The sequence below is a fragment of the Schistocerca piceifrons genome, chromosome 7 (assembly GCF_021461385.2).
Source record: "Schistocerca piceifrons isolate TAMUIC-IGC-003096 chromosome 7, iqSchPice1.1, whole genome shotgun sequence".
Taxonomy (NCBI): Eukaryota; Metazoa; Arthropoda; class Insecta; order Orthoptera; family Acrididae; genus Schistocerca; species Schistocerca piceifrons.
In genome coordinates this window covers 557,009,154-557,297,511 of record NC_060144.1, presented here as the reverse complement: position 1 = coordinate 557,297,511, position 288,358 = coordinate 557,009,154, and the positions used below count along the sequence as shown (strand labels likewise).

At 41.1% G+C, this 288,358-nt stretch overlaps 1 protein-coding gene and 1 non-coding gene across 3 annotated transcripts; one reads left to right on the top strand and one right to left on the bottom strand.

Annotated features, from left to right (window-relative positions):
- Window positions 1–100,468: 100,468 nt before the first annotated feature.
- Window positions 100,469–222,506, top strand: LOC124805013 (coatomer subunit beta). Of its 2 annotated transcripts, none has more exons than XM_047265416.1 (19): window positions 100,469–100,559; window positions 115,762–115,889; window positions 133,916–134,145; window positions 137,711–137,880; window positions 138,111–138,318; window positions 154,350–154,487; window positions 160,731–160,923; window positions 166,442–166,590; window positions 168,355–168,495; window positions 168,577–168,711; window positions 173,974–174,113; window positions 191,087–191,289; window positions 194,762–194,931; window positions 195,586–195,880; window positions 195,989–196,150; window positions 196,303–196,448; window positions 197,874–197,963; window positions 215,613–215,765; window positions 222,255–222,506. In XM_047265416.1, exons 2-19 carry the CDS (start codon window positions 115,799–115,801, stop codon window positions 222,327–222,329), a joined length of 2,889 nt encoding a protein of 962 aa, XP_047121372.1. In that variant the 5' UTR covers window positions 100,469–100,559; window positions 115,762–115,798; the 3' UTR covers window positions 222,330–222,506. The 2 variants fall into 2 exon arrangements, with proteins under 2 accessions (XP_047121372.1, XP_047121373.1); XM_047265417.1 differs by lacking the exon at window positions 100,469–100,559 and adding an exon at window positions 104,837–104,908.
- On the bottom strand, window positions 133,200–133,274 carry Trnas-uga. The gene has a single exon. It is a non-coding gene; the product is annotated as a tRNA-Ser (tRNA).
- Window positions 222,507–288,358: the final 65,852 nt, after the last annotated feature.

Here is a 288,358-nt window from a genome sequence, read left to right as displayed (position 1 = left end):
CCATCTCGTTTCCGTACAAATTGCAAATAGCCTTTCGCTCCCTGTATTTTACCGCTGCCACCTTCACAATTTGGAAGAGAGTAATCCAGTCAACATTGTCTAAAGCTTTCTTTAAGTCTACAAATGCTAGAAACGTAGATTTGCCTTTCCTTAATCTATTTTCTAAGATAAGTCGTAGGGTCACTATTTCCTCACGTGTTCCAACATTTCTGCGGAATCTAAACTGATCTTCCCCGAGGTCGGCTTCTACCAGTTTTTCCGTTCGTCTGTAAAGAATTCGTGTTGTAAGTAGGCTGTTTAGGTTCTTATATTGGTAACGCCACCGCCACGTAGCGCTCTGTATGAAAATCACTGGCTGTGCTGTGTGCAGTCTGTGGCTGGGTGGCATTGTTGTAATATTCGCTATTGTAGTGTTGGGCTGCTGGCTGTTAACAGCGTGTAGTGTTGCGCAGTTGGAGGTGAGCCGCCAGCAGTGGTGGATGTGGGGAGAGAGATGGCGGAATTTTGAGAGCGGACGATCTGGATGTGTGTCCATCAGAAAGAGTAAATTTGTAATATTGGATATCATGGACTGATATATATATTATGACTTTTGAACACTATTAAGGTAAATACATTGTTTGTTCTCTATCAAAATCTTTTATTTGTAACTATGCCTATCAGTAGTTAGTGCCTTCAGTAGTTTGAATCTTTTATTTAGCTGGCAGTAGTGGCGCTCGCTGTATTGCAGTAGTTCGAGTAACGAAGATTTTTGTGAGGTAAGTGATTTGGGAAACGTATAGGTTAATTTAGTCAGGGCCATTCTCTTGTAGGGACTATTGAAAGTCAGATTGCGTTGCGCTAAAAATATTGTGTGTCAGTTTAAGCACAGTCATGTATGATTTTTCTAAGAAGACGTTTCAGTGTTAGTATTTTGCAGCCGTAGCTTATTAAACTAGTAGTTCGGTAATTTTCACATCTGTCAACACCTGCTTTCTTTGGGATTGGAATTATTATATTTTTCTTGAAGTCTGAGGGTATTTCGCCTGTCTCATACATCTTGCTCACAAGATGGTAGAGATTTGTTAGGCCTGGCTCTCCCAAGGCTATCAGTAGTTCTGATGAAATGTTGTCTATTCCCGGGGCCTTGTTTTGACTTAGGTCTTTCAGTGCTCTGTCAGACTCTTCACGCAGTATCATATCTCCTAGTTCATCCTCATCTACATTCTCTTGCCTTCCATCTTTCTTCCTACCCTTCTTTGCTTAGAACTGGGTTTCCATCTGAGCTCTTGATATTCATGCAAGTGGTTCTCTTTTCTCCAAAGGTCTCTTTAATATTCCTGTAGACAGTATCTATCTTACCGCTAGTGATATGCTCCTCTACATCCTTATATTTGTCCTCTAGCCATCCCTGCTTAGCCATTTTGCACTTCCTGTCGATCTCATTTTTGAGACGTTTTTATTCCTTTTTACCTGCTTCATTTACTGCATTTTTATATTTTCTCCTTTCATCAATTAAACTCGATGTCTCTTCTGTTACCGAAGGATTTATATTAGACTTTTTACCTAGTTGCCTCTCTGCTACCTTCACTATTTCATCTCTCAAAGCTACCCATTCTTCTTCTACTGCAGTCCTTGCCCCCATTCTTGTCAGTCGTTCCCTAATGCTCTCCCTGAAGCTCTCTACAACATCTGGTTGTTTTAGTTTATCCAGGTCCCATCTCCTCAAATTCCCAATTTTTTTCAGTTTCTTCAGTTTTAATCTACAGTTCATAACCAATAGTTTGTGGTCACAGTCCACATCTGCCCCTGGAAATATCTTACAATTTAAAACCTGGTTCCTGAATGTCTGTCTTACCATTATATAATCTATCTGAGACCTTCCGCCGGCCGGAGTGGCCGAGCGGTCCTAGGCGCTTCAGTCCGGAACCGCGCTGCTGCTACGGTCGCAGGTTCGAATCCTGCGTCGGGCATGGGTGTGTGTGATGTCCTTAGGTTTGTTAGGTTTAAGTAGTTCTAAGTTCTAGGGGACTGATGACCTCAGATGTTAAGTCCCATAGTGCTCAGAGCCATTTGAACTATTTGAGACCTTGCAGTATCTCCAGGCTTCTTCCATGTATATAACCTTCTTTTATGATTCTTCAACCAGGTGTTAGCTACGGATAAGCCTTATTAAATTAAAAAACAACATTTCGGTGTGAACAATGTCGGGACACGGATTTGGGGAAGTGGAACATACAAGATGTTTACTGAATGTCAAGAGCAATTTTTAAAAACATTTATTGATATCAGTGGCCCGAATAAGAATCAGACATTGCTGCACAATGGGTACTGTGTTGTGTAATATTACTTCATTATTACCAAAAGGATTAATTCTTGAAAAAATCTACATAAATAAATTCCCTTTTAAAATTTGTGTAGAACAGTCAATTAATAAAAATTACAATATCAAAAAATAAAAACTTCATACGCTATTAACTGTCTTACTAGGCTTTTAGAAATCACTCTGAGCTTTGAGCAATACGCTCTAAACACACTAGCTTTTCAATAAGGCAGAAAATGTATAAAGCTTTTCTTGTCATTAGCAAGTGCATACACCCACTTAAAAACCGTGTGAAATATACACTCAGCATTTATCTTGAACCTGATAATTAGAAACTATTTACTCATTTAGCACTACCCACCCCTTTCACTTGTCTGTTTCTCAATGCTCCAAAATTTACTCTTTCTTTCTGTCTTTACATGAGCAAGACAACAAAACTGAGCATAGTTTATAAAATTACCATTCATCAACTGCAGTAGGGCAAGAGCCAGATTCTTCGTGGATTGAACAGAGCTCTAGTACACTTTATGTTCGCGGGTGCAGTGACCTTCGCTGGTTGTTAAATCTTCCTATTCCCCAGATTCACGAACGGTCTGTGTTAGCACGTAGTCGAATATTAGCAGCGAGTCCCTCTGTCCTCGCTGGTCCCTGCCAATGCACGCACGGTGCTGTAGGACAGACGACCAGCGGCTGACGGATACACCTTCCGTGGCCGCGCTGCCCCCCCCCCCCCCCCCCCCCGTCACCGGCTGTCAATTCGACCTCTCTCCTCGCCCAGCCGTACCGCACTTCTCTCCTGGCTGTGCCCCCCCTTGGCGACTGCAGTAACTTCACTGCACACATCCTCACTTTCGCTCGTGCTCGCCGCCCAGTCCGCAACTCCGCTCTTCAACTTAGCTCCCTCTGCTCCTTCTCTATAACACTCACATATCGATAATATAGTCCAGCTACTTAGCTTGTGTCTCTGAAAAACAGTCCAAAAACTACGGCTCGACCCCGATCTATGAAGGCTGATACTTCTAGAATGCTCAATGTGAAATAAAAACAAAGCGATGACAAAAAATAAAGACAGACTGTTCGAAAGGTCAGATGAGCGAAATAAAAAAAATTTCTGTGTGCGCAGTTCGAACCCGCTTAGCAGATTTTTCGTGAAAACTTTAGGATAAAATCGTAACACGTATTTCGTATTGCGAGGTACCGGGGCTAGCAGTGTACTTAACACTAAATTCTTCTAGAATCTTCACATGGAAATGATGCTCTAAGCCCCCCCTTCTATAACTCTGACTTTTGCTGTTGCACATGGATTAAGAAGAAACGCGAACTGACTGTACTCAACCCTGGAGTAGGAAAGAGTTTGACACCTGCAATAATTTAATTTGATAGAAATTAATTTGATAAAGGAAAGTTTCATTAACGCAGTGAGAAATGAAAGGGTTGCTCTACCAATCTACAGAATGAAAGTTCTGTCCAAAATAACAATTTGATTTATTATGACTAAACTCAAAATAATAAACAAAACACATGAAACATTTACAACACGTCAAATTAGATACTCAAATAAATGCTGTGAAGGTGAAGTTGTCCATTAACTAGCTTGTGACATTTATGACCAAGTGGTATATGGAGCCAATTCCTCGCAACTCAAATCTTAAGAGAAACACCCAGCCAACTCAACATTAATTGCTGCTGCAGTAGTGAGAACTCAGACAATGAGCAGCCAACACAGATCTACGTTAGAAAATACGGGGACAGGTTAGCTCTGCTGAGCTCTGATTATCCCTAATCTGCCGGTGCTGCTGTCTTCTTAACTGCAAGGACATGACCTGGCGTACTGGAGGCAATGGCTGGTTGCTTCAACGTCCCGTCGTGGTGATGATAATGTCGCGAGTATAGCCCGAAACAAATTATCCTGGTCTGGTTGTTCCAGACTAAAGACTTCCTAGCAATACAAATGCGCCTCTGAGGGAGACGAAGAAGGCCCGCCACACAGTCACTGACGGTACAGTGATTGATTTTCACAAGCGAAGTCACACAGTAACTCCGATACAGTCAACTTTAGCCAAAATTGCTCAAGACGGACAACATAGGTCGCTTGTACGCAGAATGCTCAATTGCCAACTCTACTTGGAAAGTTACGTTGAAGTCGAAACTTCAGCAACTTCGGAAGACAGCAACTAATGGAAGGCAGGCTGTCCAGAGCATCGAGAGCTCCGTCTTGTAACCTACACCGACCGAAAGGCGAGAGCCGACTCTAACAAGAGCACCTGTGCAAGCCGAACACAGAAACTTACCGACCTCACCACAGTGACCATGGTTAAACGTTCCAATCAGCAACTCGAAAACCGGTGGAAAATTTCACTCTATTGCCGAAGCACTACTATTCCACCAATGGAGACACTTGGCGCCAATTTCTGCGCCGATTTTGCTACATCACGGAGCTAACCCCTGGGCAAGCCAATCACAGTTATGATTTTGCAGAAAACGCGGGAATTAGCCCGCCAAGACTGCCTGGGACCACAAGTCATTCCCACACCTCACTGGTATCCCGCCAGAAAGCGTTTTCCCTAAGTTTCTGCGAAGTAACGGAATCTCTAACCCCAGCAGCACCTTCAGGCCCCTGTGGGCGTGTCGCCCCCCGCTGTTATGACAATGTCAGCGTCTGGACAGCATGCACTCGACTCCCTCACACCCGTCGGCATAGCCCTTTCAAGATCAGCAGACCCCTCCTGTCACCGGACCACCCGGGTGACGAGAGACACTGCGTGGGAAGACCGCGTGTGAAAGAATATCAACTTTTCATTGCATGCAGTTAAAGGGGAGAATATTCATATCTTTTGAGTTCTAAATACTAGCCTTGTAATGACCATACTCCGCTATACTTCCCCAAAACGAATTACTCAGAGTAAGATATAAATATGAGACGAGGCAAGTCACTGTGTACATCCTAAAGGCAAGCCACCTCTCAGTATTAATGCGTAATTTAATTATCAATCTCTTCAATATACCGATTACCAAAGCAATATAATGGTTACAGAATGGATAAATCTCACGTTTGGACTGTCGCTGGCTACTGTACATCCAATGGGCGAACTACGTAATCGCTTTGCACTCCTTCTCGTCTTCTTTTCGACGCTCGGCACTGAACTTATTAGGTTTTATGGCTTTCTTTCGATGGCAGCTTTCCTCTGACTTGCGTTTTCTGTGATTCCGAGACCATTTATGGGTCATATCAGACGACATCTTTCATTATACCGCTTTTCACTTATACACCGGTGAATATTTTGCTTAAGTGGCCGTCACAAAATCAGACATATCAAGGTCGCAGCCGCTCCCTGTAGTCCGCCAGGGAAACTCCCTGCCGCACGCTCCCTTAGAGTTAGTAGTAAAATGGTACAGTGGATAGCCAGACAGAAACTGAACACAGATCAGGCAAGAAAACAGGAAGAAGTACACCTTCTTGTGAAAAGAGAAGCAAAATTGAAACAGTGGACGATCCAAGTAATATTGAGAGAATTACAACAGTCATAGCGGCGTGGTTGTGTAGTCAAGATATTGGACTGCGAAGCGGGAGACCCGGGTTCAAATCCCCACGAGGGAGACCTGAATACGGATCTCATTTTCTGTGATCAATGTATAGTATGGCGATTGCCAAGACTACAAGACTACAGAAGGAGAACAGACACTTCAATGACCGGACAGGAAGATCATAACTATCCTTCTGTAGTCTCGGCAGTTGTCATACTGTACATCGGTTATAGAAAATGAGTCATATGGTACGAATACATTATCGTCGCAAGTAAAGGTGATGAATTGTGAGAGCAGGCTAGATGCCTCATAGACCTCTCGCAGAAGTGAAAACAACGAATAAACGGGTGTGAACTATGTTACAGCAAAGGAATTCAAGAGTCAAAACTTGCAAAACGGAACGTAACAGTCGTTAAATGTGGTACTTGTGTAGAATAAATAGGAAGTACGTACATCTGCAGGTCCCTTCCCTACAGCTTGTTCTTGCAAACGGAGATCACAGCACGACACAGACACGTCAGTGACCGGAGAGACAGTTCATAATTTTGGGGCACGGGGGATAGTTGAACACGCATCTCCCCCTGTGCAGTTCGTCATCACGACAACATACCCACGACTCCGTGGATAACCAAATTTATCCTATGTTGCACATCTTGAGCTTGGACGGTTCATTCTTTCCATTTTGCTTCCTTTTCCACAGTTCAGTACACCTTGTTGCTCTTTTCATGCTTGATCTGTGTTTAACCCGTAAGCGGAGTGATTCGCTCGCCTTATAGCTTTGTTGCCGTATGTACACTGTTAAGAGTGCAGTAGGTCGGCGACAGCTGAATGTTGTGTTGTTTCCATGCTATATCGTGTGTTCAGGTGTGGTTTCAGTCTGCCTTGGAACGATGCATTGACGTGTGTTTGGCTGTGAACAAAATGCAGGAGCAAGGCCTTACGTGTAGAGCCACTCCGGCCGGTGCGCATAAAGGCCAAAAAGACATTAAAACGCGTCTTCGTCGTATCGAACGTAATAAAGAAGCCAGGAGTGACGTAGATTTCGCCCAAGTTCATAAAATAAAAACAAAATGTTGTTATATTTCCACAGCGATTGTATTCCGTATTATCAGTGCAGAAATATCGGCAGAATCCTTAGCACGTATTTCGATTTCTGAACAAAGAGATGTACGGATATCAACGGAAAGTGACACTTTTGACAAAATATTAATGTATAGAACTGTACTTCGATACTACAGCAGAGGACAATAACCGATAGCTGGAAAAATACAGAGTTAACTCCGTGAAAAAACTAATTACTCTGACTCAAAGACCTCCGTTCTTTGTTTTCTCTTCTCACTTGGTTTTTGATTCAGAAATGTTTAATAGAATGCAGAGCACTGCAGCAGAAAGAACGAAGTTTATTGTGAAACGCACGTACTGCATTCTGAGAACAATAGCCTTGTCGCACACTTCGATAAAACTTATGGGTTCACAAAACCACACGCAAAAATATATTTTGCTCGACTTAACTAAAATATTGGTCTGAAAGTACCTACAGTTACTTTTGTATGGCGTATATCGGCGATTTGGCTGGCGGGTGCAGTGAAGAAGTGTCAGTAAAAGCAGCAAATAAAAAAATTTTAGAGGCAGGAAAACATCTCTCGGTCGTATTAGGTGACGCGCTGGAACGGAAATCTGGCGGCGGCATGCAAGTACACGCGCGCTGTCGCACACAGAGACTCTCGAAAATAAAACGCGTTCATACGTAACACGGTACAGTAATTGTGTCTCAGATGTAAACAAAATCTGTTTCATAGTTTTCTTAACAACTTTCTTGCTGGAAGTTTCTACAAGGTCCAACAGAATTCAAATTCGTCAGTAACGACACTTTTGTTACATAGGTAGAACAGTTTCTCATCTCTTACGGTACTTTACTTCTTTTATCTCGGAATTCTTTCATGTTTTCACGATAAAATATATGAGGGCTGCCCAGAAAGTACGCACCGCTTTGGTTTTCTTCAACAATTCTTTATTGAACGTAATGAGAATTACACATACGAAAGAGTGGTGTTTTATCTATACGCCCTATTTTTCCTCGTAATGTCCATCTCGTTCTATGGCCCTCCTCCAGCGCGAAACATCTACATCTACATCCATACTCTGCAAGCCACCAGACGATGTGTGGCGGAGGGTACCTTGAGTACCTCTATCGGTTCTCCCTTCTATTCCAGTCTCGTATTTTTCGTGGAAAGCAAGATTGTCGGTATGCCTCTGTGTGGGCTCTGATCTCTCTGATTTTATCCTCATGGTCTCTTCGCGAGATATACGTAGGAGGGAGCAATATACTGCTTGACTCCTCGGTGAAAGTATGTTCTCGAAACTTCAACAGAAGCCCGTACCGACCTACTGAGCGTCTCCCTTGCAGAGTCTTCCTCTGGAGTTTATTTATCATCTCCGTAACGCTTTCACGATTACTAAATGATCCTGTAACGAGGCGCGTTGCTCTCCGTTGTATCTTCTCCATCTCTTCTACCAACCCTATCTGGTACGGATCCCACACAGGTGAGCAGTATTCAAGCAGTGGGCGAACAAGTGTACTGTAACCTACTTCCTTTGTTTTCGGACTGCATTTCCTTAGGATTCTTCCAATGAATCTCAGTCTGGCATCTGCTTTACCGACGATTAATTTTATATGGTGATTCCATTTTAAATCACTCCTAATGCCTACTCCCAGATAATTTATGGAATTAACTGCTTCCATTTGCTGACCTGCTATACTGTAGCTAAATGATAAAGGATCTTTCTTTCTATGTATTCGCAGCACAGTACACTTGTCTATATTGAGATTCAATTGCCATTCCCTGTACCATGCGTCAATTCGTTGCAAATCCTCCTGTATTTCAGTACAATTTTCCATTGTTACAGCCTCTCGATATACTACAGCATCATCTGCAAAAAGCCTCAGTGAACTTCCGATGTTATCCACAAGGTCATTTATACATATTTCGAATCACACAATTGGTCTGATAGTCCATGTGCTCTTACTTTGTTCATTAAACGACTGTGGGAAACTATCAAACGCCTTGCGGAAGTCAAGAAACATGGCATCTACCTGGGAACCCGTGTCCATGGCCCTCTGAGTCTCGTGGACGAATAGCGAGAGCTGGGTTTCACACGATCGTCTTTTCCGAAACCCATGCTGATTCCTACAGAGTAGATTTCTAGTCTCCAGCAGGCCGTGGTGGCCGAGCGGTTCTTAGCGCTTCAGTCCGGAACCGCGCGACTGCTAGGATTTGCAAGTTCGAATCCTGCCTCGGGCATGGATGTGTGTGATGTCCTTAGTTTAGTTAGGTTTAGGTAGTTCCAAGTTCTAGGGGACTGATGACCTCAGATGTTAAGTCCCATAGTTCTCAGAGCCATTTGAACCATTTGAATCTAGTCTCCAGAAAAGTCATTATATTCGAACATAATATGTGTTCCAAAATTCTAAAACTCATCGACGTTAGAGATATAGGTCTATAGTTCTGCACATCTGTTCGACGTCCCTTGTCCCTTCTTGAAAAGTGGGATGACCTGTGCCCTTTTCCAATCTTTTGGAACGCTACGATCTTATAGAGACCTACAGTACAACGGTGCAAGAAGGGGGGCAAGTTCCTTCACGTACTCTGTGTAAATTCGAATTGGTATCCCATCAGGTCCAGCGGCCTTTCCTCTTTCGAGCGATTTTAATTGTTTTTCTATCCCTGTGTCATCTACTTCAATACCTACCATTTTGTCTTCTGTGCGACAATCTAGAGAAGGAACTAGAGTGCAGTCTTCCTCTGTGGAACAGCTTTGGAAAAAGACATTTAGTATTTCGGCCTAGAGTCTGTCATCCTCTGTTTCAGTACCATTGTGGTCACAGGTGTCTGGACTTTTTTTTTATCCACCTGTAACGCCGGAAATGCATATCCTCCTATTTCCATCTATTGTACTATAAATTTTTTTCCTTTATTTGTTACCTGAAGATATGACATTTCTGTGTCTTTATATATTGTAACTGTTTTAATATATATATATATGCATTTATGTCGATATATAATTGGTTTGTTTTGTAAATATTATTTGTATTTTTACGCTGGGTCTGGCCTAGGGTAAACTACGCTGTCGAACGACTACAACGATAGGTCGTGTGGAGAACCAAAGTGTTTAGGATCTTTGGTAGTGTTAACTCTGCCGCATGGAGCGCGGGCAGAGGGAGTCTGGGTGGAGTAGGGCTGACCGTGTCGAGAAGAAGGCGCGCCAACATCCAGCTTCTGCAACAGCGACGGCCGACAATGAGTGATTGTCGCCACCTCCTCGATCGACGACTTCAAACCTTCAATCAACCGACAAAGAAGACTGGAAGCACGTAAAGTTTTAGAACTGTATGGCAGACCTCAGCTTTTCAAACTGTTAAATTTTTTTCACTAAATTACAGCAACGTAGCATGAACCTTTGTTACTCATTGTCCCAATTGCATTACCAAGCAGGGTCCCTTCCTTTTCCAGAATGAACCCGAGTGTCGTTGAAATTCAAACACCAGCATTAAAGTAATATCATTCCATTTCACAGCTTTAATTTCAAAGTTCAGTTAAAGTATTCATAGCTGGCTACAATATTTAGATTACACAAGCACAAATTAAGAGTGCGAGTTTTGTTACCGTATTTTAGCTTACCTGTGACTGCAGCTCAGCTTGGTACGCACTAAATTTTACTTTTGTTAATCATAATCATTTAATTCAAGTTCAAAGTTAAATTTCTTATTTCTAAATTGCGTAGATTCAAGTAGCTTTTGAAATGATTGTTGAGGTAGCCCAAGACTAACCTTATTTTATTGAATTTTGTAGTGCTTCAGAAACAAAGTTCAGTATTAATTTCAGTCACTAAATTAACTTTTAATTTTCCGGTTTTATTAATTCTTTTGCTAAATTAAGTCAGAGTGTAGCGAAATTTATTACTTCTCACAAACATTCAGTTTTCACACAACACATGTCAACCTTCAGTTGCCACGCTTTTAGTGCTAGTTATATGTGCATTAATCTTTCATTTTCAGTTATTATAGTAGTTGTCCACAGGACTGGCGACCGTAATTTCCCCAAATCTCAAATATCTAATTAACGCCAATTAATTGTTAACGTAACGACATCACAGTTACTTTCTTTATTAATTTTAACCTTTTCTCAAAATTAATTTCCACCAATTTCATTTGCATTTTTCCTTTCATTTAGATGTAACCCGTTCCTCCCACTTTACCGACAAATTAAGTTCGGTGACGATTGCTTTTCCCAAATTTCCATTAGGTGCATGTGGTTTAATTTTTCACTGTCATTAAGGTCGATAAGTGAGGGGGAGGTTACACACCTACCGCTTTGACACAAAACCAAAATTTCTTTGGATTTTCTGCCAAGCCAGTACATAGAACTTTACTTTCGAATTCGTTGAACGCCTCTCGCATAGTCCTCCTCACACTACATTTCCCTTCGCGTAATTTCTGTTTGTCTGCTAGGCTTTGGCTATGTTTATGTTTGCTGTGAAGTTCCCTCTGCTTCCGTAGCAGTTTTCTAACTCGGTTGTTGTACTACGGCGGCTCTTTTCCATCTCTTACGATCTTGCTTGGTACATACTCATCTAATGCATATTGTACAATGGTTTTGAACTTTGTCCACTGATCCTCAACACTATCTGTACTTGAGATAAAACTTTTGTGTTGAGCCGTCTAGTATTTAGAAATCTGATTTTTGTCACTTTTGCTAAACAAAAAAATCTTCCTACCTTTTTTAGTATTTCTATTTACGGCTGAAATCACCAATGCTGTAACCGCTTTATGATCGCTGATTTCCTGTTCTGCGTTAACTGTATCAAATAGTTCGGGTCTGTTTGTCACCAGAGGGTCTAATATGCTATTGCCACGAGTCGGTTCTCTGTTTAACTGCTCAAGGTAGTTTTCAGACAATGCACTTAAAAAAATTTCACTGGATTCTTTGTCCCTGCCATCTGTTAAAAACCCACAGGTGCACTCCACACATACTCCGCTACCCTTGTAGCCGCTTCCTGCGTGTAGTGCATGCCTGACCTATTCAGGGGGACCCTACATTTCTCCACCCGATAGTGGAGGTCGAGAAATTTGCACTCCTGATCTCCGCAGAATCGTCTGAGCCTCTGGTTTAAGCCTTCCACTCGGCTGCAAACCAGAGGACCGCGATCGGTTCTGGGAAAGAGCCTACAAATAGTTAGCTCAGATTCCACCCCGCGAGCGAGGCTTTCCGCCTTCACCAACTCCGCCAAACGCCTGTATGAACTGAGGATGACCTCTGAACCCAGACGGCAGGAGTCATTGGTGCTGACATGAGCAACAATTTGTAGTTGGGTGCACCCAGTGCTCTCTATCGCCGCCGGCAGAGCCTTCTCCACATCTCGGATGAGACCCCCCGGCAAGCAAAATGAACACTGCCCTTCTTCCCCGTCCTTTCCGCTAATTCCCTAAAGGGCTCCATCACCCGCCTAACATTGGAGCTCCCAATCACTAATAAACCCCTCCCCCCGTGTGCCTGCTCGGACCTTGCTGAAGGAGCAGCCACATGTCCACTCACAGGCAGAGCGGGTGATGCCACACGGCCAGCCTCCACATTGACCCTCCGCCTCGTGCGACGCGAACGCCGCTGAACCCGCCACTCCCCTTGGGGAGAGGGTGGCCCAACCGCGCCCGGTACCTGTGAAGATGTCTCGACAGCAGGAACCGTGGGTGAAGCATGTAACACCTGGGTGTACCATACCACGCACCAGACTCCCCACTGCCGCTACACTTAGAGGCAGCAGCCTTCAAGACGGCTTAACGCGGCCATCAGCACATTCAGCTGTTCCTGAACAGTGGCCAGCTCCTCCTGCGTCCGTACACAGTAGTCACACATCCTATCCATCCTAAGAAATCAACCATTTACTGTAGAGAGTAATCAACTTTTAACTAGACTGCTAATTCACTAAAGGTAGCTGATAGCTGACTAGACTGTGAGTACTAGACCTTGTTGGAAACAATGAAAATAAGCACTAACTGTGTATGGACTGTATTCAAAACAAACAAGAAATCTATGGAACACCATTACTAGTACTCTAAAATTAAAGCTTCCTAAAAGCAAAAACACACGGGAAAAGAAGTGACAAGTAAGAAAAACACAGTTAATACTTAAATTTACGTAGCTTGCTGCACAGGAGATGTGAAGCAGGCGGCAGTTACGACGACACTGGCAGTACTGGCACAAGGGTTGTATGCGCTGTCGGTACCAATGCTTCTCCTAGAGGCGAACCCAGTGCTTCACTGTGTGAATTACCTTTTCATCGTCTTCAAAATGTCTTTGGCATCCTTTAATGCCGGCCAGAGTGGCCGTGCGGTTCTAAGCACTACAGTCTGGAACCGAGCGACCGTTACGGTCGCAGGTTCGAATCCTGCCTCGAGCATGGATGTGTGTGATGTCCGTAGGTTAGTTAGGTTTAATTAGTTCTAAGTTCTAGGCGACTGATGACCTTAGAAGTTAAGTCGCATAGTGCTCAGAGCCATTTGAACCATCCTTTAATGTCCCAAACAAGTGGAAGTCCAAGGGGGCTAAGTCAGGGTTGTAGGGTGGATGGGGTAACACTGTTCAACTATGTTTTGCGATGTGTTCAACGGTCCCCAGACTTGTGCAGTGCCGAGAGTTATCGTGTTGCAGTAAAACACCTCCTGGGTTACTGTGGCGCCGAAGTCGCCAGAAGCGCGTCTTGAGTTTTGTTACGTGTTGTCATATGTTTCTGAATGAATGGTACCGCCTCTTGGCATCATATCAATGATAATCACACCTTCACAGTCCCAGTTCACGGTAATCATGACCTTACAGGTGGAAGCAGTTGCCTGAATTTCTTTTTTTTTTCTGTGGAGCGTGGGAATGGCACCATTCCATCGACTGTAGTTTTGTTTCAGGCTCAAAACGGTGAACCCAGCCTTCGTCACCTGTCACAATCCGGGACAATAAGGCCTCCCAATCAGCTTCAAAACGTTACAACAAATGAAGATAAATGTTTTTTCTGTGCGATTTGTGATCCACCGTTAGATACCGCGGGACCCGTCTTGTGCACACTCTTTAATACCCAATAGTGCGGATAAATGCCCCCATACTTCCTTTGCTGATTGACAGATGCAGCGCCAACAGTTCGAGTCGTAATGCGTCTGTCCTCGCGAAATGGCATCAGCTCGCTGCAACAAGTCAGGTGTGGCAACCATGGATGGTCTCCCCGACCGCTGCAAATCGTGGAGCTACGCCGAACCGCTTTCTGATGACCTCATCCTCCGAACCCAGAGCCTAACTGTACTCCTGTCGACAGCAGATGCTCCACAGACTTTGCACAAGTGTTTGTGAACATTCCCCACAGTTTCTTTCTCTGCAGTGAGAAATTCAATGACGGCACGTTACTTGTAACGTACATCACCTACAGGCGCCATTTTTAAACTGTCCTGCTGCTACGCTATCTGTCGGAAGTGACGAAAACTTGGCGCGCTCCCTCAGGAGACTTCAAATAATACATACGTAACGTTTCCCATTTGTAGCATTGTTTTCGGCTGAGAAAAAAATGTGGTGCACAACTTTCTGGGCAACCCTTATATATAACATGGAGCTATAAACTTTGAGAGCGTTCGTATATTATTTTGAGTCCAAATATATCAGTGGTGTTGTTTTTTCCACGTCTCATCCATAGTAGTAAATAGCTGCACAGTATCAGTTGTATTCTTTTTAAGACGACCTAATCATTATTTAGAAATTAGTTTTCTCGTTTGCTATAGGCCAAAAATCAATCTCTCGTAGCTAAACTTTTTTGATATGCCTATGCAGTCAGCTATTTCAGCCATCCTCATCTAGCTGACGTCCAGTACCATAATGCACACCTTCTCGAGACACCTTTGACCTGAGACATTTTTAACAGTTCTAAGGCACATTAGAACTCGGCCCTCCTTTATTTTCCACTCCCAATAATTGCATAAATTTTCAAAATGAGTTGGCAGACTTTCATAAAATTCGATAACCTTAGATGAATTTCTGTTGACGGTAAACCGTCCAAAACAAGGAATCGTAAGGCGCCACTGTAGTCCAGTTGATCTATGTGAAGTCAAAAAAATGAAGTAATTACCCTAAAAACAATAAAATTTAAACATTCCGCAGATTATGCGAATAAGACAGTTTCATGTACAGATTACAGCAATATTTAGTTGGAAGAAATCTGTTTCCTTATTGTAAGGGTTTTGTTTCAAACGGAAAATTGTAATTTTTGTAATATTTTGGATGTCACGCAGAAAATTAGAGCATCTCAGTGACAGCGAGCAACATCTGTGCCAAAAGGGTTGCGCTGGGAGAGACTGTTAGTAGAACCTTTGATTGTGAGTGGAGTGCAGTTTTGGAGAGAGAGAGAGAGAGAGAGAGAGAGGAGTAGAGTTGTATCCTATGATGGACTAAGTTGTGTTTAGGCCATGCTGTGTGCCGGCTTAATTTTCTTATATTATTTTTCATATATGGAGAGATGTTTTGTTAATTCATTCAGAAGACCTCAAAAGGCAGCGCTTTTGTCGAAACATCTAAGCATAGTAATTAATTTGGTCAGGGATTTACAATTGGAGATTTTTATGATAACGTAAGAAAGTGTGATTCACTGATATCTCTTCAAAGATGGATAGCATACGTATCTTAAAGAAAGTAAAGAGAATTTTTTCAAATTTTTCCACTATTAATTTAAAGTGAATTTTTAATATTTAAAGTGTTAAATTGTTTTGTCTCAGTGATATAAAGTTTTTTAATACAATTACTTTATTGTTTTTCCATCAATCAGTATTCGTCTCTTTGTTTCAAGTTTGACATATATAATTTTGCTTTCCCGAATTTCTCAGCGACAGAACTTGAATTGACAATGATCATTGCAGTGATGAAATTTGTTAGCACAGAAGTTTTGCGGATGTCTCTGTAGCTTAAAGCACGTATCACACATCGCATTGCTAGCAGTTTGAAGTTTTATTTTTTAACTAGAAAAGCATAAGCAGCCACAGTTGTTCGGAGGTAGCACCAACACGGCATTTATTCATTGCACAAACAGGGACGCAATTTATAATTTACATGTGATGCAATTAACATTTCAACAATGACACAGTTTTCAGGCAGGGCATTTTTAGTAGTTCTATATCTTTCATATTTTTCTGTCAGTCAGATTGCATGTATTATTGCTAAGACGACTGTTTTGATAAATTTAACTCTCGCCAGGAGCACTGCGGTACACAGTTTAATGGTGCATTTCTGACTAACTTTTGCGCTGCTGATCGCTTTTCAAGAATTACGAGACAACTTACGAAGTTAAATATGAGCTTAACTGTTTCTCTAAACACGAATTAAATTTCACATTACCACACAGACAAAATACTAGTAAATATAACTATACACTACCACTCAGCAAAAACTAATTGGCTACTTTCATTATTTACTCCAGCCTTCCAGGTTGACATATTCAAATAACCAGATGCCACAATGATAGCTCCGAAAATAATACAGCCCATTTCCTACCCTGTCCCTTTCCTATAACAGCTTATCTTCTATAGGTCAAATTATCCAACAAAGCATATGAGTGAACATATACTAAATTCCTCATTCAGAGAAGGAGTATCTCCAGAAAAATGAAAAATAGGAAAAGTAGTCTTAATACACAACAAAGCTGACGAAGATGACACAAGTAACTAAAGACTAGCATCTTCAATATCTGGTTCCTCAAAAATATGCGTAGTATCTTGACTATATTCATAGAGAAACATAGAATTCTGATTTCAGCACAATATGCAGAAACATCTATCCTAAGCCTAACAGAATCTGTTATAGCCCAGGATTCGTCTATAGCTTTCGAAACTATCTTTCATACAGCACTAATTGAAAAACTTGAAAGCTATGGCATATGTGGATATAAAGCACAATGAATGAAATCATAAGTTGGCAACTGAAAGTAGTATGTGACTACAAAGTCTGGATGCAGATCTGAAATCAGGGCCATTAACTATAGCATAACACAAGGATCTGTTATTGGTCCTCTTTCTTTCGACCTCTTCATAAACTACAGTGAAATAAGTGAGAGGTAAAAAAATATACTCTATGCTGATTACATGATATTAGTAAATGTAGAAAAAATGTGGAAACACTGGAAAGAAGCGTTTATAAATCTAAATTGATAATGATCATGGCGATAACAAATAAAGAAAAGGAAGATCACATAGATATTTTTATAGATGAAACCAGACTCGACGAAGTTATTTCTATAATTTTTTTTGAGAACTAGATTTAGGTGTAAGCTATACTGGAGAACACATATTGTCAGTGTCTGCCATAAGTTCAGCACTGTAATATGTATTAATTTATTATGAAACAGCTTTCACATTATACCAACAAAAAACTACTATGCAAATTGTATCATCTTTTTGAACTATACATACAGAATGGAACTGTTGTTTGGGGAAACTAGAGGAGCAGTAATACAAAAATAGTTTTTACATTACAATTTGTGGACCATGCACTCATTGAACTGACTCCACCTCTGCACTGTACTCAGATGTTTAATCTCAGAGTGGGTATCTCCTATTTCTAATGTGTTGGGGTTGAAGACAGACTTTTTTCAGAAAGCACACCTAAACTAAATTCTGCCCAAACAGGCCACGAAGGCCCAAAGGTACCGACCGGCCGCCTTCTCATCCTCAGCCCACAGGCGTCACCAGATGCAGATATGGGGAGGCACGTGATCAGCACATCACTCTCCCGGCCGTTTCGTCTGTTTACGAGTCCAGAGCCGCTACTTCTCAATCAAGTAGTAGTTCCCCAGCTCGCCTCACAAGGGCTGAGAGCACCCCGCTTCTCAACAGCGCGTAGCACACCGGATAATCACCCATTGAAGTGCTAGCCGAGCCCAACAGGCTTAACTTCTTTGAGCTGACGGGAACTAGCGTTACCACTGTGACAAGGCCATTGTGGTGATGATATTCATGACTCCAGAGAGTACGTAACCACAATCGACAAGCTGCGTTATAAACACTGGCTACGCAGCAGCTGTATGGTTTGGCGGTAAAAACTGTACCGAGGTCCGTCCGGGGCCGCAGTTGCCAACCCATGGGAATCACGTGTGTGGATAGCGACTGGTCGATGTCTCGTTAAACACCGGAGCACTGAACTACGGCGGACAGCTCTCTTCAGTCCGCCGAGTCGTGTACAGTCTCCAGTTACCACAGAGTCTACTAGCGGCAGTGTTCGTCCGTCGTCTCCGATACTTGAGTTCCGTAGGCATCGTAGCCCAGTTCTCTACTCTACGTAGGCATCACTCAGAGACACACTGAAAGGGTTTTAATATTTTAGAGTCCTTGTAATAATTTCAAGCGTCTGCTGGACATTTCACAAGAAGAAGCATCGTTTAAGTTGAGTATTTCTTCATATTTAATAAATGTCATTTGATTACTAATTGTTGGCAATCTTTCTGAATGAAGATAACCCACGCTGTCCTCTTGCAGTCCCAGCAAAATGGCGCAATCGGCAATTTCTCTTTGACACACCGTCTTCTCTACACCGACCATAAGATGGCGAGAAAAAAGTATAGTGCTTGTGCGTAGAAATACTGCGTATGTGGGCAGTTTTCTGTTTGAGAAAGGCGGACAGCAGAACTTACTTTTAACAGTATTTCTTATTGATGATATACAGGGTGTTTCAAAAATGACCGGTATATTTGAAACGGCAATAAAAGCTAAACGAGCAGCGATAGAAATACACCATTTGTTGCAATATGCTTGGGACAACAGTACATTTTCAGGCAGACAAACTTTCGAAATTACAGTAGTTACAATTTTCAACAACAGATGGCGCTGCAAGTGATGTGAAAGATATAGAAGACAACGCAGTCTGTGGGTGCGCCATTCTGTTCAAATGGTTCAAATGGCTCTGAGCACTATGGGACTTAACTACTGTGGTCATCAGTCCCCTAGAACTTAGAACTACTTAAACCTAACTAACCTAAGGACATCACACACATCCATGCCCGAGGCAGGATTCGAACCTGCGACCGTAGCAGTCGCGCGGTTCCGGACTGCGCGCCTAGAACCGCTAGACCACCGCGGCCGGCTGCGCCATTCTGTACGTCGTCTTTCTGCTGTAAGCGTGTGCTGTTCACAACGTGCAAGTGTGCTGTAGACAACATGGTTTATTCCTTAGAACAGAGGATTTTTCTGGTGTTGGAATTCCACCGCCTAGAACACAGTGTTGTTGCAACAAGACGAAGTTTTCAACGGAGGTTTAATGTAACCAAAGGACCGAAAAGTGATACAATAAAGGATCTGTTTGAAAAATTTCAACGGACTGGGAACGTGACGGATGAACGTGCTGGAAAGGTAGGGCGACCGCGTACGTCAACCACAGAGGGCAACGCGCAGCTAGTGCAGCAGGTGATCCAACAGCGGCCTCGGGTTTCCGTTCGCCATGTTGCAGCTGCGGTCCAAATGACGCCAACGTCCACGTATCGTCTCATGCGCCAGAGTTTACACCTCTATCCATACAAAATTCAAATGCGGCAACCCCTCAGCGCCGCTACCATTGTTGCACGAGAGACATTCGCTAACGATATAGTGCACAGGATTGATGACGGCGATATGCATGTGGGCAGCATTTGGTTTACTGACGAAGCTTATTTTTACCTGGACGGCTTCGTCAATAAACAGAACTGGCGCATATGGGGAACCGAAAAGCCCCATGTTGCAGTCCCATCGTCCCTGCATCCTCAAAAAGTACTGGTCTGGGCCGCCATTTCTTTCAAAGGAATCATTGGCCCATTTTTCAGATCTGAAACGATTACTGCATCACGCTATCTGGACATTCTTCGTGAATTTGTGGCGGTACAAACTGCCTTAGACGACACTGCGAACACCTCGTGGTTTATGCAAGATGGTGCCCGGCCACATCGCAAGGCCGACGTCTTTAATTTCCTGAATGAATATTTCGATGATCGTGTGATTGCTTTGGGCTATCCGAAACATACAGGAGGCGGCGTGGATTGGCCTCCCTATTCGCCAGACATGAACCCCTGTGACTTCTTTCTGTGGGGACACTTGAAATACCAGGTGTACCGCCAGAATCCAGAAACAATTGAACAGCTGAAGCAGTACATTTCATCTGCATGTGAAGCCATTCCGCCAGACACGTTGTCAAAGGTTTCGGGTAATTTCATTCAGAGACTACGCCATATTATTGCTACGCATGGTGGATATGTGGAAAATATCGTACTATAGAGTTTCCCAGACCGCAGCGCCATCTGTTGTTGAAAATTGTAACTACTGTAATTTCGAAAGTTTGTCTGCCTGAAAATGTACTGTTGTCCCAAGCATATTGCAACAAACGGTGTATTTCTATCGCTGCTCGTTTAGTTTTTATTGCCGTTTCAAATATACCGGTCATTTTTGAAACACCCTGTATATTTGTGTGATTCATTTTTTACCGTGATACCTAACGAGAACGTGAACTTATTTTACTATAAAATACCACAGGTGGAAACACAAGCGGCCAAAGACACTGCTAGCTAGGGCATAACCACCTATGGTAAACTAACATACGCAAACAGCGACAAACGCCGGTAAGCCCCTGCATATCAGCAACACTGACTGGTAACTACCAGCTGCTATTAGAGCCAACCAACAGGCCACAGCAGGGACACCGACGAGCTCGCCCACAGACGCACGAACAATCTGCCAACACTCCCTCACACTGTGCCTCCGGTATATGACCTATCGGACACAAGACCGATAACAAACCTAACTGTTGCAGGTTGCAGGACGCTGAACGAGGACTCTGTACCAGCACCCAGCGCCAGCCGCCGAGCAGCACAAATGCACAACGTCAAGGTATCGACATGCATGATACCCACTACTAACAAAGCCTATCCTTACACAACCTATCGCAGGCAGCAAGACAACCACTACTGCTCTTGCCGCCCGACCTAACTTTAGCAGAGGTTATTTTCCCTTGGCTCTTGCTTTGGCACTTTTTTTCCTCTGCCCTTCAAACCGCTACCCTTCGTCAGATTTCGACCAATCTATCTCCAGATGAGCGCGTATTAATGGTTAATCCTAACCAGACGTACGCAGACATCGCAGTACCCACATCCTGCGACACCTCACTTTAGTGAATACTAACCCTTATGCAGACATGGCAGTAGACCTTTTGTGTTGGCCATCATGCCGGTGTGGGCGTGGAGGGGCTCCACCTCTATTAAAATACTTTTTTTAATGTGTTTTATTTATGCCAATATGCATTTCGGGTTTGCACCCATCTTCAGCTGGCAAATTACATGTATCGTCAGTTTCTACAGTGGTACAATATCGACAGCAGTTTGGATGCTGCAGCTGACCTGTGCAAAAGCAACGATTCCAATCATTTACTTCAATTTCGCGAATTTAAAGTTACGCACTATCAGTTGTTCTTTTTACTTACATTCTCCTCTCCTTGTTTTTTCTTGGCTTTTCTTCTTTCTTGTAACAGCACAAACACTTTTTGTCACGAATTTTACACAGGCGCACTGCGTTATGCGCGATGTTGTCGACTGACAGTTTTGTTTATATACAAGCAGTTTATCTATGGACAGAGTTATATTTTACGAAAGTTTTGAGGTTCTAGCTAAGCTACTGTTTACTAAACATTGACTTAGGTGACAGAAGTATTCTGACTACGATCTATACTAAGTTTCTTTGGGTTACTTAGGCAGTATTGAACATAACAAACTAACATAACACATTTATAAAAAGCAGTAATTCATACATTTGCAAATAACAAAGATAGAATTAAGATTTTTAACATAAAAATACATGACAAAAAGTGTTTGTGCTGTTACAAAAAAGAAGAAAAGCCAAGAAAAAACAAGGAGAGGAGAATGTAAGTAAAATGAACAACTGATAATGCGTAACTTTAAACTCGCGAAATTGAAGTAAATGATTGGAATCGTTGCTTTTGCGCAGGCCAGCTGCAGCATCCAAACTGCTGTCGATATTTTACCACTGTATAGAAACTGAAGATACATGTAATTTGCCAACTAAAGATGGGTGCAAACCCGAAATGCATATTGGCATAAATAAAACGCATTAAAAAGAAAAGTGGCTGGTCGCTGTGTTTTATAGTAAAATATCATTATCCACGGCCACGGAGCTCAACAGTCCAAATAAAATGGACAAATTGTTAACGTGAACTTACATGAATTATTTTGTTCAGTCACAACAGATGATGCAGCTCATGGCTGCTCTTCAAGCATCGCTTCTTAGACAAGAGGGACAAAGCAATAAAATCGCTGTGCCACGTTTTCGTAGTTACGCAGCAAATACAGCAGCACTTTGCGACCTACAGTATCAAAGGTGAGGATCGTCGGTCATTTTTTTTTTTCGAAGCTGGGTTGGCAAGGAGGCCTTAAGTCTCTTTTCCCAATTATGACCCGGACAAGAGCACTTATGAGCAGATTATTATGTCTCTCACGGATTGCTATGACAGCAAAATTCAGTTACTGTCACTCGATTGAAATTCTTTCGATGTACCAAACGACCACAGCAAACCTACAAGGAGCTACGTAGTCTTACTAGAAATTGCAAACGTGACTGGTCACGTAGAAAATAATTTGCTGAGAAAATGCACCTTGACGCAAGTACTCAGAACGTTCCTGATGAAAGAATCCGTTCTAAAATATTGCAACACCGGAATCCAATCCCGTCCGATGTTATGCAGTTTCTCGATTCGTGGGAGACTTATGATTCAGCAAACACCGACATGCCATTTCCTGTAATCGCTGCTGTTGACAAAGTGCCGAGGCAAACGACTCCCACCACAAGCACAGCGTTCTCGAAAACAAGAGACGCGCTCACACACGCACTCACAGTCATTACGTCCATCTGGAGGAAATAAATTAAAATCGTGCCCACGATGCTTTGTCCGCCACGAACGTTAAACTTTGTCCTCAAAATGAAGCTATGTATGTGGGTTTTTTTTTCGTACAAACCTGGTCATTTACAGCAAGTCCGCTCTCAACAGTCACATTCGCAAAAACATTCACCATGTAGACAAGTAGATCGCATGGTTACAAATGTCATTTATGCCACCAGAATGTCAAGAAGACGAGACGTCTAAATCTCCATCCGAATCCGCTATTGCTAATAAAGTAAAACCTGTCCAGCGTCGATCAGAAGTTACTAGAAGTTCAAATAAATTGTTCATTTCTGTGCAGATTGGGTCAGCAGGAAGCGAAATTTCAACTGGACACAGGTGCGTCTCTTACATTACTGAATCAAAATACTTACAAATTGCTTGGCAGTCCGCCATTGCTCCCTTCAAATTCATGTGTGGCGACTTATCATGATGCTAAACATGACATTTTAGGAACATGTGTCTTACATGCTACTTATAAGAACACCACAAAAATAGTGCTATTTACTGTCTTTCGTGCAGCTTCGAGTAAGAACATTTTTGCTTTGGACAGAAAATACAGAACAATGTGCTGCACCTGGCTTTTCAAACACCTTCTATTGATGTTAATGCCTTATGTGATGAATTTCAAATTTTATTTGCTGGATCTCTGGGGTGCGCAAAAGATTATACTGCGCATATTACTCTTCGCCCAGACGCACGTTCAGAGTTTTGTCTACGGCAGCTTTTTCAGCACAAAGCAATGGGGAAGCCGAACGCTTCGTAAGAGCATTTAAGACGCAAATGACGAAGCTCCACCGAGAACACTCCAGAAAGAATGCTCTTCTCTTATTCCTCATTTCTTATTGCTCTCTGCCTTCTAAGGATAAGCCTCCAGCAGAGCTTCTACATGGACGTCCTCCGTGCTATTTTACGTTTATTGCGTCCCGAATTGTGCTGCCTCCTCAGTGGCTTCGCACAAAGTTCATAGTATCTGACAAAGTATGCTTCCACATATATACTGAAGCGCCAGAGAAATTGGTGTAGGCATGCGTATTCAAATACAGAGAAATGTAAACAGGCAAAATGCGGCAGTGCGGCTGGAAACGTCTATATAAGACAACAAGTGTCTGGAGTAGTTGTTAGATCAGTTACTGCTGCTACAATAGCAGGTTATCAAGATTTAAGTTAGTTTGAACTTAGTGTTATAGTCGGCACACGAGCGACGAACACAGCATCTCCGAGGTAGAGAAGAAGTGGAGGTTTTCCCGTACGATCATTTCACGAGTGTAATATCAGGTATCTGGTAAAACATCAGATCTCCACATGGCTGCGGCCGGAAAACGATCCTGCAAGAACGGGACCAACGACAACTGAAGAGAATCGTTCATCGTAATAGAAGAGCAACCCTTCCGAAAATTGCTTCAGATTTCAATCGACAAGTGATAGCACGGATACCATTCAACGAAACATCATCCATATGGGCTTTCGGAGTCGAAGGTCCACTCGTCTACCCCTGATGACTGTACGACATAAAGCTTTATACCTCGCCTCGGCCCGTGAACACCGACATTGGACTGTTGATGACTGGAAACATATTGCCCAGTCGGACGAGTTTCGTTTCAAACTGTATCGAGTGGATGGATGTGTAAGGATATGGATACAACCTCATAAATCCGTGGATCCTGCATGTCAGCAGGGGACTGTTCAAGCTGGTGGAGGCTCTGTAATGGTGTGGGGCGTGTGCAGTTGGAGTGACATGGAACCCCTGATACGTCTAGGTACGACTCTGACGTGACACGTAGGTAAGCATCCTGTCTGATCTCCTGCATCCATTCACATCCACTGTGCATTCAGACGGACTTGAGCAATTCCAGTAGGACAATGCGACACCCCACACGGCCAGAATTGCTACAGAGTGGCTCCAGGAACACTCTTCTGAGTTTAAACACTTCCGCTGGCCACCAAACTCGCCAGACATGAACATTATTGAGCATATCTAGAACGCCTTGCAACGTGCTATTCAAAAAAGATCTCCGCCCTGTCGTACTCTTAAGGATTTATGGACAGCCCTGCAGGATTCATGGTGTCAATTCCCTCCAGCACTACTTCAGACACTAATCGACGCCACATCGCGTTGTGGCACTTCTGCGTGCTCGCTGGGGCCATACACGATATTAGGCAGGTGCACCAGTTTCTCTGGCTCTTCAGTGTACAATTAGCGACATGCTTGGGTCCAGGCACTGTGGTTGCTTTTCATGGTGGGGGCGTCACATCGGCTTCTGGTCACATCTGTCATCGGCACCAGAACCAGTTGAGGTACCGCTCTTATGATGACTATGGTGATTCTGCCACGAGAGTTCCTTCCACAGATTCCGATCGATGGCCACCCCTGGCTTCAGCAGCCCGCCCAGTCGGCCTTCAGACCACAGGCCTCCCTCCGGCTTCGTGGCGTCTCCTCCGGGCTGCCCCACTTCAAGGCTGCATGCGCGCTCACACGCTTTCGAGCAGCCTTCACCAGCGACACCATCTTCCCCGCTGGCGGCCCATATGGGCGTGTACCCACAATCGCCGAACGACCCGGCTGCCATGGACCTGGACCTCTGTCGTCATCTCCGTACCCGTCTGCCGTCAAGAGCCACCAGGGACGCCTCTCCTCCTGGCGCCTCTGAAGACCTGCCCTGGGCGTGCACCCTGCCGACGGTTTCCACACTTCCGACGCCAGTCTCCTCATCTACACCTGGCGACAGTGCCTCATCCCCCCCTCCACACACCCCCACCAACGCTGTCCATATAGTTCTTCGACGACGGTGTGTTGATTCAGAGAGGGAAGGGGTGTAGTGACGTTGCTCACGACGCCAAAAGGTACCCAGCTCCCCCCCCCCTCCCCTCCCCCCCCCCCCCCAAATCGATAAACCGCGCTCGAAAGTAGTGCAGCAGCTGTATGGACTGCCAGTATGAACTGTCCAACCCATGGGCATCACGTGTGTGGATAGCGACTGGTCGATCCGTCGTCAAATAAAGGAGCACTGAACTACGGCAGACAATTCTCTTCAGTTCTCCAGTTAGCACAGAATCTACATGCTGCAGTATTCGTCCGTCGTCTCCGAGACTTAGGCTCCGTAGGCATCACAGCCCAGCTCTGGACTCAATGTAGACATCACTCAAAGGCACTGTGAAAGGGTTCTAATATTTTAGAGGACTTCTAATAATTCTGCTGGACATTTAACAAGAAGAAGCATCATTTAAGGTGAGTATTTCTTCATATTTAATAAATGTCATTTTATTACTAATTGTCGGGAATCTTTCTGAATGAAGATAATCTACGCCGTCGTCCTGTATTGGCAACAAATATATATTGTGCATTAGTTTTGAACATTCTATTTCCTTAAAACGTTTCCTGCACGTGGACATGGGGTGAAGCACACAATATGAGTGATTCTAATAGGAGACTCTTGAAACCAAGCACCATCATCCCTCTGATTCCAGCTGATAGTCTGGGTTCTGCACATAGGGAATGGTGTTCAGAAATGAACAGTGGAGTACTAGCTTCTAACATCATGAAATAACTTCTTTGCAAGAACTTACAAACAAAACGGTGTTGTACACTAACGGCAAACTGAATGAAATTGTGCTGTTCTAAACAAGCTGCTTCTTGTCCCTCCTCAACCATTCAAGTTTAAGTTTTCCAGTGTCCTAAATTACTTCAAACAAATTTTGGGATGGTCCCTACTTTAACGGAATGATCACCTACATGTCCCACCCTTGTAAAACACGACCTGTAAGTATGTAAGTAATAGTATATTTTCAACTATACCATGACAAAGTGATCTACACTCCTGGAAATTGAAATAAGAACACCGTGAATTCATTGTCCCGGGAAGGGGAAACTTTATTGACACATTCCTGGGGTCAGATACATCACATGATCACACTGACAGACCCACAGGCATATAGACACAGGCAACAGAGCATGCACAATGTCGGCACTAGTACAGTGTATATCCACCTTTCGCAGCAATGCAGGCTGCTATTCTCCCATGGAGACGATCGTAGAGATGCTGGATGTAGTCCTGTGGAACGGCTTGCCATGCCATTTCCACCTGGCGCCTCAGTTGGACCAGCGTTCGTGCTGGACGTGCAGACCGCGTGAGACGACGCTTCATCCAGTCCCAAACATGCTCAATGGGGGACAGATCCGGAGATCTTGCTGGCCAGAGTAGTTGACTTACACCTTCTAGAGCACGTTGGGTGGCACGGGATACGTGCGGACGTGCATTGTCCTGTTGGAACAGCAAGTTCCCTTGCCGGTCTAGGAATGGTAGAACGATGGGTTCGATGACGGTTTGGATGTACCGTGCACTATTCAGTGTCCCCTCGACGATCACCAGTGGTGTACGGCCAGTGTAGGAGATCGCTCCCCACACCATGATGCCGGGCGTTGGCCCTGTGTGCCTCGGTCGTATGCAGTCCTGATTGTGGCGCTCACCTGCACGGCGCCAAACACGCATACGACCATCATTGGCATCAAGGCAGAAGCGACTCTCATCGCTGAAGACGACACGTCTCCATTCGTCCCTCCATTCACGCCTGTCGCGACACCACTGGAGGCGGGCTGCACGATGTTGGGGCGTGAGCGGAAGACGGCCTAACGGTGTGCGGGACCGTAGCCCAGCTTCATGGAGACGGTTGCGAATGGTCCTTGCCGATACCCCAGGAGCAACAGTGTCCCTAATTTGCTGGGAAGTGGCGGTGCGGTCCCCTACGGCACTGCGTAGGATCCTACGGTCTTGGCGTGCATCCGTGCGTCGCTGCGGTCCGGTCCCAGGTCGACGGGCACGTGCACCTTCCGCCGACCACTGGCGACAACATCGATGTACTGTGGAGACCTCACGCCCCACGTGTTGAGCAATTCGGCGGTACGTCCACCCGGCCTCCCGCATGCCCACTATACGCCCTCGCTCAAAGTCCGTCAACTGCACATACGGTTCACGTCCACGCTGTCGCGGCATGCTACCAGTGTTAAAGACTGCGATGGAGCTCCGTATGCCACGGCAAACTGGCTGACACTGACGGCGGCGGTGCACAAATGCTGCTCAGCTAGCGCCATTCGACGGCCAACACCGCGGTTCCTGTGTGTCCGCTGTGCCGTGCGTGTGATCATTGCTTGTACAGCCCTCTCGCAGTGTCCGGAGCAAGTATGGTGGGTCTGACACACCGGTGTCAATGTGTTCTTTTTTCCATTTCCAGGAGTGTATATACACTGCGTCCTACTTAACTATTTTCACTTGAAAACGACTTTCACGACTATGAATGTAAGGCAGGAGCTCATGAAAGTAAATACTATGAGACATTTTAAAACGTAAGCAAATGTTAGTTTCAACACAAACTTCTTTGTAAAATGGATATTCCGTATTTTTTCTTTCGCAATCAATAACATGAAAAATCACAAAGAGAATGGCTTTCGTTGCATTGCAATACGTTAATTACATCCCGAGATATTACAAAGTGTAGTTGACGCTTGAAATAAACGAAACACGCCTTTTTTGCACATCCTTAGACGGAAGCATGAACCCCACATTGCTTGTAATCACGATTTTGGTGTACTACGATGCGACAAACGCTGTACTTATTGCTACTTATGCTGTTATTGAGTGGACTGGAAACAAAACAAATGTCCAGTCACACACAATGAAAAATAAGGAAATGGTTCACTAGTTTGTGCTGTATTGACTGTTTCCACAGTACTAGAACGGGTATAACGCATACGAAATACCGAATCTCATCGGCCAGGATAAACAAAAGTAATGACCGACCAAGGATCTAACAGAAGGGTAAATGCTAGTGGAACATCAATCACATAATGGTACATGACATCTACAGAACATGTCACTGAACATTTTTAATCAGTGCGTTACAAGTGAACTTTTGCACATGGCGAAACGATTACATAAACATACAATAGCTCCTGCAAAGCAAACATACGTCTTTTGCGAAAGACACAAAATGTACGCCGGTATGCAGTCATACTTCTCACAGGAGAAACGTTAAAGCAAATGTTCGAAGAGAACGCCATTTACATGGCAACACTGCTGTGTACTGATTGGCTCACTGCTGTCAGTGTTTGTGCTGTTATTGCAGCACATGCAGTGGTACTACGGGATTTTATGTCGTCCATTGTTGTTGGAACCTGCCGATGTGCCACATTTTTTCACACGTTCCAACCAAAAAATCCATGCGATGAGGCCCAATGACCCCGCTGGATATATGAACAGGACTACCCCGTCCTATCCATCGATATGGAAATTGTTGGTTTAGTCCGTTTATTGGCACTATGCGCGGGGCATCCAACATGCTGATACGACATTATCTGACGCAAATGAAGAGGTACATCTTCCATTACTCCAGATAAGGTTCATCTCAAGAACTGCACTTACTGTAGCCCGTTGGGAGTGCCATCAATAAAATACGGCCAATGATGTGTTGTCCTACAATATTATTCCATATATTGACACTCCACTGATGAAGCAAGTGTAGATTTTCCGGTGAGCAGAACTGCATATAAGTAAGTCGACGTTCCCACGACTTGTTAACGTGATTTCATAGGTAAACAATTCTCACCGCAGAACCCAGTGACAATATTCCAGCTGAATTTGAAAGTCATTGCCATGAAGTCCTTGATGTAGCGCCACGAGGTACGGATGGGATTTATGCCTGTGAATAATGCGCGGCACACTTGTTGGAGGGATTCCCAACAGTCTCTCCATGCTACGAGAATTGGCATGAGGGTTTATTATTGCAACGGCCGCCAACACAGGTACTTTTGCTACTTCATGTATTACTCTTTTGCTCCGGATCCACATCCGTGGAGAAATGCATACTGTTGCACGAAGCTTTGTAATACGCTACTGGCCATTAAAGTTGCTACACCAAGAAGAAATGCAGATGAGGAACGGGTATTAATTGGACAAATATATTATCCTAGAACTGACATGTGATTACATTTTCACGCAATTTTGGTGCATGGATCCTGACAAATCAGTGCCCAGAACAACCACCTCTGGTCGTAATAATGGCCTTGATATGCCTGGGTATTGAGTCAAACAGAACTTCGATGCCGTGTACAATTACAGCTGCCCAAGTAGCTTCAACACGATACCACAGTTCATCAAGAGTAGTGACTGGCGTATTGTGACGAGCCAGTTGCTCGGCCACCATTGACCAGACGTTTTCAATTGGTGAGAGATCTGGAGAATGTGCTGGCCAGGGCAGCAGTCAACCATTTTCTGTATCCAGAAAGGCCCGTACAGGACCTGCAACATGCGGTCGTGCATCATCCTGCTGAAATGTAGGGTTTCGCAGGGATCGAATGAAGGGTAGAGCCACGGGTCGTAACACATCTGAAATGTAACGTCTACTGTTCAAAGAGCCGTCAATGCGAACAAGAGGTGACCGAGAGTGGTGGATGTGGGGAGAGAGATGGCGGAGTTTTGAAATTTGTCATGAACTGCTATATTTATATATGATGATATCAAGGTAAATACATTGTTTGTTCTCTATTAATATCTTTCATTTGCTAACTATCCCTATCAGTAGTTAGTGCCTTCCATAGTTTGAATCTTTTATTTAGCTGGCAGTAGTGGCGCTCGCTGTATTGCAGTAGCTTGAGCAGCGAAGATTTTTGTGAGGTAAGTGATTTGTGAAAGGTATAGTTTAATGTTAGTCAGGGCCATTCTTTTGTAGGGAATTTTGAAAGTCAGATTGCGTTGCGCTAACAAAATATTGTGTGTCAGTTTAAGCACAGTCATGTATAATTGTTCAAAGGGGACGTTTCATATGTCGACCCTTAGCCGAGGATACCTCACTGGAATCTTCTGATTTTTTCTTGTAGTTTGTGTAATTAGTGTAGCTATTGTTTATTGCTAGCGCGTAATTGTAGAGAAAATCTCCTTTGTAGTTGTAGTCTTTCATTGTTGTACAGTAAAACAGTTGTGGCATGCATGTAGATTTGCACCAAGTATTTCGCAGCTGCAATTAACTAGATATTATTTTCAGTGCTATGTTAATGTGTTATCTTATTTTTGATCTTCAAATTGTGTTTTTCTGTGTTGTCGTGTGAAATACTGTGACAATAATGGCGTGTGAAAAACGTAATACAAGGCTCCAAAGTAAACTGAGAAATGACAGTGAAAATGAAAGCAGTGTGTTAGCGCCACCGAGTAATGAATTAACTGATGTTCAAAGTAGTAATTTGGTAATTGTGCATAGGGAAATGGAGCGGGCTGCAAACAATGGTGTAGACATTGAAACAGGTAGTGAACAGGGAAGCATTATCGATCGATCGGTCGGCAACAGCTCGCCTCAGGAATCCGAAATGACAGGACACAATTTTGCAAATACTGTAGATTCAGGTTTTGGGTCATCACCGTTTTCTCAAATAAGTCAAGACACATTTTCTGCTTGTAAAAATGTGAATGTTGCCGGTGCAAATGCACTGCCGAAAAGCGTAGAGAAACAGATTCCAGACACTAATACATTATTATTGCAATTAATGCAACAAATGGAACAAAATCAGAGACAAATGGGACAAAATCTTAAAAAGTTAGACACGGTGGAACAAAATCTTAAAAAGTTAGACACAATGGAACAAAATCTTCAAAAGTTAAACACTTCACTTGAACAAACACGTGAAGATTTAACTACCGAGTTACATAACATTGAATCGAAATGTCAAAAAGTCTGTAATGACGTAAAAACACAAATTTGTGAGCATTTTCAACCTATTTTTTCGCGGCATGAAAATGCATTACAGAATCACGAAGCAGCCATAAAAGAACTGCAAACCATTGTTCATGAAAATCATGAGACCTTGTGGGCTAAAATTGACTCAGTTGCATCTACCGATTCGGTTACGCAACTTGCAAAAACTCAGGAAAACTTTAAGGGCACAGTAGATTCGATTTCAACACAAATGGACACTCTGAAACTTGGTTCAGAAAAACACACTTAGGAAATGTGTTCACTATCGGAGAAAGTAGCCGAACTTTCGGATCAGGTCACTAACTTATCTACAAAGGTAGATGATGATCTGAATGACACAAGACCTGTAGCCTTCACTGACACAGAAGAGTATGAACAAATTAGAAAATTCAAACAGAATCAAAATCAAATCAATACACAGTACAAAAGAGAAATCTGGGAAGTACAAGATCAGCTGACACAGGTATTACAAGAATTACGCATTTCAGAGGATACTCGCGCCCCAATACGGGAAGAGGGACACAGAAATACGGAACAGCCACAAAATAATAGCACAGGGCATTTCGGAAGTTATGAAAGAAATTGGCAATGTGCACCGAATTTTGAGATGGAACGGCCGACACGACCTAACAATGACCGATATGCGACTCGCCGACATGATGATTTTGACTATAAGCTGTTCATTACTACACGTAAATTCAAAACATTTAAGAATTCTGGCAACGACATTCATCCACAAGCATGGCTCCATCAATTCTCGCATTGTTTTCCTCCCAACTGGTCGTTAGAACACAGATTAGAATTTATGTGCGGCTACTTGGAGAATGAACCAGCTGTAAGAATGCGATCGGCAATTCACGATTGCCACAGTGAAGGAGAGTTTTACCATGCCTTCCTCTCAGCATATTGGTCTCAAGCCACACAAGACCGAGTAAAACATAGCATCATAATGATGAAACGTTTCGAACAATCTGAATTTTTCAGTCTTATGAAATATTTTGAAGACATTTTGCATAAGAATCAGTATCTTTCAAACCCATACAGCCCCTCAGAACTCATCCGCATTTGCTTAATCAAACTGCCTGAACATTTACGACATATTATTTTGGCAGGACGTTGCAAATACGACATTGAAGCATTTCAGGGACTCTTACAAGAATTAGAAATTGACACTGACAATCGCGGAACGCGAAACCAGGAACACAACAATTACAGGTCACATCCGTCGCAATTCCGCGATGAAAGAAGTAATAACTTGACACGACAAGGCTATTCTCACAACACAAATCGTGACCAAAACAGACACCACCCGTATGACAACCGTTGGTAGAGTAGTAATAACTACAGGGAAAGATCACCTCTCCGTGGTAATGACTATCACAGAGAAAATAAGAGAAACAGACAATATGGGAACCAAAATAAATACTATCAAGGGAGACAGAATAACTTTAGACGCAACAGACCAGCGCGCAGTTACGATTCAGGGAGAAATTCTCCACCACGTGACCGACAAGGAAGAATCTACGGAATCTACCGACATGACGACAGACGATATAATCATAACGACAGACGTCAATTTCATCAGAACTGGCGGGATTCTAACACGGCTGGGCCCTCTCAGCAAGGCGAATTTGTAGAAGTTAGGTCTCCTAATCCCAATAACGACGCGCGCCAACAAAGAGACAGACAATGACTCGCACAGCAGGCAGCCGTGTGTGCCAGGTGGCTCAGAGAAAAATAAAATAGACGCTAACCTTGAGAAAAATTCCAGTATCCTTTACCGACGTATACCACATGATAATTGCGTTAAAGTTGAAACTCTGCGTACTAGGAAGAGTAAAGGTTTACACCACATTTCACATGTAAAACCGTTTATTGAAAGATAATCTGCTTTTTAACTTTGTCTTTGCCATTTTACTTTTCACTTTACATTACTAGTATGCTTTGTCAGACTTAGAATCTGTTAATATGCAACAATGTTTGAAGTTAAATATCCAGTCAAGGACCAAGAGAACTTATTTAAACAGAAATTACGAATGCATTGTTATTGCGAACAGACGACACAGTGATATTGTGTGTGTACATTCTTGCTTGTTAGTTGCACGTTTACGTAACGACTATAAGGCTCACATACTTAGAACATTTACCAGTACTGCTAATGAGATTTTAATGCAACATTTTGGTTTACTTGCAAATACATTATAGATTCAAGGTGCTTTCTGAGAGATACCAGGTGACACAGTGGTTAGTTTATTTGACAGCTACGCGACTATATCATGACGCTACTAATGTGTGACACAATTTACCTTGTTGCTTTTGCGGTGTATCTGCTTTATATCTGCACAGTTTTTCTGAATTCTTCTGGAAAGTAAAACATGTTTAATAGTGACTTTTGTGGTATAGCTACAATGAGACAGCCTTTTCCGTAGCACAACAATACGTTACAGCACAGTACTTTCTTCATCACGGCAATAAGCGTAATAACTAAGATATCTATATGCAAAGCATTTCACTTTTGTGTATTATGAGGTAAGTACATTGACTTCAGCAGAACTTAGCTTTCGGAGGACGATAACTACGACACTTCCACACAGATTATGTTGCAACAAGACGCACATTTAGCGCTACAGTACACGTATTTGAGCGATTAATTTTGTACTTAAAACATTTATTTTTAAAGATTTTTGAATTACAAAGAAAGTTTTCCATGATACATTTCATTCCATTGCTGTAATCTGTAACACCTGAGGGTATAATTACATTAATCCTCAGGGGGGTACACGCTTACTTTGTGTACCATGTGTGTGGCAACCACAAGGAACCGTAGCTAATATGGTATTTGTTTATACAACTTTACACATCGGTACCATATTTCTCTAACACACAAATTACACAGCTATCTGATCATTTAACAGAGAAAGAAACTTTTTTTTTACTACATCAGTGACAGATGTTTACGTAATTACACAGTTGGATAACTTCACACTTATGAAATTGTATTTTGTCTGTACTTTGTGAAATGCTCATATTTTTCGGAACCATTGTGATACTATGAGAGCTTTGAATGATATATTTGGTAAGGGAGCATGATTTTAAAGTACGTTTGAGGTAGATGACACTATTGAAATGAGCAGAGAATTTTTTTTAGGTTTTGAAATTATTGGAGAAAGCTACGACGATTTTGAGACTTGACTGAGGTGCTATGATGTTATTATTACGACGATGATGTGTACTATGCTGTTGAGATATGTTTATGATCAATAAAATGATGCTACCGTATATGAGGAATAAGAAGTATGTTGGAAACCAAGAATCGTACTTTAAGAGTTATGAAATGTGCATAAATGCGTGACTGTATCACAATGCTGATGAATATTTTTTTTGGACACTTATATTTATAGGATTTTGTTTCTACAGATTTGCAACGCTAATTCTTGACCTGTGAAATATTTTTATGTGATACTGTCACTGTAGCGGAAACTGCTGTCGTAAATATTTCTGTAAGAAAGTTAAGTGACCACCTGCACGTAATGCGCCGCTGGCACCCACCTGGGCGACAGCTGCCCGAAAAAAAGCCATTAGCCTTTCAGCGGCACAGGTAAAAAAAAAAAGGGGAGGTCATTATCCTTGCTATTGATGTTCCTTTGTAGAAAGCATCGCAAAAACGACACGGTCGAACTTGAAAACATATGATTACACTGTGGAGCTCTTAATTTATGATATTTACTGAAATGCTTATGAATTGATGGGAAATATTCTTACATCTGCAAACCTGATAATGACAAGTGTCTTTCTACGAGAGTTGAGAGCTACTGACACGAAATGCCACATAGCTATTGAATGATGTTTTTATGCTTTGGTTTGTGTAATTGCTTATTTCATTTGACATCTGTTTTCCAGCTGTGTTGCAGCATTGGTTTCATAAAATAAAATTAAATGCATTTGCTAATGTGAACACTTTCTGTCAACAGATCTATTAAATAATAATTTTGTGATCCACATTCTTCAAAAAAGGAGCACTTGGAAAGGAAAGAACAATAAGAAGGGACTAGTAACAGTAACTGCATACATAATATTCTTTTCAAGTACATGGTAATATTTCTTTTACAATAAGTTGTTGTGGCGCACCACTTTAATTACTTAGACATTAAGATGTGATTATACATTTCCCTTATCTGCATTGTTATCTTTAGTGTACTATTTTTTCTGCTTGAGCTATGTCATGTTTAGATATAAGCTGCTGTTTGCCAGGCATAGTGCTACTGAACTTTAATTTGTGTTACTCTGCTAAGCCAGATTTATTTTTTTGTTTGCTGCGCATTGCCTCATATTAGTTGTAATGTTGAATTGCTTGGTAATTTAGATTTACTGTAGCTTGCTTTGCGATTTTCCATTTTTTTTCATTGCTGTTTATATTAATTGTTTTATGTGCTGCTGCATTGCCTCGTCCCTTAGTTTAGCATCTGAGCTCAGTAGATTTAAGTTAGCTTAAGAGGGGGTAGACTATATAAGAAACTGACTATGGAGAATAGGTAAAGAATGCATTGCGAAGTTATATGAAAAAGATTTGGGCCCAAATGTGTATTGTACAATCAGAAATAATTATTTTGAAAGAAATATGAACAGAATACAGAAAGCAGGCTTAGATAGGACTTTCTGGGAATAATGATGAACAAAGGGAGATCTCCATGCAAAATACTGCAGTAAAACAAACCCTGTCCTTTCCCTATTGTGTTATCCCACTATATGTTTGTGTACCCTTGTGTATTTGTTTTCTTCCTGTCTCTGTGTACTGTTTCATAGAACTTTTTTCTCTTCTAATACTAAGTTACATTCACTATGATGAGGAATACTGCTATCCTCAAATACAATTGGCATTAATAATGTATTATTTACTTTGTAAAGATGTTTAGACATTATTTATTCTGTTTTGTGTTAATGCTCATGTGTGAAGTTGATGTTTCGAAAGTGATTCTCATTTTTTATTTTTCTACTCATGTCATAATTCCTGTAACACTGATGTATATGTTTATTTCTATACTTTTGTAAAGCCTGTACTACAAATGTTATCTGTATTGTTATGTTTTTAATGATGTATTTGTACCTTTGTAATTATATTTTCGTGTTATAATATTGTAATTGACACCAGTTAATCAAATTAAGTAACTTGTAAGTTCCATTTCACTGCACACATTTCTGTTGGTCATAGTATATGGACAATATGTGAGAAGTAGGGACTGTTAGTGTTTGCACGTGTGTTGATAATTCAGCAAGGGACTGGATAACAGCATTGCTCGTTCTAAGGACAATTCCAAAAAACTTTGTGAGTGCACAAGTGGTGGTTTATGGACTTGCTATATTCTCCGCAAGACTCTTCGATGGTGAATGTGCACCTGCACAATCGCAACAGATGGCTGCTGGCCATCTCTACAAGGACTACAGTGGGTCTGCACCTCTGGTGGCCCACCAATACCATTATTTCTACAAGGACTACAGTGGGTCTGCATCTTTGATGACCCACCAATACCATTATTTCTACAAGGACTGCAGTGGGTCTGCACCTCTGGTGGCCCACCAATACCGTAATCTCTACCAGGACTACAGTGGGTCTGCTCTGTGATGACCTACCTACCAATACTCTTCAAAATTTCGACTGACTCTGCTGTGGGTTTGCTCTGTTGTGGCCCATTACCTGTATCCATGTCAAGAGTCAGCACTGTCTTTTCGTTGGAAGGACAACACTACTTCTTCAAGTCTGCATGGAAATCCACTACTTCCGTGTGCATTTTCTTCTACTGCTCAGACTTTGAGAAAAACTCTGCATTTTTACTGTGATGAACAATCTGGACTGTCTTTATGGACTGTGTGAAATTTTTAGCTTTTGACCAACATTGTATCAATAAGTGTGTGCATTTGATTTCTTTGTTATTGTAATTATGAAAAATTTTTTCAAATCTGTATTGGCCACTGCCCAATCCAATTTGTAAAATTTTTTGTGGGGAGCATGGGGGCTATGTAAGTAGGCTGTTTAGGTTTTTTTATTGGTAACGCCACCTCTGTATGAATATCACTGGCTGTGCTGTGTGCAGTATGTGGCTGCTTTGCATTGTTGTAATACTCGCCATTGTAGTGTTAGGCAGCTGGATGTGAACAGCGTGTAGCATTGCGCAGTTGGAGGTGAGCTGCCAGCAGTGGTGGATGTGGGGAGAGAGATGGCGGAGTTTTGAAATTTGTCATGAACTGCTATATTTATATATGATGATATCAAGGTAAATACATTGTTTGTTCTCTATTAATATCTTTCATTTGCTAACTATCCCTATCAGTAGTTAGTGCCTTCCATAGTTTGAATCTTTTATTTAGCTGGCAGTAGTGGCGCTCGCTGTATTGCAGTAGCTTGAGCAGCGAAGATTTTTGTGAGGTAAGTGATTTGTGAAAGGTATAGTTTAATGTTAGTCAGGGCTATTCTTTTGTAGGGAATTTTGAAAGTCAGATTGCGTTGCGCTAACAAAATATTGTGTGTCAGTTTAAGCACAGTCATGTATAATTGTTCAAAGGGGACGTTTCAGTGTAACCAGTGGCACCCCATACCATCACGCCGGGTGATACGCCAGTATGGCGATGATGAAAACACGATTCCAATGTGCGTTCACCGCGATGTCGCCAAACACGGATGCGGCCATCATGATGCTGTAAACAGAACTTGAATTCATCCGAAAAAATTACTTTTTGCCATTCGTGCTCCGAGGCTCGTCGTTGAGTGCACCATCGCAGAGCGATGACATCTGCGGTTTCCGAAGGTATCTCGAAACTAGCACCCGGCCGTATTACGAGAGAAACGTACTTATATGGTGTTCGAAGACGTTTGACAGGGAGGTCGGCTAAAACCCAACCACCAACTATCTAGGTAACGCGTGACGATGGTACCGTCGAGGAAGGGGGGGGGGGGGGGGGATGGGAAGAGGTCCGGCCACAGCATAGAATAAACACGTTATCGCTCCGGCTCAGGAAACACCGTCGGCTCACATAGTTTACGATATTTGCAGTTCACGAATCGAAGCTGAAGCTTGCCGGTTCCAAAGGGAGCCCAGAATTCAGCACAGCGAAACTGGCTTCAATTCTCATAGGTGTACCACGTGCCAGAGCTGGCTGGCCAGACTTCGCACGAAGACGCCACTCGAAATCAGCCACGGATTCGAATCGGCCCACACACGTGCCCAGCAACCACACGCCGGACTGCGTGCCCGAGGCGATAGCGCCGAGTGGTCGCCTCAGTCGCCGGGCGGAGCTCTCACGCCGTCCTTCTCTCTCCGTTACCACTCCCCCCCCCCCAACCAACCTTGCCGCGACACGCCCCGTCCTGCGTCAACAACCTCGAGGAAGGATCTTAATGGCCTGAACCAAGAGGGACATCACACGACAGATCGAGCTAGCGGCGCCAGGAATTCGAAAGGCGACGCCACGAACCCCGCGACGGCTCAATGGCGTTTGTTGCAGGATTCTAGTGCGAGCCGTTTACGAGATATCGTATTTTCAAGAGTCCCCACACCGACACTTGTACAATACCTGTGGTAGCACACACTGAAGAACAACACAGTTGCATACACTGGTTACGTGGATTCTGACCAGTGACGAGACAACTGACCATCACAGGTTGTGTTCAAAAAGACCAACGGCAACTGCAGTGCACGCTTCTAGTCTGGTATGGAACGAAAGCCGCACACGTGCTAGCATTTCAGTGATGCCCGAGCAGGCTGCAGTAATACATCGGTGCATATCGTCGGGTGTAGTTGATACGGGGGCAGTTCAATAAGTAATGCAACACTTTTTTTTCTGAAACAGTGGTTGTTTTATTCAGCATTGAAATACACCAGGTTATTCCCCAATCTTTTAGCTACACAACACTATTTTTCAACGTAATCTCCATTCAATGCTACGGCCTTACGCCACCTTGAAATGAGGGCCTGTATGCCTGCACAGTACCATTCCACTGGTCGATGTCGGAGCCAACGTCGTACTGCATCAATAACTTCTTCATCATCCATGTAGTGCCTCCCACGGATTGCGTCCTTCATTGGGCCAAACATATGGAATTCCGACGGTGCGAGATCGGGGCTGTAGGGTGCATGAGGAAGAACAGTCCACTCAAGTTTTGTGAGCTCCTCTCGGGTGCGAAGACTTGTGTGAGGTCTTGCGTTGTCATGAAGAAGGAGAAGTTCGTTCAGATTTTTGTGCCTACCAACACGCTGAAGTCGTTTCTTCAATTTCTGAAGAGTAGCACAATACACTTCAGAGATGATCGTTTGACCATGGGGAAGGACATCGAACAGAATAACCCCTTCAGCGTCCCAGAAGACTGTAACCATGACTTTACCGGCTGAGGGTATGGCTTTAAACTTTTTCTTGGTAGGGGAGTGGGTGTGGCGCCACTCCATTGATTGCCGTTTTGTTTCAGGTTCGAAGTGATGAACCCATGTTTCATCGCCTGTAACTATCTTTGACAATAAATTGTCACCCTCAGCCACATGACGAGCAAGCAATTCTGCACAGATGGTTCTCCTTTGCTCTTTATGGTGTTCGGTTAGACAACGAGGGACCCAGCGGGAACAAACCTTTGAATATCCCAACTGGTGAACAATTGTGACAGCACTACCAACAGAGATGTCAAGTTGAGCACTGAGTTTTTTGATGGTGATCCGTCGATCATCTCGAACGAGTGTGTTCGCACGCTCCGCCATTGCAGGAGTCACAGCTGTGCACGGCCGGCCCGCACGCGGGAGATCAGACAGTCTTGCTTGACCTTGCGGCGATGATGACACACGCTTTGCCCAACGACTCACTGTGCTTTTGTCCACTGCCAGATCACCGTAGACATTCTGCAAGCGCCTATGAATATCTGAGATGCCCTGGTTTTCCGCCAAAAGAAACTCGATCACTGCCCGTTGTTTGCAACGCACATCTGTTACAGACGCCATTTTAACAGCTCCGTACAGCACTGCCACCTGTCGGAAGTCAATGAAACTATACGAAACGAAGCGGGAATGTTTGAAAATGTTCCACAAGAAATTTCCGGTTTTTTCAACCAAAATTGGCCGAGAAAAAAAATGTGTTGCATTACTTATTGAACTGCCCTCGGATGACCTTGTAGACAACGTCTTCCAGCTCTCTCCACAGGAAAAAGTCTACAGGCGTCAAATACGGGGCCATCCAAGGTTCAGGTCCCCTGCGTCCAATCCAGCGATTTGGAAACACTTCTTGAAGACGTGCTGTATTACTTCTCGCACTACAGGCCGGAGAGAATAACTAACTTTCAAGTTTATACGATGAACACCTTCTAACATCCGTGAAGAAGTCTGCTATATTTGTGCACGTTCAGCGTTCAGTGTTCCATCTACGAAAAACTCCATGGACGCTGACGTTCCACCTGACGAAGCCAATGGGGATTGACGACAGACCAACAACACAAGTTCCGGTGGTTTATCTGGCCATGATTTGTAAATGTGGCTCCACCACTATGAATACATCTGGGGTATCCTGCCTTAATGTCCACGTACAGAAATAATCGTTTCCATGCAGCTCTTGATGGAGAGCTAGAACCTGTGTCGAAGGGGAATGCATAGGACACTTGTCTGGCTCAAGCCAATTCCTCGTACGATTGCATGGGAACTAACGTGTGAATCGACTGCAACGGCAGCAAGAACGTTAATTTCCCCTTCTTCTGTCCGTTTTCTTCTGTTACACTGTCTAGGTGCTACACTAGAACTTTCACGTAACTGGTTGATAAATAATTGCGGAGATGGTTGACGTCTGTAGGGATACGTTGCCGTATACATTGTTCAAGAACTAACTGCATTCTTCCTGCACTCGTCCACTCACCACCTGCGGCTTGGGCCGTCACACACTGACTGATTAGCAAGTCACAGTGCACTCAAGGAACGCACAAGCATACCGTAATTAATCAAGGCCTACCTGCTTTTATTGCCCTATTATTGAGATCTGATATCTTACTCAATCTGTGTTGTAATTAACTGAAATTGTGATTGCCAAAGGCCCACCTGTTCCAGAGGTATTTGTGTCAATAAGGTAGTAACAAGAAATGACACGTGATGGTACATGGGCACTAACCTTTCGCCTTACATCCCTTTATCCATAATTGTAGGTTTCAACCACTGAAATTCTAATTTACCCCACTTTTAGTTAGTTAATGCCAACAGGCATTGTTCCATTTAAAAAATGTATGTTTGCACAAAAATGCACTTTCTGAGTATTATTATAAATTGTTGATTGGCTAACACTACGAGCTTTTGACTTCCAATCCATTCTGTGAAAACCGCACATCAATACGAAGCTCTTTCCATTATATATATATATATCGAGACTGGAGTGCCTAGCATCGCTCGGCCACAACGGCCGGCTCATTTTTTAGTATCTTGCGGATTTTTAAGCGAAGTTATTAATTGTATGTACTGAGGCTTGTCGAAATTAAGTGATAATCCATTCCTCTTGTAGCATCTGTTAATGCTTTCTGGTATTTCAAGAAGTGTCTTCAGTCAGAAGTCCGGCATTATGCTCTATTCCTGTACTTGTAATTTATAAAAAGTACAAGTTTAGCATTTCCTGACAATGCAGGTAGCATATCATTCATGCAGATTAGAAACAATAGAGAACTCGAAATAGAGCTTTATAGTATCCTGTGACGGATTCCTTCAGATTGTTAGTGTGTATTTGTATGTGATCAGCTTGAACCTAATACACTTTATTTTCTCTCAAGGAGATAATATAAAAGGCCTGAACTTTCTGCACATACATCTCCATAAAATTTTAATTTTTACATGATGACATTATGATTCACATGTTGTGGCTTAGCCACATAATATTCCAAACGGTAATAAGTTCTGATTTATTGATTTTACTATATCATCTATCAAACCGAGGGCATGACATCAGACAGTCATGAAATGGAAACCACCTCGATTAATGGTGAAGATTTGACTTGTATGAGTAAGTTTAAGTAGCTTGGTTCCACGATCACTGTTGACGGCTGACTCACCGAAGAGGTCAACACCAGAACTCTGGCAGCCTGGATGAAGTGGCCAACTACAACCGGAGTCACTTGCGACCGCAGGATGAAAGACAATTTAAAACAAAAAATCTATCGCACTGTCATCCGACCAGTCGCCTTGTATGGTTGTGAGTGCTGGCCGACTACAGTTGAGACAGAACGCCGCCTAAGTGTAATAGAAACGAAGATGCTAAGGTGGACAGCGGGCCTCACTAAGTTACATCACGTTTCCAATGTCAGCATTAGGAAACAGTTTTTCGTTGCACCGATCCAAGAAAAGATGCGTGAGAGTCGTCTTCGATGGTTTGGGCATGTTTTACAGGCAGGTGATGAGTCTATTGCCAAGGCGGGTTACACACTTCAAGTCGTCGGCAGAAGACGCAAAGGACGATCCAAGCAACGTTGGGCTGATACGATTCATAAAGACCTTAAATGCGTGAAATCGAAATGCCTTGTGGCTAGGGCCTCCCGTCGGGTAGACCGTTCGCCTGGTGCAAGTCTTTCGAATTGACACTGCTTCAGCGACTTGCGTGTCGATGGGAATGAAATGATGATGATAAGGACAACACAACACTCAGTTCCTGAGCGGAGGAAATCTCCGACCCAGCCGGGAATCGAAACCGGGCCGTTAGGCATGACATTCCGTCGCGCTGACCACTCAGCTACCAGGGGCGGAGTAAATGCGTGAACATCCACCCAAATGCAGCCCGTGATAGAGCGAAATGGAGATAACGGACCCATATAGCGGACCCCGCAGGCACGCAGGACAAGCGCTGAAAGAAAAGAAGAAAATGTAAGTATATCCTTTTCTGTTGCCAGGGTTTTTTTAAATTCATACTTTTTGCTAATGGCTGTGTTGTAGGCTATCTAAACTATCTGTTACTGAGATGTACTCTGGTTTTGTGCTATGTTTCACCAGGTATTTATCTACTATTAAAGAAAGCTCTTTATTTTTCTGATTCATTTACCTGTATCATTTTGATCACGTTTTAGATAGTTCTTACATAGGTGCTGCAGGACCTTATTCTTCTGATAAATACATATATTTTGATACTCAGAAGACTTTGCATAAAATTTTACAGTAAAGTTCCTAAGGCGATTTACATTGTCATTACCTGTGTCCCTTCATGATACATAGAACGTTCTTTTAGTTTTCGTTGAGATTGTAACTGCATTTATAACCAAGATTTTAGAGGCATATAATCTACTCCCACACGTTAATTTAGTAGAATAATAAATTTAAGACTGCCCTGTGACTATGCTGTAAAATATATTGTATGGGAATGGCTCCTCTATGAGAAAACATTTTAGTCAGGAAATCACTGATATACACAAAGTTATTAATGGACTGGTACATTTTACTTTTCTGCATAGTCACCATTGCCATTTATGTAGTTCTACCAGTAAACTAAACTGTCGAAACGAACCATGTCTGGGAGACATTTAATAAAAGCCATCTGAACGCTGGCATTAATTCTGGGGTGGCGATTGGCCAGGCACATCTTTAATGCTCCGAGGAGATCAAAACTGTTTGGTGTGAGGCCACTTTTCGAAATCAGTCCTAGTCATTTTCTTTGAACTACCTTTTGCAATCATACCAGGGCTTTACCATAACTGCATCACATCCAGGACATCCCAAAAGTCAGTGGCTCTAGCTCTCTTCACGGATACCATTGTTTACAACTTATTATGGGGAGTGGGGTAAAGTCCACATGTCACTGATACTTTCTTCGTCTCAGATGTCACATGCTGCAACCATGTTTAGTCTCCTGTGACAGTATGTTGCACCACTGGAACATCCTCTGCCTGATACCACAGTAAGTGGTGGAGAAACAACCTCATTCGCTTAACATTACTCTCGAATGAAAATTGCCACATTACCCAGTTAGACCACGACTTTCTATTGTCCAATATATTGTGCACAATAATCACTACAGTCCCAATGAAGATGTTGAGTTTGTGTATAAACTGCCTCATACTACGATTGGCATGAATTGACTATCCAAGCCACTTCATAAATCATCTGAGCTGAACGTATTTTACCGTCATGACATTTGCTAGTCTCTCACATCTGCTCGCCTTTAAAAAATTCCAGGTACCAAAACCACACCTGTTTTCCAGATAGTATATTTTCTCCATAAACTTCCCCTGTTTGATACTGAATTGCAGCTGGGATCTTTTCTTTAATCGCAAAGACCTTATTACACTTCGAACTTCAATCGCCAACCATATACTGACACGTTTCAGTCTTAGCACTGCATTTGAAGCGCAACATCTCTTCTATCTAGAGATGGTATTTAATATGCACGAAGTATTTATGCACATACGAGATCGTTCTTCTCTTACTAAAGAAACCTCACACTCTACTTTAACATCAAATGTGCTGTGTATATCTCGCCAGTGTGTATTTCGGAAATGCTTCTTGAGTAAGTGGGAATATAAAAGGTACTTCTACACACAAAATTTGAAATTTTTGTAAACAAATGTTAGTAAAAGAGATCTGTAAGACTGTATTTTGAAAACGGGCAAGTGACAACTCATTCAATGCATTTTCTAATACTTTCATGTCTCTACTTGAGTTATATTCCAAAACAATTCGCAAAAAACGAAGTTGTGCCAAGGAACAACAGCCAGTGGATGCCACCTGCAATCAGAGTGTCTAGTGAAACTCTAAACACATCAATCAACTCAAAAAAGACGATAAAAGTCAACACTTCAAAGAATAAGTTCATGTAGAGAAAATTTGTAGGAAAGTGATTAAATGAGGTAAGATAATGCACAGTGAGAAAGAAATTATAAAAACAACAAACAAATCAAATGCAATATGGAACGTAGTACAAAAGAAATAAACAAAAGTGATGAAAATGAAAAGGGCATTGTTTTAAAAGATCATCATGGAATGTTACTCAGAAATCTAACTCTAATATATAACGTAAATGGCTACTTCACAAATACTCCAGTCAACATGAGTGATAATTGCTTTAGGGATAATAAAACCTCCATTCCAAGAGAACAAATTATTGATTCAATGTTGTTAGGTCCCAAAAATAATTTACAGCTTCTCAAAATAATGAGAAGTAATTTTTCACAAAGATTAAAAATTTCTAAAGTAAAATCATTGTATAAAGATGGAAATGTATACGAAGTAGGAAACTATAGAATACTAGCTTTGTAATCTGTATTTTCAAAAATAATGTATACATTCGACAGATTGGCAGGTGGTCCAATCCTGCACTGCCAGATTTATCCAGCACCTACTTTATGACTGTGTTTTACACTGTGCATCGATATTTTTCAACACAAGGCCCTATTATTAACTTGATAACAATGACCAGACCTTTTTGACATTAACCTATAAAAATTAACTTTTCCTCATTGGACGAATTTCGATTTGCATCCATAGCAGCAACAGATCAGCACCACCCCTGTTTCTAAAAAATAATTGTGAAAGCAGGGCAATTTTCTGCAGTTTTTATCTTTTGGATTTATCACAAAATGTAAACAACAACATCGTGGTACTGCTACGTGAAATTTCAGTTTTATGTTGACGACATGTACACTAAGTTATGCTCACTTCATAGACATTTCTGTTCTGTGGAAATTAACTTGTATCTAGCCTCTGAAGGTCATCTACGGCTCCAAGAAACCGATGTCTCATGGCAAGAGCGGAAGCTCTACGAGACAGCAGATCAGATGAATAATACTCGTTGTTCAATGACTTTACATCTGACGCCTTGTAATGCATGTGGTCTGTTTTGTATGTGTCGAGCATGTAGTCTTAGTTGTCGTCCCGTGAATTTTTGGTGCTGTGGTTAAGGAGCGAGGTTTTTTCTCTTTCTTGAATCCAAACTAAGATCTTATCATCACAAACGTGGTGTATGAAGGTAACACGTGTACAAAGTGGGGGAAAAGCTACTATAACAACAAGAATCACATCCAAGAAAGTTAGGTGTATCGCTCTGCAGTTAAAGGTACAAGTATTTTATAAAGATATGTTTAGGACACATCATTTAAGCTGTCGGTTCGCAATAATGGCAACCAAGATATATATTTCTTGCCTTTATTATTTAGTAGTTCTTTACACAAAAAGAAGAAGATATTTTTTATCACTCCATAATTGGAGTACATGGGATTTCTGTTAGGGGCAATGCTTTTGATTAAATTAATTTAGACCCTTAGTATGTAGGAAAAACGGACATCCCAATCTGTTCTTCATGTTTATTCGTATTTCCGTTGACTTTAAAGAATTAAACATTTACTCTGGAAGCTGAAATGCGATTTTTCCTTTGTGGATTTCCTACAACATGCATAGACTGATTCACAGCAGCGTTCAAAACAGTTTTCAAATTAAGAGTTACAGTTACTAATTCGCTTCTACACAGGTATTTTTCTCTGCCCAACTATACAAGGCAATGACAGTTTTACGAATTCCTGTTACTTTTAATATTTCTCATTAGTTTGTGAATGTGAGCTCCCCCTTTAAAAATATTATTTGCCATCACTCTGTGATCGTACAATAACATTTTTGCAATGCCACGACCTTGCCTGTTACAGTGAATCTCTAATATACAAATATAAGTTCAGCTCAAAATACAACAGTTAATTGCAGCATTTAACTGTAGACCGCAAAGAACGTCTTTATTTCTTTCATTTGTTCGAAGTTCAAAGAAAACTTGATTACTCAGACGATTTACACAGCACATGTAACACTCCCATAGTTGACGATTCATTGCGCAGATCATCCTTCACTCTAAGTTGCAAAGATACTCAAAGCACATGCAACTCCCAAAACGAATGGTGACTGGAGGTTTACGCGCTGGTACAGGCTATGGCGGCAGTGGGCTGGGAACACTCGATGTTATCGTTGAATCACATATCGATAGTATTTCGGTGCGAGTCACAGCCGGAGAAAACGTTTGCTGTTGATGGATATCGCAAGGCAAGCACCTAATGTTAGTCATGGTGCGCCAATATTCTGCATGGTCTATCGTACAGTGATTGGAGACATTTTTCAATGGCGCCCTGTCGAACGAAAATCTGTTTGCAGGAATACAAGGCAGAAAATGATCTTTTGCTGGATAGAATATTGTTTTGAAGCAACCAAGCCTCACATTCGGAATTGTGAAAGTAGTCGTTGTGCAAAGTCTGATGCTTCAGTGGTATTATTTGCATTTCGGTGAAAAATTCTTCAGGAAGTCGCAGTGTTTATGCAGCCGTTGTCGCATCCAGGTCTCCTCTGAAATCGTTCGGAGACCTAGTAGGACAACAGGGAGACTACCAGTCCAATTCCATGTGGCGTGGCACCTGAGTAAGGCCTTTAGCTGGCGACGGAGCCGTTCCAACAGACCGTTAGAAACGGGGTGGGAGGCGCAGGCTCGATTTCAGTTCATACCAAGAAAAAGCTGACTCGGACTGTTTACCCCGGTTATTGGCGATACGGAAAGGTATGACGAAGCTGGTAATCCACTCACCAAAGATAGTTGTGAGAACAGTTGCTGCTATTGCACTTTTCGGTGGATAAGCTTCAGGCAAACGAAAGGAATGCTCAATCGCTGACTGATATTAATTGTATCCTTCTGATGGTAGTAAAGGTCCATTGGTGTCGATGTGGATACATTCAAATTGTTGGCTCGGTGGGCTGAAGGTACCGAGTCAAGCTGTAACTTGCCGAGTTGTTTTGTTGTGCTCACAAGCACTGCATTGACGTACAGTTGCTTTGCAATCCTACTCAATATTTGTCCAGACAAATGTATTTTCACTAGATGTATAGCAGCCCTTGTTCTAGGACAGTGATTCCCGACCTGGGGATAATTACCCACTGAGTAGTGAAACGTAATTTTCAGAGGGGTAAAAACAAAAGTTTTCGATTGTGTTCCAGTCATGAAACTAAGTTATTTTTAAATTATCATAACCATTACCACTTTTCATAAGATTGTAATATGATCACATAAGTCACCAGTAATATATATTCACATAGTCCACCCACTACACTCACACTATGTACTTCGTACCATCCATCGATGACAGTAAAACTGAGACATACACAGCATATATGCTTAAATAGCCCACGGAAATGTCATCTCCGAGTTGTAGATAGTTCGCGCAGCGGATCAGGAGTTGCTTCATTACTAACTTCGCAACAGCACAACACAACGGTAACTATATATCGGCTATCAACTGCTGTGAGGACTACACATTATTATTGTTATTATTATCATTATCATCATTTTTATTATTATTATTCTTATTACTGGTGGCATTGTGTAAAGACACAGAATTGCCATCCTGATGTCTTCCAATGTCTGCCACTTTAGAAGCAAAGGAGTCCAGCATCCAAGTGGTTTAGAAACAATAAGTGCAGCATTAGGGAGAGGAGTGCTGCAGAGGAAGCATATTTCGTAATAGGTGTCTTTCCTCAATGCGTTTAGACAGCTTTCTCAGAAGATGTTGTAGGTAGCACTCGCGATACACTGACGACTGCATCATTCAGTAAAGAAAACAGTCTACAAAAACTAAATGTCGCGTATCTTTCATCATTTTAAAATCAAAAAATTGAAAGAACTTTTTTTCATTCTGAAGTTCAGTTGGGCGCTAATGTTCATGATGGTAGGGGGTGGGGGTACAGTCAATATCTGATTATACTTAGCAGTCAGAAGTGCTGGCAGCCCCTGCTCTAGGATGAGGGAGGCTGTCGAGGGAAACAATTGCTTGCCAACGTAAATCTGCTGTCACGAACGGTCCTGCTTGTGACGTTGATACATTCGAACGCGTTATTGGAAGCAGCTGTAAGCCTGACGATGCTCTCAGTTGTCTCCTTCCAGAGCTTCAACAAGTGATATAAGGTTAAGTTCCTTTACAATGACGTCATTACGATAAGATACATTTTCAAGTGTGTCTACTGTTCCATTCAGTACACCCCAACATTAACACCATTAGTCAATTGCATAATGAAGTCCAAATGCTGCAAATGACGCGTTCAAAATGGCTCGGAGCACTATGCGACTTAACTTCTTAGGTCATCAGTCGCCTAGAACTTAGGTCTAATTAAACCTAACTAATCTAATGACATCATATACATCCATGCCCGAGGCAGGATTCGAACCTGCGACCGTAGCGGTCGCTCGGCTCCAGACTGTAGCGCCTAGAACCGCACGGCCACTTCGGCAAATGACGTGTGATGCCTTGCCTGGCTGCTGATGAAAATCAAACACTACTAGCTTATGATGTGTGATAAGAGTGAAATGTCTGCCTCCATTCGTATGCCTAACCTGTGTGACTGAAGCGTAGGCCGCATAGAACTCATGGTCACACATCGACGAATTTACTTGAGATATACACTGAAGAAAGCTACAGGCTTCCAGTCATGTGATACACGTTCTAACACAGCTCCAGTGGCACTTGAGAGAGCTGCGAAAGGAAGAGTATGAACTAATAACGTAGCCTCTTCAATCTCAGTTTCTGCTCTGGCGAAGTACGTGTCTCTTCATCAGTCAACTGCAGTGTGGCTCCTGGCCTGGGTGTAACTTCTAAAAATTCGTTTACACTGCATGCAAGTCGACAAAGGAAGGAAGATTACGGTTTAACATCCAATCTGTAATGAGATCATTAGAGACAGAACAGAAGCTCTGGAAGTTTTAAGGATGGGGAAGGAAATCGGTTATGCCCTTCCAAAGAACCATCCTGGAGCCATATAGAGAAATGACGGAAAATCTAAATCAGGATGGTAGGATGTGGATTTGAACTGTCGTACTCCCGAATGATAGTCCAGCATGCTAACCAGTGCGCCATCTCACGCGGTACATGTCGTGGATAAAAGTTTGACACACTTCCACTCTTACACAGACTAAGCGAACCGCCAACGGAGAATACAACATTTGTCTAAAAACGAAATTATTTTATTTTGTTTGTCAGACTCAGACTACACGGCTTATATGGTCTGAAGCTGGGAAATGCAACAAAATAGTTTAGCTTCCACTCTGGCTGGAGGTGGTAGGATTCCTTGTCCACTGATAAGATACGCCAAGACTTATTTCCATCGGCCCAAAGACACATTTTGACAGGTTAATCACTAAGCTGTATTCTTGCAGTCTAGTGAAGAGCTGCTGTAGACGGTCGAGGTGCTGTGTCCCAGTGAACGATATTACGAGCAGGTGATCAATACTTCTTCCAGAAGTGCTAGCCTTGCAGCTTCGCAGGAGAGCTTCTGTGAAGTTTGTCAGGTAGGAAACGAGGTACTGGCGGAAGTAAATGTATGAGGAGGGGTCGCGAGTCGTGCTTGAGTAACTCAGTTGACAGAGCACTTGCCCTAGAAAGGCAAAGGTGCCGAGCTCGAGTCTAGGTCCGGCATACAGTTTTAATCTCCCTGGTAGTTTCAATACTGATATAACAGAACTCTAAGTCTCAAGTTGTCTCAGCCATGAAGTGCTGGAAAGTCTGGGCGATTATGCAGAGTCAGAATGACATTTAAAGATAATCGTGGAATACAAAAAGCAGTTTTGAGTACATCTTCTAGTGCTATGAGTATATGATAAAAAGTACTGATGAGGTCGACTGTGGAGAAAACTGTCTCATTACGAATACGTATAACAAAATCTTTGATACGTGGCACAGGACCAGGTGTACTTCTGGCGTTAAGCTGATGACAGAGCCACAATGGCGCCACCAGTTGCTCTTCTTACAGACAATATGGAGTGACGAGGCCCAGTTATTGTCTGAAGAGCGGCAGATCTCTGTGCTCACACATGAAAGCGAACTCTTGCTTTGCAGTCTTGAGTTTTTATGGGCACAGTAGACAAGGCCTTGCATGAAATTCTGATCCCAGCGTGCTCACCAAGCGATATGCAGTTGAGTGTCTTTCCAGTGCTGGAGTAGGTGAAGAAAGGGTTACTTGGGGGAACTGGCGATGCAGGTCATTGTACGGTGAAGCGCTGGCAGCACTTTGATGCCACCATTGTTGTCATGGCATACATGTCCATGACAACATAACTGTGTTGTGGAGTGAAATAGGTGCCGATGGAGAAGATATGCAAGGCGGTAGTAAAGTAATCAAAGTAACGAACAGCACGTCGGTGACAGTGGATCTTCATACGAATTCACGACGAAAATTCAATCTGATATGATCGTAGGTCTTGATGTAAGATTCATTCCCAGCATACAGCTGACTACCATAGGTCTTCCACAATGGGAAACGAGAAGAACGGTAAACTGAGCACCTATATCAAAGGGAAATTGTAGTTTAGTAGAGGGCTATGTTGTAAAAAGTCGACGGCAGCCTAGTTTGAAATCAGAATTGTCACTACTCATTTATATGTCGTTTTCCAAGTCAGAGGGTGACCAAACCGCCAGACTCTGCTCCAAACTTTCTATGATACCAGCAGATATACTCACTGGTGAGTGAATGCTTGCTCCTGTTCGAAGACCACTGCCAGTGCCATGTGATGGTAGACGTCTGAATTCGTAGGGCCATGACCTTCTTAAACAGTTCACATATTTGCGTTTGCAGAGCTTCTAGAGGACTCTCTGACCTGAGGGAAACAGCTGCTATGCCCATAAATGGATACATCTGGACTATTGAATCAGTAGTTTGAGCAAGAGCACTGACGCCTCCAAAGAAAACTGTTAGTGTTTCCTTTGCATCGGCAGGCAAGACCGATGCCCATCTATACCACATATATTGTCATTCACTTCATAGCCTGCCAGCACACGAATACGAAGATGTAGTCGGTATTGTGTCTGGTCGTCAAGTTCTTTGGTGTTGCTTTATCCCTGCTCGACACTGACGTGGCTCCGGCATCTCCGCTATAGAGGGACACGAGAGATGCTGTATCTCCGTGCTGTATCCTGGGACTGCAACTACTCGGCAAAGCACCCATGACTGGCGGGTTGCCGGACTGTAGGCGTCCACTGAAGGCATCACAACTTCTGCCGGCATTTATCACTTGTAAGTTAGATTAGATCAGATTAGATTAGTTTTTCGTTCCATAGATCCGTGCTGCGGAGATCCTCGTGAATGTGGAACATATCGATTTTTTTTAAGCTGAAATAACAATACTAATAGTATGAATATATACAATACATCATTTGTTTCTATTAAAAAATTCGTCAATGCAGTAGAAGGGGTTGGCAACTAGTAAGTCTTTCGGGCTCCTTTTAAACTGATCTTTATTTGTAACTAAATTTTTTATGTTTGCTGGCAAATTATTGAAGATGAGTGTTCCTGAGTAGTGGACCCCTTTTTGAGTTAAAGTACGTGCTTTTGAGTGCTTGTGCAGATCATTTTTGTTCCTGGTATTGTATGTATGAACTGAGCTGTTTGTTGGAAAAATAGATATATTATTTCAGACAAATTTCATTAAGGAGTAAATATACTGAGAGGCAGTACTTAGTATACCCAGTTGTTTGAAGAGGTTTCTACAGGACGTCCGTGAAATTACTCCACAAATAATACGTATTACACGCTTTTGGACTCTGAAAACTTTTGTTTGACTTGAAGAGTTGCCCCAAAAATTACACCATATGATATTATGGAATGAAAGTAGGCAAAGTATGCAAGCCTTTTAATTTTTATGTCGCCTATGTCTGCTAACACTCGAATTGCAAATATAGATTTGTTAAGGCGTTTCTGCAGTTCTGTGGTGTGCTCCTCCCAACTGAATTTATTATCAAGTTGTAATCCCAGGAATTTAAGACTGTCAACCTCTTCTATCTGTTCGTCTTCATATTTTATGCATATGCTGGGTGGAAACCTCTTACAGGTTCTGAATTGCATATAGTGAGTATTTTCGAAGTTTAATGTCAGTGAGTTGACTTTAAACCATTTATTAATATCCATGAAAATATCATTAGCAGATCTTTCTAGAACTACACTCGACATACTGTTTATTGCAATAGTTGTGTCATCTGCAAACAAAACGAACTCTCCTTTTGGCAGTGTAACTGATGACAGATCATTAATGTACACAAGAAAAAGCAATGGCCCTAAGATGGATCCTTGTGGGACACCACATGTAGTTTCTTCCCATTCTGATGACGACTGACGACTTAATTCACTAGTCCCTTGCACTGACACCCTTTGTTTTCTGTTAGCGAGGTATGACTTGAACTATTTTGCAGTACTGCCCATGACACCATAGAATTCTAATTTATTTAAAAGGATGTTGTGGTTCACACAGTCAAATGCCTTTGACAGATCACAGAAAATACCTGCTGCTTGTAATTTGTTATTTAATGAATTAAGTACATTTTCGCTGTAGGTGTAAATAGCCTTCTCGATATCAGAACCCTTCAGAAATCCAAACTGTGTTCTTGATAATATGTTATTTGTGGTCAGATGGTTGAGAAGCTGCCTGTACATTACTTTTTCTAAACTTTTTGAGAATTTTGGCAAAAGTGAAATCGGTCTGTAGTTTGATGGTATCTCTTTATCCCCTTCCTTGAATAGAGGCTTAATATCTGCATATTTTAGCCAGTCAGGAAATGTCCCAGTTATAATTGACTGGTTACACAAGTAACTTAGAATTGTACTAAACTCACAAGAACATGCCTTAATTAAGTAATTAAATACATCTTCTGGCATACACACTCCGAAATGACATCATGTCAACAGGCTAACCTGTGGAAAGCTCTGTAATAGGACATGAAAAATTAAGAAAACTGAATCTACAGCCTCCCAAAATCTCAGATACCATAGACATTTATATTCTGTGCCATTGTTAGTTATGTCTTTGTCTGAAAGCATTTTGTGCTCCTGTCTTAGTTCTTCTCGTAGTATCACTTGTCTCTTGACGCCTTATCTGCCTGCATGGATAGCAGAAGTTAATGCTGTTGTGGATTTTAGACTAATTACATTTGATTTAAACATGAATTAATGTCATGTAACGTTATTAATATCTCCTGCCCATATCTTGTTTTTGAATGTATTTTGCACAACTGTGATCATAACCAATAACGATGTTGGTCTTACTGAAGCATTGATGCTACTGATTGGCAGCCATTGCTGCAGTCTTAAATACATACTGCATCAGCGATAAAAGACTCGGCGTTTTTTTCCACAACTTTGCTTTCAAAGTCCGATCCATATAAAGAAACAGTGCTATTCTACACTAATACTAACATTGAAATACTTATATTTCTTTCCGTGGTCATGCATTACTCTATTAGAAGCTGACCAGTAATTACGGATTGTCCTGATTGATCAATATGTTCCTGTCATTAAGACAACTCCATCTTCTCTCTGTTTGCTAATCATATGAAACAAATAACATTTAATTATTTGCCCAAGGTGGAAGGAGAATTATAATGGCGAGACCGTGACATGCCCTGTAAGTTTCTTACTCTGATTCTTAGTGTTCCATGTTCAGTACGCAAATGGAGCAGTGAAATTCATTACGATGGAAATGACAGGAACCACTCCGGGAAGAGAAAATTAGAGGACTTCTGCAAAAAAAGGAAAAATACAGAAACTGTGGCTAAGAAATACTGCACGCCACCACTTCAGGTATGGGTGGGCAACTGGCAGCCAACGGACCGCATCCGACAGGCAGTTAGTTTCAGTCCGACGCATGGAATAAATTATGAGTGGACAGAAAATGAATGTACTTGTACTCTCAAAACACTTGGTTTGAGACGTAATTTGACGGTGTGGCGAGTCCAAAAAAGATGAATCGTTCATAACGGCGCGTTACCTCATAACATGTACGTCACGGACGCTATTGTTTTGACTGGCTAACACTCGTTTCACAACACCTCCCGCACACCTGACGTCGTTTTGCCGTCACACGCAATATCGACGAGAGCAGGAACTGCTATCGACTATCGTCAGCGTGCGATACGAGTCTCTCAGAAGACTTCATGCAAGCATATTGGATTCTTTTTTTAAAAAAAAAAAAAACATGTCGTTCTAGGAATGGTTTATTATAATTATTGTTATAGCTAAAGGTAACATGTATCTTAACATTGAACAAAGTGCATTTCCTGACGCAGTAGCGGAAAATTTACGCAGTTCAGAACATGATCTAGGATCGAGCTTTGAAAGTGATGCAAATGTTTTACCTGATAATATTCTTCTTGAAGTTTGTACTGACCTAGATGATCCTATACGTATCTTCAACTTTTATAGTCCTGTCCTCCTCAGTTGCGCGTAATATTGCGGCACACTAATAATTCTTACTTATGGACCGTCTGACAGCAACTGAATAAAACACAATTTTAGTGCCATACGCGTTTCGCCTTTATTTTCTGCAAGGCATCATCAGTGGCCTGGAATATGTACATATGTTAGCTATTTTATTTACATTTTTGTCATTGTGCCTATAGGTTATAAACAGTTCTGGTGGTTGGTATTTCCTATTAAGTAGTAATGTTTTGAACTGTACTTACAGGTTGCGTGGACAATTTCCTACATATTACGCTCCCGTTGCATTTTTGGTGTTGTTCTTCTTCTTATGAATCAAATAAATTTTATTTTTATTGTTATATCCTAGCCAGTAATGCCACCCGAGCCCGCTGCCAAAAGGTTGGCAGCATCAAAGTCCGGACGCCGTCCGCATAAGCAGCGCCAGCGAGACAGGAAATCGCCGCAAGTCTGCGCGCGCCACCGCTGGCTTCTGGCTTCTTAAGCGCTGGAGTCGCGAGCGCTAGGACAGTTCTGTATTCGCCGCTCAGTTGTATACTCGCCACCGAATTGTGTACTTGCTAGTCAGTCGTGTGTTCATCGCAGCAGAGTTGTTGTTTGTCGTCAGCCGACGCTGACCTAGCCGCTCCGACTCGAACTAGACAGATTTCTGTAGACACGGAGTTCACTGCTGTGTTGCTGTATCTTCGTTAATAAATATAAGTAGCGACTTTTATTTAATCAGAGTGTTTAGGTTTTCCTCTTTCTGTTCACTGTTCCAGCGGACCGGTCGGCCCGCTATTAAAAGTGTGGCGGTGACTTCGTAAGCCGTTTCTACAGCGAATTGCTTGTCGCTACGAACGCCGCCACAAAACTGGCGACGAGGACTGCCGAACTCGTGTGCAGGGCTGGTTCAACTTGTTTCTGGTTATACTAATTATAGCGATAAAATTTTGGGGGCTGGTTTAATTTGTGTTCACTATGTCTGCCGAATTACAACAGTTGATCTTGTTACAGAGTCAGCAAATACAAAGTCTGGTGGAAGCAATCGCCAAACAAGCGGCTAATCCTCCAACACAAAAGGAACAAGCACAGGCAGCACCACCTTTCCGTGCTTTTGATGCATCAAGAGAAGAATGGCGAGAATATTTCGCGCAGTTGCAGGCGCACATGACAGTCTACAAAATCACAGGTACTGAGCGGCAGCTTTATTTAATTTCCACTGCAGGCGTGGAAGTCTATCGACTACTTTGTAAGTTGTTCCCGGAATCCCAGCCAGAAGCTTTAGACTATGACGTTGTTGTTAACAAGCTTGCTGAGTATTTCGAGTCGCGAGTTCATGTGGCAGCAGCCAGATTCAAGTTCTTCAGATTAAAGAAACTGCCACATCAATCTAATAAACAGTGGTTAACAGATTTACGGGGCCTCACCCGTCAGTGCCGATTTAATTCTGTGTGTGGAGCTTCCTACAGTGATGTCATGTTACGAGACGCTATTACTCAAAACATTGCAGATTCTCGTATTCGTGCTGCTATCTTAAAGTTGCCTGACCCGTCATTAGAGACTGTGATGAACATCATTGAAGCCCAAGATACTTTTGACTATGCTGAGTGTGAGTTAGATCAGCCATGTATTTCTCAAATTGCCTGTGCTAAGCGAGTTATGTCACGCCCGCTGCCCCACCGGCAGAGTCAGACTGTAAACACTAGCCGGCCGCGTCATGTTAAACACATTCGTCAGCCGCGTGTGCAAAATGATAGAGTTAAGTCTTGCCCTAAGTGTGTTCTTGCTCATCCTCGTGAACGTTGCCCGTTAAGAAACGCGGTTTGTCACTTTTGTCAAAGGAAAGGACACATCCAGACTGTTTGTTTGCGTAAACGCAAGAACAATTCTAGTGCTGCCCAGCCCATGGATATTCATGTTCTTCAAAGCCAGCCCGCCCAGAAGGTCGCGTTTAAAGACTCTTCCACGGTTCGTGTGGGTAATAAACTTGTTCGCAATAAGCCACCCACCCAGCCCTCTGCTATGCGACCCAAGCATAATTCAAACGCTCTAAAAAGTGATGTACAGACTGCAAGTGAAGCGGGAGTTGTTGTTCCACCCGCCCAACCCACGAGTTGTCGTAAGCAGCGAACACGCGCTAAACGCGCTGATTTTGTGTCTTCCGCCTCCACTGCACCGATCCAGAGACAGTGCAATAAACTATTTGTGAAGCTACGCATCCAGGATAAGACCTTCAATTTTCAATTAGACACTGGTGCGTCTCTGACTCTCATAAATAGTGCTACGTATGCGGCTATCGGCCGCCCTAAACTTTCAGCGGCAAAACATTCTTTGGCTACTTATAGTGGAGAACAAATTCCTGTGTTAGGTGTATGTAGCGTGCCGGCCACATTCCGTGGCAATACAAAAACAGTTTCATTCACAGTGCTCCGCGCTACAGACAATGTAAACATTTTCGGATTAGACTGTTTTGACTTGTTTGGCCTGTCTATCCAAGACAATGTGTTGCAAATTAATTCTGTTGTTGTTCCTCAAGACAGCATCACCGATTTGTGTAAACGATACACTGACGTATTTAAAGACGAACTAGGTTGTGCTGCGAACTTTGCCGCTCATATTACGTTAAAAGATAATGCTCAGCCTCGATTTTGTCGTGCTCGTCCAGTGCCTCACGCCCTCCGGGCACCTGTAGAAGATGAACTTCGTCGTTGGCAAAACAACGGTGTTATTCAACCCGTTTCAGCGAGCCAGTGGGCTTCTCCCTTAGTTATTATAAAGAAACCGTCTGGCAAGTTACGTTTGTGTGCTGATTTTAAGTCGACAGTTAATCCTCAGACTGTCATTGATTCTTTTCCTTTGCCTAGACCGGACGAGCTGATGGATAAGTTAGGGGAAGCTTGTTTCTTTTCCAAAATTGATCTCCGTGAAGCATATTTGCAATTGCCCCTCGACGAGCAATCACAACAGTATTTTGTCATAAACACGTCGTTGGGGTTGTTCCGTTTTCTGCGTTTGCCTTTTGGTTGTGCGTCAGCTCCAGCTGTTCTTCAGCGTTTTTTGTCACAACTTCTGGCTCATGTGCCATCGTGTTGCAACTATTTAGACGATATTGTTGTGTCCGGTCGGACGCCTGCTGAACATTTCCGTAATTTGGAGTGTTTGTTTAAAGTGTTGTCTCAGGCAGGCCTACGTTGCAACATCGATAAATGTTCATTTTTCCTTACGGAGATGGAGTATCTGGGACATGTTATTAATGCTCAAGGCATTCATCCCTCCCAGTCACATTTAGCAGCTATTCGTGATTTGCCCGCCCCTCGCAATCTGCATGAATTGCAAGCAGTTCTTGGCAAATTGACGTATTATATTAGGTTTATACCTAATGCATCACAGATTTCTGCACCGTTGCATCGTCTCCGCCGTAAGAATGTCCCGTTTGTGTGGTCAGCTGATTGCCAATCAGCCTTTCAGCAGCTTAAAGAGGCTTTATTGAATGATCGTTGTCTGGTCCATTACGACCCTAACAAGCCTCTGGTGTTAGCCTGTGATGCCTCTTCTTTCGGCCTCGGTGCTGTGTTGTCTCACCGAGTCGGTAACACCGAACGTCCTATTGCGTTCGCATCTAAATTGCTAAACAGAGCTCAGTGTAATTATAACCAATTGGACAAGGAAGCGTTGGCTATTGTGTTCGGTGTCACAAAATTCCATCACTACCTCTATGGTAGACCATTCTATTTAGTAACAGATTACAAGCCCCTGACGTCACTGTTTCATCCGTCTAAACCAGTTCCTCAGCGGACAGCTCAGAGACTACAACGTTGGGCTCTTTTGTTATCACAATACCAGTATGAGATACTGTATCGCCCTACAGCTCAGCATGCAAACGCTGACGCGCTTTCTAGATTGCCGATTGCTGCGGATGATGTCTTCGATTCCTCTGACGACTCTTGCCATCAGATTGACGCCGATGAGCATCAATCCCTCCGGGATTTTCCGATTGATTATCGTCAGGTGGCACGTGAGACAGCTACGGATCCTCATCTGAGTTTACTAGTACGTTTTGTTCAACGTGGTTGGCCGTCCAAGGCAAAGGACCTATCGGATCCTGTGGTTCGTCTCTATTATCCGCAACGTCATCTGTTGTCTGTTTCGCACGGAGTTTTGCTGTTACGCACCGAGAATGACCAGCTTCGTGTAGTGGTTCCCCAAGTGCTCCAATCCAAGCTCCTCGACTTGTTGCATCAAGGTCATTGGGGAGTGGTCCGCACCAAGCAGCTTGCCCGCCGTCATTGTACATGGATCGGCATTGATAAGCAGATTACGCAGATGTCTGCAGATTGTTCGACGTGTGCCGAACACCAAGCTGCTCCGCCTCAACGCTATTTTGAGTGGGCACGCCCTGCCGGTCCCTGGCAGCGAGTACATATTGATTTCGCTGGTCCATATTGGAATTCTCGTTGGCTCATCGTGATAGATGCATTTAGTAATTTTCCGTTTGTTGTGCCCATGCAGTCTACAACGTCTGCACAAACTATACAGGCGTTGACTTCAATTTTTTGTATTGAGGGTCTTCCAGAAGTTTTAGTGTCTGACAATGGTCCACAATTTACCTCTGCTGAATTTGAAAGTTTTTGTTCTGCCAATGGCATTCGCCATGTTCTTACTCCGCCGTTCCACCCTCAATCGAATGGTGCAGCGGAACGTTTTGTACGCACATTCAAGGATCATATGGACCGCCTTCGTGCTACGCACTCTCGTCAGCAGGCCCTCATCGCGTTCCTGTCGTCGTACCGGACCACGCCATGCGACGGCCCTTCGCCTGCGGAGCTTCTCCACGGCCGTCATCATCGCACCCTACTACGGTTGTTGCACCCCCCGGATCGACCCGCCGCTTCTGAGCATCGCACGCGTTTTCAGCGCAACGACGCCGTTTTTTTTTCAGAGTTTATCACGGTCGCCGTCGTTGGGACCGTGGTACCGTGATAAGTGTCCAGGGTCGCGGTTTTTATACTGTTCAAGGTGCTACTGGGGTGCACAGGAGGCATCAGAACCAGTTGCGCTGCGCTGGCGGCCCGGATTCTGCCGCTCGTTCTTTGTCCACAGATTTGGTCCGCGGCGGGTTCCAGCCGCGCCTTCCGACTTCGCTGCCGCCCCCAGGGCAGCAGCAGCAGCCGTCGCCGCTACCACGCCGACAGCCCGTCCCGTTGATGCCTCCTGCGCAGCTTCATCCGGGAGCGCCCCGGGTGGTCGCTCCGGCGCCTGCGGTCCCTCTTCAGTCGCCACCGCCTTCGGAGCTGATGGACGTCGACCCCTCAGCCGGGCCGCCTTCCCAAGCGGTGGCTGTGCAGCCTGTCCTGCAGCCGCTTTCCTTGGGCACCCCCAAGGAGTCTGACACCACAGCGCCTTGTCCGCGCCCACTCAGCAGCCGTCGACGCAGCGTCAGGAGACGCTGCCTCTCTTCGTGGGTCCCAACGCCCCGTCGCGTCCAGTACCAGAAGCTGCGCCCGTGGTCACAGGTGTGCACCCTGACCTCGGTTTTCAGTCGGTGTTTCCCGAGGCCCCGCGCAGCCAATGCTGGGGTGCGGACCGGGGACTGCCACCGCCAACAGTCTCCGCCCCGGTCTCTTCTGCTACGCCTGCGGCCAGACCCCTCCCCCGCCGTCGACGCTCGCCACGTCATTATTCAACGACGGTGCGGCGATTTGGGGGGGGAGGAGTATTATATCCTAGCCAGTAATGCCACCCGAGCCCGCTGCCAAAAGGTTGGCAGCATCAAAGTCCGGACGCCGTCCGCATAAGCAGCGCCAGTGAGACAGGAAATCGCCGCAAGTCTGCGCGCGCCACCGCTGACTTCTGGCTTCTTAAGCGCTAGAGTCGCGAGCGCTAGGACAGTTCTGTATTCGCCGCTCAGTTGTATACTCGCCACCGAATTGTGTACTTGCTAGTCAGTCGTGTGTTCATCGCAGCAGAGTTGTTGTTTGTCGTCAGCCGACGCTGACCTAGCCGCTCCGACTCGAACTAGACAGATTTCTGTAGACACGGAGTTCACTACTGTGTTGCTGTATCTTCGTTAATAAAGATAAGTACCGACTTTTATTTAATCAGAGTGTTTGGGTTTTCCTCTTTCTGTTCACTGTTCCAGCAGACCGGTCGGCTCGCTATTAAAAGTGTGGCGGTGACTTCGTAAGCCGTTTCTACAGCGAATTGCTTGTCGCTACGAACGCCGCCACAAAACTTATGAATTTTATTCTTATGAATCAAATAAATTTTCTTGACATTACAATTAAAAAAGAAAATGGTAAACATACATTTATCATCTTTAGAAAACCAACAGCCACAGACACAATAATACATCCCACATCCAACCACCCCCACAGCCAGAAACTTGCAGCACTAAGACACATGTTACATATATTAAACAGAATCCCACTCAGCAAGAGAAACTATGAACAAGAAATGAGTACAATCATACAAAAGGTCACATCTGGCGTGTTTGAGCGAGACAATTGGTAATATCCGAATTGGTAACGATAAAAGTGACTTCAAGAAAAGATTTGCTGCACAAATTATGAAAGTGCAACAGGAATTGTGTGCAGTTAGGGGCATAGTTAGGGGCCTCGGTCATCTACTGATAAAGTACATCATAGTCACAGCAGTCCTGCTGCATATGACGTGACATACAGTAACGGAATTAATTCCGATGATTTGCTGGCAGACCATATACGGTACAAAGACGGAGTACCACCTACACTATCTCCAGTACTGCTAGAAGCAAGTTTAATGAAGCAAAGATATAAACTTACATCACATCTTGTTGTGCTCGTAAAGGCTTTCAAGGGTGTGCTACCCCAGTCCTGAAATGAACAAAAAAATATCCATTTCACTACAGAATACATTCTAGCTGGTGGAGCCCTTTGGCCATGGACACGGCAGAACTTTGTCAAACTTATAAACAGTCTGAAAGAGCGTTTCAGTTGAAGTACTGCTCAAGATGCCTACGTGAAAGACTTAGAAAACAGGTATTCAGTCTGGAGCCCTTCCATGCTAAACATAGTAGTCTCCATAGATATTTTGAGAAATATTTCAATAAAACTCGGTGTTGGGACAACCTATTTGTCATAAAGAGGTGTTAAGGATTTTGAAGGTGAAACTGCCTTTAGATATGCTTGAGAAATTAGTACATATTCCAGATGAGGGCGTAGAAGATTGTATGTCAATACTAGATTCAATAGACATGATACAAGAGGATGTAAAGGTCAAAAATGGTACAGGCAATATCCACAACAACGTGCTGGCACTGAATCAGCTGCACATGCAGAGCTACAGCTCAGTCAAATGACTATCATGCTGCCCACATGATGTAGCCTCCAATATCACTCGAGTCTGCTAGGCAGTGCAACGACCGTATCTGCCAAATCAGCATCATAACAGCAGGAGGAAATTCAATAATTTGTGTCATCCAGGTTACCGAAGTAAAAGGGGAATAACAGCAACAGTTACTGAAATACGTGTATAATGAATCAGAACCATGGAAATATACTCGCTCACAAAACAATCTGATGTACAATGGTCCAGCTAACTTTAATTGCTAGAATCAAGTCCCAATGGAAAATATAACTGAGGTGTCCAATAAGTCACAGCAATAATGAAACTTCATTAAACTAATTCCAGCCTCATTAAATCCTCTGAAGATGGTCGTTTGACATCAATCTGTTAAGATATTTTGAAGGAACTGATATAAGAGATGAGTTGACTGTGGATCAAGACACTCATTCTAGTAACTCACAGGTATCAGTCCAATCTTCAATTAATGCCACAGATTGGAAAATTCCTACTTCAATTTGTCTAGAAACAAGTACCTCTGTTAATGTTATGTCGCAAAATTTATTTAACAAGACTAAAGAAACATGCAAAGTGTCAAACCGCATGGTACAAAAGTGCCATATAACTGGAGTTTTATGTCCAAAGATGCAACTTGTCAACAGCCAGACACAAGTAGGTGCTGCAATAGGAAATGGAGTTATGTGATGCCTTTTCCTATTTTTGAAGAATCTCATAATTCGATGTTTACTTGGCATGGAGTTTTCCCAGGAAATTGACATAAAATTAGATTTTCCATTGGGAAGTGTTATCTGTGAACCAAAGACAAAAGGTAAGGATATTGTAGTTGACTTAATGGAATCCCAGCAGCACATGGCAAATATTGCCATGGTATTAAGGAAACAAAGAATGCACCTGTAAATGAGTTTTCAACTCTCTATAGTAAGAATAACTCTCTGTAGTAAGAATCCAACTGTCTCCATTCAGAACAACAACAAAAGTCAAGAAATGAATTTATGAAGCGTTTATATGTTTTTGATGAGAAACCAGCTGTCATAAATATGTTTGTGAACTATATGGATGTGATGCCACACAACATATTTCGCCAAAAGTCCGGTTCCATCCTATAGGCAAAATGAAAGACTGTCGTCAGAGAAACAAAATGAATGCTTTGTTGGAATGTCATTGAACCATATCACTCAAACTACTGTAGTTCACTTTTTGGGGGGGGGGGGGGATGTAACCTCCCCACAAAATTTAATAAATAATATGAATATGATTCTAATTTAGTGTAACCTCAAAACAGAAAAATTCCTAAACTTCTCAACAGTAAAAATTATAATTATGTAGTTCACATTCAGTGTAACGTCCCAACAAAATAATTTCCGTAACCTGGTAATAATACAATGTAACTAACCTCTCAATTAAATTGTCACTCATTTATAACTTTTCAATAATTGACTGTGAATTTAACCTGGTAAATTTTGGACGTCAGCAGTGCTGCGTCATGGCCCTGAAAGATCATTCTGAATAAAAAAGAGAAAAATTGTTACCTCAATGAAGTCGCCGTATAACGCATATATATCTGCTCTTAAAATAATGTTTTTTGACACAGCCCTGTGCAATGCTGGCCGATAGATTTGTCATTTATGAAAGGAAGCAACTGATTTTTCTTTTGCAACAATCGTTATGATCATGGATGGGAGAAATTAGTAAATCCTTTAAACTGTAATGAATGGTTGTTAAAAGTTATTTCTTATGAGAAAGATCATTATTAGAACATTTTTAAAACATTTACATGGGACCTGAGATAACACTACATACGCACGAGGCTGCTTTTTACCTTATACAATAATACTCAGGCTCCGACATCGCTGCACCGCGACCGGCCCAGCCAACACGATACACCAGACCAGACCAGAGCAGACTGCAGACTAGCAACAACTTACTGCTACAGCTACACAGTTCCTACTGCAGTCAACACTGATTTCTGGTCAGAGATTCTCTTATACCTTGCATATCGTAAGCAGCGCGTGAGCAATACATTGAAATTACATCTGCTCGGACCTCTTACATAACCCTCCACGGATATTGCAGTAATTTCTGATAATTAGGTCAGAAGGTGAAGGACATTAAGTCTTATACAAGTCATCATTGAGAATTACACTAGTCTATCAACCGATTTGAGTAATTGTTGCCACTCATTGCCTAGTTACTAAACATTTCTGTACTATGTATGGAGTATTACAGAACATTATTGATAAATCACTTGATTACAGTAAATATTGGCACTCATTGGCCAGTTACAAACCATTTTTATGCATTATTCAGAAGTGATCATTCAAAGCAAGAGTTAATTAATGGCATAGCATTTACATAATTCATCTAATTATAGTAATCATTGGCACTCATTGGCCAGTTACAAACCATTTTTATGCATTATTCAGAAGTGGTCATTCAAACAAAACAAGAGTTAATTAATGGCATAGCATTTACATAATTCATCGATTATAGTAATCATTGGCACTCATTGGCCAGTTGCAAACCGTTTTTATGCATTGTTCAGAAGTTATCATTCAAAACAAGAGTTAATGACTGTAGCATCAAGCTACTGGTATTCATATACGATATCATGTAAGTGACATAAGACAAATTTAAAATATAAGAAACAGTGGCATTCATTGGCCAGTTACAAAGTATTCATATACTTTTATAAAACATTATTCACTATTATTCAGAAGACATCATTCAAAATGAGAGTTAGTTAATTATTGGCATAGCATTTATGCATTATTACAAAACATCATTCAGTATTACTCAGAACTCATCATTCAAGTGACATAGGACATATTTAAAATGTAACACACTGTAACTATATAACAAAAATATTATTTACAGAAATTATTGCCATAGCATTTATGTATTATTACAAAACATCATTCAGTATTACTCAGAACTCATCATTCAAGTGACATAGAACATATTTAAAAAGTAACACACTGTAACTATTACTCAAGGTCTGTGGTCCAATAATGCATAGATATAATGGATTCAATACATCTGAGAAATTTGCATTTTATTTAGAACTAGAAATACATCTTAAACTAGTAGCATTATTTGGTTGTATTCTGGTAACAGCTGGGACTGGCAAATTTTTTTTTTTGTGCTAGCAATGCATTGCGTTGAGATCGATAATTAACTGCTGGGGCATGAAAATATTTGCTTTTGACTTATTGCTGGATATAAGGGTTAGTAACATCATTCATCATGAGTCAGCTGTAGCAAGGTTATGAACAAGTAGAGTATATGTGATCACATTCATGAATGACACACACAAACGGGTAAAAAAATGCAAGTACTTGAATAGGTTTAATGACTAACTGCTTATAGCACATTAATTTCATGAATAGCTTTTCCTGGAAAAAAATACAAAATGGATTATTGAGCTGAAAGAAGAAACGCATATTATGCTGAAAAGTAGTGAACTTTGAATTAACAGGTAAAGAAACGTGTAAATATGTATGTGCTCAAGCTGTCCTTTCCAACACATTCAGTCATTATACCATGCAACATAAGACATACTGTCAAAACGAACTGCAACAAATACTTAAATAACTACATAGCATTTCTTAACTAACAGTAAATATATAAACTTCATCATTATCCTCATCTGCAAAGAAAAGCTTCATTATTCGTATTACCATAACTTCATTACTATCATCACCTGCAAAGAAAAACTTCATTATTCATATTAGCATATTCTTCATATAATTATTCATCATCATTCATTATCATCTGCAAAAAAGACACTTCATTGTTCCCATTCATATTACCATTTACGTCATACAACTATTCATAGTATAGAGTTTCTTATTTCTAGCATACTTCATCACTAAAACTAAGATGTGTAGTTCTATCTGACAGCCTGCATCAATCGCCTTGTATTCTGAAAGAAAAATAATCAGTTAAGACTGCTGTCATACGATGTGCATAGTATATTCTTGTTAATGCTTGTTAATTCTGATCCATTTACTCTTCATGACATGGTATTGCATTTTCTTTCGTTCATTCTGAAGGTGAAATTCCCATTTCATAGTAATCCACTGTGGTTTGTTTAAGTTATTTCTTTTATGCGTTATTGCTTTCTGAAAATGGTGAATAAGGATTAATATCTTGTATTTAAATCATATACTCATTAAATAAAAACTTGTTTCTAGTGATATAATTAAGCATACAGCATAGCATGACAGAAAACGTATTATGTAAAAAACGTAGAGAGTGTTCAGGTGCAAAAATGTACACACAGTATCATAATGTAGTAGCAAAAATGTAGAATAGTCACGATGTTGAGATATCATAAGGCAAAAGTCAAAGTCAACTGGTGTTTGTTATATCTTAAAGATTACATAGTGCATACAAACAAAACAGGAAAACAATCATACATATACGAAAAATGGAAAATGTGCACGGTCTGATATATAACGACAAGAAAAGCGACCTGCTAACCTTACTATGCCGGGCACTTGCCAAGAAAAAATACAATCATTATCAGTAAGTAGTCACATAGATAGAATTGCATAATTGGTCATAAAATATGTAAGTTTATCTGGAAAAATGTGCACGGTCTGATGTGTAACGACAAGAAAAGCGACCTGCTAACCTTACCTTGCCAGGTACTTGCCAAGAAAAAATATAATAATCATCAGTAAGTGTTCATATAAATATAATTGCATAAGTGGTCATATAAAAATCAGGAAATGGCATTACAATGTGAAAATCATAGAGTATGTTCATTCAACAAAGGGTTTAATATTGGAGACATGGTGATTGTCTTTGCTTTTTTTGGTTCTCAAAGTTTCGACGTGTACTACATTGGGGTGAGGAATGCTGCGAATTCGATATGGACCTGCGTATAGAAGCTCAAATTTACTTTATCTACTCTTTCCTCTGTTGGATAAATAGTGTGTACATACTAATATCTTCTGTCCTATGTGAAAGTCACGGCGTGTACAAACCTGTTTTTGCTGTCTTCTCCGGCGCTCTGCAGCACGTTTGATGTTGTTCAGCGCAATGTCAATTACTTCATGGTGTCGTAGTCGACGAGATGTAGGAAAGGATACTAATTCTTTAATTTTGTTAGGTGGTTCAACATTTCTCAATATAAAAGTCAGAGATATCATAGTAGATTCGTTTGGTATCGAGTTAATTACATCCTGGAATGATAGTATGTGTGTATCCCAATCAATATGTTTTTTATGGCAGTATATTCTACATAGTTTACCAATTTCTTTCATTAGTCGTTCACAAGGATTCGATGAAGCGTGATACTTGGATATATAGATCGGAGAAATGTTTCTTGTTCGTAACATACGTGTCCATATAGCAGATCGAAATTGTGGTCCATTGTCGGAAATTACTTTCAATACATGCCCTACATGAAATAGAAAATGTTTTACAAATGCTTTCGTAACAGATTTAGCAGTAGCTTTGTGTAACGGAGTGAAGGTAACAAATTTCGAAGTGAGTTCAACAATGACAAAGAGGTAAAAAAAAAAACCTCTATTAGTTCTGGGAATCGGACCAAAAATGTCTACAGTGGCCATGTGTCTCAATTTAACGGGTACAATGGGATGTAACGGAGGAATATGTGAAGTCGTGTCTGACTTACAAGGGGAGGCCGCCAATTGTGAAATTCAGATTCGATTCATACTGCGCATAATAAAAGCTAATGGCCAGAGGTGTAATGTGGCAAAGCACCAAGATGCACGTCTCAGGTTACGTTGTGCAAGACGCGACAGTTGGCTGCGACTGCGACGCTGCCCCCTCCTCTTTTCCCACCCTGGCAGACGGCGACACGGCTGCAACACGACTGGAGTCGTCGCTGTTTCCCAAGCTCCGGTCGGCGGAGGCGGATTCAAATACATAAGAAAAATAAGAATTCCGATTTTCTTGTTGTAAAAAATACTGTATGTTAATGCAACAAAGTTACATCGGCTCCCAGAGTTAGTTTTTCGATACAGATTCTCCTTTTACTTTAAAAAATTGAAAAGTATCTCTTCCGGTTTTGCGTGTTTTTTTTCGCTGTATATTACTTCTCTATTAATTGTGAGGAAAGTAAAAGGCACAAAAAAATTGATGTTTGCGTATCTTACAGTTTCACATCACAGCTTCATAATGAGGTGTCTATTTTTCTGATATTCGTCACAGTTATTCCGATACTTAATTTACAAGTAACCTACTGCATAAAATTTGAATTGTGTACAGTGAAAAATGTGGTCGCTGGCTACTTTACGTATGGTTCACGTTAGGTCATACATCGTTGCCGATGAAAAGAAGCTAACATATCGAAATTATTTTTAAAGTTGAGATCAGAATGATATCGATCTCCGTTTCCGAGATTTGGGCTCATATATCTCCGGGAGCGTCGCGACTAGCTGCCAGTTCTGTCGACGCGCAACGAGAATCGTGTGGTCATCACACGATAGAGAATGCATTTGTTTTGTTTCGCTGACACATTTGGACCTAATGAAACCATTTTATGTCATATTTCTCCGGTATGAGTTACTAATATTTCTCCATATGCTCTTGACAATTTCATTTAAAATGCCACGAAATGTAGGTTTCTTAAAGCCAAGTGATCAAGCAGAACCCATTTTCTTGGTTTTGCTGAGGCATCTGAACCTGTTCCAAGCTTTCTTTCTCGTTTATTTCTCTGATACGAGTCCCGAATATTCCTCCATCTGTTTTTGCACATTTCACCTAAAATTCCAATGAAAGATAAGTTTATTAACAATAAGCGCACGCTAGCGTCATTACATTGTTTCAAGTTCTTGACAACAAGATAGGGTTACACCTTAAACATCTCTTGAATTTTGATTCTGAACGTCTACACTATACACTGGAAGAAATGTGGAAGACATAATGTCCGTGCTTGTTCACAAAATTTCCCCAAATTATACTTGTCAGTTTCTCCCATGCAGAAACTTTTGGAACAAGCTAAGGCAACTTTCATAGCCGACTGAATCTTTATTCCCATCCAAATGAACTTCCATATTCTTATATTCTGATAGCATACATCGTTATGGATGACATGAACATTTAATCTTCCCAAGCTGCACTCAAAAGATGACTCCAGGATTTACAAAAGACGAATTTCAATTGTGAACTGTCAGACCAGAAGGGCCTTGTAAAACAGTAGTGCACTTTTGGCACAAGTTTTTTGAGCACCATCTTCTACCAATGAATTGAAGTCAATGTGACAAATTACTTATTGCAGCATACTGTTTGCGCAATCTGTTGAGAAACGCCTTCCTCAAAAACGAACATCTATTGATTACAGAAAGCTGTACAACAATCTGGTGGTGGTTTTTCACAACTAGAAGGTATCATCAAGACACCAATCTACCGTTTACTTTCAAAGTGAAGGTATTGTAAAATGTAACTTTCCCGTTGTACTTTAGATTGTTCGTTTTATAATGTACTTGCCGTTTTCAATTTTTATCGTCACAAAAAAGAGTAATGCGAAAATTGACCTTCAAGTTCATTTTCATCATTCTAATTCTACATCTGCATGGATTATACTGATTTTCATAACAGGCCTGAAAAATTTGCATTAATGGGAAAATATTATATATTTCACTCACCTGCCAGTTTCAACTGTGCACCAATTTCTTCCCAAATTCTGTCTCTGAACATAGTGTCTCTATATTTAGGGTTCTTCAAATCGTAAAGGCAAGGATGTTGCGAGACCAGCTCACAGAGCATCACATCCTGTGGGTGGCTCATTTCAGTTTTCCTTGACTGGCTCGATATCTTTCAGGCAGCCGCACATCTTTGTGTCGTGCGACTTCCGTCGCAACACTGCTCAAGGTACGTTGTCCAAGACGCGACGCACACTAGCGACTGCGACGGGTCGCTACGCGACGTCAGAAGTTGCCTGCTAGCGCATGCGCAGTTCGAGTTTGGGATGCGACGCGCGACTGTTGCGGCAGCTGCCGCAGCACTGCACCAGTGAGCAGTGTTGCGACGGAAGTCGCATGACACAAAGACGCACGGCTGCCAGAAAGATGTCGAGCCAGTCAAGGAAAACTGAAATGAGCCACTCACAGGATGTGATGCTCTGTGAGCTGGTCTCGCAACATCCTTGCCTTTACGATTTGAAGAACCCTAAATATAGAGACACTATGTTCAGAGACAGAATTTGGGAAGAAATTGGTGCACAGTTGAAACTGGCAGGTGAGTGAAATATATAATATTTTCCCATTAATGCAAATTTTTCAGGCCTGTTATGAAAATCTGTATAATCCATGCAGATGTAGAATTAGAATGATGAAAATGAACTTGAAGGTCAATTTTCGCATTACTCTTTTTTGTGACGATAAAAATTGAAAACGGCAAGTACATTATAAAATGAACAATCTAAAGTACAACGAGCAAGTTACATTTTACAATACCTTCACTTTGAAAGTAAACGGTAGATTGGTGTCTTGATGATACCTTCTAGTTGTGAAAAACCACCACCAGATTGTTGTACAGCTTTCTGTAATCAATAGATGTTCGTTTTTGAGGAAGGCGTTTCTCAACAGATTGCGCAAACAGTATGCTGCAATAAGTAATTTGTCACATTCACTTCAATTCATTGGTAGAAGATGCTGCTCAAAAGCTAGTGCCAAAAGTGCACTACTGTTTTACAAGGCCCTTCTGGTCTGACACAGTTCACAATTGAAATTCGTCTTTTGTAAATCCTGGAGTCATCTTTTGAGTGCAGCTTGGCAAGATTAAAATGTTCATGTCATCCATAACGATGTATGCTGTGAGAATATAAGAATATGGAAGTTCAGTTGGATGGGAATAAAGATTCAGTCGGCTTTGAAAGTTGCCTTAGCTTGTTCCAAAAGTTTCTGCATGGGAGAAACTGACAAGTATAATTTGGGGAAATTTTGTGAACAAGCACGGACATTATGTCTTCCACATTTCTTCCAGTGTATAGTGTAGACGTTCAGAATCAAAATTCTAGAGATGTTTAAGGTGTAACCCTATCTTGTTGTCAAGAACTTGAAACAATGCAATGACGCTAGCGTGCGCTTATTGTTAATAAACTTATCTTTCATTGGAATTTTAGGTGAATTGTGCAAAAACAGATGGAGGAATATTCAGGACTCGTATCAGAGAAATAAACGAGAAAGAAAGCTTGGAACAGGTTCAGATGCCTCAGCAAAACCAAGAAAATGGGTTCTGCTTGATCACTTGGCTTTAAGAAACCTACATTTCGTGGCATTTTAAATGAAATTGTCAAGAGCATATGGAGAAATATTAGTAACTCATACCGGAGAAATATGACATAAAATGGTTTCATTAGGTCCAAATGTGTCAGCGAAACAAAACAAATGCATTCTCTATCGTGTGATGACCACACGATTCTCGTTGCGCGTCGACAGAACTGGCGGCTAGTCGCGACGCTCCCGAAGATATATGAGCCCAAATCTCGGAAACGGAGATCGATATCATTCTGATCTCCACTTTAAAAATAATTTCGATATGTTAGCTTCTTTTCATCGGCAACGATGTATGACCTAACGTGAACCATACGTAAAGTAGCCAGCGACCACATTTTTCACTGTACACAATTTAAAATTTTATGCAGTAGGTTACTTGTAAATTAAGTATCGGAATAACTGTGACGAATATCGGAAAAATAGACACCTCATTATCAAGCTGTGATGTGAAACTGTAAGATACGCAAACATCAAATTTTTTGTGCCTTTTACTTTCCTCACAATTGATAGAGAAGTAATATACAGCGAAAAAAAACACGCAAAATCGGAAGAGATACTTTTCAATTTTTTAAAGTAAAAGGAGAATCTGTATCGAAAAACTAACTCTGGGAGCCGATGTAACTTTGTTGCATTAACATACAGTATTTTTTACAGCAAGAAAATCGGAATTCTTATTTTTCTTATGTATTTGAATCCGCCGCCGCCGACCGGAGCTTGGGAAACAGCGACGACTCCAGTCGTGTTGCGGCCGTGTCGCCGTCTGCCAGGGTGGGAAAAGAGGAGGGGGCAGCGTCGCAGTCGCAGCCAACTGTCGCGTCTTGCACAACGTAAAGGTACGTTGTCCAAGACGCGACGCACACTAGCGACTGCGACGGGTCGCTACGTGACGTCAGAGGTTGTCCGCTGGCGCATGCGCAGTTCGAGTTTGGGATGCGACGCGCGACTGTTGCGGCAGCTGTCGCAGCACTGCACCAGTGAGCAGTGTTGCGACGGAAGTCGCACGACACAAAGACGTACGGCTGCGAGAAAGATGTCGAGCCAGTCAAGGAAAACTGAAATGAGCCACTCACAGGATGTGATGCTCTGTGAGCTGGTCTCGCAACAGCCTTGCCTTTACGATTTGAAGAACCCTAAATATAGAGACACTATGTTCAGAGACAGAATTTGGGAAGAAATTGGTGCACAGTTGAAACTGGCAGGTGAGTGAAATATATAATATTTTCCCATTAATGCAAATTTTTCAGGCCAGTTATGAAAATCAGTATAATCCATGCAGATGTAGAATTAGAATGATGAAAATGAACTTGAAGGTCAATTTTCGCATTACTCTTTTTTGTGACGATAAAAATTGAAAACGGCAAGTACATTATAAAATGAACAATCTAAAGCACAACGAGAAAGTTACATTTTACAATACCTTCACTTTGAAAGTAAACGGTAGATTGGTGTCTTGATGATACCTTCTAGTTGTGAAAAACCACCACCAGATTGTTGTACAGCTTTCTGTAATCAATAGATGTTCGTTTTTGAGGAAGGCGTTTCTCAACAGATTGCGCAAACAGTATGCTGCAGTAAGTAATTTGTCACATTCACTTCAATTCATTGGTAGAAGATGGTGCTAAAAAAACTTGTGCCAAAAGTGCACTACTGTTTTACAAGGCCCTTCTGGTCTGACACAGTTCACAATTTAAATTCGTCTTTTGTAAATCCTGGAGTCATCTTTTGAGTGCAGCTTGGTAAGATTAAATGTTGATGTCATCCATAACGATGTATGCTGTCAGAATACAAGAATATGGAAGTTCATTTCGATGGGAATAAAGATTCAGTCGGCTATGAAAGTTGCCTTAGCTTGTTCCAAAAGTTTCTGCATGGGAGAAAGTGACAAGTATAATTTGGGGAAATTTTGTGAACAAGCATGGACATTATTTCTTCCACATTTCTGCCAGTGTATACTGTAGACGTTCAGAATCAAAATTCTAGAGATGTTTAAGGTGTAACCCTATCTTGTTGTCAAGAACTTGAAACAATGCAATGAAGCTAGCGTGCGCTTATTGTTAATAAACTTATTTTTCATTGGAATTTTAGGTGAAATGTGCAAAAACAGATGGAGGAATATTCGGGACTCGTATCAGAGAAATAAACGAGAAAGAAAGCTTGGAACAGGTTCAGATGCCTCAGCAAAACCAAGAAAATGGGTTCTGCTTGATCACTTGCCTTTAAGAAACCTACGTTTCGTGGCATTTTAAATGAAATTGTCAAGAGCATATGGAGAAATATTAGTAACTCATACCGGAGGAATATGACATAAAATGGTTTCATTAGGTCCAAATGTGTCAGCGAAACAAAACAAATGCATTCTCTATCGTGTGATGACCACACGATTCTCGTTGCACGTCGACAGAACTGGCGGCTAGGCGCGACGCTCCCGGAGATATATGAGCCCAAATCTCGGAAACGGAGATCGATATCAATCTGATCTCAACTTAAAAAATAATTTCGATATGTTAGCTTCTTTTCATCGGCAACGATGTATGACCTAACGTGAACCATACGTAAAGTAGCCAGCGACCACATTTTCCACTGTACACAATTCAAATTTTATGCAGTAAGTTACTTGTAAATTAAGTATCGGGATAACTGTGACGAATATCGGAAAAATAGACACCTCATTATCAAGCTGTGATGTGAAACTGTAAGATACGCAAACATCAATTTTTTGTGCCTTTTACTTTCCTCACAATTGATTGAGAAGTAATATACAGCGAAAAAAACACGCAAAACCGGAAGAGATACTTTTCAATTTTTTAAAGTAAAAGGAGAATCTGTATCGAAAAACTAACTCTGGGAGCCGATGTAACTTTGTTGCATTAACATACAGTATTTTTTACAGCAAGAAAATCGGAATTCTTATTTTTCTTATGTATTTGAATCCGCTGCCGCCGACCGGAGCTTGGGAAACAGCGACGACTCCAGTCGTGTTGCGGCCGTGTCGCCGTCTGCCAGGGTGGGAAAAGAGGAGGGGGCAGCGTCGCAGTCGCAGCCAACTGTCGCGTCTTGCACAACGTAACTTAACTTTCACTGGTGCAGTGCTGCGGCAGCTGCCGCATCAGTCGCGCGTCGCATCCCTAAAGGCCGGTTCCCACTAGAGCGCGGCAGCGCGGCGTGCGGAAACGGCAGCAGCAAACGTTTTCCGCGTTGACGCGGCGGCTCGCGGAATTGGCGTTCCCATCTGGAAGCGGCAGACGTTAGCGGTAGCCAATGACGGACAGCCACTGAGGTACGGGGCAGGACCCACTGAAACGCGTGGTGCGTTTGATTAACTATATCTTACACCTACATGAAGGAAAGACGAAGTTGGGTGAAGACATACCAATTTTTCATTTTCTGTACAATGTACTCTTTCACATATTTCATTATTCATGTTTTCTCATTTCACCATAAACAGATTTCATGACTACCGTTCACGATTGTTCACTATATCCTAACACATTGAAACAATGTACAACAAGAGAGATTATTCAGATAGTTAAGCGAGACAAAAATGTAAAGTGTGGTACGGTGGCAGGTACACGAAAACAGTAAGAATACATTGGCTAGGTGGAAGGGATGAAAGTGGAAGCCACCTGATAGAATTTCCCACAGAGCATAATGTAATCATCGCCAGCACCTTGCTTAAGAATCACGAAAGAATAATATATATTTGGAACAGCTTTCGAAACCAGATTTTAAATTGTAAGGCATTTCCTGGTGCAGACGCAAACCTGACTGAAGACTGTCAATAGCAAGAAAAGCGTTCTGAAAAAGAAAATTTGTTCACACCGAATATAAATGCTAATGGTTGGATACTATTTTACAAAGGTATTTGTGTGGAGTGCAGCCTTGTATGTAAGTGAAACGTGGACGATGAACAGTTCTGTCAAAAAGGCAATAGACGCTTTCAAAACGTGGTGATTCATAAGAATGCTGAACATTAGATACGAGGATCGTGTGACTATAGAAGAGGTATGGAATTAAATAGAGGAGGAAGAGGAAATTACGGCACAACTTTGACAACAATAGGGGTTACTTGACAGGACGTATTATGGGGCGTCAAAGAGTGAGGACAAAGGGGTTGGGTGATAGTATTCTGATAGTAATCATCTGTTGAAATACTATTCTACTATTTTATCTATTAATGTAAGCAGTGAATTTACTCTTCCATGCACTCCTTAAAACATTTAAACCAAAACTGAAATCAGCTGAACACCAAATCTTTCAACCACTGTCTGACAACTACTGGATTCACTTTCAACTTTCTATAACTATCACTGGCTAGCCACACACACATACAGATATAAGGAGAACAAAAATAAACAAACATTAGTTTTCAGCATATAATTCTGCAGTTTGGCAACATGTACATAAACAAACCAGACAGGAAGGGACATGAGGTGAACACACTGTAGTTACGACTTTAAATCAGAGTTTTCGGTAAAACGTCTACTGCTAGTGACAGAAGAAAGAAGAGCGAACATGAAAATGTGGTTATGTTCCATAATCTAAGTTTTAGTTCAACCTCCAGCATGTGACCAGGTGAGGGGAAACGTATATGTCCGCCAAAAACTCAATTCACTGTAAGTAATCAGTCATTCACGTAAAGAAAGATGTGAACTGTTTTATAATCTGCAAGTATCACAGATCAAAACAAAACTGAGTCATTCTAGATTCCACCGAAGATGCCTTAAAGTAAAAGGCGAAACGCGTCTTGAATCAGTAAAGTACACTGCATAAAGAAAAAAGAAAGGAAATAATCAATAGCTCTACATATTTAGTAAATTACATCTTATGACATACCAGCAAATTAGTTTCGGTTTAACTTCTCATTCGACATGCTATTAATGCCATTTAAAAAAATTCATCTATCCCTTCTGAAAAACTGTAGTTACTTTCATATCTCGGTAGATAAACAGATTTAGGATATTTATCATGCGACGAAATACATGACTTTTCACAAGTTATCGTTTGCAAAAAAAAAAAAAAAAAAAAAAAAAAAAAAAAAAAAAAAAAAAAAAAATTCGATTTCTTGAACCATTTACGAAATTTGCGGTTGATACAACCACATGGTTTACGACGAGCAGGACGAAGTACCGGTCGCGTCGCGAGCAACCCGCGAGCGGTGACGGCACAGCCCGTCCGCCGACATATCAGTCAATATCTCGAGAACGGTGATAGCTATCGATCTGCTCTCAGTTTCAAAAGCAATTTCGATATGTTGACTAAATTTCATACGCAATAATGTATTACCTAAAATGAACTGTACGCAAAGTCCACGCAATGCGTTTTTACCTCTGCACACTCATTAAAATTTCGTGTAAAGGTTTACGTAAATGCGATACAGCAAGTAACCACCACGAATAACGAAAAGAAATTCGGTTCTTTATCGAGAGAAGATATCAGGCTGTAACATGCCCAAGAATCAAATTTTTCTACCGAATAGTTTCCTTGGAATCGGATGTTAAGTATTTCATAGCTGCCGCCGCGTCCGCGCCAGCGGTTCGGCGAAAGTTCGCGTGGCCCGTGGTTCCGTACCTGATGTCACGCTCAGCGCGTTCTGTGATTGGCGGCGCGCACCTGGAGCGCGGCACGCGGCAGCGGAAGCGGTTCGACATGGTCAAACCGCGACGCAGAGCCCGCCGCGCCGTGCCGCTGACGCCGTTTCCATGGCAACCACGCCGCTGATGCGCGGTTTTGACGCGCGGCAGCCCTAGTGGGAACCGGCCTTAACTCGAACTGCGCATGCGCCATCAGGCAACATCTGACGTCACGTAGCGACCCGTCGCAGTCGCTAGTGTGCGTCGCGTCTTGGACAACGTACCTTCAGACGTAGTCGAGAAAATCGACAGTTAAAAAAAACCGTTTCGGTGAAATACTCTCTATGATTAATAATTTTCCGCAGCGTTGTGGCGCAGCGGTATGCGCTCGGGTTTGTAATCCGAAGGTCGCCGGATCGAATCTCGCACCATGCAACTATTTTTTTAGTATTTGTTTTTTGTAATTCAAATATATATATACACCGGCAATCAGTTGCAACAATTATGCATATAATAAGTTGTTGAAAGTCGTTTGTCGTGGAAAAACTGGCGACTTCGAACATCATTATGTTTTCCGCAAACAAAGTTGTATTTCACAAATGTTATTAATTGTCTGCATAATGTTAACCACGTATAGTTAACGGAAGACGTAGAAACGATATTCCGAAACGAATACGTATAGCGTAAGTCAAACGTTCGAATTAGAATAGAGACCCCACGAACACAAATTCGCTGTGGCAGGTATGAAATATAAACTCCGTTGCTCGTTACACTTGAAGGACAGATGTTGAATGGGCCGAAACGAGCCGCCGCATAACAGCGTAGTTGCCTGCTAACATCGAAAGAAGGTAGATGCGGTCCCTAGCGCAACTTATAACATCGTGGAAAATCAGTGCAGACGGGAGAGCTTTGGTACACCCTGTTAAAAAAACGGAAAAATGGAGGCAGTACAATTTGAGAGCATATACGTTTCTCCATGTTGGCAAAATAACAGTTCTGTCTTAGTATAAGAAAACATTTTCTGGCTCCGTAATGTGCGTAACTTAAATGAGTATACCAAATTTGTTAAGAAGCTCGACAGGAATACATAATAACCAATTGTTGCTGTCAGGGTGAGAGCGGCGAAACAGAATGTTATTGCGTACAGTGTAATGGTTTCTGATGGTAACATTATTCCTATCTTGCCAAAGGCGTTTAATTTCTTTCCACATGTTGTCTTTGCTCTGCTCTTGTGCTGTGTCTTGTAATGATGACGAAATGAAATTTTCAAATGCAGCTTGTTGAATATACATGATGCTAAAATTTACTTGGCAGAAGTTGGTTACGATATCTCGCTGATTGTTGCTGAGAGAACGGGATAGTGCGTCTGCTACAATATTTTGTGTACCGGGAATGTGAACAACTGTAAAATTAAATTCCTGTAAATAAAGTTTCCATCTGCTTAACCTGTCGTGTGTAAATTTTGCTGAAAGTAAAAACTGGATAGCTCTATGATCTGTGTAAACGATAGTGTGTCTTCCATAAAGAAAATGCCTAAATCTCGTAAATGCCCATACAACACATAATGTTTCAAGTTCTGTAGCAGAATAATTGCGTTCAGCAGGTGACAGAATGCGACTTGCAAACGCGGTGTTTTTAATTACTGTAGAACCATCTTCTTCAATTTCATGAAAAATGTAAACGCCTAAAGCGGTGTTAGAACTGTCGGTGGCAATGGAAAAATTTCTAGTAAGATCTGGATGTGATAAAAGTGGTGCATTCAACAAAGATTGTTTCAGATTGACAAATTCAGAGTGCGCTTGGCTATCCCAGGACCAAATAGCGTTTTTACCTGCCAACTGACATAATCTAGGGGTGTCTAAAGCAGAGTAATGAATAAATTTACGAAAAAAGGTAATTAAACCTAAAAAGCTGCGTAGTTGTTTCTTCGTCGTAGGAACAGTAATGTCACGTAAAGCTTGAAGTTTTTCCGGGTCAGGCACAATACCATCTGCTGAAATTACATGTCCAAGAAATTTTATAGACGTTTGGCCAAAGTGCGATTTTTTAAGATTAACTGTGAGTCCTCGTGCACGAAAGGTTTGTAACAGTTGTTCAAGAATCAAATTGTGTTCAGACCAGTTAGGTTCTGCAATAAGAATGTCTTCTACATAAATTGTGATTCTGTCTTTTAGTTCTGTCGGAAGTATAGTATTCAAACTGCGAATAAATGCTGCTGAAGAAATACTTAAACCGAACGGTAATTTACAAAATTGATAACAGTCACCAAAACAGAGAAAAGCTGTGTACTTTCTGCAGTTCGGATGAAGCTGAATTTGCCAAAATCCCGATTTCAGATCTAACGTGGAATAAATAGCAGTACCATGAAATTTCTGTAGAAGTTCTTCTAGTGCCTGTGGGTGAGCTGTTTCATTAATAATAATGTCATTGATGTGACACGAATCAAGTACGAGACGAAGTGAACCATCCTTTTTCTTAACAATATGGAGCGGGTTTATGTCGGACTAACTGCCAGTTCAATAATACCTTGGTCAAGCATAGCTTGCAATTCTTTCTTAACTTGTTCTGTGTGAATATAAGGAATGGGATAATGTTTGGCTTTAAATGTGTCGTGCTGTTTAACTTGAAATTCATACATAAATCCGGAAATAGTACCAGGGATGTTGTCAAAAACTGGAGCGTGCTGTAAAAGAATATTGCGTAGTTGCGTGCGTTCGTTGTCTATATTTGCACTGCTCTGTTTAACTTTATCAGAAATCATTTGTATAACGTCATAGTCGGCTTCGTCTGGAGTATTATAGTTGTATACGTACGTATCTGTGAACAATGTGGAATGACAGTCTATGTTACGTGATGCAGAAATGACCTCTGTACGATTAACTGTTTGTTCTTCTACAGACAAAGAGTGCTGAAATTCTAAAGCCAGTTGTACATTTTCATCCTTTAACATTAAATAGGAATTTTGAAAGTCAATAATTGCGTCATGTTGTACCAGAAAATTCGTACCTAAAATAACGTCTGTTGTCAATAAGGGAACAATCCAAAAATTTGAGTGAAACGTATGACCTGCAATACAAAATGATAAGTGTGTCTGTAACTTTACATCTACTCTTTTACCAGTACTGCTCCTTTTACTTTAGTTTTGCCTAATGGTAATGTAGGATAGGTATTATCTTTGTTACATTCGTTGAAAGTTTCTTCATTTATAACTGACATAGGTGATCCAGAATCGATTACTGCTGAAAATCTGGATGATCCAATCTTTACTTGAATGGCAGGGTGGGAAATGGTTTTTTGAATAACTGGTTTTTCATGCAAAAGTGTGTCTCGGACGTCGTCAAAAGTAATAACATTTTCGTGGACAAGATTCTCTGTGTCAAAAGTATTGCTTGCGTTACTGGAAGATGCAACCTGTACTGTATCTAGTCAAATTCTTTCTGACGTGCTGTTATTTGCGGGAGGATGCTGTGGCATTTCGACTATTTGTACTGTTCTGTCATTTCGTCCTGACGTATTACGTTCGGGATTGTATCTACTGTCTGGTTCATTCATGATAATCTGTTGTTGCGGCTGATTTTGCTGCTGGTAAGACCGACTGTTATTAAACGTACGCTGAAAATTGTGCTCATTACTTTTACGTCTGTCATGATAGTCATTTCTATACGGCGCGTTGCGATCGGAGTTAAAATGGTGTGTCTTCTGTATGTAGTGATTTCCTTGTTGCTGTGCGTTACTATTTGGTGGAGCCGACGCTATACATGTAGGCGGCGAAACATTAAAGCTTGGTTGACCTTGCACACTACATTGTTGGTTAGGTATGCTAACCGGCTGGCTTTGTTGCTGTTGTTGGGAAAAACCTCTATTGTTACCAAAATGAGTTTGCGACTGCTGAAAATTTTGTACATACTGATGATTAAAATTTTGTCACTCATTAAAATTACGCTGGTAGTTCTGGAGTGTCTAATGAAAATTGTCACTTTCGGTAAAACTTGTCATATCGGGTTTTCTTTACACGTTTCTAATCCTAGATAGATCGATAGTTGAAGAGCTGTTTTGATAGATATAAGGGATAGTAAAAGAGAAGGCAGCAGTGCAGAAAACTAAAGATGAAATAGCACTACTATGGCTCGGGGCCCTGTGCATGCTACGGCACATATTCATCGAAGCGTAATGAATCCCCTGAGGTCAATTACGCGCTGCAAATAAATTTTAGTTTCTGCGTTACAGACAATACCGGTGAAAATTCAAAAGCAAATTGTTGTATCCAGTCGAAAGAGTGAATCTGTGTTCTGTCATTTTTAAATACCTTAGATTTTTTTATGGATAAAAATTGCTTATAATCAACGTTATTGTCTCTGAATGTGTGAACTGGTTCAGGATTGTATGATAATCTATTTGTCTGTGCCTGCTCGGATTCTAAGTCACGTAGTCTCTGTAAATTACCTAAGTTACACTGGCTGTGTGAGTGTGACAAATTATCGGAATGTGGCGTATGCTGTAACGTGTTAGTGACTGAAACATTTTTCATTTCTGTCACTTTAAAACGTTCGTCAATTTGGCTGGTCTGTTGTTCAAATTTCTTATCGACTTTCACATCCAGAGCGTGTGGAAGGACATTAATTTAAACTCGTCGCATAACTGTGTTGCTTTTTCAGAACATTGTTCAGTGACTGCACTGCTTTCATCTCTAAATAATTTCGTTGCGGCTACACGTGTACTACTTAATTCTTGTGCAACAGATCTAATTTCTTCATTACTGTTCCTAGCACAAGCCTTAATTTCCTCACGTAATTGTTCTTTAGTATCATGACACTGCACGGTAACGGCTGTAATCTGTTCACTAAGTTGTTTGTTCTGTTCGTTAAGGTTGACGTGTTTTTCATTTGACTGTTTGAAACTTTCATTAAGTTGTTTGCACGATTCAATAAGTTGTTTGAAATGGTTGTCGAATTTTTCATTAAGTTGTTTGAAATGGTTATCTAGTATTTCATTCAGCTGTTTGAAACTTTCATTAATTTCTTGTTTGAGATTTTCATTAAGTTGTTTACGCGATTCACTAATTTGTAGCAATACTGCCATAACTTGATCCCAGCCAAAATTAGAGACTCTATTCACTGTACTGTGTGATGGTGTGTCTGCATTTGTCACGTTTTGTGTAACCATTCGGTTATTGTCTGACTCGCGAAAAGGTTTGCTAATTGGATGAGCACTGTTGGTCACTACATCTGAATCAAACAAATCTGACATATTTTGAGTACATTGTTCACCTTCGTTAGAATCTGCTCGGACCTCTTACAGGGGATTATTAACTGTCTTCTGACTGATTTCATGCTGCCCACCACAATTTACTCTCCTGTGACAACCTCTTCATCTCAGTGTAGCAATTGCAATGTTTGTGCTCTATTATTTATTGAGTGTGTTCCAATCTCTTTTTTCCTCTACAATTTTTACTTCCTCAGCTCCCTCCAGTACCATGGAAGTTACTTCCTGATGTCTTCACAGATGTCCTACCATCCTTTCACTTCTTCTTGTTGGTATTTTCCATATATTCCTTTCCTTGCCGTTTCTCCAGACAACCTCCTCATTCCTGTCTTATGACTGCACCTTATTTCAACATTCTTCTATAACACCTCATCTGAAATGCATGTATTCTCTTGTTTTCTGGTTTTTTCACAGTCCACATTTCACTAGCACACAATACTGTGCTTTAGACATACATTCTCAGAAATTTCTTCCTCAAATTAAAACCTGATACTCGTAGAATTCTCTTAGCCAGTAATGTCCTTTCTACCTGTGCTGGTCTGCTTTTGATGTCATCGTTGCTCTGACTGTCATGAATTAATTTGCTTCCTAGGTAACAGACTCCCTTGTCTTCATTTATTTTGTGCCACCAATCCTGATGTTTCTCATGGTTCTTATTTCTGCTACTTCTCATTACTTTCATCTTTCTTCGATTTAATCTCAATCTATATTCTGTACTCATTAGACTGTTCATTCCATTTAACAGATCCTGTAATTATTCTTCACTTCCAGTAAGGATAGCAATTTCACCAGTGAATCTGATCATTGATATTCTTTCACCTTGAATTTCAGTTCCACTCTTGAACCTTTCTTTTATTTCCATCATTGCTTCTTCGATTTATAGATTGAACAATAGGGGAGAAAGACTACATCCCTGTCTTACACCCTTTTTAATCTGAGGACTTTGTTCTTCATCTCCCACTCTAATTATTCCCTCTTGGTTCTCGTACATATTGTATATTACCCATCTTTCTTTATAGCTTACCCCTATTTTTCTGAGAATTTCGTACATCACCCCATTTTACATTGTCAAACGTTTTTCCAGGTCGACAGATCCTATACATGTGTCTTGATTTATCTTAAGTCTTGCTTCCATTATCAAACACAACATCAAAACTGGCTCTCAGGTGCCTTTACTTTTCCTAAAACCAAACTGATTGTCATGTAACACATCCACATTTTTCTTTTCTACTCCTCTGTATATTTTCCTGGTCAGCAGCTTTGATGCATGAGCTGTTAAGCTGATCATGCGATAATTCTCACACTCGGCAACTCTTGCAATCTTCGGAATTATGTGGATGATGTTTTCTGAAAGTCAGATGGTATATCACCAGATTCATATGTTCTACACATTAATGTGAACGCTCGTTTGGTCGCCGTATCCCTCATGATTTTAGAAATTCTGATGGATGTCGTCTATCCCTTCTGCTTTATTCGATCGTAAGTCATACAGAGTTCTTTTAAGTGCTGATTCTAATACCAGATCCCCTATCTCTCCTATACCGACTCGTATTTCTTCTCCTATCACGTCATCAGACAAGTCTTACCTCCTAAAGAGGCCTTCAATGTACTTCTTCCGCCTATCTGCCCTCTCCTCTGCATTAAACAGTGGAATTTCACCTCCCCTTTTGCAGTCCCCTCCTCGAGATCCTCTTGCCAATGGAAAGATCATGACACCTTTTCATTGCAAGCCACATGTCCTGTCGATACACAGAATGTGTCTTTAATGCAGTGGTTTCCATTGCCTTCTGCATCCTCACACCATTCATGGTTGGTGATTCTTCCGCCTTTAGGGGCAGTTTCCCACGTCAAGGGCAAGAGAACACCCTGAACCTCTGTCCACTCTTCTGCCCTCTTTGACAAGGCTATTGGCAGAATGAGGGCGACTTTTTAGGCTGGAAGTCTTTGGCAAATTCGTTTAGTCCTGGATGCACATGCCATTAACAGAATAATTGTGCCAGTTTGTACACAACCTGAAAGTTTAAACGAATTATTGCAAAATTCCATGCTGTGCAGTTTTTAACTAGCACTGATATCAGATACTCATACTGGCAGGTCTCCTTTTCCAAATAATCTAGAAAATACAGCTTTTGTTCACGCTGGTAGAAGCTACCATTTTCATGTATTATCCTTAGGACTCAACGTAAGTTCCTGAGTGTTCCTTGCTGCTGTAGATACAGTTATAGGGCTCAACCTGCTAGATAAGGTGACACTGTATGTGGATGACATCTTAACTGCTACTGCCATGTGGGAGGAACATTTTGATCTACTGCATCATACATTATGTACATTTTCACTGGCTGCAGTGACAATCAACCTCCAGAGTCAAAGTTTGGTAGAGAAGAAATTAGATTTTTAGGACATATTATCTATCCCTCAGGGATAACGTCTGATTGCAGCAAAAAAGAGAAAAGTGCAATAAGGTATTTCCCAGCTTCTAAGACAAAGTGACTGCTAAAAGCTTTTAATTCTCTGTGTTCATTTTTTCATCGATTTGTACCAGATCAATTGTTCAGTAGCTCCATAACCTAAATTTTCTAAATAAACATGCAGTGTGCTATTGGACATACAAATGTCAGTCAGATTTTGATAATATAAGAAACGTTTTGGTAAATTCTGAAATCTAGTGTCATCCCAACAAGAATTTGCGCTTCTATAATGCAATGGGTGCAGATTTTTCTGGACTTGGAGCCTATCTATTTCAAATGCTTCTAAAGTACAATAAGGCTGAAGTAAACATTATTAGTTTTGCAAGTAAGACACTTTCAGAATTCGAGTGTACATATTTGGGTACCGAATGCGAAACATTAGCTGCAATATGAACATTCAAGTAGTTTATCTATTACATTTATGGCAAGAATTTGACGGTAGTTTGGGATTGACAGGCACTGAGCCTTTTATTAACCTGCAAATTACTTCATGCTTGAATTGCAATATGGACAGCCTTTCTTCAAAAATACAGTTTTGAGATAACACACATAAGAGATAAAGATGGTGTAGTAGTGGACACCCCAAGAGCTGATTTATCTTGTCGACTTATCAGAACAAATTACTGATTACCATATTCTCTCAAAGAAAGACACATTATAGATAATACTATTCAGGTGTGTGTACAAACCATATGCAGAAGAGAGGAAAATCAACAATAATACTAATAGAAGAGAAAAAAAAGAAAACATAGAAAGAGAGGCAAAAAGAGAAGTGGATGAAGCAGCAAAAGACCTATACATAGCAGTAAGACCAAGAAGACACTCATACAACAAAATAGACATGAAGGAATGGGAAGACCACTTCAGTAAGATACTGGACAAACGAGGAATCCAAATGGCCTCAAAGAAAGAGAAATAACATCAAACAAAGAAAAAAGACTATTTATGGGAACCTCTAAATGAAGAAGATGTAAAATAAGTAATGAAAGCACCGTAGAGCAAGAAAGCAGCAGGACCCAATAATATATATATATATATATATATATATATATATATATATATATATATATAATGAACATATACAATATGCGAAAGGGGCTCTCAAACACATGTTGATCAAACTATTCAACAAATGCCTGGAACTTGGAAGAATTCTGACCCAATGGAGACACTCGATAATAAAAGTTCTCTACAAAGGTAGAGGAAACCCAATGGAACGAACAAGTACAGAAGCATAGCCCTAGAAAATACTCACTTCAAGAGGTTTCAAAAGATAATTACACAAAAAACAAGCCTGCATGGACAATCACCTCCCAGAACCACAAATGGGATTCAGATCTGGAAGATCAACACTTACAGCAATCAGACTTCTTCTAAACGACATCAACGAAGCGCTACAAAAGAAACAAATTTTCTACAGAGTGTTCATAAACTTTAACAAAGCCTTTGACCTACAGGAAAGAGATCTCATAGTCCAAAAACTGGAAAACACAATGGGAGAAGATAGCATATGGTCAAGAATAATCAAGTCAGTCCTCGAATACAACTTAATCACAATATCAGACAACCTCTCTTTTTCGAACCTCATTTTGCAATCGAACAGAGTCTTACAAGGTGACCCAATGAGCCCTTTGCTGTACATTCTTGCCACTGAAGAAGTACTGCCAATTGAGAAAATGAAGAAGATGTATACATATATGCATATGCTGACGACATAGCTGTAGGATCAACAGATATACAGAAGCTACAAAAAATCATTGAGAACGTAGATAAATGGTGCAGTGAACACAAACTACACATAAACGTAACAAAGGACGAAATGATGATTTTCAGAAAAGGAGGCAAAACACTCGAGAATGCGGAAATCAACATCAGAGGACAAAAAAAAAAAAAAAATCTCATCAGGCTTTAAATACCTGGGGGTGGCTCAAATGGTTCAAATGGCTCTGTGCACTATGGGACTTAATTTCTGAGGTCATAAGTCCCCTAGAACTTAGAACTACTTAAACCGAACTAACCTAAGGACATCACACACATCCATGCCCGAGGCAGGATTCGAACCTGCGACAGTAGCGGTCGTGCGGTTCCAGACTGCAGCGCCTAGAACCACTCGGCCACTTCGGCCGGCACCTAGGGGTGGCATCGCAACCAACAGCCAAATGCTTCACAAAACATACAACAGAATGTGCAGCCCAAACAATAATAGCAATACAGGACATCAAAAACATCCTCCTACTCAGTCTAGAAACGGCCATGAAATTATTCAACGCAAAAATCTTGCCAATCCTGGCCTACAGGATGGAGGTTATATGGACACCTGACAGAAAAAACTCTAGGAACACTAAAAAAGATAAATCGACTCATCTAAAAAGAGCGCTAGGTCTCTCAAAGATAACAAGATCTAGACTAGTGTACCTGGTAGCGAGAGAGACATTCCTAATTGAAGGCATCAAACTTCGATATGTGATGCCACACACCAACGCTTCCAGAAATCAACTGAACGAAGATCATGGAGGATAAACGAGAAAAACTATGGCTGGAGTTCTAGGGCAACAAAGCCATGATGAACTGCTCATGGACAACACCAAACTTCGAACTTCCATATGCCATAAATAGATTATCTATTCATTACTTCTATCACCTAATTTGCAAAAACAAAAATTATCCTGACCCAACCACAACATGTGTGTCTGAAATGTGTAAGGAAGCCTGTAAACGATATAACATAAAACTGCGAAGTAAAAGACTGAAATCTATGAATGAATATGCAAAAATGTAAAATGTAAATTTAAAATGTTAAGCAAAGTTACTAACTGTGTATGGTTATTTGGCTGCAATTTTATTAAATAAAAAATTTAGGTGTGTGTACTAATGTAACCACACCTCAGATCACAGATGCACAAATAAAGATACTGCTCCTACAAAACCCATCTGAAGAACTCATACACTCCTAGAAAATACAGAATGGTGTATTGTTCTACAGATATAATAACCAAAAAACTCGTAATAATTGATGTGTGTATACTAGAAGCCTGTGTTTCACTTACAGATTATGTGTGGAGGAATGACGATACATTAAAATGTCTCAGAAAACAAAAGCTTTATTGTTATTTTCCTAATTTGAGGAGATATGTAGAACAGTTGTTGAAAACTTGTCTTATCTATGAGAGAACAAAACCCACAAACAAGTATGGCTACACAGAAGTATATGCTATACTACCAATCAACCTTTGCAAATAGTATCTGTCGATGATGGAATAAAACACTTAGTAGGCCTTTACAATCATTTCTCAAAATATCCCAAACTTCATGCAAAAAAGACGACAACATTGTCATCCATCATCAGAAGAATTCTTAGGGACTGCATAGTGACGGTTGGTAAGCCTGTCGCAATCCTAACAAATAGTGCTTCAAACTTTACATGCAAAACAGGGAAAGATTTTCTACAGGACTCTAACATCAACCAAATTTTGATGTCGAAATTTCATCCCCAAAGTAATCTGATTTAACGTATTTTCAGAGAATTTAACTGTTTTGCATCAACATACACGACATACACATTGGATGGAGTTCATTGAACCAATAGAGCACATAGTAAACAACTTACAATTTACATGATGCCCTACATGACCTCAGGTCTCTTAATGAACAGCAAAGAGGTTAACTGTTGGATAAATCCATTGCCATGCCTGCTTAAAGAAAAATTTACTCTGATTGCAGTCACTGAACAGGCTAGAATTCAAAAGAATACCTATGACAAAAAGTTAAGTGGTTTACAGGAATATTCAATCAGAGAAATGGTGTTGTTAAAATGACATCCAAAATCTTCAGTCCTACAGAAAAGAAATAGTAAATGGCAACTACTGCACACAGACCCATATAAGACTGTTTGGATCCTGCACCCCTGAAGCTATCTTTTGGCTTTTCCGAAAGCAGGCTAAATTAAAGAACTTTACCGTCACCAAGATTTGGCAAGGTATCTGCACATGTAGTAGTGATGATTGCATTCCTTTGAGTTGAAAAAAGGTATAAAGTATAAATCTTTAATGACTACCTCACCTAAAAAGTATGCTCTGAGCAATTTCCTATCTGAATAGTTTTACTATGGTGTATCAATTTATGTACAGCGAATGCTACATAAAATTCTGAACTATTTTGCTTGAAATTTGCAGACAAATATGTTTCTATGTAACTAGATAAACAAGAAAGAATAAAACTATCGATGTAGAATTTGACAGGCTGTATTTCGTGTACAGAATGCAAAACTAGATAAGCCTGAAAAGAGACTCATATTGTTGTTGCTGTAAACTAAACGAGTAGATTTTTTAAAGTTATCACTAGTTGTCTCATGGCAATAGTTTGAACTTATGTGTATGTATATTAGTCGTTCAGATGTTTCATGAGTAATCAGTGGTTATTTAATCAGGATAGTAAAATGGTTAAAGATAATATGAGGTCTCAAGTGGAGCAAAAAATTAAAATATACGTGATATAATTAGCTTAGAGGTATAGCAGTACTGTTTCCTAATAATTCATATTTGTAAAATGAAAACTCATGAGCCCAAATGATGCGCATTTCTAGTTCATTAACTCAAAAAAATTGCTCTGAGTACTATGGGACTAAACATCTAAGGTCATCAGTCCCCTAGACTTAGAACTATTTAAACCTAACTAACCTAAGGACATCACTCACATCCATTCCCAAGGCAGGATTCGAACCTGCAACAATAGCAGCAGTGCGTTCTGCTCTGAAGCGCCTAGAACCGCTCGGCCAGAGAGGCCGGTTAGTTCATTAACTGTAAATGAACAAGTAGATATAGCTAAGTGATGGACGAATATTTTAGCGTGGAAATTGTATATACAATAAGATATTATGCTCCTCTTATTGAGTATAACTTTAGAATTTTACTTGGATTTGAGCATATTTTTGCATACGCACATGGTAATTATTCTGCTTTGAGCATATGAGCCATGTTTTCAAAATAAATATTGATCTGTTATCCAAACTTTAAGCTGTGATGAGTCCGTATAGTGGCAAATCTTCAAAACACAATAAGGGTGTTTTATACAGTGCAAATACTTTTTAAAATAACGACAAGAGAATGCAGTGATAGATGTGAGACTGATATCTTTCATGTAAATGTAATGACAAGATTTTTAGTTCCAATAAGACTAACAAGGATCAATGGGGACTAATTTTAAGTATATTGGTGTAACATAAATGATAATGCACTAACGTGAAGACCGGTGTCGGAACTGTTGTGAAATCTATTCATAAATCTAAAAACCAATTAAACGCTTGTGGCTGATATAAGGATATTAAGATACTGGGTAATCTTTGAATGAAATCCAGTGTCCAGAGTGTGTTTCTTAATGCAACCAGACAGTTTCGCTGAAGCTGATGCTGTAAAGTGAAAACATCGCTTACCTGGGTTGATACCAGTGAATTGCTCATTGCTGATTGTTCAGTGTACAGAAGAAGGATGTCTTATTCAACCTTGTATTTCGCTGACTGAGTCCACTGCTTCTGACTGACAACATCTGACGACCACTGATGTCACCTGTCACCTGTCCCTATATTCATTACAACGAGTGTTGAAAATGTGTTAAATAAACTATTTTAGATTCTTTGTAGCTTCCCATGAAAATTCTCAGCCTTCTTCAAATAACACTCAGACAGTTGCTTAGTTGTATCTGATACAAAAACTCTATGATCGAAGTAAAAGGAAATCATGAAAGTTATGAGCGATGAGAAAAATATCTTTTAACTGTGTCACTTAGATGTATGTGTGTATAAAATGTAATGTACGTTGAACGAAATTGCTTATGACTACAAGTGAACTGTGGTTGTAAAAGACCATAGAAATTAATGAATTCCTGTGCATAAGCACACGTGCTGCGTGATCATTAGTTGGAAGGCATGGTCGAGTCAAATACAACAAACTATGATAATGCCTTTCAAGAGGACTATGTAATAAAATATTAAAAATCAATAAAAATGAATCTAGAGCCTCCAAAAACCTGAGGTACCATAGAGATTATATTCTCTGTGATGTTTTCGTTATGTTTTGTCTAAAAACATTTAACTAGTTAATTAGTTACATGTTTCATAGACCACTTGAACAATCCTGTTATCGAAATGATGTGGAATGAGTCAGTTTACAGGATACACATACATGATTGGTGTTAATGTCAATGAACACAGTATCATTTTATTTCAACTCATGCAATTACACCTTTAAAAACGTTTTTTCGTTTTTTTACTGGTTACCAGTTTTTAGGTAGGAATTCGTCAGTGGGATAGAACGAGCTGCATATTGAGCTCCGATCTGAACCAATGACACCCTTAACAATGGGTAATAATGGTCAATTTTCCCTCTAGTGTTGCAGATATGTACATCACTTTTCTTCTCAAATTGTGGTGGGTGCTCCCATCTTACTTCTTCTTGTATCTCTTGTCTCTTGGCACCTTTTCTGTCTGCACTGGTGCAGAAGGTGATGATATTGTACAATTTAGACTAATTACATTCGATTTAAACATGAATTAACGTCATGTAATGTTATTAATATTTCTTGTCCTAATCTTGTTTTTGAATGTATTTCACAGAAGTGTGATTGGAGGTAAAAGTAACGTTGGTGTTATTAATAAGGTGACGCTATTCATCGGCAGCCACTGCCACACCCTTAAATGCATACTGTGTGGAAAATAAAAGGACCTGCGTTTTTCTCCAGAATTTGGTTTTCGGAATCTAATCTGTTTAAAGAAAGATTGCTCTTGTACACTAATACTAGCATTAAAATACTTACTTTTCTTCCACGGTCCTGCACCACTCTATTATTAGCGGACCAACAATTGTAGATTTCGCTGATTGACGAATTTGCTCCCATCATTTAGATAATTCCTTCTTCTTTCTTTTTGTTAATCGTATGGAACAAATAAAATTTAATGATTTATCCAAGAGGGAAGAGAGTTGTATATCTCCCCAGGAACCTGGGACACCAGCACTGCCAACCAGTTGCACCTGCATCACTATTGGATACATTACAGTCATTTGACTATTTTGTCTACTTCAGTAACGTGCCTGACAGAGGGTGCATGTGTGAGTTTCCACTAGGTATGTATATAAGGCACCACCCAGCAGGTAGTGAACCAGTTACTTTCACACAGCCAACTCCAGGACATCCATGAGCAACTAAGCCATCGCCAGCAGGAAGCCATTGATCCCCTCACCAAACACTGCCTTTTGGGACTTGTATTCCCATCAACGTCCAGCTGAAACATCATCTGTAGCAAGTCATCTCTCCCTCACCAACCACTGTCTTGTGGGACTTGGTCTCAACTCCAGCCAACGAGGACCTAATCTATCACCATGTGCAGCCACCACTCACTGCTGACCCCTGCCTTGTTGTATTCTGCATTCAGGAACTTCCAATTTGGGTTTGGCCTCCGTAAGAATATTGTATTTGGTTATATTCGGTGATTAACATGCTGATGGACATCGTCATTTAGTACTGATTAACTATTCTACTGGACTTGTCCAAACTAGTCAACTGTATGAGACCACTCACCAATTAAAGGACTTGCACTGCACTGCTGTTGTATTATGTTTAAAACTCCTTGTACTGATTCACTTTGATAGAAGTGTTACTATGTGGCTAGCTGAGAATCTCAGTTATGCAAGCAGTTCCACTATAGTCACAACATACAGTTGTGATGAGGAATATTGGAACAGAATTCAAGGGTGATGTGAATGTTGGTTGGGTTGTTTTTGGGGGAGGAGACCAGACAGCGAGGTCATCGGTCTTATCAGATTAGGGAAGGAAGAGGAAGGAAGTCGGTCATGGCCTTTCAAAGGAACCATCCCGGCATTTGCCTGGAGCGATTTAGAGAAATCACAGGAAACCTAAATCAGGATGGCCAGACACGGGCTTGACCCGTCTTCCTCCCGAATGCGAGTCCAGTGTGCTAGCCATTGCGCCACCTCGCTCAGTGATGCAGTGATGTGAATGTTTGAACTTCAGTGCTCTTATACATTACCAGTGTGACTACACTGTTACAGTGCATTTTTTTCAACGTTTGTGATAAGCAATGTCTTTCTCACTCATATGCTGGTGCTCTAATCAGTCGCTCTCTTATTTCAGTATGGCGATGCAGACACTGAACCTATTGGTACAATTACTGGTTTGCTTAGAGCGCATAGAACGTGAACAAGAGTGTCTCTCGCAAACGTTAGTCCACCTGGACACTGCCAACCACAGTCTAGATTTATGCTGTCTACTCTGTTTCTCAGCTTCAGTGACAAATTGGACCCATGGCTCTGTTTCATGACACGAATGGAAAATCGTTTTGTGGTCCATAACATTCAGTGTGAAATCAGAGACAACACATGAAATCGTTATTGTGGTAGGTCAAAAACGGAAGTAATAATAAATGACATACTTGCCCCGTGTTCTTTTACACTGTTATTCAGTGTAATCAAACAATATTTTGATTGGAAGAATAATGGTGTTCAGATTGAAGTCCTCGAGTTAGACACTTTTTATGGAAGTATAACGCCCCATAAATGATGCCAACCTCGACATACATAAATAATTCTGCAAGCACTAATTTAACAATGGCAAACGTGATCCTCAGTCCGACTGCAGTGAAACCTCCGTCTTTTTGATAGGAAACTCCATTACTGTGGTTCACCTAACATGAGAGCCAATTTCTCTTGGCCTAAATCACATCCATTACAGTAAACTGGAACTGCTAACATTTACAGAATTAATATACAGTTAGAATGAAACATAGTTATGCAATTTCAATAAATTTATCACACTAAAATACCTAATCTTGACTGTTGGGACCAAGTGCTGTCAAAACTGAAATCCAACAGACTTTTTACTGAAGCTTGTCTAAGAGTCCCTGTTAAGATATTCATCTACAGATCAGAAGGAGTTGCCTATCAAAAAGTCTTTCAAACTCTGTTCAAACCGTGCTTTAGCTGAAATCACATTTTTTATGGTTACTGGCACTTTATTAAAAATATGTGTTCCTGGATAATGGGCTCCATTTTGGACCAAGATAAATGATTTCAGGTCTTTATGTAGATTGTCCTTATTCCTAGTATTGATACTATGTTTTCAGCTATTGGTTGGGAACAGACATATTATTTGTAGTACTTTTCATTAATGAATAAATGTTAGCATACCCAGTTCCTTGAACAGGTTTCTACAAGATGTTCTTGAATTTACACCGTAAATCACACTTTATTATAAGCATTTGCACTCTAAAAAATTTTACTAGGTTTGATGAGATACTCCAGAACAAAAAATGTTCAAATGTGTGTGAAATCTTATGGGACTTAACTGCTATGGCAGTGGTTCCCAACAGGTGGTCTGTGGACCCCCAGGGGTTCGCGAGCTATATACTTCGTATGATACTCAATTGTTATTTTTTAAGCAGTCTGTTACATTAAACACCCACATTTGAAGACAAAGATTTTGAGCAAAAATAAAAAATTTAACAATAGCAATGATGGCTAAATTGAAAAAGTTTTAAGCTTAATATTTTTTCAGTAATGAATGTAATTTTTTTTCTAAGTACCAAAAATAGAAAACGTATAAAAAGACTCTTAATTTGGCTTTTTTAGGTACTTGGTACTGTGATATGACAAGGTGCTAACCATGCTCGATGGAGTCCTTGAGAAAATTTTGTTGGGAACCCCTGTGCTAAGGTCATCAGTCCCTAACCTTACACACTATTAAACTAAATTATCCTAAGGACCAACACACACACCCATGCCCCGGGACCAGCCACACAGTCCATGACTGCAGTGCCTTAGACCACTCGGCTAATCCAGTGCGGCATACTCCAGAATGCTTGGGTATGAAATAACAGACTGAAAGTATGAAAAATATGTAAGTTTTTTAGATTTATATTTCCTACATCTGACATCGTTTGCATTGCAAATACAGACTTGTTTAGGTACTCCAGCAACTCTGTGGTATGCCCTTCCCAACTGAACTTGTCATTGAATTGAAATCCCAGAAATTTAACACTGTCAACCTCTTCTACCTGAATGTCTTCATATGTTATACATATGCTGGAAGGAAATCTCTTACAGGCTCTGAAGTCTTTTCTGGGCTTTTCAATGTTCAGTGACAGTGAATTAGCTTTAAACCATTTATTAATGTCAGCGAAAATTTGATTAGCAGCCATTTCTAAATCTGTACTTGACTTACTGTTTGTTGCAATATTAGTATCATCTCCAAACAAAACAAATTTAGCATCTGAAAATGTAACATATGAGAGGTCATTCACATATACAAGAAAAAGCAAAGGACCCAAGGTGGAATCTTGAGGAACACCACATGTAACCAGATGAAAATTGATTGCTTACTCCACAGGTATTTAGCAAGGACACCCTTTGTTTCCTGTTATTTTGATAAGACTCAAACCATTTCACACCACTGCCAGTGACAACACAATACTCTAATTTACTTAAGAGAATGCTGTGATTCACACAGTCAAATGCTTTTGACAGGTCACAGAAAATGCTAGTAGCCTCTAATTTGTTATCTAATGAATTAAGTACATTCTCACTGTAAGTGTAAATAGCATTATATCAGAACCCTTAAGGAAGCCAAACTGTGACCTGGAGAATATATTATTTGTAGTTATATGCTTAAGAAGATACTTGAACATAACCTTTTCAAATATTTTTGAAAAAGCTAGCAGAGGAGAAATTGATCTATAGGCTGATGATATTTCTTTATCCCCCTTTTTGTAAAGAGACTAAACTTCAGAATATTTTAGCCAGTCAGGAAATGCTCCGCTGATAAGAGACTGATTGCAAAATGACTTAAGATGGAACTCAACTCGCATCAGCACTCTTTGATTAACTTCACTGATATATTATCATAACCAGTAGAATACATTGATTTTGAGGAGTTTATGAAGCATGCCACTTCTCTATGAGAAGTAAGTGTAATTTCCATTTTACTGAAGTTATTGTTAGAGACTCGTCTTAGGTAATCCATTACACTGTTTACTGAACCTTATAACACCAAGCTGTCAGTAACAGAAACAAAGTACTTGAGATGGTTCCCTGTTGGTGACATCTTAGCTACTAGCTGGCTAGAGTTGACACTAAGTCCTCTGTGGTAGTGGTAGATAAGGAGAGCTATGGCTTCCTGCTGGCGAAAGATTAGCTGCTCATGGATGTCCTACAGTTGTGATTACCTATAATAGGCTCCACAAATGGAAGTGGTTCACTAGCTGCTGCTTGACATCATAAATACACACCCAGTGGAAGGCTACTTGTCTGTCCTCTGGCAAGCATGTGGCTGGCATAAACAAAATATTTACATGACTGTAGCACTACCAATGGTGTTGCAGGCTGCTGTAGGTGGCAATGCTGGCACCACAGGTTTCCGTGGAGCTTGCTGTAGGCTAGTTTGTAAACATGTTGTCATTTTGGCATATGTACGCTGGCTAATGTATTTATTTACAAGCAATGTGTGACAGCTGGTGTTATGATGTCATCAGTGGACACCTGTGGTCTGACAACCTGCCAATCTTGGCTGCATTGGCAAGAAGTTAAAGTCACAGAATACAGCATGGGGATACCCCATGGGGAAAGATGGTGGAGGCATCACGATGTGATGTAAACCTGTATCAGTGGTGCCTCCAAACAGATAAGGCACCTTGGAGTCATTGTCATTGACATCTATGAGTGCAGGTGCCTGGATCCACAGTGCCCCTGTTCCTGTAACTGATCAGCTCATATGTGACCGCAAATTCTGTGGTTGGCCCAGACGGGAACTTTCTGAAGCAAATCTGTAAACAGAAAATACGTAAAATCCTCATCCCAGACATCTGCAGTGGATGCCAGTGTTTGTGTTTGAACTTATGTGAGGGAGCAGCAGAAGAGTGGATAAAGACCTGTCTGTGACACTTGTATGTCGTCCTGATAAGCAAGGATGGCAACTCTGTGTGCAGCGATGGGTTCCTAAGATCAACCATATTGATATGAAACCGACTAGTCCAGCGAGGTTGACTTTGTAGTCGTTTCTCAGTGCATAGATCGTCTGATTAGAGTGCTGCATCTCTCTGATTACTCACCCTGAAAATAGATTGGGTCCAAGAGACATGTTTGTTTATGCAATATTGTGCAACCTCTGGAAGCAGGTTTTGAAGCTTGAGGACAGACATTTGCGAAAGTGTGTTCCACTGATTTCTGCTTTGAAATGCCTGTGATATGACTTTCCAAATGGGAAGACAGATCTTTGAAGACGACTGCTTGAATAGTATTGCTCTGAACTCAGTATTGTTTGCACTGCATCGTTAGGAACCTAAGTGTGTCAATCCATTGGGTGGATCTTTACTGCAGTTGTGAGTGTAGGTATGTGTATGGTGCCAATTATGTGGCATTAGGTCTGGGAACTGCTGAAGAAGTATCATCCATTTCTGCAGCCATGTGAAGGACCAGCTCTGGTTTCTGAATGACATACCACACTACTGGATCATGAAATGTACTATCAGACTATCCTTTGAACATATTGTTGTCAGCACATCCAAACATAATAATCATGACAAATGGCCAGTCCTTCAGTGGTACACAGGTCTGGAATGTGCAGCATATGGACATCAACTGGTGCGCATCCTGAATGGCGGAGTCCAGAAAGACTGGTGACTAAGCTACCTCAACTGGATGTGTAGTCGGGAATGGGAACAATCACTGTACCAAAAGCGTCAGTTTTGCAGTTTAAAATCCTTGGGTCACAAGCCCACTGACTTGCAGCAAATGGTCAGACGGTCCTTCTGATAATGGAGAAATACTGAAAACTAACAGAGTGGAGAACTCTGGGTGCAGCAACTGTGGAAGCAACTGGAACGAAAGTACCCAGTACCTTCATTGACATGGCAGGCAAGCTGCTAATTGGGATGAAAAATGAATCTCGATAATTGTCTGAAATTTCCTCCTGTAATGTATTGGTGCACCAAATCGTTGCCACACTGGGGGCATCGCATTCTAAACAGTAAATGCATGAGCTTATGTTATTAGGAACTTGCAGATCGGCTTCACGTAGAGGGCGGATGTTGGCCTTATGGTGGCAGATATGCTGCAGACTTCAAGTTTATTTACAAGTCTGATGGACTTGATGAGTCTTGTAACGACGTGGATGACGCCGTAGAATGTTTACTGCGTGTATTAGCAATGAGAATTTTACACAAAGCTTAGTAGGCTGTTAGTTGAGCTTTCATCTGGGTTCTATACCTGGGTCAGAAGATTGAAGACGTTGATACACTTTAGTACTAGAGTAAGCAAGTATAAATGTCTTACATTGAATCTCACACTGAATGTTATGGACCACAAAACACTTTTCCAGTCGTGTCACGAAACCGAGCCATGGCTCCAATTTGTCACTGAAGCTGAGAAACAGAGTAGGCAGCATAAATCTAGACTGCAGTTGGCGGTATCCAGGTGGACTAAGGTTTGCGAGAGACGCTCTTGTTCTTGTTCTATGCGCTCTAAGCAAACCAGTAATTGCACCAATAGGTCCAATGTCTGCACTGCCATACTGAAATAAGACAGCGACTGATTAGAGCACCAGCATATGAGTGAGAAAGACATTGCTTATCGCAAATGTTGAAAAAATGCACTGTAACAGAGTAGCCATGCTGGGAATGTATAAGAGCACTGGAGTTCAAACATTCACATCGCCCTTGAATGTTGGGCAAAAATTCTGTTCCGGTATTCAGGTGTCTAACTCAAAGACTTCCGTCTGAATACCATTATTCTTCCAATAAAAATATTCTTTGATTACAGAAAATAATCTACTCCCGTCATTGAATAACAATGTAATAGAATAGGGAGTAAGTATGTCGTTTATTATTGCTTCAGGTTATGCTCACAGTTTGTTTTTAGTATTCTGAGAATCCCAAAACAGTACTTTCTTTTAATTTTGAGGGCAATCTCCTGTTAAAAGTTTGATGGTGGTACACAGCGTCAAATGCCACAGCTTGAACTTTCTTTTTGTCTCATAGACGTTTTGCTTCTAAATATGAAGCGATGTCTAATGAAGTACTATTCGTTCCACCAAATTTTCTGTGGTTATTTCACTGTCTGTGTGCCTCCCGAGATCCGCTATCCTTCTGTTTCCAATAACAGTCACACGTATTCCTCACATTCGCAACGCTCTTCCTTAAAACAAAGATATTTTTCGTTTGTTCATCTGAAGATTTACATTTACTCTCGTTTCCATTATTAGAACCACTGCCCAGTGGTGCTGAAGACATTCCGTGTTAATTTACTACAGTTAGTAATTATAGACATTTAAAAATTCCAGTGCAATAGGCACACAGTTCGCTGGCCACTGCTAACTACAGAACTGCCCCAGAAATCTGTGTTTGTTACCATATGCCCAAAATTAATTTGCGATATGAATGTAAACTAACTCGTTCCGCATCATTACGATTTACCGTGCAAAATGATCCATGTAACTAATAACTCACACCACAGTCTGACTCCTAGCCTATTGTTCGCCGACGAACCAGTCGTTGATGTTAATAATGTAGCACTTGAAAATGTTTCTTTCACGTTCCAAGTTCTGGCCATAATATTACACACCTTTTTAATTTAAATTATTTGTCATTGTCGAAAAAATCGCAGAAAAATTAAATAAAACTGAAAATGGTCAATCAAAACATTATAAATAACGGGTTCATGTAGAGTAAAATGCCGGACTTTTACGAAATTTGAAAATACCTGCCGTACATGAACAAAATACGAAAAAGAGCAATCTCCTCTGTTGAAATAATGGACGGGAAAGAATGGGTGCTCAAAGTAGTGAACCAAATACATGAAATGTTTACGAACTGCGAGGTGTGAAGATCTTTGGTGAAGCGTTGGAATACGTGGTGCTGGTCCTCTGAAGTGACAGAAGAGTGTAACTGTTGTAAGTAAGACTGTTTCCGAAGCAATAAAATTTTCGTGTTGACATTTTATTGTAATTTTATTGAAGTCACAAGTTAGTGACGTTCGTAGCCGTCATACGTTGTAATGCATGCGTATGTGCTATGTTTACAACTTTCCAGCTTCTCTTGCTACGAATCTGTCGTACGTTATGACTCAAAACTGAAATATTTGAAACCATTAAATGCTGTGACTCAACACTCAGTTCCTCCCCTGGCCCAAAGCTTCCGCTATTGTTGCTGCTGGTTAATTTGTACGTTTCATTTGCCACTCTGCCGGCATAAACTATTCGTGAATCCGACATTTTTGACAAGCATCGCTGTGTAACCAACAGGCCGTGAAAATTTTTCCACAGCGTTCAAACATTGACATATTTTTTAATTTTCTCCTGTTCATTTGCTATAAAATTAAAATTACATAACCAGCATGCATTAATAAGTGCTGATGAGCAGTACTAATTTTCTAATTTTGCCCAGTATTTTCGTGGTTGTTGCCTCTTCACTTTCACAGCCAGTTGAAATACCTATTTTAATAACTGACAGGGTAAGCTATGTTTCACATACAGTTCATTAGTAGTGAAAATTGGGTCGCCAAGACCGTCACATCCCAGAGCCATCGCGATTATTGTAAAGAGATGTTCTTAATATTCTAGTGCCACCCAGGTTGGCAATCGCGTGTACTAATTGCGTAACAGAATTGTGACTTTGATTAGTGGGACATGAATTAATGACTGTCAATCATACATAGCTCGAGTAGAGAGATTAGTGCAAGTTATATAGGCTAATACAACAGATTCACTGAGAAGTAAGGTTCAGATCTGTGCCCAACCACCCAATTTTTCTGCGATTTTTCTGAATCATAGCCCACTGTTAATTTCTTTCCCCAGCTATGGAATGATACATTTAAACATGGACTTTCTTCCTTAGAGTTGTCCGCCTTCCAGTGGTACAGTACTGTTATTTGCAGTGAAAACGGGGCCATAGAAGACAAAAAAATCATGGTGTCCTATGTAGTTTATAATACATTGAGAAAGATCTTACATCAAAATTTACCGGAATGGAATACATAAAGTACGACTGCTGACACACTACATAGTTGCATTATTAGAAAATTGGCAAAATAACTGGGAAAATGTCAACTCAGGAAATCAGATCAATGACACTGAATAAGCATTTGGCAGCATTGAACTGTGTTATTTCCACCACTGACAGTGACATTTACAATACTACTTCCTTTCATTTTATGATTTTTAAATACGGTATGAATTGCTGCATGACCCGTCTTGCTTTTACTGTGTCACCACATCTGTCAAATGAGAGATATAAATCACTCTCAAGTGTGCTTGTAAGATGACAGCTGTGGCTGCTATCATTTATCAACACCATAGCTATGCCATTCACAAGTCATGACTGGTTAGACTGTGTCAGTGTCACAGGGTTAAGAATATATTAAAATAAGTGTAGTGCAACACTTAGTGACACACAATTGTGAGAATTTTTAAAAAGTACTGTACATGTTCACTTGATTTCATACAGCACTGCACTATTTAGGCAGTCCAATTTACTTTTTCACTCTCATTCAAATTGTATAGTAGTTATTGGGACTAGTGCAGCAGGGGATACAACCCGTCGGCTTTGGACAATGACGTCACAAGTGGCCAATCGAGAAGCGATTCTTCTTAGTGTTGTAGCTCCCTTCAGTGGCTGATAAGTGTTTTTTGGCTTTTTAAAAAAAAAAAATCTCAAGAGATAGAATAAACAGATCCACTTTATTAAGCAATCAGTAAAGAAACGAAACTGAAACATAACAGCAAAAGCGAAAATGGGAAACTGCTCTCTGGCGGCTTGTGACGTCCTTGTCCAAAACCGATGGGTTGTATCCCCTACTGCACTAGACCCTAGTTATTGGCTTAGACCGTGCCATATCTTTCCTCAAAATTTCAGCAATTCCCAGGGTTGTATTTCTGTATTTAGATGGTTGAATATTTCAGTAGCACCGCTGGAAGACTCCTGTGTCATGGAGAGTCAACAGTTCGACATGTCTATGTTTTCCTTATTGTGTGTGTTATAGGTGTGGATTTCACTCCTGTTGGTGAATGCTTCTTATTTTCTTTCACATGCATGAGGCAGGTGAAGACATATTGAATGAAAATTATCACCACTCTTGGTGACTATCTGTTTGCTGAGGTCCAGTTTTCTGCTTGATTTTATGGTCCATTGCTTTTTTTAGCGATAGTGCTTCCTCACACCATGTAGAGTGACCCCATAGTAACAGGCCATAGGTGATATTGCTATGAAAGAGTGATTTTACCAGTAGCACAGACTGATCAATTATCACATGATTGAGACAGTTTGTCACACACATGTGCACTTGCCAAGAGAGTTTACTGTCCATCATGAATCCCAGAAGTCTGACAGCGTCTACACAGTTTAGGTATCCTTCGTCAAGGAAGGAAGATTGGAGTTCAACATCCCGTTGACATCAAGGTTGTCAGAGATGGGCCACAAGCTCAGATTGTTTCAAGGAGGGGAAACGAAATTGGCTGTGCCGTTTCAAAGGAACCATCCCTGCATTTGCCTGGAATGATTTAGGGAAATCACAGATCATGTAAATTTGGATAGATTTGAACCATCGAAAGCGAGTCCAGTGTGCTAACTGTTGCCCATCTCTCTTGACCTTTGTCATTGAGGCTACATACCAATTTTTGTGTGTTTTCTTTTTAAATTTAATTTTCATTTTATTTATAACAATCATCCCATTTTAAGGCTTCTTCTTGAGCCTTACTGCCGTTGATGTCTTTAGAGTACAGATTTCTTATCTTCAGATTGCAAGAACTGACCGTGAGAGCTTAAATCACTTACCAAAATTAGAAACAGGAGGCCCCATGACTGATTGCTGTACCACTGTTACAGCCACTCACCTGTAGACCGGGAAAAATGGAGTGAAATCTAGTGTCTCTGAATGTCAAGACAGACAGTATAATATCTAAGCCTCTACCTGACATCATCTTACATAGAGCACATCCCTGCCAAAGTCTTATTAAAACAAGTCCATTTGGCTGCAAGTGGTGGGAAGTTGTCATGTCGACAATATTTCATTGTGAAATTCCTCCCGACACCAATCTTGATTGCAAAACTTTTTTGTCATCAGAGATTATTACACTCGGTGCTTTATGCTCATTTCCAATGCTTCGGCAGTTGGTACATCCATGGCGGCTGTGTTGCGTGTGAGACACCTGATGAAACTTCTGTCCATTTATTCCTGTTTGTGACCTGAGAAACCACAGTCTGATGAAATGGGGGAACTCCAGGATGAATTAGTACCAGATGTCATATGCTTAACTGAGGCATAGCCTTCTGTCATTGACTTCCCTACAACAGCTATAAAATTTCTGGCAGATCAGTAGTGACATGGTCAATGATATCTGTGGTTGATTCATTCAAGGGTATTCAAAAATCCCATGTGACCTGATTTCAAAATGATATGGAAATACTTTAGTAAGGCTGGCTGTAAGTGAGCCGGGTTGATAAGCAACCATTTCCGTGTTAGTGGGTCCTAATCCCTGTTGTACAATGCCAAACCTTCCGTTTTATCAGGGTGCAATGTTTTTAGTGTAGTGATGATAAAGAGATCACTAATCTTCATCTGATGACTTCAGCATCCATGTGTCTGATTCAAGTTTTGTATATTACTGTGACTACATACTCTGGAATCTTCAGTGCCCATATTTCCAATTGTTCTGATGGATCCTTTTGGCTTGTTAGCCAGCATAAATAATGGTGATCGATCACAATGAATGATTTGCCATATAAATGGTACCATAACTTCCTGTTTGCCCACACAACTTTTTGGCTCTTTTTCACAGTCTAAGAGTCGAAGAGTACTCTAGATTTGCACTTCGACTGCCCTTTAATTCTGTCTTGACATTCATCATAGCTGGTAATTTTTGACAATATATGAACATTTTCTGAAGGATAAAGAAAGATCTTTCTCGCTCTTCGCTCCAAGAAAATTTGCATCTTCGTGCAAGACTTCTTATAGTGGCTATGCAATCCAAATGAAATCCTTTGTGTGTGTAGTACGAGTATAGTTTAAAGAAGTCTCTCACTTCCCTGATGTGCTGAGGAGTTGTAGAATCCATTTTTACTCTCACTTTTTATAGATCAGCATAGAATACACTGTTCGTGTTAGCCCCAAGATTTGTATTTCTTAGACGATGAAAAGGCACTTTTTCAGATTCAGGTGAAGACCTACGTCATGGACAGACATCAGTGCTGTTGTCAACTGGATTGGATGCTCTTCACATGACTTCGAGAAAACAATGGAATCCAGGTAGCAAAGACACAATGTCCATTTAAGATGTCAAAGTAGGTTGCCCCGCATACATTCGCAGGTGGCTTGAGTGTTGCACAGAGCACATACATTACAGTTCTGAACTCGTAGATGTAACCAGGTGTTACGAAAGGAAATTATCTTTTCTCAGGCAGTCTTGTCAACCGCAATCTACCAGTAGCCAGCCGGCATGATTATCAATAGTGGAGAAATATTATGCTTCCTTCAGAAGCCAAAAATATTGACAATGTGTGGCAGTGGGTATGTACACTGACATGACAAAAGTCAGGGGATGGAAATATTCACTTATGCAGCTGGTGGTAGTGTTATATAGAAGGGCATTGGATTGGTGGAACTGTCATTTTAACTCAGGTGATTCATATGAAAAGGTTTCCAATGTGATTATGGCCACATGGTGGGAAATAACAGATTTTGAATGGGAAATTGCAGTAAGAATCTGATGCGCGACGTATTCTGTTTGGAAATCGTTAGGGAATTTTGTATTCCAAGATCCTCCGTGTCAGGATTGTGCTGAGAATATCAAATTTCAGGCATTACCTTTCACCATGGATGCGCAGTGGCCAATGGCCTTCACTTAATGAGTGAGAGCAGCAGCATTTGCATGGAGTTGTCAGTGCTGGCAGACAAGCAACACTGTGCAAAATAACCACACAAAAATCAGTGTGAGACATACAACAAACATACCCATTAATGGGCCACAGCAGCAGATGACCGATGCAAGTGCCTCTCATGGGCACGTGACAGTATCGGTTGGACCGTAGATGACAGGAAAATCATGGCTTGGTCAGATGAGTCCCAAGTTCAGATGGTAAGAGTTGATCGTGGGGTTCAAGTGTGATGCAGACACATGAAGTCGTGGACAGAAGGCACTATGCAAGCTGGTGGTGACTCTATATTGGTGTGGGCTGTGTTTACTTGGAATGGTCAGGTCCTCTGGTCCAACTGAACTGACCATTGACTGTAAATGATTATATTTGGCTACTTGGAGACCATTTACAGCCATTCATGGACTTCATGTTCCCAAAAGATAGAATTTTTATGGATGACAATGCACCATGTCACCAGGCCACAGTTGTTAACAATTGGTTTTAAGAACATTCTAGACAATTAGAGTGAATGATTTGGCCACCCAGATCGTCCAACATGAATGCTATCGAACATTTATGGGACACAATTGAGAAGGCAATTCGTGCACAAAATCCTGCACAGGAAACATTTTCGCAATTATGGACAGCTATAGAGGCAGTATGACTCAATATTTCTGCAGGGAACTTCTATCGACTTCTTGTTGCATTACGCCAAGCAAAAGGAGGTCCGACACAATATTAAAATGTATCCCATGACTTGTTGCCTCATTGTATCCTTTTTGGTAACTTTATTTAGCCACTGTTAATTGACACACACCCCCACCCCATGAACCATGGACCTTGCCGTTGGTGGGGAGGCTTGCGTACCTCAGCGATACAGATAGCCGTACCGTAGGTGCAACCACAACGGAGGGGTATCTGTTGAGAGGCCAGACAAACGTGTGGTTCCTGAAGAGGGGCAGCAGCCTTTTCAGTAGTTGCAAGGGCAACAGTCTGGATGACTGACTGATCTGGCCTTGTAACAATAACCAAAACGGCCTTGCTGTGCTGGTACTGCGAACGGCTGAAAGCAAGGGGAAACTACAGCCGTAATTTTTCCCGAGTGCATGAAGCTTTACTGTATGATTAAATGATGATGGCATCCTCTTGGGTAAAATATTCCGGAGGTAAAATAGTCCCCCATTCGGATCTCCGGGCGGGGACTACTCAAGAGGATGTCGTTATCAGGAGAAAGAAAACTGGCGTTCTACGGATCGGAGCGTGGAATGTCAGATCCCTTAATCGGGCAGGTAGGTTAGAAAATTTAAAAAGGGAAATGGATAGGTTAAAGTTGGATATAGTGAGAATTAGTGAAGTTCAGTGGCAGGAGGAACAAGACTTCCGGTCAGGTGACTACAGGGTTATAAACACAAAATCAAATAGCGGTAATGCAGGAGTAGGTTTAATACTGAATAGGAAAATAGGAATGCGGGTAAGCTACTACAAACAGCATAGTGAACGCATTATTGTGGCCAAGATAGATACGAAGCCCACGCCTACTGCAGTAGTACAAGTTTATATGCCAACTAGCTCTGCAGATGATGAAGAAATTGAAGAAATGTATGATGAAATAAAAGAAATTATTCAGATAGTGGAGGGAGACGAAATTTTAATAGTCATGGGTGACTGGAATTCGAGTGTAGGAAAAGGGAAAGAAGGAAACGTAGTAGGTGAATATGGATTGCGGCTAAGAAATGAAAGAGGAAGCCGCCTGGTAGAATTTTGCACAGAGCACAACATAATCATAGCTAACACTTGGTTTAAGAACCATGAAAGAAGGTTGTATACATGGAAGAACCCTGGAGATACTAAAAGGTATCAGATAGATTATATAATGGTAAGACAGAGATTTAGGAACCAGATTTTAAATTGTAAGACATTTCCAGGGTTATGACCTGTAGATTAAAACTGAAGAAACTGCAAAAAGGTGGGAATTTAAGGAGATGGGACCTGGATAAACTGAAAGAACCAGAGGTTGTACAGAGTTTCAGGGAGAGCATCAGGGAACAATTGACAGGAATGGGGTGGAAAATACAGTAGAAGAAGAATGGGTAGCTTTGAGGGATGAAGTAGTGAAGGCAGCAGAGGATCAAGTAGGTAAAAAGACGAGGGCTAGTAGAAATCCTTGGGTAACAGAAGAAATATTGACTTTAATTGATGAAAGGAGAAAATATAAAAATGCAGTAAATGAAGCAGGCAAAAAGGAATACAAACGTCTCAAAAATGAGATCGACAGGAAGTGCAAAATTGCTAAGCAGGGATGGCTAGAGGACAAATGTAAGGATGTAGAGGCTTATCTCACTAGGGGTAAGATAGATACTGCCTACAGGAATATTAAAGAGACCTTTGGAGATTAGAGAACGACTTGTATGAACATCAAGAGCTCAGATGGAAACCCAGTTCTAAGCAAAGAAGGGAAAGCAGAAAGGTGGAAGGAGTATATCGAGGGTCTATACAAGGGCGATGTACTTGAGGACAATATTATGGAAATGGAAGAGGATGTAGATGAAGATGAAATGGGAGATAAGATCCTGCGTGAAGAGTTTGACATAGCACTGAAAGACCTGAGTCGAAATAAGGCCCCCGGAGTAGACAACATTCCATTGGAACTACTGACGGCCTTGGGAGAGCCAGTCCTGACAAAACTCCACCATCTAATGAGCAAGATGTATGAAACAGGCGAAATACCCTCAGACTTCAAGAAGAATATAATAATTCCAATCCCAAAGAAAGCAGGTGTTGACAGATGTGAAAATTACCGAACTATCAGTTTAATAAGTCACAGCTGCAAAATACTAACACGAATTCTTTACAGACGAATGGAAAAACTAGTAGAAGCCAACCTAGGGGAAGATCAGTTTGGATTCCGTAGAAACACTGGAACACGTGAGGCAATACTGACCTTACGACTTATCTTAGAAGAAAGATTAAGGATTGGCAAACCTACGTTTCTAGCATTTGTAGACTTAGAGAAAGCTTTTGACAATGTTGACTGGAATACTCTCTTTCAAATTCTAAAGGGGGCAGGGGTAAAATACAGGGAGTGAAAGGCTATTTACAATTTGTACAGAAACCAGATGGCAGTTATAAGAGTCGAGGGACATGAAAGGGAAGCAGTGGTTGCGAGGGGGGTAAGACAGGGTTGTAGCCTCTCCCCGATGTTGTTCAATCTGTACATTGAGCATGCGGTAAAGGAAACAAAAGAAAAATTCGGAGTAGGTATTAAAATCCATGGAGAAGAAATGAAAACTTTGAGGTTCGCCGGTGATATTGTAATTCTGTCAGAGACAGCAAAGGACTTGGAAGAGAAGTTGAACGAAATGGACAGTGTCTTGAAAGGAGGGTATAAGATGAACATCAACAAAAGCAAAACGAGGATAATGGAATGTAGTCGGATTACGGCAGGTGATGCTGAGGGAATTAGATTAGGAAATGAGACACTTAAAGTAGTAAAGGAGCAAGATAACTGATGATGGTCGAAGTAGAGAGGATATAAAATGTAGACTGGCAATGGCAAGGAAAGCGTTTCTGAAGAAGAGAAATTTGTTAACATCGAGTATAGATTTAAGTGTCAGGAAGTCATTTCTGAAAGTATTTGTATGGAGTGTAGCCATGTATGGAAGTGAAACATGGACGATAAATAGTTTGGACAAGAAGAGAATAGAAGCTTTCGAAATGTGGTGCTACCGAAGAATGCTGAAGATTAGGTGGGTAGATCACATAACTAATGAGCAAGTATTGAATAGGATTGGGGAGAAGAGAAGTTTGTGGCACAACTTGACCAGAAGAAGGGATCGGTTGGTAGGACATGTTCTGAGGCATCAAGGGACCACCAATTTAGTATTGGAGGGCAGCGTGGAGGGTAAAAATCGTAAAGGGAGACCAAGAGATGAATACACTAAGCAGATTCAGAAGGATGTAGGTTACAGTTTAGGTACTGGGAGATGAAGAACCTTGCACAGGATAGATTAGCATGGAGAGCTGCATCAAACCAGTCTCAGGACTGAAGACAACAACAACAACACAGTTGACACACAGATGCCATGTGGCTATTCTCTATTTTGCGAGGATGTCAGAGGAAGGTTCCATTATCCATAGGTTATGGCTATTGACTGGCATTTGAGGCTGACTGCTGAACAATTCTACTGCCACCAATATACCTTTCATGTAAGGACCATGAAGATAAGATTTGAGAGTAGGGCTTATACTGAAGCATATAGATAGTCATTTTTCCTTTGCTCTAATTGCAAGTGGAGCAGAAAAGGAAATAACTGGTAGTGGTCGGGGGTACTCTCTTCCTCACGCCATATGGTGACTGCGGAGTATGTATGTAGATGTAAAGGTTAACTGGAAAGCGCTACATGAGAACTGATTGGTGGTGGGATGAGCACCTCTGTTGGTATGGTGATTTGCAGAGGATCATTTGGTCTGTTGTGTCTTCTCTCCAGAGTTGAATGCAACCGAAAAGTAACACTAAATATCGGTTATTCGCCAAAGTTTTTCTGCAGTCAATCTAGGACCAATTGGTGTTAGATAGTAGGTTCTTCTTGTGGGTAGTTGCAGCAAGGTTCTCCATTAACAGCACTTAAGCTGGCAAAGAAAGACAACTACTATTGGGGAAAATAGTGCCCCAGTATTGAATAGTGCCTAATCTGGTTGGTCATTGACTGACGCCTATGTGATTTCCCATGGGCACTGTCAAACATGGAGGATTTTCGTTTTTGGCACCCTCCTTAGACAGTCGTTTGTTTGATCTTCCTGATTTTTGAGGTGGAACAAGTAGTTGAAAGCTCTGGCCGATGACAGATAGAGAGAATAACTGCCATGCATCGGTGAACGACCTGACCATGGTACAGCGATGAGTTTCACCCAACAGACTAGTAGTCATCTGCAGCTGTGTGGCTATCAGAGAACTGCTATGTTTGTAGATGTATTACTGTGTAGTAGTTGCTCACACCTTTAATTTACAGTTGCATACTACATGCCTTAGGAAACTGCAGTGGAAATCTACTGATGTGTTGTCCTTCATTCTCCAAATGTCCGTCTTTCTGTGCAATGATTGGATTGGTGAGGTAACCTGTTGAATCTGTGTCGTTGAGAATCTTGAATGGTGTTTGATGGTTCCAGTGCGAGTCAAGTTAGATATTAATAGATATCATGAACCATCGTACACTGAAGCGCCAAAGAAACTGATAAAGGCATGCATATTCAAATACAGAAATATGTAAAGAGGCAGAAGACGGTGCTGCAGTCGGCAACACCTACATAAGGGAGCAAGTGTCTGGCACATTTTTCAGATCAATTGCTGCTGCTACAACGGCAGGTTATCAAGATTTAAGTGAGTTTGAACATGGTATTATAGTCAGCACACAAGCGATGGGACACAGCATCTCCAAGGTAACAAAATGGGAATTGTCCCATACAACCATTTCACAAGTGTACCATGAATATCAGGAATCCGATAAAACATCAAATCTCCGACCTTGCTGCGGCTGGAAAAAGATCCTTGAAGAACAGGGCCAACGACAACTGAAGAGGATCGTTCATTGTGACAGAAGTGCAACCCTTCTGCTAATTGCTGCAGATTTCAATGCTGAGTCATCAACAAGTCTGAGCATGCAAACCATTCAACATCATCTATAGGGGCTTTTGGAGCGAAGGTCCACTTGTGTACCCTTGATGTCTCACGACACAAAACTTTAGCCTAGCCTGGGCACGTCAATGCCGACATTGGACTGTTGATGACTGGAAATGTGTTGCCTGATCTGTCGAGTCTAGTTTCATATTGTACCAAGCGGATGTACTTGTACAGATATGAAGACAATCTCATAAATCCATGTGTCCTGCATGTCAGCAGGGGACTGTGCAAGCTGGTGAAGGCTCTGTAATGGTGTGGGGCGTGTGCAACTGGAGTGATAATGGGACCCCTGATATGTCTAGATACGACTCGAGCAGGTGACACGTTCGTAAGCATCCTGTCTGATCACCTGCATCCATTCATGTCCATTGTGCATTCCAGGGAGCTTGGGCAATTCCAGCAGGACAATGTGAAACCTCACATGTCCAGAATTGCTGCATTGTGGCTCCAGGAACACACTTCTGCTAGCCACCAAACTCCTGAGACATGAACGTTATGGAGCATATCAGAGATGCCTTGCAACATGCTGTTCAGAAGAGATCTCCACCCCCTCATACTCCAACAGATTTATGGACAGGATTCACAGTGTCAATTCTCTCCAGCACTACTTCAGACATTAGCAGAGTCCATGCCACATCGTATTGCAGCACTTCTGCATGGTCGTGGGGATCCTACGCAATATTAGGCAGGTTTACCAGTTTCTTTGGCTCTTAAGTGTGTATCTTTTTTGGCCATATTAGTAATGCAAGATCCCACTGTTCTTCCATAACTGCAATTAATATGACATCTGGATGTGTGTTGGCCTCCTTTTGGAGTTTTTTTTCTAGTGTATTGCCTCCGTGTGTGGGCACCACTTGGTGAAATACTCTGTTGTGATGATGACCTACAAAAGAAATGTGGTAGATATTCTCTGCCATGCCATCATTAGATGTGGAATTGTCATCTTCTTCATATATAGGTTCGCTGCGTGAAACAGTGCCAAAATATTATATATACAACTATTTCATCTCCACCTGACTTCAGTTATATGGACCTACGAAATGTTTTCTTAATTTCTGCCAGAAATTTGTCCCAGTTATTGAGCTGCCGAGTTCTTTCTGGAACTTACATATTTATGGAATGATGTGATATGCTCTATTTACACACACACACACACACACACACACACACAGGTGGACAGACAGAGTCTGCCAGAAACATGTATACACTCTTAGTCAGGCTCTGTTGAGATATAGATATTGTCGTTGGATCTGAGTTAAGAGTGTGTTGTAGTATGGTCTTTGGCTCAACAGATATTAGTACTTTCATCTTAGTATTGAGAAAACAAGTGGCTGGACCACGCTTGATATTCGAGCAATGAAAATGTATTGTGAAATGATTTTTCAAGTTTGATGATGCCATTGAAGTGCAACAGCAGTGGAGGTGAGAGTTTGAAACGGAACTGCCAACCTGCCTAACAATTAAATGCATCATTGACAAGTTTGAATTGCATGGGACGATTTGTGATATTCACAAAAGAAGATCAGGAAAAGACAGTGTACAGCTGCAAGTTCTGATTCATCAGCTCTCATGTTGGAAAAGTTTATTAATTCTCCACAGAAGTCTGCTACACAATATGGACTTGAAGTGGGAGTTAGCAGTACAAGTGTACGAAGAATTGTGAAAGCTGCAAAGTGGAAAGTTTACATTCCACGATTACTGCATGCAATTAATGATGATGATCCAGATAGCCAAATGAAATTTTGTGAATGGTATCAGCAAATGGTAACTGATGATGAATAATTTGTGACAAAGGTAGTGTGGAGTGATGAGGCACAATTTAAACTTAATGGAACTGTGTATCGGCATAACACTGTGTACTGAGCACAGGAAAATCCGCATCTTTATGTGGATAAAGTCATCAATCTACCAGGCATTCATGTGTGGTGTGGACTATCATCTAAGGACCGTTTTTCTTTGATGCTACTGTCACTGAAGAAGTGTACCTGGAAATGTTATGCACATCAATTTTGCCAGTTATACATGCGCTTTATAGAGCTGATGTAGACATCTTCTGCCAACAGGACGGGGCGCCACCACACTACCACCTAACTGTACGAGCTTTCCTGGTTGACCATTTTCCAGGGCATTGGATTGGGCGAAGGGGGCCCATTGAGTTCCATCCACAGTCGCCAGGTGTAACACCTATGGACTTTTGCTTGTGGGAAACTGTGAAAGATAATGTCTATCAACGTAAGCCACGTATGCTGGAGGAACTTTGCCAGGAGATTACAGCAACATGTGCAGTGATCTCCACTGTAACATTGACTGACGTAGTTGCAGCAACTGCTTGTCATTCTGTTATGTGTATAACCACCAAATGTGAACATTTTGAACATTTAAAGTAACCATGTGCTAAACTGAAGGTTGTATAACATGTGTGATCAATTATTAAATGTAAAATAAACACATAACTAATACTATGGTTGTTGGTTCACACATGCAAAGGTCCCTCACTCCATCACTGCCCCAACGCGGTACGCACACGTGTTGATAGGTCTTGCTGTTTGTCTCCACCTCACATCAGAAGCATTCACACGTAATCTTTGCTTCGGAGCACACAAACGTCACCTGCAATTTAGTCGTACAGCAAGCATGGCAGCACAGTATTCGTTTGAAGAACAACGAGATACGGTTATAGACTAGCAGATGGTAATGCACATGGAGCTTGATGTTTGTATGAGGAACGGTACCCAGCGAGACATCAGCCACACCTGCAAACGTTTACAGCAATTCATCGGTGACTTGGCAAAACAGACTCATTAGCAGGATATCACAGTGATGCTGGAAGAACTCGAACACTACAGGATGCTGCATTTCAAGAGACTGTTCCCGAGCCCTTCGAGGAAGCACCTACGACAAGTACTCGAGCGGTTGGAAATGACATGAGGGTCACTCATCTGTTAGTCTGGGAGGTTTTGAGGGATGATGGCCAGCATCCATTTAGTTTCCACCCTGTTCAAGATCTAAATCCTGTGGTGGACTATGAACACAGGCTAGGGTTCTGAGGGTGGTTTTTGTGATGTGCTGCTTGAGATCCCGACTTCCCCGCCATTGTGTTGTTTCCCAACGAGTGCACCTTCCATCAGGATGGCCTTTACAACACTTGAAACATTCATTACTGACCAAAGAGAATTCACCATGTCACGTATGTCTACAGACACCAGGAATGATTTTTACTCAACATGTGGGTAGGCATTGTGGGTGACCATCTAATTGGGCCAGTCCGTCTACCTCCTCGACTTAATGGGGCAAATTACCTTCACTTTTTGAAAAAAACTCTACCCGGCCTGCTGGATGATGTTCCCCTGGACAGACGGCTAAACATGTGGTTGCAACTTGGTGGGGCGCCCACACATAACGGTCATATTGTACGCACATATTTAAATGAACTTTCAACGGCCGGCTAATTGGCAGGGGTGCTCATAGGACATGGCCCCCATGATCACCAGACCTCACACCTCCGGACTTTTTCCTGTGGGGATTCTTCAAGGTTCTAGTTCACCCACCCAGACGCAAACAACCTAGAAACGAAGAGGAATTAATGGATCGCATTCAACATGCCGCCAATCACATCAGGGCAATGCCAGGAATATTTGAATGAGTTTGGAAAAAAACCATTTGACGTTACCAAGACTGTGTCACATCAGAGGGTTGCTGGTTCGAGCACCTGCTTTAAGTAAACAATGTCCTAGCTATGAAAAAGACCCTTCTCAGGGCTGACACAATTTGTAAAGGACTTTCTGTACGCGAACTAATGGCTGTTGACGGGTTTGTTCCCAGTACTTATCATGAAACTACAGTGGATGTGTTGGGACTGCAGTGGATTCGCCCCCAGAGTGGAAGGCTGTACTTTAAAATGTGCTCATACATGTGTTTTCAGTGAGATGTGTTAGTTCTTGTTAGTGATCCTGTCCTAGTGACTAAAATCTGATTGTTGTTTCTGTGTTATATGGTTTGATGGCAATGCTGTGTAGCCCAGTAGTGGTTTGAGGAGAATATGGAAAAGCTCAATAACTGGGACAAATTTCTGGCAGTAATTAAGAAAACATTTCGTAGCTCCAAATAGCTGAAGAGTCAGGTGGAGATGAGATAGTTGTATATACAATATTTTGGCACAGTGTCACGCAGCAAACCTAAATATGAAGAAGATGGCAATTCCACATTGAATGACGGCATGGCAGAGAATGTCTACCAAATATTTCTTGTTGCCACCAAGCAACTATAACTGCTATACCATGTTAGGCGATGTAGCAGCAGCCAAGGATGTGCATTTTTTAGCCATGTCAACAACTTCATTCATTTCGCCAGTTTATACAGTCATAATGGAAATAATTGTTATCAAAAAAGACATACTATTCTTACGATACAATTAACATACAGAGAATATTATTTGACCTAGCCACAGAATGTAAGCTACATTCTCCATATTACCTTTCAAAGTGTTTATATATGCCAAAATTTGTTTTGCTCTGTAGTTTAGTTATGTGTTCAGCATTTTATGGTCTGATAATTATTTTCTTTTACAGATTGATATAACTGAAGAAACAGAATCAGTTTATAAAAATGGTGACAGTTGAGCAACCATGTTATACAATTATTAATCTTCCATCAGACTCTGATCCTCCTAATGAAATGCAGTTGAAAATAGATCTTGGTATGTTGTCTTTAAACACTAATTTGCTTTTATTATTTAGAATTTTTGGGTAACAGTCCACATAACTGACTTCTAAACTTTAACTCATAAAGCAGTTCATACGGTTTAAATTCCTGTTTCATTATTTGCAAGAACTGTTACATTGACACCTTAATTTCTCATTTACTACAGTTTCAGGTTTTTCAAAATCTTTTGTGAAGTGATTGCCACAGTATAGTTTATGGTGAACAGAGATAACACTAAATATCACTTAAGTGCTGAGTCTTTGACATTATGTTTTACTTTTTGCCTGTTGTATTATTTATTTGCACTTGTGGATAATTTTATTGTCAGAAATAGTCATTATTTCAATGACTGTTCAGTAAATCACTATAGCCTCTCTCTCTCTCTCTCTCTCTCTCTCTCTCTCTCTCTCTCTGTGTGTGTGTGTGTGTGTGTGTGTGTGTGTGTGTGTGTGTGTGTACGTACCACAATCACAACACTGATGTAAAGAAAGAGACACCGTTTCAAACATGCAGAAAAGGAAGCAGCATTCTGTAGTAGTTTCTGACCAATGAACATGACATACTGAAAACCATTGCTCAGTTGGAATTATGCTGCAGTGCATATTTGGTCCACAACTGCTTTTTGCAGAGCAGGAAGTTGAATAACAGTATGCTTTCAAACCACTCCTGTTTGCCCAAAAGTTGTGATGCCAGGAAAGATTAAGGTGACAGATTTGGGGTGAGGAATAGTGTGTTGCTGGTGAATAGAGAGAGTGGATAGTTTTGAATTTATTTATTATTTTATTTATTTGTTGTCCATACAGCATTGTTTCCAGACATTGGCATAGCTTTTAATTCACATACGTATTGTGATACAAGGTTGTACTAATTTTAATTCTCTTACCAATAAAATACATTCATAAAAAATAATCAGAAATTATGAGTTTGCTGTCACAAAAACAAGCTTATGATTTTATACACTAACAGGTTTACAAGAAGGCTTTACAATTCAAAATCTTCTGTTGAATAACAGTGTTTCTCTGTTATGAAGTACTTCTATTTAAATTAGCTATCTTAAAATCAGGTGGCCATCTGTTGCAAAAAATTGTCCTTATTTTACGTGGACGGCAGTCTGAAGCCTGTTAATTACTTGTAATTCTGTGAAAGTTTTCCCTTCCTTGTGTTTTATAATTATGAACATTACTGCTTGCAGGAGGTACATAGAGTAGATACGCATGTAGAGCAGATAGGCAATGTTTTATATTTTCTGAAAATTTCTATACAAGGATCGCTCTTGTTCACTTCAGCTTCCACTCTTACTGCATTTTTATTTACTTAATTTACTTTCACTTTCTCCACCCTTCAGCAATTGTCCTGTATACCCGTTTGAGAACTTCCACAATAATTGTAGTATCCCTCTTTCAGGTCTCTCTTCTTTGTTGTCGTAATTACTCCCACTCTCTATGTTAATCGCAGCCATCCATGCTTCCTCTTTCCTGGCGGCAACCGTACTAGGATTGCTTTCAGCCTTCATCCTTGCCCATTCTCTGTACATGGCCATTTCACTGAAGAGCTCTGTTCTCGGTTCTTTGCACAACTGGGTAGTTCCCTATCCATTCTCTCTCAAATTTCCTCATTTCTTCTCCATTCTCTTTCGGATATCCTGGCTGCCCTGCTTATTCCATCCATCTCTCCTGCCTGCACCGTGCTTCTCTGCCGCGGTCCATCTTTCTACACCATATGTTAGTATACTTCCTATTACTGTTTGCAGAATCCTTTTCTTTGTTTCTTTTGATATTTTCCAGCTACACAGAGCTCCATTTAGCATTTTAATTGCTCCTCTTGCCCACGAGATCCTGCATTCCACATCTGTTTCACAGCTTCCTGAGGAATGGCTAGTAGATGCTAAGATACTAAGTATTTTAACTGCTTTATAGCTTTCATAATTCCCTTCTATTCCTCCCGCTACCAGATTTTCTGTTTTTCTCATATTTATTCTAAACCCACCTTGTTCAGATGCTTCCATTAACTTCATCATCTTAAATTTGACATCCTCTCTGCTTCGTGGTGCCAGTATTTTATCGTTGACAAATAATAATGAGTAGATAGTACCATGCTGGAAAGAAATTCCCAAACCTCTGCATTACTGATGCTACCATTAAAATATATACTGCATATATATTTTAAACAGGGTCAGCAACCTACTGCAGCCCTGTCTAAGCCCTTTTGATGTTTGAAATATCTCACTCAACTTTCTCCCTTCTTTAACTGTTGCCCACAGTTGGTGGTATATTCTTTGAAGTACGGGTATTTGTTGTGCTTCTATATACTCCATCCCTTCCCACTGAGTGTTGCTGAGCACAGTGTACAGGATGGCGGGTATGGGCAGGCGGTGGGCGTTATGGAATAATAGTGTAATTTTTAGAGAAAGGCCATTTATTGGCTAAAGCATGATGAAAGGGGCTACATAGGCCTAGGGAGGTGAGGGTGAGCCAGAGCTTGCAATTTGGCGAACATTGTTCGCGAAGCTACCGTAAGTGGTTGTCTGCCAAAACTAAGTCCACAGTGCCGCAGCACCGGGAGAAGCGGGAGATGATCAATGCTACAGGGCGCGCATCCGACTCGCGGGTGAGCAAGAATACAAGAGAGCGAGCCCGGCGACGGGCGGCCGGGTATGTTCGACGCACCACGCGGCTTCCTCCGCCCTGATTGGTCAGGACCGAGCAAACCGTGCGGGCGGCATGGAACTTTCCAGAGCGTTGCCTGCTAAGCGACGCCTGGGGCGGCGTTACCTCGTCAGCACACGAGAGAGGCGCGTGAACAAGGTGCCCTTTCTCGGTGCTGACTTCCTGTTACTAGACCGTGGGACGAAAGAATTTACAGGCAGCTAACACTGCCGGCTGTGGCTTGGCCGTAATGGAAAAATGAAGTTACCGGTTGGAGGCTCATATAATAAAGTAAAATCCCTTATTGTCTGGCTCATCCTTTACATTCCTCCCCCTTCCGTGGGAGCGGAGAACGTATGTGAATTCGCTCAATGCAATTATTATTTGAATGTAAACAAATTTATCTTGCAAAAGAAAGTGAACATTGGCTCTCACGGAAGACGGCAGGGGTCTTAATCTATGGGAGGGTATAGAGACTCTAAAGACCTCCTAAGGGTCGCAAGGGAGCTTACACATGTCAACAATATTGTGTGTATACAAGAATCATCATAAAACATCAGAACATCATAAAACATCAAAACATCATAAAATCATCACAAAATTAGAACAAAACATAACAGTGTGAATTAGGTAAACATGCCAAGTGTTCTTGTTGCTAAGTTGAAGTAAAAATGTCTTTTTTTTTGCTTTTGTTAAAATAAGTTGAAAATGCAAAGATATCACCACTGGTGAGTCACTGCGGGGGCGCCTAGCGCGAGGCGGCCTGGTGTGGTGTCCTCAGCGGGCAGCGCGCAGGCTACCGCGGGAAGGGGGCGTGGCCGTGGCCAGGTCCGTGCACTGGAACTCAGCGCAGGGAGGATATGAGGGGAGATTCACACGCTCCAAACACGTTTAAAAACGGACTTATCACTAAGGGAACATTTCACTACACTACGCTAGTTTTTCCACATTAACTGATATCTCAGTTTCACTCTTAAAACTAAGGGAGGGCACATGCCTGATAGGTTCTTGTTTTCTCTTTTTTGTTTGGTTTGTGGCTGTTTGCCATTCATTTAAGTGTACCAACAGGCGAACGTAAGAAATTTGTCCTTTTTTCATTTTTTAGCAAATCATCAAGTGACGTTAGGATGTGATTATTTGATTTATTAGATAAAACTTGAACGTTAGCTGACAAGGGAATCCTGAATGAGCTTTCAGGTATAACATAATAATTAAAGGGGTGCGAATACTAAGTAATGCGTAGTGGCATGAAAGGCTATAAGTGGTGCTCCAACAGGAACCGTTTGCTAAAGATCTGCGCGGAGGCTACGTCAGAGTGGCAGCTGACTGCAAGGCCGAATCTCGCGCTAAGTCAGAAAGGCGCGCGGTAGATAATTTCCAAGGGCAGCGCCGCGTCAGGGCTGCACGCGGCAGCTGAGGGGTCTATGACTGTCAAATGCAACAAAATAGAAGTGGGATTACGCGTGACATAAAGCTAGATGAGCTGTTACAGTGGGTTCTGTTTAAAATTACATTAACATACATAAATGTAGAAATGAGGCACACAAGTATAATATCAAATTGTTGCAAATGCCATATCAATAACAAACAAAAAAGTTAAATGCCTCCTTGGGCTAACCATCCAAGTGTAATAACATTCACATTTTGAGAAGAATTTTCTCGTCACTCAATATATTTGCTGCACGCCATTAAGTGAGAGTGACGAAGAAAAGTGACACCAGTTTGGTGCAGGTGGGACATAGATTGTGTCGTAGGATGTCAACGCTGTTGCTAACAAGAGGAGAAAAACAAAACTCGACAAGAATCTAGAGATTTCCATAGTGGGAACAGAAAGTGTAAGGATTTGAATTAGAATCAACTAAGTTGAGCGTAATTTCTGAAGGACTTTTCCTTCATGAAGGTATAGTGCGCGGCGCATCGTTGACAAGACGTTATCGCCTTCTTAACTGTGTAAATGACAATTCTGCGACTCCAAGATAGCTACTGCATACTTCTTCTTCTTCTTCAAACCCGACTTCTCTCACCTAAAACAAAACTTCACTGCGCGACAAAATTCACCGTCTTCATCCTCTCAACATCTTGCGACTAACTTTACTTTGCGACCAAATTCGCCGTCTTCATCCTCTCAACATTTTGCGACTAAACTCGCCGTCTCTATAACTCCATGGTGCTGGCCTCCTCGGGCCCAGCTGGTTGCTTTTAAAACTCCGTCTATCCTTGCTTGTATCGCAGTGTCCTGGGACATGTCATACAGTTAAATGCTACTACTTCAATAGTCGGTATTCCTTCGGAAAATACAACGGGAAAACAAAGAAGGCTCAAGGTTTTGAACAGAGATTTCCGCTTACTGGCGTTTAGCTGCGGGCTAGACGCGGTTCGCGTCTGACGTTGCCTGATCAGCTGTCGTCAGAGAGCACGGAACACTGTTCTCGTGAACTCTTCTTCGAGATGGAAGATCAAAGTCTGGGCTGAATAGTATTGTGTCTGTTGAAAGTTGACAGATCAAAGTGGGTAGAACGGACTATGCCGCGAAACGGAAAAGTGAAGAAACGACACAGACAGCTAAGGGTCCGCGCGGGTGCAGGCCGCGTCACGTAACTACGTGCCCTTGCGGGTGGAGCATGACTCTTCAAGGGTTGTTCTGTTGATAGCGGAAAGATGAAAGTGGGTAGAACGGACTATGTCGCGAAACGGAAAAGTGAAGAAACGACACAGACAGCTAAGGGTCCGCGCGGGAGCCAACCGCGTCACGTCAGGTACGTGCCCTTGCGGGTGGTTCTCTTGTTCATCCAACAGACTAGGTATATGGCCAAAGCTTGCTCGTTCTGTGGGCGTGATTCACTCCGTTTATGTTACCTATCACGGCGGCAGGCATGTGGTATATCCCTCCAGATAAACTTTCAGATACAAATGAAAAAGCATGGTTACATCCTAAATTACCCTTCCAAAAGAATTTATTACCTAAGACATCATTATTATTAAACAAATAATTGGCAGTACTCGGGAACTTACTCTAGCATGCTTGAAATCCTACAAAATGACTATCCTCATCAATATAGTAACACAGCGACACATGGAAACACTAGGTTGATACAATTACTAAATTACTGGTGCTGGCAAAACTTTAGCAAAATTCTCTAAATAGGTAGTAATAAAACAGTGAAAATGAACGACAATGGAATAATACATGGACTTAAGTAATTGGACACAGTAATTAGACATAAGTAATTGGCAACTCGTCATAGTGATACAAGACATGGCAAAACCGCAACAAAAGCAAAAGTTTAAAAGATTATTTCTTTCAAGCAAAACTTCCTTATCCTCCAGTTACATTTCGTAGCAAAATGAATGTAAGCATCCCTTGGTATTCCTTTATGCTCTCGTTTGTGTCTCCATACCAACTAATAGTCTTTGGTACTTTTACCTAGAAGAAAACTGTCTTTACGTAATGGCAATGTTGTGTGTAATGCTGTGGAATAGTGTAATGTCACGTTGATACATCCTTTAACAAAATTCTGATGAAAAATGATTTTGTCTCCTTCAATGGACGGACCAATAATTATTAAACATGTGATATGCTGTTTGCTGTGTTGATTTGTTTTTGCAAATATTTGTGATTATCAGTCACCCAGTCAATCGTTCAGGGATATGATTGTTGTTCCTTTTGTTAATTCTCTTACTTACCTGCTTCCATATAGTCAATATTGGCGGCTCGACGAAGCTGGTTGCATCTCGAAGACGTCGATATGACTTACCTGTCGGTGCTTTGGTTTATAATAAAATTAGAGTTCATTTGTCATATAAAGAGTGTGTAGGGAGCAAAGTAAGTTCCTGACTATTGAAAATGTGCATAACGTTATTCATAGGGTTCGTTATATAATGGTTAAGAATTTCTGTGTTGAGATTCAGTGCAGCTTGAGGTGCTAAGGCGCGACACGCGTCGCGCTCGTGAGATTGTAAAGTGCTGACAGCGCAGCTGACAGTACGGCTGCGTCCGGTTTCACTGGCTCGGCGGCATAACTGGCGTCCACGCTGGGTCCGTCCTCTTGCTACGCATGGAGTTTATCTCTCGGTACAGTCACAAAATTTCCTTCCAGAGTTATGTTGTTTACGACAGTTATGCATGGAGGATGTTCTTTTCTAAGGGACTCTAATAACTTAAATCGCTAGAGGTCACAAAACTATCGGGTTCCAATTATTTTATTTAACACTCTGTTCTTCTAAAATTTAGGTAACTGGCAGGTGTTAGGCTTCTACATAAACTGTATTTTACGATGGCATTCCAAACCCAACTCCTTGGCTAACGCGTTTCCCACACAGCGGTCGTTTACAGGACAGATATAGCGGCAAGTGCCGGCTTCCTTGACACCATATAGATCCGTTTATTAACCGTGGTGGTAATACAACATAGCCGGAGATCGATCTGAAATTCCAATGTTTTCTAATCCTGATAGTTTCCACAATACGTACCAGGAAAAAGTTCTCTCTCACGATTTTGTTCCTTACTGAAAACACGGATAGACATCACAAATAGATTCCCGTCTTTAGATAAGACTAATAAAATCTGTAGGGCAATATTAAGCTGGTGATTTTATTTCTCGACTGCTACGATAACATTACTGGAGACGTTAAATGACAAGACAAAATGATTACATAACTTCAATCACTTCCATTAGCATGTGACATCATAAATTCTATTACCATTACCAATGGTTGCCAATTCTTATGTCTACTTATAAGTAACATGCACAATTTAATTAAAGGTATAGTAACGACGGTGTTTTCCGTCAATTGATTCTCTTACTTCATGCAGGACTTTTTCAACTGTATACATACCATTTCAGACCTACTTTCTGGAACGTAAATCATAGGGGTTTGACCTTAGAGCATATCTACGTTGCTGTCTAGGCGGTTGTATTACCTTTTTTCTTGCTTTTTTGGGTGGAACTACTGGCGCAATAGGCCGAGCTTCTCCGGTCGGAATTCCGTGCTGAACCAAATCCGTGGCCGGTAGAAACTACCTCTCTTCAAACAACCACGAAAATTCCTCTAATACTAGCTGCAACGTCCTTTTCTCCTCACTGTTTAAATGACCTAACTTCTCTGCTAACTGACTCCTTATCGTCGACGCGACATATCGCACTTCTCTAACTGAACATTTCTTTCTTCTCCTTCCTTTCTCATCTTTATCTCGCTGCTTCTCAGCTCCTCTTATTTCCTCAAAAATTTCCTGACCACTGGCAACAATAGTACCCTTCGGTATCACAACATCTTCTATACCAAAATTATCTATACTTACTGGTATCGCAAAACCCTTCTGTCTCCTCTCCGGTCGGCAGATACTTCTCTTTATATGTACTGACTGACGATCTAAAACATCATTCTGGGTGAGCGGGTCAACCAGAATGTCTGTCTTGGGGCGTTCTTGATTTTTGACCTCTATCCAGAGAATCTTTCCACTTCTGCCTTTTATCCTCACAGGGTTAGTGGTTTTTATCGCCCACATCTGCGGTTTTATGGGAGACTGTGAACGGCGCCTTTCGCAGCTCCCTCGCGTCTGACGGGGGTGAGCACTGCCAAATCGGTGAATTGCTTCGCCGAACTGCACAGTTCGCGTTCGATAATCCACTATCCCCTGATAACGGTGCAGGAAGTCATTCCCTAGTATGATGTCAAATTCACCCTTCTTTAGCCTCACTACCTCCATCCTCTGACTGTATTTACCACCGTCTACTTGCAGATTCACCACACACGAACCTGCAGGGACAATTACTTCCTCTCCAAGGCCACTGATATTGTACCGGGGTGGCTGTAACACCCTTCGATCATTTTTCTCCACAAACAATACACTAACTTGAGCACCAGTATCAACTAAAATTCTAACTGATTTGTTCCCGAGTACGCCAAATAGACTAACGTGTTCCACCTCTTTACATTTTTCGGTCCTAACCGGGTGTATTATTTTTGTCGGGGGCGCGGGTGGGTGGCGGAACCTGCCCCCCAAGCGTTTCCCTGATTCGACCCCCCGTTGCGGCGGTGGCCGCGCATCTGATTTGAAAATGGTGACTTTGTGGAGCAAACATTATTAGCATGACCTACTGTCTGGCAAATAGTGCAATACGGCGCGCGACAGCGCATTGCCGTATGGTTGGGCTTCCCACAACGCTGACAAAATATTTCTTTTGCTGGGACCGGTACTGGGTCCGATGGGCGCGGGGCGGCAGCGCAAAAACGCAACACCTCTTCGCGAAGCATTGCCAAACGAACAGCTTCAAACAGAGAAGTGGGGGAGGCTGCTTTGACTTCTCCTCCGATGCGGGGGTCAATACCGCGGAAAAATGCATCAATTGCACGCGCTTCGGCTTCTGAGCGCAAAATTCTGTTTTCGCTGGCATTTTCGCCTAGCTTATAGGTACGACAAGACACTGCTCGAATGCGATCTGCAAAGGCATCAAAATCCTCATTAGGCTTCTGCCTAAGGGTTGATAATTGATCTCTGTAATATGCGGTACCTCTGGTATCGGAATAACGCGTAGTCAATCCGCGGGCCAATACTTCAAATTCGTGCGTGTCACGCAATTCGTCCACTGTTTCTATGAACATTCGGGCTTCCCCTGTCAACTTGAGTCTGGCTACATTGACCAATAGATCATCCGGCCAGGCACACGTGCGACCCACATCACGAATATTTTGTAAGAACATAGCTACATTTTCGTGGGACTTCCCAGAAAAGGTGGGAATGAAATCAGCCGCAGGAAAATTGCTTACAGTCACCATGTTAGCAGAAATTGTGGCGTTTGTATTAGAGACAGAATTAGTGTTAGTTGCCTCTGTTTGAGCATTTGTTACAGGGGTGGAGCTAGCCACAGGTATGGAAGTTCGCGCACTAGCTTCCAGCGTCTGTTTCAAGACGCGGTTTTGCTCAAGTAGCTCCTGATTTTGTGCGAATAACTGGCGCATTTGTGCATTTATGGCCTCGAGCGGGTCTTGAAAGACAGATGCCTCTACGGGGGTATCCCGTTCCGTCGCTCGTGTCCCTATCGGCATGTTTACAATTTTATGGGACGCTAGTGACCAGAAAAAAGTAATGATTGTTACAAAAAAAGGACGGCCACAAAGATTCTCAATCCAGCGGCGGAAGATCGTCGAAGATATAGTTGTAAGCATCGCGGCGACTTACATGGTGATGGCGATGGTACGACGCATTGGTGGCGGCGACGGCATGGTGCAGTGGCGGCGGCGGCGGCGGCGGCGGCGGCGGCGGCGTCCGGACCCTCGGGCGGCGGCGATTGTGTTGCCGGTGGACGGCGCTGGCTCGGCCGGTCGGCGATGGCGGCAGCCCCTGGCGCGTCGGTGACAGCGGCGGGCGGCGGCGGCGTGGCGGATGACGGCGGCGGATGACGGCGGCCCGGCCGGTCGCGCAGCGCAGCGCAGGCCCCTCGAACTCAGGCAGCGGGCAGCGCGGCGGCGTCCGGCTCACGTGGCTGACTAGCGTGGGCTGCCTCGCTGCAGCGCGCGCCCTGTGCGTGTTTAGTGGAGCAGCCACGGCCCACGTGGAGCAAACGTGGCGGCCGGTTGGCGCATTCCATGCGCGAAGTTCACGGCGTCTCGCCGGGAAAAATTTTGTGTAGCGACAAAGTCACTACGGGAACGTATCCACACTTCTGACACCAATTGTACAGGATGGCGGGTATGGGCAGGCGGTGGGCGTTATGGAATAATAGTGTAATTTTTAGAGAAAGGCCATTTATTGGCTAAAGCATGATGAAAGGGGCTACATAGGCCTAGGGAGGTGAGGGTGAGCCAGAGCTTGCAATTTGGCGAACATTGATCGCGAAGCTACCGTAAGTGGTTGTCTGCCAAAACTAAGTCCACAGTGCCGCAGCACCGGGAGAAGCGGGAGATGATCAATGCTACAGGGCGCGCATCCGACTCGCGGGTGAGCAAGAATACAAGAGAGCGAGCCCGGCGACGGGCGGCCGGGTATGTTCGACGCACCACGCGGCTTCCTCCGCCCTGATTGGTCAGGACCGAGCAAACCGTGCGGGCGGCATGGAACTTTCCAGAGCGTTGCCTGCTAAGCGACGCCTGGGGCGGCGTTACCTCGTCAGCACACGAGAGAGGCGCGTGAACAAGGTGCCCTTTCTCGGTGCTGACTTCCTGTTACTAGACCGTGGGACGAAAGAATTTACAGGCAGCTAACACTGCCGGCTGTGGCTTGGCCGTAATGGAAAAATGAAGTTACCGGTTGGAGGCTCATATAATAAAGTAAAATCCCTTATTGTCTGGCTCATCCTTTACAACAGAGTCATATGCTTTTTCTAAATCTACAAGTATTTGGTGTGCCTCCTGATCCTTAGAATATGCTTTCTCGCTTATCTGTCAAAGGCTTAAAATATGGTCCATGCAAGATTTTCCACTGTAAAACCTGCCTGTTCACCTCGTGTCTTTCTGCCAATCTCATTCTCCAACCTGCTTTTCAGTATAGCACTAAAACGTCTCTGATAGATTCCATAACACTAATTCTCCTGTAATTATTTGGATGCTGCTTGTTTCATTTTTTCATAGGTAACAGGTATGTATGATACACACCAGTCTCTTGGTATTTCCTCTCCCTCTTCAATCTGATTGAAGAGTTTACGTGTAAGTCTTACCATTTGAGGGAGTCCATTTTTCCACAGTTGAGTACAGCTCCTCCTGGTACACTTACCTTTTTAAGCACATCTTTTACTACTTCCTCTAGTATAGGTTATGTATTACCTTGTACTACTTTTATTGTAGACTTCTGTCATGTGGTCTCTTCTTTTTTCTACCAGAAGTTCTTCAAACTGCTTTTTCCACTGACCAGTGGATATAAGTTGTATTGTGGGTGCAGGATTGCTAACCATTTTCATCTTCGTTATCCTCCATGCTCTGCCGATCTCCTACCTCCAAGCAAATGCTCTATTTCCCCACATGCTCTTGCCCATTCATCTTCCTTACACTTTCTTCTGAATTCAGGGTGTATACGACCCGGGACAACCGGGAGATCCGGGGAAAAAACCCGGGAATTTTGTCATCGGGGAGAAAAGTGGGAATATTTTAGAATTCCGGGAATTTTTCATTGTTTTCAGTTAAATTTTTGTAGTTTTGACTGGTAAGAACCGATACTCTAACAAAGAATATTACTGTACCTCGCTACTGCCGAATAATACTTCAGTAATAAAACATGAACGAGTGAAAAAATGAAAATAAAACTTATTGTTGTTGTCTTCAGTCCTGAGACTGGTTTGATGCAGCTCTCCATGCTACTCTATCCTGTGCAAGCTTCTTCATCTCCCAGTACCTACTGCAACCTACATCCTTCTGAATCTGCTTGGTGTATTCATCTCTTGGTCTCCCTCTACAATTTTTACCCTCCACGCTGCCCTCCAATACTAAATTGCTGATCCCTTGACGCCTCAGAACATGTCCTACCAACCGATCCCTTCTTCTAGTCAAGTTGTGTCACAAACTTCTCTTCTCCACAATCCTATTCAATACCTCCTCATTAGTTATGTGATCTACCCATCTAATCTTCAGCATTCTTCTGTAGCACCACATTTCGAAAGCTTCTATTCTCTTCTTGTCTAAACTATGTATCGTCCATGTTTCACTTCCATACATGGCTACACTCCATACAAATACTTCCAGAAAAGACTTCCTGACACTTAAATCTATACTCGATGCTAACAAATTTCTCTTCTTCAGAAACGCTTTCCTTCCCATCGCCAGTCTACATTTTATCCTCTCTACTTCGACCATCATCAGTTATTTTGCTCCCCAAATAGCAAAACTCCTTTTACTACTTTAAGTGTCTCATTTCCTAATCTAATACCCTCAGCATCACCCGACTTAATTCGACTACATTCCATTATCCTCGTTTTGCTTTTGTTGATGTTCATCCTATACCCTCCTTTCAAGACACTATCCATTCCGTTCAAGTGCTCTTCCAAGTCCTTTGCTGTCTCTGACAGAATTACAATGTCATCGGTGAACCTCAAAGTTTTTATTGCTTCTCCATGGATTTTAATACCTACACCGAATTTTTCTTTTGTTTCCTTTACTGCTTGCTCAAGTCAACATTGTCAAAAGCTTTCTCTAAGCCTACAAATGCTAGAAACGTAGGTTTGCCTTTCTTTAATCTAGCTTCTAAGATAAGTCGTAGGGTCAGTATTGCCTCACGTGTTCCAATATTTCTACGGAATCCAAACTGATCTTCCCCTAGGTCGGCTTCTACTAGTTTTTCTATTCGTCTGTAAAGAATTCGCGTTAGTATTTTGCATCCTTACATTTATCCTCCAGTCATCCCTGCTTAGCCATTTTGCACTTCCTGTCGATCTCATTTTTGAGACGTTTGTATTCCTTTTTGCCTGCTTCATTTACTGCATTTTTATATTTTCTCCTTTCATCAATTAAATTCAATATTTCTTCTGTTACCCAAGGATTTCTACTACCCCTCGTCTTTTTACCTACTTGATCTTCTGCTGCCTTCACTACTTCATCCCTCAAAGCTACCCATTCTTCTTCTACTGTATTTCTTTCCCCCATTCCTGCCATTTGTTCCCTTACGCTCTCCCTGAAACTCTGTACAACCTCTGGTTTAGTCAGTTTATCCAGGTCCTCCAGGCTTCTTCCGTGTATACAACCTTCTTTTATGATTCTTGAACCAAGTGTTAGCTATGATTAAGTTGTGCTCTGTGCAAAATTCTACCAGGCGGCTTCCTCTTTCATTTCTTATCCCCAACCCATATTAACCTACTACGTTTCCTTCTCTCCCTTTTCCTACTACCGAATTCCAGTCACCCATGACTATTAAATTTTCGTCTCCCTTCACTATCTGAATAATTTCTTTTATTTCGTCATACATTTCTTCAATTTCTTCGTCATCTGCAGAGCTAGTTGGCATATAAACTTGTACTACTGTAGTAGGTGTGGGCTTCGTATCTATCTTGGCCACAATAATGCGTTCACTATGCTGTTTGTAGTAGCTTACCCGCATTCCTATTTTTTTATTCATTATTAAACCTACTCCTGCATTACCCCTATTTGACTTTGTATTTATAACCCTGTATTCGCCTGACCAAAAGTCTTGTTCCTCCTGCCACCGAACTTCACTAATTCCCACTATATATAACTTTAACCTATCCATATCCTTTTTAAATTTTCTAACCTACCTGCCCAATTAAGAGATCTGACATTCCACGCTTCGATCCGCAGAACACCAGTAAAACTTAAAACTGCAAAATAAATGCGCCATATACAGCAACAAAACAAAGTGGTCATACAAGCGTCTGCCAACAGGAAAATTTGTCAAAGGCATTAGGAAGAATATGCAATGATTCGTAACAACAAATTGCCTCCGATGAGCGTGACGTCACAACTTTTTATATAAGATTTGTTTTAGCAGTTACAAGCGGAATCATGCGCATGCGCAGTTGAGTAGTACCTTCTCCCGCTTCTGGCTACAGAAATATGGCAGTTGGCTGTGTAAGCAGCCAGGTTCGAATGCCTTGTTTCTTTTATGACCCAATGTAAGATCATTTAATGTTTTACACGTACGACCATGCGGCTCCCTACGACATTGTAGCTGCGCAAGCCCGGTGACACCTGTCATCTGGCGCTCTCTGGAAACTGCAGAAACGAACCTATTTCTAACAGGTCACAGTAAAATATTCCGAATGGTGATTTGAAAAGTGTTACTATCAAAGAAAATTTCCTTTTATGCAAGTTGAACTACGTACGAGAATATACGATGAATTTCTTAAATCAAAGAACGCTTGACTCTCATTTAAAAATAAACTCTTTGATGATGAGCCATTTAGATGAATTTCAAGCCCAGAAGAACAGACATTTATGTCGTTATTAAAAATTTTAATGGCACATTTGTGTGATATATCTTAAATTGTAATACGTGCATAAAAGACCAACATTATATGTGAAAGCTTAGCTTCTCTTTCAGCGTATTAATCTTATAGACCGATATTATAAGTTTATAATATGTACTTTTCTTGTAGCAACACTATGTATATTACGTATTAATCCTATAGACCAATATTATAAGTGAAAGCTTTACTTTTCTTGTAGCAACACTGTGTATATTAATTTAAACCATTAACTTTTTCTGTTTGTATGTTCGCGCTACTTATCAGTGATGTTGCTATTGGCTGACTTCATCACGTGTCATAAGCTCTGAATACCTGGTATCATCGGCTGGTGAAAATCACGTGACATGAGCTATGACTGGCTTACAAAAGCGCATCGCAATCTCAATTTCAATGCTTCGGAAAGTAACATGCGCTGTTTGGTGGAATTCGAATTTATACTTCTGTAATACGAAAATATGCAGCGTACATGTTACTGCACATCAAAGATCTTTCCAAAACTTTTTTTCCCCTGTGTTTCATTTTCTAAAGCGCCAGAAATTCTACGCCCGTGTATAAAACCATAACCATTCAAAGGATGGATAAGTTATACAGTTCTGCGAGAAAATGTACTGTCAGTTGACAGGGAAAATGTATGTTTTCACCCGGGAGAAAATGTATTTTTAACCGAGAAATCTGGGAATTTTTTTTTCTTTGTCCGCGTATACACCCTGGAATTTCTTAGCTCTCCTTTTATATACCGTGTACCTATTCCGATCCTCTTCATTCCCAGAGCTTAATCATATGTGACATAGTTTCTTCTTTTCCTCAGCCACCTCCAACTAATACATGGTCGTCCAATCAGTCCTTACTGTTTTCTCCCTTTCCTTATTAAAGCCACCTCCACCACTTCCTTATTGACTGTTTCAGGAAACCATATAACTCATTAGCGCTCCAGTCCTCCTCCAGTGCCTCCAGTCCTAGATTTAATCATTGCTGATTCAGACTTTTCACACTTTCTTCATGTAGCTGCTGTATGCTGTATTTTGGATCCCCTATAAGTTCTACTTTCAGCATCCTTCTCTTTCTCCGAACAAGTCATTGAAAATGTTACTTTCAAGCAGTGGATCCAAACTGATCAACCTACTTTGGACACATTAGTGAAGAAAGTCATGAATTTGTTGAGTATGTCATCCAGAAACTTAAAAAACTTGATACAGCATCATTACATGTCAAAATGTCAGGATTGCTACTTAAACACAAGGAAACAAGAAAGGATCCTTGATGCTGGTTTTTGCATTAAACTATACGTATTTTATGCTGCACAAGGATTTCACTGGCAGAACAGTGAAATTATGCTTCATTCTTTTGGTGCATACTCTAAAACAAAGGATTGCATTAAGTCAGTGTTATGGTGTATAGGTGACTGATTGCAGCATGAAAAAACTCATTCTATGTTTTCCAGAAAAGTGCTGTCGCCTATATCCTGGAACAAATACCACACATCCAACATGTAATTCACTTCAATGATAGCAGATCTGCACAATATAAGAACATCATGAACTCAGCAAATTTGTGCCGTCACAAGCAAGATAACTGAATAATGGCAATTTTTGCCACTAGTCACGCAAAGATTCATGTGATGGAGTTGGTAGTACTATTACACTTCCAGCAACAAGACCAATGTTACAGTACCCATATAAAAGTCATGATTTAAGTCCAAAAGATCTGTTACTTTTACCACAACCCATGTTCCAGGAGTACAAAAATTTTGTTTTTACAGCTGAGATAATAAAATTCAGAAATGTGTACAAAAATTATATGAAACTGGTCCCACCATACCTGAGAAAAGAGTTAATTATTTCTTCAGACTGCTGAATGAAAGGTTGCAGATGAAGTAGGTTTCATCATCTACCAAATTCACACAAATCCATCTTGGGCTTCAGAACAAAGCCTCCAGTAATTAAAGAAGAAATATTAATCGCAGCTATTGACAATAACCACCAGTGGCGTGGAGAATTTCTGGAGATTAGTGAAGAACACAGAGATGCAAAGGTCTAGTTTATGCGACCAAGTGGACCTCCATCAGTTTAGCAAGAGCAGGCATTGCCTGGAGGGGAAACAGTAACTGTCTTGATAAACTTAACTTCTTCAATTTATTTGTGGCTATTTCATAGTGGTGTTCACTGAAATCCCTTATGAAAACATTCTAATGAGTTTGGTGCTCTTAGTGCAACCACAAGCACCAGTCACTTATATACTTTCACATCAGTCTCAGTATTCTTCATTGACAACTTTTTTAAAAAGAATAAACACTTTGTAAAATGTTACGGATGTATTTTATGTGAACAGAAGAAAATTTATGGTAGATTAGTTAGGAGTCATAAAATAAAATGCATATATTTCTATTTGTTTTATTTCAATTTTAAATGTCCAAACAAAACAAACACCACTCTGATTATTTTTTATGTTGAAAAGTATGATCATAAGCATTATGTGAAACAAAAATTATGATGATGAAACTTGAGGTTTTGATGAAAAAATTCTTGATATTTGGAAAAAAAAACTTTTTCAAAAGACTTTCTTTACAGATTTGTAAATATTTGTATGCACACTTGCAGCATTTGAACAATTTTATGTCACATTTGATCCATTTTTCTTCCAGTGGCACCAAATTGAATAAATTTGGTTCATAAATAAAAAAAGTTATCAGAATGAGATTTTCACTCTGCAGTGGAGTGTGCGCTGATATGAAACTTCCTGGCAGATTAAAACTCTGTGCCGGACCGAGACTCGAACTCGGGACCTTTGCCTTTCACGGGCAAGTGCTCTACCAACTGAGCTACCCAAGCACGACTCACGCCCCGTCCTCACAACTTTATTTCTGCCAGTACCCCGTCTCCTACCTTCCAAACTTTACAGAAGCTCTCCTGCAGGAGACGAGGTACTGGCAGAAATAAAGCTGTGAGGACGGGGCGTGAGTCGTGCTTGGGTAGCTCAGTTGGTAGAGCACTTGCCCGCGAAAGGCAAAGGTCCCGAGTTCGAGTCTTGGTCCGGCACAGAGTTTTAATCTGCCAGGAAGTTTCAAAAAAAGTTGTAGTTGTTACAAACTTATATGCCACCTAGTCTCTTGACACCAGTTTGTAAAAAATGACCCAGGTTTCAAAATATCATCTGAACTGTACTTTTGGTCAAAAAGTTTGGGATAAACTATTTTAACACTCTGTCACATGTACTTCCTTACACCAAATTTTCGCCATCATGTGTAACATGATTTTATTTTGGGTGATTTGAAATGAAATGAGCCAGTTTTGAAAATAATTCTTACTCGTCCTTTCTGGTTGTGAGATGACATTGTTTTGTGTAAAGCACTGCTGTTGTGTTGAATGCATGCACTTAAACTTCCTTTGTTTTCAGTAGCTAAGATTAAAGACTGTTTTTTCCTTACCATATCTTTTTAAACATTTGCTTTTATGAAAAATTTGCCATTGCAGAGAAAGGAGATGTAAAAGTAAAAATAGAAGCTTTGAAGAAAGTAATTCAAATGATAGCAAGTGGTGAAAGGCTCCCAGGTCTTTTGATGACTATAATCAGATTTGTACTTCCACTGCAAGATCACATGATCAAAAAACTCTTATTGATATTCTGGGAAATAGTACCAAAAACTACACCAGATGGAAAGCTTATGCAGGAAATGATACTCGTTTGTGACTCCTACAGAAAGGTAATCTAATATAATTTATTGAGTAAATGTATTAAAATCAATTTTCTAAGAAAAGTTTTGGTAGTTTCTACTCTTTACCCCCTTTTCTTACCCTAGCAATAGCATTTTAATGTCGTGTGTACAATGATTTGTCAGTTATTGACATAAATTCCTCTCTAAGTGGGCTAGTTACTTTCTGTTTTGGACAAAGAGGTTCTTATTTTTTAGGTTTCATATTCATGAAGCCATTTTCTTTATTGTGGTTTTTAAAGTTTTCTGAACTGTGGGCTAAACTACTCTTCTTATAAATTAGAAACTTCCAATAAATTAAACATGTGCAAAAACGATACTTCAATTTAAATTTCTTACTTTTTATTCTGTAAGTAAATTCAACATTGCCACTCATTTATCAGACATGTTCAAGGCATTAAGTTGACAATAGCTCAAAATGTAGAGTAAATAATAATGAAAAGAGAATGAAAATATCGGATAGGTTAAATGTGCTGTTCCACTTCAGCCACAATCCAGTTTTTTTACCTTACCTTTGAAGTTGTTCTTGTTCTTGAGGACCTTCACTGTAGCAAAGCTGTGTTTACTTTCTGTTTTAGCCTTTCCTATAAGTCAACAATACCGGAGTTCCATTTTATATTTAATGAAGTATTTTTTATTTGAAATTAAGTCCAAATTTGTAAATTTTTACTTAATTGTTGTTAGTTTTGGTGTAATTAAGACAACCTTGAATGTTTTCTCAATTGTCAGTGCCATCCATATGTGTACATACATCATCCAGTTGTTTGTCAAGTGGTATACTTTTATTTAAGCTTTAGTGCTGGTGGAAATATTCTGGATTTGAGTTGTATTTTGAATGAAATACACTGATGGAAAAGAAATCACAATGCCAAGAAGGAGTTGTGCAACAGAAACTAAAGTTGGTTGGTGTGTTTCTACATCTGAAAGATCGTGCCTATTCAGCTTTCACGCCATTCACATAAGAGTGGCACTTGTAGCACCACTATGAGGTTGCATATCAGGTTTGCTTTAAATACACACTGTAACTGTCATCAGCATTAGGTACCCTTGAGACTGGAGATGGTGAGTTGACGTTAGTCAAGAATGCGTTCAAGGCAACAGGGACACAATTATCAATACCTCACTGAGTTTGAACAAGATTGTGTAATAGGACTACGAGAAGCCAGATGTTCCTTCTGCAATATTGCAGAAAGACTTGGCAGGAATGGAGCCACTGTACACAGTTGCTAGCAGCGGTAGTCGCAAGAATGTACGGGTGCAAGAAGACCGGGTTCTAAATGGCCAGTTGTCACTATCAACAGGGAGAACCATTGTGTTCAGAGTATGGCTCTGGTGCATCGTGCTGTGCCTGCAGCAAAAAAGTGAGCAGCAGTTGGTGCTACATTGACACAACGCACTGTTGCAGTCGGCCCATAGTCAGATGCCTTGAAGTGTGCGTTCCACCAACCCAAACCACCGCTATTTGAGATTTCGGTGGTGTCAGGTGAGAGCTCATTGGAGGGCAGGGTGGAGGTATGTGTTTTGTGATGAAAGCTGGTTGTGCTTCAGTGCCACTGATGGCCATGTGTTGATTGGGAGGAGGCCAGTTGAGGGCTTGAACCAACCTGTCTGTGTGCTAGTCTCTCTGGACTTACACCTGGAGTTATAGTCTGGAGTGTGATTTCGTATGACAGCAGGAGCACTGTCATCGTTATTCAATGTAACCTGACTACAAATTCGTACAGCAGTCTGTTGTTTCAATCTATTGTGCTGCCATTTGTGAACAGCATTCCAGGGGGTGTTTTTCACCATGATAATGCTTGCCCACATACCACTCTTGTAACTCAAAATGCTTTACAGACTGTTGATCGTGTTGCATTGGCCTGCTCGGTCACCAGATGTGTGTCTAATTGAGCATGTGTTGTGATATCATCAAATGATAACTCCAGCGCCATACACAAACAGCATTAATCGTCCTTGTATTGACCGACTAAATGCAACGGGCATGGAACTCTTTACCACAAACTGACATCCAGTGCCTTCACAACACATTGCATGCTTACATTCAACATTCTGGTTGTTACACTGTTAATTAATGTACCAGCATTTCACATTTGCGTTTGCTTATCTTGCACTTACATTAATCTTTTATCTTGCCATGTTAATCACCAAAATATTGATGGAGGCAATGAAAACCTTGTAACGCCATCGCTCTGTGAAAACCTTGTAATTTGCGTAACCAGTAAGTCCATTATGAAAGAGAGTGATTTGAAAGTGTATGGATTTCTCTAATCTGTAAGTAACTAGGCTCTACTATATAGTTACACATGTAGCAATAGTATGTCACTTTATATATTTTTTAAGCAACCATTTTTGCCTCTTCTGTAAAATTTAACAAAATGGGGTTACAAGGTTTTCATTATCGACATGTTAGCTAGACAAATGTCTTCCTGAAATTTCATTACTCTACAGTAATTATTTTTTAGTGTTGCATTTCCTTTTCAGTCAGCATAGCTTGTGGACTTTGCGTTGCTGAATTTGCTTCAGACACTATCGGTGGTGGGAAGTCATGACTTAATATTGTTGCAGTATTGCAATATTTGCTTTACCCAGTGTAATATACTAATATTGAGTGTGGCTTTTTTTTTTTTTTTTTTTTATTTTTTAAAAAAATCAGACATCGCTCCTGCAGACACATCTCTTTTCATACACCTTTATACTAAATTTCCTCACGTACCTACTTTTTTACCACCTTATATAGTCTTTTGATTTACAAGAGCTGTAATCATAATTAAATTGAATATATTAATTTTACATATATAAATTAAACTACTTGAACACATTTAAATTTAGATAATAGTAAAATGGGAATAAAAAAAATAAATAAAAAAAAGGAGGATAGCAACAGAAATCGAACTCGAGCCAACTAATTGCCAGTCAGTGACCATTGAGCTACAGTACCGATACATCAACTAAAAAATCCTCCATATTCATATATCTTAGAGATTTTTATCCTTTCGTACGGCCAATTCGGGAGGAATATTCTAGGAACTTGAATGGGGTATCTCTCTGCTTCTACTCATACACTTCAAGCCAAATTGGGAAGCCCATTCCTTCTGCATCTCATTGTTAGATTTAAATGCACTTTCTAAGAAAAATACTGACCTGGTGCAGTGAGCAACATACCACTCATAGTTCCACAAGGGATGGTGTCACATAAGAGCATGCGATCAAAAGCAAGACAGCTGCGTCCCTTCTCCGAGTTGATCATAGCACAGATGACCATCATTTCATCACTTGACTCTGGTTTTTAGTTATCACAGAGAGAGCACTACAATATATGTATAAGTGCAGTATTTACAGTGTACTTTAGCACGTGATCTCTTGCCAACATTGGACATTATGTCTAAAATTATAAAAAATCAGCAATTATTTCACCTGTTGCTTTTAGGAGCTCGGTAAATTTCCTGTATGTGAATAGTTAATGTTAATCAAGTGTTGTAAGTGATTTGGGTAGAGGTGGTTTGTTTGTTCTTTAATTAGTTTAGTCAGTGTTGTGTTGTGTATTTGGTTTCAGGATTTGCAACATCCAAACGAGTTCTTGCGAGGCTCCACGCTTCGCTTCCTGTGCAAACTGAAGGAACCAGAGCTGCTGGAGCCACTTATGCCAGCCATTCGAGCCTGTTTAGAACACAGGCATTCATATGTTCGGAGAAATGCTGTCCTTGCAATTTTCACCATTTATAGGTAAATCCCAAGAATACTAATGGTTCATGAAATATTGGTGTTGTATAACTCATATTGTAGTGCATTTCGTGCTGGAATTAGTATTGTGTGCAAGTTCTATGGAAAATGTGGAATTGCATTTTGGTAACATTTTATGTTCAAGTGCATGTTAAAAGAAATCAATGTTATAGCTGGACTTGAATTCTCTGAATTTGTTATGTTTGAGCTTCATTAGTTCTACTGTTTTACAGGAACTTTGAATTCCTTATCCCTGATGCTCCTGAACTGATAGCAAACTTTCTAGAAGGGGAGCAGGACATGTCCTGCAAACGTAATGCATTCCTTATGTTACTGCATGCTGATCAGGAGAGAGCCCTTGCATACTTAGCATCGTGTCTTGATCAAGTTACTTCATTTGGTGACATTCTACAGCTAGTTATTGTAGAGCTCATTTATAAGGTAAGAACTGTGGCTACTGGCAAAATTAAGTCCTTATGACATATTAAATTTTCTATTGATACTGCTTTAAAATAGTTGGTTTCATTTTTTCTTGCTGCCTTTGTTGTATTAGAATTCTGTGTTTGTGGTTACTGTGTACTGAGTTGGACGGAAAATATATGACCAACAGAAGTATAAAGTTCAGAGATCATCCAAATACTGCAGGGTACAAAATATCATTCAGGTAATGTTTGTACTGATTCTGTTCACTTTCAAGAGGGTGTAAAAGCGGTTTATCAATTGCTTGGCAGATAAAACCTGTGGCCAAATATTTCTATGTTCTGCTTATTCTATTTGTTGAAGTAATAGATTGCTTCAGCATGAGCCTTATAAATATAGTGTTCATTAGTAAGCAATCACAGTAAATATCGACTGACCAAGAAAGAGTGGGTGTGGTGTAAAGAGCTGTGTTGGTTTAAGAACATCAAGAAATGGTAAAGATTCAGGACACCTGTACCCCCGTTGGAAGACCACTCATAAAATTCTGAGGAAACAACAGTTCAGCTAAAACAAAGGGTCAAAAGCAAAAACTGAAAAATGTTGGAGAAACTGGTTAGCAGAAGTTTCTCATAGTCCTGTCAAAGAGTATCAAGATATGTGGTCAGTTGAAATCAACCAGTCAAGTTGAAATCTTCTTTTCAATTGCTTTAATGACTGAAGGTGTATTATAGGGAAAAGGAAAAGTAATCTTGAAAGATGTTTTCTCAGACTTAAGTTACAGATAAAGAAAACAAAGTGTGTTCAAAAAAGTAATAAGAATTTCATAAGTTTGTATGTTGTGGTAGACAAATTACCTCAATTTTTTAGTTGTTGTGTTGGTAAACCTGTCTGAAAAGCTTCTGTACCAGAATTGGATACATCAGATGTTTAGTCTGTTGTCAGCTATGAAAAAGGTTATGGGTGTTTTTTGGCAATATCGAATGGAGAATATGCTTTGAGCACAACAAGATTTTACAAGAGATATGAGCATTTCGAAAAAGACTTTGATGACTCAGCCAGAAGGCCTTCTTCGAAAATAGACAATACGCGCACACACACACACACACACACACACACACAAACCATTGTCTTTGGCTGCCGAGGCCATTGCGCACAGCTGCAGTTGCTCGTGGTCTGGTCTCTGCAGCTAAAGACAGTCGTCGTGTGTGTGTGTGTGTGTGTGTGTGTGTGTGTGTGTGAGAGAGAGAGAGAGAGCTACATTTGCATGAATGTGTCTGTGTATGCTGTCTGTTACAGGAGAAGGCCTTCCGGCCAAAAGCTTACGTGTTCAGCAGTCTTTTTTGTTGGTCTGTCTGCGATTCAATGTCTCTGCTGTATGGCGAGTAGCAATCTTTCCTTTTCATAATATTGTCATTATTCCACTTGGATTTTTCATTGTTTGATTTTGTGATGACATTGATGTTGATGGACGCCCTGGATGTCACTTCGTGTCATCGACTAATTAAATCATGGAAGACGTGAAAGAAACGATCATGAACAATCATCAAATCACAGTCATAGAATTTGGCTCATGCCATGACATTTCTTCTGATGTTGTTATGAAATATGAGACAGCAAAACCTTTTTACGAAAACAGCAGAAAATGCAAGTTGTTGAGCAGTTGCTAGATGAAATCAGCAATAATGCAGAACTACTGAAACATGTCATAACAGGTGATGCAGCTTGAGTTTACAGATATAATGTCGAAACTAAGGTACAATTGTCCCCGTGGAAGCATTCTGGATTGCTAAGATCGAAAAGCTGTAAAATACCATCAAATGTAAAGGTTAGACTCGCTTTGTTCTTCGATTTTAATTGCATAATTTACCACAAGTTCTTGCCACAATAAGGAGCAGTACTTTCAAACCTAATGATGATTTGTGTCAAGTAATCTGGAAAAAAGCTTGAATTAGTAGAAAAACAATTCATCACTTTTCCCGCATGATAATGTTCCTACTCACACATTGTTGCATGTTCTTGAATTTTTGGTGAAAAATACCACTGTAATGATGCCCCATCCTCCATATTCACCAGATATGGCCACATGTGATTTTTGTCTCCCTAAAAAATAAAGGAAACTTCAAAGGGCCATCATTTTACAAGTATAGGTGAGTTGAAAAATGCATCACCAGAGAGCTAAATGTTGTTCCAAAGTTCTCATTCCCAAAGTATTTTGAAGGTATGAACAGATGTATAATATGTAATGAGACTCTTTGATATGGAAAACATTGGTGTAGTAGATAAATAAGTTTCTTAAAAAAGAAAGAAATTCTTGACATCTTGGGTTGTCAGGTGTTCAGCCTGATGTCAGCATCGTACTTGCACAATATTTCGGTAACGTAGCTCGTTACCTTCATCAGGTGCAACCTGAGACTACTCCTTGAGTGTACCTGATCCAGTATTTATGGCAGTGGCCTTCCCCCTTCACCAGACACTCCCTGTGCAGTCTGCGCCCACTCGCTGCGATCTTCTGGAGCATTACTGTTCCCTTTTCCGTCCGCTGCAGTCCTGGGTGTTCTCTTTGCGGTCCGCGCCCGCCAGACACACTCCTGGGTGTTCCATCTTCGGTCTGGTGTGTTTGGAATCCCGTCTGTGGAACCAGGCATTCCTCCTGTGGTCCTCTCCCACTCACTGTGATCTGCTGGAGCGTTTCCACTTTCGGTCTGCTGTGGTTCTAGATGTTCCCTCTGCAGCCCGCACCCATCAGACGCAACCCTGGGCGTTCCATCTTCGGTCTGGTGCGCCTGGAACTCTGTATGGGGATTGTTCTCCATGTCCACGCCTTCAGTTCTTCTATTTGTGGAGTGCTGCAGCTGTCCCCATTGTTTCTTCAGCAATTCCAGGGCAGGATACTAGGCTCTACTTAGCTGGTACCCCGTGTCACGCTTAATGAGATTATCGGTCACTTTTATCTCTATTGACTCCCTTATAACACTATCCCAAAATCTGGATGTCTGTGGTAGAAACTTGATTTCTTCATAATTCATAGCATGATCTAGCTCTAGACAGTGTTCAGCAATGGCTGATTTTGTTGCCTGTCGTAATTGGGTGTGCCTCTGATGGTCCTTGCACCTGATATCTACTGTCCTTGTTGTTTGGCCAATATAGAACATGCCACATTGGCAAGGTATATTACAAATCCCTGGTTTCCGTAAACTCAGGTTGTCCTTAACATTTTCTGCCAGTCCCCTGATCTTGCTGGATGGACTGAAAACACACATGATATTGTGTTTACGGAGGATCCTACTAATTCTGACAGAAATAGAACCAGCATAGGGCAAATATGCCACCTTCTTTTCTTCATCTTGCTCTGCTTCTGGAACTTGTGGTGTAGTGGCTGGTTGGAGTCCCATCTCAATTTGTTTCGGTGTATATCCATTTTTGCAGAATACTGTTTTGAGATGCTCTATTTCTGTCGGTAGACAGATATCTGGCAGAATACCCGACAACCCAAGATGTCATTAGATCGCCAGGAAAGCCTGAAGAATTATAACAAAGAAATTCTTGTTATTTTTTGAAACTGAGTCGTCTCTTTGACCATTGTATGGCTGTGAAAATAGAAGTACGGATAAAAGCAGTGAACTGTTATCAGATGGGTCTCTTGATAAACTAATTGTAGACATGTAGCAAAGTGGGCTATACTCCCAGCGGCTAGTCATTGCAGAGCACTCTAGTAGTGTTGCACTTGGATTCAGAGTAATTGAAAGATAGCCCTAGTCACTGCCAGTTGAAGGGTAGTAGGATTGACTTGCAGAACTGTAGATTTGATATTGAAGGCATAAAGAGTTTTAAACAACATTTTGCACTAAATATGACAACTTTCCTGGAATACAACCTCCTTTGTCAGTCTGTCTTGATTGAGGAAACAACATATGGATGAATCCTTCTCCTTCTGTATATGAAAATCTGGAAGTCTATAAATAAAAGTTACCAGATAGCTGTCAGTTAATAAGATCTGCAGTTTTGGAATATCTGATTGGACCGTGTCTGAGACTGTTGACCTTTCCATATTGAACTTCATATGCAGTTCTGTGGAGACTTACCATCAAAGACAAACATCATCTGAAGAGGCTTAGAGAAGATTGATAGGGCCACTGCTATCTACAACAAACCAACACACATAAATAATCAGCTTGGGAGATTCTAATTCAGCTAAAATGTGTGAGGAGCATGGTGACCCTGAAGACGATTTGAAGAAGATTGGAACTTGCAGCACAATTTAAATGGAATATGCAAAACAGCTATTAGGGGAAAAAAACTTCCCATTGTTTTCCTTGTCCAGTTTATTTGTTGATGGCTGGATTAAATACACCTGTAAAATAGTGACCATGTGAATCTCTTGGTGGAAATGCAAGTGTTGTAGTGTAAATATAGCAAGGAAAATTGTGGCAAATGTAAATAATTTAGAGTAGGAGACCACACACCAAATAATAGGAGCATTGAGTCATTGATGGGCATACACAAAACAGAATGATTGAGGCCCCCCTCCCCCCCCCCCCCTACATGCGCGGCACGCGTGCGCACACACACACACACACACACACACACACACACACACCTGTTGACAACTCCGCTTCTGCTATATGGTGAGTGGTCTCCTTTACTCCTCAAATATTGTACTATCATTGACTGGAGTATTCTTTTGAGGAAGTGTTTGGAATGGTTGGTGCAGTGACAGTGAACATGTGTGTGGGTCTGTGAACCATGACTTGTCTGCTGAGAATTTTCTTTTGTGGTATCGCACATTGAGCAAGGTGACACAGTGGTAGAACAACTGCACTTGCATTCAGGAGGATGGTACTTTGTTCAAACCCCTGCCCAACCATCAAGATTTCATTTTCCCTGTCAAAAAGGTGCTAATTTAAGGAGATGGGGCCTGGATAAGCTAACTAAACCAGAAGTTGTAGAGAGTTTCAGGGAGAGCATAAGGCAACAATTGACAGTAATGGGGGAAAGAAATACAGTAGAAGAAGAATGGGTAACTCTGAGGGATGAAGTAGTGAAGGCAGCAGACGATCAACTAGGTAAAAAGACGAGGGCTAATAGAAATCCTTGGGTAACGGAAGAAATATTGAATTTAATTTATGAAAGGAGAAAATATAAAAATGTAGTAAATGAAGCAGGCAAAAAGGAATACAAATGTCTCAAAAATGAGATCGACAGGAAGTGCAAAATGGCTAAGCAGGGATGGCTAGAGGACAAATGTAAGGATGTAGAGGCTTATCTCACTAGGGGTAAGATAGATACTGCCTACAGGAAAATTAAAGAGACCTTTGGAGAAAAGAAAACCACTTGTATGAATATTAAGAGCTCAGATGGAAACCCAGTTCTAAGCAAAGAAGGGAAGGCAGAAAGATGGAAGGAGTATATTGAGGGTTTATACAAGGGCGATGTATTTGAGGACAATATTATGGAAATGGAAGAGGATGTAGATGAAGACGAAATGGGAGATAAGATACTGCGTGAAGAGTTTGACAGAGCACTGAAAGACCTGAGTCGAAACAAGGCCCCGGTAGTAGACAACATTCCAGTAGAACTACTGACGGCCTTGGGAGAGCCAGTCCTGACAAAACTCTACCATCTAGTGAGCAAGATGTATGAGACAGGCGAAATACCCTCAGACTTCAAGAAGAATATAATAATTCCAATCCCAAAGAAAGCAGTTGTTGACAGATGTGAAAATTACTGAACTGTTAGTTTAATAAGTCACAGCTGAAAAATACTGACGCGAATTCTTTACAGACGAATGGAAAAACTGGTAGAAGCGGACCTCTGGGAAGATCAGTTTGGATTCCATAGAAATGTTGGAACACGTTAGGCAATACTAACCTTACGACTTATCTTAGAAGGAAGATTAAGGAAAGGCAAACCTACTTTTCTAGCATTTGTAGACTTAGAGAAAGCTTTTGACAGTGTTGACTGGAATACTCTCTTTCAAATTCTGAAGGTGGTAGCGGTAAAATACAGAGAACAAAAGGCTATTTACAATTTGTACGGAAACCAGACGGCAGTTATAAGAGTGGAGGGGCATGAAAGTGAAGCAGTGGTTGGGAAGGGAGTGAGACAGGGTTGTAGCCTCTCCCCGATGTTATTCAATCTGTATATTGAGCAAGCAGTAAAGGAAACAAAAGAAAAGTTCTGAGTAGGTATTAAAATCCATGGAGAAGAAATGAAAACTTTGAGGTTCGCCGATGATATTGTAATTCTGTCAGAGACAGCAAAGGACTTGGAAGAGAAGTTGAACGAAATGGACAGTGTCTTGAAAGGACGGTATAAGATGAACATCAACAAAAGCAAAATGAGGATAATGGAATGTAGTCGGATTACGGCAGGTGATGCTGAGGGAATTAGATTAGGAAATGAGACACTTAAAGTAGTAAAGGAGTTTTGCTATTTAGGGAGTAAAATAATTGATGATGGTCGAAGTAGAGAGGATATAAAATGTAGACTGGCAATGGCAAGGAAAGCGTTTCTGAAGAAGAGAAATTTGTTAACATCGAGTATAGATTTAAGTGTCAGGAAGTCGTTTCTGAAAGTATTTGTATGGAGTGTAGCCATTTATGGAAGTGAAACATGGACGATAAATAGTTTGGACAAGAAGAGAATAGAAGCTTTCGAAATGTGGTGCTACAGAAGAATGCTGAAGATTAGATGGGTAGATCACATAACTAATGAGGAGGTATTGAATAGAATTGGCGAGAAGAGAAATTTGTGGCACACCTTGACGAGAAGAAGGGATTGGTTGGTTGGGCAGGTTCTGAGGCATCAAGGGATCACCAATTTAGCATTGGAGGGCAGCGTGGAGGGTAAAAATCGTAGAGGGAGGCCAAGAGATGAATACACTAAGCAGATTCAGAAGGATGTAGGTTGCAGTAAGTACTGGGAGATCAAGAAGCTTGCACAAGATAGAGTAGCATGGAGAGCTGCATCAAACCAGTCTCGGGACTGAAGACAACAACAACAACAACTACTGTCTCCCTAAATCGCTAGTGGCAAATTCTATGGTGATGGTATAACATTCAAAGGGAAACACTACTTTAACTACACAAAGTTACGGTTCATCTGTTATTGAATAAATCTGATTTTTTAGTGTGGGAGAAAGCATCATAAGCATATAATCAAGTGTAAAATTTTAAAAACTTTTTTAAATATTCAAAAATTTTATTTGTATTGTCCCACATTTAATATTAAAAATATTTACCAAGTGGTGACCAGTTTAAGCAGCTTATCTACCCTCTTTGGATCTTTTAAATCGCCACATAAAATTGTTATATTCTACCTAAAATACCGACAAATAAATAAGAATAAGAAAATTTTTATTTTAAAGAAAGGCTAATTATTTGACTGTACCTCACTATGACATCTGTTGGAAACCCCCCCCCCCCCTCCCCCCCACCTCCACCCAGAGGACTCGCAACTCTTTGGTGAGTATGTGCTTAGCTACCACAGGGCTACAGACTTTGCAGCATTACTTGCTTTCCGTGCTGCAAGCTTATGCCTCCACTATCCCTTTCCCTCCCTGTGTCTCCATTGAATGGTTTTCTTGGTGCAGACCCTGCTTGGGTCTGTTTTATGATTGGGACTTGAGTTTCCACTTTCAGCTTTTTCTTCAACTTTTCATTAAATAAATGCATGGCCCCATTGCTGGATTTGACCTGCCTACAATTTTCAAAAATCTCCAGAAGTATGGATCATGCAGGCTAAGTGGCCCAATGCTCCACCTTTGTGCCTTTCCATTTTTGCTCCCTTCTCTTTAATAAGGTAGTGCACCCAAAACCCAGCACAGTTGCCATCCAACTGAGGGGGAGGGGGGTGTCAGACACCTGCACCCCAACCATGCAGGGTTCGCACTGTTGGGGCATGAGCGGAAAACTCCCCTTGTATGCCAAGGAGGCTGAGTGGCATCCATGGGGAGAGCACGCGTTCTGAGTGGATGGCACCTTGGCGGATGAACCACAAACTGTGCAGATGAAGTTCTTCCGCTGGTGGCCATATGGCCCCAGCACTAGGAAAGGACAGTCCTCTTTTAAATGGCTCCGAAAAGGTTCAGAATCATGAAATGTTCAATTTTTACTTATTTGCATTTTAAAAATCTACAGATTTTCCCCTTTCAACTGATATATAATTTATTCAGTTCAGGAGACTAAAGTTATTTTTAAATTATTTTTGAAATATGTTTGGTATGGGTGTGACCCACTGTGATGCTGCTAAACTGGTCTAAAATGAAATAAGTGTTGTGATTAACCTGTGTGATAGTTCGATATATATTGTTTGCTCAATTCTCATGTGTTTCGTGTCTATTTACTCTTGAAATGAAAATATTCGTAGTGAATTCTGTTCATCGAAGTCTCTTGTTTTATTGAAGGATAGTCAAGGATAAACGTAAAGTGACTAGAAATCCTCTGAAGGCTTCTAAGAAAAGGAGAAGTGTAGGAATGCCAAAGGTTGGCATTATTACCATAAACAATAAAGGCGATGTCACTGGTACACTTGTCCATTGCAGTGAAAGTCAGAAAGAAAGTACTTCGCAGAGAAAGCTTGGTTCAGTTAGTGAAAAGTATGCATGTTTTATAGGCGAATTGGATGTGAATGAAATATTTGGTATGTCCATTTTCAATGGAATTTTTGCAAACTTTGTAAGATGTATGCAGTGTAGTGATGTTGGTCTGGAACTCTCTATAAAAAATCGCATAGGACTTGCTAGTGAAATGGAACTGAAGTGTGGTAAGCGTTCATACATGACACCTTTTGGAATATTGTGGCCGTAACTCCAAATGAAGAAAACGGCAGCAAAACCTATGAACACATTAGATTTGTTTGTGCCTTGCGTGCAGTTGGTAAGGGCGCTACTGCAAGTGCAGTTTTCTCTGATATTATGAATCTTCCAAATCCCCCAACTAAATTTACGAACCTTAATAGATCTATAACATGTAAAGTAGATGATGTCTGTGTAGAATCTATGAAGAAAGCTGTAGAAGAGGCAGTAATAGAAAACAGTTGTATCAGAGACTCGACTGCAGCTTTGGATGGTACCTGGCATGGATGGGGACATACACATACACCTCTTCACAGTGTATCATCTACCATCAGTATGTATACAGGGAAAGTTTTAGAAGTAACAGTAATATCTAAATATTGTAGGTGTCCACAAAAAATAAAGGTACACATGAAAATAATTGCACAGCTAACTATAATAGCAGTAGTGGAGGAATGGAAGTGGCTGGTATTGCTAATATATTTCAACATTCTGTTGTGTGTTATAAAGTGCAATATGTGAATTACCTCGGTGACAGTGATTCGAAAAGTTTCAAACGTATTCAAGAACTGAAACCCTATGGTGATGATGTTATAGTGCAGAAATTTGAGAGTACTGGACAGAAAACGAATGGGATCAAGACTTTGACAACGGAAAGCTTCATACAGAAAATGAAAACTCAGTGATGGTAGAGGGTTGGATGGGAAGGGGAGGCTAACTGTTGGTGTAATTGACAAACTACAGAACTATTGTGGACTGGCTGTTATGCAAAACACACACAGTATCAATGAAATGGAGAATGCTGTTTGGGCTCTTTTTTTATATATACTTTTCAACTGATGAAAGACCGCATCATTACTTGTATCCAAAGGAGAAAACTCTTGGTGTAAGTAGGTGCTGAAATGTACACTTATAAACATAGTATGCCTGATGTGGTAATGGAGGTGATGAAACCTGTTTGCAGAGACTTAGCAGCACCTGAACAGTTGAAAAAAGTGTATTCATAGAAAAACTTAAAACCCCAATGAAAGTGTAAATAGTGTTACATGGTCAAGAATCCCCAAGACTGTTTGTTGGAATAGAAACTCTTCACTTTGGTGTGTATGATTCGGTTGCTACTTTCAATAATGGCAACGTTGTAAAATGCAAAGTATTTCAAAATATGGGAATGAAGATGTTTTAGACAAGGTATGTCTTTGGGCTGCTGACAGGGCTGTAAATAGCCTGGAAATACAAGCCGGAGTAAACAGGAGGAAGACAAAGAGAAAGGTGGAGGAGGAGTTTGCAGAAGATTAAGGTAACCCATCCTGTGGACCTGGAATTCCCAAAAGTTTTATTTTTTCATACAAATTCATGTTTTCTCAGGATCTACCAGACCAATTTGCTTCAAATTTTCAGAAAACGATACACAGTCCCGTCTGCTTAACTTAAGTCTTTTTCCAAAAACCTCTATATTGTTGAATTTGTAAACAAAAAAAGGCACAAAAAGTAGTGAATTTTCATTACAATAGAAAAAATTAATCTAGCAACTGAATTCAAATTTTTAAAAGTCCCTGTATTAAGTTGTAACCAATACTTCAATAAATAACCTGTAAAAGTTTCAACTTCCTAGCTCGAACTTTGAGAAAACATATAAATTGTAAGTGCTATTTTAACGTAGACTTTCCAGGGCCTCATAATGCAGAGGGATGACCCTAAAATGTTCCCCTCCCTGGCTGGACCTTGGGAGGAATGGGCTAAGCAGCAAGCAGAGAAATAACCCCCCCCCCCCCCCCCCATACTTAATTTGCTCAAGGGCTGATGGGAATTCCTTCTTGGTCACAAAGCCTTTATTCTTTGTAGAAACCATAGAGGACAAGTTTGGGGAAGTTGCAGCCAAATCCAAAATGAAGAGTGGGTCAGTTCTGATCAAAACAGCAACCCCTGCCCAGTCACAGGCCTGCTCACTTGTAACAAGGTGGGTGACATACCAGTGACAGTCACTTCTCATTACAGTCTAAATAGGCTTCAGGGCATCATGTGCCACCAAAATCTGCTCTTACTATCTGATGATGAGTTATGCGCCAACTTGGAGCAACAGGGTGTACATTTTGTCCATCATGTACATAGGTGGCCAAAGTGCTTTAGGATCACTTCCAGTGCTTTCATCTTGGCCTTTCAGGGTGATTCATTCCCTGAAAAGGTCAAGGTGATGGTTTACTGATGCGACGTTTGCTTCAAGTGCTTGAAATTCGGTCATCTGTCTTCAGGTTGCAGCACTAGCTCCTTCTTTAGGACTGTAGAAAAGCACTGCATGCAAGCTCTCCTTGTACCAATCCCACCATTTGCGTCAACTGCAGAAAGCACCATTCTCCCTGCTCACCAGATTGCACTGTTTTCCACAAGGAGAAAAATATACAAGAATAAAAGACTCTGGACAAACTACCTTACCAAGAGGCCAAGAAGTAGTAAGAGTGGTTGCACCCAGCATGGAAAACGGTGTCATATGGTACAGCTATGATGACGTTGCCCACTTTGGTGATGCTGCTCCCACCCATTACACCTCCTACAGAGGGTGCTCAAGGCCACTCAGCCATGTCTGCCCCCCACCCCTACCTTCCCCTGACAGTTGGAAACTCCCCTCTTGCTGCGTCCCCCACACCTACTTTGTGATCAATGGCTTCCTACCCACCAGGGACATTGGTCCTCACCTCCCACCTGTGGAAGAAATACCTTCCTGTGGCTTCTCTTGCCAGAAAGGAGCCACTCGGGACACTTCCTTCCAAGGTTTCCGCCAGTCTACAACCAGAAGCCAGCCAGTGGCTGAAGGAGCCACAGGCTGCTTTTCAGAGGGCTTTGCAGTCATAATTTTTACCTGCAACTTATTCAGAGAAGTCCTTTCCTTCATTGAAATGCTCTAAGGAGAGCTAAGATAAGGATAAGTCCTCCAAGAAAGAGGAGGACATTTCGGTGGCCCCACGCCAGCAGATCCCACCTGTTCCACTCTTGTGGCTGAGGTGGAGATTCCAGCGGCTCCTGAGCCCCAGTTCGCACTGCACAACAGAATCCAGAACCTATTTATATTGATGCCATAACCTCTCAGCCAGTGGCAGCAGGTGACCCTAGGGCATAACCTGCCTCCTTGGTCCCTTCATGGCATCACAGTACATTGACAACATTATTCTCCAGTGGAATTGTAGCGGTTTTTTCCACCACCTGGCTGAGCTATGACATCTTTTAAAATACCTTCTGCATTGCGCCTCAGGAGACTTGGTTTCCAGCAGCTCGGACCTCGGTTCCCTCTGGATATCGGGGATATTATAAGAATCATTCTACCTATGATAAGGTGTCAGGCAGAGTTTGCACATACTTTTTGGACACACTATATAGCAAACTTGTCTTTTAATACAGCTTTGGAGACTGGCTGTTTGGGTAAGGGCATTTCGGGATATGGCCATCTGCAATGTTTTCCTCCCTCCCGATGGTGAAGTGGTTCAGAACATATTGTTTGCATTGATTTCTCAGCTCTCACCACTTTTCCTAATCTTGGGTGATTTCAATGCCCATAACCCTTTGTGGGGTAGAACCATGATCACTGACCGCAGGAAAGACCTTGAAAACTTACTGACGCAACTTTACCTTTGACTCTTGAGTCCTGTTACCCCCACACAATCCAGTGTGGTACTTGGAACTTTCTTGGCCATTTACCTTTCAACTTGTAGCCCTTGTCTTCTCTAATCATTTACTGGAGAGTCCATGATGACCTGTGTGCTAGTGACCACTTCCTATGCCTCTCTCTGTGTCACCCACTTGGACGTCTGCCCAGATGGGCTCTTGACAGTTCTGAATGGGGTGCTTCTGGCTCTGCTGTCACACTTATCTCCCAGCCCGGTGGAGATATCAGTAAGGCAGTCCAGAGTACAACTACAGCCATTCATTCGGCAGCTGATCTAATGATTCCCTGTTCCTCGGGTCTGCCATGGCGGAAGACAGTACCTTGATGGTCATAAGAAATCGCAGAGGCCATTAGAGATCATCGGCGGGATCCTCAACACCATAAGCAGCACCCATTGATGGAGCATCGTATTGCCTTTAAGCATCTCTGTTCCCAGGTCTGTCACCCAATAAAACAATGGAAGTGAGAATGGTGGGAACAGTATCTTTCAACAGTCAGACCATGTACCTCTCCTTCGCAGGTTTGAGCTAAGGTCAGACATCTCTAGGGATACCAGGCACCTGCAGGTGTATCCTTGAATGGCACTGTCTACACTGACCGCGACGCCACTGTTGAACATTTTGTTCTGCATTATGCTCAAGCCTCAGCGTCTGAGAATTATCAACCTGCCTTCCGCATTTTAAAAGAGCAGGTGGAGTGGAAGGGCTTACCTTCTGCTACATGCCACCTATAGCCATATAATGCTGCATCCAGTGAATGGAAATTGGTCAGTGGCTTAGCCCATTGTCCCAATAGAGCTCCAGAGCCAGACCGCATCCACAACCAAATGATCAACCATTACTGGTCGATTGTCAGCATCATATCCTTGCCATCTATAACCACATCTGGAGCGAGTTCAAGTTCCCATCGCAATGGTGAGAATGTGTCATTGTCCCAGTGCAGAAACTGGGTAAGCACCCTCTAGAGATGGACAGTTATTGGCCAATAAGTTTCACCAATGTTATCTGTAAGTTGCTCAAATGCATGGTGAGCTGGTGGATGTGTTGGCTTCTTGAGTCTCGGGGTCTTCTGGCTCCATCCCAGGTGGTTTTCACCAAGGCTGTTCCACTACTGATAATCTGGTTTATCTGGAGTCTGCCATCTGAACAGCTTTCTGCCCAGTGTCAGCACCTTATAGCTGTTTTCTTGGACCTGCAAAAGGCTTATGACACCACATCCCTGCTACCTTACATGAGTGGGGTGGCTGGGGTCTGCTCCTGATTTTTATCCAGAACTGACTGTCACACTGTATGTTCAAGTTGGTACTTCCCAAGGTACCCCAATATCCACTGCATTGCTCTGTACTGAGTGTCCCTCTCTATCTAGTAGCCTCCTTGTATGCTGACAGCATTTGCCTCCACTATTGCTGTGTCACTGAACGTCAATTACAAGGCACCATACAAGAGGCACCCCTCACCCGTGGCTTTCAGTTTTCAGCTGCCAAGATTCTCGTCATGCACTTCTGTCGACATTGTACTGTTCATCCACAACTAGAACTTGACCTCGATGGCCACCTACTCAATGTGCTGGAGACTTACTGCTTTTTAGGACTGGTCTTCAATTCTTGGTTGGCTGCACCTTAATACACTTCAGTACCTGAGTAACACTAGCTGGGGCACAGATCGCACTACTCTTCTGCAGCTTTACAGAGAGAGCCCTTATACAATCCTCTCTTGATTATTGGAGTCTGGCATATGGTTCAGCATCACCCTCAGCAATGTGGATACTGGATCTGATACACCACTACGGGGCTCAGCATGCTACAGGAGCCTTTTAAATAGAACTGTGAACAGCTTACTAATGGAGGCTGGGGTCCCCCCATTTCGGGTCAGACGACAACAACAGATTTTTAATTATGCTACCCACATTTGCAGCTCCCCCAGGCATCTGAGCTAGTGTCTCCTCTTTCCAAACATGGAAATCCATATCCCATAAAGGCGGCCCAGATTGGGGACTACGATTGCAATCCACATCCGCCCCCCCCCCCCCCTACCCACTCCCCCTCTGAACTCCAGCTGTTTCCTCTTCCACCTGCCCACTCACATACACCTCCATGGTATCCTTCGGCCACAGCTTCAGCTTGACATATCGAGAGGTCCAAAAGAATCGATTTCTCCCTAGGCCCTCCATCACTGGTTTTTGTCCATCCGTGGTGCATCTTGGAGTTTGGAAGTAGTCTATACTGATGGCTCGATGGTTGCTGGTCATGTGGGCTTTGCTTATACTCACATGGTACATACTGAACTGCGATTTACTGGTAACCAGTTTGGTCACCCTATCAGGAGGTTCATTTCCCAGGATCCCAATGTGGGCCGGGATCCAGATGAAGGAACACTGAGCATCCCCATTGTTCAAGGGCATACAGGGAATCCTGGACAGCAATGTTCAAGGGATGGCAAGGGTAATATTGGTTGAGAGCTTTCAAATTGCTCAAGATGTTGCTGCAGATGAGAAAGGACCCACCAGTGCAGGAACGAGTATGCCCAAGAGGATGAAGGGTGGCCACCAACTCTACAGTGAAAACACTACAGCCACCTGGCAAGGATATTGCGGAGACATGGCCAGTCTGTCTGGCATACAGTTTTAATCTGCCAGGAAGTTTCGTATCAGCGCACACTCCGCTGCAGAGTGAAAATCTCATTCTGGAAATTTCCCCCAGGCTGTGGCTAAGTCATGTCTCCGCAGTATCCTTTCTTTCAGGAGTGCTAGTTCTGCAAGGTTCACAGTAAAGCTTATGTAAAGTTTGGAAGGTAGGAGACGAGGTACTGGCAGAAGTGAAGCTGTGAGGACGGGGCATGAGTCATGTTTGGGTAGCTCAGATGGTAGAGCACTTGCCCGCGAAAGGCAGAGGTCCCAAGTTCGAGTCGGTCTGGCACACAGTTTTAATCTGGTGTAGATATATTTGCACCCTCAAGTTTACATTACTTAGGAGATGCTTGGGCCAGTATGTCACAAGTATGTGAACACAAGAACTGAACAACAGCTGTCGCATAACAATATTTGTTTTTAGTGGAGAGTATATGTGTAGATTAGATGTGAATTAAAAAAAAAGAAAAGAAAAGAGCTTGAAGCTACTCCATTAAAAGTAATATGGATTTAGAACAAGACAGAAATTTCACATTTAAGCAGATAAATTTACTAATTTGGTTTGAGAGAACGGAAAAGAAAATGCACGATTTCTAGAAGGCCAGCCCAGTAATAAAAGAGCATATAGTTGAATGGACTCCACGTGTCAGAAGTTCGATTTCATACAAGGTGACAGCAGTTTAAAACTTTTCTGAATCACTTGGGAGTTTCTGTAATGTATATTTTCTTAGTTAAAGTAAAGGTCATCGATAAGTAGCTAGAGCGAGAGAGATACACTAAGTTGTCTTTAGTTGTGAATGAATTAAAATGCATGAATTCAGTATCAAGAGTGCAGTTAAAATGATTTCATTGTTTTGCATAACATTTGGCAACATGACTGGATTGGTTTTCACAATAAATGTGCTATGTTTTGCAATATATTTTTACTGAATATGCAGTACGTACTTAGTGCTCACTTCCCTGTTCTCTGTTCCTTAGGTCTGTCATGCCAATCCCTCAGAGCGCTCCAGATTTATTCGGTGCATATATAACTTGCTGAATTCATCGAGCCCTGCTGTTCGCTATGAAGCAGCTGGTACACTAGTAACACTGTCTAGTGCCCCAACTGCAATCAAGGTAACTGCAAGAATAAATAATACACTGCCTTTGTGACTTACTTGTTTCTGCCTGTGTTTTACACTACAGCTTAACATATTAGCACTTTTATTAATTTATGTGCAGACACTGCCAATGTTAGTGACCTTACTTACCAGAAATAAAGGATATAAACTACAAAACGTTTTTGTTGCTTGCTCCTTCATCTGTGATCAAAACCTCTGTATTCGTCATGTTGTCTCTCATCAGAAGACATGATTTTGCGACAGAGTGCTTAAGTTCTGAGGTACAGTATTATTTTCATCAAATGATCTATTGTTCAGCACCTCACAACTATCCCAACAAGAGTAGTACAGTCATTCCACTGCCATGTGAGCTCAAATAGATATTTTTCCAAATGCTTTTCTGGCACCTGCTTCATCAGTGACTTATTTCTTTTGTTAACAAATGGCCCATATGCTTAGTGATTTTATTTTATTTTACACTGATTTCCAATTCATGATATAATAATACAAACTGTGAACAAGATGTCCATACGATCGTGTTCTGAACAGAAGATGACATTCCAGTCAATGGACAACCATGCCAACAATGATGTCAGGGCACCTATGAAACGAGGTAGTGTTTGCCGGGTAGCCCCTTATCCACAATCACTGTGTACACAGTCACAGATGCTGCAGTATGACACATAGAAGATGCCTACCAGACTCTGTGGTAGAGCGCCAGAGAAAGAAAGGAAGCAGGACAGTCACAAACTGATGGCTGAGTGTGAATCATTCTGTGGTTTTTCGGATGTGGCAACAGTATATAGAGACCGAAAATATATCCTGAAGACCAGGACAGGGCCAACCACATGTGACTTCAGAAGAGAGAACCGTTATTGGCTGTAAGGGCACAACGGTACTGCTTAGTACTGCACAGCAACTCGGATCTGACTTCGCAGCATACACTGAACATGTTCTATAGAGGGAAACAATGTATAGAAGGCTTCGGCAGAGTAGCCTTTGTTGTCTGAGACCTGCTGATGCTTCGTCACAGGAGCGAATGTCTACAGTGGAGTCATCAGCATGCCATCCGAGCAGTCGAACAGTAGGCCAATGTTTTCTTCACAGATGAGTTCTGATTTAGTCTGCAGAGGAACCAGTTACAGCAAAGTTAAAGCAATTTGAATCTATATGTCCGTAGATTGTTACCTGTGACAGACACACAATGTACTGTATGCTATTGTAAGCATGTATTTAAAGATTGAAATTGTAAGAAACCAAATCCAGAACAGTGTGCCAAGGCATCAAAAGCATTTGATTAGTGCAGTGAAACCCAGGAAAAGGGTGAAAGGAAGTGTGTATCACATTTTGAACATAAAATAATTAGAAATGCAGGGTGTATACAATCCGGGAAACACCTGGGAATTTTTTCATCCGGTAAAAAACTGGGAAAAACCCGGGAATATATTAGAATTCTGGGAATTTTTCATTCTTTTCAGTTAAATTTTTATAATTTTGACTGGTAAGAACCGATACTCTAACAAAGAATATTACTGTGTCCCACTACTGCAGAATAATACTTTAACAATAAAACATGAATGAATGAAAAAACGAAAATAAAACTTAAACTGCAAAGTATATGCGCCATATACAGCAACAAAACAAAGTGGTCATACAAGCGTCTGCCAACAGGAAAATTTGTCAAAGGCATTAGGAAGAATATGCAATGATTCGTAACAACAAATTGCCTCCGATGAGCGTGACGTCACAACTTTTTACATTAGATTCATTTTAGCAGTTACAAGAAGAATCATGCGCATGCGCAGCTGAGTAGTACCTTCTCCCGCTTCTGGCTACAGAAATATGGCAGTTGGCTGTGTAAGCAGCCAGGTTCGAATGCCTTGTTTCTTTTATGACCCAATGTAAGATCATTTAATGTTTTACACGTACGACCATGGGGCTCCCTACGACATTGTAGCTGCACAAGCACGGTGACGCCCGTCGTCTGGCGCTCTCTGGCAACTGCAGAAACGAACCTATTTCTAACAGGTCGCAGTAAAATATTCCGAATGGTGATTTGAAAAGTGTTACTATCAAAGAAAATTTCCTTTTATGCAAGTCGAACTATGTACGAGAATATACGATGAATTTCTTAAATCAAAGAGCGTTTGACTCTCATTTAAAAATAAACTCTTTGATGATGAGCCATTTAGATGAATTTAAAGCCCAGAAAAACAGACATTTGTGTCGTTGTTAAAAATTTTAATGGCACATTTGTGTGATATATCTTAAATTGTAATACGTGCATAAAAGACCAACATTATATGTGAAAGCTTAGCTTCTCTTTCAGCGTATTAATCTTATAGACCGATATTATAAGTTTATAATATTTACTTTTCTTGTAGCAACACTATGTATATTCCGTATTAATCCTATAGACCAATATTATAAGTGAAAGCTTTACTTTTCTTGTAGCAACACTGTGTATATTAATTTAAACCATTAACTTTTTATGTTTGTGTGTTCGCACTACTTAACAGTGATGTTGCTAATGGCTGACTTCATCACGTGTCGTAAGCTCTCGATACCTGGTATCATCGGCTGGTGAAAATCACGTGACATGAGCTATGACTGGCTTACAAAAGCACATCGCAATCTCAGTTTCAATGCTTCGGAAAGTAACATGGGCTGTTTGGTGGAATTCGAATTTATACTTTCGTGATACGAAAATATGCAGCGTACATGTTACTGCACATCAAAGACCTTTCCAAAACGTTTTTTTCCCCTGTGTTTCGTTTTCTAAAGCGCCGGTAATTCTACACCCGTGTATAAAACCATAACCATTCTAAGGATGGATAAGTTATACAGTTTCGAGAGAAAATTTACTGTCAGTTAACAGGGAAAAAGTATGTTTTCACCCAGGAGAAAATATATCTTTAACCAGGAAATCCAGGAGAAATCCGGGCATTTTTTTTCTTTGTCCGTGTATACACCCTGAAATGTAACTCTGCATTATGGTGCATCATTATAAATAAACTTGTGACTACATAACTACTGATATGTGACAAGTGATGTTTAGCTAGAAAGCAACATTTATGACTGATGATAGCGTACACTCAGTCTGAATAGTTATTGTAGTACATGGCTTGCTTGCCTAATGAAACACAGACATACTTTATTTATTTGTTTATTTTTTTAATCAGTTTATTATTTAGCATCATGGGCCTAAGTTAAAATATCCAAAAACAGTCTAAAATATAACATTCTCAATATTTAAAATGTGAACAGAGATAGTTTGGTACACAAAAACGGGTGACAGGGTGTTAAACTCGCATGGCGGTGAAATTATTATATATAATAAAATGTTTTATTCTCGTGTCATGGTCTGAGAAAGTGTTACTGCTTGTGGCTAAAATGGGTGCAGTGATAGGTTGATTAAAAACTAAAGCAAGCTAAAACATAAGATGATCAATAAATTAAAAAATTGTAAAGTCTTAAAAAAATAAACAAATAAACAAAAGATGTTTGCTGTAGCAAGTAAAAGTATCCAAGTGTAACTCTCACATAATGATATAATACACAACAAAACTATGCGAAATTATTATTGAATCATGGTGTGAGGTAGTGTAACATAAAAAATACTACCAGTGGCAAACAAAAAAAGGGGGGGGGGGGGTTTGCACTCGGTCATCTTATAGTGGCAAGACCAAGGGTAAAAACAAGTGATGATATTAAATATTAAAAATTAGAAGATATGTTAATTAACTTATTAACGTAGGACTGTTTATAGCATAAAAAGCACATAGAGCATAATGGACATCTGAAAACTATGTTAAATGTCAGCATCCTTAAAAAATGGGAAGGTTGAGATAGTAAGACCAAGATAGATTTATAAAGATGCCAAATATAAGAGGTAAGTGAATCAAATAATGATGTACCATCTGGTGGAGCTATATTTGTAATTATTTTACATCCAAAATGTAATAAAGATTCCCTCCTTTTTCTGGATTTCGCCACAAACTGCTGACGCATTTGATGCCTTGGCACACTGCTCATTCTGGATTCAGTATTTTACAATTCTGATCTTAATATGTTTATAATAACATACAATACGTTACGTCAGGATAATTGTACAACACATTGACACCTGTAAGTACAATTTTAGGCTGTCTGTTGTAAAATACTGTTTTTTATGTAAGTAAGCCAAACTTATACTTGTTGTATCTTTGATCTGTAAGGTCAAAATTGGCCAGTCTTGCAAGATATAATAAATTAAATATTTGTCAAAAACAGCTGAGGTGGAAAAAATTCAAAGTGTTCTTTAACAAATATACAGCTGTGGTATCCCCCATTAATAAAATGATTGAAATAATACTTGTTTTAGCAGCAGACTATACATTTTATTATTGATCTAAATAGTTCATTGTATTGTACACATATCTCGACAATGTTAAGTTCGTAGTGGAAATAATCTCAAGGCTGTGGCTAAGCCATTCATTCTCCATGGAATGTTAGCATAGCAAGGTATTTAGGTAGTGCATTTTCTGCAGAAAAGCAAAGGTCCTGCATTTATTTCACTGTCTGGTAAACTGTTTTAATCAGTGAAGTAAATGAGAACTTCACAGCCTTGTAAAATTACGTGTTAACGTACGCATCATAGGTGTGAAAACTAGGCAGTATAACACCAACATTTTATTCCTGAAGTATGGAACGGAACATTGTGCGAGAATATATTCCATCGTTTCAATGTATTGTATTTGGGGTACAATACCTTAATCACATACTCCAAAGACTATTTGTAGTCTTATCCCTATAGCACTCAAGTAGCATGTGTTTGAACACAGTGAAATTTTGTGTATAAATGTCATAACCTCTACAGCAAGGAAAGTGCACTCTGTATATATAAAGTTTGGCAAGAACACACGTGACATAATTTTATCTACATTAGACTGTCAAGAGTAACATCTGTAACAAGGAACAGTGTGTAGATGTCCATGTCATCCTCACTTTTTTTTATTTTTATTCTGTAGTTCTAGTTCACGGAAATGACAATCTAAGCCTGCAGCACATCGCAGTGACATGACACAATAGTAGACTGCACACAAACTGTAACTGATACAATGTTTGTAAGAGCAATTTTTACCACATTTCGAACGTATTTAGTTTTTTTATTCGGTGACATAATTAGAATGTATTACAACACGGAGCTTCATCAAACTTTGTGGAGATGTTAACACATTATGAGTGTTAAATTATGTAACTTTCATTTCAATTGGAACTAGTGTCCATCATCATCAGTATGATTCGTCCTCATCACAGACACACATACTGTCTTATATTTATTGTGACATGGAAGCAAGCATCCTCTGAATGTTACTTCGGGGTATTTATTGCTCTTTCTGGAACACATACTGGGTCAGTTTATTAAGATTGCTGGTATGTAAGTAATCATCTTCCCATCATTTCCCAGACATGCTCTCTGGGTGACAAATCAGGGCACTGGACAGGCCAGTTAACGATCTGTACATACCTCAAAATATTTGTTGCCTGAACTGCACAGTGGGTTCTTGGCATCATCGTTCTGAAACATGTCATTTGGTACTCTGGTCATGAAGAGTATGACAGTATGGGTAAACATTCTTGGCACTTAGTGACAAGCACTCAGCCTTCCTTCAGTAATTAAAAGATCAATCATATTGTCTCATCCAACAGGTCAGTTCAGCCTTCCTTCAGTAATTAGCAAGTCAGTCACATTGTCATAGCCAATAGTTTTCCATGCCATGCTTCCAGTAGTCGGAGAGGTACTGGTCTCTAGAGTTGCAGCTTTGTGTCATTCACCTGACCATCAATGGACACAATGGCATTGTTCTGACTGCACTCAATACCGTGTAGGCCTCTCTTGGCCATTGTATGGTGTCAGAAGTAAATGACACACGGCAGCTCGAGATCTCCAGTACTTTGTTCCCGACTGTTTGTGATGGCACACTGCCTGTAAGCTCTACCAGGTAGCAATTGTTGTCATAAATGAATCATCCAATACCCATTTAAAGTACAACAAAAACAAGTACCTACTTGTCCTTTCTGCACAATTGCTAGTGCAATACACTGATCAGGAGTTATCTATTCACCTGTTTCAAGAGTACAGTGCATGGTATTTTGTTTATGACTACTTTTCATATGGCTACTTTGCATACTGGAAGGAATAAATTGTACATTATGATACTCGGAATTTATATACTGCATTTAAAAATAATGATTTCTTAAAACTTGATGTTTACAGGCTGCTGCATCTTGCTACATTGAATTGATAGTGAAAGAAAGTGACAATAATGTGAAGCTAATTGTATTGGATCGTCTCATAGCTCTGAAGGAGCACCCAACACATGAAAGAGTGCTTCAGGATCTTGTGATGGACATACTACGTGTTCTCTCAAGTCCAGATCTTGAAGTTCGTAAGAAGACACTCAACTTAGGTTGGTATTTACAGCTGCATCTGACGCTGATTTAATAATTTTCTTTTCTGTCCCAGATTCACTCCTTTACCCTCGAAGATGATACTGTGGGGTAGAATAATTTGTGAATTAACCAGTGTTGTATCACCTGCATAGCAAATAAATGATTGAGGTCTTACATAAAGTAAAGTTGCAGCTCGGTACTTAACTTTACGAGAAATGTCAGTGCTGCCAGTAGTCACAAAGAAAAGTATACACACTATTCTAGCCTTTGTAACTATTGGGTCTTTTGTCGGATAGGAGAGAGGGATGCACCTGTTGTGAGGACAAGGGTAGACAAAGATGAAAGTGTGGTGGGGCCTATCAGAGAGAGTAGCCCCCTGCCCCTCCTTTTATCTTTATTACCTCTCTTCCTCCCAAATGATGGGCCATTCATCATTCTGAGGTCTGAGTGACTTGCCCTTGGTTTTTAACCTTCCCTGATCCATCCTCCTCTCATCCCTGAGGGAAGAACTACTAGTTCCGAAAGCTATGATAGTGTGTGTGCTTTTGTGTGTGTCTGTCATTCAGTATGGACATTTGTCCTAAAGGTAAGTATTTGCCAGCTTTTCCATCTCATAATGTTATAGTTTCCTTGAGAATTATTGTTTTTATACAACTAACTGGGCAAATCATTGACAGCAAAAACGAAAAAAAATTATGCCAGGACTAAGCCCTGCTGTACCCTTGTCTTTACTGCCCTCACAGCAGAGTGCCTCATTTTTAACTGATATAAATTGTTCACTGTTACTTGAATGTGAATCAGTTACAGTTAATGAGGAGTTACTTAGCCTATGGTAGTAAAGCTATACCAAAAACGACACTGTCACAGACCACATTAATCACACAATACTTGAGACACCGTGCTTTTGTTTTCAAATGCAGTCACTGTTTAATTAACAGTTTCAAGGATAGTGATGATAGTATTCTTCCTCTATTGGAAACCATACTGACTGCTGGAGAGAAGAGCTTGCTTTCCAGGGTAGTTGTACAGTTGATGGTACAAATGGGAGTCAAAATTTTAGAGAATAGTGAGATAATAGAATCAAGTCAGTAGTTTTGTGGGAGGTGCTGTCTCAATTTTATATACTTGTTTGAACTCAGAAATTTTCAGTGACTTAGGGAAAATTCTAAGCACTTATTAAATGACAGTATTTGTTATAAAAGTCAGATGTACACTCCTGGAAATGGAAAAAAGAACACATTGACACCGGTGTGTCAGACCCACCATACTTGCTCCGGACACTGCGAGAGGGCTGTACAAGCAATGATCACACGCACGGCACAGCGGACACACCAGGAACCGCGGTGTTGGCCGTCGAATGGCGCTAGCTGCGCAGCATTTGTGCACTGCCGCCGTCAGTGTCAGCCAGTTTGCCGTGGCATACGGAGCTCCATCGCAGTCTTTAACACTGGTAGCATGCCGCGACAGCGTGGACGTGAACCGTATGTGCAGTTGACGGACTTTGAGCGAGAGCGTATAGTGGGCATGCGGGAGGCCGGGTGGACGTACCGCCGAATTGCTCAACACGTGGGGCGTGAGGTCTCCACAGTACATCGATGTTGTCGCCAGTGGTCGGCGGAAGGTGCACGTGCCCGTCGACCTGGGACCGGACCGCAGCGACGCACGGATGCACGCCAAGACCGTAGGATCCTACGCAGTGCCGTAGGGGACCGCACCGCCACTTCCCAGCAAATTAGGGACACTGTTGCTCCTGGGGTATTGGCGAGGACCATTCGCAACCGTCTCCATGAAGCTGGGCTACGGTCCCGCACACCGTTAGGCCGTCTTCCGCTCACGCCCCAACATCGTGCAGCCCGCCTCTAGTGGTGTCGCGACAGGCGTGAATGGAGGGACGAATGGAAACGTGTCGTCTTCAGCGATGAGAGTCGCTTCTGCCTTGGTGCCAATGATGGTCGTATGCGTGTTTGGCGCCGTGCAGGTGAGCGCCACAATCAGGACTGCATACGACCGAGGCACACAGGGCCAACACCCGGCATCATGGTGTGGGGAGCGATCTCCTACACTGGCCGTACACCACTGGTGATCGTCGAGGGGACACTGAATAGTGCACGGTACATCCAAACCTGTCATCGAACCCATCGTTCTACCATTCCTAGACCGGCAAGGGAACTTGCTGTTCCAACAGGACAATGCATGTCCGCATGTATCCCGTGCCACCCAACGTGCTCTAGAAGGTGTAAGTCAACTACCCTGGCCAGCAAGATCTCCGGATCTGTCCCCCATTGAGCATGTTTTGGACTGGATGAAGGGTCGTCTCATGCGGTCTGCACGTCCAGCACGAACGCTGGTCCAACTGAGGCGCCAGGTGGAAATGGCATGGCAAGCCGTTCCACAGGACTACATCCAGCATCTCTACGATCGTCTCCATGGGAGAATAGCAGCCTGCATTGCTGCGAAAGGTGGATATACACTGTACTAGTGCCGACATTGTGCATGCTCTGTTGCCTGTGTCTATGTGCCTGTGGTTCTGTCAGTGTGATCATGTGATGTATCTGACCCCAGGAATGTGTCAATAAAGTTTCCCCTTCCTGGGACAATGAATTCACGGTGTTCTTATTTCAATTTCCAGGAGTGTATTTTTTGTGATTATAGATATGACATTCCATACTTTGGAGTAAAGAACATGGAAACAACTTTTATCGCATCTCTGGGTATGATAATGTTCTAATAGAAAACATACTTCCCAGGCAACTCTGCACCAAGCAAGACCGCTGCATGTGTGTGTGTGTTGTGTTGAGTTTGAACTTCAGTTCAGTTACTGATTTCAGAAAGTAGTCACTGAAATCGTATGGGTTAAGTGTTGTGTCTTCATGCAGTATGGTTGTGTGGTGGGGGTGGGTGGATGGGGGGGGGGGGCACACACATATGCATGCCTGCACTTACTTAATGAAATCTGATGCTGCTCTGCAGTTGTTCGGAGCACTTTCAGTATACTGTTCACAAGCTACTCTTATAGACAGAGTAAGTCCGTCTTTGTAGTGTTTGTTACACTTCAGGTAGGCCCTCTACATGATGTTATTCCACTTGACCCCCACCTTCACAAAAGCTTTTACAAATTTTAAATATGGTGAGCATCTCCTCCCTAATGTGAGGGATATCATAAGAACGGCATTTCACTTCTTTTAATTGGACCGAACAAGGTGGTGTAGTGGTTAACACACAGGACTCATATTGGGAGGACAACGATTCAAATCTCCATCCAGCCTTCCAGATTTAAATTTTCTGCGATTTCCCAAAATTGCTAAAGACAGATACTAGAATGGTTCCTTTGAAAGGTCATTGCCAGTTTTCTTGCCCATCCTTCCCTAATAAGAGCTTGTGCTCCATCTCTAAAGACTTCATTGTCAACAGCATTTTAAACACTAACTTTCCTTCCTTCCTTCCTTCTTTTAATTGGATATTTGGGGCAGGTGTTCTTTAAAGTGTTGAAAAAGAAGAACATAAATTAATAAATGTTCACAATAAATAATAAAATACAATTTACGCAGTACTCTTGTAATTTTGAATTTCATACGTGTGGCTGAAGTAGAGAGGATATCATATGTAGACTGTCAATGGGATGAAAAATGTTTTTGGAGAAGAGAAATTTGTTAACATCAAATATAGATTTAAGTGTTAGGATGTCTGTCCTGAAGGTATTTGCCTGGAGTGTAGCCATGTGCGTAACTGAGACATGGCAATAAACAATTTAGTCAAGAAGAGAATAGAGGCTTTTGCAATGATGCTACGGAAGAATACTGAAGATTGGGTGAGTAGATCGTACAACTAATGAGGGGGTACTGAATTGAAATGGAGAGACGAGAATTTTGTGTTACAGCTTGGCTAAAGGAAGGGATTGGTCGATAGGACACATTCTGGGACATCAAGAGGTCACCAGTTTAGTATTGGAGGGAATTTTCGAGGGAGGGGGGGAGGAAGGTAAAAATCATAGAGGGAGATTGAGATGAATGCATTAAGCAGATTCAGAAGGATGTAGGTTGCATTAGTTATTCAGAGAGCAGTCTTCGGACTGAAGATCACAGTAGAATTGTCACTTTAGAGGAGGAAAGACTATAGACGAAAAATACTGTCTTTTTGTGAAATTTAAATACAATAGACTCTTACTAATCTGGCCATTCGTAGCACATATGGGTGTCGCATTAGCGGAAGTGCAGATTATTTAGTGTGTCTAAAATTTAATGTTAACACATACGGATTATTCTTTATGAAATCCAAAGACACATTTGTAGAAAACTTAGTCCTTGAGTGTGTTTCTATAGAGTAACATCACTCACTATGAAATGTCCCAAATTTTTAGTTGACTCAAAGATGATATGTGGCAGCAGCATACTGTATCACACAACTACTTTACAAGCGTTACAACAGTACTGCCTGTTACTGGTTGTTGGATAATGTACTCCAAGAAGATATTTGCAACTTCAGCACCATCTGCGTGAGATATTGTCATTGTCTCTCCTCCTACATCCTTTTCGTCATCACTTTCCGTCATAACTTTCCTGTATGCTTTTGATTATCTCTTCATTAGGTTAGTGTTTTGTCATAAATAGTTTCTTGCCCAGCACTATACTCAGCAGCAACGGCTTTCTATAAAGAACTTCAGTTCAACTTATCTCTAACTTGGAGTTTCCACTTGAGGTCTAAAATAATGTGATTCCTTTTAGATGATGTGAGACTGAACTGTGCAAGCCACAATTTCACACAATAATTCATTATTGTATGCATCATTTCTGCTTGAGCAACTTCAGGCTGGATGTGGATGGGATTACTGAGAGTCTGGACAACGGGCTGATGGATTAGCTAGAGTTTAGTGCAATAAAAATGTCTCCAGTTTTGACCCAGGGGCCACCTTATCTACCACATGTTAATATTGTCCTTTCTCTAACCTTTAACGTATACAGTACGTTTCTCAGTACTAATTTGCATGTCTATCTCTAAATGAGAATGTCATTCACAACAGATTGAAAGAACTAGTAGATCATGGTCAACAAGACATACACCTCCCACATTACTTAGTTTTTACACATCTCTTTAAAGATCTTACAGATTCAAAAATATCTTTTGCGATATGTTGGTTCTGGTTTGCTTATTTCTGTTAAAGTCACCACGTATGATATTTGTTTTGTGTTTTAGAATGCAAACTTTAAACTTGAAGATTAACGTTTTGCATTCATTGTTGAAAAGTTATATGCTGTGAAACTCGTATATTCATAATCATTGATAATGCATAGTTAATGAATATATTTCGTGTGCATGTGGAACTTATATTGCAGTTTCTCTAGACCTTTAGTTAAGAGAAAGGGGGAAACGTTACAGGTTGAGAAAATGCATGCTTTACTAAAACTTCTTGAGAATTCTGATAAAACCGTAATTATCAGAATGTAGATATATTTATCAAGCAACTCACCATTATAAGTTGTCGCTATGCATTTAATTTAATTGCATGTGTATGTCCTTGACTGATTTTCAAATTTGCAGCAATGGACCTTGTTTCGTCTCGCAACATTGAGGAAATGGTGCTTGTGTTGAAAAAAGAAGTAGCTAAAACTCATAATGTGGTGGAGCATGAGGACACGGGAAAATACAGACAGCTTCTCGTTCGCACCCTTCATTCCTGCTGCATCAAGGTATGCAACACTAGTGTCTACTCATAAAAGATTGGTTGATGAGTGGAAACAACTGAAAATGTTAAAATGTTAATTTCAGTGGAATTCTTCAAAAGCAGAAACAAACTGAGAAAAGGAAGACAAGGAGGTTTAATTAGTTTGTGAACTGAACTGATATGAAGAGTGGTTAATATTATGTGATTCTAAAGAAATATTTTTGGTATCCCCCACTGCTGCAGAATAGAACATGTTTCCTTTTGAAGATTTGCACTGAAATTAACATTATTAGCTAATGTATAAAGAGCTTGCATGAACTTTTTTTTCTAAAAATTACAATAGATTATTAAGTGTGAACTAAGAGATTATTGAAAAAGTAAACAAATAAAATTTTAAACACTCAGTTTTGCTTAACATTATTTACAGCAAATGCTTGAAGTTCCTGCCTCCAACAGCACATAGTAAGTGCAGCGGGTAATGCCAGCCACAGTAACACAGCAGGAGCGTAGTCAGACAAAACCGGGCTGCCAGAAGTGCTCCAACCTTCTGTACACCCGTCGCTGATTGGCTATCGTTTTATGTTCATAGCCGTACTATGGTGCATTTCACACTTATGGTTATCTGGAAAGTTTTGATTGATTCCCCATCCCCTGCTGCTCTAACATTATCAGTTTGTTTTTCTCCACTGTGTAGTATTTCAAAAATATTCATGACTTTAAATTTAATGATTTCGTAGTACAGCGTGAAACAGTCAGAGCTATGTTGGAGGCATTGAAATCCCATTCTGCAGGATGGTACTTCAAATTTTACTGTGGCATTCAGATTTAGATTTTCCATGATTTCCTTCAATTAAAGGGTGGTTCCTTTGAAAAGGACAGAGCCAGTTTTCATCCCCAGTCAGAGCGTGTGCTGCATGTCTGATGAACTTGCCATCCTTTGTCCTCAAGCCAGAGTCCACAACTTTATTTTCATACAAGAAATGTCAGTCTCACTTCAGCTGTTGTAAGTGTTTTGACAATGTCAATACAAATTGACCAGTGCTAATTAGTACTGACAATACAAGAAACCAAGGAGCAGTTTGCTTTTCCTATTTATATTATGTGTGCCATTGGCTGTCGTAGCGACTGTGTTGGTATCATGGAAGAACATGGTCTCTGTGGATTCTCTTAGGTGCAATCTGTGTCTTCAAGTGGAAAGAACATTATATTGTTCCATTTGCCCAACCACTTAAAAACTGTAATTATTACAAAATAATACATTTCACTGATGGAAATGTTAAATGCTCAGTATGACTACTAATTTTAGATGAAAAATCCATCTTGGATGAATAGTTCATGTCATTTGTGTAATTTAATTGCAGGAATGTACAGATGCCTTACCAGGTCAGTGTATTATTGTTTGCTTCTTCACCATAACTTGATTTCCTGTGGCGTTAGTAAATTATTACTGTCATAATTCTCTAAGTATTATTGGCTTGTGGTTTTATTGTTCTATTTAATTGCCCCTCTATTCTTGATAACATCTATTCCTTGTAACCTCTTTACTCAGTCTCCTATTTGTCCTGTCAAAATAACATGTCTTACCAATATACCTGGGTATTTGATCACTTTCTTCATATCCCTCACGTCAAATTGAAAGTTTGTTGATATATGCGTGTCCCTGGGTACTGTAGATCCAAGATATTTGTAGACTAATGTTACACCAAAAGGCTTGTGACCTACTTAACTCTGTGCAGTATATTGTCTCCAGTGTGAATGAGAAATATACATTTAAATATTTCTCATTTAGTTTCCAGATGTAGCAGCTACTGTCATCCCAGTTTTGATTGAATTCTTGTCAGACACTAATGAACTTGCTGCCTCTGATGTTCTCGTGTTTGTGAGGGAAGCTATACAGAAGTTTGAAGGACTTCGGCCATTGATCATTGAGGTAAAATGAAAATTCATTTACCATCAGTACTATTTCCTCATTTCTGTAATATATTGTAGAAACATTTACTTTGTTTTGCAGAGGCTTTTAGATGCTTTCCCAACAATTAAGTCAGTGAAAGTTCATCGTTCAGCACTGTGGATTCTTGGCGAATATGCAACTACACCAGATGACATTCAGTCTGTTATGAACCAAGTGCGACAAACTCTCGGAGAGGTAAGATAATGTTCGAAGTATTTGCAATTATAGTTGTAATAGTTCCTCCTTCCTAATTACGGGAAACTAAGAACGGACTGTGTGACATGAAGAGTATGATACTTTTTTTCTAAGTGATGTGTGACTACAGTTCAGTCTGAATTTTAATTTGATTCCGTAACTAGAATTTTTCACAAACTTTTTAAGTAATGTCTTAGATTCTCAATGTGTTTTACCATTAAAATCTGTATCATTAAACCAGAATCCTATTGTATTTCCATGATGAGTACTGACACTAGATGTGGGAAAACAGAAATATGCTATATTCCCTTCCACTGGGAATTATGTTAACATTGGGTTATGTAAGATGGTGAAAAGGGGTGTGGAGGCTTTTGAACTGAAAAGTAAACCTCTTTCACAGGAACTCCTACTTATAGAATTGAAGAATTCTTTATGTTGGTTACATTTTATTTATTTGATAACTGGCCTCAGCTGCATAGCCATCGTCAGATCTATAAGAGGAAAATATAAACTTAGGTATTTCAGAACATATGAAACATCAACAGAGCATATAAGGAAAATCAAGTTAACTACCTTAAAAAGAGCAGTGATGCACCAGATATGTAGTCGTAAACTGAACATGTGGTTGTGTAGAAGGTGAGTAATTCTCAACTAAGGAAAAAAAATTACGATGGTTGTCATTAGTGGAAGAAAGGCAAACAGATTTTTAAGTCAAATATTTTATGAAACACAACTAAATTTCAGAAAGTGGAACAAAATGTAAGGTTTATACATTTGGCAGTTACATATAACAATTTTTAAAACTAGATTAAATATCAGAAAAAAATGGGAAAGATAGGTTCATTATGCCTGTCAGCGACTGAACGTATCATCAGTGTAATGAGTAGCAATCTATCTTTCCATATTGTTATTCCATCCTGGACTTTCTATTGTTTAAGTATAAGAAACTATCATGCAGTGGTAAATTTCTTAGTATATCAGATGAGTATAATTTAATTTGTAGTGATACCCAGAGACTAAGGTTATGAGGCCTGTGGCTCTACCAACAAACTGAGTTTTTCACTTGGTACCACTGTTGTTTATGGCAGTAAGCACTGAAATGAATGAGTGGTAACATTCATCAGTAGCGTCCCAACTCTCATTGAGCTGGCTGTTACAGATGAATGCTGTCATTCCATCTCCCATCATGTGTGAAGTACATGCTGTGATACACTCCCCAAATGCCAAGGGCATGAGTGCTGCCACAATTCATCACAGTCGTGCTAGTGTATGGGGAGAAGGCAACACCTTACAACATGGGTACAGAATTTCACTTTCGGAAGAATGGAAATTCACAATGAAAAGAGACCTGGATGCCTGTCCATTGCGACCGATGAACTGGTGCAAAAACTTTAAGAGCATATTCATTCTGATTGCTGTGTGACCATTGATGACCTGGATGAACTGTGGACCATTGTTCATGAAATCTTGAGTGATCAATTAGGATATCGCAAGTTGTGTGCACGATAGGTTTTTGGAGATGCAGAATGCAAAATCAGCATAGGCAAGACCATGCTAGAGTTTCATGATCATTTTGCGAGTGACAGAGAGACTTTTCTGTACTCCATAGTGATGGGATGAAACTATGGTTCACCGCCATACTCCAGAGAACAAGTAAGTCAGTGCAGTGCTGACATGCCCATTCCCCTGCAAAAAAAGTTAAAACTCAGCAGACAGCTTAAAGAGTCATGGCAGCCACTTTCTGCACCAGAAAACACATTCTGCTTGTTGAATTTTTGCCGAGAGGTGAAACCATCAATTCTGTGCAATACTATGAGGCCCTCAAGAAGCTCCCCAGTGCAATCCAGAATGAATGCCCTGCAATGCTGACAAAGGGAGTCTGCCTCCTTGGTGACAAAACTAGGCTGCACTCCGCACTCATAACGCAAAAGTTATTGACCACACTTCATTGCAATCTTTTGGACCACCCCTCTCACAGTCTCTGTCTTGCATCATTTTGTTTTCCTAAATTGAAGGAATGTGTGATCAAAAAAGAGTTTTCCAATGATGAGGAGATGAAAATTGAAGTGGAGAAGTGGTTCAATAAGTTAGCAGAAGACACCTGAGGTGCAGTTATTAAAAAACTCATCCCACAGTTGACAGAACGTGTTGATGTAAATGGGGGCTATGTGGAAAAATGATGTAATACCTATGCAATTGTTGCTGTATGTTTCATTGAAATTATGCATTTGTGTTTGTGGAAAAAATCTTGTAATCTTATTTTCCTGATATCTCTCATACATACAAAACCAAACTGTCATGTTAAAAGCATTAGCACAAATATAAAATGTGTCTGAAAGTATAATCTTAGGTAAGATGAGGAGGTGTCTAACCAAGATGACATCAGCAGTATTTCTCAGTCCATGATGAGCAGTCCATCAGTATGCAGTGAGCACAAAAGAAATAGAACAAGCAGTTGCGCAAACAGTCTGTCGGTTTTAAGCTTTTGCAACTCTCCATTTCGAATTTTTGTGTAAGTGAGAGTTTTCATGCTTTTTTATTTTTTCAGACAAATGTATAAGATTCCTGATTCATGCATTAGTTAACAGATTAACTTCTGGGCTGAAAATCGGGCAATTTTGTACATTGCACATACACAACTACTTAAAATTATTATTCACTTAATTGTTAAATCTTCATTTGTAGTCTCGCTTATTTTATTTCATCACTTTCTCAGGCAACGGATCTGGTCTGGGAGGCGCGAGTTCCTTTGCGGCTAACTTTTCCTGGTTATTTTTCTTTTCTGTTAGCAATTAATGCAGGTTCAACAGACCTCATGTTCACACTATACAGGAAAGCTGATTCCCGCACATTAGACAACAAGCTCCAAATATACTGCCATTTGCGGAAATTATTAAATTCAAGTAGTACTATCTACCAACAGGGTCACTTACTTGAACGCAAATTAGGCACTGAGAGCCATAAGGGCGAAAAGCAAATCATCTTCGCCCCCATATTTAAATGAACATCAAAGAAACCATTAAGAAGCTTTTTGTGAATGTTCGTATATCTGTGCAATGTGGGCCTACATTAGGGAGAAGCCCGACCCACCATAAGATCAACAGATGTCAGAAGCATGAATAAATGCTACAGTCTCCCACTCGACAATGATGTTCTTTATGGTTTTCGGTGCCTCAAATGTGTTACTGTATGAGAAAATCCAAAACTTAGTATTATACTACATTTCATTCAGAATCCCACAAAATAGATTTTTCTGTCAGTATAAGTATAACTTATATTGATGTCCAATGTAATTGTACTATATAGTGAGTGATTTGGCATATCTGTGGACTGTGCCACCATCTAGCAGGATTTATGCCAAGCGAACGTAGATAAGTCTGCTGCAGTGTGCTACCTCCTGATGGCATTGACGTAAACTTGTACGAGGGCGGATCAATTATAAACGGGATTTTATTTTGCATTTAAATTCATTTATTGAAAAACTTAAGGCAATTATTATTTATTTTTCCGCATATTCTTCTGCTTTGGAAATGCATTTGTTCCAGCATGTGGGCAGCTTTTTGACACCCTCATCATAAAAAGAACTGGGCCGTGTCACCAGCCAGTTGCACACAAAGTCTTCCACACTCTTGTCATCTTAAATCGTCGCCCTCCTAGAGCTTCTGTAAGCAGTCCAAATAAATGGAAATCGCAGGGCAATAATCCCGGGCTGTAATTAGAGTGTACTCCAGTGCATTTCTTGTAGCTTGAAGACAGACAGAGCTGCAGTATGGGGTCACACATTGCCATGGATGAGGTTGACCTGTTGAATTGATCGGTCTCGTCTTTTGTGGCGATATACAACTCTAGCCTTGTTCAACAGTTTGCAGTAGTAAGCAGCTTTGATTGTGCATCACTCACGCAAAAAATCAATTAGCAAAATGCCTCGCTGATCGAAAAAAATGCTTGAAAGAACCTTGCCAGCCGATAGTCGAGTCTTGGCTTTCACTGGTGCGGCCTCCTGTTTCTCTTCTGCCACTCCTTACTGGCTTATTTGGATTCTGGAGGGTAGTGGTGAACCCATGTTTCGCCGCAGGTGACGATCTGACTCAAAAAATGCATCACCTTCTTCCGCAAACCTTGCTGTAAGCCTCTGACAGACCTCCAAATGTCTCAATTTCAGATTTTTGGTCAAAAGTTTAGGGATCCATCTGGAAAACACTTTACGGAACTGTAGGTCATTTTTGATGATTGCTTGACAGCTCTCATAACTGACTTCGACTTTTTGTGCAATTTCTGATACTCTCGCCCGTCGATAGCCATCAATAATGTCTTTAACTGCACAAATGTTTTTGTCTGTAATGCTGGTACAAGGATGGTGATCGTGTTGCTGATTTTACACACGTTCTTTTCCTTCCTTGAACTTTTTATGCTGGGAAAAAACACACATCCTTGATAATGTTTTGTCACCAAACTATTCAATCAATCTTCGGCAAATTTCTGCTGCAGTAACTCCTTCACGAGCAAGAAATTTGATAATTATGCATTGCGCAATGTAGGGGTGCACTTGTTTTACTTATACATTGTGAGTGAAGCATAGCAGAAGCACAGGGATGTTCAGGAACAAAAATCCCGTTTATATTTGATCCCCCCTCGTAGTTGAGTGGTAAGGGCTATCAGTGCACGCCGTGAATTGTGCAGATTGTTTATGAAATGTGTTTGTTTTTGGCCCATAAGGCAATTACGTCACGTCAGTTGCGTGTGTGTGTGGAAGATCTGTAAAATGTGCACAAGTGAAGGTGTGCTCGTGACCATGATGCCAAGTTTCACCGAGTGTAGAGGAGCATTGTAGCACAGTGCAGTAGATTTAGTGCCATGTATTTCAGATACTGCATCTACATTACATTTAACAGCATCTAAAGAAAAATAACCAATAAATCCTCAAGATGTGAAAAGTTAGTGTGTTCACGTGCTCTTGTACTCGAATGCTACAACCACCACTGGTTTACACTATGCTGAGAACCTCCAGCTAGTGTTGATGTTGGTAGACTGCGAGGATGTCGTTGTTGCCAGCACAAGTCTCACCGTATAAGGACAGGCTTATGTTATCTTTTCAGGTAAATCAATGTGTGACCAAGACTAATAATTCTTTAGGTTATTTAGGTATTGGAATTACTGTTCTCCTCCAAAGATCCAAGTTGCCCCATAACGTGAAGAACTCTTTACTGCAGAATTAGTATGTTGATTGTTGAGAGTTAATCATTTACCTCATTCATCTCCTAGATCCCGATTGTGGAGGATGAATTGCGCAGGGCAGCTGGTGAGAAGGTGGATGATGAAACAGTGCAGGCTCAAGTGCCTGTTCAGAAGCTTGTGACACCTGATGGCACATATGCTACACAATCAGCATTTAACACTGCAAGGTAAATGTCCTTTGTTTACTGATAATACTGATCCAACAGTTAAATTATATATGTCTGCTGCAGAGAACTGTTCTTGATAGTTTATGTATATTGTCCACATAAATTAGACTCGAGCTCTTATAGGAGAAAGAGATAATTATACTAAATACGAGAAGCGTCCATGATCAACACATGAATTTTTAAGGCATTAAATAGCTTAAACTTTATTATATATTCTGTAGAAATGAAATAGTGTATAAAAAACAATAGTCCATTAACAGTTTGCCAGAAAAATCTCATGATCAAATAATGTACACCATATAAAAATGCTGTTTGTTTTTGGGGGCCAGAACATATATCATCCAAAATTTACATCAGAATGAAAGTGCAGCAAGGAGACAATTATTTAAGTAAACAGATAGTGTATGAAGAATTTGAAAAATTAAGGAAGTACTAGAGATTTTGTGCAAGAGATTTTGTTAGCACTGAATGGTGGAATCAGAGTAGAAGACAAGTGTGCCTGTGAATGAGACAGTGAAACAGCAGATCAGCTAGTGACTCCATGCCATAACATACATCATTGTTGATGACACTGTCATGAAGGACTGGAAAGTAGGGACAGTTAATAGTGGAAGCACCCAAATTTGAAGAAAAAATTCAAGGCAATGACAATTTATGAGAGAGTCGTGTTAATCTTTTGGGACATCAAGGTGCACTGATGCAATTTGAAGAGAAGTAAAAAAGTAAAGCAGTCATCAACCAGAATATTGTTTTGAACACCACAGTGCTTTACTAGTCATGGCCCTGTTGGATGTAGTACATTGTTGCCCTCCTCTGACTTTTGCACTGTCTCATGCAACCAGGTATAAGACAATCTACAGTTCAGCATGTATCACGGACCATGCTGCAACTCAGCTTTCCTTACATCGCTAAACCTTGCCATAGGTGAAAGAAGTGATAAGTGACAGGTAAGTCTAGTATTGACAAGAGAGAAGGTACAAACTGCGATTAGTGGTTTTCTACAGTGGCATCTTGGTAAGTCAATTTATGCAGCTGCACTAACATATCTGGCATAAAAGATACACTGAAAATATGATTTGAAACTACATTATTCCTTTAGGTTGAGACTTGTTTTTGGTATGTAACATAATCTGTCAACCTGTGTTACTATCAGTTCCCGTAGGAAGATGATTTTATTGGAGTTTAGCAGCACTGCTGCTATGGAGGCCACAAATACATGTCTTCTTCATCCGCGTAAATAATTTATGACTCAAGGACATAACTCACTGAGTAGTCCAAGCATTGAGCCATCAACAGGCACACAAAAAAGAATGAAAAGTTCACTAGCTTTCAGGTGAATACTTTAATGAACTGGAGTACACATATGTGTGCATTTAAATACTTTAAAGGAGACAACTCACTGAATTGAATTGTAGAAGTGTTAATCATTGACAGGCACATTCTTTTTTGTGCACTTATCAATAGTTCATTACTTCTACTATCCAGTGCGTTCTCTCCTGTACTCTTACATCTTTATCTTCTGCCAGGACATTTCTTACTGCATCTCTTCTTGATTTATTCATGATGATTTGGGAAAATAGATATACTTTTATATTCTTGCAATTAGAGTGCTTAGTTGCTGTAAAACCTTGGTGTGATCATCATCATCATTAACTGTTCATAAAAAAACCTTTCCATGTAAATGCAATTTGAAAGGCAAAAACTGCATTTTCCAAGAAAAACAAAATGGACATTCTCACAGAAAACTTTGGGATAAACTCTAGTGCCCGATTCCACTCGTCAGCTTTGAGGAATGACGTCATACTAGAGGCACGGATGCTGCAGATGATATTTGTAAACAAAGGAATGTAGCATACAATGAAATTAACAATCACAATTCATGTGATTATTAACTTAGCCACAAATTATGTCGAAATGAATTGGAGATAACAGAAATAAATAAGAACATAGCAAAATAGAAGTATATATGTGTGTGTGAAATAAATTACTGTCTTAATTTATGTGAGTAAGGGTACCTCAGAGAACCTTTACATTCCATAACAATATAGTGTATGGTGAAGTAGTAATATTATAAAATAAGGTTAATAATAATAATAGTAATAATAATAATAATAATAATAATTGGAGTCATACCACACAATATCCACCAGTACATTAACGCAATACAGCTACATCCAAATGTATATATACAACTACAGAAATCTGTAATTAATATATCAATATAAATTAATGATATCAATATAATAATGAAATCTGTAATTATTGATACATATTCAATTACCCAAAAGTTCCTAAATGCAGTGTAACATATACCGTACAGTTAAAAGGAAGTCACGCTTGATCAAGGTCCGTGTCACTTTCCATTTTTAACCAGACATAACGTCTGAGAAAGGAAAGAAATAATAATAATTGAATCTATGGAGGCTATCGCGGGAAAGTGAGGGGTTTGGGCAGGGAGAAACTAAAATTTAAAATAACAGTGGGGAAAAAGAAACAAATTGTAACCTATATAAAACAGGAGAATGAAACATGGAAAAACCAACACAGAAATCCTTAAAAAAAGCCAGTACACAAATAACGAGAATTCACTAGAAAGTAACTAATATTGGAGTTGGTAACTAGACTTGACCTACATATACATTAATTCTATTTACCAATTGCAATATTAATTACTTTTTCACAGCAATTCAGGAAGCAACTGCAAATGCAGAAATCCTATTACATTTCAGTGCACACACTGCAAAAATGATCTAAATAATGAACCATGCTATCGTTGGAATCAGTAACTAGAATTGACCTGTACATGTTGTCAATTCTAGTTACCAATTCCAGCCGTTCAATGGTTCATAATTTTGGACATGTCTGCAGTACGTGTGTAGGATTGCTAGAGTTCTTATTGATCTGTGAACTCCTGCGAAAAAGTAACAAGTATTGTAGGAACCGACTCACAAGATATTTTTTCTTTTTCTTGGTAGTGAAGAGAATAATACTAAACGTAGAAATCCTGTAACACTGTAGTGCACACACTTGTTCCAAAAATGGTCTAAGTAATGAACTGTGGAATGGTTGGAATTGATAACTAGAACTAACTGATATAGCTTGATTCTAGTTACCGATTCCAGTATTTGTTTCTTTGTCACAGAGTTCAAAGAGCAATTATAAATGCAGAAATCCTATTATTAGTCCAAACACCTGCTGAAAAAATGATCTAAATAATGAACCATGGTTGATATTGGTATTTAGGACTGACCCATATAAGTTAATTGTAGTTACCGATTGCAGTCTTTGTTATTTTTTGTGAATTTTCGTTATTTGTGTACAGGCTTTTCTAACTATTTATTTCATTTTACCATTTTAGTTTCTGCTCGCCAAAACCCACCACTTTACCGCGATAGCCCTGTTAGATTTAATAGTCATCATTAAATCGCTATTTCATAATATTACATCCTCACCATGTGCTATACTCTGATGTATTTAAAAATTGTCTGTAATTTTCTCACTTACATAAATTGCAATGATATTTACTTCAGATGTGTATATTTCTCTTTTTCTGTTCTTATTTATTTTCATTACCGCCAAATCTTTTCGATATAATTTGTGGCTAAGTAACTAATCACATGAGCTGTGATTTTAATTGTATTGCGTAGACCATATATAACAATGGTCTATGTTTTATTGTATGTTACATTCATTTGTTTAAGAATATGATCAGTTGCTTTCAAACATCGCCTCTATGTCGCGTCTTTTGCCTTACATATGAAGTCGTTGCTGAAAGCTGATGGGTGGAATCTTACACTAGAACTGACCCAAACTTTGAGTTCAAGATATTTGCAGAGCGCAAAATTGTGTGCTGTAGTCTCATTGAAATTACTTTCTGATTGATACTTTATACCCTGAACCTTAGTTCCTGCATTGCTCTCATTGTTATACATGAACTGTCCGCTGTTGCCAGTGCGCCGTTATAAAATGTAATATATCTAAAAATAAAGATGCTGTAACTTACCAAACGAAAGCGTTGGTATGTTGATAGGAGACAATAAAAAACACACAAACACACACACAAATTTTAAGCTTTCGCAACCCACAGTTGCTTCATCAGGAAAGAGGGAAGGAGAGGGAAAGACGAAAGGATGTGGGCTTTAAGAGAGAGGGTAAGGAGTCATTCCAATCCCGGGAGCGGAAAGACTTACCTTAGGGGGAAAAAGGGACAGGTATGCACACACACACACACACACACACACACACACACACACACACACCATGTATGTGTGTGTGTGTGTCTACATCTACATTTATACTCCGCAAGCCACCCAACGGTGTGTGGCGGAGGGCAGTTTACGTGCCACTGTCATTACCTCCCTTTTCTGTTCCAGTCGCGTATGGTTTGCGGGAAGAACGACTGTCTGAAAGCCTCCATGTGCACTCGAATCTCTCTAATTTTACATTCGTGATCTCCTCGGAAGGTATAAGTAGGGGGAAGCAATATATTCGATACCTCATCCAGAAACGCATCCTCTCGAAACCTGGACAGCAAGCTACACCGCGATGCAGAGCACCTCTCTTGCAGAGTCTGCCACTTGAGTTTGCTAAACATCTCCGTAACGCTATCACGGTTACCAAATAACCCTGTGACGAAATGCGCTGCTCTTCTTTGGATCTTCTCTATCTCCTCCGTCAACCCGATCTGGTACAGATCCCACACTGATGAGCAATACTCAAGTATAGGTCCGAACGAGTGTTTTGTAAGCCACCTCCTTTGTTGATGGACTACATTTTCTAAGGACTCTCCCAATGAATCTCAACCTGGCACCCGCCTTACCAACAATTAATTTTATATGATCATTCCACTTCAAATCGTTCCGCACGCATACTCCCAGATATTTTACAGAAGTAACTGCTACCAGTGTTTGTTCCGCTATCATATAATCATGCAATAAAGGGTCCTTCTTTCTATGTATTCGCAATACATTACATTTGTCTATGTTAAGGGTCAGTTGCCACTCCCTGGACCAAGTGCCTATCCGCTGCAGATCTTCCTGCATTTCGCTACAATTTTCTAATGCTGCATCTTCTCTGTATACTACAGCATCATCCGCGAAAAGCCGCATGGAACTTCCGACACTATCTACTAGGTCATTTATATATATTGTGAAAAGCAATGGTCCTATAACACTCCACTGTGGCACGCCAGAGGTTACTGTAACGTCTGTAGACGTCTCTCCATTGATAACAACATGCTGTGTTCTGTTTGCTAAAAACTCTTCAATCCAGCCACACAGCTGGTCTGATATTCCGTAGGCTCTTACTTTGTTTATCAGGCGACAGTGCGGAACTGTATCGAACGCCTTCCGGAAGTCAAAGAAAATAGCATCTACCTGGGAGCCTGTATCTAATATTTTGTGGGTCTCATGAACAAATAAAGCGAGTTGGGTCTCACACGATCGCTGTTTCCGGAATCCATGTTGATTCCTACAGAGTAGATTCTGGGTTTCCAAAAAGACATGATACGCGAGTATATGTGGTGTGGTATAATTATAATGAAAAATGGTACAGATTTCACCACATGGAAAAGCAAGATAACAGACGTAAAAAACTTTCATGTTTGCACTGTTCAGATTCACAACATAAAGGTTGATATCTGACCCTCAGTAAGGAATATGCCACTCTTTGGCTCTAATGCACATTTTGCAAAATGGTTCAAATGGCTCTGAGCACTGTGGGACTCAACGTCTGAGGTCATTAGTCCCCACATTTTGCACCTGTTGTTCATACTGGCTGCCAAATTTTTGAGGAGTCTTTGCGGGATATTGTCCCACTGCTGTTTCAAGCTAGTGTTCATTTCTTGCATGGCATGGGAGGGTTCATTGAGAAAGACATCTGCCAAGAACATCCCAGGCATGCTGTATAGGGTTCAGGTCCAGAGAGTAAATAGGCCATTCCATAAGTTCAGTATCTTCACTTTCTAGTGTGTCCGACACCTCAGCGTTACTATGGGGGCGGTCATTGTCATCCATAAACAGAAAGTCGGGACCTACTGCACCCCTAAACAAATGCACATGATCCAGAATAATCTCCCTGCAATAGCACTGTGCTGTAACAGTACCTCACACAAAAATATGCAGCCGTGTTTGACCGTTGTGCATAATGCCTGCCCACACCGTGTAATGCATAGGCCATGCTGATGACATTCATGAACATTCTGCGGTGTGTAATGTCCTCCTCCGCCACCTCCTGCTCTCTCTCTCTCTCTCTCTCTCTCTCTCTCTCTCTCTCTCTCTCTCTCACACACACACACACACACACACACACACACACACACTCGCCACTAACTGGCCAGAATCACTCATCACTGTGGTGCAGTATTCATCAGAGAGAACATCACCTGGAACACTGTTGCTGACCCCAATCAACATGTTCTCTACACAAACGAACTCCTTCCCAGCAATGGCATGGTTGAAGTGAGATGCATTTAACAGGCTTTTGAGCATACAAAGCAGCCTGATTTAATTGCTGTGAAATGGTTCTAGGAGAGACATGTGAACCAGTAGCGGTTGCAAGATCTGCAGCAGTCTGCCTAGGAGTGAGATGTCTGTCTCTTTTGACCACTATGGCTATGTATTGATCCTCTTAAAATGTCGTGATCCATCTGTGACCACTGACATGTTTTCACATCGCATTTCCACCTTCAGCGGCCCATTTTTAATCACGAAATGACACTTTTGGACACAGCCGTTACTTTGGCCACAGTAGTGACTCTTTGCCCAGCTTCAAGTCATCCAACTGGTCGTCCATGATCGTAAGCGCACAAATATCATGAACTGTTGAATGCATGCAGTGTGTTCATGCACAGGCTTCGCAGCAGTTAACATGACCCATTCTCTACATTTCATTTTGCTATCAGATGTCAGTTGTTCCTTAGTCTTAGTAAGTGTCAGTTGTTGCTTAGCAATTCTCAAGCAGTATATTAACTGAGGTGCAGCTGACAACAATGTAGCAACGTATGACAAATATCAAATGACAATTCATTTTAATAAGCGTGAGCAGAAAGCCTGCTGGAAGAATGTTGTATGTTGTTGTAAATGAACTAGTATATAATCTTCAAAATATTAGGGTACATATTTACTGTACAAATCAGTTAACACTGTCTAAAAATGACGACCATCAGAGACTATCATAGTTATTTAACTTTGAGGTAATATGTTACTGCTTACAGGGAGCAGTTACTGTCAATGAGCTGTGTAGTCTGTTATATTTTGGAAATGTGGGTTAACTAACAGTTTTTAATTATGAATGTAGAGATTACTCATTAACCCAGCTATTGTGCAGTCTTCAACCAGCAAAGAACAAGTGTCTCACATTTGTAAATGATACAGAATTTATGTGATTATCAGCTGTATGACACGGTTTAATCCCTGTAATACCCATTCAGCTACCAACCAGTATTTGAATGTTTTTCTTCCCTTCCCCTTTTTTAAAAAAGTCATCTTCTGGCTGGTTTCAGGCAGCTCACAATAAATTCCTCTCCTTTGCTAGCCCCCATGTCCTCAATTATTTGTTGGATGTTTTCCATTGTCTATCTTCTCCTACAGTTTCCATCCTCTACAGCGTCTTATAGTACCACGGAGGTTATTTCTGGTGTCATTAACACGCCTCCTATCATTCTGTCTTTTCTCATCATATGTTCCTTTCTCTTTCAGTTCTGTGGAGGACCTCCTCGTTCCTTATCTTTTCAGTCCACCTAATATCCACCATTCTTATGTAGCATCAGATTTCAGATGCTTTAATTATCTCGTGTTCTGGTTTTCCCACAATCCATGATACCCTACCATACAATGCTGTAATCCAAATGTACATTCTTAGAAATTTCTTCCTCAGATTAAGGCCTGTGTTTGATACCGGCAGACTTCTCTTGGTCAGGAATGTCATCTTTCCCTTTGCTGACCTGCTTGTTTTGTCTGTCTTGGTTCACCCGTGTTAGGTTATTTCCTTCCCAAGGCAGCAGGCTGCCTTAATTTCATCTACTTTGTCATCATCAGTTTCAACAAGTTTCTTGCCATTCCCATTTCTTCTGTTTCTCGTGGCTCTTGTTGTTTTTCTAGTTTACTGTCAGTGCATATTCTGTACTCATTTTACTGTTCATTACATTCAACAGATCCTGTAATTCATCTTCACTTTCACTTTCACTGAGAATGGCAATGACATCATCAAATATTATCATTGACATTCTTTCACCTTGAATTTTAATCCCACTCTTGAACCTTTTATTTCTGTTGTTGCTTCTTCGATGTTGAGGCTGAATAGTAGGGATGAAAAACTGCATCCCTGTATTACACCCTTTTTAAATCTCAGCAGTTTGTTCTTCCCGTCTTATTGTTCCCTCATAGTTATTATACATATTGTATATTACCCATCTTACCTTAAAGCTTACTCCTGTTAGCTCAGAGTTTCGAACATCTCACACCATTTTATACTAAACACATTTTCTAAGTCAACAAATCCAATGAGTGTGTCTTGATTTGTCTGTAGTCTTGCTTGCATTGTCCAGCACAACGTCAGAACTGGCTCTCTGTTGCCACCACCTTTCTTAAAGCCAAACTGATCATTATCTAACAGAGCCTCAATTTTCTTTTCCATTCTTCTGTATATTGTTTTTATCGGCAGCTTGGATGCATGCTCTGAAAAGCTGATAGTGCGATAGTTCTCACACTTATCTACTCTTGCTTTGGAATTGTGTGGGTGATATTTTTCTGAAAGTCTGATGGTTCGTTGCCAGTCTCATGAGTTCTACACACCAACTTGAATACTCATTTGGTTGCCACTTCCCCCAAGGATTTTAGAAATTTCAATGGAATATTATCTATCTCTTCTGCTTTATTTGATCTCAAGTCTCCCAGAATTCTTTAAAATTCTGATTCTAATATTGGATCTCCTGTGTCTTTGATATCACTCCACTTTTTTCTTGTCATGTCATTAAACAGGTCCTCCCCCTGATAGAGGTCTCCAGTGTATTCTTTTCACCTATCCACTTTCACCTCTGCATTTATCAGCATAATTCCCATTGCATTCTTAATGTTAGCACCAGTGCTTTTAATTTCACTGGAAGTTGATTTTTTTTATTTATTTATTTATTTATTTTTATTTCTTCGTGTCTTGGCTGCCCTGCATTTCCTTTTTCTTTCACTCCAAAGGGATTTATATTTCTGTGTTTCTGTCTTTCCATGAACATTTTCGTACTTCCTTCTTTTGTCAATGAATTGAAGTAATTCTTTTATGAATATAATAGAGGGAAACATTCCACGTGGGAAAAGTATATCTAAAAACAAAGGTGATGAGACTTACCAAACAAAAGCGTTGGCAGGTCAACAGACACACAAACATACACACAAAATTCAAGCTTTCACAACAAATAGTTGCTTCATCAGGAAAGAGGGAAGGAGAGGGAAAGACAAAAGGATGTGGGTTTTAAGGGAGAGGGTAAGGAGTCATTCCAATCCCGGGAGCGGAAAGACTTACGTTAGGGGGAAAAAAGGACAGGTATACACTCGCGCGCGCGCACACACACATATCTGTGTCTGTGTCTGTGTCTGTGCGGATGGATATGTATGTGTGTGCGAGTGTATACCTGTCCTTTTTTCCCCCTAAGATAAGTCTTTCCGCTCCCGGGATTGGAATGACTCCTTACCCTCTCCCCTAAAATCCACATCCTTTCGTCTTTCCCTCTCCTTCCCTCTTTCCCGATGAAGCAACTGTTTGTTGCCAAAGCTTGAAGTAATCCTTTTGTTACACAAGGTTTTGTAGTAGTTACCTTCCTTTGCCTGTTTTTGTGTGTCCAACGTCTGTGATTGCCCTTTTTAGAGATGTCCATTTCTCCCCTGGTATTCCTTAATTCATTGTACAACAAACTAGAGGCAACTGGCATATTATGTGACCTGTCAAAGGTGCTTGACTGTGTGAATCACAGCATTATTTTAAGTAAATTAAAATATTATGGCGTCACTGGTAGTGCTGCAAAGTGGTTTCAGTCATATCTTACTAATAGAAAACAAAGGGTGTCATTACATAACACTCCAGCAATAGGCAATCAGACATCATCTGACTGGGAAGAAATTACATGTGGTGTTCCCCGAGGTTCCATACTAGGTCCACTACTGTTTCTTGTGTATATTAATGACCTATCATCTGTTATATTACCAGATGCCAAGTTTGTCTTATTTGCAGATGATACAAAAATTGCAATAAATAGTAAATCAAATATAAATTTAGAAAGGGCAGCTAATCAAATTTTTACTGACATTAATAAGTGGTTCATAGCCAATTCCCTGTCATTAAACTTTGAAAAGACCCCCTATATGCAGTTCAGAACTTCAAAGAGATTTCCTTCTGGTGTGTGTATAAAATATAACGACATGGAAATAGGAGAAGTTGAGAGTGTAAAATTCTTGGGATTACAACTTGATAATAAATTCAGTTGGGAGCAACGTACTAATGAACTGATAAAGCGCCTAAACAAGTTTGTGTTTGCAATGCAAATGATGTCAGACATAGGAGATATAAATGTAAAAAAACTGGCATATTTTGCTTATTTTCACTCCATTATGTCATATGGTATCATATTTTGGTGTAACTCCACAAACAGAGAAAAAATGTTTAGAGTACAGATGTGTATAATAAGAGTAATGAGTAGTGTAAATCCAAGAACATCATGTCGAAACCTATTCAAAGAATTGGGCATATTAACCACAGCTTCTCGGTATATTTATTCCTTAATGAAGTTTGTTGTAAATAATACATCTCTTTTTCCAACTAACTGCTTAGTACACAGTATCAATACTAGGAATAAGAACAATATACATAGAGGTTTAAAATCACTTACTCTTGCCCAGAAAGGAGTCCAGTATTCAGCAAAGCATATTTTCAATAAGTTACCAGCAACCATTAAGAGTTTAGTTTCAGACAAGGCACAATTTAAACATAATTTAAAAGAATTTTTGGTGGCCAACTCCTTCTACTCCATCCATGAGTTTCTCAACGTGTGCAGTAGACCATTTTAATGAAAATTTATTATACTTTAATTTTTGACAATACTTGTTTGTAACAGCCAAGTAACTTACTGTGTGAATGATGGATGTGGGGAAAGCAGATGTAAGTCTTAAGTCTGTAAATAGTGGAAGTTTAATTTTAAATCTTGTACATAATCTGACTGTTCTTAACTGAGGATCACTGAAATGAATAATTTACTTTCATTTTTGACAATACTTGGTTGTAATAGCCAAGAAACTAGCAAATGTCTGAATGATGGATTTAATGAAAGCAGATGTAAGTATTAAACTTGTAAATATTAGAAGTTTAAATTTAATTCATGCACATAATTTTACTGTTTATTCACTGAGGATCATTAAAATTAATGAAACTCAAGTTTTTCTAATTGCATTTTAGTAATGTGTTTATCTGACATGTTCCACACCCAGGAGGATTCCCTCTTTTATGGATCTATGGAATGAATAATTAATCTATTCTAATCGCACTGTCCGCATATTTAGCAAATGCCAAACGCATCTCACCATTCCTCAGTAATTCAGTATTTTTCATAGTCATTAAATATTCAGTTACTTCCATAACTTGAGATTGATGAGAGAGGCACTGAAAGAAAAATGTAGTACCCTCTAATGGAGAGGTGAAAAACATGATACCCACGTTGCTGCACCCCCCCAGCTTTATAATTTGTTTGGCTTATTGTATTTATATTATTGTTTTTTAATTTAACCAAACATGTAACTCACGCTAACTCATGGAGTGACCTTGCAGCTTAGCACTTTCTTCTACCAACCCTTTCTGCCACCAACCCTTTCTGCCACCAGCCCTTTCTGCCACCAGCCCTTTATGCCGCCAGCCCTTTATGCTGCTAGCACTTTATGCCGCCAGCACTTTCTCCCACCAACCCTTTGAATTGTGCAACTGCCATACAGCTGAAAAAAGATATTAACTGTACTGAACTTTGTTAGCACCATGCCCTATTGTAATTTTCCCTGACAGCTCATTTGGACATGTGAGCTCTGGCTGTGCATTTCTTTGCTGTATTCAGGTGCAAACTAACTCCCTCATGTGATGGGAAATATCATGAACTGGTTGCAACTCTTTTGTAGTGTCCATTTCAGTACAAGGCATAAATTAACTCCAAATCCTATAACCATGTGTGTGATTCATGGTCTGGTATTTGGGCCAAATGTGATTATTATGAGCCTGACCTGTGGTACGACAGTAGTGACTTGAGATATGCCCCACCACACACAGCACAAGCCAGTCTTGTGATAGATTTTATTATCTCACTGTATAACACTCAATTACATGTTATTATTGGTCACATTTGCATGTTCTTTAATATTTAAGATTTATCTCCAGAAAATGTTTTTAAAACTTAAATATTGTGAATATAAAATGAGCATTACATTGATACTTCTGCTACCGACAGTGACAGTAGTGACTTCACACACCCTGTGTGACAAAAATGCAACCATTTAGTTGTTAAGGATGATACTGCTGACAAAGATTCTCAAGACTCAACGATTGGAGCCCTGGATTTGGAAAGAAACATGTAGTCCAAAAATCTGGAACTATACAATGACCCCTGGCATAAAAGAGGCAACCTTACATCTGGTAGGAGTAAATAAAAGAGAACGAGCTATATTTGATATAATATTTGATAACATGTTCTGTGAGAACATTGTAAGCAAGACTAACCAGTGCACAGAACAAATATGAACCAACCCAAAGAAAATACAAAGAATCAATAACAATTGGTTTCCTGTTGAGTGAAATGAAATTGAAAGATATTTTTCATTGTTCATAATAATGTTGCAGAGGAATAAAACCAAGAATTCACCTGAACTGATAATAGAGGGCTGTTACGGAAATACCCATGTTTAGAAAAACAGTGCCACTAAAAAGATATTTGCAAAGTACAAGATGTTTGCACTTCACAAATAATGATCTGGTTGCTAATACAGGCAAATTGAGCGAAATAGGACCTGTGACCAAGTATTTTAATCAAAAATTTAAAGTAACATATACAGCGAAACAGAATATTACAGCAAAACAGGATATTACTATTGATGAATATCTCATGAAATATAAGGGAAGCATATCTTACAGACAATTCAATCCATCAAAAAGGACACAGTTTGGTATTAAGTTTTACAAATTATGTGAGTCAGATTCAGTTTATTGCTATGGCTTTAAAATATATACACACCATAAAAAGATAAATTGTGATGGTAGTGCCTTTGAAAGTGTTGTCAAAGAGCCATCACAGTCGGTGTTACACAGAGGACACACTTTGTACCTAGATAATTGGTACTCTTCACCAAAACTATTTAAGACGCTATTGCACAGTTATAAAACAAGTGTGAAATGTAAATGCGAATAGAAAGAATATGCCAAAAGATTTCTGTAAAGTAAAATTAAAAGGGGGGATACAGAATGAGGAGCTGTAATCGAATAATTCCTGTAAAATGGAAAGATAACCAAGATGTTCAAATTATTATGACAAAAGATGAAACAGTAGGGATCATTACACAAGGGTCTAATTGTACTTTGAAATTGGGTTGTGTGTTGAGTACAGTAAGGGAATGATTGGAACTGATCAACAAGACCAAATACTAACAAGCTTCCCAATCAAGAGAAGACATGTGAAAGGACACTGAAAAATTATCTTTCTGTTCAATATTGATCTACTCAGTTCATGCATTTTACGCAACAAAATAAATGACATGAAAATTCAGAGTTACATTGATTATGAGACTGAAATAGCTGAATCATTACTGAAGCATATGCTAAAACCTGTTGGAACTTAAATCATAGGTTAAGGGGTTAAGGGAGAATTACCCTTGGTATAGCAGTTAAGTTCTAGATCCTAATCCAACATGGTACTGTGGATTTTAGGCAAAAATGATTTTCTCTTCTTTCTCTAGCATGTATTCAGGTGTGATTAAGCCATGGTGGCCTGAAATTTCTGGAGGATTTCAGGATGAAGTCAGTATTTGAATGGTTAGTAGTATATTTAGCTGACAGACTGTGTACAACTTATTTTGAAAAGATGGGGAGGATCAAAATTTAGGGAAGAATATGGGGTCTCGATGACCTCCATGCAGTTTCCTGACAGAGTTGTTGGAAAAGTAAATATTTTATGCGCATAGTGAGTCCAGACAATGACGATGAAAGTGATGAATCTCAATGGATTGGTAGTGACCTAAGACATCAAAAAGCCTTTCCTGGTTTGTCATGAAGATGTTTGTAAAGAAAGTGTTTTTCTTTAGGTCCTCAACTATTTTACTAAGTTAGTCATTAAAAATATAATTTAGGTCCAGTTTAAAGTTTTCTTTTTATTGTTTGGCTTGTTATTTGTTTCATGTTTACAACACTTCAAATGCCTTTCATTTTGTTGTTAGATTCCTTTACTAATTTATTATTGTATAATATCTTTGCTTATTGTATTTTTGTAGACTCTGCAGTAAAATGTACAGTACATTCTGAACATATTGTCTACTCCATAGTGTTTTTATATCATTTTTGATGTTGACCGATGATTTTATTTTGTCTCTTAGAATGAAGGTTAATTTTTATGTGCATAAAAAATGTGCACTTGCTATTATCTATCATTCTAAATATATCTTTTTATGATGTTTTTATTTTTCATTTCTTTAGTAAATTTACCGCCCCCCCCCCCCCCCACACACACACACACACACACACACGCACACACGCACACACACACACACACACACACACACACACACACACACACACACACACACACAGTTTCCCTTATTACTTATAATTTTTCCTATCAGTCTTCTGTGCAATATGTCATTTAATACCAATCTTGGTGCAATGAATATGTTTGTCAATCAAATCATGTTTCTATATTTAAAAACAAAGATGATGTGACTTACCATACGAAAGCGCTGGCAGGTCGATAGAAACACAAACAAACACATACATACACACAAAATTCTAGCTTTCGCAACCAATGGTTGCTTCGTCAGGAAAGAGGGAAGGAGAGGGAAAGACGAAAGGATGTGGGTTTTAAGGGAGAGGGTAAGGAGTCATTCCAATCCCGGGAGCGGAAAGACTTACCTTAGGGGGAAAAAAGGACAGGTATACACTCGCGCGCGCGCGCGCGTGCGCGCACACACACATATCCATCCGCACATACTCAGACACAGACACAAAATGTCTGCTTGTGTCTGTGTATGTGCAGATGGATATGTGTGTGTGTGCGCGAGTGTATACCTGTCCTTTTTTCCCCCTAAGGTAAGTCTTTTTCCCCCTAAGGTAAGTCTTTCCGCTCCCGGGATTGGAATGACTCCTTACCCTCTCCCTTAAAACCCACATCCTTTCATCTTTCCCTCTCCTTCCCTCTTTCCTGACGAAGCAACCATTGGTTGCGAAAGCTAGAATTTTGTGTGTATGTATGTGTTTGTTTGTGTTTCTATCGACCTGCCAGCACTTTCGTATGGTAAGTCACATCATCTTTATTTTTAAATATATTTTTCCCGCATGGAATGTTTCCCTCTATTATCTTTATTTTTAAATATATTTTTCCCGCATGGAATGTTTCCCTCTATTATATTCAAATCATGTTTCTAGTTTTACTGACAACCACCTCCTCATTGTGCAACAATTGATATGGGTTTGTCCCAGCATAAAAAAAAATTACCTTGTAGTATGAGTTATAACCTCTCCTCTCCCCCCCCCCCCCCTCCCGTTTTCCCCTTCTGTACTAGCAATTGATATGCAGTATAACTTTTAACATACATTGTGTACATTCCTTACACACAGAAATAAAATAGGCTATTTAATTTTTTTGTCGAGACTGCAGTTGTGCTGTACTTACCTGTTTGTGTTATCTTGTACATTGTGAAAGCATAATCAGTCATTGAATGTCACCACGTCCATGATGGCATTATACCTAGTTTGAGTTTTTTTTTTAGTGGAAATGAAATTTATAATAAAACATATTCAATTTTATCGTTTAACTTTTCTACAAATTTTATCACTGAACGTTATTTATCAAACAAAGAAAAAGTCTTCAGTTTAATGTATATATATTTTCCATCATGGTTGAACTGATAATAATCACTTACAAGTTGTTGAGTAAATATGCACAAAATGTATTTGAACAAATCAGAAATTGAAACCTGGAAACGCCGCGTGGGATTAGCCGAGCAGTCTTAAGCGCTCCAGTCATGGACTGTGTGGCTGGTCCCGGCGGAGGTTCGAGTCCTCCCTCGGGCGTGGGTGTGTCTGTTTGTCCTTAGGATAATTTAGGTTACGTAGTGTTTAAGCTTAGGGACTGATGACCTTAGCAGTTAAGTCCCATAAGATTTCACACACATTTTAACATTTTTAAACCTGGAAACCTCAGGGGATTCTCTTAATAGAATAAACTGGGCGCCCTGAATCAGTTTATCAACTCCACCTCCCCTCCCCTTTACCATTTCAAAATCAACTCTCTCTCTCTCTCTCTCTCTCTCTCTCTCTCTCTCTCTCTCTCTCTCTCTCTCTCTCTCCCTCCCCCCCCCCCCCTCTTCTCTGCCCCTCCCATCCCTCCCTTTCCCTCCAACTCATCTCGTCCCCCTTAACTGCCCCCTCCCCCATCCATCCTCGTTACCCCAGCCTCCAATTGTTCTCTCAGCCTACCATTTTTTATTGTTAATGTAGCAATTTTTCACTTCATTGGCTTCCCATTGTAACCCAGATGAGCAGCTGCTTTATCTATAATGAATACAGGGTCAGTGAGATCAATTGTAATCTCCCTTTCTTTCCATTATGTACACTTGGAAATTATCAAAGAGACATTTTTGTAACTATTGTTTTTATACTTTAATAACATAAAATGGCTATAATAATCCACATAAAGTTATATGCTTTAATAAATGTGCCTTCATTACAAAGAAAGCAATTTCTCTCACTAGCGTGGCAAAGAAAGGTGAAGCAAGACCTCCCCTTCGTCAGTATTTAATGGAAGGTGACTTCTTTATTGGAGCAGCTTTGGGAACAACCTTAGCGAAACTAGCACTGCGTTATTGCACAGCTGTACCAGATATCCGTCGACAAAACAGGTTTACTGCAGAAGCCATGCTTATTATGGCTTCTGTGTTGCATCTTGGAAAATCTGGTGAGTAGACTATGACAATAAGCAGTACTAAAATGGGCCCATTCCTTTTCCTGAACCTGTGTTCTTTTCCAGTTGACTGTTGCAAATACTTTATTATAAAAATAAAAATGATCTGTAGGAAATAATACATTTTTACCATTCTTGATTCAACTAAATATGGTACCTTTTTGTGCTACTAATTTTATACAAGTGTTCACACAAGCAAGCACGTGGTAGTGCAAAGAAAACAGAGAACTTGACTAGAAATGGTGACATGTTGTTGCTGTTCTTTTCCTTCGTTGGGCTCCCAAGTAGTTGATGGAATGGTTCAAGCCGGCCGGAGTGGCCGAGCGGTTCTAGGCGCTACAGTCTGGAACTGCGCGGCCGCTATGGTCGCAGGCTCGAACCCTCCCTCGGGCATGGGTGTGTGTGATGTCCTTAGGTTAGTTAGGTTTAAGTAGTTCTAAGTTCTAGGGGACTGATGACCTCAGAAGTTAAGTCCCATAGTGCTCAGAGCCATTTTTGAATGGTTCAATCAGAACTAACTGAACAGCTTCATTGGCATCAGTTGTAAGGCACCTAGAAGCTCAGCAGGTAACAGTGGTGTGTGCAACCTGATAGTGCCTCATCACAGACCCTTGAGAAGATGACAGCGTAAGCAGTTCATTTGTTCTGCAGTAGTTGGCTTCACTTCCATGACAGACAGAAATGCAGCGACCATCTGCCCAAATATGCTAGCAAATTCTTGGTTGGTATTAGCCTGACACCTGCAGGGTAGGTGAAATATATGATTTGTGGTATTGTGCTATAGGGGTTGTAGAAGTGGGTTCTGCCATGCCATCAGCTAATGTGAGATTTAAAGTTGGTGGCAATGCCAATCCCAATGCTGGAAGAAATTATGAACAATGTGGGTAGCAAATTCACAAGGGTACAATTGGCTGAGGTGGCAGTAAATATCCCCTACTGGAGTTAGTATAACGCCTGTAGTGACACACTGCCACCTATTGATAGAGCTGGGGACTAAGAGGAGCCAGTTGCTGTTGCTGCAGATTAAGACCAAGTCATGTGGCTGGGAAGTTTGTTGGAGCAGTGATGGCAGTTGCTCATCATCTGGCGGTTGAGTAGCATCCTCAGCTTGAGCCAATGAAGGCAAGTATTTCCCATCCATATTTGTCAAGCATTGTTCTCACAAATAGGACAATACGCAGTTTTGCATTATCATGCAGAATGAGGGCACTAGCTGCAAGTGTGTCAGGCTTCCTTTGACAAATTTTCAGGTGCAAAACATTTTGCAGAAACAGCTTGTATTCTGCGTCTGTTACAGGCATCCCCTGGGACACTTCATTTGTAGCTATGACTCCACTCATGTCATACGCAAAAATCATCATTTTTGATTGTTGGCGGCAGCATTTTGTTAGGTATGGAGGGTTGGAACTTTCCCATTGTGACAACTGAGACTTCAGTTCTGGTTCGGAACCTGGTATCCATGTTTCAAGCCCAACAATCCTTTTCAGAAACTGTTCCTGTTTGATAACTCATCACGTACTACTAGAATGATGATAGCAGTTGGATTTTCCGTCTTCAATTGGTGCAACTAGGGCAAGGGAATATCTATAAATGTGTCATTAACGAAGAGTACGGACTAATTATCCTGGTAATTGCAATTCACTTTTGGTCTATTTGTTTCTGTAGTTGATCCTACGATCAAGAAAAACTTGAGAACAACACTCGATTATTAAATACTCCACACTGTACAAGAAGTTACTGCCTCCTAGTAACACTATCCTCCACAAATCTACACAAATAGCTAACACTCAACCACCTGAGAGTGTGCTTATCCCAAATTCTCCAAACTATAAGTAACACCCAAATCCTTTGGCATGTGCAACAAACTATAACAGGCAATAAAACTGGACCTTGTTAGACTTTCATTTGCAGTCGTATCTATGACACACAAATACCAATCTTCAAACTAACACAGTGTACCAGAAATGCTACACTGTGCCCATCATTCAAAGATTGCTTGACCGCAGGTCAAGTACAAAACAAAATTACCAGGAGCTACTTTCAGATAAAATTCATCAAACAGTTCCACTGATTGTGCCTAGTATCATTACTGTATTATCTAATCTAAGTCCACTCATTACAAGCTGCTGAAACCTTTCTAACAAAATTCATAGAAAATCTCTAATTGTCTTGACAATCGATATCGAATTCTCCTAGCAAAGTATCAACGGCGACACACACATACACACACTGTGACCTCAATTGCCTGAGATTTCAGTAATGTGTGTGTGAGTTGGGTTTGCATGAATGTGTCTGTGTGTGTTTGCCCCCTAATTCTGACGAAGGCCTTACCGGCCAAAAGCTATTGTTTGTGACAGTCTTTTTGTTGTGCCTATCTGCGACTCAGCATCTCCGCTATATGGTGGGTAGCAACTTTCCTTTTCACAGTATTGTCTTTCAACAAAACTGTAGATGAACCCTAAATCTAGACAAACATAGGGCACTACCGTTATTCTTTAAAAAACAATATATAATTTCTTGTGGCTGTCGTTTTGTTGTATAGCAGCCAGCTCACCCAGAATGATCTCTGGCACACGTTGCTGCTGTCCGCCACCGTCGCGTAGATGGTCTTTGCCACTTCTAGCTGAACACTTGTACAGCTGGTTACAATACTGGTTTTTCTAGAACACACACACACACACACACACACACACACACACACACACACACACACACACACAGACTTTTTAGTTACAAGAAATAAAGTATTTTTACATCCTTTATCTGCTTTATGACATTTTGCTGCTGTCGTAGTGGTTTGAGATGATCACATTATTTACGTAGCGACACAAAACTGTTCAAAATTAATTTTGACATGCTACAACGCACCGTAACTGTCATGCATACGCAGTGTGCAGGACTTTTGAAATGACCCTTGTATCAGGCAAAGAAAATTACAAGATTGAAATGCTCAGTCCTGTCTAAGGCTTTGTCACCAATGTCTATTACAACGTCACTGTCACGTTTCCCTATCAGTAACTGGCAGATTATTCAAAGGTCTGCTAGGTTCCATTAATCAAAGATTTATGTAATGTCATAGCTTATTGTCTGCATCTGTGTGGTTGTGTGTGGATTCTACAGTCAAGTTAATAAATAATTTGTGTTGGCCTAATAAAATTAAAGTTGATTCACAAAGAATCACAATTGTGATAAAGAATCTTGTATTAGCAGAAGAGTTAAAAGTTTGTACTACTGCAATGTTCTGATAATTTTCGTAATCATCATCTTTCCAGTAATCTCTAAATATCACACAAAGCTGACACACATCTTAGACTGTCAGTCTGTAGAGATTTTGTTTGAAAAACAGCCAATACAACATGGATTTCCATATTGTTTTATTACGAATAATAATGAACAAATTAACTCTGTGATGATTTTGCTAACCTGTCAAAGCACATAACTAAATTCATTTTGAATGTACTTTCAGGTCTTCCTTCTAAAGCCATGACCAATGATGATGCGGATCGATTGTTTTTGTGTCTGAAAGTGCTGTCTGACAAATCTCCTGTCATTGTAGGCATATTTAATGAACACTGCCGCAAAGCTTTATCAAACATGCTTGCTGCAAAAGCTGAAGAAGAAGCATCTACACAAAAGGTATGTGTAATGTCAGAAGCAGGAAAGTGAAAAATATGAAACCTGAAACAGATTATGTTCAGAGAAGAAAATGCTTCCTACTTGCAAAGTAAATACGACACTGGTAGTAAATACTTCAGTTTCTCTAACTGTTTGGTCTAATTTGTCATATGTGTATCATTTTTTGCTCTAATTTTTGATGCTCTCTTACATGAGCTGCTTTCTTTGTGAATGAAGGGAGTTCTCTGTGAATAAACTAAGATATATAATTACAAGAACCTCATTTATACACCCTATGCCATGAATCGATACTGTGAGTGTTCATATTGCTGATTATTTATATTTACTCTTGGTGAGTAACAAAATCATCACAAATAATCATTAGCACACTGGACTCACATTCGGGAGGATGACTGTTCAATCCTGCGTCCGGCCATCCTGATTTAGGTTTTCTGTGATTTCCCTAAAATCGCTCCAGGCAAATGCTGGGATGGTTCCTTTGTAAGGGCACGACCAACTTCCTTCCCTGTCCGTCCTAATTCGATGAGACCGATGACCTTGCTGTTTGGTCTCTTCCCCCAAAACAACTCAACCCCAACAAATAATGATTTGGTAATTATTAAGTCATACAAATCATTCTGTTCTCAGATTAATCCTAATCTCACTCTTATACAGGCAAAGGAAAAGCCAGGCTCTAAAGTGCAGGCAGACGATCCAATCTCGTTTGTACAATTGTCAGCTCATCGTGGAGATTTGGGAGGAGCAGAAAATGTGTTTGAGTTGAGCCTGACACAGGCTGTGGCAGGTGGCCCCTCTGGTTCTCGCAGCAGCCCAGAGACCCTAGCCATCAGCAGCAGGCTCAGTAAAGTCACTCAGCTCACAGGGTTTTCTGACCCTGTGTATGCGGAGGCATATGTCCATGTCAACCAGTACGACATTGTGCTTGATGTGCTTATTGTAAACCAGACAGGTTAGTTTGTATGTCATATCTTAATGCCAGGCAAAAATACATACATTAATTTTTGTCAGTTGAATATTGGGGTCACCAGTTTCTAATAAATGTTTATATACATTACAGATGATACTTTACAAAACTGTACTCTTGAACTTGCAACAATGGGTGATTTGAAGCTTGTTGAGAAACCACAGCCTGTGGTTCTTGCACCTCATGACTTCTGCAACATAAAAGCTAATGTTAAGGTTGCTTCAACCGAAAATGGAATAATTTTTGGTAACATAGGTATGTATGCATTTTGCAAATGTTCTGTAGTTTTGTGTGAGTTTCTGCAAAATAGAATATGAGCCCAGTTTTTAACCAGTTTGCAAATTTCAAATAACTCCACTCTGGAGCCAAAGTTTTTCTAATATGTTATTAGTGATTGTTATTTTCAGTGTACGATGTGAGTGGAGCTGCTTCTGATCGCAATGTTGTTGTACTTAATGATATTCATATTGATATCATGGATTACATAGTTCCTGCCACTTGCAATGACACTGAATTCCGTCAGATGTGGGCAGAATTTGAGTGGGAAAATAAGGTACGTGTGAAATTGATGTTATGGGATTACTTAAGTTGATATTGCATTATGTTTCCTTCTCTGTCACCGTTCACATGCAATACGAAGTATTATGTTATGGCAGGAAGTAAAATTAACACAATAAATTTCTAATAGAATTTCAGAATATTACCCAGTATTTTAAAAGTAGTGGCATTATTAGAAATGTAGGTGATGGGAGGGTGGAGATGCACAAGCGCTCTCATTATCGCTACTACTGTACATACAGTTACTCTGAGATTTATGTCTACTAATAACTTTATAACGTCGTCCAGTTTCTGAAAGCAGTCTGTTTTGAACTTATTAAACTTCATAGACGAATGGAGATTTTGTTTGGTGGTGCCAGTTTCTCAAAACTAAACTGCTGGGATGTAGTAGGGCATTTTCAATTGATCTGCCTTCACCATCTGATGCTCCAAACTGTAGTTTCGCCGGCCGGTGTGGCCGTGCGGTTAAAGGCGCTTCAGTCTGGAACCGCGTGACCTCTACGGTCGCAGGTTCGAATCCTGCCTCGGGCATGGATGTGTGTGATGTCCTTAGGTTAGTTAGGTTTAATTAGTTCTAAGTTCTAGGCGACTGATGACCTCAGAAGTTAAGTCGCATAGTGCTCAGAGCCAGCCACTGTAGTTTCTAGAAAGCATTCCAGCACCTGAAACCACACTAAGTTAAAGTGAGCTTGAAATACCACATTATTCACGCTGCATTGAAATTTAATAATGTAAGGCCAAGTGGGTGCTACATTTGCCGATTCTTAAGTTGAAAGAGTGGCATGCATATACTTGTGAAGCAATTTTATGACATTTTGCATTAGACTTAATTGCTTCCTTGCAAGATGTACTACTTGGGATGAAACTTGGGATCACTTAAACTGACAGTGGCAAGTCATTTTACCAAAACCAACCATTTTCAGAAATGCTATGCAGGTTCTCTTGAGGGGTATCAAGGCATTATCATGAAGCTCTGTCACTACATCGTTCAGATTTTCTAAAAAATATTTTCCCTGTTATAACATCTCAGAGCAGTGTAGATTGTATCATTGTGGAATTTTACAATAATGACTGCATAATTGCCAGGGATCAGTTGAAGCCATTAAAGACTTTTGCCTTGAATGTCTTACTCATTCATATCTAGTTATACAAATGTTCAAGTACTCAGAGAAAAATTGAGAAAAATAGGACCTACTCTGGTGAAGACATGTACTACGTTGTGTCGTGGTTGTTTATAGAGCAGTTTGCATGCCTCTAATAGTAAGGAGACTTCTTTGAGAAATGTTAGCACTTAGTATTGCATTGATGCAATTAGTAATTTTTTGTAAAGAGATTGCATTAGATTTGTGATTAAATATCTTTCTATGTCACAGCAAAATTAAGTCATTTCAACTTCAAATTCTTCCTCTTTGTTCATCAGGTTTCTGTGAATACAAACTTAACAGATCTTCATGAATACCTGCGCCATTTGATAAGCAGCACAAATATGAAGTGTTTGACACCAGAGAAGGTGAGTTCAGTTCTGTTTCCCTTTCTTATTTTTAATAAGATTTTACAGATAAACTGCATCTGCCAAGTGTGTGTGTGTGTGTGTGTGTGTGTGTGTGTGTGTGTGTGTTTAAGAACCTGACATGTTTCAATGTTGGGTTTGTTTTGAAAACTGATTGCACCACACCATTGTCTGTACATAAACTACGACTTTTTATGCACAGTACTTCACATTAATGATGCACACCAATATGAAATGTCATAAATTTTTATTTGTGGTACAACAATAACTGTTCCGCTACATATTCATGCTAAACAAATCTGCCACAGTTGTAAAATGCTTTTATTGACTCAAGTTTTACATGACAGAAGCCACTATACACTACCATAGTTTTGGGGTGATTTCGTGTATCTGAAATCTAAAGTATAACAATAATTGTAACCTACTTCTTTAAAGAATTAAAAAAGTTTTAAAAATTCAGGAGGTTGGATGAAATGATTTTTTTTAAATGTAGCCTATATAGCGATAGTAGGATGTCATTTTCATGTGCAAACAACTGGTTGGCAAACGTCTAGCACAGGTGGACTGCCATAATAGCATCCAAAATTATGGCTGCAAAGAACCCCAACTTGCAAGTGCAGCATGGGAAAATGTCTCTTGTTTCAAAATTGCCACCAGGAATGCATACAGTCTACTAGAAGAAAGCCACCATATGACATTATGACATTAGGTGGAAGTCATAGGCTTGACCAAAGTTAAATAATGACCCTGTGCTGCAAACAGTAAATCACCTATAAACATGATACGGTGAACCACGAGAAAACAGTGGTAACGTTCATGGCCAACATTTACCGAATGCCTGTGTGACCCATGTGCCTGCAGCATGGGGACTGAGCAGTAATGCTGCAGGCTGTTTAGGCTGTTTTCATGGTAAACACCTTGAAGGGGGCGCATAACATGGCGCAAAAAGAAACTAGAGTACAAGTACGTATGAATGCCGAATAAAAACAAAGATGAGGTGACTTACCGAACAAAAGCGCTGGCAGGTCGATAGACACACAAACAAACACAAACACACACACAAAATTCAAGCTTTCGCAACAAACTGTTGCCTCATCAGGAAAGAGGTAAGGAGAGGGGAAGACGAAAGGAAGTGGGTTTTAAAGGAGAGGGTAAGGAGTCATACCAATCCCGGGAGCGGAAAGACTTACCTTAGGGGGAAAAAAGGACAGGTATACACTCGCACACACGCACATATCCATCCACACATACAGACACAAGCAGACATATTTAAAGACAAAGAGTTTGGGCAGAGATTTTGTCTGCTTGTGTCTGTATGTGTGGATGGATATGTGCGTGTGTGCGAGTGTATACCTGTCCTTTTTTCCCCCTAAGGTAAGTCTTTCCGCTCCCGGGATTGGTATGACTCCTTACCCTCTCCTTTAAAACCCACTTCCTTTCGTCTTCCCCTCTCCTTACCTCTTTCCTGATGAGGCAACAGTTTGTTGCGAAAGCTTGAATTTTGTGTGTGTGTTTGTGTTTGTTTGTGTGTCTATCGACCTGCCAGCGCTTTTGTTCGGTAAGTCACCTCATCTTTGTTTTTATATATAATTTTTCCCACGTGGAATGTTTCCTTCCATTATATTGAATGCCGAATAAAGAATACTGAAGAAATATAGGTAATAACTGAAAGTAATGGCAGTTCACTATGAGAGATGTTAGCTTAACAAGCAAATAAGAAAAGCAGCAAGACTAATAACAGAAGTAGTGCAAGCAAGCAACAGATACATGACACAGAATGCATAAATAATAGTGTTATTCGAAGCGCGAAATGCGTAAAAAATGCCAAAATCTGCATCCAATAGCAGAAAAGCCAAATGTGACAAATGATAAAGTTGTGAACCTGTGAATTTAAAAGGTAAAATGTATAAGAAATTTAAAAAAAATAAACAGTGGAAAAAACTGAAAACAGTTGCAAACTGAAATGTTTTATAGCAGTTAACCGTCTGATGTTATTGCAATAAAAAAGATACAGGGCACTGATTAAGGGCTCATGTCAGGGTGAAGAAGTAACAGCAGAGAAACCAATAAGCTACACCCAGAATTGACAATTGAAAGCATTGTGCAAAGCTATTCAGAGGATTTTTTGCTTGAACCCGACTTTTTTGTTGAGAGCAGTGTCAGAATTGTTCAGTCTACATTTGAAAATATCTCTTTATTCCAATATGTTTAAAGTCAAGCCCTTGCAATAGGCGTGAAATATAGAATTGTCCTCATTAATATTCCCTGGTTTGTGATTACTTAATGGTAAGTGCTTAGACATAATTGATTTTGGCTTATTAACGTTACAGTGCTCCTTAACTATGTCTTGCAGGAAGGGCATTCCCTGTCAAGTGAAGTTTACTAGTATCAAACATAGGCCATAATTTGAGGAAGAAATTTCTGAGAGTGTACATTTGGAGCACAGCGTTGTATGAAGTGAAACATGGACTGTGGGAAAACTGGAAAAGAAGAGAAACAAACATTCGACATGTGGCAAGGAAAGGGATATATGGAAAACACTGACAAGAAGAACGCACAGGATGGTGGGACATCTGTTAAGACATCACGGTATAATGTCCATGGTAGTAGAGGAGTTGTAGAAGGTAAAAAACTGTAAAGGAAGACAGATCCTGGAAGACATCCAGCAAATAATTGAGAATATAGGTTGCAAGCTCTACTCTGAAATATAGAGGTTGGCACAGGAGAGGAATTTGTGGCAGGATGTGTCACGCCCATCAGAAGACTAATGAGACAAAAAAAAAAAGTTAAAGTTCTCCTTAAACCTGCAGGTTCAGCAGTGGCACTCCATTAGCCACTTCGTCACACTTTGAGGGAAAATATTTTAATGAACACCCCCAGTGCAAAGATAAAATGGTGCTATATAGGATGTATATTGGTGACATAAGTGTCATTTATGGTGAGGACAGGGACCAGCTTTTAGATTTGTGTAAGACCCTGATTAACCAAGCACCTATCATCAAATTTACTGCAGAGTTCCCACAATATGTTGCTGTACCGTATTTGAATTTGTTACTTACTGTGCATAGTGACGGGGTTGGGTTTGTATTTACCAAAAACTAATCACCATTGATACACTGATACATAGTTCTTCTATGCATGCTAGAGTCCATAAATGCACGGCCTTTACACAAAGTTCCACGTCAATAGGATGACTTTAATAAGCAATGAGGTCCCAGTAAAGTGCTTAACTTATGCTAAAAGGTATCCTACCAAGATTTTGGAAGAAATAAACAATTTGCAAAAAAAAAAAAGTAGAAATAATGGGTTTTTAGGCAGCACAGTCATTGTACAGGATACGGGAGAGAAGTATCTTAAGACTCCCTACTGTAGTATGGGGCTAAGAAATGAAAGAGGAAGCCGCCTGGTAGAATTTTGCACAGAGCATAACTTAATCATAGCTAACATCATGAAAGAAGGTTGTATACATGGAAGAACCCTGGAGATACTAGAAGGTTTCAGATAGATTATATAATGGTAAGACAAAGATTTAGGAACCAGATTTTAAATTGTAAGACATTTCCAGGAGCAGATGTGGACTCTGCCCACAATCTATTGGTTATGAACTATAGATTAGATTGAAGAAACAACAAAAAGGTGGGAATTTAAGGAGATGGGACCTGGATAAACTGACAGAACCAGAGGTTGTACAGAGTTTCAGGGAGAGCATAAAGGAACAATTGACAGGAATGGGGGAAAGAAATACAGTAGAAGAAGAATGGGTAGCTTTGAGGAATGAAATAGTGAAGGCAGCAGATGATCAAGTAGGTAAAAAGACGAGGGCTAGTAGAAATCCTTGGGTAACAGAAGAGGTACTGAATTTAATTGATGAAAAGAGAAAATACAAAAATGCAGTAAGTGAAGCAGGCAAAAAGGAATACAAACATCTGCTCCCTGCCGCCGTTGGATAAGCAGCTGCAGCAGCAAGTCGTATACTCTTAGCTCACTTATTTGTTACGTAGTTTAATTCTTAATTTCTTTGCGTGTTTTTGGTATTTGCGTTGTTTAATTCATAAATTTCGGGCGTATTGTAGTATTTGAGAGTTGTAGCATCGCGTTTTAGTACCTGAATAGTGTAAAATCGCGTAGTCTCCTTCCGCCGCCGAGCAGTGTGTCAGAGTGCGCAAGTAGCAGCATTACTGCATTTACTAGGCAATCTTGTATTTTAATAACAGTTTAAATTTTGTGTCGAATTGTTTGTGCTCTCTGTAGATCAGTTCAGACGTTCTTTGCACAACAGTTTTTAGCATGGATAGGGACTGCAACTGCTGTGTTCGGATGCAGGCTGAGTTGGCATCCCTTCGCTCCCAGCTTCAGGCAGTGTTGGCTTCGGTCACACAGCTTGAGGCTGTTGCCAATGGGCATCACTGTGGGGGTCTGGATGGGGGTTTGTCGGGGACGGCCAGCTCGTCCCACGCATCCCCCGATCGGACTAAGACTGTGGCTGCCCTGGATACTGCCCACATTGAGGCTGATCCCTCACCTGTGGTAGAGTGGGAGGTCGTCTCGAGGTGTGGCAGGGGCCGAAAGACATTCTGAAGGGCTGAATGGAAGGCCTCTCCAGTTTGTCTGACGAACCAGTTTCAGGCTCTGTCTCAGGCTGATACTGACCTTCGGCCGGACATGGCTGCTTGTCCTGTTCCAGAGGTTGCCCCTCAGTCTGCAAGATCCGGGCGGTTGCAGAGGGTGGGCTTACTGGTAGTTTGGAGCTCCAACGTCAGGCGCGTAATGGGGCCCCTTAGGGATATGGCAGCAAGAGAGGGGAAGAAAACCAATGTGCACTCCGTGTGCATACCGGGGGGAGTCATTCCAGATGTGGAAAGGGTCCTTCCGGATGCCATGAAGGGTACAGGGTGCTCCCATCTGCTGGTGGTTGCTCATGTCGGCACCAATGATGTGTGTCGCTATGGATCGGAGATGTGTGTCGCTATGGATAGGAGGAAATCCTCTCAGGCCAGTCTCGCTAGCGGGATGAAAGCAGAGCTCACCATCTGCAGCATCGTCGACAGGACTGACTGCGGACCTTTGGCACAGAGCCGAGTGGAGGGTCTGAATCAGAGGCTGAGACGGTTCTGCGACTGTGTGGGCTGCAGATTCCTCGACTTGCGCCATAGGGTGGTGTGGTTTCGGGTTCTGCTGGATAGGTCAGGAGTCCACTACACGCAGCAAGTGGCTACACGGGTAGCAGGGGTTGTGTGGCGTGGACTGGGCAGTTTTTTAGGTTAGATGGCCTCGGGCAAGTACAGAAAGGGCAGCAGCCTCAAAGGGTGTGGGGCAAAGTCAGGACATGCGGGGACCAAGCAGCAATCGGTATTGTAATTGTAAACTGTCGAAGCTGCATTGGTAAAGTACCGGAACTTCAAGCGCTGATAGAAAGCACCGAAGCTGAAATCGTTATCGGTACAGAAAGCTGGCTGGAGCCAGAGATAAATTCTGCCGAAATTTTTACAAAGGCACAGATGGTGTTTAGAAAGGATAGATTGCACGCAACCGGTGGTGGCATGTTTGTCGCTGTTAGTAATAGTTTATCCTGTAGTGAAGTAGAAGTGGATAGTTCCTGCGAATTATTATGGGTGGAGGTTACACTCAACAACCGAGCTAGGTTAATAGTTGGCTCCTTTTACCGACCTCCCGACTCAGCAGCTTTAGTGGCAGAACAACTGAGAGAAAATTTGGAATACATTTCACATAAATTTTCTCAGCATGTTATAGTCTTAGGTGGAGATTTCAACTTACCAGATATAGACTGGGACACTCTAACGTTTAGGACGGGTGGTAGGGACAGAGCATCGAGTGAAATTATACTGAGTGCATTATCCGAAAATTACCTCGAGCAATTAAACGGAAAACCGACTCGTGGAGATAACATCTTGGACCTACTGATAACAAACAGACCCGAACTTTTCGACTCTGTAAGTGCAGAACAGGGAATCAGTGATCACAAGGCCGTTGCAGCATCCCTGAGTATGGAAGTTAATAGGAATATAAAAAAAGGGAGGAAGGTTTATCTGTTTAGCAAGAGTAATAGAAGGCAGATTTCAGACTACCTAACAGATCAAAACGAAAATTTCTGTTCCGACACTGACAATGTTGAGTGTTTATGGAAAAAGTTCAAGGCAGTCGTAAAATGCGTTTTAGACAGGTACGTGCCGAGTAAAACTGTGAGGGACGGGAAAAACCCACCGTGGTTCAACAACAAAGTTAGGAAACTACTGCGAAAGCAAAGAGAGCTTCACTCCAAGTGTAAACGCAGCCAAAACCTCTCAGACAAACAGAAGCTAAACGATGTCAAAGTTAGCGTAAGGAGGGCTATGCGTGAAGCGTTCAGTGAATTTGAAAGCAAACTTCTATGTAACGACTTGACAGAAAATCATAGGAAGTTCTGGTCTTACGTTAAATCAGTAAGTGGCTCGAAACAGCATATCCAGACACTCCGGGATGATGATGGCATTGAGACAGAGGATGACACGCGTAAAGCTGGAATACTAAACACCTTTTTCCAAAGCTGTTTCACAGAGGAAGACCGCACTGCAGTTCCTTCTCTAAATCCTCGCACAAACGAAAAAATGGCTGACATCGAAATAAGTGTCCAAAGAATAGAAAAGCAACTGGAATCACTCAACAGAGGAAAGTCCACTGGACCTGACGGGATACCAATTTGATTCTACACAGAGTATGCGAAAGAACTTGCCCCCTTCTAACAGGCGTGTACCACAAGTCTCTAGAGGAACGGAAGGTACCAAATGATTGGAAAAGAGCACAGGTAGTCCCAGTCTTCAAGAAGGGTCATCGAGCAGATGCGCAAAACTATAGACCTATATCTCTGACGTCGATCTGTTGTAGAATTTTAGAACATGTTTGTTGCTCGCGTATCATGTCGTTTTTGGAAACCCAGAATCTACTCTGTAGGAATCAACATGGATTCCGGAAACAGCGATCGTGTGAGACCCAACTCGCTTTATTTGTTCATGAGACCCACAAAATATTAGATACAGGCTCCCAGGTTGATGCCATTTTCCTTGACTTCCGAAAGCTGTTCGATACAGTTCCGCACTGTCGCCTGATAAACAAAGAAAGAGCCTACGGAACATCAGACCAACTGTGTGACTGGATTGAAGAGTTTTTAGCAAACAGAACACAGCATGTTGTTCTCAATGGAGGGACGTCTACAGACGTTAAAGTAACCTCTGGCATGCCACAGGGGAGTGTTATGGGACCATTGCTTTTCACAATATATATAAATGACCTAGTAGATAGTGTCGGAAGTTCCATGCGGCTTTTCGCAGATGATGCTGTAGTATCAGAGAAGTTGCAGCATTAGAAAATTGTAGCGAAATGCTGGAAGATCTGCAGCGGATAGGCACTTGGTGCAGGGAGTGGCAACTAACCCTTAACATAGACAGATGTAATGTATTGCAAATACATATGAAAGAAGGATCCTTTATTGTATGATTATATGATAGCGGAACAAACACTGGTAGCAGTTACTTCTGTAAAATATCTGGGAGTATGCGTGCGGAACGATTCGAAGTGGAATGGTCATATAAAATTAATTGTTGGTAAGGCGGGTACCAGGTTGAGATTCATTGGGAGAGTCCTTAGAAAATGTAGTCCATCAACAAAGGAGGTGGCTTACAAAACACTCGTTCGGACGTATACTTGAGTGTTGCTCATCAGTGTGGGATCCGTACCAGTTCGAGTTGACGGAGGAGATAGAGAAGATCCAAAGAAGAGCGGCGCGTTTCGTCACAGGGTTATTTGGTAACCATGATAGCGTTACGGAGATGTTTAGCAAGCTCAAGTGGCAGACTATGCAAGAGAGGCGCTCTGCATCGCGGTGTAGCTTGCTCGCCAGGTTTCGAGAGGGTGCATTGCTGGATGAGGTATTGAATATATTGCTTCCCCCTACTTATACCTTCCAAGGAGATCACGAATGTAAAATTAGAGAGATTCGAGCGCGTACGGAGGCTTTCAGACAGTCGTTCTTCCCGCGAACCATACGCGACTGGAACAGAAAAGGGAGGTAATGACCGTGGCACATAAAGTGCCCTCCGCCACACACCGCCAGGTGGCTTGCGGAGTATTGACGTAGATGTAGATGTAGATCTCAAAAATGAGATTGACAGGAAGTGCAAAATGGCTAAGCAGGGATGGCTAGAGGACAAATGTAAGGATTTAGAGGCTTATCTCATGAGGGGTAAGATAGATACTGCCTACAGGAAAATTTAAGAGACCTTTGGAGAGAAGAGAACCACTTGTATGAATATCAAGAGCTCAGATGGAAACCCAGTTCTAAGCAAAGAAGGGAAGGCAGAAAGATGGAAGGAGTATATTGAGGTTTTATACAAGGGCGATGTATTTGAGGACAATATTATGGAAATGGAAGAGGATGTAGATGAAGACGAAATGGGAGATAAGATACTGCGTGAAGAGTTTGACAGAGCACTGAAAGACCTGATTCAAAACAAGGCCCCGGGAGTAGACAACATTCCATTAGAACTACTGACGGCCTTGGGAGAGCCAGTCCTGACAAAACTCTACCATCTGGTGAGCAAGATGTATGAGACAGGCGAAATACCCTCAGACTTCAAGAAGAATATAATAATTCCAATCCCAAAGAAAGCAGTTGTTGACAGATGTTAAAATTACTGAACTGTCAGTTTAATAAGTCACAGCTGAAAAATACTGACGCGAATTCTTTACAGACGAATGGAAAAACTGGTAGAAGCGGACCTCTGGAAAGATCAGTTTGGATTCCGTAGAAATGTTGGAACACGTGAGGCAATACTAACCTTACGACTTATCTTAGAAGGAAGATTAAGGAAAGGCAAACCTACGTTTCTAGCATTTGTAGACTTAGAGAAAGCTTTTGACAGTGTTGACTGGAATACTCTCTTTCAAATTCTGAAGGCGGCAGCGGTAAAATACAGAGAGCGAAAGGCTATTTACAATTTGTACAGAAACCAGACGGCAGTTATAAGAGTCGAGGGGCATGAAAGTGAAGCAGTGGTTGGGAAGGGAGTGAGATGGGGTTGTAGCCTCTCCCTGATGCTATTCAATGTGTATATTGAGCAAACAGCAAAGGAAACAAAAGAAAAGTTCTGAGTAGGTATTAAAATCCATGGAGAAGAAATAAAAACTTTGAGGTTCGCCGATGACATTGTAATTCTGTCAGAGACAGCAAAGGAGTTGGAAGAGAAGTTGAACGAAATGGACAGTGTCTTGAAAGGAGGGTATAAGATGAACATCAACAAAAGCAAAACGAGGATAATGGAATGTAGTCGGATTACGGTGGGTGATGCTGAGGGAATTAGATTAGGAAATGAGACACTTAAAAGTAGTGAAGCAGTTTTGATATTTGGGGAGCAAAATAACTGATGATGGTTGAAGTAGAGAGGATGTAAAATGTAGACTGGGAATGGCAAGGAAAGCGTTTCTGAAGAAGAGAAATTTGTTAACATCAAGTATAGATTTGTCCGGAAGTCGTTTCTGAAAGTATTTGTATGGATTGTAGCCATGTATGGAAGTGAAACATGGACGAAAAATAGCTTAGACAAAAAGAGGATAGAAGCTTTCGAAATGTGGTGCTACAGAAGAATGCTGAAGATTAGATGGGTAGATCACGTGACTAATGAGGAGGTATTGAATAGAATTGGGGAGAAGAGAAGTTTGTGGCACACCTTGACTATAATAAGGGATCGCTTGGTAGGATATGTTCTGAGGCATCAAGGGATCACCAATTTAGTACTGGAGGGCAGCGTGGAGGGTAAAAATCGTAGAGGGAGACCAAGAGATGAATACACTAAGCAGATTCAGAACGATGTAGGCTGCAGTAGGTACTGGGAGATGAAGAAGCTTGCACAGGGTAGAGTAGCATGGAGAGCTGCATCAAACCAGTCTCTGGACTGAAGACCACAACAACAACAGTAGTATTATTCCAGAGATAGTGGTAAAGTGGTTGAGAGACTTAAGCATTATTCCCACTTTCTTTATTCCTCATAATAATGGGCAACATCTTATTCACTACAAATACAGGGAACCCAAACCGTGTAATAGAACAGGCATTTATTGTATTAAGTATCCACAATGTGATTCCCGGTACATTAGACAAACTGGCAGATGTTTTCAGACTAGGTTTAAGGAGCATTGCAACTTTTTTGAGCCACCAGTCTTCTGACTGGTTTTATGCAGCACATCAGGAATTTCTCTCCTGTGCCAGCCTCTTCATCTTATAATAGCGCTTGCAACCTACATTCTCAGTTATTTGCTGGATGTATTCCAATCTCTGTTTGTTTTCTGGTTTTCCCACAATTTAATTCTGTGCTCCAAACGACACTCTCAGAAATTTCCTCCGAAAATTAAGGGCCATGTTTGATATTACAAGGGCCGCTGTAGTGCAATGTAGACTGATGCCCTGCGGTCGGCAATCGCGGAGTGTGTAGTGCGAGAGTTGCGCAGTAGCCCACAGTGCATGTCCTCTTTTTGCTGCTTGCATAGCTTCTATACTCAGCGAATGGAGGTTGGGAAAAAAAAGGCCCTTGTAATATACTTCTTTTGGCCAGAAATGCCCTTTTATGCCAGTGCTAGTCTGCTTTTTATGTACTCCTTTTGTACGACTCTCCTTGATAGGTCATGGGTGCACTACACGAAGAAAGCAGCTACTCAGTTAGCAGAGTACTTGTGGAGTACACATGACGGATTTTTAGGCCCGGCAGTATTTTCAGATGCTCTTATGAACACTCGCTGGTCGATATGCGGCAGGTGAAGTCAGATCACATTTGTAGTAAATACACTTTGACTGTAAAAATTTTATCAGTAAATTGTCAAAGTATTCATAGTAAAGTTCCCGAATTTACTGTTCTCCAGGAAAGTTCTCTTGCTCAAATTATTCTTGGGGCAGAGAGGTGGCTGAAACCCGAAGTGGGAAGTTCTGAGATATTTAGTGAGTTGTGGAACATATATCGGAAAGACAGATTAGAGAGCACAGGAGGAAGTGTGTTCATTTCAGTTGACAAAAATATTGTCTCTATTGAAGTCAAAGTTGAGTGTGACAGTGAGTTACCTGGTCATGTATAACTGGTGAAACCAAGTTAATTGTTGACAAAATTATTTAATTGGATAGATAAAAAATCTATTCACCAAGTAGTGGCAGAACATACACATAAAGGATGGTTGTAATTGGCATACTTTTGGAGCCAGTGGCTCCTTCTTCAGACTGAAGGATTGAAGGGGAAGGAAGAGGGATGAAGGAAAAGGACTGAATCACTTAGTTACAATAAGAGGGATGTAGATGAATTACAGGCAAAGTTTAAAGAGATTGTAAATCGTGGTCTAGAGATTTATGTGCCTAGTAAGTGATTAAGACATAAAAGACCCGTCATGGTTTAATAATGAGAGTCGGAAACTGCTGATGAAGCAGAGGCTATTGCACTCTTCATTCAAAAGAGAATTGCCAAATGACTACACACAAAGGTTAGTAGAAAGTCTGTGGAAAGATCTATGCGCGAAGCATACACATAGTACCACCGTCATACCACAGCAAAAGATCTGCTAGAGTAGCTGAAAAAATTCTGGTCCTGTGCAAAATTACTAAGCAGATCTAAGGGTTCCATCCAGTCGTTTGTTGGCTAGTCCAGTGTGGCATTTAAAGACAACAAAACAAAAGTCGAAGTTTTAAATTTCACATTCAAGAAATCATTCACGAAGGAGGATCATACAAACATACTGTCATATGACTGTCAACAGACTCCCATATGGACGACATAGTACTAATTATCCTTGATGTAGAGAAACAGCTGAAGGAGTTGAAAACAAATAAGTCACCAGATCAGAATGGAATCCCAAATCGATTTTTTAAAGAGCGTTCTGCGCCATTGGCCTCTTACTTATTTTCTATTTATCACGGATTTCTCGCCCAGTGCAAAATCCATAGTGACCAAAAAAAAAGGGCAGGTTACTACTGGGTATAAGAAACCCAAAAGAACAGACCCGCAAAATTGCGTATCCGTAACATCGGTTTGCTGCAGATTCCTTGAACATATTCTGAGTCCGAATGTAATTAATTTTCTTGAGTCCGAGAAGCTTATGTCCATGAATCAGCATGGTTTGAGAAATGATCGCTTGTGTGAAACTCAACTTGCTCTTTTCTCACATGTTGTATTGCAAACTATGGATGAAGAGCAGTAGGCAGATTTCATATTTCTCAATTCCCAGAAAGTGTTTGACAGGGTGCCCCAATGCAAATTATTCATGACGGTACAAGCACATGGAATAGTCAAAGATATATGAGTGACTCAGACTTAAGTTATAGAATCCAGTATGTTGTCTTTGATGGCGAGTGTTCATCAGACATAAGGGTATTGTCAGGAGTGCCCCAGGAAAATATGATAGAACCACTGCTATTATCTGTATACAGAAATTATTTGGTGGACAGGGTGAGCAGTAATCTGTGGTTGTTTGGTGATGATGCTGTGGTGTATGGTAAGGTGTCATCGTTAAGTGACTAAAGGAAGATACAAGATGAATTAGACAAAATTTCTAGTTGTGATGAATGGCAGCTAGCTCCAAAGGTAGAACAAAGTGAAAAACAAATCCGTAATGTTTGGATACAGCATTAGTAGTGTCCTGCTTGACAGTCACATTGTTTAAATATCTGGGTGTAAAATTTTGAAGTGATATGAAATGGAACGAACATGTGAGGATTGTAGTAGGAAAGGCAAATGGTCAACTTTGGTTCATCGGGAGAATTTTAGGAAGCTATGGTTCATGTGTAAAGGAGACTGCATATAGGAGGCTATTTTTGAGTACTGCTGAAGTGTTTGGGATCTGTGCCAGGTCAGATTAAAGGAAGACATTGAAGTAATTCAGAAGCAGGCTGCTGCTAGATTTGTTACTGATACATTTGAACAACACACAAGTGTTACGGAGATGTTTCAGGAACTCAAATCAAAATCCCTGAAGGGAAGGCGACATTATTTTCAAGGAACACTATTGGGAAAATTTAGAGAATGGCATCTGAAACTGACTGCAGAACGATTCTGCAGCCTCCAACATACACTAAAGTAAGGACTATGAAGATAAGGTATGAGAAGTTAGGGCTCATACAGAGGCATATAGACAGTCGTTTATCCCTTGTTGTATTTGTGAGTGGAACAGGAGAGAAAATGACTAGTAATGGTATAAGATGTCCTCCGCCATGAATGGTAATGTAGGTTTTTGGATGGGCCAAATACCTTAAGGAGCTGCTGGAGGTCTTGTTGGACTCCTGGGATGAAATCATGGTCATAAGGTTTGTAAGCAGAGAAGACCTACAGCCACATTGTCAGAGTCATGACCTCTGTGGTGGATCCTTTGTCTGGGATGACCAAGTCTGGATTGATTTTCAGGTTACAGGTAGCCGTGTGTTCCATAGAAATGATGATTATAATATCCCTTGCCGCGTACTAGCAGTTAGGAGTTGTGACTCGATCAGCTGATCGGTTCAACAACCTTGCTATTGTTATTGGTTCAAAGTTAATATACATCACAAGGCGGGCGTTTTGCCTGCACGAGCAAAATAGTTGTTCCTTCACTTAGCGTTGCTCCATGGCGAGTGAAGAAGTGTAAGAAAATCGGTATGTGATGGGACTTCGTTGCAAGACAGGATGATGAGAGGATGTGTGTGAAGTGTTTGCAGTGAAACAGTCATTGTTGTGTTTTTTGAGATTCACAAGCTATATGTAACATTAATGTGGAGTTAAGTAACAGCCATAATACATATGATGTATTTCAAAGGTAATTTGGCGTATTTATTTTTGATCAAAGGATTCTGTGATGAACTGTAATGTACGACAAGCTTGTATAGGACTCTTAACATTTGGTGGTCAATGTTTGCTGTAGAATCTGCTTCAATAACATGGTCAAAAGCATAGAGAAAGTGTTCTCTGCTAAAACGTACTCATTTCACTCGCAGACAATTGTCGAATGACCAAATACGAATAGCAGTATCCCAGTTCGTGAAGATCCTATAGAAGTTTTCTTTCTCGTACATTTCAAGAATTTTACAGGCGACCATCAGAGTTAGCAGCTGCTTCTACACCACGAGAGTAACTTGTCTACATGTACGAAATTATGTATGCTGTGGGAGCAGTTGATGCCGCTCTGGAAATTGATATTGTCCTTCACAGACATACAAACAGAGACACTACATACACTAGTTCACTAACAACGAGTTTAATATTACCAGCTTAAAAACATTATTTTCTTCTTTTGAGACATAATATTATATGTTGGACTCACTGGGGAGGTGATATCAGGTTAGAAGTAAGATAACCAGGGGCTGACTGAGTGGAAAAGGTGGAGGATCATGGTCGGAGGAAGGTTGGAACTGCTTTAAACAAAGTTCTATGGGGTCTTGGGTGGCTGTTGTCAGTGGGGTGCGTGGCAAAGAAATATTTCCACTGTCAAGAATGAGTAAAGCAAACAAGTTCCTTTACAAGTCTAACATGGTTGAACTTGCATTTGGGTCTAACGTTGAGGCCTCTAGAAAGTATTGAGACTTCTGCAAGGGTCAAGTTAAATGGGTGTTCGGGAGTGTTTATATGGAGGGTGAAAGAAGTTTTTGAGGACGCGGAAGGCATAGTGAGATAGACTAGCATGGAGAGCTGCATCAAACCAGTCTTCGAACTGAAGATCACAACAGCATAACATCAGGACTTAATTTACAACTATGCATAGAACAAATACACAAGGGTTTATCAGCAGAAACAGAAGCTGTAGCAGAGGCAACTATGCATAGAACAAATACACAAGGGTTTATCAGCAGAAACAGATGCTGTAGCAGAGGCAAAATAAGACCAAATAGTTTCAAACCTTAATGTCTTATAGCAGACAATATTTTGAAGAGGAATGTTTTCCAGTGACGTAATTCTATACACATTATCCTCCATGAAATAACTGCTGATATGTGATGGTGGTGGTAGCAGTTTTAAAACCAATACCGTAATCATGTACTTGTTTATATGTAGTAGGATGCTACCTATAAACGCAATGAATAGAACAGCATGGCAGCACGGTGACATTTGACTTGACTGAAATAAAGAAAGTGTGGTTACTTATATAGCAACATACTAGATCGGACTGATAATTTTACGCAGATCAGAAATACTCATCGCGGACGTGCTACTGAGCCATCCTAGAGTGCACGCTGTGTATGACATTGGATTGCTACAACTTATGCAAGCTGTTGAGCACCCAGGGAACAGGATACTGTGTTGAGGACCCAGAGTGGCTTGAAAACAATAAATTGATCTAAAGAAGAATGAATATTGGAAAGCTGAGCTTCGTTATTCTATTTCTTGTTTGTACACTTACTGAGTACTCAGAGTCTGTAGCATTATGCATGTTATTGTTTGTGTTTCATCCTAAATTTATTATTATGGAATTAGTTTGAATTTAAAGCATTCTTATAGAGTATGCCAGCCCTTTAGATTTTTTCAATAACTGAGATTCAGTAAGAGTCTTAAACAGAAAAATGCTACTTAAGAAAAGATTGCACAATTGTCTTCTTAGAGACTTCATTTGCAAGATACTATGCCCAGTGAATCTTTATCAGACATTTGCCCTCCTGATGATAAGATATAGTCATACAATGTTCCATTATGTTTAAGACAAGATGATTCCCGATTTTCACTTGGGATGTACAGAATAAATTACTGGCACTTTCATGCTTATGGTCACAATTTTGCCGTGTTTATATTTGAAAAAAACTATCAGTTGTTACAACAAATACTGTTGTTGTTGTTGTTGTGGTCTTCAGTCCTGAGACTGGTTTGATGCAGCTCTCCATGCTACTCTATCCTGTGCAAGCTTTTTCATCTCCCAGTACCTACTGCAACCTACATCCTTCTGAATCTGCTTAGTGTATTCATCTCTTGGTCTCCCCCTACGATTTTTACCCTCCACGCTGCCCTCCAATACTAAATTGGTGATCCCTTGATGCCTCAGAACATGTCCTACCAACCGATCCCTTCTTCTGGTCAAGTTGTGCCACAAACTTCTCTTCTCCCCAATCCTATTCAATACTTCCTCATTAGTTATGTGATCTACCCATCTAATCTTCAGCATTCTTCTGTAGCACCACATTTCGAAAGCTTCTATTCTCTTCTTGTCCAAACTATTTATCGTCCATGTTTCACTTCCATACATGGCTACACTCCATACGAATACTTTCAGAAATGACTTCCTGACACTTAAATCAATACTGGATGTTAACAAATTTCTCTTCTTCAGAAACGCTTTCCTTGCCATTGCCAGCCTACATTTTATATCCTCTCTACTTCGACCATCATCAGTTATTTTGCTCCCCAAATAGCAAAACTCCTTTACTACTTTAAGTGCCTCATTTCCTAATCTAATTCCCTCAGCATCACCCGACTTAATTAGACTACATTCCATTATCCTTGTTTCGCTTTTGTTGATGTTCATCTTATATCCTCCTTTCAAGACACTGTCCATTCCATTCAACTGCTCTTCGAAGTCCTTTGCTGTCTCTGACAGAATTACAATGTCATCGGCGAACCTCAAAGTTTTTATTTCTTCTCCATGAATTTTAATACCTACTCCGAATTTTTCTTTTGTTTCCTTTACTGCTTGCTCAGTATACAGATTGAACAACATCGGGGACAGGCTACAGCCCTGTCTTACTCCCTTCCCAACCACTGCTTCCCTTTCATGTCCCTCGACTCTTATAACTGCCATCTGGTTTCTGTACAAATTGTAAATAGCCTTTCGCTCCCTGTATTTTACCCCTGCCACCTTTAGAATTTCAAAGAGATTATTCCAGTCAACATTGTCAAAAGCTTTCTCTAAGTCTACAAATGCTAGATACGTAGGTTTGCCTTTCCTTAATCTTTCTTCTAAGATAAGTCGTAAGGTCAGTATTGCCTCACGTGTTCCAGTGTTTCTACGGAATCGAAACTGATCTTCCCCGAGGTTGGCTTCTACTAGTTTTTCCATTCGTCTGTAAAGAATTCGTGTTAGTATTTTGCAGCTGTGACTTATTAAGCTGATAGTTCGGTAATTTTCACATCTGTCAACACCTGCTTTCTTTGGGATTGGAATTATTATATTCTTCTTGAATTCTGAGGGTATTTCGCCTGTTTCATACATCTTGCTCACCAGATGGTAGAGTTTTGTCAGGACTGGCTCTCCCACGGCCGTCAGTAGTTCCAATGGAATATTGTCTACTCCGGGGGCCTTGTTTCGACTCAGGCCTTTCAGTGCTCTGCCAGACTCTTCATGCAGTATTGTATCTCCCATTAGCAGTCTGAATGTAATTATAAAGGTCACAACATTTTTCATGAGATAGGGTATATTTATATAAGGTAATAACCATCTACAAACATTCTTGCTCTGCTAACACTATTGAGAAAGGACTGCCATTAGACAAGAGTGATGTTACATTCAAATCTGATGAGTCTCCAACAAAAACTGCACACTAAGCACTACCAAACAAACACCAGGCCACTTTCATAACTAAACAGATAATCTATAATGAGCCAATATCATGTTTCACAGTTTTACTGTTTGCTTTATTTTTGCCTAATAACCTCTCTTGTTTAATATTTTCAGGCTCTGTCTGGTCAGTGTGGCTTCATGGCAGCTAATATGTATGCACGCTCAATATTTGGGGAAGATGCTTTGGCTAACCTGAGTATTGAGAAGCCATTCAACAAACCAGATGCGCCAGTTACCGGGCACATTCGAATACGAGCTAAAAGCCAGGTATGCATTTCTCTCTCTCTCTCTCTCTCTCTCTCTCTCTCTCTCTCTCTCTCTCTCTCTCTCTCTCTCATATCTCTGGAAAATTTGCTACAATATTATACAATTCATAAAACAAAAACATTAAGCAACTCGTTTGCTGTTGCTGCTGTTCACCTCTGGAACAAGCTGCCCTACACTCCTTGCGCAATTCGAAGTCCTGGTACTTTCAAAGAAAAGTTGAAGAAATTCCTCCTGTCATCCTCGTAGTGCTTCCCCAAAATTGACATGTGTGGCCAACTTCCCCCCTGTCAAAAAGCAAAGCTAAGGCTCCTATCCCCTTTTCCTTTTTCTGTGGATCATGCCACCTTCTCCTCCTTTATATTCTTTAATTGTGTATTATCAGATTCATCTTTCCTTTCGTCGTCCATCCCTTTCTCCATGCCCATTGCCGCTAGCACTCATAATTAAAAATCTACCTTATTGTAACCTCTAATTATTGTTGTATTACTGTGTAAAAATATAAATCATGTGGATGTTTTTTCCTTATCTGTACTATTATAACAATGAAAATAACCAGGAGAATACACATATAAAAGGAGGTTTAACTTATGCAAGCTTCGGACCTCATTTGTCCAGCAGAAGGGAATGAAAGAGGGGTGAAGAGAAAGGAACTGGAGAGGTTTAGGAAAAGGGGCAGAGTTTGGAAAAGTCACCCAGAACCCCAGGTCGGGGGAGATTTACTGGATGAGAAGGAAAGACTGATTGTTAGGGACTGCACCAGACAAGCTCTCAAAATCTGAGACCTCAAAGGTGGAAGAAAGGGTAACGTGTAAGACAGTGATTACTGCTACAACATCGTGCACTAGTTAATAAGAGTGAAAAGCTAAGTTCATTGTATGTAACAGAGGTTGGAGTGGGACAGGGAAACATAGATGGGTCAGAAAATGAAAAATTTAGAAAATTAAAATGGAGTGAAGGACGGAGTAGTTACATTAAAGAAATGCTGAGACAGAATAAATTAACCTAAATTAAGGCCAAGTGGGTGGCAATAATGAAGGACATGGTGTAGTGCTAGTTCCTACCTGCAGAGTTCTGAGAAACTGGTGTCCAGGGGAAGATTCCAGATGATGTGTGTGACGGAACAAGCACCTACATTATGTGATCAAACTTATCCGGACACCCCCAAAAACATACGCTTTCATATTAAGTGCATTGTGCTGCCACCTACTGTCAGGTACTCCATATCAGCAACCTCAGTAGTCATTAGACATTGAGAGAGAGCAGACTGGGGTGCTCCGCGGAACTCACAGATTTCGAACATGGTCAGGTGATTGGGTGTCACATGTGTCATACAACTGTACGTGAGATTTCCACACTCCTAAACATCCCTAGGTCCACTGTTTCTCAGAACTCTGGAGGTGGGAACTAGCACTACACCACGTCCTTCGTTATTGCCACCCACTTGGCCGTAAATTAGGTTAATTTATTCTGTCTCAGCATTTCTTCAATGTAACTACTCCGTTCTTCACTCCAGTTTAATTTTCTACATTTTTCATTTTCCGACCCATCTATTTTTCCCCGACCCCCTCCAACCTCTGTTACATACAATGAACTTAGCTTTTCACTCTTATTAACTAGTGCACGATGTTGTAGCAGTAATCACTATCTTACACGTTACCCTTTCTTCCACCTTTGAGGTCTCAGATTTTGAGAGCTTGTCTGGTGCAGTCCCAAACAATCAGTCTTTCCTTCTCATCCAGTATATCTCCCCCGTCCTGGGGTTCTGGGTGACTTTTCTGAACTCTACCCCTTTTCCTAAACCTCACCATTTCCTTTCCCTTCATTCCTCTTTCTTCTCCTTCAACCGTTCTGCTAGGAGGAGGAGCCACTGGTTCTGAAAACTTGCATAAGTTAAACCTCTTCTTATGTATGTATTCTCCTCACAGTGCTTGGTGAGTAGATTCTATCCAATAACATTATAATATCTGTACTTTTGTAATTTTCATTTTTCTAAATTTAATATAACATGCTTACTGCAGTATATGACAATGTAAAATATATAGAAAACTTGCTTAGGTGCAAGAGAGAGCCTAATGGCCCTAATATTGCCTGGTTAAATAAATCAGTAAATAAAATAAATATACTAAGAATTCTTCCTATTATGTTGTCTTTTTTTAAGAGTATAAAATTCCACTCCACAGATTACTGTTCTGAAGTGTTGATTTCTTTTTGCTTCTAGTTGTTCTGATGAAGTTAATCAAATAAATTTAGTTGAAGGAGAACCATGTGTGAAGTGTTCAGTGTAGTCAAAAGTAAAACTCTATGTACTGACTTGACAGAAAATCCTAAAAAGTTGTGATCTTATGTTAAATCAGTAAATGGATCAAGGCCTTGTGTCCAGACACTCTGAGACCATAGTAGCACTGAAACTGATGGTGACATAGAAAAGGCCAAAATACTAAACTCTTTGTTTCAAAAACAGTTTCACAGAGGAAGATTGCACTTTAGTTCCTACTCTAAATCGTTAAACATACAACAAAAGCTAGGTATCAGAATTGATAATCAAGGAATAGAAAAGCAACTGAAATCACGCAGTAGAGAAAAGGCCACTGGATCTGACAGATTTCCAATATGAGTCTACTTGGAATAAGTTAAAGAACTTTTCCCTCTTCTAGCAGCATTGTACCAAAGATCTCTAGAGGACTAAAGCCCTTCCTAATTATTGGGAAAAAGAATGGATTATTCCTGTTTCAAGAATGAATGGTGAACAGATGCACAAAACTATATCTCTGACATTGATCTGTTGTAGAATTTTTGAAAACATTTTAAGCTCACACATTATGAAACTTCTGGAGACCGAAACTCTCCTTTGTAGGATTCAAAATGTGTTCTAAAAACAACAATGGTGGGAAACTTAGCTGACCTCTGTTGATCAACAAAACCCAGAAAGCAGTAGATACAGGTGCCCAGGTAGGTGCCATAATCCTTGACTTTATGGAAGGTGGTTGATACAGTTCCGCACTGCTGCCTAGTGAACAAAATAAGTGTACTGCATGCCAAATCAACTGTGTGACTGTATTAAAGAGTAACTAGCAAACTGAACAAAGTGTGTCATTCTCAGTGGAGAGAAGTGTTCGATGTAGAAGTAGCTTCAAGCACACGCCAAGGGAGTGTTATAGGATCATGACTTTTCACAGTATATGTAAATGACTGGTAGATAATGCTTTTGGCAGATGTTGCTGTTGTATACAGAGGTCACAATGCTAGAAAACTGTAGTGAAATGCAGGAAGACTTACAGAGGATTGTGGGCTGGTGCAGTGTGTAGCAGTTGAACCTTAACATAAACAAACGTAATGTGTTGTGTGTAAGTAGACAGAAAAGCCCATTATTGATAGGAAATAGAGAAGATCCAAAAAAGAGCGCATGTTTCGTTAGATGATAATTGGTAAGTGTGAAAGCTTCATAGTGGTGTTCTGACAACTTCAGTGACAGATGCTCCAAAGAGGTGTGGTTCACTGTTAAAGATACAAGAGCGTACATTTCTAGATGAGTCGACCATTATATTCCTTCCTTCTACATGTACGAGGTACTACTCAAAAGTTCCCAGAATACACCAATAAATAATATTACACATTACCTGGAACTTACCACCGTCACTTTCAAAGTAGTTCCCTTGGGGGGTGAATACACACTCCTAGCAGTTTTTCCATGAACTGAAAGCTCTGTGGAATGAATTTTTGATGAGCCTGTTTAATGCCACTAGTGATTCTGACTCAATCTCCTCGAAAGTGTGAAATCTTCAGTTTTTTAACTTGAGTTTCTTTCTGGGAAATAAAAAGTGTCTGTGTGCCATGTTGGGTGCATATCATGGATGAGGAACAACCATCATTTTGTAATTCTTCAGGCTTTCCCAGTGATAATGTTGACATGTTGAATAATCAGATCTTCTGCTGGCTGTTTGTGTCAATCTTACATGATATTTCGTGGCAGATTATGAAAATGAGGCTAACAGTTGTCTGACAAAGAAATAATAATGTTAAAACCTGTGGGAAGCAGCTTCCCACAGGTTTTAACGTTACTATTTCTTCATCAGACAATTACATGATATTTCATTGGCGTGACTCACTGTCTTCTTCAGATGTTCCCTGAGGCTCTTCCATGGGTGGATTGGTTGGAGTAATTATGCCTGATGGTGCTAGGTGCTCCATTTTCATTCACAGCTACATCAGGCACTCCATCCGCAGTCCATGTCCACCAGGGGCGGCTCTAGTTGTCCTCTTTTGCTGCTAGTGGTCAGACCACTATCCGCACCCGGTTTAGCCACCCTCTGGTGTCATGTTCGTTTTCTGATGCTCTGTTTTGCATCCACACTGTGCCATGTGTTCTATCCACTGACTGCTGCCTGGGCCGTCCTCCAGTTGTCTTGGGCTTTGTGTGTCAAGTCCTTGCCTGTTGAAGCAGGCCTCCCGTGTTGTACTTCTCATTGGGTGCTTCAGGTGTTCCATCTCCTCCACGGGAATGGTCTGTTGTTTGGTCCTACATCTGCTTCTGTTGGGCCTGTCTATTGATGTGTCACCTCTGGTCTATACTACCTGGTGCTCTAAGACCTGTCTTCATAGTTTCCACTTCCATTTCTGTTCCTCACAGAAGCTTGATGTTGCCTCCATTGTGTTTTCAGAAGCTCGAGTGCTGGTTTCCAGGTGGTGTGGAACAGGTATCCAGTGCCGTGGTTGAGGAGCTTCTCCATGACCTTGATCTCGATGGATTCTTTCATGACACTTTCCCAGTATCTCTGGGTCTCTATAACACTCTTCGTGTTGTCGTAGCTCATGAGTGACCAAGTTGTAGACAGTGATCTGCTATTGCTGATTTGGTTGCCTTTGGTATGCCTCTGACGTTCTTTATACCTGATGCCCACCATCCCAGTGGTCTGGCCAATGTGTGACATTCTTCACTGGACGGCATATTATAAAAACTTGCTTCTGTAGCTCCAAGTATCGTTTACATTCCCCAACAGTGCCCCAGTTTTAATGGATGAGTAAAATATACTTTTGATGTTGTTTTCCAAGAGAATTCTGCTGGTTTGACAGAGATTTGTCTGTAGTACAGCAGATATGCCACTGTCTTTGTCTCTTCTTGTTCTTCTTCTGGAACCTCTGGTGGAGTGGTAGAGCAAAGTGCCTTCTAAATGTCTCTGAAAGAGTATCCATTTTTGTGGTACACCGATTGTAAGTGCTTTATTTCATAAAATAGTTTTTAATTTGTGGCAAAATCTTCTGTAAATGTGCTCCGTAGAAAGGTGGTTTCAGTTGTTCCTAGTTGCCTCAGATGTAGGTACTTCATTTTATCTATGTGCTTGTGTATTTAAAACCCTTAGTACTAAGAGATTGGAACTGTAGCCAACAAAGACATCTCAGCATGTCACTATTCTGGTGTGTGGACTGTACTGACCAACCAGCAAATGTTTATCTGCTGATAATACTGAAGTTTTTGCTTCGTTGAAGTGTGCAAGTGGTCACTTCCAGCAGCCCGCACTCTGCCCTAATTTTATCGTCAGGTTGTATATGGATTCATTAATTTCATATCGGTGCATGTAGTTCATATATTTTGTGTCAGAGTAAGGAAGGCATGATCCTTAACAGACTCCGCTTCCACAGTGGTGCTGTTGAGAGGCTCTTTTAGCGATAGTGCTCGGACTTGTAGTTGGCAACAACAGTAATAATGCAACATTGAGTCAGGCATGGAGGCTCAGATTGCCTGAGACTTAAGACAAGTGCTTGTGGCAGACAGAATATCTGGGTTCAAGATCCTATCTGGAGGAAATTCTGAATTGGTACACGTCCAATGAAAATTCTTCTTTAGGATACGAGTTGTCCTTAGCAGAATTGTTCAGATGACACTGAATGATCCTATTCTTACTTATGTCTTTTTGTGTTAATGACAGACAAAAAAAGTCTTACCATCTTTGTTGTTTGTAATAGTGGCTACAGGCCACTTTGGTAGAATGGGAGTCTTCTGACTTACTGCGACTTTGGTGGTTTGTGTGGTAGTGTGTCATCAACTGCTTAGTCCAGTAGCTCCTCAGTTGACATTATATGCATGTAAGTGAAACAATTCAAGAGCAGTTTGTCACTGAAGCCTCTTAGGTAGTGACCAGGAATCATAGGACCCGTGTATCAGTAGTTGGATTTGCTGTCTTGCAGAACACATAGGGTGTTTAAGTATTTTTTTGTGTGTACTTCACTTGAGAGAAATGTAAAATTTCAAGGAGAGACTGACTGGCCTTTATTTACCTTCAGTAGGTAAAATTCCCATACATCCAATTGACCCAATAAAAGTAAGAAAAAGATCATTTCTATTTCTATTGCAGTGCTAGAATTTTACCTCCTAAATGTAAGTGCTAAATATCCATTTGAGGAAAAAATACACAAAAAATGAACTAAATTTTCATACACCAGTTTTTATCAATTTTTTGTGATATGAAACTAATATTCATTTTTATTTTGCAGGGAATGGCTCTGAGCTTGGGAGATAAAATCAACATGACACAAAAAGGTCCACAAAAAGCGTGTAGTGGAGCATAAATATGTACTACCATGAATTTATTTTCTGAGATATGAAATGTGAACAATATACTGGAGTTAGGTGATGTCTTTTATTCATATTATTATACAATATCTTGTTTTACATAATTGTAATAGTACAACTTGTATACTGTACATGTTTTTATTTAAGATTAAATCTCGAAGTTGTAAATTAAATGTTGAAATAATTGAGATGTGCCTCACACCCTGCTTCAAACGGTAAGTAGCTGTCAGTTTCGTTAACTTAATAACACATACATCTCACAGACCAAGATTTCAACTATCCAGGATATGTCACAGTTCATCTATTCACCAGACCTCAGTTATCATACTGCCTGCTGTAAACTAGTGTAAATATGGTCATAGCAAGTTCAAATGCTCACACATGCAAAGTTCTTGCTATGATTCATGTTGTTTATGTAAAAGAGAAGACACCTGCTAAATTTAACCTTTAATATATTTTTGTTTATAGTGAAAATGTAGATTTCAGTTGTCATGATGAAAGGCATGGGAAAAGCATCAGCCGTCACTGATAAAATTGTCCAAGATACTAAAGATGTAAGCTAACTGCCATTTAACAATCTCTCAAATTCATGAATTGTCAAGAAATGTTTTCAATTAAACTATTACAGTGGGATATTGAAAATAGGGAGGCTGAAGATCGCAAATGAAATCAGCTGATCACAGTATAGTCATAACTCACTTTATGAAGAACAAGGGAGTTGTTTACTGAGCTCACTGTGTAGTTTAATGAAACTTTGCTGCATCATTATATATCTGAGAGTACCATTGAAATGTAAAAAGACAGCAGTTGCAGAAGTTGCTGTAAATGCTACTGGTAAAACTGAAGTAATAAATAATACTTTATGAAAGCTGTAAGGTTGATATCAACAAAACATGCTAAAAAATATACTTAAATTCTGTTAGTGACAGTTACTTGTGGACGTGTTCACAATATAACCTTGTAAAAGGAAGTTTGTAAACTTTGTCAAAAACGAGCACATCATTTTCAGAATGCTGCCAAGGTATGTTGATTGTTAAAAATGGAAAATGGTGCTCTTTAAGTTAAATATATACCATATTTAACTGACTGCAAGATGACATTTTTCCAAAATTCATCAGTAAAAAATACAGCAGATTAAACTTCAACTGCTTGAAGTCAGTGTTTTTACATTGTGTAGTGGCTTAATGTAGGGGTTGTCTTCCATTTGCAGGTGAAGATTTGGTAGTTGAGGTCAAGTGCAGATTTTATTTAGCGACTTCAGAAGGGCAGTTAGAGGTGGAAGCAGAGTCTTAGTCAAACACTAGGATGAACATGGGGAAGGAGTGGCAAGCTCCAGTTCACCTGAATTGAAATATAGTCAAAATTGACCTGGTATTTCAAATAGAAAGATACTCAACAGTAAAATACATTTCTATGGGAAACATATTAATTCTAATATAAATACATTCACACAGAACACTCAAAACACAGCATAAATCCTGCGTCTGGCCATCCTGATTTAGGTTTTCTGTGATTTCCCTAAGTCACTCCAGGCAAATGCCGGGATGGTTCCTTTGAAAGGACACGACCGACTTCCTTCCCTGTCCTTCCCTAATCCGATGAGACCGATGACCTCGCTGTCTGGTCTCCTTCCTCAAACAACCCAACCCCACAGCATAGAAAACAAAACATGTGGTTCAACAATGGAGTTACTGCTCCACAGCACTGTTTCATTTTGAGTTTGGCAACACATGATGTTACAAGTGCACTGTTAGCCCAAAGTGCTCAGATTTCTGCTGATGAACACCTAGGGAGCCGAGAGGACAGCATGTTTTAATTTTAAATTAAGTTGCAGTTTCCATCACTATTATGTCAGCATTTGAATTCTATAACCTTAAAGTTCTAAAAAGTAACAGCAGCATTCAGTTTGCTATGATTTTCAATGCTATAAGACCAGTAAATTATATGGCTCAATAATAGATGAAAATCATTGCCACGATACTGTTCACACACATGGATCTAAGAGGTAACAATTCACAATTGGTTTGTGCAGACAGTACAGTGCTAATTTTAAGTTAATGTTAATTCATGAAGAAGGGACCATAAAATATGGTATGGCAGGAAGAAAAATTGGTGTCACAAAAAAAAAATCCTTGTAGGTTGTGTAAGATAATGTATAAATTAAAGAAAGCCGGTTCCACATACCCCCAGCTGTCAGGAGCTGCAGCACAGAAGGTTTCAGTAATTGGAGGAACAGGTCATGCAGTATATGGAGGTGCTGGAGATAAGAATTTTCCAATAGCATGAGATACAGAATTCAAAGCGAGTATGGGTTGATGCATGAGGATAATGAATAGGACATGACTTAAATCGTGACCATGAACAATGGTAACAAAGTGACTTCCATAGCAATTAATGAAAAGCTACTTGCTTTTCAGCGTTGCGTATCATCCTGAGAAACTACGACTACTTGCTAAGCCTGTTTATGTAAATAGGCTGTTAAATGTTACTGCCATTACTCAGGCCAGCACTACGCTAATCAAATAAGGAGTGTTAATGCTTGCCAACAGCTTACAATAAAAAAACACATCATGCCAGAGAGACACACAGGTTGGATAATCCATTCGACCAGATGTCAGCTCCAGTCACCAGTACTGGACGTGCACTCTGCTCAGCACCATGTCTCAGTTGCCACAATAACTGGCTGTACTATAAAATTCAAAAAACAATTCATTAAAACATAGGCACAACAATTTTTACACAAGATAAATGGAGCAACCACCTTCATGAACTCTTAATCCCTAAGAGTATCCAAAACTTAATAAAACTGTGTTATCTTACTACAATAACCAGAAGCAAGTTCAGTGCTGGTCACTTAATGCCACATCAGAAATAGTTGTTACAGTAATTAATGGAAGTTGACAGTCCAAAATAAACTGGTCTCAATGAGTGTCAACATGCGCAGTTTGCAAAATCAAATGTCAAAAGCAAATGTTCAGAAAGTGCTCACCAATTTTAATTCCACTGGTGATGGCAGCTGATGAATGTGATGGAATCAACAGCAGCAAGTTCCTCAGTCCGTCCAGACTCTGCCTGCCACTAGCAGGTGCTCTCAGAGTACCACATATTTTTGCAGCAGTGTGTCTTTCCTCTTGCGTGTCTGCACAGCCCCAGCACATGGTCCTGGCAGGCACTGCCTTTCCTATCCACTCATTTGAATGACAAAATGGAATGAATGCGCTTATGTGGCATGCCCTGTAAAAGTTTCACAGATAGGTCGTGGCCTGTCATCGACAAAGCCGAACCCATTGCTGGGTAACTGCCACAGGTAATAGTGAACAACTACTATCGATATGAAGCAGAATGGCTCAGTGTTCTTGTAAGAAGTTCTGGCAATAAAAAGGCCAGACTAACTGTCATTCTGGGTACTCTGGCAGATGGAAGGAAGCTCCTGTCATAAGTGGTTCTTCACAAGAAAATCATACCAAAAGATAAACTGCCTGCAGGACTTATCTTTAGATGTCAAAAAGTGGAATGAATGGTTAATGATCTGAAGCCCTCACAATCCATGCAGGGCCAGTGGATTCTTACTGCAAGGAGCAGAATCTCAAGTAAATCCATAATGAGAGGCTTCAGAGTCGCAAACTCTGGAAGAGGAAGTATTCAAAAGAAACCCAAGTAGTGTACAGAATTTTATGGTTGCCTGTGTGAAGAAAATTAAACAGTAATTCACAACTAGGGGATGTTGTCCAAGATTGAAGATTTCATGATATTTGAAGTTTTATTTGAATCTCTTGGGATGATTTTATTACTATCATTCAATAACTCCTTTTGACAAAGTACGAGGTCTATTCAAAAAATTCCAGAACATTCTTAATTTTGTGCCAATGGTCTTTTGGAGCGAAATGCAGTTGGCATCCCTGCACACACTTGTGTTTATTTTGCAACTGCCGGCAGTTTCATTGTTTATCTGTTAGTTATTGTTCAGTGTGTAATGGATCTGGGAGATGTTATTTTTTTTACTGTATTTGTCGATACCAAATTGTAAATGTTTTTTATACTTTTTGTCAGAATTTATTGTAATTTGCCTTATTATATGTTAATTTACTTACGTTTTTGAGAGTGAAAGCATATTGATTACTATTAGTAAATGTATCGAAGAATAGCAAAGAGACTGATTACAAGTGGAAGCTTGTGTGTTGTGTAAAACATCTTTGACGTTGGAGTCGTCTTTGACTATAGTCAGTCGGCTGTTAACTCTTGGTGTGTGTTGACGGAAGAAGAATGTGAAGGTCGCCGTCATAAATAATTTTGAATTATGTTACTATTTTTTTTGTATTAACTATAAAAAAGAAATTCATTTGAAGAAATGGTATTTGAAACACCAAAATGAGGCAAACACGTTGAACCACGTCTTTTCTGCAGCCGACAAAGATGCATTGTGGAATCATACTTAGACAACTGAAGCCAAGACTAATATCGCCTTGCAAACGTCTTATGGAAAAGGTACTGTCACGAAATATGGCAAATTTAAGTAAATAAAAAATAGTGACCATATTTTCAACTTGTCTTAGCTGGGATGCCATATTTCAAGTGCTTCATTGAGTTGAACGTAGTCACACAGTTTGTGAATTTAGAGATGGCAGAGTTACAGGAGCGATGCATCTGCATTAAGTTTTGCATGAAACTCAAGAAAATGTTTACAAATATACACCAAATGATGCAGGAAGCCTACGGTGATGAGTGCTTAAGCTGTACTCAGTGTTAAGAATGGTTCACACAGATTTAAAAAAAATGGCTGGACGGAAGTTGAATGTGACCCTCATACAGAGTGCCCTTACAATGTCTACCGACAATGCTCATGTCAGAAACATCTACAAAATTTGTGCCACAGGGATGAACTTATTTTATGGTACTATTGGGACGTGTTGCGACACCAGCAAAAAAAATGTGAGAAGGAAATGGCCTGAAATGTGGCAAGACAATTCATGGCTCTCACTTCATGAAAATGCACCCGCAAACCTTCATCCGTGTTGGTGCATGGCTATTGCCAAAAAACAAAATCACTGTGCTGCCTCATTCTACACACTCTCCAGACCTGGCCCACTACAGACTTTTTTTATTTCCAGAGTTGTAAACCCCATTGAAAGGATGAAGATTTGTAACAATAGATGAGATAAAAAAAAATTCGCAGACAGTGCTTCATGCAATTCAGCAAGAGGCATACCAGGTCTGGTTCTGGAAGTGGAAGTGGCGTTGGGAGCAGTGTGTCAATTTGGAGGAGAATATGTCAAAGACCATACACAATAAGTAAAAGATAAGCATAGAAAAATTTTGGGGACAGAGTTCTGGAAATTTTTTGAACAGACCTTGTATATAATAACCTAATAGTGGCATCTCTGTCCTTGTCACTGATGAACTTCATTCATTCAATCAATCAAGAAAGTGAGCCGTGAAATCGTGCCTCACAGTATTCAGTGCCATGGGTGTCTCACAAGATGACAATATAGAACTGCAAGAAGAGAAGAAGCAGTAGTAGGCTTACAAATGAATGGTGCTCATGATGAATACTAATAAAAAATAGTGATTCCACAGAATCATGTTGTTAATAGTATGCAAAACAGAGGTTGTGAAGATAAAATTTATGAAAACCATTTCTTTTTGCTCATGCTATTTCTTGTTGCTTTGCCAGAATGTGGACAGTAGATGAATGACGTAAGGTTACAATAGGTAGTATAATTTTTATGGCAGATTTTAATGTGTGTTTTGTCGGTGAAACATTTTGTAATTTTGAGTAGTCATAAATTGTTAAAAATACTAAGATCCTCAAGGATCCTCTTCAGAATAGGGGGTCTCATATATTCAGGGTTGTCCTACAGTTGGGTAAATATGGTGTTTCAGCAAAGACGTAGTGTTTCAGCAGTTAACAAAGATCAGTGTACGACACAGTGTGGTAACATAAACCAATAAATGCGTTAAAATAGACTCGGGCAGAAAGTACACTAATGAGCCAAACAATTATGACCACTGCCCATTGTGAGATTGAATCCCACCTGGTGATGTCAGGAGCATGTGATACAGTAAGTACGTAAGTAACACAGAAGCGAATGGGGAATCATTCTAGCAACAATAAGTGGCACAGATGGCGAAATCCACAGACATAATCATCTTTGACAAAGGATAACACTAATAACTTGGATTTCCCATTGTTGGACAAAGGATAGAGTGTTATGGCACAACACCTGGGAATGAGCATTACATAAACACTGTAGCTATGCAGCTGCCCATGTGGTACTGTAATAGCATGTACGGAAAGTGGTTGAAGGACAGTGAAATCACAAATGACATGTTGCTAGACATCATCATCTCACTGCAGAATGTGGAGGTCAAAGGCCTGCCCATTCTGTAAAGCAGGCTTGGCAGTGATCTGTTGCAGGTCTGATGACACAGAGGACAACGCATGTGCAGGCACAAATGTTTCAGAGCACCCTGTTCAGCACACATTGTTGAGCATGGGCCCCACAGCAGACAGTACATATGTGCTCCTATGGTGACCAATTGACACTGTCAATTAAGATTGCGATGGGCATAGGGTAACTGAGATTGGACTATAAATCATTGGAAACATGTCATGTGGTTGGATAAGTCATATTTCTTGTTACACCATGTCGATGGTCGTGTCCAGATACACCCATCTTCCAGGTGAATGGCTGATCGAAACGTGCACCTCACCCTGGGTGCAGGTAAGTCTGTACTGTATTATCGTGAACACTGATGTGCATCGGCAGCATCCTGCCATGCATGATACCTTCCCTGACAGCAGATTCATCTTCCAGCAGCATAACTGTCCATTACAGAAGGTCATAATTGTGCAGTTGTGGTTTGAAGAACATTATAGTGAAGTAGATGGGTTTGACATCTTGACACCCAAATTCACTTGTTATGAACCCGATATAACTGTCCAGGAAGTGGTCAGGTGCTAGTTAAACGCACCCACAAACTACCCGCCCGTAATTTGTGAGAACTGCATGACCTGTGCATGGTCATCTGGTACCACATATTTCTGGAAAACTACCAAGGACTTATCTAATCGCCGACCGCGGTGGCCGAGCGGTTCTAGGCGCTTCAGACTGGAACTGCGTGACTGCTACGGTCGCAGGTTCGAATCCTGCCTCGGGCATGAATGTGTGTGATGTCCTTAGGTTAGTTAGGTTTAAGTCGTTTTAAGTTCTAGGGGACTGATGACCTCAGATGTTAAGTCCCATAGTGCTCAGAGCCATTTTTGAACTTATCTAATCCAAGCCACGCAGAGCTGTATTGTGTTCCAAAGATGGACCAACATGCTGTTAAGCAGATGATGAAAATGTTTTGGCTCAGTGTGTACCATGTGTGGATCAAGAGAATTGTTAACATATTAGGAAAACATTATCAGCAAAGTGGCTGAATAGGACACCACCACATGAGTGTGAAATATTCAGTACTTCTACAAAAAAAAAAAAAGTAATGAAAATGGGTTGTTTTATAATGAGATTATACACTCAGCACATTGATGTTGAACACTGTTAAAGATAATATATTTGTTTCAGTTTTTAACCCAGGCATGAAATTTGGAAATATAGTATCCGATATTGATATTCACAAAAAGTGGCACTGTAGTCATTACAGTTGAAACAAATTTTTCAAACTGCAATGGGGCCAGTTCATTTATAGAAAGATTACTTATTTTATCAAAACTATCAATTGTAAAAATAAACTTCCATGGCCAGTAATATTATGACTTTTAAAATATCTCATGGTATTATGCCATGGTTAGATGAATTTCTTGTTGAAACAATGTTCACCACTTCTGTGAAGGACGCCTTCAAGGAGGGTTGTAGCACTTTCAAAGGTCTGATGCACATCCTGGCTCATTACTAATTGAACTAAAATTCCATTTCTGCAAGCTCCTGCTCAGAGGGAACTTCGGTTAGTAGTGAGATAGGATGTTCATTGGTCCTTTGAGAAAGGTAGAACTGCCTTGAAGATGCCCTCCGCGGAAGGACCAAAACATTGGGTTTCTCAAGAAATTTATCCAGCCATGGCATAACAGCCTGAAATATTTTAATAGGTTTAACATCTATTACGTTTTACCATTATAACACTCAAGAGTCTACCAGTAAATCAATGTATATGTATATATAAAGTATTTAAGTGATTATCTGTGAAAACAATCGTGAAAATTAGGTGGTGGTTACCCCTGTGCTCACAAGGTAAATGAGCAAAATTGACCACCTCCATATTGATTTTGTCTACTACAAACCACATGCAAGAAGATAGAAGTCAAATAACGTTGGCTGTAGAGGGTGAGCCATTTAACATGTCACACAGTTGTGCAGACGTGTGGACAGAAGAGAAGACAGCAGTCATGTTACACAAGTCCAGTTCCTTGCAGTCAACATGTGGCTGAGGATGTGCTGTGTGCCCTCATTTGTTTAATGATATTGGATACAATCTCATGTACCTTACTGCACATTATTCTCTCCCTTAAATTGCTGTTTGGAATCTGTGATGTTATGCTGCAGATGACAGAGGTAGCAATAAGAGCAGTCAAAGTACACTGGCCAACAGCCGAGAAATGAGATGGCCAGCCATTGTTCAGAACAAGAAGAACAGGTGTTTGGAAGTTTACTCTCATTGACCATGAAAAACTGTGTAACATTCAGATGGCCCAAAAATCAATGCTGTACTGCACATGTGAGTGAACATGTGAGGGAAATGATACTGACTGACTGGTAGTTGTTTGAGGTCTTAACATGCGACATGTTCTGTGAACCACTGTTAGAGTTTCAAATTCAGTGCCCTGGAAAAGAATAAAAAGACTGCTGTGAGACAAATATTTTAACCCTTTGACTACCATCTGGACATGAGTGTCTCACAACAGGCTATCAGAGAAACAGTGAGAATTTGCTACCTGTTATTGCTATGTATTTATGTCCACTGACAAAGGGAAGCCTGCTAATTGTTTACGTATATATCATACCTGTAGGTTATGCTGTCTTCAACTTTTATTGTTTACCTTCTGCTCCATATTGTTGCATTGAAGTAGCTTGTGCCTGCATATAGGCACCCACACAAACAGATTAGCAAAGTGTGCTGCTATTACACCTTTGTGAAAAATTCGCGTAAATGAATTGCATGCTCGTATTCATGTCTGCCATGTCATAGAGCGAGCTCATATTGAGCACCTATAATGTAAGTTATAAGCTTAAAGAGTTGCTCTACCCACTGATAATGTGTGTGCTTTCTGTGTGGGATAATCTCTATCAAACTGAATGCTTCCCTATGCAGACTCAACATAATTCAGATCTATGCTCCTACAGCTACAGCGTCAGACGAGGAGATGGAGAAGTTCTATGACCAACTGAAGCAAGTCCGTAGTAAGATCCCTACCAAAGAACAGACAATAATCCAAGGCAACTTCCATGCTAAAGTTGGAGATACTAATCAAGACTCGCACTTACGATCCATCATTGGACTCTATGGTCTTGGTGAGAGAAATGAACGAGGCAGGAACTTACTGGATTTCTTTGTGAGTAACGATATGTCCATCTGTAACAAAATGTTCAACTTCACCCAAGACGACTGTACACTTGGATATCATCTCGTGATAGATTTAGAAACCAACTTGATTTCATCCTGGTGCGAAGACGTTGGAAGACTGCTGTCTTAGATTGTAAAACCTTTCCCGGAGCTGACTGTGGTAATGATCACATCCTGCTATACATGAAAATGCGCATTAAGCTTAAATCTACCAAGAAGAGTGAAGAAAGACAGCTAAGACTCACAAACAAGGAATCTATTCGCAAATTTGGTGAACTTGTAAGACCAAAACTTCACAAGATCAGTTTTGATAAGGAAGCACCAGCATCACAAATATGGGACCGAATGAAGAGTGATGTTTCCTCTCGCTTCCGACGTCAGAACAATCCCAGAGAGCAAAACATCCCTGGATATCGCAGTACACACTATAGATAATTGAAGAGAGAAGCCATCTGAGGAAAACTGGTATCCACACTACTCAGGATCAAGTCAGATACAAGAACCTGTGCAGAGCAATACAATGGAATTGTAGAAGGACAAAGTGCATTTCATTAATGGTATGTGTATTGAAATAGAACAGCATCATAATTGCTATAATAACTATGAGTACAGCCTTGTAATTGTTGCCGTGTTCATTCAAGATACCTGCACTTGTACCAAAGTACCTCTAATAACGTTTCTTAGTGTTGCACATTACTGTTACCTTTTCCTAATTGAGATGACGTTTACACATAATCAAGTCAGTGGTGGTCGGTAACAACAAATTCGCAGTTACCCCTAACCATTCCTTTGCGAACCTTTGTTTACTGAGAGGTTTTTGCTTCTAGTGTTGTGTACTTTCAACTGTATGTGTTTACAATAGTAATTGTGATACATCCTGCAGATGCACCCATTTGAACGCGTATCCTGAAAATTTAATTGATATTTGACACCATATTCCTTGGGTACTGTAGCACAAAACCTGTGGATTTGTTGGCGTAAGTTTTGGATGAAGTCAGATACTTCAATATCATTAATGACTTAACGTTTTAGGTGTGGCTGAGTTTGAAGGGTGTTCACAAGCCAAGCAGGACAACTGGCTGAGCTCACTACCAACTGTTCAGGTGCATGACACCTGAGAGAGGCGTTTAGCTGATTATGAAAGCATTGTAATGTCGGTACCCTACTTGCTAAAGGATGTTGGGCTGAAATCCGAATTCTGTCCATTCCCAGCAGCGTTCTGAGTCTCTTGAATAAACGAGATTTAAACTGTTGGTCTTCAACTGCTTTTATGTGCAGTGGTATACCAAATTAAACAATAGTTCACAAATTAAGCAATAGAGAAAGAACATTTTGTCTACGGTCTGTGACATCTTCCGTAGGGAGAGCTTCTCAAACAATCTGTTGACAATCAGTTGTAACCTCACAAATTTTTGAATGAATCGCTTGACAATTAATTGCAAACACCCGCTATCACTTTTATAATCCAGTTGGTCATTATACAACAGCGAACTTTGGAAGTATTGCCACCCCAGTTTTAAGAATATAGCAGCAGATGCCTTTTACTGCATCCGAGACTGTTGCATAACCATTAGATTTCGAGCCTTTTGGCTAGTGTACAGGAGGAAGGCAACGAATTAAAGAACCTCCTAGATTTCTAGTACAGCTTAAGCATATCAACGTACTCAACACAAACAGTAGGCCACAGTGTCTTAACATCGGACGCATGTCCGTTTGTTACAACTAAATTCCAATGTTAGAGCACCTCCTAATTTCATAGTCTGTCCTATCCAGCGATTAAAGCTATAGTATACCTAGTCTATAGAACATATGTTTAGCCTAAGAAAGCAAAAAAACTAAAGATGTTTCGTATGGATATTTGACATATACGAGCTGAATAAAATTAGTCGCCATGTGCCATCCTTACTTGGAATTTTCACTCCACTAAACAAGAAATTCGAACACGTCCACATAGATATTGTTGGATCTCTTCCACCAACTGAAGGCTAAATGTTCAACTTACAGAAGATATCACATCTCGAACCGTAGGCAAAACATTGTTTCCCATCTGGATCGCGCGATTTGATGTACTACTGCACGCACGTAACTACAGATCATGGCCAACAATTCGAGTCTCTTCTACTGAAGCCACTAGAAACGGGCCTGGGAATGCACAGAATTCGTAGTTCAGCCCCCAGATGCTACGTCTCTACACACTAGACAGAGGGACCAATTGTCTTGCTTGGCAGGCGAACATCCTTCAGACACGATCCACTTGCATAGCTGGTCTATGGACAAACGCTGTGTATTTTTCATCACAGCTAATAACGATACACAAGTACTTGCGCTTGTCCAAAGGCTACGTGTACGAATCCACAGGTTTCGACCTACAGTACCGAACGAACTTCGTGCCAAACATTCATTAATTTGTCAAGAGTTGCTATCAAGTGTGTGTGTGTGTGTGTGTGTGTGTGTGTGTGTGTGATGGTGCGACCCGGAAGTCGCACAATTGCAGTCATTATATATTCGTTCCTTTACAGTCCTCATGAGGTGTGAAAAGACACTTGGCATTGACATTCACAGTTCGCCTTCTGTGCTTTCAGCCGACAGGTTAAAAACCAGTCTTTATAGTGTTGGAATCAAGTGCTGACGAGACTAAATAGAATGGACATGACACACCTCCTGTGCCTGACCCTGTGAAGGTGTCACTGTCACACACCGCTTTTTGTCAGCAGCACTGGAGCGGTCCATCAATGGTCCATTGATGACACGTTCTGGATGTCATGTTTGTTTCAGCCCCAAATACCATTGAACTGGGGAAAGGGGGGGTGATGAGTAGTGTCGCTAGGATGAGACTCGGTTTACGTTGCTCCAAAGGCCAAGTAACCAACGAAGAAATGTGAACACTTTTGCAATCCATCTAAAAGGGAATACTAGGTGTAGATGATGCGTCGTCTGACGACTACAATGTGCAGGAGGAGTCATGCTGGAAGAACATTCACTCGCTGTAGCCAAACAAACATCTTCCTGCAACGTTGGAAGACTCGTTTTCAAGCAAGTCTAGATAATGAGGCCCTGTAAGATGATGTGATAACACATCTTCTTCTCGAAAGGAGAAATTAATTGTGTCAGGCAGGGAAGCAGAGAGACATGTACGTATAAAGAATTATGATTTACGCCTAATTATTATCCACAGTGTAATACACATTCCAGTTTTAACAACGAAGGGGATTTTCGTGAAGTCATTTATGCTAACAACAGTAACTGGCTTCCAAATTAAACTCAGTCTCCATCCGAACAGGCTTCGGAAGGCCCAACGATACCGACTGACCGCCGTGTCATCTTCAGCAGGTACGCATCACTGGATGCGAATATGGAGGGGCATGTGGTCAATACAGCGCTCTGTCTGCCGTTTCCAACTTTTGAGACCGGAGCTGCTACTTATTAATCTTGTAGCTCCTCAACTGGTCTCAGAAGGGCTTCCAAGTCAGTAACGACAAACCGTACATGTACATCCATACTTTGCAAATCACTGTGGAGTGCGGCGCAGAGAGCATGTACCCGCTATTAGGGCTTTTTCCCGTTCCATTCACATATGGAGCACTGGAAGAAGACTGTTTAAATGCCTCCGTATCCGCCCCGGTAGCTGAGTGGTTCAAATGGCTCTGAGCACTATGGGACTTAACTTCCTTAATCAGTCCCCTAGAACTTAGAACTACTTAGACCTAACTAACCTAAGGACATCACACACATCCATGCCCGAGGCAGGATTCGAACCTGCGACCGTAGCGGTCGCGCAGTTCTAGACTGTAGCGCCTTTAACCGCTTGGCCACCTCGGCCGGCGGTAGCTGAGTGGTCAGCGCGACAAAATGTCAGTCCTAAGAGCCTGGGTTCGATTCCCGACTGGGTGGAGATTTTCTCCACTCAGGGACTGGGTGTTGTGTTGTCCTAATCATCATCATTTCATCCCCATCGACGCGCTAATCGCCAAAGTGGCGTCAAATCGTAAGACTTGCACCCGGCGAACGATCTACCCGACGGGAGGCCCTGGTCACACGACATTTACATTTACATTTAATGCCTCCGTGCATGCTGTAACAAATCTAATATTGTTTTCCCAATCCCTGTGGGAGTGATACGTACGAGGTTGTAGTATATTCGCAGTGTCACCATTCAAACCCAGTTCCTGGGACTATGAACGTAGGCTATCTTGGATAATTTATGTCCGCCTTCAACAATCTGCCAGGTCATTTCTTTCGACATCTCTGTGACACTCTCTCACGGGTCAGACAAACCTGTGACCACTCGTACCACCCTTCTCTGTATATGTTCAATATCCCCTGTCAGTCCTGTTCGTATACGATACGGGTCCCACACAGTCGAGCAATAGTCTAGGACTGGTTGCATGAGTAGTTTGTAACCAATTTCCTTTGGAGACTGATTGCATTTCTCCGGAATTCTACCAATAAACCGAAGTCTGCTACCTGATGTTACCACGATTGAGCCTGTGGGATCACTTGATTTCATGTCCCTACAATGTGTTAAACCCAGGTACTTGTGTGAGTTTGTCAATATCAGTTGTGACTCACTGATACTATAGTCATAGGATACTACGTTTTTAGTTTTGTTAAGTGTACAATTTACGTTTCTGAATATTTAAAGCAAGGTGCCAATCTTTGAACCACTTTGAAATCTTGTCAAGTTCTAGCTGAATATTTGTGCAATTCCTTCAGACTGTACTTCATTACAATAACAGCATTATCTGCAAAAACTCTGAGGTTACTATTAATATCGTCTGCAAACTCATTACTGTACTGTATGAACAGGCAAGTGACGCAACACACTTCCCTATGGTACACCTTACGTTACCTCTACAACTGTCGACGACTCTCCATGCAAGATAACTTTGTGCGTCCTCGCTACCAAGAAATCCTCAATCGAGTCATAAACTACGCTCGATACCCCATACGATAGTACTTTTGACAGAAAGCGTAGGTGTGGAGCTGAGGCAAATGCTTTTCCGAAACACATTAATACGGCATCTACCCTACTGCCTTGATCCAAGGCTTTCAGTGTATCATGTAAGAAAATCGCAAGTTGGGTTTCACATGTTCGATGTTTACTAAACCCGTGCTTGTTGGCATGGAGGAGGTTATTCGAGATAGCTCATTATGTTTTTGCTCAGAATATGTTCTAATACGCTACAAAAAATTGATGTCAAGGATTTTGGACGGTAGTTCTGTGTTTCAGTTCTGCTACTCTTCTTGTAGACAGGCGAGACCTGTGCCTGCTTCCGTTACTGGGCACTCATTCGAGGAAACTACGGTAGATTCTAGTTAACACAGGGGCTAGCTCAGCTGCAAATTGAGTATAGAACCTGATAGGGATTCCATCTGGCCCTGGGGCTTTGTTCACTTTTAACAGTTTCGGCCGTTTCTCAAAGACACTGACACTAACGTCTATTCCACTCATCTTTTCGGTGGCACGAGAATTAAATTGGGGTAATACTCCTGAGTTTTCCTTAGTGAAAGAATATGTGAAAACAGAGTTAACCATTTCTGCTTTTGTTTTGCTGTCCACAACTTCAGTTCCTGCTTCGTCCAAGTGTTTGGACACTAACTTAGGTACCGCTAACAGCCTTTACATACAACCAGAGCTCTTTTGGGTTTTGTGAAAGATAGTTCTACAGTATTCTGCTATGGAAATCACTGAAGGCTTCACGCACTGCTGGCTTGACAGCTAAACCTACCTATTATGCAGTAGCCTCTCTTTATTTACAAGTTTCTTTACACTGACTGTACACTAAGGAGGGTCCCTCCCATCGAGGACTTTTCTGTTAAGTACATATCATTTGTCTGTTTTACTGAACGTATAGGGCTTACTACTTCTTTTAGCTATTCTTTGCACTTTGATATTCGTTGTTGCTGTTAGTGCCTCGTAGGCGCTGATGCCAGTTTCAATGTGGATATCCCCAAAGAGGCCGGGTCTAATAATTGTTGTTCGATGAAAGCAGTAGCGTGACCTGAACTTTCCTTAGAAGTAGTCTGCCGCGAGGAACAAGTGCGTCGGTACGGGCAGGTAAGAAAGAAGCGTAAAATCAGTGAAATGTATCTTGCGGCTGCAGATAGGCTGCGTCTGTGAAGCAGGAAGAGCGCTGACAGAGATAGGCCGCGCTGCGACAGGTGGGTCGTGGCGCAATCTGCAGGAAGGCGAGCCATCACAGTTGTAGCGTAGCGTTTTGTTCATTGTTGAGTTTGAAATTTGAAATTGTCAAACGGGAGTATGCGATCTGTTTGAAGTGCACTCTTTTACTCATGTATATAATGATCGCATTTGGTAGGAACACACATCAAAAAATGTTTTGCATCACCCCAGTTCCCAGAACTTCTGAAGATAGACGTTGATTGTGGATACTGTGTCACAGACAAAGTCCCTTTGACTGTTCAGAGATGTCACTAAATCCGCCCAAAGATGTAAACAACCATGCGTGAGCAGCGCCTATTAGACAGAGGGGGTCCGACAGCCGATCAGTTCCAGTCATTCCACCAGGAGGCAGGTATACGGCTCGAGTTGTCTGAGGATCAACCATGCCTACACGGTCAATACCGCGGTTCGATCGCGTGCGCATTGTTACTTTGTGCCAGGAAGTTCACTCAACAAGGCAAGTGTCCAGGCGTCTCGGAGTGAACCAAAGCGATGTTGTTTGGACATGGAGGAGATACAGAGAGACAGGAACTGTCGATGACATGCCTCGCTCAGGTCGCCCAAGGGCAGTTGTTGACCGCTGCCTACGGATTATGGCTCGGAGGAAACCTGACAGCAACGCCACCACGTTAAATAATGCTTTTCGTGCAGTCACAGGACGTCATGTTACGACTCAAACTGTGCGCAATAGGCTGCACGATGCGCAACTTCACTAGGCTACACGATGCGCAACTTCACTCCCGAAGTCCATCTTTGCAACCACGACACCATGCAGCACGGCACAGATGGGCTCAACAACATGACGAATGGACCGCTGAGGATTGGCATCACGTTCTCTTCACCGATGAGTGTCGCATATGCCTTCGACCGGAAAATCGTCGGAACGTGTTTGGAGGCAGCCCGGTCAGGCTGAACGCCTTAGTCACACTGTCCAGCGAGTGCAGCTAGATGGAGGTTCCCTGCTGTTTTGGGGTGGCATTATGTGGGGTCGACGTATGCCGCTGGTGGTCATGGACGGCGCCGTAACGGCTGTACGATACGTGAATGTCATCCCCCGACTGATAGTGCAACCATATCGGCAGCATATTGACGAGGCATTCGTCTTCATGGACGGCAATTCGCGCCCCCATCGCTCGACTAGAGTGGCCAGCATGTTCTCCAGACATGAACCCTATCGCACATGCCTCGTATAAGAAATAATAAATTAAGCTATCATTTCTGGAGCGGCAATTTTACTGCATGAACAGTGAAAATATTGTAAGCGGCAAACTTTCTTTCTTTTCAGAATTTTTAGAGGGGGGGGGGGGGGGGGGAGAGGGAGGTGCCAGCGAGAAAAAGTTCCGTAAATGTTTGTAATTTTGTGTGAAGTTTGCTGAAAGTCGCTAAGTTCTCTCAATCTCGAACAGTGGACGAGTAAACTCTGAGTAATTTGCGCATCATGAGTTACGCAACCGCAAGACTATGTCATTTCATAAATAACGCACACTATTTCTTTTTATTGATATGTTTATTTTTGTTCAATAGCTCTTTACAGTCCTTCATTATAATCTCTCAGCCTCTCTATGAGTGGACGTCTCGGAAGCTCTATTATTCCATACAGGACACCAACTCTATTCATCTGTCGAATGGCTCGGGTAACGGTGGTAGGAAGCTCCTTCAGAGAAAAATAACGACATCCACGCACAGGTTTTTCCAACTTCGGGAACACGACGAAGTCCGGTGGACTCGTGTTCGAGCTGTAGGGAGGATGCGGCGATACTTTCCATCCGTATTCGCATACTTTTTGGGCTGCAACATTGCCGTGGAGAATGGGTGGCCTAGCCTCGAGCATCTGACGTCGGGTTTTGCGCATTTTTCTGCGCAGGTTTTGGATGAAGTGACGATAATACATTGCTGCGACACTTGTTTCACATGGAACTCAATGTGTCATGACGATTTCTTGGCGATCATAAGCAAAAATCATCATTTTCTTGAGCTCTGATTGAGTGCGTTGAAATTTTTTGGACTTGGAGAATCTGAAGCTCTCCATTCACTGGACTGTGATTTCAACTCCAGTTCAATGTCTCTAATACACGTTTCATCAATAGTGACAATTCGGCACAAGAATCCTTGACCTTCACGGTCGAATCGTTGCTTGAGCAAGGTTGCCATTTGCAGGCGGGACCCATCTCGCAGAAATTTTCCTCTTCTTCAAATCATTTGTCAGAATACGGAATACTGATGTTGGGGGAATTCCCGTGGCTTGAGAGAGTTCCTCACAAGCCGTACTGCCATCTTCTTCAAGAGAATCTGCCACAAGTTTCACACTTCTTCATTTGACGTTTTTGGCCTTCTGGGTCTTGGATTATCGTTTATGCTCATACGAGCACCATGAAAACGGTTAACCTAACGTGAAACTGTACTACGGTCCGCTGTAAAATCACCAATTTTATGTTGGAGTACACAGCGAAAAAAACTAAAGCACATGCTACTTCTTCAAGCTCCAAATACCTCTGACGTAATTTTCATTGTTATTGCATCAAATAACCCACAGTAAAATCAACCTGCGCATTATTTATTAATTGTCCCTCGTAACTGTAATATTTGACTTGTTGTGTTAAACTGGTAATAAAAGACACCCTTTAAATTTTTAAATTCGGCCAACACCATACGAAATATTGAAAATCAACCTTTTGTTGCCCCTGGAAGCCGTTAGTTAGGCAATCTGCACGGGACCGCGCCCCGGGGTAACTGTTTATCAATATACGTAAAATAATGGAAATACAGTCACTTACCTATAGCAGATCGATGCGTGGAGCACAATAACACACAACAGAAAAAAGCATTCACAGTAGCTTTAGAGCACTAGTCCGTTTTCTAGCAATAGAACACACATTCACACAGCCATCCAAACGCACCCTCCCGTGGCTACGGCAAGACTTATGCTTGCCATGGGAAGGTGCGTTTGGGTGGTTGTGCGTGTGAATATGTCTACTACTGCAAGAAAAAGAGCTAGTGCTCGACAGCTGGTGTGAATTCAGTTTTCTTTATGTGTTATTGTGCTCCACGTGTCGATCTCTTTAGGTGAATGGTTGGCTTTCCCTTATTTCACACATTGTTCCATCCAGGGATTTCCATTAGCGTTTGTTAATACAGATGCTTCCAATGATGAGTCAGTAGGACCTAAACCAGGTAACTGTAATCTATCTACCAAATGTGATAAAATCATTTTTGAATAAAAAGTTTTTGTTCCGCATCGATTTGTGTTCAAGTCGACACTGATTTGGTTGTGTAACCATCATTGCACGTGTTAGCTATTATTTTTTCTTTTTAAAATTTTCTAACCAACATTGGATGTACAAGAAGCGTAAAGAGGGTAAATAGCGAACAAAATTGGAAACAAACTATTGAACGTAAAAACGAAAATTCCGTTCAACCTAAAATATTAGGTGCACATTTCTCTACGGATGAAAATGCAAATGGCTATCAAATTTCCATACTACGAAACACCTTCCCACTCTAAACGTGACATCGGATAAATCGAGCTTATCCTCCCCTCGCTCCGACACAGTTTTCTTAAATGTAAGCAGAAATGTTACGATGAAGTGCGTAGAGCGTGTCATACTTTTAAGTCATTGTATCATTGATTACATTTTATTGCACAAGCTGTGCTCGTCGATGCCTTCTTGGTTATCGTCGGTATTCCCTAATTCAGCACGATACTGGAAACAACAGGCTACTCTTTTGGCAGGTCAGACTCATCTGCATGTCTATGCCCAGTACGTGCCTACTAACCGCCTACTGCATGGCACTTTAAATAAATTTTACTACTCTCTGTAAGTGGCTCCATGTTTATATGGCGGATCCAATTCGTTTAGAGGCGTCCAGTTTTCGTTTATCTCTACTGTAATTAAGTATTAAGTAAGCCACTTATTATTAGTTGTACGTCCGATGACATAAAATACAAGTCTGCATAATAATGGTGGTTTTTGGTCTTTACCATGCCTTACTCAGGCCACAGAAAACTGGGTCTATATTACCAGTGATTGTGTTCGCATCCGTAGGTGAGTGGTCAGTGCGACTGACTTGCATGCGTACGACCCAGGTTGACAGTTTATGTAAGCGCATTTACGTACTACCAATAGTTGTACGGGCACTATTATTGAATAGTAGAATAAATCTGCGTGCGCAATTTGAGTTCACTTCGCAATTTTCTCTTAAAAACTTCGCGAGCAAAACGTAACTAGTGTTTTGTATTAATATGTAATTCAATTATGAATATCTTTAATATAGTCGTTACAGGGAGTGGTATAATGGTGACAGAACACACAAATCACAAGTTTAGACTGCACCTAGTCCCTGTTGTGCCTAGCGGATCAGCTACGTAATCGCTTTAGGCAGTTTTCTCATTGCCTTGTCGACGCTGCCATAACTGTCACATTCGTTCTGCACTGTCCTTTTTAGGCTTTCTGGATTCCTTTCGACGCGACCTTACCTCTGACTCGCGTTTTCTATAATTCCGAGCATGTTTACGAATCACATGAGACGAGATCTTTCATTGTTTTGTAATTATCAGTTTAACACCGATTTTGACTTATAATTCCAGCGAGTAATGTTACTGTCTTACTTCGGGCTCTATGGTTAGTATGAACGGTGGTGGGCGAGTTTAAGCTTGTTCTGCACGCCCACGTCATGCTCTGCTGCGAATGTCGTGGCCAATGGGAGTATGAAACGTGATCGTAGCGAGTTGTTTAGTGAATTTTTATTCCATTTGTTGCGAGTTGCCATCACTGATGCGTGGTGACAAGCGACAAATTCTGTATAAAAAAGCGAGAGACATAATTTGCAGGATACATGCTTTCTTCGAGCGATACAGGTAAGGTGAACTCTAGACTGCGGCTTATTGGTAGAATCCTGAAGCGATGCAGTCTTTCAACAAAGGAAATAGCTTACAATACGTTAATTCTCCCAGTCGTAGAGTATTGTTCGTCTGTATGGGACCCTTACCAGTTGGGTCTGATTCAAGAGATTGAGAAGGTCCAAAGAAGAGCGGCAAGATTCGTGACTGGTGCATTTAGCCATCGCGAGAGCGTTGCAAATCTCATAGAAAGTTTGAAGTGGGACACACTTGCAGATAGACGACGCGCTAAACAGAAAGGACTGCTCACTAAATTCCGAAATCCAATCTTCACCGAGGATGTAGAGCATATATTATTACCAACAACTATCAAATCGTGTAATGATCATCATTCAAGGATAAGGGAAATAAGAGCTCGTACTGAGGCGTTCAGGCAATCGTTTTTCCCTCGAGCGATGCGCGAGTGGAACAGAGGGGGGCGGGGGAGTATGACTTTGGCGCGAAATTGTGCCCTCCGCCATACACCGCTTGGCGGCTAGCGGAGTATATACGTAGATGTAGATGTAGTGTAGATGTAGATAAGCACTTGTATGCGCGTACCGAAACTGTCGTTTGGAACGGGCGTAGTTGCCAGCCGAATATAAGTTATTTCCGCTACGAGCATGCTCAAATTCCGCTGCAATATCAAATTTAATTTATTATATAGCACATACAAATGACCAACGATATATATGCTAAAAAAAGGGCTTAAACTATAAATAAGTGTATTCCATACTTTTTTGATGATTTGATCATCAGCGACACCAACGACTACTGTGATGGCCTTGAAGACTATACATCAGTCACAAGGTCGCTGTTGATATAATAATAGAAATTTGATGCAACAAATACTCTCCTCTTGATGTGGAATTTGAACTGCGAAGGCATAAGGCGTTCATTCGCAAGGGGGTCTTGTTAGCTTCATGTGTGAAATGTTTCTTAAAACGGCAGTAAAATACTTGAGCCTGCAAATATAGCAATATTTTTCACACTTTGTGGAAGCTATCCGTCTTTGTGTGATGATACATACATTTTCCAAACTTGAAGGATATTCTGGGGTAACAAGGAGAGATTTGTATATTGCTTAACACATTAGGATCATACACATTCCAGTTGTCTAACTTCTTGGCCTTGGTGATGGAAAAAGGTGGCTAAAACTGACTGACGGAATTCTGATAAATCTTCCACTTTACGGATATAGATATACACTGTATGTACCTGTTTTATTCAACAAAATATTTTATTGAATTTAACTGTCATCACAAGTTATATTTAATAAAATGCCGTCTTTAGTGGAATTATTTATTGTTGGTAATTTTTGTACTTTAAGGTTGTAATGAACGTGTAAGCTAAGCAGTTGAGCGATTCGAAGAGAATTTTTATTTTTTATTTGTTTACTAACTCTATGATAATAATTCCTCGTCAGGTGATTCCGTGATCTGTTTGTCTTTGTTAGAAAAAAAAAAGGGTTCAAATGGCTCTGAGCACTATGGGACTCAACTGCTGAGGTTATTAGTCCCCTATAACTTAGAACTAGTTAAACCTAACTAACCTAAGGACATCACAAACATCCATGCCCGAGGCAGGATTCGAACCTGCGACCGTAGCGGGCTTGCGGTTCCAGACTGCAGCGCCTTTAACCGCACGGCCACTTCGGCCGGCTTTGTTAGAGAGCTGACACCTATACTAACAACTTAACGGTATTGTTTCCCTTAATTGGGTACGACATGCGACAACTGTGCTTGTTTTGCATGTGTAGTCGTATTCTTAACAAGTCACTTGGTGTTTCAGGGCCTCTGGGGCTACGTTTTATAGTTTAATGTCTCTTATCGCAGAGAAGGACCGTTCAACATCTGCATGCCCATGCATCAAGACTAGTGCTATTTTTGCTAGTTTGGCAACATTTGAGAACACATACTGTTCATCAAAATGAATATGAAAGCATGGAGAATAAACTGTACGCAACTGGCACGGTACATATTCAAACTATATTATACTGCAACTTATTATCGCTTTAAACTTAACGTAATAACGAATTAAATATTTTTTGCCTTTGAAACGGAAATTTACGGGAGTTTTACTTTCAGGCAAATGAAGTTACATTACGTTACAGTTTTAACAATTTTGGAATTCCGCCGTTAGGACGCGAAGATCAAAACACTCCGCTGCGTGTAGCGGAATTCCGCTACGGTTGCCAACCTTGGGAACGGGCAACAACCTGCGCGAACCGCCATCATTCGTGGATCGAAATGCTCTGGAAGCTCTTCACAATGACACCCGAATCAGTGTCCTAGCTAAACACGTTTCCACGCTACACTGATGCATAGCTTTATGCGTAGGTAATTCGCAACAATCACGCGCATGCGTCTACATCGGTACGACGACGTCACGCGCAAAACAAATACTGCGCGATAAACACTTAAAGGGATATATCCGTAGTGGGCTCAAACCATTGTTTACTCATCAGTCTCGCAGTTTTAGACGTTTCAAATCTGACGGTATTTTCTCTCGCAACACAGTTCAACCTACGAACGCTAGATCGCTCTTCTGATTCGTTCGTTTTTGTGGAGAAAGTCACTGCATGCTGCTCTGAGTGTCCTTAAGAGGAAAGAGTTGTACGAATCTTCCGCCGAACGCGCCTCGAAGTGAGGTCGGCGATAAGGCGCCAACTCGCGACATGGCGACTGCAGCGCTGAGCTGTGAAAACCCGTGGCGGCAGCGGCGCCGCGCTTATCGCACTGCCTGCCTGCACTGGGATTATTTCTGTAACTGCTGCACGTGCACTTTACTGGCCTTCGCGTCCCATTGCTCTGTGCTTCATCACTTCGTGCGCCTGCACCAACGCGCTCACACGCTTTCTGGTCGAGCAGTATTGTCACCCACTCAGCCACCGTAGGCGGCGAAAAGTTTAAGACGCTGGATTCTTTTTTCTTAGGAGCTGCCTTCAAACGCCATCATGGTTGATGGGACGTCAGACTCAATGTTCCTTTTTCCTTCTACCGACAGGATACTCCTGTCACATTTTCGGCTATTGCTGCCTGGAAAATAGAGAAACCGGAGAAGATACTAATCAGTGAAGAACTATCTATGTTATTTAATTTACACTGCATTTGTCTTCTGCATCTACATCTACGTGGATACTCTGCAAATCACATTTAAGTGCCTGGCAGAGGGTTCATCGAACCACCTTCACAATTCTCTATTATTCCAATCTCGTATAGCGCGCGGAAAGAATGAACACCTATATCTTTCCGTACGAGCTCTGATTTCCCTTATTTTATCGTGGTGATCGTTAAGCCCTATGTAGGTCGGTGTCAACAAAATATTTTCGCATTCGGAGGAGAAAGTTGGTGATTGGAATTTCGTGAGAAGATTCCGTAGCAACGATTTAATGATGTCCATCCCAAGTCCTGTATCATTTCTGTGACACTCTCTCACATATTTCGCGATAATACAAAACGTGCTGCCGTTCTTTGAACTTTTTCGATGTACTCCTTCAGTCCTAGCTGGTAGGGATCCCACAGCGCGCAGCAGTATTCTAAAAGAGGACGGACAAGCATAGTGTAGGCAGTCTCCTTAGTAGGTCTGTTACATTTTCTAAGTGTCCTGCCAATAAAACGCAGCCTTTGGTTAGCCTTCCCCACAATATTTTCTATGTGTTCTTTCCAATTTAAGTTGTTCGTAATTGTAATACCTAGGTATTTAGTTGAATTTACGGCTTTTAGATTAGACTGATTTATCGCGAAACCGAAGTTTAACGAGTTCCTTTTAGCACTCATGTGGATGACCTCACACTTTTCGTTATTTAGGGTCAACTGCCACTTTTCGCACCATTCAGATATTTTTTCTAAATTGTTTTGCAGTTTGTTTTGATCTTCTGATGACTTTATGAGTCGATAAACGACAGCGTCATCTGCAAACAACCGAAGACGACTGCTCAGATTGTTTCCCAAATCGTTTATATAGATAAGGAAAAGCAAAGGGCCTATAACACTGCCTTGGGGAACGCCTGAAATCACTTCTGTTTTACTCGGTGACTTTCCGTCAATTACTACGAACTGTGACCTCTCTGACAGGAAATCGCAAATCCAGTCACATAGCTGAGACGATATTCCATGAACACGCAATTTTACTACGAGTCGCTTGTGTGGTAGAGTGACTAAAGCCTTCCGGAAATCCAGGAATACGGAATCGATCTGAAATCCCTTTTCAATAGCACTCAGCACTTCATGTGAATAAAGAGCTAGTTGTGTTTCACAGAAACGATGTTTCCTAAACCCATGTTGAATGTGTGTCAATACACCATTTCCTTCGAGGTAATTCATAATGTTCGAACACAATATATGTTCTAAAATCCTGCTGCATATCGACGTTAACGATATGGGCCTGTAATTTAGTGGATTACTCCTACTACCTTTCTTGAATATTGTTCGTGTCTAAGTTGCTGTTAATGACATAGTGCTGTGTGTGTACAATACCGAATTAACTAAGTCAATGTTGCGACGAGCACGTTTCGCCTTTATTGTGATCGCATTCTTAGTGACGATTTGTATCATTCCTGCAGATTTAAGTGTTGCCTGATCGCTGTTCAACACAGGTCGGGTTGACGGAGGAGATAGAGAAGATCCAAAGAAGAGCGGCGCGTTTCGTCACTGGGTTATTTGGTAACCGTGATAGCGTTACGGAGATGTTTAATAAACTCAAGTGGCAGACTCTGCAAGAGAGGCGCTCTGCATCGCGGTGTAGCTTGCTCGCCAGGTTTCGAGAGGGTGCGTTTCTGGATGAGGTATCGAATATATTGCTTCCCCCTACTTATACTTCCCGAGGAGATCACGAATGTAAAATTAGAGAGATTAGAGCGCGCACGGAGGCTTTCAGACAGTCGTTCTTCCCGCGAACCATACGCGACTGGAACAGGAAAGGGAGGTAATGACAGTGGCACGTAAAGTGCCCTCCGCCACACACCGTTGGGTGGCTTGCGGAGTATCAATGTAGATGTAGATGTAGATTAGAATTAAGAAACACGACTAAAAATAACCTGATAATTACCTGAAGATTAGAAATGCTATTACGAAGAGCGTTCAATAAGCAATGCAAGCCGGCCGCTGTGGCCGAGCGGCTCTACGCGCTTCAGTCTGGAACCGCACTGCTGCTACCGTCGCAGGTTCGAATCCTGCCTTGGGCTTGGATGTGTGTGATGTCCTTGAGAGGTGGTATGAGCCCCCTCTCATATTTGTATCTTACGATTTTCGTCTCTAATTGCATGCGGTGAAAAGTTGCTATTCCTTCACATGCGGACTTCCCACACAGCGTCTCTCGTCACCCAGGTGGTCCGGTGACAGGCGGGTCTGCGGATCTCGAGAGGGTTAAGCCGACGAGTGTGAGGGAGTCGAGTGAATGCTTTCCAGACGCCGACATTGTCAAAAGACACGCCCGGAGGGGCCTGAAGTAGCGGCTGGGCTAGAGGTTCCGTTACTTCGCAGGAACTTAGCGAAAACACTTTCTGGCGGGCTACCAGCAAGGCGTGGGAATGACTTGTGTACCCAGGCAGTTGTGGCGATAAAATTCCCGCGCTTTCTGCAAAATAGTAACTGTGATTGGCTTGCTCAGGGCATAGCTCCGTGACGTAGCAAAATCAGCGCAGAAATTGGCGCCAAGAATCTCCATTGGTGGAATGGTAGTGCTCCGGCAATGGAGTGGAATTTTCCGCCGGTTTTCGAGTTGCTGATTGGAACGTTTAACCACGGCCACTGTCGTGGGGGCGGGAATGTTGTGTGTTCGGCCTGTACGGGTGCTCTAGGTAGTCGGCTCTCGCCTTTCGGTCGAGGACGTCGAAGCAACCAGCCATCGCCTCCGGTACGCCAGATCGAGTTCTGGCAGTTAAGAAGACAGTTTGGTAATGTATGTCCGCAGCACCGGCAGATAGGGATTTTCCTGGGTGATAATCAGAGCTCAGCAGAGCGCGCCTGTTCGTCTTTTTCTAACTTTGTTCTGTCTTGAGTAGCAGCAATTAATGTTGGGTTAGCTGTGTGTCTCTCTTAAGATTTGAGTGGCAAGGAATTGGCTCCACATAACACTTCGTCATAAACCTCACAATCTAGTTTAGGGACAACTTCACCTTCACAGCGTTTGTTTGAGTATCCAGTTTGAGCCAATTTGATGTATTATAAATGTTTCATGTGTTTTTGTTTGTTATTTTGTGTTTACTCTTAATAAATCATATTGTTATTTTGGACAGAACTTTCATTCTGTTAATCGGTAGAGCAACCCATCATTTCTCACTACGTTAATGAAACCTTCCTTTATTTAACTTATTTATCAAATTAAATTATTGCAGGTGCCAAACTCTTTTCTACTCCACTTGCAGGGTTGATTACAGTCAGTTCGCGTATATTTTTCAATCCATGTGCAACAGCAAAAGTCGGAGTTAGAATAGGGGGGGGGGGGCTTAGAGCATCATTTACATATGTAGATTCTAGAATTTAGTGTTAAATACACTGCTTGCCCCGGCACCTCGCAACCTTAGGTTAGTTAGGTTTCAGTAGCTCTAAGTCTCGGGGACTGATGACCTCAGATGTTAGGTCCCATAGTGCTCAGAGCCATTTGAACCATTTGAAGCAATGCAGAACTTTTTTCTTTTTGAAATTAGTTTGGTTTTATTCAACATTCCAGTACACAATACACTAAGGAGACAAAAGTCGTGGGATACCTTCTAACATCGTATCGGACCTTCTTTTGGCCGGCGTAGTGCACCAACTCGATGTAGCAAGGACTCCACAAGTCGCTGGAAGTCCCGTGCAGAAATGCTGACCTATGCTGCATCTACAGCCGTCCATAACTGCAAAAAGTGTTCCCAGTGCAACACTTCGTGCACGAACTGACTTCGCCATTATGTCCCATATCGGGAGATCAGGTGGCGACTGTAGATCAGAGCACGTTTTCTCGGACAGGATTTAGTTACAGATAACTGCGTCATCTGCAACAAGTCCGAGGTTTCTATTAACATTGTCTGCAAGGTCATTAATATATAACAGGAACAGCAACGTTCCCAACACACTTCTCTGCGCCAGATCTGAGTTTATTTCTACACCTGTTCATGACTCTCCATCAAGATAACGCACTACGTCTTCCCTACCAAGAAATTCTCAGTCAGTCACAAATTTCGCTTGATACTTTCATAGGATTTGTCGACCTGGAAAAAGCGTTCGACAATATAAAATGGTGCAAGCTGTTCGAGATTCTGAAAAAAGTAGGGGTAAGCTATAGGGAGAGACGGGTCATATACAATATGTACAACAACCAAGAGGGAATAATAAGAGTGGACGATCAAGAACGAAGTGCTCGTATTAAGAAGGGTGTAAGACAAGGCTGTAGCCTTTCGCCCCTACTCTTCAATCTGTACATCGAGGAAGCAATGATGGAAATAAAAGAAAGGTTCAGGAGTGGAATTAAAATACAAGGTGAAAGGATATCAATGATACGATTCGCTGATGACATTGCTATCCTGAGTGAAAGTGAAGAAGAATTAAATGATCTGCTGAACGGAATGAACAGTCTAATGAGTACACAGTGTGGTTTGAGAGTAAATCGGAGAAAGACGAAGGTAATGAGAAGTAGTAGAAATGAGAACAGCGAGAAACTTAACATCAGGATTGATGGTCACGAAGTCAATGAAGTTAAGGAATTCTGCTACCTAGGCAGTAAAATAACCAATGACGGACGGAGCAAGGAGGACATCAAAAGCAGACTCGCTATGGCAAAAAAGGCATTTCTGGCCAAGACAAGTCTACTAATATCAAATACCGGCCTTAATTTGAGGAAGAAATTTCTGAGGATGTACGTCTGGAGTACAGCATTGTATGGTAGTGAAACATGGACTGTGGGAAAACCGGAACAGAAGAGAATCGAAGCATTTGAGATGTGGTGCTATAGACGAACGTTGAAAATTAGGTGGACTGATAAGGCAAGGAATGAGGAGGTTCTATGCAGAATCGGAGAGGAAAGAAATATGTGGAAAACACTGATAAGGAGAAGGGACAGGATGATAGTACATCTGCTAAGACATGAGGGAATGACTTCCATGGTACTAGAGGGAGCTGTACAGGGCAAAAACTGTAGAGGAAGACAGAGATTGGAATACGTCAAGCAAATAATTGAGGACGTAGGTTGCAAGTGCTACTCTGATATGAAGAGGTTAGCACAGGAAAGGAATTCGTGGCGGGCCGCATCATACCAGTCAGTAGACTGATGACCAAAAAAAAAAAAAAAAAAAAAACAACGCGATATGATCGTACTTGCGCTAACAAGCGCAGATGTGTTAGAGAGTCGCACGCCCTTCGGAAGTTAAGAAACACTGCATCTACCTGTCTGTCTGTTTTCAAGATGCCTTTTGAGGAAATCTCGAGTTGAGTTTCACATGATCGATGTTTTCGGAATCCATGGTGCTTGGCACAGTGGAGGTCATTCTGCTCGAGATCCTCATTATATTTGAAGCAGAATATGTTCTAAAATTCTACAACAAATAGACGTCAAGATCATCGGACGGCGGTTTTCTGGATCACTTATGCTGCCCTTTTGTACATGGGTGTGACCTGTGCTTTCTTCTAACCACTGTGCACATTTGTTTGTTCTAGGGATTTCCGGCATATTACGGTTAAAAGAGAGATTAATTCAGCCAAAAATTCGCTGTTGTTGTTGTTCTGGTCGTCAGTCGTGAGACTGGTTTGATGCAGCTCTCCATGCTACTCTATCCTGTGCAAGCTTCTTCCTCTCCCAGTACCTACTGCAACCTACATCCTTCTGAATCTGCTTAGTGTATTCATCTCTTGGTCTCCCCCTATGATTTTTACCCTCCACGCTGCCCTCCAATACTAAATTGGTGATCCCTTGATGCCTCAGAACATGCCCTACCAACCGATCCCTTCTTCTGGTCAAGTTGTGCCACAAACTTCTCTTCTCCCCTATCCTATTCAATACTTCCTCATTAGTTATGTGATCTACCCATCTAATCTTCAGCATTCTTCTGTAGCACCACATTTCAAAAGCTTCTATTCTCTTCTTGTCCAAACTATTTACCGTCCATGTTTCACTTCCATACATGGCTACACTCCATACGAATACTTTCAGAAATAACTTCCTGACACTTAAATCTATACTCGATGTTAACAAATTTCTCTTCTTCAGAAACGCTTTCCTTGCCATTGCCAGTCTACATTTTATATCCTCTCTACTTCGTCCATCATTAGTTATTTTGCTCCCCAAATAGCAAAAATCCTTTACCACTTTAAGTGTCTCATTTCCTAATCTAATACCCTCAGCATCACCCGACTTAACTCGACTACATTCCATTATCCTCGTTTTGCTTTTGTTGATGTTCATCTTATATCCTCCCTTCAAGACACCATCCATTCCGTTCAACTGCTCTTCCAAGTCCTTTGCTGTCTCTGACAGAATTACAATGTCATCGGCGAACCTCAAAGTTTTTATTTCTTCTCCATGGATTTTAATACCTACTCCAATGCAGTAAATGAAGCAGGCAAAAAGAAATACAAACGTCTCAAAAATGAGATCGACAGGAAGTGCAAAATGGCTAAGCAGGGATGGCTAGAGGACAAATGTAAGGATGTAGAGGCTTATCTCACTAGGGGTAAGATAGATACTGCCTACAGGAAAATTAAAGAGACCTTTGGAGATAAGAGAACCACATGTATGAACATCAAGAGCTCAGATGGAAACCCAGTTCTAAGCAAAGAAGGGAAAGCAGAAAGGTGGAAGGAGTATATAGAGGGTCTATACAAGGGCGATGCACTTGAGGACAATATTATGGAAATGGAAGAGGATGTAGATGAAGATGAAATGGGAGATACGATACTGCGTGAAGAGTTTGACAGAGCACTGAAGGACCTGAGTCGAAACAAGGCCCCCGGAGTAGACAACATTCCATTCGCTATAGAATCTGAAAGGGATTTCATTAAGCGATGGAGTTTTAATCAATTTTGGTTTACTTCATCTACTGTCAACGTCACTGACACTGATATCTATTACCCTCATTTCTGCAGCGATGCGAGGATTAAATTGGAACAATATTCCACGGGTTTTCTTTGTGAAGGGAGATTAGGAGTTAAGCACTTTTGATATTGCTTTGCTACTCTCAGTTTCAGTTCCTGTCTCGTTCGCTCGTCCATGAGTGTCTGGACACTAGCTCTGGTACCCTTAACGAGCGTTTATGTGTGACCACCGTTTCTTTGCGCGTCTCACTTTGCGGTAACGACGGCATCATTTGCAAACAATTTAAGAGACCTGCGGAGACTGTGACCTAAACTATTTACATACAGTGTGTCCCAGGAGGAATGGTCAATACTCAGGGACACGACAAGAACGATTTTTCGAAGCAAAAAACTTCATATCGTCATGTACCCTATTCCGAATAGTTTCAGAGACAGAACTCACTGTAGGTACATTGTTACTTTTTTTGTATTTTTCAGTACATTGTTAAGTTTAGACATGTACACATGAAACATGCATTTTACAAAAATCAATTGAAAAGTGCGTATTTTTAACACATTCACATTTAAGCAATTCGTACACGTCACACTACAGTTGTACAGTTCACAATAAATTTTCGAATATCCCACCGTCAATATCAGTGAATTTCTGCACTCTTGGGTGAACATGTCGTGCTTGTGTGAGTGTCTCTGCTCGATCATTAATGCGGGAAGCAGAATCCATGATGCGACCAACCGGTTCATCTCGCATATTCACCTCTCGTCTGTACACCTCTGACTTCGTCCAGCCCCATAAACAAAATTCTAAAGGCCTAAGGTGTGACGATCTTGGTGGCAAGTTATATACCACTACCAATCCTACAATTACGGTAAGAGCTGTAGTTTCCTCACACATCTGTAAAACGTGGAGGGCCGGCCGCGGTGGCCGTGCGGTTCTAGGCGCTCCAGTCCGGAGCCGCGCTGCTGCTACGGTCGCAGGTTCGAATCCTGCCTCGGGCCTGGATGTGTGTGATGTCCTTAGGTTAGTTAGATTTTAGTAGTTCTAAGTTCTAGCGGACTGATAACCACAGCAGTTGAGTCCCATGGTGCTCAGAGCCATTTGAACCATTTGAAAACGTGGAGGAGCTCTGTTGAGCTGGAAGCGCATTGCTGTCCGCGTGGCCAAAGGTGTTCAACAAAGAAATTTTCCAAAAAATACAAGTAATTCTGTCCCGTCATTCGCTCATCCAAAACGACTGGACCCATCAACATGTTACGCTCCGGTCACAGGTTCGAATCCTGCCTCGGGCATGGATGTGTGTGATTTCCTTAGGTTAGTTAGGTTTAGCTAGTTCTAAGTTCTAGGCGACTGATGACCTCAGAAGTTAAGTCGCATAGTGCTCAGAGCCAGCCATCAACATGTTACCGAATATGCCGCATCAAACACTGAGCGAGAAAGGAACCTGGAAATGGTTTCCACTGTAGCGTGTGGATTTTTCTGCGACCATCGATTATTATTAAGTGTTCTGTTGATTCCATTGTGCGTGAACGTGGCTTCATCACTGAATAATACGAGGTATCTCCACAAAGTAAGTTCCGTTTGGTTATACAAAACAAACGTGTACAGGTACAGAAAAAAAATTTATTGTACAAAAATTTAAAACTGTTAAACTACTTTTCTACATAGCTTCCGAAATTTTGTAGGCACTTGTCACAGCGTGGCCCAAGTTTTGTATGCCTTCTTCATAGAAGGTTGACGCCTGTGTATTCAACTATGCGGTAACATGTTCTATCAGCTCGTCATCATCGTTGAAGTGTTGACCACCACGGACAGATTTTATGTGTAAGAAGAGATGAAAATCGGTAGGATAATCAAACACGTCCCAGTGAAATTCCCTAATTCGCAGTGTGAGATCGGTCATTATCGTGAAAAAAAAAAAAAAACACCTCGGCGCTTATTCTGTATTGTTCGGCACAATTTCTTAATGGTCCCGCAGTAACCATGTGCATTGATTGTTTGGCCTTGTGGTAAGAAATCAATCAACAAAACGGCTATTCTGTCCCAAAAAACGGTGCATATGATTTTGGAGGTGTCAAGATTTGCTTAGGCTTAACCTTCGTTGGGGATGAAGAGTGCCTCCGTTCCACTGATAGCAGTTTTGTTTCAGGAGTGTTGTATCCGTGACTATCCGAGAAACAAAACATCGCCTTCTTCGTTGTGGGGTGCCAAAAACTGAAGTGCAGTGCCATCCGTTGTTTTTTGTGTTGTTCAGTAAGAATTATGGGTACCCAACGTGAGCAAAGTTTTCGAAATTTCAGTTTTTCAGTAACAATTTCATGAATTAGCGATCGTGAGATTTGCGGAACTTCCATAGCAAGGACACTACGCGTAAACTTACGGAATCTTCTCTTCAATTATGTGAACCAGTTCATCAGTAACCACAGTCGGGCGTCCATTTCGTTCCCCATCGTGCACTTGACCACGTCCTTCATTGAACAGTCTGACCCATCTTTTAACAATTGACTCACTCATAGCAATTTGTCCGTAAACCTCGCAGACTTGCCGATGAATGTCCTTTGGTTTAACTTTATTTGCATTTAGAAAACGAACCACATATCTGGTTTCACACGCGGTGGCATTTTCAATTACGGCTGACGTTATAAAGAAGCACTACAAAGCACACGTCGGCAGCCGAGATCTGAAAATGGCGTACATGTCTTCTCCTTGAGTCAGAGTAACTGCCGCGCATGCTCGAAACTGCGGCGGATAGAAATAGAAACGGAACTTTGTGGACGATCTTAGTATTAGTGGAAGGAAATGACAGTTGTCACTTCGCTAGAGACCAAACTCAAGTAGTGTGACATTTTCGTCAATGTGAAGACCGGATTTCACGCTGTGTGTGAAATGCGTATAAGTTTTCTGCACGTGCGGAAAGTTGCCGTTTGCTGTTATTAGGACTACGCTGCACCATTCAGTAGTGTGTTGCTGTTTATGCACAGGTTGTTGAACAATCCGTTCAGAAGAAAAATGGGAATTTGTGAGAATACCTGATTCACGCAAAGCGTAGAAAACTCTGGGAGACGTTCTACGATCAAGGATTTGACGTGGCGGAAAGCGGCGACGGTATTTTTCGGCTCTGACAGAAGTACTACTGTCGCAGAAACCGTAAGCGCACAGCATATCTGCGTATTCTTCATTAGTGTAGACGTGTGGCATTTTGGCCAGCTCGTGTACAAATACAGCTAACCGTTGCTTCTCTCCAATACACGCGCTGTCCCTCGCACAACTTCGCTGGCAGCACACCATGGACAACGGCGCGTTCAAGTTCTAGTGTAACCCTAAAGCACTAAAGGGGGAAAACGTTACGTTACTACTAACACCGTCGTAAATTTTACTACTCCCGATTTTATTCGAGGCAAGTCATAATTTATAGGTTATGCACTACTTAATTACTATTATTAGATCTCCAGTTATGCGTTATATACAAAAAACGTACAAAATACCTGTTTTATACCCTAGAATGACAATTTCACTGCTAAAAATGTTGTGGGAAATGAAGTCATAATTTATGTTATGCACTTGTTACAAATTATTATGATTACTGTGACTCCAAGGGTATTTTACACAAAAAACGTCTTCTGCTTTCTTCTACGGTCACTCAGGGACTCTCTATCTGGTCCCTCATTTGCTGTTTCAACGTCTGGGTCTACATCACTGTCATCTGTACACACATTATCTTCTTGAACAAAATTTTCCTCTTCACTAAATACCCCATTGTCTGTGTCTTTATCAGCTTCTCGAAGCAAATCACCCAGTACGCTACTGTCAAAATGAAATTCAACACCACCCATATTGTGCTAATTTCAGCAGCAAAGGTCGAGATTAGCAGTGAAAGGAGCCAATGTGATATAAACTGACACTCTTGTAATTACGACTGCTTCATATTTCATGTACTATGCCACAATGAGATGGGCACACCTTAATAAAGATTCGTAATATCTACGACAAGGGTACCAGTAGCAGCAAACTTCTGGAGTCTGGCAATAAATAATTCAGCCATTGTTAAAAACAATGTTTCTCATGGAGATTCTCAAGAGCAACTGCCTTTAATGTGTCCATGCTGCACGAACCACGAAGAGAAACCAACTGCAATCGTAAATTTTACGAGGGTTTAGAAACCGAGGGTTAATGGCAGGGTCATCCCGAGCAAAGAGATCAAATGTAGCGAGGTCAGTTGGACTAGAATAAAACGTTGAAGAGGTAGGTGGATAAGACACACAGGATGTCCCAGAAAAACACCGACAAGCTTTAGCGACAGCTGCCTTACACGAAAACAAGCAAAAATTGCTAAGTAAACAAAGGTGCTAAAATGCCTACCTTAAGGTCTACCAGCACTTGTTCATCCTCGATACCACGAACCAGATCTCTTCTACTACGAGGACTTTGCTTTTCGTATTTTGGGAGGAGGTAGTATGGACCAAACCAAGCAAAAAAAGTTCCGTGTAAACAAGGGGTCTAAAATTCATACATTAAGAGCTACGAGCACTTGTTCATCTTCGCTAGTGTGAAACGTAGCTCTTCTACTAAATAAGTGCTCATTAAGTGCTCATAGCCCTCAAGGTATGCATTTTAGAGCACCTGGTTACCAGATATCTTTCTTGTTTCGGTGTAAGGAAGCTGTCCCTAAAGCTTGTCGGTTTTTTTTTTTTTTCACACCCTGTATATTTGCGGGCCATAGCCCAAAAACAAACGTACATTAAATGTATTCTATCCTGGACCTTTCGGAATAGTGCACATGCCCGTGTGAAGTTTTTTACTTCAAATGGGGGGTCCTGTCACATCCCTGAATATCGATAATTCCTTCTGAGATACACTGCTCAGGAAGAGCAACAAAGAACTGTAACATGTTCCTGGGAAACGTCAGGTGTAGCTTGGTTTTTACCAGAGTATTTGCCAGCAGAGTTCTTACTCTTCGAAAATGTTAAAATGACTTCAGTCACGCCTGAAAAGGCTTGAAAAGAGAATGCTTTGTTTTATGTGCGTCAAGATGAAACATCATGTCTTGTTTAGCCTCTACTATCTCAGGATTTGAATGTGTACTAAACTACTGCGTTGTGTGTTGGAAAGGCAGGATGGCTCCAGGCCCGTTATATTCATCCAACATCTCTCACGTAATAGCAGTAATTTCTTTGCTAGGAATAGTACGGAACGCCAGTGGCTGCCGTTCAGGATTTACACGCATCGATCCTGAGAAGATTCTTGGCTGGTTTTGATTGGTACACTAATATTACGAGGGGCGTTTGAAAAGTCCGTGCAAAAATAAAAACTACTTACGTGTTTGGGGTAAACCTTTTTATTTTTCAACATAGTCTCCTTTTAGACGTATATACTTCATCCAACGCAGTTCTAATTTACTGATCCCTTCCGAATAATAGGAATCGTCAAAGTCTACAAAATAGCTATTAGTTGCTGCAATAACCTCCTCGTTTGAATAAAATCTTTGTCCCGCTAGCCATTTCTTCAAATTGGGGAACAAATAGTAGTCCGAGGGAGCCAAGTCTGGAGAATAGGGGGGGGGGGGGGAATTTGAAATGAGTTGGGATCCTATTTCCATTAATTCTGCGACCACAACTGCTGAGGTGTGTGCTGGTGCATTGTCGTGATGGAAAAGGACTTTTCTGCGGGCCAATCGCCGGCGTTTTTCTTGCAGCTCGGTTTTCAAACGGTCCAATGCCGATGAATAATATTCACCTGTAATATTTTTACCCTCTTCCAGCTAGTCGATGAGGATTATCCCTTGCGGATCCCAAAAGACAGTCGCCATAACCTTTCCGGCCGAAGGAATGGTCTTCGCCTTTTTTGGTGCAGATTCTCCCTTGGTAACCCAAATTTAGATTGTTGTTTGGTCTCAAGAGTATAGTAATGTATCCATGTTTCATTCACACTGACGAAACGCCGCTTAAAGTTCTGCGGATTCTTCCTGAACAGCTGCAAACCATCCTTGCAACACTTACACGATTCCGTTTTTGGTTAAGCATGAGCAATCGCGGAATACATCTCACGGATAGCTTTCTCATGTCCAAATGTTTATGCAAAATATTATGCACCCGTTCATTCGAGTTGGCCACAGCACTAGCAATCTCACGCACCTCAACTCTTCTGTCATCCATCACCATATCATGGATTTTATCAAGGATTTCTGGAGTCGTAACCTCCACTGGGCGTTCAGAACGTTCAGCATCAATTGTGCCCATATAGCCACTCAGAAAATTTTGAAACCACTTATAAACTGTTCTGATCGAAGGTGCAGAGACACTGTAATGTTTATCAAGCTTCTCTTTAGTCTCCTGGGGCTTTTTGCCTTTCATAAAGTAATGTTTAATCACCACACGAAATTCTTTTTCGTCCATTTCTTGACAATCACTCGACTTGCAGGCTGTGGCTAAGCCATGTCTCCGCAGTATCCTTTCTTTCAGGAGTGCTAGTTCTGCAAGGTTCGCAGGAGAGCTTCTGTAATGTTTGGAAGGTGGGAGACGGGGTACTGGCAGAAGTAAAGCTGTGAGGACGGGGCATGAGTCGTGCTTGGGTAGCTCAGTTGGTAGAGCACATGCCCGCGAAAGGCAAAGGTTCTAAGTTCGAGTCTCGGTCCGGCACACAGTTTTAATCTGCCAGGAAGTTTCAATCACTCGACTTCCTTGATTCCCACGAATGCCAAACACAAAGAAATATTCAAATATGGCTGAAACTTAGTGTGCGTTCTTTCAAAAGTTGATACTAACTTAACATTATCTCGATACGCGCCGATGGTGCCATCTCTCCGACTTTGCACGGACTTTTCAAACGCCCCTCGTATATGTGAGTTCACGGTATGTTCTCTGGGCCAGTATGTGGTACTTTTGTGGTGGATCTGAGACAATGGCGGAGCGGCAGATTGACAAAGGAGCGCGATATCAGCGAGTAGTATCTTCGGAGGGTCTCCTGGCGACGCCGTAGTGACACCTGCGCAGGAGCCGGCCGGACGTGCGCCCTACGGTAAACAGCGCCGGCACGGTGCACATATATATATGTTCGGCTCGCTGTGCAGCACGCATTACGCAGCCGGCGACATGCAGCTCCACGTAAGTACCGCAACCCGCCTTCCCAGCCACTTACGTAATGCCGCAGGCTTGCAGAAGATGCGCGCGTTCTTTAACTCAGTGGGAGCTACTGTACATCTGAACCAACAGCCGAAAGAATCCTTCGCTTCAAACGCACCATCTGCGTCCGAATTCGCCAGTCGCTGTAGGGTGTATGGTATCGTATTTTACTATTCTTTCACGCTTACAGATGGGTCACTGTCAACAGCTTAACCCTCAGTCTTACAAAGGTTCATATTAAGTGATATCTGACAAATAACAATTAATTATTTTCATAAGGCAACGGCAAATTTACACGTCCATTTTCACAAAATGAAGAAACCACGAAAGTTGTCGAACAAATAATATTTTATCGTTCGCGACCGCTTTCGGAATAATATACATTACTGGCCATTAAAATTGCTACACCACGAAGATGACGTGCTATAGACGCGAAATTTAACCGACAGGAAGAAGATGCTGTGATATGCAAATGATTTGCTTTTCAGAGCATTCACACAAGGTTGGCGCCGGTGGTGACACCTACGACGTGCTGACATGAGGAAAGTTTCCAACCGATTTCTCGTACACAAACAGCAGTTGACCGGCGTTACCTGGTGAAACGTTGTTAAGATGCCTCGTGTAAGAAGGAGAAATGCGTATCATCACGTTTCCGACTTTGATAAAAATCAGATTGTAGCCTATCGCGATTGCGGTTTATCGTATCGCGACAGTGCTGCTCGCGTTGGCCGAGATTCAATGACTGTTAGCAGAATATGGAATCGGTGGGTTCAGAAGGGTAATACGGAACGCCGTGCTGGATCCCAACGGCGTCGTATCACTAGCAGTCGAGATGACAGACATCTTATCCGTATGGCTGTATCGGATCGTGCAGCCCGGTCTCGATCCCTTAGTCAACAGATGGCGACGTTTGCAAGACAACAACCATCTGCACGAACAGTTCGACGACGTTTGCAGCAGCATGGACTATCAGCTCGGAGACCGTGGCTGCGGTTACCCTAGACGCTGCATCACAGACAGGAGCGCCTGCGATGGTGTACTCAACGACGAACCTGGGTGCACGAATGGCAAAACATCATTTTTTCGGATGAATCCAGGTTCTGTTTACAGCATCATGATGGTCGCATCCTTGTTTGGCGACATCGCGGTGAACGCACATTGGAAGCGTGTATTCGACATCGCCATACTGGCGTATCACCCGGCGTGACGGTATGGGGTGCCATTGGTTACACGTCTCGGTCACCTCTTGTTCGCATTGACGGCACATTGAACAGTGGACGTTACATTTCAGGTGTGTTACGACCCATGGCTCTATCCTCCATTCGATTCCTGCGCAACCCTACATTTCAGCAGGATAGCGCACGACCGCATGTTGCAGGTTCTGTACGGGCCTTTCTGGATACAGAAAATGTTCGACTGCTGCCCTGGCCAGCACATTCTCCAGATCTCTCACCAATTGAAAACGTCTGGTCAATGGTGGCCGAGCAACTGGCTCGTCACCATAAGCCAGTCACTACTCTTGATGAACTGTGGTATCGTGTTGAAGTTGCATAGGCAGCTGTACCTGTACACGCCATCCAAGCTCTGTTTGACTCAATGCCCAGGCTATCAAGGCCGTTACTACGGCCAGAGGTGGTTGTTCTGGGTACTGATTTCTCAGGATCTATGCACCCAAATTGCATGAAAATGTAATCACATGTCAGTTCTAGTATAATATATTTGTCCAATGAGTACCCGTTCATCATCTGCATTTCTTCTTGGTGTAGAAATTTTAATGGCCAGTAGTGTAATTCCATCTTCTGGCATACACTGTAATGATGGGATCAATATGTTATAATAATGAGGAGGTCCCATACCCCGAGGAGCGTAGGGGACGATGCGGGAGACCCGCACCGTCATAATAGGCAAGGTCCTAGAGGAGGTTGTTTGCCATTGCCTTCCTCCGACCGTAATGGGGATGAATGATGATGATGAAGACGACACAACAACACCCACTCATCTCGAGGCAGGAAAAATCCGTGACCCCGCCAGGAAGCGAACCCGGGACCCCGTGCGCGGGAAGCGAGAACGCTACCGCAAGACCACGAGCCGTAAATTTTTTTTAAAAAGTAACAGAACACAGATGACCGGACATTACTCACAAAACACATAGACGAACTAACGTTGTCTTCCAACCTGTGTCACCTGTGGAACAAAAATTCCATATCCTACTTTCTAAAATAGGTAACTTAAAAAGCCGTTAGAAAACCTCTGTCGACAAAAACACATAAGAAATATTGTAAAGAGGAAACAGAACACAATATGTGACAGGCACTTTCATAGGAAAGCGACAGCAACTAGGTTAGTTTTGGTATACATTTGACTGATAATCAGTGCAAGTTAATCTTCCACATTGTAAGTGAAGGTCGTATGCTGAATGCAGTCAAAGAGATATAAATCGTAAAAAGTCTTCATTCTCAGCTTCATGAAACAATTAACGAACGTTCAGATTTACACCTTAGAAATATTTTACTTAATTATGATGTACTTGAGGTTACCGCTTAAGAATCTGAAGATGCCTATTATACTGCAACGCCAACTAAAGTAAGGTTTTCGAAAGTTTAGTTTCTGTGACCTTAGTTGTTTCAGCCAAATATGGCCCCAGTTAGACCAATTTTAAGTACTTTTTCCAGCATGTGTATTACGGGTTATCTGAGTTCGTTATAAGTGGACAAAATAGTTCTTTCTAAAATCCCCAAACGCATTTTTGCACACACGAGGTTCATTTTTCATATTATCTTTAACTAAAATTGCACGGCTGAAAGAAGTTTTTCTTTCATTCCAAGCTTTCCTCACGCTACGTTGCACAACACCAGAATTTGCTTTTTAATATCCACTAAGCTATAGTTCCTCTATTTCATTGAATGTTCGGCTTGAAGTTAGAAAGACTGTATACCGCCGAATGATTTCAAGTCCTTAGCATGCACTTGCCAGCCACAAAGTCTTTGTCCTCTTTCAAAATATTTATGGAGTGACATTTAAAAACATGTAGCATACTCGAGGTCCCCGAATTAGTTTGTAGTAACGTTTTATTTTTTTATAATTTTCATTGCTAGACACCTGCCGATTTATTTGAAGCTGCCCCAATTACACGCGATAACTTTTCCCCCTAGTTTCGAGCTCTGTTAAGTAACTAGTGTATATTCCCGAATTCTTCTTTAGTGTTCAGTCTCCCTCAAGTTCGGTTTGTTCATTTTGCTGGTCGCGCCGTTATGGTAAATGAGCCGCAGTGGAACTACCGACACAAATATGTATCTGGCAAATCACGGTGGACAGATGCAGCACACTGAGCGGGTCCCGTGAAGCCGGCCAGACTTGCGGAAACCCAAGTTGGCCTACTTTAGACGCTGTGCTTCAGCACACGTGTCCTCTTGTGTCTTGCTTGCTGCGGGTTGAGCTGCTTTAATGGTTGCGGCAGAGATAGGGGCAGGCAACCTGTATGGGAAATTTGTACATCGGACCGAGTACGACGTAATCCACTGTAGAAACATGCACCGCGCCATAGACGCACGCCGGTGGGCGCAGCCCGCTGAGGTGGCAAAAGTCAAGGGATAGCGTTAGGCCGGTATTACACTATCAAATTTCTTTGTCAAAGATTTGATCAAAGATGTGATAAAATATTCCGTCAAATAAATTTGACAAAGATCTTTGACGAGCGCTAGAAAGGGTATTACACTGTCATCAAATTTTTCGTCAAAGTTCAAGATGGCTGACAACAACTTGTTATTAACCGCAGCAGTTGTACGTACCCCAATTGCATTGTGTGCACATGCGGAAAAGAAGTGGGGGAAAAAATGGAACCATACATACGAGGTTGACTGTCTTAAAAGTCCTGGGATTACAACTTGATAATAAATTCAGTTGGGAGGAGCACATCCCAGAACTGCAGAAACGCCTCAACAAATATGTTTGCAATTCGAGTGTTAGCAGACATAGGCAACATAAAAATGAAAAATCTTGCATACTTTCATTCCATAATGTCATATGGTATAATATTTTGGGGTAAATCTTCAAGTCAAACAAAAGCTTTCAGAGTCGAAAAGCGTGTAATACGTATTATTTGTGGAGTAAATTCACGGACGTCCAGTAGAAACCTCTTCAAAGAACTGGGTATACTAACTACTGCCTCTCAGTATATTTACTCCTTAATGAAATTTGTCCTAAATAATATATCTCTTCTTCCAACAAACAGCTCAGTTCATACATACAATACCAGGAACAAAAATGATCTACACAAGGACTTAAAAGCACTTACTTTAGTTCAAAAAGAGGTCCACTACTCAGGAACACTCATCTTCAATAATTTGCCAGCAAACATAAAAAATTTAGTTACAAATAAAGATCAGTTTAAAAGGAGCCTGAAAGACTTACTAGTGGCCAACTCCTACTCCATTGACGAAATTTTTAATAGAAACAAGTGATGTATTGTATTTATTCATACTATTAGTATTGTTATTTCAGCTTTAAAAAATTGACATGTTCCACATCCACGAGGATCTCCTCAGCATGGATCTATGGAACGAAAAACTAATCTAATCTGGGTGAAGCCGTGGGTTTTACGACGACACGATAAAAGCATTCAACAAAACTTCTTACGTGAGCTTACAGTGGAAGACTTAAGAATGGATGAGCATACATTCCTGTATGTGCTCAGTGAAGTGTATCCTCATATCACAAAGCACCATATTCACTAAAGAACTGCTACATCTTCAGAAGACAGGCTCACTGTACACTCCGATTCCTTGCTACAGGAGAGGGTTATGTTATGTTATGTTAGGTTAGGTTAGGTTAGATCAGGTCTCGTCTCCAATCTTCTTATTTTATTTTTGTATTCAGGGTGCCTCACGTTGTAAAGCGCCTCATCAGCTTCATACATCTCTATTAATTTTGTAGTTGTCGGCACACACAAATTGTATTTACCGGCAATGTTTATAAAAACACTACAGACGACAGAACACTGCAGCGATGCTAGCGCTCCATGTGGTAACATGTCACATTGCAGGAACAGAAGACAAGCGATTTCTTTGATCAAATCTACAGCGAGGCCCTAGATTTGATCAAATATTGGACGACATTTGACAAAGTTCCTATTACACCATCAAATATCTTTGACAAAGATTTTGGACACAGATATTTGACAAAGAAATTTGATAGTGTAATAACGGCCTTAGGCACATATGCAGATGGCGGCAGCACCGCATGCACAACGTGTAAAGGGGCAGTGGGTTGTCAGAGCTGTGATTTGTGCTCAGGTGGGTCGCGTTAAAAGCTTCCCGATGTGATTGTGGTCGCACAATGGGGATTAACAGCCTTTGACCGCGGAATGGTAGTTGGGGCTAGCATGGGACATTCTGTTCCGCAAATCGTTAGGGAATTTAATGTTCCGAGGTCCACAGTGTCAACAGAGTGTCGAGAACACCAAATTTCAGGCATTACCTCATGACGGACTATGCAGTGGTCGACGGGCTTCACTTAACGAGCGGCGGCAGCGGCTTTTGCGTAGAGTTGTCAGTGCTAACAGCCAAGCAACACTGCGTGAAATAACCGACTAAATCGATGTGGGTCGTACGACGAACGTGTCCGTTAACACAGTGCGGCGAAATTTGGCGTTAATGGGCTACGGCAGCAGACGACCGACTGGAGGGCCTTCGTTAACAGAACGACATCGCCCGCAGCGCCTCTCCTGGGCGACTGGAAAACCGTGGCCTGCTCAGGTGAGTCTCGATTTCGTTTGGTAAGAGCTGAGGGCAGGGTTCGAGTGTGGCGCAGCCCCCACGAAGCCATGGACCCAAGTTGTCAACAAGGTACTGTGAAAGCTGGTCTTGGGTCAATAATGGTGTGCGCTGTGTTCACATGGAATGGACTGGGTCCTCTGGTCCATCAGCTACTTGGAGACCATTTTCAGGCATTCATAGATCTCAAGTTCTCAAAAAACGATGGAATTTCTATGGATGACAATGCACCATGTGACCGGGCCGCAATTGTTCGTGATTGGCTTGAAGGACATTCTGGATAATTCGAGCGAATGATCTGGTCACTCAGTTCGCCATCTGTGAATTCCATTGGACATTACGGGACATGACTGAGTGCTCAGTTCGTACACAAAATCGCGCACCGGCAACGCTTTCGCAATTACGGACGGCTGTAGAGGCAGCACGGCTCGATATCTTTGCAGGAGACTTGCAACAACTTGTTGAAGTGTTGCTGCACCACACCGGGTGAAAGGAGGTCCGGCACCACAGTAGGGTGTGTATCCCTTGACTTTCGTCACCTCAGTGTATTTATTACTAGTACACTTCTCTTGACTCTCTCTACATCCCTGAAGGCACTCCTTCATGGTGGGATTTGTGGAAGATAATGTGTGAGTGAATGTATAACTCGTTCCAACCAGGGGCGACACAAGGGAGGAATTATACTTACGTGCTTCTATGCGAGATGTTATTCTTCTGACGAAGTCTCCACAGACGCTACAGGTGACAATATGAGCAGCCTCGTTAGATCGTTTGCAGATGACGCTGTAATTTGCCGTCTAGTAAAATCATCAGACGATCAATGCCAATTATTGAAAGATCTAGAGAGAATTTCTGTATGGTGCGAAACGTGGCAATTAGCACTAAACAAAGAAAAGTGAGAGGTCATCCTTATGGATACTAAAATAAATCTGATAAATTTTGGGTATACGATAAATCGCAGAAATCTAAGGTCTGTCAATTCGACTAAATGCCTAGGAATTACAATTACGGGCAACTTAAATTGGAAAGACCACATAGATAATATTGTTGGCAAGGCGAAACAAAGACTGCCCTTTGTTGGCAGAACACTAAGAAGATGCGACAAACCCACTAAAGAGACAGCCTACATTACACTTGTCCGTCCTCTGCTGGAATGTTGCTGCGCAGTATGGGATCCTCACCAGGTAGGATTGACGGAGGACGTCGAAAAAGTGCAAAGAAGTGCAACTCGATTCGTGATATCGCGCAATAGGGGTGAGAGTGTCACTGATGTGATACGTGAGTTGGGATGGCAGACACTGAAACAAAGGCGGTTTTCTTTAGGGCGAGATCTATTTACGAAATTTCAATCACCAACTTTCTCTTCCGAATGCGTAAATATTTTGTTGAGACCCACCTACGTAGGGAGAAATGATCATCATAATAAAATAAGAGAAATCGGAGCTCGAACGGTAAGATTTAGGTGTTCAAATGGCTCTGAGCACTATGGGACTTAACATCTATGGTCATCAGTCCCCTAGAACTTAGAACTACTTAAACCTAACTAACCTAAGGACATCACACACATCCATGCCCGAGGCAGGATTCGAACCTGCGACCGTAGCAGTCGCGCGGTTCCGGACTGAGCGCCTTAACCGCGAGACCACCGCGGCCGACATTCTCAGAAACGATAAGTTCACAATGGTACATGTATCACATTGGAACAACCGAAATAAAATGTTCAAACGTACCTAAGTTCTGTATTTTAATTTAAAAAACCTATCTCTTACCAACTGTTCGTGTAAAATTGTTAGGCATATGTTTGTGACTATTACAGCGCCATCTATCACAAAACGAAGAAAGTGGTCCAACGAAAACATTCATATTTCTCTACGTACTACACGAATATGTAATAAAAAATGGAGGTTCCTATTTAAAAAAACGCAGTTGATATCCGTTTGACCTAAGGCAGCGCCATCTAGCGGGCCAACCATAGCGCCATCTGGTTTCCCCCTTCAAGCTAGACAAGTTTCGTTCTTTGTAGTTTTTTTCGTTTGACGCTTATTTCGTGATATATTTGGCCCGGCCACTATCAATGGACCACCCTGTATACTAACAACACTAATAAATTCACTGTATGCTCAAGAAAACTACATCCATTCACAAAATAACTAATAATTTCGAGCTTACTCAAACAATATTACGAACAAAACCAAATCAAAGTAAACAAACGATGACCAAACGGCGAACTTGTACTCAAAGAGTTACTACTCCAGTGCAGCTAACGCAGCAAACTCACTGGTGTTCAAGAAATACGCCCTCGGAGGCTGGTGATTTAAAAATTTAATTTTAGTCCGGGAACTGTCGAACGTACATGGCCACGCCCAGGGACTCTTTGATTTAAATGAATGAATAAACCAGAAGTAAGGCAATTTTTATATAGGTATATCATTTATATGTTTCGCCAAAAGCACGGCTTTATGCTTATTTACCTTAAATGCCAGTTCCAAATCACTGCACGAGACAGATAGTCTTCATAGACCACCACACATCTACAAAATGTCAGAGATTGCAACTAAAACTATCCTCTAATTCATTAATAAGTAAAATGAACGAGAACAGGCGTATCACACTTCTATGAATTACACTTGAAAATTACTTCTGTGTCTGTGAATCGTTCATCATCTACTACATGGCACTGCGTGCTGCCTTAACCATTGGGCAAAACGTGTCCAACAGTTTAGTGTACATAAAATGTACTCCTCGATTTAAGCTTTCTGGCTACATTCAGTGAGCCTTTACCTGAATGTGAAATTGGAAATCGAGATACCCTGGAATGGGGGTGCTTTGGAGATGCACCAGTTTGAAATCTTTGATGCAACAAAATTGCACTGCACCACATACTTATCTTTGTGTGTGATGATGGAGTAGCAGACGAAATTCGGTTTGTGAAATAAATAATAAATAGTAAAGAATATTACACCAGTGTTGTGGGTGTTTTCATTAACTTTTCTTTTCATTTCATACGTTAATAAAATTTGACAGCCTGATACCTCTCACAATAAAAATTTGACCTCTTACATTAATAAGCTTTGACAGCCATGACAGATAGCACACATCTTGAGACAATTTGATAATGGAAGGAAGCGTGGAGATACCAATTTTAGAGGGAGACTAAGGCTTGAATACAATAAACTGATTCAAACTGATGTAGGCTGCAGTAATTATGCAGAGATAAAAAGGTTTTCACAATTATTTGCTGGATATATCCCAATCTCTGTGTTTCTCTACAGTTTTTACCCTCTACTACTCCCTCTAGTACCACTATTCCCTGATTTCTTAACAGATGTCCTATCGTATTTCTTTTTTGTGTGTTTTCCATGTATTCCTTTTCGCGCCGATCCTCATTCCTTACCTTATCAGTCCACCCAATTTTCAAAATTCTTCTATAGCACCACATCTCTAATGCTTCTACCACCTTCTGTTCCGGTTTTCCCACAGTCCATGTCTCACTGCCATACAACGCTGTGCTCCAGACGTACATTCTCAGAAACTTTTTCCTCAACTTAATACCTATGTTCGATACCGGTAGAATACTCTTGGCCAGGAATGCCCTTTTTGCCAGTGCTAGTCTGCTTTTTATGTCATCCTTGCTCCGTCCGTCATGGGTTATTTTGCTGCCTAGGTAGCAGAATTCCTTAACTTCATCTACTTCGTGATACCATCATTGACGTTAAATTTCTCGCTACTCTCATTTCGGACACTTTCCATTACTTTCATCTTTCTTCGATTTACTCTCAGTCCGTATTCTGTACTCATTAGACTGTTCATTCTATTCAACAAATCCTGTAATTTTACTTCACTTTCAGTTAGAATTCTTTTCCGTCATTGCTTCTTCGATATATGGACTGACCAGTAGAGGGGAAAGTCTACATCCCTGCCTTACAGCATTTAGTTCGAGCACTTCATTCTTGGTCTTCCACACTTATTGTTCCCTCTTGTTTCTTGTACGTCTTGTATATTACCCATCTCTCTCTACAGCTTACTCCTATTCTTCACAGGATTTCGAACATCTTGCACCATTTTTTTTACAGGTCGACAAAGCCTATGAACGTGTCTTAATTTTTCTCCAGTCTTGATTCCATTATGAACCGTAACATCACAACTGCCTCTCTGTTGCCTTTACCTTCCCTTAAGCCAAACTGATCGTCATCTAATAGAGCCTCAGTTTCCATCTGAAGGCAAAGCTGCACTGTAATAATAAATGGCTCTGAGCACTATGGGACTTGACTGCTGTGGTCATCAGTCCCCTAGAACTACTTAAACCTAACTAACCTAAGGACATCACACATATCCATGCCCGAGGCAGGATTCGAACCTGCGACCGTATCGGTCGAACGGTTCCAGACTGTAGCGCCTAGAACCGCTCGGCCACTCCTCCCGACACTGTAATAACAATTAATTATCGTAATGTAAAGGGAAGTCTCTTATACTATGCAAGTTAGCAATCTGACTGCGAGAACTTTGAACAGAATAAACTGCCTGAATAATGAACTTTAACATAAAACCTACGATAATCAGTTTTGCACAACATGTCACATATCCAAAAACTAAAACTGATATAGAACACAAAAACATCTAACAGTCTCTGAATGACATAAGTTGGCCCTAACTGAATAAAAAAAAACATCAAAATATTTAGTCCTTACCTCTGTTCTGCGTTGCAGTACTATTCTGCCTTGTGCGCCGCTGTGCCAAAGCTGCAAATTACTATATCTACACAGAGAACCTCGTGAGGTGTAATGAGTTCACTGTTAGTTGCAAATCGAAGTATACTTTTGGAAAACCTACAATCAGTTAAAAATTGTAAGAGAGGTGAAAAATGAAATATGGGCACAAATACACACTGAGTTTTTTTTGCATACTGTGAAAAATTACTCAAGGCTGATTTTAAACGTAATGGTCTTGACATCCAAACAATACACTTTCCTATCGTTCAAATATAGCAACTCTCAGTACGATAACCAAGTTAGTCGAATGACGCAGCAATAATGAAAAAAAGAAACATTTACCTCTGACATTCCACTTCTGGTATACACTTAGTTCCATTAAACTTTCTCCATCACAGATCAGTTCCCGTTACAATCTTGATATAGATAATCACGTTCATTAAACACAATGATAAATTGAAACTTTACATTTGCAACATAACATTCCTCACTCCAAACACCGTAACATTATCTAACCCTGCGCCTCCGCGCACACCAAAGATAACAACCTAACTTCTGTGATATAGCTTTACAACATCGCTGCTCGCTCACAATCGATTCAGATACCAAAATTATACGTGACACCTATCATTATGTAGGGATAAAAAAGCTTTCACAGGATAGACTGGCTAGTAAAAGCAGTCTTCCGGATTAACACCACAACAATAACAACATTAATCAAAATGGCTCTGAGCACTATGCGACTTAACTTCTGAGGTCATCAGTCGCCTATAACTTAGAACTAATTAAACCTAACTAACCTAAGGACATCACACACATCCATGCCCGAGGCAGGATTCGAACGTGCGACCGTAGCGGTCGCTCGGCTCCAGACTGTAGCGCCCAGAACCGCACGGCCACTCCGGCCGGCCAACATTAATCCTCGCCGGTTATGCTTCGTTGTGTTTATCTACTGAACTATTCCTTGATGAAGTTTTGTTGTAAATAATACATGTCTTTTTCCAACTAACTGCTTAGTACACAGTATCAATACTAGGAATAAGAATAATATACATAAAGATTTAAAATCACTTACTCTTGCCCAGAAAGGAGTCCAGTATTCAACAAAGCATATTTTCAATAAGATACCAGCAACCATTAAGAGTTTAGTTTCATACAAGGCACAATTTAAACATAATTTAAAAGAATTTTTGGTGGCTATCTCCTTCTATTACATCCATGAGTTTCTCAACAAGTGCAGTAGACCATTTTAATGAAAATTTATTATGCTTCATTTTTGACAATACTTGGTCGTAACAGCCAAGTAACTACCTATTGCGTGAATGATGGATGTATGGAAAGCATATGTAAGTCTTAAGTCTGTAAACAGTGGAACTTTAATTTTAACTCTTGTACATAATCTGATTGTTCTTAAGTGAGGATCACTGAAATGAATAATTTAAGAATTTTTGGTGGCCAACTCCTTCTATTCCATCCATGAGTAAGTGCAGTAGACCATTTTAATGAAAATTTATTATACTTTAATTTCTGACAATACTTGGTTGTAACAGCCAAGTAACTACCTATTGTGTGAATGATGGATGTATGGAAAGCATATGTAAGTCTTAAGTCTGTAAATAGTGGAACTTTAATTTTAACTCTTGTACATAATCTGACTGTTCTTAAGTGAGGATCACTGAAATGAATAATTTACTTTAATTTTTGACAATACTTGGTTGTAATAGCCAAGAAACTAGCAAATGTCTGAATGACGGATTTAATGAAAGCAGATGTAAGTATTAAACCTTTAAATATTAGAAGTGTAAATTTAATTCATGTATAAAATTTTACTGTTTATTGACTGAGGATCATTAAAATTAATGAAACTCAAGTTTTTCTAATTACATTTTAGTAATGTGTTTATCTGACATGTTCCACACCCAGGAGGATTCCCTCTTTTATGGGCCTATGGAATGAATAATTAATCTAATCTAATCTAAAGCTTTGCGGAAGGTTCTATTCAGTGGCTGTGAGTCGCGCTTCCGCAGGTGGCAGTCCTGGTGTGTGTCGGCGCCCTGTGCGCCTCGTCGGCGGCCAGCACGTGCGACGGCGAGAGCATCCTGAAGCTGATGAGGGACGCGTGCGTGGTGCGCCGGAGGCGTGACGCTTCCCCCGTAGTGCGGGCGGCGGGGGAGGAGCAGCTGGCGCAGTCGCGCGTCGGGCGCCTGCCGCACAGCTTGCGTGAGTACTACGCCAGTGGTCTGCTGTGCCAGTCAGCGGCTCACAGTACCACCGTAGGCCAGCCAGAGGCGGAACTAGGGCACGGCAACCGGGGTGCGTGGCGTGTGCTCCGCGCCGTACCCGTGTGGGACAAATAAATAAACGAGGAAGGCAAAGGAAAGGAGGGAGAGGGGAGACAAAGTAGAGGGGAAAGAAGAAGGAAAAGCACAAATGAAAGGAGACTAACAAGGAATACCACCAGTGCGAGGTGACATGTTCAGTATTTACACTACTGGCCATTAAAATTGCTACACCAAGAAGAATGCAGATGATAAACGAGTATTCATCGGACAAATATACTATACTAGAACTGACATGTGTTTACATTTTCACGCAATTTGGCTGCATAGATCCTGAGAAATCAGTACCCAGAACAACCACCTCTGGCCGTAATAACGGCCTTGATACGCCTGGGCATTGAGTCAAACAGAGCTTGGATGGCGTGTATAGGTACAGCTGCCCATGCAGCTTCAACACGATACCACAGTTCATCAACAGTAGTGAGTGGCGTATTGTGACGAGGCAGTTGCTCGGCCACCATTGACCAGACGTTTTCAATTGGTGAGAGATCTGGAGAATGTGCTGGCCAGTGCAGCAGTCGAACATTTTCTGTATCCAGGAAGGCCCATACAGCACCTGCAACATCCGGTCGTGCCTTATCCTGCTGAAATGTAGAGTTTCGCAGGGATCAGATGAAGGGTACAGCCACGGGACGTAACACATCTGAAATGTAACGTCCACTGTTCAAGTGCCGTCAATGCGAACAAGAGGTGAGCGAGACGTGTAACCAATGGCACCCCATACCATCGCGCCGGGTGATACGCCAGTGTGGCGATGACGAATACACGCTTCCAATGTGTGTTCACTGCGATGTCGCCAAACACGAATGCGACCATCATGATGCCGTAAATAGAACCTGTATTCATCCGAAAAAATGACGTTTTACCATTCGTGCACCGAGGTTCGTCGTTGAGTACACCATCGCAGGCGCTCCTGCCTGTGATGAAGCGTCAAGGGTAACCGCAGCCGTGGTCTCCGAGCTGGTAGGCCATGCTGCTGCAAACGTCGTCGAACTGTTCGTGCAGATAGTTGTTGTCTTGCAAACGTCCCCGTCTGTTGACTTAGGGATCGAGACGTGGCTGCACGATCCGTTACGGCCGTGCGGATAAGATGCGTGTCATCTCGACTGCTAGTGATACGTGGCTGTTGGGATCCAGCACGGCGTTCCGTATTACCCTCCTGAACCCACAGATTCCATATTCTGCTAACAGTCATTGGATCTCGACCAAAGCGAGCAGCAATGTCGCGATACGATAAACCGCAATCGCGATAGGCTTCAATCCGACCTTTATCAAAGTCGGAAACGTGATGGTACACATTTCTCCTCCTTACACGAGGCATCACAACAACGTTCCACCAGGCAACCCCGGTCAGCTGCTGTTTGTGTATGACAAATCGGTTGGAAACTTTCCTCATGTCAGCACGTTGTAGGTGACGCCACCGGCACCAACCTTGTGTGAATGCTGTGAAAAGCTAATCATTTGCATATCACAGCATCTTATTCCTGTCGGCTAAATTTCGCCTCTGTAGCACGTCATCTTCGTGGTGTAGAAATTTTGATGGCCAGTAGTGCAGTAAGGCTCATTTGAAAGTGATTTGCTAACAATTATGACAGCTGCTAATAACTGACCATGTGCAAGAGGGCAACAGAAACTGAGTGCCCGGGAGGTTCAGAGATCAAGTTGTGTGGGATGTATGTACAACACTTCGCAAAATGGACACCGTCGACATTCAAGAAGTTTTCAAAACAACTCATTAACTTGCACAATGAAAACCGAATGAAAAATGGCGCGCCACAGTGATCACAAAGGCTCGCACCATCATTGGTGTAACCGAATACGAAACAGTCCGTCGTGGAGCTTATCGTGAAACTGGCTATTCTTCGAGGCGTAGTTGCAGATAGTGCGATAATATGTTTTATGGACACAGAAAAAACAAACATCTAGAGGCTGAATTTGTGGGTCCAGGTGGTATGACCTGCAATGTCACACACTCTTCAGGAGCCATAGTTTGCCGAAAGGAGTATGATTTTTACACGAAGACCAAAAATCAAGCAAACGCAAGTTATTTTGACAACTATTGGAAAAAAGCAGTGCTCATATCATAGCTGTAGTTTTCCTACGATCATTTTCCCATTCTTGCTTGCTGGTAGGTAAATATTCCCTGCTGCTCTTGTACTATAACGTGCACGAGAAAGAATCGTAGAGGGCAGAGCACCACCAAATTCTCGCAGCGTAATAAGTAATTTACCAGCTAATTTACCATCCAGATAAACAGTCGACGTAATTGTATACGAATGCACCAAGGCATTGATGTTAGATTATCTTGACACAACTCTCTAGGTACCTCTGATTTCCAGGGTTCCTTTCATACACATTTCCTCTTCAAATCCAGATTGGTCGGAATCGAGTTTGTTTATCTCATCTACAAATTTTCTGGCCGTCCCGCAGTTTGCAGCGCATCGTAATGATGATGCTTTGTTTGAAATTTCGTTATGTTACATCTTCCAGCTCTGTAGCGCTGTTTGAAACTATGCAGTCATCCACTGCTCCTCCTGAAATTTTTTTCTCTACGTCATGAGCAATTTGATCTGCATAACATAATAGGTCGCTACCATGCACAACGTGTAAATTGAATCTACGTCGCGCGCAATTTGATCTGCATAATTTAGTACGCCACTACATGCACGACGTGTAAATTGAATCGAGCATCCTTGAAACGTGCAAATAGTTTTTTAACAAGTGCGCATTGTCCTCCCTTGAATATCGTGGTTTTCAACGGAGAAATACCACATCCAACCGGTTGCGAATAATTTTTAATACACTGACCTAGGTTTCGACACCTCTAAAGATTTCTTCATCAGAATGAAATTATAACAACCGTAAAGCTACATTTGGGCAGGCAATAGTCAAACTTACGAGCAGACATGCTGAAGTCAAAAATTCAAAATGTTTCGGTGTTTGGTACACTTACCTTGTAATAAATAACATCAGTCTACTGCAACACTGTTGTGAGTTACTAGTCGAGTAAGTAGTTCAACCACACTCTGTAGGATAATGCTGTGTTCACCATTGGATACCTCCAGTCCCGCACCCTGTTGAAATTAACAGCTAATATTGTTGTTGCACGGTAGATAATATGTGAGGCGTCGAATGCCATGAACATCATTGGCGTTTTAGGACCTCTTGTAAGGAAGAAAAGGACTGTAGGACACCATGGGAGAAGGAAGAGGGAAGATGCGCGAAAGGGAAATATGAGAAAATTCGGATTCGATTGTTCAACAATACCTATCTGTCTCTGGTACGAAGGCGGTTTGTATTGATTTCGGCTACTTTGCGGAGCCACTTTCGTTATGCCAAATAAGCTAACACAAAGAAAGTGTAAAGACTGTTCAAATGTTCAAATGTGTGTGAATTCCTAAGGGACCAAACTGCTGAGGTCATCGGTCCCTAGACTTAATACACTACTTAAACTAAGTTAAAGTAACATATGCTAAGAACCACACACACACACACACACACCCATGCCCGAGGGAGGATATGAACCTTCGGCAGGAGGGGCCCTGCAGTCCGTGACATGACGCCTCAAACCGCGCGGCCACTCCGCGCGGCTGTAAAGAGTATATTTTGCGTTTGTTGTGGTGTTTGCTATAGTTTTGAATTAATTGCAATGTAACATCGTGAAAGGAATCATGTAATTGTTGCGAGCAGTGTGAATTTGAAATGCGAGTTTTCCATATTTTGAGCACGTATCACACAAAAAAGAATTACTTACATGTCTGCCTTTTACCTTGTTGTAAAATCGTATTGATCTCGATAAAAAGGATGAGGATTAAACAACGACGGGATGATGACCACGAGGGGAGGGTGTCGGAGTGGGGGTGGTGGGGGGGGGGGAGGGGGGCAAAATCATGAAGTTGTACTTTGTTCTGGTCGCGAGTCACTGTCGCACTAATACTACTAGTGTTGACCACGATGCATCCCCTGCATCCCCTGATTGGTCTGCAAAAAGTATTCTGTCTTTTGACAAACTGCCTGCTACTCAGGAAAACTCCCTCGGGTTCTTCGGCCGGCGTTGGCTTGAAAAATCATCAACCCGACGTCGGCCGAAAAATCCGAGGCAGATAGTCCAAGCATTATGGAGAAGTTTTTTTGACAACATGGTTGTGGAGAGAAGCAGCGATTGGTATGATTAATCAATAATTCAAGAACAGTCTTAATCGCATTTATTATTGTTATAATACCGCCAACCGGTTTCAACCCGACGTAGGGGTCATCTTCCGGGCGTTATAGATATCCGTCAGAAAGGCTCTATTATACAACAGCTAAAATTACGTAAATTTAAAGTATGTTACCCATTGGTCGACTTTTGATGTTGTCACTCCTGCCGTTATATAGAGAGGAGTGACACCACCAGCAGTCGACCAATGGGTAACATACTTTAAATTTACGTAATTTTAGCTGTTGTATAATAGAGCCTTTCTGACGGACATCTATAACGCCCAGAAGGTGACCCCTACGTCGGGTTGAAACCGGTTGGCGGTATTATAACAATAATAAATGCGATTAAGACTGTTCTTGAATTATTGATTATGGAGAAGTGATTGCAAAAATTATTACCTGAAAACAAAAAAAATGAACGTGTAGGAAATTAAATTTTAAGTAGATTCTTTTTCATGAAACTCGATCCATGGCCAAAAAACAATCGCTAAGTTGCAGAGAATGGTTTTTCTTAAATAGGTAATAAGCTATAGTTTCGACCGAAAAATGTTAAATAAGACAGTTGGAGGGCTTAAAAAGATCTGTCTGTTACTTTTATAAATATCGATTGCTTTCTTACATTTCGAGATACATCGAAAAATGTAAAGAATCGTATTCTCTATGACTCATTAACATTGACGTTGCCATACTTGTTGCGTACTGTAAGTATAAATCGAGGTAAATTAAAAAAAAGTACTCGTTTGAAAAGTAGCAGATATTATTTACTTCTTGAGATACATCGATTTTCTCAGAGAAAGGCCTCCCGACAACTGGCTAAATCTTCTTAGGGGACAGCCGTACAGTTACGGTTTTAAGCTTATTTTTTTCGCAAAGAGTTCTACTACAAAGCTGTTAAATAGCTTTTACGGTTTTATTGAACGTAAGTCTGAAAAATTAACGTACGAAAACTTTCATCTTTGTTGGGTGTGCTTTTTCAACTAACTACCACCATTTTTATTTTATGAAAATAACTTTTAAGTAAAGAAATTAATGATATTTTTTCATGAATTAAAAAAAGTTCTACGACCTTCTCGAGCCGAGAATACTTTTTGAAAAACCAACCTAGTTGACGCAATTAACACTGTACAGCGATGCACTTGCTGGAGGTTAATACTGAATACTTATATTTTCAAGAAAAAAATACTAGGATATGTTTAATTCATTATTAGTATTAGTAGTTGAGCATGAAAGTGAAGCGTGCAAGCGTGTGGTCAACTTTGTATTTTCTAATAGCAACCCTCGATTTTTATTGCATATGCGGATTATACGACAAAAATGTATACGGTTTACTCAAACCATTGTTTCCTATCCATGGTTGATGGTGCTGTGATCGACAAATATGCAGTGTGCCTACATTTGCGATTAAGAGCCGACACATTTGATTCTACATTTCGTTTACGATATAAATGTAAACTTTTGTGTTCAAACGGTTGAGATTGATGTTCACAGATCAGCACAAATAATATTGTTAGAAATTGCCGTTTCTGGCAGATAAGCTACTTGTACGGTAATGTAACTCTCTCTATTGATTGTGGTGAGTCCCCAAGCCATCTGAAGGTTTGATTTTGATGGCCATTTTCGAACCCACTATCGCGATGACTGATTTCGATGTTTCTTTCCACACAACCGCGCTGGCCGCCACGAGGCTACTGGCGCAATACATATCACAACCATCGTAACAAGGCAAAATGTCCATGAGGTGATAGTCACAGGCGCACCTGCCATGGGTAGTCGCCGTAATCAAGCACTCAAGTGGTGAGAGGCCAGGGGACGCACCGAAATCAAGCACCCCAATGCTGTGGGGTAAGGAAACTCACCGATGGGAACAGAAAATTATTACATCCCAGTCATTGTTCCTAGATCACGCTGAACGTTGTTTCTTATCAGGTATTAAACGGACAACGATGTTGTACTGTACTCGTACAATCAAATTTGCTACGCTAACATAAATATCAATCCTTTATCGATTACAGCGCCATCTACCACGAAAGAAAAGCAATGGATTGAGTAAACTGTAATTTTTTTGCGTAGAATCCGAACGTGCAACAAAAATGACGGTTCCCATTTGAAAATACAAAGATGGCGCTACCACGCAAGAAGGGTGGTTAGGAGGTGGTCAGTTGTAGTCCCCTTTTATAGTATTCACTTCTCACCTACATTTTTTTTTCGTACGGTACGTTGTTTTTGAGATATTTAGTTGTCTCGAGTTAAAACAAGCACCCTGAAGGAGATCTGTGAGGCTGGTTGTAACACAGTCCAGAATAACGTGAAACACCGTTTATGTGAATATCTCCTCAGCATAACTGATATCACTCTCCACTGTTCCGTCTGTTAGGCTTCTTCTCCTTCTTTTCAATGTTTCTTTTTTATTAAGTATTTTTCTAGGGCTATTTAAACTGTGGCCATGTTGCTGATCAAAGATCTACATTCTTGCAAAATATCTACCCACTTTCTGTGAAGACAAGCAATGCTCCAGGAGCAGCTGTGTTTAACTATTGTTGAATACGTAAAAAGATTGTGACAAGACTTTGATCATCCCAACAGTGGGGACACGTCTTCTACCCAACTTGACAACAGTACGGCGAAGAAAGAAGTAAAGAAAGGCACCACGCCACAAAATAGTGCCTTTTCGTACCTCCATTTATCCACGGATAGTAGCAGGCACACAATCAGTATATGGAAGAGAGAATCGTTCATTTTTCTCTGTCGTGATACATCACATACACCATCACACTTCCTCAACATACAGTATGATGGTATAAGTGATGTATCACGACAGAAAAAGGAGCCTCTGCTGTAGGTATTTTTATTTTATTCTTTTTTACTTTCACGTTTAAGTTCAACCTGTAGTTAAGGACCTCCTCGAAAGTGTTTTGTTTCTCGTTAGGCGACGCCGCAGGTAACTCGAAATTCTAAGACGTACGCGTCGTATTAATCCACATAAATTCACCTGATGACTGAGTTTTAAACCTTCAGAACGCGTTATGAAGATAAATAAACAGTGATTGGTAACGATAAACTTGTTGTTTCATTGGATATAAATAACAATTGAGTTTTCTTAGTAAGCAAAGAAGATCAAGAAGATTATGTGAACGTGCACCTGTTTTCTTTGCTTTGGGATTGTCCCTTTCTGAATGTATAGGTTCTTTATGAAAGTAAGCTGTTGCATACCAAAAAATTCCTTTCTCAGAAAAGATATATGTGCATAAGCTAAACTTACGTTTACAGTTGAGAAGCAAATCTGTCTGTTAGAATGAGAATCAAGTCTGACTGCGAGAATGTAAATGAAATATGCCCTGTCTGAATCAAAACTGTGTGTTACAAGAAAAGTTGAGCCTGTACTTTAATGAGAATAATTTTAAACTATGAAACTGAAAACTCGTGTCTCATGTATTTGGCTTCCTGTTTGCAATGGAAAACGCTGTGCAACTGCCCTCTAGAAAAAGAAGAAAAATTGTGTCTCAATTTCTGAGCTGCTTCTAACTGCAGGGAATCGCTGTAGTGCAATGCGATCACTTGAATACATTCAATGCAAACTTAGGTCTCATAAGATTTATCTCTCATAAAAAGAATGCTCATCAGGGAATGGGAGCTGGATAATGACGTAGGATAATTTGAGTTCTCTCCGAACAGAAATTCTTCTCAAGAAACTGTATTAAAAAGATTCATATCAAAAAATATCTTGACGCTATTCCATTTACAGAATTTCACCATTCAAGGCTTAGTAAGCAACAAGAAATTATTTCATTACAAACTAATGTCCGGGCAGCGCAGCGTCTGCCTAGGCTGCGCGCGCATAACTAAAAGATACAAATATGACATGCGCGTCTTAAGACATCCACAAATAAGAAAATTACCTATCAAATTATATACATACACCTTTCACAGTCACGGTAAAGGCTAACAAAAAATTTCCGCGTTTAAGAATAAAAGCTCAATTACAAAAGATGAGTAATTTTTAAAAATGGCGAATCAAACTGCCTTCCGCCTTCTAAATTTCCAGTTGTTATTTTATTTGAGCAACCAGTTTCGGCGCTACATTACGCCATCTCCAGGCCCCTGACCGAAGTGCGGGAACAATCCCACAATTGATCCAGTCAAAATAGGGGGCAGCATTCAGTGACTGGTATCCACAGATAACCTCTTGACACAGCGATCCCTTCGATCATCACTTATCGACCGACTGGCAAGTGATAATCGAGGGGATCGCTGTGGATACCAGTCACTGAATGCTGGCCCCTATTTTGACTGGATCAGATGTCAGATTGTTCCCACACGTCGATCAGGGGCCTGAAGATGGCGCAATGTGGCGCCGAAACTGGTTGCTCAAATAAAATAACAACTGGGAATTGAGAAGGCTGAAAGCTGTATAAAGACGGACTTGCAGAGAGTAATGTAGTAAGATGGAAGTAGCAACTGAGAAAGAGTGGGTACTAAAATAAACGATGTTGCTGAAGCACAGTTGTTGCCCTGACTGCTGCAGACGACCAGTTCTGGGAGAGCCTGCTGGAGCTGGCCGACGCCGAGGAGAAGACGGTGCTGTCTCGCGCGCTGCGCAAGAGCTCCAAGTTCCACCAGCTGATCAGCGTCTGCTGCCAGCGCAATTGCACCGCCAAGGACTTCCGCGTGCTGTGTGGGCCTCCGCGCAAGACGTGACCGCTCGATTGTGTGTCTACATTTCCTCGCCTGGAGGTGTATTTTCTAGTCATCTTTGTAAACTACTCTTTAGTAAATAAATAAACACTTCTATAATACGTGCTGGAGGTACGATGAAACCTGTACAAAATGGTGCCTAGACAAATTTGTTTCCATTTTTCAGCAAAGCGCAAGGAAAAACACCGTAATTACAGAAACACTGAGCTTCTCATACACACGACAGTATAGATCTAAATGGAACATATCCAAACCACCTTCGTTTAGCTGATGATATTCTAATGTTCCATGCATACATATATACGAGGCGTGTTTTTTAAGTAAGTACCTTTTTGCCACATCGCTGCCGCAGCGCTGCGGTCGGCGTTCTGCGCATGCGCACTGGGTACCTACGCACTGACGCCATTACAGTCTGATTCTTCCTTGTTTACGTTGTGTACTGAGTGTTTAAGATGCCTCCGATAATCGTGCGTCCCGCCGACTGTGAAGTAAGGGCTGTTATAAGATTTCGTAGTGCTAAGGGCCTAAAAGCGATCGATATTCATCGTGAGATCTCTGCAGTTTACGGAGAAAACATTATGAGTGGTGGGATGGTAAGAAAGTGGGTGAGAGTATTTAAAGATGGCCGCACAAATGTGCATGATGAACAACAGAGTGGGTGTCCTTCGGTCGTTAATGAAAGTTTGGTGCAGAAAGTGGAAAAAAAGGTGAGAGAAAACAGACGCTTTACGATTTCCTCCTTGCAGGATGACTTTCCTTATGTTTCTCATAGTGTTTTGTATGGCATTGTGACCGAGCACTTGAATTACCGAAAATTGTGCGCACGTTGGGTATCGAAAATGTTGACGGATGTGCACAAAACCAAACGTTTAGACAGTGCATTGACTTTCCTTGAGCCATACCACAACGATGGTCATGACTTCTTAAGCCAAATTGTTACAGACGATGAAACATGGGTGGCCTACGTCAAACCAGAATCGAAGCAACAGTCCATGGAATGGCGGCATTCAGATTCACCCAGAAAACTGAAATCTAAGCAAACAATTTCTGCCCGGAAAATCATGTTCACAGTGTTTTGGGACAGAAAAGGAGTACTGCTTGTGGAATTTCTGACTCATAATGAGACAATCGATGCAGCAGCTTACTGTAAGACATTGCACAATCTGCGCCATTCAATTCAGAACAAAAGACGTGGCAAGTAGAGCAAGGGCATCGTTTTGCTGCAAGACAATGTCTGTCCGCATGTGGCTAATCAGACCAAAGATCTCATCACAACTTTTCGATGGGAAAGTCTAGATCATCCTCCGTACAGCCCCGATCTTGCGCCCAGTGACTACCATCTGATCTTGCACTTGAAGAAACACCCGGACGGTCAGCATCTTCAAGACAATGACGAAGTGAAAACAGTGGTGATGCAGTGGTTAACAAGTCAGGCGACAGATTTCTATGAGGAGGGTATTCAAAAACTGATACAATGTTATGACAAGTGCCTCAATATTGACGAAAATGGTGTAGAAAAGTAGATTAAGGTACAGGCTTTCAGTAAAAATAAGATTATTGAGATATCTTAGCACGTCTTTTTTTAAATTCAAAACGGTACTTACTTAAGAAACACGTCTCGTATTATAAAAGTGGATGTATGTTATTCACTCCTCCTAAACCACTGCATCGCTTTCAACCAAACTTTGTACACCTATTGTTTACTATCTGGAAAGAAATACTGTGGAGGTAAGAACCAACAATGTCCTATTGGAGTGAGGGTGATGACGTGGAGAGAGAAGGGAAAAGAAGGAGATGGACAAAGAGAGGGAAGGAGAAAACGGATTCAGCGAGACTGAAGAGGAAATAGAAGAGGGGGATGAGATGAACTTGGGAGGAGGAGATGTAAACCGGGGGGATGGAGTAGACAGACAGAGAGTGGGACAGGAGGAGATGGACAGAGAGTGGAGGTGGACAGACACAAGGGGAGAAGGAAATGTACAGAGAGGTGAGGAGGAGATTGACAGAGATAGTGGAGTGGATGAATTGTGTAGAGAGAGGGCGAAGGACCAGATGGATAGAGAGAGGGGCAGGAGGAGATGGACAGAGAAAGGGGAGAGGAGAAGGTGGATGGAGAGAAGTGGAGGAGGAAATTGACTGAGAGGGGGAGGAAGAAATGGATAGAGAGAGGGAGAAGGAGCAGATGGAGAGAGAGAGGGAGAAGGAGCAGATGGAGAGAGAGAGAGAGAGAGAGAGCAGGATGAGAAGTACAGAGAATGAGTGGTGGAGGAGGTGGACAGAGAGAGGGGGATGATGAGATGTACAGAGAGAGGGTAGAGGAGCAGATGGACAGAGATAGGGTGAGGAGGAAATGGACAGAGAGAAGGGGAAGGAGGAGACGAACTAATAGAAGATTTGATAAATTACCCAGGTACCGCCAGGTAGCAAGCTGCCTGCATAGAAAGGAAAGAAAGAAGTGAATAGAGCAACCTTGAAAGTAGGCCTCCAAATAAATTACTAGAACACTACAGAACTGAGCTACCAACAGACATAGAAGAAGCTAGTACGGATTAATACTGAAGCCACAGATCCTGTGAAACACTCCTTTCGTCTGTGAAACACTCCTTTCGTCTGTGTGTCTGAGCTTTTGTGGTGTCTCACGAAGTGTGTCTTGCAGCCTTTGCAAAGTGCAGCACGCGAGATAAACCATGTGACGTATTAATCTGCAACGTGTACTGGTGTACCCAGACTAATCCTCAGTATTGCTACACTCTTAACTCAGTATAAATAAAGATCACCAGCCTCGCTTAGATCCTGCAGGACAAGGTTAAAATTGTCACTACGCCTATACCACTATTCAACGCCCTGTTGCAGTCCAACTCTCGTTGTAGTCGACGGTAAGAAGAAGTGGGCTACAGAGTGGTACAGCAACTGTCGTCGTAGCAAAGCTAGAAACGAGCAGAAATGGTTAGCCAACAAGTTAACACAGTAAACGGAAGATTTATTTAACTTGTATGTATGAAGACTCATTGTAAATAATGCAGAAAGAATGAGAGTCCACCTCTCAAAGTCAGCAAGAAAGAGGCTCTTTGAGCTAAAGCATGAACAAAGGTGTTGGAGCCACAGGTAGGTGGCGACTGCGTAACATCACATGGCGAGGTAGCTCCGAGAGCGAAGTGATGTGTGGCAGCCGCCAGCCGTCCCATATGGCGACGGCGGAGGGCGTTCATGTTACGGAGCCGTTGGAGGTGTGGCCCAGCACCAGGTCCACCAGATCCTGTGCGACTGCTGTCAGCACCTGAAGGAAACTTGATATTCTGTTGCCAAATTTATGACGCTGGTAGGATGGCATCACAAATAATGGGAGAAAACTGGTGATTTAAATATCATGAGAAGATCCGTCGCAACGAAAAACGTCTTTGTTTTAATGATTATCACTCCAATTCACGTATCATCTCTGCGACACTATCTCCCCTATTTCGCGATAATACAAAACGAGCTGCCCTTCTTGGTACTTTTTCGATGTCATCCGTCAGTCCCACCTGATGCGGATCCCACACCGCAAGCAATACTCCAGAATAGGGCGGACAGGCGTGGTGTAAGCAGTCTCTTTAGTAGACCTGTTGCACCTTCTAAGTGTTCTGCCAATGAATCGCAGTCTTTGGTTTGCTGTACCCATAATATCATCTATGTGATCGTTCCAATTTAGGTTATTTGTAAACATTGTGTTGGCACCCACCTAGATAGGTAAAAATGATCATCACGATAAAATAAATCAGGGCTCGCACAGAAAATTTAAGTGTTCGTTTTTCCCGCGTGCCGTTCGAGAGTGGAACGGTGGAGAGACAGCTTGAACGTGATTCATTGAACCCTCTCTCAGGCAATTTATTGTGAGTGGCAGAGTAATGACGTAGATGTAGATGTATTGATACGTGATACCACACAAACTACTTTTAAAAGACTTTTAGATCTGACCACTAGGATAGAAAACTGCCATCCCAAACAGTAGCTACATCGGGTCCAAAGGGCTGCCAGCAACTTCCTTCGATAAGCTCCTCCTTGAGGAAGTTGGATAACAGGCTGAAGTCAGAAAGGAGAACACATGCATAAACACTACGTTTCAAGTTTCCACTGCAACAAATGGAATTTATGTATATTTAGGAAAAAGGCTAAAATGTTCACCTGATCACAGTTGCAGGTTGCCAAACTAACAGCTTCTAGGGGGACAAAAATTTCATTTTCAGTATTTCATATAATTATTGACCTAACAATTATAGAGAATCTCCCTCTTACCAGCGACATATCTTATCCATAACAGTTTTAAAGAGAGCCAGAGGAATACTCAGCCCACAGCTAGGAGAGAATCGAGCAGGATTTAGAAAGAGAAGCTCTTGTGCAGAGCAAACACAAAATCTAACGAACGTAATAGAAATGAGGGAAATCAGAAACTTGAAATACGTGGTAACTTTTATAGATTTTAAAAAGGCATATGGCTTAACTGATAGAAATGCACGAATCAACATTTTAAAGGATTTCGGAATCCAAAACAAAACAAGAGAAATAATTAAAGGAACTGTAACAAACACAATATCAGAAATAAAATTTATGGGAGAGCTGTCAAAACCTTTTGAAATAAAATCAGGAGTAAGACAGGGAGATAGTATATCGTCCCTAATTTTTAACTGCACATTAAAGAAGATAGCGAAATAATGGTGAAAATCCATCAGTGGCAAGGGCGTTCAACTAGAAAGAAACCAATGTAAAATCACCATTACCTTCTATCTTTTGCAGGTGGCATGGCATTAATTACTGACTCGCTGGAGAACATATCACAGAACTACAGAAACAAATGGACAAAATAAAACTATAAAATATCATTTGAAAAGAACAAATTTCATGACAAATATCAACGATGCCCCTCCAAATCTTGAAATTCATAACGACACGATATCTAAAACAAACTGTTTTAAATACCTAGGAGAATGAATAACAAGCAACACAAAAGAAAAAGTGGCCATAGAAAATATATATAAAATGGGAAGGGCATTCCAAATTACAAAAAATATGTAGAACAATAAAAGTTTGTCCTGAAACAGAAAACTAAGGAACTACGAAACAGGGGTATAGGCTGAATCACTGCATGCAGCAGAAACACTCAAACTGACTAGATGCGGGTACCTTGGAAAACTGGAAAAAGTTGAAAGATGAATTCTAACGAAAATAATGGGCCCACGAAGTAATAGTGATGTTGAATACAAATTAAGGTACAAACAGAGAGCTCTACTTGAAAATGGAGAAATTAACATATAATGAGTGAAAGAAGTCTACAGTCTTATGCCAGATATACCGAATGGATAGTAACAGACTAACCAAGCAGATCTTCAGCTTACTAAACAGCTACAAATCCGAACCCACGTGGTTCACCGAAACTGAAAAAGATATGAAAAACACAACAATTACAATGGACATAATGTTGTTGTTGTTGTGGTCTTCAGTCGTGAGACTGGTTTGACGCAGCTCTCCATGCTACTCTATACTGTGCAAGCTTCTTCATCTCCCAGTACTTACTGCAACCCATATCCTTCTGAATCTGCTTAGTGTATTCATCTCTTGGTATCCCTCTACGATTTTTACCCTCCACGCTGCCCTCCAATACTAAATTGGTGATCCCTTGATGTCTCAGAATATGCCCTACCAACCGATCCCTTCTTCTAGTCAAGTTGCGCCACAAGTTTCTCTTCTCTCCAATTCTATTCAATACCTCCTCATTAGTTATGCGATCTACCCATCTAATCTTCAGCATTCTTCTGTAGCACCACATTTCGACAGCTTCTATTCTCTTCTTGACGGACACAATAGATAACAGAATACTTTTTAGAGAAGCAACACAAAAGTCAGGATTTCAGGAAAGAAAGAGGTCTGTAAAAGGAAGAGGCTGGGCCAAGGAAGAAAAAGAAAGACACTCTTTAAGGATGAAGGAAGCTTGGGAGCAACGAATACTAAACACAAAGAGGTAAAACTAAAGTTGATTTATCGTGCCCTCCGCAGAGGTTTATTAGAATAAGTAATTTTGACCGAGGGACGATCAATAAATTTCCGTTCCAAGGCCGTAGAGTCCATTCCACCGATGTATCATGTTAAAGACACCCATTTAATAAACCACTGTGGCGTGCAGCACGTCCTCGTCCGACAGGAATTGGCGTTCCTTAAACGCCCTTTTTACAGGACTGAAGACGTAATAATCGCTTGCGGAGAGATTAGGACAATAGAGCGGGTGCTGCAGTTGAGCTGGTGTAGATTCTGCATTTCGACATTTGTGATATGGAAGCATGCGCTGTCACAAAGCAGCAGCGGTCGTATTCGACAGGTACGCTACCCACACACATTGCTCATATCACCGGTGCTGTCCTCCGATACACACGACAGTAATAAGAGTACTTTGGTCATGCTTGGACGCATTTAGTTGTTACGTCGCCACTGTAAACGTTTCTGTATTTACCGCAAACGCGTCGGACACGGACAAATGCCACACTAATCCCTTGGCTACATATCGGTGCTTATATACCCTAATCGGAGTCGCTCTACATTGCATACAAG

What these genes read in the sequence shown, in the direction of transcription:
- LOC124805013 (XM_047265416.1), top strand. Translation starts at nt 115,799, where the DNA reads ATGGTGACAGTTGAGCAACCATGTTATACAATTATTAATCTTCCATCA. An exon ending in TTCGGCCATTGATCATTGAG is followed by an intron (nt 168,496 to 168,576) that starts GTAAAATGAAAA and finishes TTTGTTTTGCAG; the next exon opens with AGGCTTTTAGATGCTTTCCC. An exon ending in GTTGCATCTTGGAAAATCTG is followed by an intron (nt 191,290 to 194,761) that starts GTGAGTAGACTA and finishes ATGTACTTTCAG; the next exon opens with GTCTTCCTTCTAAAGCCATG.